Source organism: Aphelocoma coerulescens, chromosome 2 (assembly GCF_041296385.1).
Source record: "Aphelocoma coerulescens isolate FSJ_1873_10779 chromosome 2, UR_Acoe_1.0, whole genome shotgun sequence".
NCBI classification, from domain to species: domain Eukaryota; kingdom Metazoa; phylum Chordata; class Aves; order Passeriformes; family Corvidae; genus Aphelocoma; species Aphelocoma coerulescens.
In genome coordinates this window covers 133158694-133423606 of record NC_091015.1, presented here as the reverse complement: position 1 = coordinate 133423606, position 264913 = coordinate 133158694, and the positions used below count along the sequence as shown (strand labels likewise).

At 37.7% G+C, this 264913-nt stretch overlaps 1 protein-coding gene and 1 long non-coding RNA gene across 2 annotated transcripts; one reads left to right on the top strand and one right to left on the bottom strand.

Moving 5' to 3' along the window:
- Positions 1-26509: 26509 nt before the first annotated feature.
- On the bottom strand, positions 26510-201786 carry PREX2 (phosphatidylinositol-3,4,5-trisphosphate dependent Rac exchange factor 2). Its single transcript, XM_069004907.1, has 43 exons — positions 201701-201786; positions 201131-201278; positions 196670-196751; positions 196370-196573; positions 152461-152532; positions 152263-152385; positions 150318-150422; positions 147472-147573; positions 145594-145755; positions 137753-137886; positions 135619-135722; positions 128536-128685; positions 125788-125932; positions 124120-124220; positions 120238-120341; positions 118851-118900; positions 118215-118290; positions 117326-117398; positions 116014-116156; positions 115771-115863; positions 114291-114439; positions 109612-109697; positions 107274-107410; positions 104069-104186; positions 103035-103219; positions 101997-102158; positions 98040-98262; positions 97483-97690; positions 92367-92546; positions 89528-89622; positions 87526-87608; positions 87104-87194; positions 85766-85894; positions 80836-80877; positions 78117-78334; positions 75361-75463; positions 73686-73829; positions 69542-69656; positions 55414-55480; positions 53194-53384; positions 41330-41432; positions 34556-34623; positions 26510-31736 (listed from the first exon to the last, which is right to left on the bottom strand). The coding sequence occupies exons 4-43, from the start codon at positions 196508-196510 to the stop codon at positions 31691-31693; spliced, it is 4821 nt and encodes a 1606-aa protein (XP_068861008.1). The 5' UTR covers positions 196511-196573; positions 196670-196751; positions 201131-201278; positions 201701-201786; the 3' UTR covers positions 26510-31690.
- A 30442-nt stretch (positions 201787-232228) lies between these two features.
- LOC138105941 (uncharacterized) lies at positions 232229-237839 on the top strand. Its single transcript, XR_011148814.1, has 3 exons — positions 232229-232349; positions 234572-234687; positions 235743-237839. It is a non-coding gene; the product is annotated as an uncharacterized lncRNA (long non-coding RNA).
- The last annotated feature ends 27074 nt before the right edge of the window (positions 237840-264913 follow it).

Genomic DNA, 264913 nt, shown 5'->3' with positions numbered 1-264913 from the left:
GCAAATAAGCACAGAAAACTGGACATGTCCCTACTGTCCTCTTAGTTGTTAGGAAAAAAACATTTTCAAAATTTAATTAATACATTCTAAGTTTTTAAGCCAGTATTAATACAGTCTGTTAAAGTTAACTTTCATCTTAATACCAAAGGAAAAAATCTCTTGGATTAAAATTACTGGTTTAGGCATGGCTGAATTTTTATTACTTTCAGCACCCTTTTTGTATGAGCAAATGAACACTAAATTACTTAACCTAAGTAATAAAATATGGTCTCTGTATTGTGCTTTGCTATGGTCCTGGTTTCATTTCATGGATATTTTTCTTTCAAGAGTAGTATATAGCATGGGCATCTACATAACACTCAGCAGTGAACTGCAAGAACAGAAATGACTGAAAGAATTTGCACACGGGCATAAAAAAATGAAAAGTATCCCAATTTAAAAATATATTCACCTCACAAAACAATAAGGTTCCCAAAAAAGAAAGAGGACGAGTCAAAAGAACAAAAGCTAATTTTAAGATGCTTGTGACCACACTCAATTCAGTTCTTATCTTGTGTCCGTGCCTGCGATATCTGAGCTCTGTGCTTCTTACCATCATATGTTGGTGGGTTTCTCACCCTTCACTCTTTTCTTCAAGAGAGCAGTGTGCATGTTTTGATAGGTTGTTTATGGTTTGACTTAGTTCAAGGGCTTCACTAGAGTAGGGACCCATTAAATAATTCCATAGTATTCTACATCATTTCAGTCCTGTCATCCATTTTCAGGATAAGTTAGCTGCAGTTCCAGTGCTGAGCACTGAATTTTTGAAGTTACAGTCAGTTGCAGTACCCATTCATCATTGCCAGAGTTAAGTTGCCCAGGCTTCATATGCAAAAGTGTTCTTCAGGAGTCAGAGCTGCCACTGCCTAGCAGAAAAGGAAACTGATGACTTGGCTGGCTGTAAAGGTACTCCGTGGGTCACAAATACTAAGTGCCAAGTCAACAATCTTTTCCCTTCTGGCTAAAATTTGATCCATATGCTCTGTAGGAAGTTTATTTTTTGAGATGGCATCTGGAGTACAAAAGAGACATTACGATCGAAGAGAAATATAGCGGCAATATATATGAATTTATTACAGACCTTTAAATGGCTTTCTAGCTCCCATTAAGTGCTTTGTGTTTCAGCTATCAAAAATCATCAGAAATTCATTAAAAACCTTTCAAAAACAATTACAGAGAAAAGAAAAACTAGCAGGCACATCAAAATTCATCAAAACTTGGCGATGTTTTCCTTACAAAGCTTTCAGTTTTGTCAATGTTTCCTTTCATGTAATAACCATTCTTCTTCCATTACTGTGAATGTTTTTGTTGAGTTTGATATTCTATGCAAAGTCATTATCTACTTCATGAAGAGCTAAGAGCCATTAGTTAACAGCTGACTAAATGTAGTTCTTAAAGTGTGCTTGTACTTTAAAAAAAATGGAATTGAAGTTACATCCAGGAGAATAAAATCCCTGAGTTCCTGCACTTTATAAATGAGGCATTATTTTTTATTGCCAAAGCATAGTCTTGGAACATTACAAACCCCTGTTGTAAAATTTTCTAAAAAAGCACACATGTACACACACAATGGCTAAATATTGCAGTGCTGCAAGCTGTTTAAAATAATGAAGGTCTAGCAGTTCATGACCTAGAAAGCTGCCATCTTGCTTTTTATTTAGTATTCTCCTAAAAATGGATTTGTCCAGATGACATGTTCTCAAAAGAAATGGAAGCATCTTACTGTATTATACTGAAATATCCAATTTACCTTTTACCCCATATCAAGTTAACTGACAGAACTGAGAATAACATCACTGGAGGGCTGATTTGGTACACTTAATTTTATTTGATGGGGTTTTTTTAAATGTACTGAATAAAGGATAATATATCCACAAGCTTTAGCTTAAGCAACCTCAAATATCCTTTGTATGGTTTTCTATTCACACCGAGATAAGAGCCATACAACTTCAAAATCTGGACTAGACCAAAACTTGTTTTAAAGAGCAAGGATTTTTTTGCATCTTCATTTTCATTGAGAATTCAGCCTGTGTTTTGGATGCTTTGTCCTTTATACATTGTGATCTTGACCACAAACACTTAGCCTCTGTGGTAAAAAATTTCATATTCTCTGCAGGGCAGGAGCCCTTGGGAACTTAAAAGCTTGCATTATCCTCAGGCTCTCAGTAAGGACAAGAACAAATCACTGGAAGATCCAAGATTCATAAACCCCCACTGTGCTTAAGGAGGATGAGTGTCTACCTCTTTGACTCCTCTTATTCTCAGATGTACTCTGTAATTTGTTTTCATGCACCATGTTCACTTTCCTGCTTCCAGTCATTTGTTTGGGAATACTCTCATCCTATTCAGAAAAAAAATTTCCATCTAAACGTGAAAAACTTAGCTCATATCATATTACCAATCCAACCATTAATAGAAATCGTTAGTTTTTCAAGACTTTAGTGCAGCTTATATCCATTTTTAGCACTTTTATAGTTGTTTTCTTTTTGTTTGGCTACACATTAACATAGTACGTTAGTAAAAGTAGCAGTACTTACGAGAACATTGGGAATAGAGTTGGCTGTATATATTAAATACATTTCAATGACAAATATGCTCTTAGAATTTACTGCTTATGTGCAGTATGAAAGACTGCAGACAGGCTTTATTCAGAAGCCAGCTGCAAAGCAGAACTCTTAGTACGCTCCTGGAGATGGATCGGCCAGGTTCATATTCAGCTTCACTGACACCCAGGGACTAAAGTAATTAAATAAAAGACTTGCAACCCTAAGTGACAGTTACATTCCTCTTCCTTTCTGAGGGATAAAACTATTAAATTAATTACTTGGTAGTGACTAAGAACGTAAAACTTCAACTCTTCAAAAACTGTTCCTTTCCCCTCCTTCAGTATCACTGCCAGAGCACAGACCATTTTTCTGTGCACTGTTGGCATTCTGGTAGTGTGAATGGCAGCGGGGATTGAACCAAAACCTTTTGGCATGTCCTGCCGTCCCGAGAGCCTGGTCTAGTTCTAGCCCTCGCCTGGTAACTAATACTATGCAGACCAGCCGCTAGAGGGGAATAAAGAATCACACTGTTCTAACACAGGTTACTGCATCGCGAACTGCTTTGCAGGGACGCCTCAAGCATGGCCATGAACAAGTGCTGTATCTGACTCAGCTGGCAATGCTGCTTCATGCTGCAGCCATTACATTTGCATTCAGACAGCAAGTTTACTTAAGGGTCTTTAAACCTATAATATGTTTGTACACTCACTGCATAATTATTATAAATGTTTTTGTACTGCTTCCTGTATCCTAATTACTTGCACTGGTGAAGTTATGTAGGCTCTGAACCACCAAGCATTTCACCATGTCTTTTTAGCTAAAAGCATACATCCAAGTTAGGTTTTTCAGGTGCTAAAGATAAACACATTCAAAGTGTTTTGCCAGATGACATTTTCAAGGGCAGGGAGGTGTGGCCAACAGAGATCAGTCACAGCTAGCTAGCCTAGGAGGGCTGTCAAGCCTTAGATGCCTGTAAGACCCTCATTTAGGAGGCTGCTAAAAGCAGGTAATGGTATTAAAGCAGCTGAAGAGTGAGTGAACCAGTGCACAAGCCAATCTAGATAGCTGAAGTTTAGGACAACTGATTTTCAGATGGTTGAGTTAGCTTTTGTTTACACAGCTTTGACTTCCCTGCTCTTAACAATGCAAGTTAAGACTAGTCAAGGATTCTCCTTACCCATCAGGAATCCCCAAAATGTACAGGAGGCTGTTTTGCAGGTTGGTTTTTATTACCAGAACCTACCTAAGAATGAACAGGATTATGGTAAATGAGCATACCAGTAATGTCATCTTCCAACATTTAAAAACAAACAAACAAAAAAAGCAGTTCTAATCTAAAATCAGCAAGAGATACCTTGAAATATATTTTAAACCTTTAAATTTCACAGTTTCAAGGCCTCTGAGCTCCCCTCCTCTCTTGCCTGCTCTCCTGAAACAAAGTTGTGGTCTCTAGTAACTCTTTTTTTTAATAATGAAGGCAAAGATTCTGCAGTAGCCATTTGATTGCAGGAAGTAGAGTCAGGAAAAAAAAAAAAAAAAAAAAAACAACACAAAAAGAGCAGTGGTAAAAAATATATGAGTTGGCAATGCTGCTGTATCTTCTTTTCCAGGTTTAATAGAGCTGGATTTGAAGACAATATCCAGGGACAAGAGCTTAAAAATGGAAAATTTACTAACCTAAAGTCTTATCTTTGCACAAAAATCCAAGCAAAGAGGTATGTATTGCTTTTTAGTAAGAGGGAGGCTAGCAATGATCCCATTTAATTTCCTGTAGTAGGAAGCTTAGCAACTATTCAGTAATAATATCTCCTTAGGTGACTACTCCTTATACTGGAGGGACGTAAAACCAGAGGAAGTCCTTGAAATATTAATGCCAATGCCCATTACAGTCCTTGAAGAGGAAGACAAGGACATTGGACTGAATGTGCCATTGAATGCTCGCCCTTGGCAGTGTTTCAACCATCACACACACATCTGATTCTTTCTAAAGTGGAAGAATTCTTGGCTTGGAACCCATCCCCTTGGGTTGTTTCTCATGGAAAATACGGGACATGGGGTTACTTCATCATGGCTGATTTGCTTAATTAGAAAGAGAGTGATATTTCTGCTGTGAAAGTAATTGGTGTTTAACATTTTTGCATCTAACTGCTCTCAGAAAGTTTCAACTGATTTTCCTAAAGCAGTTTGTGCACAGGTCTTCACAGGCTGATGCCCTGATAATGAGTTGTATTTTCCACCTGATACATGAAATCTTAGCAATACAACTGTCTCCCACGAGCAATTATGAACTTGAAACGTTTGAAATAATATGCATTACAATAAGAACATACATCAGACAATTAGCAAAAATGTAATTGAATTTGTCTCCTGTCTGAAAATAGAGGGAAAAGGTTGGCTTGTTATTAGTAACATGACATCCCTAATAACATTTTAAAATGTATTTTTAATCTAGGATTAATTTTCCAGCACTTGATTAAGCAATTTAAATTTCATAAGCTTCATTGTCCTAAACATTTTTGAAATAAAGGATTATCTGCAGCAAATTTGAAAGACTCATTTGGAGACTATATTACTGATGTGCCTAAGCTTTTTTATGAAAATCTGTAGACAGTTATTTTGCTGGAAACTTTTTTCATGCAAATAGAGGGATGTATTGTCTATTTCACAGAAATATTTTAGCTTGAGTCATGTTCTTATCAGGCAACTTAAATTCCAGACTGTATGTATAGAAAATACTATGTGGGTTGGTACCAACTTTCCCTCAAAAGAATAAAGCATGGAAATATAGATCATATACAGAGATACTAATTCAATGCTTATAGGCAATACTACAATTAACTATTAACTGTATTTTTTAAGTGTGAGTCAAGATTTTAATTTTTTGGTAATCATTGGCAGATCTGCTTTAAATCTTCTTACTAGAGTGTTAGCATGAATTGGACCACAGTTCTATTCTGGTTGGATTTGTGAAGTCAGTCTTGAATGTTTTGTTTCAAATATTCATGCCGACTGACCAGTGTAGAATTAATGTAGAATTAATGTGGGTTTTTCATAATATGCTATAGAAATTTAGCATAGTGGCTTTCTTTACAACAAAAACTATTTCATAATTATTAGGTAAGCATTTGTACATGATTTACAAAACTATAGTTTAGGAACTTCGATACATTAGCAAGGATAAGCGTAAGAAATTTGTCACGATTTTTCTGGCTTTCAAGGCTTTTCAGCAAGTTGTGTAGAGGAGGGATTTTTAAAGAAGAAACAGGGATACTCCCAACTGTGAATTTACATAATGACTTTTTGATGATGTCTAAATGATGGCATGGAAGCCGAAAAGACGTAGAGAGAAGCATAAAGACTAATGGATAGGGAAACCACTAAGGGAAGTAATTGTGTGAGTATCTACAGAACTACCATAAACAGAGTGAATGAGAAAAGTACTAGAATGGTGCATTCTACCACATTAATTTGCTGGAGGATGCGGAAAGGTTTGTACACCAGGTATGATGGTTCATTAGAAAAAGGTATCTGTCAAGCTGTTGTACTATGCTGTTAATGACAGTTTAGTCAAAATGACAAAGTGAACAACACATTTATCTACTTGTACCGAAGAAGAGAAGAAAACGTTCCAAGAGATTTGGAATCACACCTGCAAGACAGAGACTAGGCATCTAAATCTAGTGTCAGGTCCACAGTAAAGATAAAGGGTAAAAAGAACAGAAAACGTGAAGCTTTGAAAGGAATTTTTAAAGTTATTTTTCTGCCAGATTTGTTTGCACAGCCTTTTTTTTTAAGTAGCAATATGCTGCACTTGAGGGGGGAAATAAAAAAAGGCATGAATGAACAGTCTGTTCAAACCAGAGAAAACGTAAGAAAGAAACAGTATAGTCAGTATCACTAACCTATTGTGATCATGTACACAAGGTGCTATTACTCAGCTTTAGAAAATGATATTTGGAACATTTCAAAAGGTTTGGAGTATCAATTCAGATAGTTATCTGAACTGTTACAGAGATGGAGGTGGTGGTGAACATTCTGCTAAACAATTTATCCACAAGCCCATTCAGGAACGTAGTACCCATCTTACTCATGTTTTTCGTATTTCTTTTCCCCTTGTTCACTTCCTATTTAGAATTTATGACTGCTATCAAGAGCTACTCAGAATAGATGAGTACATTTTCTATCAGAGTAGATGTGTGCATTATATACTTCTTTATTGTTTATTAGTAAGGATGCTGTTCAAATTCTATCTGAATGTGGGGGTAAAAAAGAAACAAAGCTCACTCATTTTTGGAACCTAAGCACATCATACAAAACAATCCAGATGTTCACTGACAATGCATTTTCCTACAGTAAAATCAGCATCTCTCTCTTTTCCTACTTTCCACTGAGTTTTCTGTCTAGTCAGTAAAGACTTCTTACATAACCAACTATCTCTTCTACCCCCCTTTTTTTTTGCATATATGAAGCATTCCTGCCACTGAAAAAGTTCTGTATCCCAGGATCTACCCTAATTATTCTCAATTCATACACTAACATGGGTTCCAAGGATAGGAATCTCAGTTTTAGTTACTTTAGGCTTTTATTATGTCCTTCTCATTGGCTTTATGCTGAAACATTTGTAGTAAAGATACTTCTGCTATCTTTAAAGAAGTATCTTTAAAGATACTTATATTCTGTTTAGCACTTTCTGCAAATGTGATTTTTCAGTTCAATTATAAAGAAGTTAATGAGCTTCAGTACAACTTTGTTCCAATGACATTAGGAGATGTTTTCTCAGGATTTAGTCTTCTGTCTCCACCACTGGTAAAGTTTCAGGGAATCACCATTTCTGCCTTTCTACTTAAGGTCCTTAAGTCAGAAAAATAATTATTTGTCCAATAGCAGCTCTATAGAAAGAATTAATGTATTTCAAGTATCCACCTCCATCATGAAGTTTCATTCACTTCTGCACTAATATTGAAGTTGCACTGATGTTCAAATCCTTCAACTGTCCTTTTCTCCACCCTTCTTGACTACAACTTTTCAATCTCAGTCATTGCACTTATTCCCTCTTTGTGTCCTCTTTTACCTGTTCCCTAGTCAGCAACGATGAAAAGTTTATGTTCTGCCTCATTTATTGGAATATTAATGTTTGGGGTATTTCTCCAAATCATTTATTTGCTAGCATCACAACAAAATGTTTACTTATTTTTGGTTTACAAATGAATGCCCAGTTGTTTCATTATGCATGACCATAATGACATTATGTAGACATATATTTTCTTTATAGAGTTATGACTGATTGGTCCAAATTGATGAGTTGTTTTCTACTGCAGTGCATTTTAACAGGGATTCCAATCTTATATACACCAGCACGAGTTAACAAGTTACAATCCATTTCATGACGAAACTAAATCTCATGTAAACAAAATTTTCTTCTTGGTTTAAAAGTAAATTAGCAATAAGAAATATTAACCTTCTAGTTAATGTTTCTTGCTATCTGAATAAACGGCTGTTTCAAATATGAATCCCCTTTCCTCTATAACCCCCATTTTATACATGCAAGTCAAAAGCTGGATAGCATATGGACATCTTCTCCAGATTTTTTCAATATATCAAAACAAACAAAAAACCACAACATAATGTTTCAAAATTATCTGGTTCCCATTTCTGAAAGACATTGAAATCACGTCTACCTCCTGTGAGGATAATATCTAAAGAGAGCATGAGAGAAACTGCCACCTGGGAATTTTTTTTTAAAACATTTTTAATGTATCTTGAAGTATTTATAAAGTAGTTTTAAATGTTCACAGAAAGCAGTGCATTGAAAAGGAAGGAAATGGAAATACTACAAGACATTTTCCTTACAAATACAAAACAGACTGTAATTTAATTTCAGTTCACGCTCAAGAAGCTTGAAAAACAACGTATCAAAAATGCAAATGTATACAATATGTTTAAAGAGAAATATAATGCAATTGGTCTGTGTAGTAGCTAAATAAGGAAATTGACTGTAATTGTAATTTATTTTATGAGAACATAATATAATTACAAGACTGTTGAAAGAGAAGCTTATATACATCAAAATTACTGGATTAAGACATAATGTTCTTATGTGAAATTCTGCCCTCAGACTCCGAGGCAAAGGATAAAGTGGTAGAGTGTGGTAACGGAGTTAAGAGCCCCACAGAGCATTAAAGAAAGCCATACTGCCAGCAGTGCTCAGCAGGGGTGCAAGGAAGGAATCAGAGTACCATTTGAAAATGAATTGACAGGAGAACATGGGATGAAGAAACTACTTGGACGCTAAAACACACCCTTTCTTTTTACAGGCTTGAAATTAGCCTTGCCCTATGCCCACACAGAAAGAAAGTCAAGAGTATGAGGACACATGCAGCCTTCAGTGTCCAGCCTACACTGGAGGATAAAGTTCCCAATGGACAAAATGATCTCCCAACTGATTTGGAGATGGAAAAAATAAGGGTTTTTTCTTAGTGCTCAACAATTGCAGAAAATCAGATTTGCCATTAGCACTGATCACTGAGGGCAGGAGAAGCAGTGCTTGTAGATTGCTTGGACATAAAAGTGACCTGTAAAGGAATTAGTTCATAAGTCCTACAGAACTTAAATTAAATGTGTAGAGTAAGTGAAATAAAAATTATGGCATGACTAAAAAAACTTATGTGGAATACAATTGTAGCAATGAGCTGAGGGATAAGATCAGTTGTGCTTTCTCAGATGAGCTACTGGAAAATAAGATCAGAGACTATTTTGGATATAGTCCAAGGTGCATGCCAAGCAGAGCAAAAAGATTATGAGCTGAAGGAACATTAAGAAATTAGTGATTACAATAAAGTCAGATATAAAATGTGTGCAAAATTCATGCTGCAAGAAGAGCTAGTATGCTTTTAATAAGTGGAGTGGTACTGGGGTTTGGGAAGATATAAATTGCAGTGGTTGAGCTATCCTAATGACAAAAGTAATGTCAATTTGGACAAAACAAAAATGAAAAATTGGGACATAGAGATACAAAATTCTCTAGTGGCAGACTAGGAATCAAATAGGTTTCATATACATTCTATACAATGAACTGTGATTATAATTTGCAGTCTGATATTAATATGCCACCCAAAAGATTCTTAAAATGCTACCCAACACTTTGGCAAAGTGACAGCCACAGCATAATCACATTTAAAACATTTGTGAAACCTTTCAAAAGTGTGATCCCGCTGAAAAAAAATTGCTACTTGTAACAAAGACATTTCTATGGTGCTGTTTTTTCGATCAGCACTTTGCATATGTTCACCTGAACTTCACTCCTAGATAATACAGGAGAGCTTTTCATTTTTTCAGAAATTTCAAATTTCTTGAGTTAGGATTTTAGAAAGAACAATTTTCCTGTTCTGTGTTAGACTAGGCCATAAGACTGCCAGGCCTTTTCTGTATAAAAGTGTTACTTTCTACCAGCATTTGAAAAAGGCATTACATTTTCCAGTTAGGAATTTCTAACATGTGCAAAGTAGAAATCTTCCAATAAGTTACAATGTGCTGAGGGGTAGTAAAGATCTTTGTTTCTCCTTATGAAACAAAAATATAGAGTGGTACAGCTTAATACATTACAAAGGAGTGTTGTGAACTTTCCACTCACCCCAATGTTTTATCCCTTTTTATAAGTTAATATAGAGTAAACAACTACTAAAACTACAACAACTATGTAGACTTGGAAAAGATACAGATTGCTTGGATTGGCCTTGTCTTACCCAGTTCTGCGATGGAGACACACATTTATATTTGCAATAGGAATATGCAAAACCCCTTAAAGTTTCAATTAAAGAAGACCTAAAATCTACGAGTTTTCAGTCAACACCTTTAGCAATAACTCTTCTTGTCTATGCATGAGGGCATTTATCTTCTCATTCCCCAGAGTGTGGCAGAAGCTAGCCAGGAGGGAGGAAAGTGTTTGGCTTTCACAGGTATAACTGTCACTGCAAAAAAACAATTTCTCTGCCCTGTGTCTCCCTCTTCTCTTTTTTCCATCTGGCTGTCAGCATGAACTTTCAGATTCACAGTGAACATCTATTGTCATAGTTTTCTACTACAAATAAGTATTTTATTTTGCAACTTTTAGCTACTGAGATGGTATTATGCATATGTTATATTTAATTATTTAATGTAATTAGCAAGTCCTTATAGCTTTCCTTTGTATATAGTCTCTGTATTTTTTATGTGATGGCAGAAATGAACCGTAGTTCTCATTGCTTTGTAATCTCATCATCTCTAATTTAGATCAGGCTGCACCAGGTTTGGATGCTCATCCAAAATCCTTAAAGGGACTTCAGAAGATTTGCATTTTAAGAAATAATCTGTCGTGATTTAATGCCAAATCATCTAGAAGGTACTAGATTGCTGCACAAAGTCTTTGTGAGGTGAAGAGTGGATTCCAGCTCCTGACCAAATTCAGCTTCCTTCCTCAGAAGGGTTTTATCTAAGTAATATTATTACCACTCACACATATAATAAAAATTTACACTCACACATATATTAAGGATTCCTGTGGACAACGATGCTATCTGAGGTGAATAAAGGTAGGAATTTGAGGAGTATGACAGAGAATACAGTGTACACCTAACAGCAAAACAATGACTAGCTTATGGAGTTTTTATGAAGATTATTGATAAATGATCAGAACTGGAAAGGTGAATCATAAGACAAATCTTAAAAAAAAGATTTTCCTGTCAAGTGGAGTTAAAACTTCTAGCACAATACCTACGAAGAAGTTTCAGTGTCTCATTTGGTAACTATTTCAAGAGATAACATGGACAAAATTTGTAACTACTTATACCTTCTACTTCATTGGTCATGTATACATTTCCTCTAATGTGCCTGTGAGTTAATTTAAAAATCTCTAAAATCTTTTAAGGCAAGTGCTCACTATGAAAGGAAAACACATTATTAAAGACATATAAATGTACATATATGTCATATTTCAACAGAACTAATGCTTTTAGTGGCAGTTAGATTTTGCTTTGGTGGGTCTGTTATATAGCAAAGCCAAACAAGTTCTGTGTTTGGAGAACAATTAATACTTTGAAAAAAACCATCTGACATCACATAATATATGAAACATCCTAAACATTTATACAACTGAGAAGGAAAACTCAGTAATTAAAAAGTGATGACAAATGGAACATATTTTCGTGGTCAGGAGAAGAGTCACTGCATAATTCAGAATGGTTAGAAGCTCCTAGATAAAGACACACAAGGCACAGAGATAGAAATTGCCTGCCAAAATTCAGTGGCAATCAAATTACATGTAATGCATAGTATTTCCAATATCTAATAAGGGAGTCAGGGCCAGTAGGATCACATAGGCAATTAGGTTTGCCTTGTTGTAATAGAAGTCCTAGAAACTGCAAAATTAAATAGAAGTAATATCCAGATGTTTACATTTAGGTACCTAGAGACAACCAAGTCCTTGTTCCTTGGAAGTATTTATATATGTGCTAAACTTTACAGAACTTACAGCTTCATGAGCACAGAGTCGTCAGGAGCTGAGTGGTCTGCATCTCCAGAAACGTGAAGCCAGACTACAGAGACAAACAGGACAAATGGAAAAGAAAAAGAAGCCAAATGCAAAACAAAAGATTGTATTTAAATATGTGCATATATACATACACACATATAAACACATATATTATGTACATGTGTGTATATATGTACATATATGTCTATATGTGTCTACATATATGGCTGTCTTTATGATGCCTGAGGAATGAAAAAGAACATTAAAAAAAAATACAAGATTCCATGTCTGATTATAAGTATAAATAACACCAAAGCACAGTTAATTTGAGAAGTCTCCATATTTCACAGGCTAGGCCAACTATTATTAATATTTACAAGCAAGTGTGAGTAAGACCTTTCTGGTTCCTTTTGTTTCCAATTACAGCTTGCATACAAGGTAAACCTTCCATACCTTTTTTTTCCCCCTAATCTATATTTGTTTGTATTTAGACCTTATATACTACACAATTTATGCAAAATCCTCATAGGCAAGACAGCAAGAATCTTCCCAAAAGCCATGGCAGATAATAATTTTTACTCCTGCAATGCACACATGGTTGTGTAGCAAAGCGCTTAAGATGAGATAACATTTTAGAGCAGACAGAAATGGTTTGATTTCAATAATACCATTCTTACATATAGCAGATAAAAGTGTCTATCTTCATGCTTAACTTGTATTTTACATAACTTTAAGACACACTAAAATGAAACAAAGTAACTACACTCAAGTCTAAAATAACACTTCTGTAGTAATGGTTGCTTTTGAAGTAACTTTATGTTTGTTCTAAATGACCAGATAGTGTCAGTTCCAAAATAGAACTTTGAACATTCAAAGTAAAGAATGAGCTTTTCTTTTCTGTTGATGCCAGCAGATGTGCAAACCTCCAAATGATACAACATTAACATTGACTGTATTTCATCATCAGGCTGTGGGTCAGGGCAAGCTCAGGTTCATGCTAGAATGTCATAAAAACTTTGAAAATTAGGGCTAAAAAGCCCTAATTTTTGAGATGTCCTTTAAGCCATTCTGTGGTCCAGAGGCAAACTCAGCCATATCTGTAATATATGAAATATATTCCTTGAGATTTGCAGTGTGAAAGGCTGCACAAAAAAAACCCCTAAAAACACACACCAAAAAAAAACCAAACAAACAAACAAAAAAGAAGTTACTTGGTTTCTGGTTGAAAAAAAAGAAAATTGTAGAATAAACCAACTTTTTTTTTTTTTAAAGTACTTTTTTCTTTAGAATATTTAGACAGTTAAGAAAACAATGCTTATTCTTGGCTCTTTAAGTTTCATTGAATCATTGTGTTGTCACTGGTTGCTATACTGTTTGGATGAAAGCATGTATACTTTATCATCACTATCTCAGTCACCTATTGAAAAATTAATAATAGAATACAAAGACCCTTCCAAAAAGGGAGGAAGCAGAGTCTTCCAGTCCTCATGAGAAGGCTATGTTTTAGCCAGATTTCCATCTCTGGATTCCCTTGAGAAATCCTGTTAACTATTTTTACTGGTAGCAAAGAAAACTAAGTTTTCAAATACTTTTTATATTTATATGAATACCTTATCTTGTTTCAAAGCTCTTTTTTAGAATTCTGTTCTCCCTCTCTTATTGAGACCTAAAACTTAGAAGATTTGTTACAGCCTTTTTCTTTGTATGTTCTTGGATTGAAACTTTTTTTATAGTAAAGATCTTCTGACTTCTTAGTCAAAAAAACATGCTATATTCATCATTCAGATGGGGAACTATTTGATGGTCCTTGACTATAGTTAATAGTCTGGAATGCCCTGTTCCTCCTACTTTTGCTCTTTTTTATGCTTTTTCTAAGTGCATGCACTACAGAAAATGAAATCTGTCAGCTCCCATGTAGGTGTCAAGGGTATTTGAGAGGGCCTGAAAATGTGGTATTTGTTTCAAAATGACATTCACCTTTCTACTTTATTTGTCATGTAATAAATAATAAAAAATCTAGTTTTATCCAGAAATGATGATATTCAATCTTTTTTTTTTTTTTTTTTTGCCTTTCTTCTGACAGTTAAATGAAATTGCTGACACATTCACCACACATTTGAAGTCAATAATAATAATTGGATAGGTGGCATGTATTCACATTCTTGGCATGGAAAAAACCATAAATATGTGTCTCCATTATCTCTGAGAAGCATAAAAGGGCGAAGAGCCCAACTACTTATGGGAAGGTCAAGTTCAAGACCAGATCTTTGAGCACCGTGGCTTTGTGCACTCTGCCAAGCAGCTGCAGTGCAGCTTGGCACACCCCTTACCTTGCATCTCTTCACACCTGCACAGAGGCCGCTCATGTGACACCTGTAAAGCATTGGGTAATCAGCACAGCCAAGAGGTATCCAGAGCTGCCAGCTGAAGTGCAGCAGTAAAATGAACTGCTGCCTGCTCCTGCCCCTCTTCCTCCTCCTGCTCAAGAGTCTGCACCATTTGAAGTCTATCTGGCTTTCCTGAGCCTCCACCATTGCAGAGGATGAGCCACTGCTATGTAGACAGTAAACTTTCTGCAAGAACTGGTGTTTCAAACCCAGGTATCCAACCACTGGACAGTCTGACACCATTCTAGCCAGGCTTCCCATTACAAAGATGAAGTTGGAATCCAGAGGATTGTTGAATACTCCTGGTGCAATGCTCCTAGCAAGAGTTTTCAGAGGCAGACATATTTGAGACTGTGGCTTACTACATCCAGCACCTGCAGGAAGCTTGTGGAGTCTACAAGCCACAGCTTATACTGATCAGCTGGCCACCAGTGTGGGGTCAGTGTGACTGGAAGGAACATGCTGGTGGCTGAGAGCTTCATCTAGTGGCAATTGATTCAGCAGCCAGAGTAATTTAGGTCAGAGGGGACATAAAAGCCATGCTGCCTTCAAAGTTAGATCAGATTGTTTAGGGTTTTCCAGCTGAGTGTTGAGAATCTCCAGGTTTTTACAGCCTTTATGGGGAAAAATGTGCCAGGGGTTAAGGTGATGCATGTTTTTTCCCCATAACGCTACTCATGCTGCATTTCCCGTATTTTATCTTGTTCCCATATTTTAGCTTCAACTCTGAATTTATCAGAATAATCTGGCTTTTTTTCTGCAATCTCCTCCTCACATGGCTGAGTAAGTGCTCATCCTTCAACCTCACCTTGTCTGCCATGTGCTCCAGCCCTGTCTTCTGCTGTACTTTCTACAGTTTGTTGACTTGCCTTGACTCCCATCACTTAGCAATGATCTGAAGTCAGGCAAAGTTTGAAAATGCAAAAATATTTAAAAAGAAAATCCCAAATAAAGCAAAACACATTACAAAAGTATTTTAATTGTTTTAAAGTTTGACAGAGACAATTTTCATCCTAGTTTGATTCTGTCCCATTGTTGACCTCAAATATATAAGGTGGCACCTTTCTTCATGAAAGGCTTTGGACTCAGTTTGGCAATATATAGGAGAAAAATATTAGGGCTGATATTTTGCACAATGCACTGTTCTCTATAGAACTGTCCTTTACAGAAATCAACACAATAACAACCTAATGAGGCTTGTTCTAGAAAAATCTTATTTTGGAGGAGAGGATGCATTTCTGTTATTTCTTGATAGAAAACTTTATTATTTGATTTTATTCTTCTGTTGCAATTCTTTACATTTTAAACTGTTTAATTACATTATTTCTTGTACCAATTGAATTTGGAAGTCTCTCAGTAAGACAATATGCCTTATATCTTCATGTTCAGTTTTTCACCAGGATGGAACTGTCTGCTGTAGGGATACTGATGAAATCAGTTGAAATTCTCTTTATCAGTACTCCTCAAAATTTTATCCTGAGCATATGCTGCTGTCATATAAGATTTCTGGAGTATATGGAATTGCTCCATAAAAGAGTATCACCCATAAAAAAACCTGCATAAGCACTTTTCTGTTCTATTACTATGTGTATTTTCTAGAAAATGAAGCTTTTTCTCAAATACAAAATATAAACCTCCTTCTTCTCAATGTGACAAATCTAAAAAAATACTAGAGTATAAAAGAAAATTCTACCTTCTGTCTGGCAAAAAAGCTTTTACAGTAAGAGCATTCAAAATGTTGTTACTTTATGCATATCAGAACACAGATGCAAGATGTGATATTGACGGTGACTCATTTTACCAGAAAAACCTGGCAGACATAGTTGTAGCTTGGTTTTATGTTCACAGCCATGATGCTACAAAAAGCCTTTCCTCAAGAAGCTTTTTTGCTACAGGCCTAAATATGAAAGCTTATGGTAAAATACTCCGGGCTCCTTAAAACTCAGCCCTGCAGAGACTCACGAACTCAGCTGATATGGTCTGTTTTCATAAATAAAAGCATTCAGGGGCCTAAATCTTACTCCTTTTCACCCAAGGCTTAAGCAGCTTTTGATTGAGTGCTCCATTTAGATATGCAAAGTACTTCTGCATCCAGTAAGAGGCCATGGACCCTACTGAAATCCAGATTCAGTTCTGTTATAAATTCCATCCAAAACAAACATCTTGACATTCTGGATAAGTGCCATGACTAGTATTTCAACAAGGTGTGATAAAATTGGAGTTACTTGAGACATTAATGAGTCAGAGCCAAGCACACCTACTCTTTAAACTAACTACCCCTTCCTCCAGTGTTTCAATACAGCCAAATAGAAATAGCCTTGCTAACACTTATACTGCGCAAAAGGCAAATCCATAGAAGGATGGTGTGTATGCCTCTGGAACCTCTGGGACAGCAAACTCCCTAGTTTATTGAGGCTCTTTCCTTTCCAGAGGCAGTAACAGCAATCTAATTCAGATGCGTGTAGCTGTCTCTAAAGAACAAAGCTCTGGTATTCATTAGCCAGTGTTAAGCTCGAGGAGTCACTTCTGGATAGAGTCTGAAAAACTGAAATGATTGATGCAGTTTCCATCATACAGCTTTATTCAAGTGCTTAGCAAGTATGCTCAAATGACAAGTTACAATGATTTTTCAACCTGTTCACAGTGTCTAAGATGTCAGTCTTGAGTTTTTTTCTGAGATAGGTAGCAAGAAACTTAAACTAATACCACTTATTTGAATATAGATGCCTTCAAATTCCTCTAGGGATAACAAGATGTGACAGCTCAGCTGCTTCCATTAGTATTACTTCCTTTTGCAACTATTGAAATAAAAACAAAGGTAAGAAGTAGATTTTTATTCATGTGTTTCTTTTCATTTAAGCTTGAGGTTTGAGCCAGGAAACTTCATTCAGGGAGTAGAATCTGTAGGAGAAGACATGTCTGAGAATTTTGAAAATACTGTGCAATAACGAAACAGTATCTTTATGGTTTTTTTCTAGAAGGAGTGACCCTTGATATTTTAAGTGCTTCACTAAAAATATAGGATTGCACTTCAAATGAACAATGCCAGTCATATGTACAGTTTTGGTAATTTCAATCCCAGATAGTTAGTCACTCAAATTTTTCAGTAGTCAATAATCCTTGTCTCATAAGGAGATTCTCAATATCTTCTTTATCATGGAAAATAAAAAAGTTGTTGGATTTCTTTTTCCAGCAGATAAAGTTATTTGATGTTACACAAATTCTATTGGGAAAAAAAAAAAGAAAACGTAAGCAAAGCAGATTCCCCACCCCCCCAAATTAAAGTTTTACTTAGTACACAAAACGTCCTCTTCTTCACATTTCTTTGTTCTGTCATTAGCTTTTGCATTTGTAATCTGACCATACTGAAATTTCTCTCTAAGTTTTGGTTGGGTTTGCAGAATTACAAAATTACAGTTTATAAAATTTACACAGCCCAAGTCATAATAAGCCTACAAAGCTATTGTCTGAACAAACCTGTTGAAGAAAAAAATCACCCTAAATGTAATCCAAACCCTACTAAAATAAATTTTTTCCTGAATATGCAATGCTCTGTGTACTTGCTCAGGCTCCAACCCCCATGAAATGTAAGAACTCAACTTGGAAATGTTTTATACTGCCATTCTGATCATTCTTGTAGTTTCATTTGTCATCTTCTCCTTCAAGTGAAGGCTTATTTAGAGGCACCAGAAGCCAAAAGAGGTTTTGCCACTGGAGCTGAGTTTTGAGCATGGCCTCTGTCTAAAGACCTTACTCATCTTAACAGCTTACTTACCTCTCCCCTCCTCCTCAGCTGCTCTCTTATTCCTTATCAAGTTAGGTAATTTGGAGGTCCTTGAGAAAAATAAAGATTTTGTATGCTTAGAGAATGAGACCATGCTAAATAATTAGTACACTGATGTAAAACTTTACTTGTCTTACTCCCTATGTAGACAGAATACAGAAATATTGCTGAACATTATTTTCTTTTTTTGCACCTGACCCATTTGTTAGAACATTTAGGGCAAAGCAGAGCCAATTATCACCAGCAGAATTATAGACTCAGCAAATTGCATAGCTTCTCCTTTGAGCTTCACAATAAATGCTAACCTAGTAGCCTGAAGAGTATTGACAAGTGCCTGACTTGGCAGGTCTGGTTCATTAAAGCTCTTATTATAAGAATAATCTATAGTTATGTGGTGAAATAATTGGGGCTTGGCTGTTCCTAGAAAAAGAACCAGTTCCTCTGCCTAAAGAACTGAGTGATTCATTACTGCACCCCCCCTCTCAGCTGGTGCTTCTGAAAAGTTATTGATTCTCCAGAAAGTCCAGAGATCTTCCTCTTTAACTTTCATGGAACTGTATATAATGCTTTACTCATAGTAAAATCAACACACACATGTGGCCTAGATTCCCTGGAGGGATCTGGCTATACTACCTCGATCTCAAAGTTGTGTGTGAGCTCTGATCTGATATTTGTATTCTGACAAAGCTCCTGCTAATGGAATATGCAGGAGACTGTCTACTTTGTGTTGTTAAAGAGGTTAAATAGATTACTAGATTATGGTAGAGACTTGCATAGTCTTGGACATGCCCCAAAGCAGGCAGGCAGTTGACTACAGAAGTTTACTAGTGTAAATATAATGAATTCAAATGTTGGTCGGCGTAAAGAGCATCAAAAACTTGGCTAGAGATGCTTGTAAGCTGCATTTGAATGCTTTTATTTAGAAAAAGAGAAAACCTTCAAGGTTAAAGGAATAGTATTATTCATGTTTTACAGATGTTGAAGCAGATCAAATTCCATGGATTAGGGATTTACCCTAAGTAAATACTTAAGTGCATGTTAGTGACTAGAAACTGGTCCAAAAAGGCTTCTTAATTCCTTTACAGTAATGAACTATACTTCTTTCCTAACTTAGTACAACCCTGCAACAGGATAAGGAGAATATATGTGGTATTTCTAGGTGGATCTAAGAATGATGTGGTACTTAAAGAACTGAAGAACATAAATATGACAACCGTCTAGCAATACTTTCAGATTATTATGGTGCATTTCATTATCCTCAAGGAAAACTAATTGGGGATTTATTCTAGCTCTAATGTTTCAGCAAATAACTGACTTGAGTTCTGATCTTCCAGATTATGCACAGTCTTTAAAAATCTTTGGATAGTTGATGAGTCTGGAAAGCTGTGGTAGTACAAATGCAACACGAATAATAAGGTTCACAGTGAGTGGGAGCTGGTCAGAGAGCCTGTCATTAGGTGTTTAGCTGAGACATTTATGTATTCAAGGACATTTTTAAAAGAAAGAGAGAGGAAGCTCTGAATATAAACCAGAATCTCTGAATAACTGATGATTTTGCCAGTAAGCATTTAAATATAACTTGCCTTACACTGGGATTGGCAGCTAAGGGGAAAGGTCTCTCAACAATGACTCAAGCCAAATTAGACAAATACATAGTGAATGGAGTGACGAATGAAAGGCTGTTGCTTTGACAATATTAAATACTGGAATTTCATGTGAGTATGAAAAATGTGCATACATAAAAAATGTAAATGAAAGATCAATAAGTAAAAGATCAAGCTTGTTTATAAGAACTGGTATTTCACTTCCATTTTGAAGGTAGTTAATGAACCATGAATATTATCTCATTCATCTTACATTTTTTAGTCTAGATGAGGTTCTTTAAGCTACTTCTTTAGAAATGGTACAGATAGCCTGGTAGGATTTTTAAAAGCATTTTGATGCCTAATTACCATGGAAATATTTTGGAATAGGCTTCAGAAATTTTAACAAGTGTTTGTGTTTATGATTACGTACCAAAATACAAAGGCCTCATAAAAAGGATTTAAGACTATTCTTGCAATAAATCAGAAGAACTTCGGTGTTCACTGTAAAATTATTGGAGTGGGCTAATGGACAGGAGTATTAGCTTTGTTCTCATAGTGCCTGATGTATCTGGACACTTAGCATTTGTTGACACTGTGAGGAATGAGACAACTCTTTGTAGAAATTAAAACAATTTATTAAAACATAAAAATTTAAAAATTGCAAAAACTAACAAAATATAAAAATTTGGGATCCTAGTGGCTCAGGAGGTATGCCCCAGGAGCGCAGGGATTCAGGAACTTTAGGCTTAAGGCAGCTCTGAACCTCAGGTAGAGAAAAAACTTGCAGTCTAGGCTGGTCAAAAAGAAATCTATTTCTAAAAGCCCCTAAAAAGGGGTAGGTTTCTCCAGCACTGAACTTAGCAAGCTGGAGAGGAAGGGAGAATGAGGAAGGCGTGTCTGTTTTGCTCCCTTTTATAGCTTTTGCTCCGCCCACAGTCTGCCCACAGCCCACCCCTTTGGTTCAAGGTGATTGGTGCTCTCCCTTTGACAGACCATCTCCGTCCACCAATGGCTCCTCCTGGTCAGAGGGGTGATATTAGTTGAGACAAGGGTCAGGTGCCTACAGGGTACGGCCATGGGGGCTGGGCTGTCCGTTGCAACTGGGGTTTTTTTAAAATCTGCCTTGAAACCAAGATACAAGTAAAACATAAAAAAAAATACATCCAACACATCTTAAAACACTTGTAAAAGTATACAGTAAACACAGGAAGACCATAAAAACTTGATCTGTGTACCTGGGCTGATGGGTTAATTTTAACATTCAATTTAAAAATGTTAAGCTCAAAATTAATTAAAGCACTTAATATGCAAAGACCAAGCACAAATAGGGATTTCATGTATGACAACACCAATACCTAAATGAGGAAATAGATTGGTATCTGAAACACAGGCCCTGATCCCAAGCACATACATTTGCAACATCTAACACAAATGAGGGTATAAAAATCTTATTAGAGTTTTTGGCCTAGCAATTGAAATTTTATAGTCCAAACTAAACAACAGGCCCTCCTGTGAACGTGGTTATCCCATCACTGCATCCCAGTGGCCTGATGGTGCTCTAGAAAAAGGAGCAATTCTTTATCTCTCCTGCTGTAGCTATACAGGATATATACATATCTACAGCACTGGACTAACAAGAATGCAAGGCAGAACCACCTCAGCATCTCCTCTGGTCTGTCCTACCACACCTCCATGCTATTCTGCAGTAGCTGAAACACTACACAGCTGTCACTGCAGGATGCAGAAAGCAAATTATTTTTCAGCAGACAGACTTAAAATCTAGATTGAGAAAAAGTCTCATTTCCCATAGAAGCATAGTTAAACAGTCCTGTATGGGAGGCAAACAGCAAATTTCACAAGAAGGGTAAAAGGGAAGCACATTTCTTCCATTTCACCCCATCTTATTCAAAGCAGACCTGCTTTCATGTATCACAACTTTAAAAAACCTGGCAGAGCTTTGTATTTCCGCACTGCACTGACAGCCCGGCTCCATAACATGCTTCAGACCAACTCTGAATGAAACAGAAAATGGTTGTGGTTCAGCACATTTGAAAAGCCCTCAGCATCTGTGATTTTCTTTCCTTTGAACATGAGCAGAGTCCATTTTCCATGCTGGTTTATTCTTTGTGCTCCCCACTGAGTCTGTTTTAATGAAGGTTCACAGGGATTATTAACATTTTGAAACATGGAAATAGAACTCAGTAGAAGAACAGTAGAAGGACTTCCCCATTTTATATCAGATTTTCTACTTCTTTGGAGAAAATTTTGAACTGCTTTGAAATATTCTGAAATCCTGATTATCATGAGGGGTATGTCCCCATTATTTTGATAAAAAGTGGCCTAAGGCAAATATAAATGTTGAGGATACCTGGGGAGAAGGTAGGAATTTCCACTGTTTTTTCTGCCCTTCTTATTTCTAAAACACAGTATAAGGAGTTGTCCCACTTGCATTCTAGCTGGTACAGAATATCTATTTCCTGTTCTTCTAGCAGTCAGATACATGAAAGACTATCAGGAAGGCTCATATTCTACTTTCACTACACTGAACTGAGTTTTTTGTTATAAGGTAATTTAGATCATAGAGCTTAAAACACTAATATGCACGGAGTGCATTTTTACCACAATCTCAACAGGAAGCACTTCAGTCATGCCTCCATCTTCAGAGTCCTCTCTTTGCCTGACTGCTCACCTCTAGGAAAAGTTCTCATGCAGAGAGCTCCAAACATACTGTGGCCTTCAAGAGAGGTGTTGAAGGCACAACAAGCCCATATGATCAGTGTGACTGGAATGTTAGCTTCTACTAAGCTAATATTCTAAAAGGCATCTCACCTGGCAGAATAAATGAGTTTGTTAAATGAAAAAAAAAGAGGAGGAAAATTTCTTAAAATCCCATTTAATATATTGTTTTGTTACTGAACACAGTAGAGAGACATTGATTATTTCTCACATTAGATATAAAAATAGGAGTTATGATTAGGTAGGGGATTTGTGTTTCTTTAAAGATAAGGCCTAAGACTAAATGAGATTCTCTTTCTCCTCATGACTGCTGTGTGGTGAATACCCAGATAACGTAATTTAGTCCTATGCTACAGTTTCAAATATTAATGCCTTTTGTCAAAGTCATGGGAATTAGTCCAGAAATGAAAGCCTACTGTCTGTTCTGTCTGTATCAGGACCCCAAATGTCCTTTAAAATTGGCATGATTGTAATTTTTTCCCTGTTTCCCAAACTACTAATTTTCCAGGGCGTGCTGTCAAAATTCCAAACACCTACTCAACTTCTTAATGTATAAAAGCTTTATGTATTTTCCTATTTTGGAACAGCATCTAATATACTGCTAAGCATTCAATCAAGCTTCACTTTGTCTTGACTTTGAATTCAGCTGCCACTCAACATATTTTGAAATGTATTACAATATGAGCAAGTGGCACTGATTAGCATCAGACATTATTTCCGTCTTAATCTGGGTGATACTTTGTCATTAAGTTTTGTGATGATGCACTGGCTGTAGATAATACAGTGCTGATGTTCATTTGCTTGCAGTCATGTCCTGTATTGGTTTGATTAGACCTACTCTATGGTTGGTTGATGACAAAACCTCATTGATTACATGTGGTCTGCTTCTCATTTCCAGTCAAGCTTTCTGTCTTGAGACATGAATAGTTTCATTAATTAGGTGAACTAAACATGTTGACAACCATTCAAGCTAGTCTGGATCTGGCATAATAGTGCTAGTATTATGGATTCATTCTCTGCAGTCAATGAAAATTTGGTTATTCATTTAAATGAAAGCAGAATCAAAACCTAATGGTGTTCCTTTCATTTGATTATGCTCCCAGAATATATCCAGTACAATTTCTTCCTAGTTTTAGAGGCTGTTATACTTCACAAGGAAAGACACTGATTCCAGATGTTAAAATCCCTCCTGCCCTGATAAAGACCTATAAATAACTAACGACTAGATAAAACCTAGAGCTTAAAAAAATTCTAGATACAAGTTAAAATTCTAACAATTTATACTGAGTCTTCTATAAAGGATGCAGTTGTTTATAACACATCGACTGTGTTAAATACTTGGAAAAACTGAAGCCAAATCTTCAGGACATTCCATTGCTGTGTTTACACTGCTCAGCACTTGCCTTATCTTACACTCCTCCTCACTGCCCAGTGTCTTTTCCCCCCTCTCCAAACCTGATTACATTCTGGAGATCCATTTTCAAATCTTTTTGCCAAATTAGGGATGTAGACATTTTTGTATGCTACCCTTAGTCCCAAGATTCAAATCAATGGAAGAAGCCTCTTCCATGTTGTGACTAGAAGTGGGCATTTCCCCCTTCCCCTCCCACCTCCCCATTAATCTAACTCACTGGTCTGCTTCAAGACTACACAAGCCAGGAGTATGCTACACATGGACAAACCTGTACCAGCACTGGATATTCCTCCTGGGAAGCAGCAAGAGCAGGTCCACTCCCTGAAGGAGGACAAGCTGGGACTTGTGGGTGAACACAGTTCAGTGGCTTTCCCCTGAAAGGACCAGGAGAACAAAAGACTCTGCTGACAGTCCAGGGATGGTCAGGGCAAAATATCGAAGCAGGTTCAGGGTCCATCCAGAAAGTCCAATCACAAACAGAAGATGGGACTAGGGACAAAGCTACCCACAGTCCAGGTTTCAAGGTTCACCCATGATGTGAGGCTGCTGACAGAAGCTGCCTGGGCCTGAGCTAAAATGCCACCTTGAATCCATGGCCACTGGGTGCGGGGGGATGAGGCTCTTTCGGGCAATTAGGGCATTTTAGTGTCCTCAGAACCCTGTCAGCTCCACAGAGCAAAATGTATATGGAAAGAGGGGAGGGGAGGGGAGGGGAGGGGAGGGGAGGGGAGGGGAGGGGAGGGGAGGGGAGGGGAGGGGAGGGGAGGGGAGGGGAGGGGAGGGGAGGGGAGGGGAGGGGAGGGGAGGGGAGGGGAGGGGAGGGGAGGGGAGGGGAGGGGAGGGGAGGGGAGGGGAGGGGAGGGGAGGGGAGGGGATCAAGTACTGTCTGGGAAAGTAGTTTCAGAGAATTAAGATTCTGCAAGCAAGAATGAAGTAACTGTTAGCAATTCCACTTCATTAGTATAAGCTAAGTATGAGCTCCATCTATCCTGTTTCTGCATGACATAATGAGCTATTAAAAAAACCTCCAAAGCAATCAAATACATAGTAAAAGTAAGTTTATGAGTAGCATTTAAAAGGAGGTGTCTTTACTGTCAAAACTTAGCAGACACATACTTTGATGGGAGATTTTTTGAATCATGGACTCACACCGTGCTCATTTGACATGGAAGTGTATCAAGTGCCTTTGCAGACTTTTTGACTTTCAAATCATGATGATAGCAACACTTTCTCATGAAAGATGCAAAATCACTGGACACTCAAGTGCTACCATGGTGTAATTGATTATCTTTCTCAGCAGTTGTTTCAAAGCACTATTTATTTCCATTGTGTACACTGATCAAGAAAAGAATTCTTTGGACTTCATTTCTGAGGTATTCATGGCTCCTCACAGAAATGACGAGCAGTGAAAAAGAAACATCACTTGGAATGGTAGAAAAGCAGATCATATTTGAAATACTGTGGTCACTTCTGCTGCTGAATACTTTAAAATGTCATGCTGCCTTCCTTCACAAAATTAGGGAGAGGAATACATAGAAGAAAAAAAATAAATCTATGTTTCAAGTCTAGTTATCCAGAAATACTTACATCCTCCTCCTTGATTGCATAAGATGGAAAACAAAAGGGATTTTACAAAGTAATTGTAGTTGCTTTTGGTCCTGTGTCCACAGTTCCTTTCAGTCCTGAATATCTGTTGATCACAACCTTGTAGAAATCAGAACTTACTTCATATAGAGACAACTGCTCTGCAAGGTCTAGTAGTTCATCAGCTTTTGGTCCTACAAAAGAAACAGTCCAAGTGCAGTTCCTCAACCCCCTGGCATCCCAAAAGATCCCTCTAAAGGATCAGTCATTTATAGGTGTTTTTTTGTACAAGGAGTACAACACTCCACACTATGCTTGTCAGCTTACCCTTGTGCACAGCAGTAAGCAAAAAGTCTTCAGACAAAGAAGTGCAGAAATGGTGGATATTTCAGAGCTTCATGGAAGAGTGATGGCACCATGGGGCCAGAAAGTTATTTTCATGCCTGTGTCTCTTCCAGCCTTCACAAAGTACAGCTGCTGAAAGCCAGGGGCTACTGCTCATGCAGGGCTCAGTTTTCCAGTGGTGAGAAAGATATATTTCAATTACCAGCAGTGAGTCTAGGTTGGGCCTGGGTTTGCAGAAGAGATTCTTATTGTAAACATTTATTTCTAGAAGTTTAATTTCTGTTCTCCTGCAGTGGAATTCCTAGGCAGGCACAGTGAAAGGGCTAAAGACCCCCAACCCCCTCCCTCCCAACTTATTTCTTGCTTACAAATAAAGAGGTTTGCATTGGCCATATTATGAATGGTTTTATTGCTGTGTGACATTTTGTAATACATTGTTATGATTCCAGTCTTTACTATGTAACTAAAAAAATAAACCAGAGATCTAAAAGTACACAGTATTAGTTTTACCCATAATCAATATAGTAATTGATTCAAAGTATGCTACAGAGGCACTTTACAAAATAAAGGAAAAATTTAAATCCATGTTCCAAGGATCTTTAATTCCAAAGGTTACTTCCAATAAACTCAACTACCTACAGAACTGCTAGTTTGATCGTTTTCAAACAAAAGCTGAGAAATTCTGTATATGGCTGTACTTACACATAATATTTCAAAGCAGTAATGGTCTCTTGTGCTTAATGAGATGTTACAAAATATATTCTTAATTTGAGAAATGTGTGCAATACTCAATGCAGAAATTAGGTTCATTTTTAAAGTGTAACACAAGTATAACCAAATACATACACTATGTACAGGGTGTAAAGAAGTTAATAAGGCTGCTTAGTCTTTTAAATCTGGCATATGGTACTGCAGATAAGACACACATACACACACAGATGATGTTATGGATATTCCCACCAAAGTCCAAATCTAAGTACTTGCAGAAATGTCCCAACTACTTTGAACATACTATTGGACTTTCAAACTGAAGTTATTTCTAAAGTAGGTTTCTAGTATGGAGATATTCTTTTTAGATAAGAACATTATGAAAAACTCAGTTAGCCTCTGGACAATCTGAAATTTCTCACCGGTGTTAACATCTGCATGACTGTGCATGCTGTATATTCATTTATACATACATAACAATAAAACATAAACCCACATCTTCTAGCAGGAAAAGGGGAACATTCATAATAATAAATTTTCTTTAGGAAAATTTGGTTGATATATACAGCATATAAAAAACCCCTACACAATTGTCAGCATACAAAAATATGAGTTCAGTATATTTTTATATTTCAAAACCTAATGATGAAAAATCCAGATATCCTGAGTCAGGTATGTACTGCACATCTAATTTACCACTACCAGTGTACTATTGGAGTACAATTAGAAAAGCACTACCTGCATTTATCAACAAGTACAGAGATAAAATACATAAGTCAATGCATTAGCTCTTTTCACAATGTTAAACAAAAATGGTGCAAAATATGCATAAAATGCTGGCAGACATATCCATGAAGGAGCTGTAAAGTAAAGAGTATGGAACAGTATGTAGATATATACTGCATTTACTGCTTTTTTCATTTAAATGAAAATAAATGAAAGACACTTTCCTTTTTTGAGCATCATGCTTAACCACGATGTGTATACTCACATTCAGGCAATTGTCTTAAATACATACATACATATACATATATATACACACACACACACACTACATCTGACAATGAATTAATAAAACATGTTTGCTAGTGAATTTCTCTGGCTAAAACCAGATCTATAAAAGTGGTTCATTTTTTTCCATTAAAGGATTCTAACAAATGAAATTAAGTATGACTACCATAAATCATTGTTGACTGAAGTTTAATTTTTTTGGCTCTAAAACAGTAGAAGAGCAGTTCTGACCACTACTGACTGCATTAAAATAAACAGATGCAAACCAATCCAAAAGCCTGATGCATTTGCTAAAACCCAGTGAAATCTACCCAAAAAAGCTACTAAAGATTCCAACTCTCTCAGTGGACATGAAATTGGTTGGTTTCTTCATCTGACAGCAGGAATATTTACTTTAAAATGGATCTCTAAACACAAAGTTTGACATTGAAAAACTGGACTATATACATTTTTATATTAATTTACATTTACAATCTACAAGGAAAACAGGTATTGAAAAATAACTAATTTGGAGAACTAGACTTAATTAATGGACATTTCATAGACTAAGGACTGTTTAACATCCTATTATTCATAGATAATGGTTACAAAGGCCAAACATCCTCAGCTCTACTTAAATCTATGTTTTCTCCAAGCATGAATGCTATGGCAACTCATGGCAACTCAGCTGTTCCTTGGCCTGTAACCCTCCCTTCCCAGTTGTTAAATCCCCTATATATCACCCACAGACTAGCACTGAATCATGGTAGTATTTGGTAATGTATGCCTCTAGATCCTTGAATTTATTCCCAGAAGAATTATACCTGTCTTGGGTGAAAAAGTAAAAATTACATACAGAATGCTTTCCCTAAACCAGTACAACACGTTGTTAAAAAAAGGCTACATAACCTGTTTCTGTCAAAGCAAAGATTTAAGAAGCTATAGGTGATACAATTCTTGTAAATCATCACTCTTGGTCATCTCTTCTTGTCACCTGTGAGTTTAAAGATTTATAAGAGGATAAACATACTGTGATGAGAATGGATTTTTTTTTTACGCTGCAAGTGCACCTTGTATAAGGAATAAATACATGCTATATATATACTGAACAAGATAAACAGCTTTAATAATGAACCTATGTAAATTTATATTTTAAGAATGGACTTATTAAAGGTCCATCTAGTGTTATTAGAAGTCAATGTGTTAGAATGTGCAGTGTGCTCTGAAAGCAGAGGGACAAGAAAAGCAGTGTGAAAACTACACAGTGTTCCAGGCTTTGAAAAACATTTTGAGAAATCAAGCCCCCCCCTTTTAAAAGAGAGTGAGTGGGACATTTTTGCCCAATTTCCTCTGAAAATAGCTTGGACTCGATGATCTATAAGTTGGAGTCAACGATCTCAGGGATCTTTTCCAACCTAATTGATTCTGTGATTCTGTGATTCTGTGATTCTGTGTGTTACTGTGGAATCCTATTTTTATGCTCTATCTGTAAACCCAGAAAACCAGATCTTAAGTTCCTCAGCTCCTTTGACACCAGGCTGAATAGACACTTTACTTTGCAGTATGGGACACCAATAAGCTCATATTGCTGAACAGGTTTTTGAAAACTGTCTCAAGAGGGGGCAAAAAGGAATACAGAACCAAAGTTAAATACCAAAAGAAGAGGTAAAGATTTCTGATGCACATTCATAAAACAATACCTAAAGAATTTTGTCCAGTGACTGGCTTATAACTATTTGTCTCTTACAATGTCTATTATCCCATGCTTTCAACAACAAAATGAAACAGGAAATTATCTTACTATACAGGGAGACTATTTTGGAGTATTTGCACTCCTACCCTTTTCCATGCTATATAAAAAAAGCAATGACTAGTTACAATAATGCATGTGCATGCAACAGACTTTGTCCTCTATGTTATTTTATTGTATACAGGCTCAGCAGCTCCATGCAGCCAACAGCTGACTTTCCTCATAGTAAATCAAACCTCATGTGGGGAAACCTCACAGGAAGATGTGAGCTCAGAGCCGGGCTGACACCGGCACGCCCTTGGCTTGAGGTGCTTATGGCTTCTCTGTACTTCTGATGTCTGAACAAGCAGAAACTGAAAATACTGGTGCTTTTGCCTGGAGCAGGAATTACTGTAGCCAATTCTGCTGCTCTGAATGAAACATGTCTGAAAGTATGAGATCCTGACTAGAACAGCAATTATAGAAAACATAACTCTTTCTTACATATAAGCATTAGGTCATGCTAGACAAAAGTCTTTAAAAGTAAAATTTTCTTTTCTGAGTTGGATTTTGGTTTTGGGTATTAAGTTTTTTTAATCAAAAATATCATAGTTCAATAGCTTCCAGTAACTATGAAAGAGAGTAAACTTTAAAGCACAAAGGTGAAGTTGTTACTGGATTCATTACCACGTCTTTGTCATAGTTTAAGGCAAACATTCTTTTTTTATGGTAGGACCAGTAATTGATATGACAACATAAATGTATACGTATTGAAATGTACATATATGCACAGACATATGTATCTGTGGATATATAAAAATATTTCTTTTCTTAGCAAAGTTAAAGTCTGTGTAAAAACATTTAGAATACTGAAAAAGGTAGGAGCTCTAATTCCTCCTTTGGAGAAAAGTGACAAGTTCCCTAAATACCCTCTATAAAAAAAACCCACTCTCTTCAAGAGTATAGATCCTTTTGAATTCTCACTTATTTCACTGTAGATTGATAGAATCATAAATATTGATATCAATGCAAAAATTATGTTGTGAGGTTTGATTGCTACAGCATAACTACAGGCCGCTGTTGTACAAAAAAATAAATTTTATTCAAACAGTATGTGTCTTGCCCTAATGGAATACATAGCTACTGCTAAAAGTAATACTATTTCAGAATACAATTTTTGTTTTAATGTGTCCATATAGAAATCCTCATTTGGGGGCATTTTCTCTGAAAATTATTTGGCCAAAAGAACAGCCAAATGCAGATAAACTCTCCCTGGGCTTTCTGAAGAGTTAGTACAATTTCAACATAAATCTATAACAATTACCATTTCAAAGAACTGAGATGCTATACAAAACAATTCTGACAAAATGTGGAAAATGGTAGCATAAAACATCAAAACCCCAAACTATGCTTTAACTCAAACCAGTCATTTCCAGTTTAACAATACTGACTCATCTCTGCCTTATGTAGACTTGTTAGTGTAGTGCTATAGATGAATATACACCGCTCTGGAAAACTCGGAAATGCGGAGATGGAATAATGTAAAACATCCATTGGAGTCTGAAATTCAGCATAACAGTGGATGAAGATCAGACTCATCCTTCTCCTTCATTATAATGGCAGCTGCAAAAGGGCAGAACTTCACCTTCTATGCCACACCATTAGGTACTCCTAATGCCACGTAGGTCCTCCTTCCAAAGCAGTGTCACAAGCACTGCTTCAGACAGGTCTGAGTTTACCAATTACAAACACACACACACACTGTTCACAGCAGCTGCCTGCAGCCATTAAACACAATTCTGAGATGAGTTTTCCATCTTTAAACCTCACTTACATTATATCCTTGAAACAGTAATGTCAAAAGTCTGAGAAATTATGATGGTGACAGGAAAAAAAGCTTTATCAAATGCAAAGGGCCCCATATGAAGTGCATGTTCATTATCAAGCCTGGTTTATCTAGGCTTCCACAAGAACACATTCTACATAGTGTACAAGTGAAGAGACTGCCTCTGAACAAGACATCTGTTTTCAAGCTGCTGGCTATATCTATCATGTGGCTGAACAAGAAACAACAAATTAATCTGATTCCAGTGTAATATTCCCAAGGAAGTGTAAGGCTGGAGTGCACAGATTTCAGAAATGCTTTTGGGAAGACATTTTTCAATGCCAGTAGGTAATATTTAGGATATATCTTTCTTTGTCCTGAGCAAAAGATTTTTTTTTTTTTCTTATTTATCAAAGCTGCAGGGACATATTGCTATAGTGCAGTAGGATTTTAGTCATACAGTCCCAGTATCCTAAAGGCCATTACTGGATTGTTTTCTGGAGCAGTTCTCCTCATTCTTCTCCAACAGGTGGTGGTGGCTGGCACAGCTTGTACAATCTGACAATGACAAACAAAGCAATTATTCTGAGAGCTTGGTTATTACTATGGTGAGTAAATTTAAGGAACACGAACTAAATCTACATCTTTCTGCACTGCAAAACAAAAGGTACTGAATTCAGTTTAATATCATCAAAGTAAAATTAATAAAATCTTCTTTGTGAACATTATTGTTTACATTGAAAGTGGAATCATTAAAACACATAGATAGATATAAGCAGTCTTATAAACACATTTCAATATAGAAAAGATTTCATTTTTCTGCACTGAAGATCCCTTCATTAATCCAGTTATCAGTTGTGGCCCTGGATTTCTCAATTGGAAAAGCTGCTTGGTGAATGTCATTGCCTCCAATTCTGTTTTGTCTTGGCCAAGTCAAACCTCACTCTAAAAACAGCTCCCTGAAAAACAGATGCTGTTTGAAGCACCTAAGACAGGTGTCAGATAAGTGACAATAGCATGCAGATTTTAAACTCTCTCCCCTCTATTTCTTCTTCATGGATGAAGTCAACAGCAGTAAGATTTGGTTCAAATTACTGCCTCAGTACAGACTGAAATAGCCACTGCTTTTATAAAGGCTTTTGGCCTTCTATTAACCCCTTCTGCAGGTACTTGGTCATTAACGGGTGTTTGAAACTTTAGCCTAATGATAGAAATACTGAAAATAAAAGGCAATCATTCTGACCTCACACCCTTTGTTATGTATTCCTGTCCAGCATATGGTATCTCCTCTGAAACCACAGAAATTAGAACTAGCAATAGACATGATCTCATTTGGAGATTACACATACTTCTCTGGGAAAATGTATCACTGAAGGAATAACAAAGAGAAATCTCCACCATAATGTGTTCTGAAGATCATTGGGCTCTTCAACATAGTCATATAGCAGATTCAGAAACACAGTCTTTTAAGATCACATTATGCAGACACCAAAACATCTGTTAGGAGCCATATATAAGGCAATAGAAGGTCTGATCTTTATACAGACAAGGAAGCAGAGAAGAATAAACAGGGGTTAAATTATTTGATTCTGCTGGCATAATAAAGCAGTAATATTCAAAGCTGAAAGAAGACAGATAAAATTACACCTCATTAACTCTCATCCAAGAAATTGCAGTGGGGTTAATACTTGATGATATTTTAGCAATATCTAATTTCTATGGAGCAAAGTGCAGAAAATCTCAGCCCCAAGTACCAAGGTCTGTGTATTCTTCAGGTTAAAGCAGTAATCAATAAGAGTGTCTTCAGAGCAAGTGGTATAAAGGAATTCTGAAGCAAACTAGTAATAAGGCTGCACAAACCCCTAAGGATCTAAAGTTGATGAAGATGCTATAGAGCAGAAATAGCCTGTTCTGGGTCAATATATATGGAACAACTATTTGAGGTGGTACAAACAGATTAGCTGAGAAAACAGAGATAGTGGCAGCTGCAGAGAACAAGAGAACCCTGTCAAGTGATGTTAAATGAAATCAAATATAAAATTGTTTTCAAAGAAGAGAACTGAGAACCCATAGTATTGTTTAGCTATACATCAAAAGTATCCTGCTGATGACTATTCTGACTTGGGCATCTAATGCCTCGACCACTGAGGTCTGGGATATTCTGGGATATTGCTATTGATGCTGACTGGCAAGCACGCTGGGTACATCTACCTATTCTATGTTCTCATAATTATTCTTCAGCTTTTCAGTGCTACATTGTAGGAGTTTCATCTGAAAGAGGCAGTCTTTTTTCCACCTATGCAAAGCCAAAAAATCTCATTGCTAAGTTTCTATTTTTGAGAACTTAAGATTTTTTCTTTATCACAAAAGCTCTGAGTCTAGATAAATGCTCTGTCATGTTGGAATGGGAAAAGTTTGGGTCACAAGAATTCTTTGGCTGTCTCCAGAATTATGTCATGAAGGAGTTCACTTAAGGCCCAAATCATACTGTTCAAAATATGAAATGTCTTCTCCCAGTAATGCTTTAATTGCTTTTAATGTAACAAAATGCTACTTTATTGCCAGGGATTCCCACAAGGCAAGACAGCTATCAGGGATCTTTGGTCCCAAACTGCCTCTAAGCTAATTACAGTCACATGGTCATCTCTATCAGGTTTTACTAATTCCCTGTTTCCTTATTGAAATTTAAACACCACAGTGGATATGTTATGTATTTCACTTATCTGTCTAGCTCATTCAATGTGTTCTCATTTGTCAACAAAAACGTTATGTCTAAATTGGTAAAACACAGTTTAAATTAGTTCTGGATTACTAAAACCATTTAAAGATCAAATTAAGAACATGGTTGTTTGGTTATTTTTATTTATAAGTATTGTGCTTTTAAAGAAACATTTCAGGTACCTGAAATCCATCACAACATTAAAAAGCTGGATAAATATAGAACAACTCATTTTTCATTGTAATGCATGTTTCAGAAAGAGACAAAGAAAGACTACATCATCCCCAAATGCAACTAGAACATGATTTTGCTGAGATACTGCGGTACAGTATTTCATTAAAATGGGGTTATGGATCTAGTTAAACCCACTAAATAGTACAAGTGATGAAGTACTTACTCCAGTGTTTTCATAATTAACATGAACTAGGTTTCATTTTTCAAAAATGGGCATGTTTTGAAGTGCTACATAGCCTGGACTTCTGCAACTAATCACTTGAAGTAAAATTGTATGGCTACGAAGGCAACTGATTTTATAAGAGCCAAATCTTACCAACTAGAGCATAATAGTCAATGGTTACTGTTAGCTTTTGAGCAGCTAGGACTGAATTTGGCACAAAGTAGAAAAAATTATGGTCTAGGACACAAAGAATCAAGTTACCTTGGCACAGACTGTGGTGTTCGATCCCTCACTCCTAAATTCTTAGCGGTGTTTTGTACTCTCGCACCCTGTGGAAGAAATACAACAATTTTGCTTCATTTATCCCACAAAAAATTAGGAAAATTTCTGAGCTTTTTAGATGAACATAACTATTGATTATAATTAATTAACACATATGTTTAATCTCCCAAAACAACTGTTGGCTTCTAAGGTGAGGAACAAGTTAAAGAAATAAAGGAACAAAAATCTTGCCACTTTGTCACTAAATAAATACACACATATATATCTTGCTAATATAAAAGAGATTCATTAAAAAATTAACATTTAAGGTTTAAAACAATCCAAACACATCTCATTTCAATTTGTTTGATTCTTGTCACCATTCTGCGTAGAAGTCATGGATAAAGTTGTTTTCTGAAATGTCACTTATTTCCTATGAACTTTTGAACAAACAAATATTACAGGTAATTTCCTATGAAAATACTAAATAAAACTACAAAAATAGCCTAAATTGAGGAAATAAATATGGATTAGAAAAATGGAGGTCCTGAACTTCCTTTATAATCACAGAATCAAATAAAACCCCAAAACAAATAGGCAAGAACCTCCTGAGATTGTTTAGTCTAACATCCCTGCTTAAAGCAGGGTCAAAAGAAAAGTTGGTCTCTCTCTACTTCAGTTGATCCTTTCAAAAACAATAATGGAAGTACTTTTGTCTCACTGACTCATCCAGTAAGTAGGAAGTGGATAAAACATGCACAATGTTCATATACCATGAACTGTTGTGAAAAACACCCTCTTCTGCAAACATACCAGCTTAAACTTACCAAAGAACTTAGTAAAGTTTATTTTTGAATTATGAGGTCTGGCTTTTAAAGTGCAGTTTTACTGATGTAAAGTAGTCATAATGAAGAAATATCCATTACACTTACTAGGTTTTCTATCATTTTAAAGGAAATGGAAACTAATTGTTCTGTCAATAATAAATATACTGACTCTCCATTTGTTTCTCCTTCTGTGCTACCTAAATTCAGGACAAAATAATAGAATAAAATGTATAACCTCAGAATTCTTACAGTGTAATCTTAGATTGATGTGAAGCATTAAAAATAATTTACATTTCTAACAGAGCTGCAGTGCCAAATGCACATGATGTAAAAGAGGTATAATAATTGGTTCAAGACACAGAGGAAGACTAGATCTTTCATTTGACTTAAATCAGGTGCACAGGTAATTGAGAAGGTATTAATTCACTGTCATGGGCTCAAACAAAATATGAAAAAGGCTGTCTCTTAACACTCAGATAGGCTCTCAGATTGTATGCAAATCAACATGCGCCACAAAAAAATACTGTGTCTTTACATTTCCTTAAGGAAAAAAAAATGGTGATAAAGATAGAAAAAATAACTAGAGTACCTATAAAACTTAAGGCAGAATATAAAATTATTTTACTAGAGCTGCATCTATCTCAGGAAGATTGTCTCCAAAAATTGCAAAGGCACATAACTACTGACCATGACAAACACACGTCTTTCTCCAGAAACTCCTCCAGAATTCAGTCATTAGTCATTGAATACTTCCTCTCTTCTTCAACAAGTATGTATTTAATCAACTTTAGTGATTCTCTTTTCTTTCCCATCTCATCTTGCACCCAGTAATAAATTAACATCACTAACCTTCTTGTGAAAGATCCACATCTTTGGTACAATCTTGGCTTGTTACATCAAGAATCAGAGAATGGTTTGGGTTCCTAAAATCTCAGAGATCATCTAGTTTCAATCTCCCACCATAGGCAAGGACACCCTGCACTAGACCAGGTTGCTCAAAGCCCCATTAATCCTGTACCCAAATTTTTCCAGGGATGGGGCATCTACAGCTTCTCTGGGCAACCTGTTCCAGTGCCTTTCCACCCTCACAGTAAAGGCTTTTTTCTAAACCTAATGTCTAAAATTTATTCTAAAATGAAGAATCAGTCTAAGCCCACACTCACTTTAAAGCCATTACCCCTTGCCTATGTAAAAAGTCCCTCTACAGCTTTCCGCTCTTTTAATTTTGTTTTAATCTGACAATTTCATTTGATGCCTTTAGTCCTGCACTGGTGAGGACAATGGTCAGTCCCTACCTGTGACACATGTTCTTTAGAAGTCTGTTATCCCCCTTCATGAAGCTGAACAGTCCTACATTATTTTGTCTTTCTGTCTGTTCTGTCTATAAAGCTTTCCCAACCATTGCTAAGTTTTTTTCTGACCTCCTCTGAATCTTTTCCATTATGCTATATCCTTAGGGAAGGGAGAAGAACATCAGATAATTCAAAATTCAGGGTCATGACAGCATGATTTCTACTTTGCCATCTATCCCTGCCTAAACCATTATGACTTCTGCTTTACTGATAACTACTGCAAACTGAGCTGATGTTTTCTCCTCATATCCTGAGGTCTTGAACATGAAATGGAATGGCACACTCACGGTCAATTATTTTGAATGTGAATTTAGGATTTGTTTTTTCGTCAGTGTCCTTCACTTAACAGTAATCTACATTGATTTTCATCTAGTATTTTATTGCTCAATCAAAAACTCCTGCAAGATTATTTGTAATTCTTCAGAGTTACTTCTCATCTTTAATAAAATAATTGAAAAGAGTTCAGTGGAGAATAGGGAGAATGATTAGTTAAGAAACACAACAGAAAAATGACAGATGAGATGAACTGATTTCTTCCATGTACACAAGTGATGGCTTATCAGGGAAATGATAATCAAGTTTGGGACAGACTTTCTAGCAGGAGCTGTAGCAATAGGACAAGGGGTAATGGTTTTAAACTAAATGAAGGTAGATTCAGAATAGATATAAGGAAGAAATATTTTATGATGAGGGTGGTAACACAGGAACAGGTTGGCCAGAGTACGCCAGATGCCCCATTTCTGGAAACAACTGAAATTCTAAAAGTCTACTGCTAATTAGGGAAGAAAATCCGGTCGCTAAGTCTATGGTATATTGGACAGAAAATGGGAATTGTAGGGGAAAAAATAGAAGAAAAAAGCCACTTAAATGAGGCACAAAGTAAAGCACCCCAATGAAAAGGTTTAGAAAATTATGGAACAGACCACATGGGAAGCACTGCGCAGGAGTCCCCACTACTGGAGGTTTAAGAATAGATACAGCAAATGTCTGTCAGGAATGACATAGGGATAGCTGTTGGTTACAGTCAGACATGTTGAGTCCAGACCTTCAGCACCTCCAGTGGCCTTTCCTTAGTGCCATTTTCTAAAATTTTATCATAATAAAGAAATCTCACCATGACAGACTTCTGAGACTGGCACACGACTAACAGCAGTGAGAGCCAGACTATACATATACTTGCAAAAACTATCTAAATTAATCACAGGCTGATCCTGGACGTCAGTGCTGTGACTACCTCTGAGAACAAAACCAGCTTATTTTTACTTGCATCACTCGCTAGACAAACTAATTTTAGTATCTTTCTCACATAATAAATCAAATGCATTGATTTAAAAAGGGGTCTAGCTTTATATAATCATGTAATTTATTGTTTAGTTGGGGCACAAATTAAACCTTACTTGAAACCACCACATTCTTATTTCTTTTAAGGAAAAGCCCCCAAGAATTACTAGCAACTTGCTTGTCACCACTGAGCATCATTATACCATTTCTATTTCAATATATTGCTAATTTATACTTCTCCAATTCTATTCTTAATTGACACTGTTTGTCTCATGGGTTTGTCTCATAAGGGAGAGCTGTGCTACATGACTCTAGACTGCTACCCTCTGCATACCAGTACTGCCAGAGCACTGGTGAAAGATGATGGCAGGTCTGAAACACCATCAATCTGCACTCTTCTATATGAATTAGTATTCTCATTGCCACGTTTAAAAATTATAGGTTTAATTTCAAGCTACACATTAATTTAAGGATAGCAAGACCCAGTCACATAAAAAACACAGATTCTCTTTATGACCTGTTCAAAAAGCTCTAAATCAGTACAGTACTTATAAGAATTATTCAAAATATTGTGCTGTTATTTTACTTTAAAAAAGGCATGAAAACATGATTACTCACTTAAAAGACAACATAAATTCTCTTCTGGCCTTTTCTATTTATCAGCCTTTTAGTTATATTTTTTCCTCAGACCTCTTTGCCCTCCTGCAGCTCCTTTCCTAGGCCTCTGTCCTCTCCACTCTTTGCTGCATCCCTAAGTTACACTGTCAGGATGCTTTACACAGTATTTTATCTGTGCAGATGCTTACATGAGTATATACACAAGATAAAAAGTTACCAAAATATAGTTGGGATGTTTTGACTAATTTTTTTATTTTATAAATAAATCAAAACCACTTAACTAAAGCCATCCCTCAGACCCAAGGTCATACCCATCCTCTCAAGTTGGTCTCTCTTCTTCAGTTCTCACAGACCAGGTGCTTGTTATCTTATTATAACTGACAGGACAATTACTTTGAACATTGTTCCAACAATACAGTTGGAGCTATTATTAGTCTTCTTCAACATGATCTTGACCTCATTCAATTAAGAAAACAAAAAAATTATTCCTGATGTCATTCATTCAATCAGGTGCGCCAGTTATGCAGTACTGATGCACCAAGTTAGAAAACATATCAGCTTCAAATAGAGATAATTTCCTCTTGTGGAAAGCTGATACTGATAGGAGTTAATGCTGCTGAGTAACAGATGGAATAGATGTCCTTTGACTTGCACCTCCCTGTGGCTAATATCTTTATTCCACAAAAGGTTTAGTGTGTAAATGGGATAACAAATTTGTTTGTTTGTTTGATGTGAAAAAGGCACATGTATTGCCCTTAACTAAGTGATCTGCATTAAGCCCTGAGAAGCCTTTTTATTCTTTTTTCTTCCAAGTTTTATGGCCTGCATTGTGATTCTGACAGTTAAATCCTATAGATAATTTAAACATTAAATCCAAACAGGTTTCTAGAAAATGCCATAGTGTATTGTTGAAATTACTCCAAAGCATTTAGAATTTAATGGAGGGTTATATTTCTACTACACAACTCCAAGACTGATTTAAAATTACAACAAAAGATTATTACTCCATTAAATGCCATAGTGGTTTCCTGCAAGAGAAAGAATGTGTGAAAAAAGTCTAGATAGACTAGCACACTTTTCTGCAGTGTCTGTGTGTGGTATTGAGATTTTGGCATCTTTAATAGCTATTGATCACCTGCTGTTTTACTTCAAAGAATGTGGCCTAACCAAAAGGCCTTTTTTCACATCTGTATTTGAGCAAGTACAGCTACAGCTGCTGAAAACCATGTGAGGTTCTTTCATTTTGTCTTTCATTTTCATTAAATAAACTGCAGAAGATCCAAAAATGAATCAGCATTTTTTTTAAATGGCCTGGACCTGTATTTTGAAAATGTACACTTTGACAGAACACATCCTACAAGTAAATTTATGCAAACCCCTACAACCATGTTTTTTGATTGCAAAATATGAAGATCTGTCTTTTGTATAGAACTTCAGGAGCAGACATATCAACCTATGCATGCAAATTTATCCATATAAAGCAGTAGCTTTCTTTTCAAGTCAACTTAAAGCTGTAGTTCCTCAGCAGATGTACATGACCTGATTCAAGAATCTCAAGGGCGTTTATTCATCACAGAAACTTAATTTATGCACCAAAAGAAGTGAAAGCCCAGTATAAAAAGGAATGAAACTAAATACTCTGACGTACCCATGCTCAGCAGCAACACTGGTATACAACTGATGTGAATCTACGGTTTGAGACTATCCACAAAACTGCTTTAACAGACTAAAGGTCACACCTAGCATATGCATATTTTTCTCTATAGCAAGTTAGAAATAAAGCACAGCTACTTAATCATTTTGATAACTGTGATTGTTGCACAAAATATGTAGCAAAATTAATGAAAATAATAAATTACATGTCATCTAAAACGCAGAAAATATGAACCTTGTCTTATCTGTGATTAATTGTTACAATACTTAATTATGGGTTTTTTTCACTTCAAGATTGAGTGTATCCTGTATCCTGCTTATGATTTTGTTGTAAGGTTGAAAGCTACCGCAGGCTGGGATATATGTTCCATATGCACGCAGAATGAGTAAGTCCCCCCTCAACATCTCTTTCATCAACTGAACAGGCTGAGCTCTTTAATCTTCAGTTCATAAGCTTTGTCTAACAACCACTGGACCATTCATGTTCTTCCTCTGAATTCCTTCCAAGATACATCCTTTTGAAAGTATTTTCTGATAACAAGATATTCTAGAAAATGTTGTGCCAATACAGTAAAGTGTATCCCCCATTTTCAGTTGATATTACTTTTTAATCTAGTATTTTTGGCATACCTTAGCACCAAGAGTTCATGTTAAGGTGGTTATCTATCAACAAAATAGCCTCTAAATCCTAATGTCTAAATCTAGCCTCTAAATTCTAATATCCTATTATGACCAAAGAGTGAAAAACACTATTTTGTCATAAGGACATTGTCCTCAGGAATCTTGCCTGGAAAATTAAAAACAATAGTATTTCTTTCTCTCCTTTCCTTCTACACTTCCCCTTAATTCAGCACGAGTCACTTTTTATTGACAATACATCATATGTATTAAAATAAAGACTGTCTTACTCAACAGACTATTCTGATGTAAGGTGATACCAAGGCAGGATGGAGGCTAAAAAATGCTTGGTCGAGTCATTCCTGTTTGATGACTGCACGTCTCGCTGGGAAGCGCGCAGCTCGGCCCCGCAGTGAGCACCTCACCTGTTTGCGCATGACGTCCGTCGCTTGCATGATGTAGCGAGGGGGCAGCCCATGGCTCCGGGCCAGCGTGATCGCCTGCTCCAGGGTGACACTCAGAGTGCAGCTGCAATGGGGGACAGAGGTCAGCTATCTGCTAGTGGAGATCTCCTTAAAATAACTGCTTTTAAATCAATTATCTTTAAAATAAAGTTATAAATAAAATAAAAAGATTACATAGTAAACCTGCCCTGTATGCCTCCCTCACCCATACAGGCATTAGCCTGAACAGTATATTGTTTCTAAGATTTTGAGTGTAACAAGTGTTCCTGCTGACTTACAATCAAATGCATTTGTCTTGTTTTGTTGTTAAGAAAAAACCCCCAAACAACCAACCCCAACCTCCCAAAAAACCCAAAAACAACACACAAAACCCTACACTAAAAACTATGGCTTGGCAAATGCACAACTTGGAGAGTAACAACCCAAGAAAAAAATTTTTTGTAATTGAATAAATCCCTTTTTAGGTGGTTTCTGCATGTTATATCTCACCCTCCCCTCTTAAAGCTGACCAAGGCTTTGGTACCAGGATCCCAATCTCTTACAATTAATTTAGCTCGGTTTTTCCCTTGGCACATCAGTGCAGTGCAAAATTAAGAGACATTTACCCTTTTCAAAAAAGAAAATAGATGAAAACTGCATTCCTTCAAACGAACTGTCCTGTGCCGCTTTTCCAATCTTTTTCAAATAAACACTTGAGGACAAAAACTGACTGTGATAGCTCATCTAATAGAAAGGCTGCCACTGTCGTGTCAGAGCAACCAGAAAAGTTTCAGAGCTAAAGATCATGTTGTAGGACAGACAACCTGCCAGCACACCAGGCAAGAAGTAGTAGGGAAAGTCATTTTGGACATGCCATCTGATTTTCCTTGTCATGGTGAAGACAAGAACAAATGCTTGGCTTCTCATGAAACCAAGACCAAAGCCATAGAAAACTCATGGATAAAAACAAAAAACCTGAGCAAAACAGGTACTTTTTAGAAAGAACATGTTTGAGGGCTGCTATCACCCAAGAGGTGAGAGTGGCTCTATTCTGCACCAGAAACCTGCTTGATGATTTTCTCTTCACAACCAAAGTACTGCAATCATCAAATCTCTTCAACCAGAAAGACAGGTTGTACAGAAAAGGTTTCAACCTCAGCAGAACCAGACAAAAGCTATAATTTTCAAGTTCAAATAATAAAACTAAGACACAGTATTAATATATAATTTTGAGCATGCTTTCGGCAAAATCCTGACCAAAGTATTCTGCATAGTTTATAATATGCACGCGGAACAGACAATATGTTTCAATCAAACACTCATCTTGCTGAGCAGAAGATCTGTAGGTGGAAAAATGTGTCTACTTATTTTCTTACTGAAAAAATCCAAAACCCTGACACGTTTTAAATACTGCTTAAGTTAATTTCTGGACAGCAAAAAGTTTCACAGAAGTGAATGTAGAAGATACTAAATTTGATCTGTAGCTTTATTAATGGCCTTTCATTAAAAATTTACAAGCTAAGTGATTTTCCTTGGTAATGAGATAGTTTTCATTCCCCAGTTTCTTGTATACACTGACCTCAAAATTAACTTGAGGCAAAAGTGTATTGATCTTTTCTATTATGTGTTTGATTAAGGTGTAAGATAGCTAAATATTAGATTAGAAATTCTAAACATGAGTCTAAATGTGTTTTTGTCTTGTCTTTGCAGAGTGAAATATTGTACAAAGTAAATGCTCATAATATTTGCCAGCACCAAAATTTAAACATGCAACCTTCAAGAGCAGACTGCAAAGGAGTCTTTGTTCTACTGACAATGGAAACAAGCAAAAGTATCTGAAATGTCTTCGACAGGTATAATCTAAACCAAACAAAAAGGGCAAAAAGTTTCTCAGTAGGCATCATATGGGCTAAAAGCACAGCTTTCAAGCAAGCAATTCCTGAGCCAAGTTTCCCATAAATCCCATCTTCTGGAACCCTTAAGAGTGACCAAAAAATTAGATTCTGCACACATGAATCAAAACTAACAAAAGAACCTTCTAAAGGAAGGTCATCTTGAAAAATTAAGTGCAATTTTGTGATTGAAAAAGACTGCCAGGCTGCTCCCTATCCACAACCTGATGAAATGCTTGGCGATCATGGACATTATGAGGCTAATACCAACCATGATTCAGAAATAAGGCTGCCAAGTGTGTAGATAAAGACAACCAGAGTGGGAAAAGCAGAGACAGAGCAAAACAGCGTAATAAAGATTACTTCAAGAGGCTGCTTTGGAGGTAGGCAACAACTACAGTACAATTCTGAAACACATACACTAAAATTAAAGATCTCACTTCGTGGCAAGTAAGAATAGTGATTCTATGGGTAAGATTTTTAACATATCCTATGAAATTAGTAGCAAAGACACTTATGATGACAGCGGTGATGATGTTAATTATTATAACACCTCTTCAATAGAACATTTTATGTTTGAGGTGTAGTCCTAGAGTAATGCTTGTTAGATACATCTGTTTTCTCTTTTAAAAAACCTTATTCATTAACAGATGTTAAAAATTGTTAAAATAGCATCAGAGACATGATTGCATTTGCATATACTGTTTCACTGAGGTGCAATTTAATATCACCAGCGTTCATGTTCCTCCTCTTTATTTATATATATATATATTTTTTTTTTTAATATAAATTTATATAATTTGTATTTAACTCTGCCATTCATCAGACCTTTTATGTGACATAAAAGGTCTGATGAATGGCAGAGTTAAATTATAGATTATGGCTTTTGTCCTGTGATTATGAAATAAGGTTACTATTTTCTAAATTAAAAAAACCCAACAACAACACTCAAACAGTGTCAGTTTAGCTGAACACCAGACCAGTGAGATAGAATCTTCTAATAAAGCTGATCTTATTAACCTTCCATGAGACTATGCTGAAGTGACTCACTATCTACATACTGGTGCTTTCTCCCAGCTCTTCAAATAGTTTTTTTAATTAGTACACATCCCTTTTCACATATCAAACTGCCCTGGACACCAGCTATGAAAGAAAAAAAATGCACACACAAAACATCAGATGGTAACATGGAAAAGTCATAACTGGAAGTACCTCAGCAATAGGGCTGCCAAGCATGGAGAAATCAAGCAAATGCAAATTTAAACCAATGTAACTTCTAAAATTTTATTAAACAATATGAAATCTGGTTAATCTCCATCTTGTAAGATTCTTCTGGTGGCCTGAGCAAAGTTCAATATCAAGGATTGTTAGCAAATGTGTGCAGTGTGTAATAATCCATTTTTCTCCCGCATTCTGAGATCTGATAAACAGATGGTATTAAAGTTTACAAAGCAATGTGGAAGCAGTTCTGACCTCTGAAAGTATCTGGTCATTTGGATGCAATCAGCCCAGACAAGCCAAACAAGGAAATTATTTGGGGAAAAACACTCATAACATTCTGTTATGGGAAGCATAAAGCCCAAGTCCATAGATTATAAAGTGTAAACAAATCAAAATCTGTTCTGACTCCCTCTCTTTTCCTCTCACCCCTTTTTTTTATGCGAGAAAAACAAAAGACCCAAATTCATCATCTCAGAATTTATGTCAGTTAGAATGATAAATTCCCTGCCTTGACAGATTACAGCAGCAAGGCAGAGACATTTGGATTTCCCAGGACAACTGGGCTGAGAATTCCTCATTTCATCCATTTGGTTTCCAAGAAACAGAAGGGGCTGCAGCTGCTCCCAGCTCCTGCCTGCTATCCCCAGTCTCCCATCAGTCATGACAGTATTGATGTGAAGATTAAATACAAACTTTCAAACAACTTCTGGATCAAACCATTCTGAACATGACTGAAAAAGTAATAATTTTCTATCACCAATAGTCCATTTGCTTCTGACTGGATGTGATTTTCACTTAAGGGCTGCAAATCAGCTGGATAGATGCACATCTGTACTGAAAAACAGAGTTTTAAAATATGAATACAGACTGAAATTTTCTGGGAAGCTGATTATTTCACAACAGCTTGTCTAATGTCACTTGAAAGGAAAAACAATTTGAGTTTATGTTCACTACCAACAGACGTGCCACGCAGCAAAGTGTATATCTATGTTACCAGAGTAAAAAGAATCTAAACCATCCAATTCATTCTCAGGTTTCAATAAGGCTTTCAGCCATTTTACATCCAAAAATGCACCAAAACATCCCTTAGAAAAATGCCCTGAGTAGAAAAGATGGGGTGAAACAAATTGGTTTAGTAGTTACCACAATCAGAGATGTCAAAATGAATTATGTTCTGACTATGTGAATAGGAAAAAAATACTAAAAGGGTGTATGTATGCTTAGTCTAATCAAAATCTAAGGCTTGTATTCAACATGTAATTTAATGCCATTATTATTATCTTAATTACTTTTCTTCCTGTACATCATAAGCTAATCATACCTATGATGGTATGGTTTGACCACCTTTTAGACCAATTACACTCTAAGTATTCTTTTTATTTTCTGCTGTCATTTAAATTAATGTGTATAGACCAAATATAATTTAAGTCAGAGCATGCAGCAATTAAAAACTTAGGGTTAAAGTAAATCACTTTGGGGTAAACATTTTTCGGGACATTTGTCTATAATTAATAGTGATGGTTGGGTAATATGCACTGATTCTGATGGGCAACCCAAGGAAGAAAATAGACACAATAAAACTAAAAAGGAGGACAAATGTTGTTCTGGACTATAAGAAATAGGCGTACGAAGTATAGGCAGGCCTAATTCAAGATTCTCCCATAAGTTCTAAGCTGTTCTCCTTGTGAGAATGTCTCCATGCAAGTAAAGCTGAAGCTTGCATTCTCTGTGCCCATACACTGAAACTTTGCTGAACAGAATTTCTTTTCAGTAGAGGTAAATTTGGCCAGCCATTAAGTATTAGAGAGAAAACGAGCATGAAGTTCATACATTACTAAACTATAATCCTTTCACAATTCACTAAACTACAATCCTTTCACAATTACAGTAAACTCTGCTGGAGTTCAGGACTAGGTTAGTCCTAGGTTACCTAACTAGTTAGGTTTAGTCCTTTTATGAATCTTTGTGAAGCTGAGATGTTGCCAGCGTGGAAAGGCCACCACTTTAAAATCAGGGTTGGATGGAACCCATCCACTGAAGGCTAGTCCAACATACAGAAAGCCATCATTATTATGCACATCAAGTGTATTTATTCCACTCTGAATCAAAAACAAAACTTCAAAATGTAACTGTCTGTGGAACATACATCATCACCAAACAGAATGGGCATGTGCAGTCCATGTTAAAGGGATTTTCTGTCTTTTATCCATTAAGCATCAGCATGCAGGAGTTTCATTCACAAAAGGCACCGTTGTGGTTACATAGTTGTGCAAACCTCAGAATAAAGGAATCCCAACTCACTTATCAGGCATACATCCACCATCCTATGACAGGATAATCAAACCCAGCTCTACCAGGTTCTTTCAGACACAAACTACCAACAGATTTCTGACCTGCAGAAGTAGATGGCATAAATTTATCAAGACAGAGAATCAGTCTTGGGAGGTAAGTATCTATTAGTCATATATCAGACTTAACCTTGGTTAATGAATTCCTTTGTAGGTTACAAACATATTTTTATCAGGAGTATTTGGTTCAATATTAATAATTTTTAATAATGAAGTATGAAACATGAAGGAGGTAATGTTGATTTTTTTCCTGTAGATTGAAAGATTATTGTCATCCAATCTATTTCCAGAAATAAATGTAACTATTCTAACTCTTTAAAACAGAGAGATTTTCAAAGAAAAATTAAGAAGTAAAAAACAGCACTTCTTTTCACTGCATATCATCTGTCAGTGTTAAAAAACAGCAGGGAGCATCTTTTCACAATCATTTTTCCTGTAAGATCTTACTACCTCTAATCAGCTGGAAATGTTGCAAGGAAGCATTTTCACTACTAAATATTCTTTGCTTGATGAAAGAACAGTATTTCCAAAAATTAGAAGTATTCCATGCCTTTTATTTACTCATTTTCAGTTATACTTGCAAAAACAAACAAAATCTAATGGCATCTGAAACCCCAGCTTTGGCCATTCTCTCTCATTTCGTGCAGCAAGTCTTTCCATTAAAGGTTTCTTCCTCTGTAAGGAGGCAAGTAAATCTGGTAGAAAATTGCAATTTACTTCCTGTCGTGTAATAATTCAAGCTATTCACTTACCTCTCTTCATGCCAAAATTAAAGAAGATCTGGTTAAATTTTTTTAATTTCAGATTGCTCAAGAGGTCCTGTTTTACTTTTATTGTAACGTGGAAGATTTTGAATGAAAAACACCTGTTTCAAAGACCTGGACTGCCAATTAGGCAATAGTGCAGGAACTGAAGCATAGAAGGATGGTTCTACAGAGCACAGTAATAGTGTTGTGTGGCAGCCCTGCTACTAAACATCCATAATGTTAAAAGAAGACCAAATCAAGAAAAAAGCACACCTTGAAATCCATACTAGTAATGACTTCTATCCATCTTATCTTACTGCATTTTATGCACTTCTCTGCATTTTCAGATTGCATTTTAAACAAAACAGTGTCTCAGAATTTAAAACATACATGAGAACAGTTAAGACTATAATCCATCCAGTATGTGTATTAGATATTATAGAGATGACAAAGCAAAAATGTACTAGATTGCCTGTGAAAGGCAAATACAGATCAAAATTAAAACAATTACTACTGTAGAAACAGTATAGGACTATTTGTGCTAAGACACTATTTGTTTTAAGACAAATTCTCACATATTGAAAATTATTTAACTGTTTTTAGGTAGTAACCAGTGTAAAATGTAATACTCTATTATCCTAAATAATTTCACACAAAGAAGTTTGTTTATGGCTCAGTGGGTATGGTATCATAAAAACACACTAATTGTAGGCAGACATAACAGAACTACATAACATAGACATAACAGATTAAAAAAATAGAAGAGAATCTTGACTAAATGGGAAGGCAGCAGGACTAAAAGCCCAGCTGAGGCCAGATGGATGGAGAAGGGTATGGATTAGTTTTTCAGTCTGTGCTAACCTGTCTCCTGAAAGTAGTCCCATCGATCTCTGAAAGCTTTCTTACTGTGGAGTTGACAGCCTAAATACAGCTGCAAAACTCCAAGGCTTTTCATTGTAGCATGCACTCATTGAGCTCAGAACTAAATTCTTACAGGAAAACTTCTGAATCTAAAAGGAAGAATTCTTATTATAGAATGTCAAAAATACAAATCCAGAACACCTATTTTTCACCTTGTTTCATTTGATTCACAGAAAGGCAGCTGGCCATGATGGACAGCTTATGGTGCTACTCTGCTTTGCAATGTGGAAGTTGAAGCACGTTTAGCTGGATTGCAGGACCACTGCCAGCTACAGGAGACAGCATAATCAACCCTTGGCAAAACCTGCCTCATCATTCAGCCAAGTGTCTGCCAGCCAGAACCCCACTGCTTGAAGGATGGTAACACTAAGGAGAGTATTTCTGGAGGGGAAATTAAAATTCAGGAAAGAAAATAAGACAGTGATTTTTCTGGGGTTGATCAAGATTATAGAAGATTTTTCTCTTGCTCCTCCAGGAAATGCAAAATTTAAACAAACTTGGGATTTGTTTCATTTGGATGCTTTAAATGATTGCTTTGAGCCTGTAAGACCTATGGTCCCTGAACAGATTTCTGCAGCTACTGCACCTAATTTCATTCTGGCACACAGAGGCTAGGACCTGTCTGTGCAGTGCAGTCTTGCTCTTCTCCCTCGAGCCGGAGCTAGAATCATGATTCAATAAAATTTAAAAGTGCCTTTCATCACCTGCATTTGTACCGACTGATTGCAACTTCAAACAGAATGAACAAAAGTAAAGAAAGCAGAGCGTTGTTTACAGGGTGACAGCTGGCTGGCAGGCAGAAATATAATTATGAATGTTAAAAAAGGTAAAATAAAAATGCAAACTATTGATTTCTCGAACTAATTTGGTTCTCTGTTCCTCTTGTTGATCAACAAGGCATGTTCGCTTATGATAATGCAAGAGGGGTTTGTAGCACTCACACATCACTTAGGACAGTGAAGGTTAAAGAGACTTATTTTACCCCGTCCTTGGTTTTCTGGTGCTCAAAACATATTTGAAAAGAACTGCTGTCTGAAATAGATACAGGATTGCAGGCTGTAATGTAAATTGGTAAACATATTGTCATAATAAAAATCAAAGCAAAGCAATCACCAGCAACTCAAAATCCCCAGCATTATCTTGGATACAGGGATGAAAGTATGAACTCTGTCAAGCTGTTTTAGCCTAGTGCAGCGTAAAAAGCAATTTAATATGGATCACAGAGAAGTCAGAAACCAAGACACTGCTGATCCAGAGATCAGCAATCACTGTCAAAGCAGACAAAGCTGCTGTTTCCTAGTTCTTGGCCTCTTCTGCATTGGACTGTCACCCAGGGCCTCCCTCACAAGCTATCTGGGACTTGCTTCTGGTGAGTAGGAGCAGTGGCAGAACCTCCCCCTGCCCCTTGTCAACCCATGACACCTAAAGTGAGAGAACACAGAAAGGGCTCTCCAGTCAGTTCAGTAAGAGATGGATAAATGGAGTGAGGGAAGGTATATATATGCATATATGTGTATATATATTTATGTATGTATATATATATATATTTTAAGATCTATTAAATATATTTAAACTTTTGACAGATTAATGCCTTGCTCAGCTCCCACTCCCCATTAACAAAAGGAAGATGTTTATGAGTAGAGCACCCTGTACTCTTCCATAGACTCTCAGACATTCGCTCCCTTAAAGACCAATCACAGAAACTGGATTAAAATGAAGGCTTTTAAAAAGAAAGCATGGGGGACCCTTGCTCCAAGCTGAGCTTCATTTTTAAGCTGTAAAGACTGACAAATGAGTAGATTTTCAAAATTTAATATGCAAGAACAATTCACGTCTTTATTTAGTAGCATCTGTAGATAATACCAGTTTTCAACTCATTTATTATCCATGGCCTAGTGTTAAAAACCAGTCATGAGCCACTGATTTTGGCCTACAAAATGTGAAGTTCTGCAACTGATCACAATCACGGACTTCACAGTGTTTTGCTTCTAAGAACACAGAAAGCCAGATACACTGCTGAATACAACCAGAGATAAATATCCCCTCTAACTGAAAATTAGTAGCTTGAGCTCTAAAGAACTACCTTACAAGCTAAGAAGCACTATTTTGCAAAATTATCTGCCCTGATTAAATACTACTCCAACAAACAGAAGAATTTAGCCTTCAAGATTGCAAGCATAAAGCAAAATCCTCTGTGTCTATGGGACTTGATCATATCCAGCATCTTACTCTTTCCTCTTCTGTCCTCCTCACAGGATTTCATGTTGCTGCAAGACTGTTTCACTCTGAGAGCAACAAGGGGAGTAGGTTCAAAAAAACACTGCAGAATTTACCACTAGAAATCCTGGGCACAAAAATCATTTAGCAAACCTACTAGCTGGAAACAAAGCAAGCTTTCTATCTGGGCAAAGGCAGTTTCAGAACGCCACAAAGCAAAGCCCACGTAGTACTGGACTGTAGAGATTTGGCCTAGGGAGACCAGAAAGAGAAAACAGTACATGACGTGACTTTATATGACTCCAAATGCTAAGGAAAATCTGCTTCATCCATCCAGTTTGCATGTGCAACAGTAATTTCAGGAAACTGTTATTACAAAACTTTCTCAGCTTTTACCACTTAAAGGGACTTATTTTCCCTTAGAAGAGTAAATTATTCCCTTCTAGTCTCTAAATACATGAGTTTTCTTCTGAACTTCCAGGTACAAACCCCTGAGTACCTACAAAAATTCTTAACTAGTCTATTCCTTTTTCCTGAAGGGCCTATCTTGGAATATCTCTGATAATGCCAAGAGTTGATGTTTTTTTCTCTGAACAGATGGAAGTCACAAAGGCAGTATTAATGCACAAATGAAGTAGCAGTATCTTGTACCAAAATTCAAATGGACTCACTGTAAAGTAGAACTACTCATGCTTTAGAGAAAAGCATCTTGCACCTTTATGTAAATAGATGATGATGAATCCTTTAACATCCAGAAGGAAACCCACACATAACACTTTTAAATCCAATTCCCATGTTCATAAGATAGTCTTTAAAACCAATATATTGGTTTTCTAATTTTTTGTGTTTTTAAAATACACTTAAATAGACATTTAAGAGTTTATACCTTTGAATTAGCCCCAGTTTTGAGCAGAAATTTGATGACTAATTTATTTTTATCTTAGAAAAACTTATGCTCAGATTTAAGCAAACCATATCTTACTCAGTCACCAAATTATTCTGAAAAATTTGTGACTCACAAACCAGGGGGTAGTAGTTTATTTGGGCTGTTAAAGTTATTCTGACTATAGTCTTAAACAATCAGAAATTTTGGCACAAATGTACTGACAAATTCATGAAATGGTGATGAAACCCAGAGGCAGTCTTTTTCAGCTTAAAAAAAAACCTGTCAGAATTATGTCCGAAGTCTCTTCTGATCACGTAAGACATGAAACTGAAAGCAAGACAAAGAGAAAAGCTGTCTAGATTCATGGTCTTCTGAAACAACAGTGTCATGACAGTCCATGCTATACAGTATTTCCATCTTCGTCTGATATATTGACTAGTGTTACATAACAAAGCTTTTTCCTGCTTTTCCCTAAAGTTAAGTACAGTACACAGTATGTTATACACACTTCCATCATTGACAGAGAGTAATACAAATAGTCTGTTGCCAACTCTCAAATGGCAAACACTGTCTCTACACAACCGAATTGTTCTGGCTGTATATGAAGCTTTTCCTTTTTTCCTGCCTGAAAATCTGCATTGCAGATTGTACTGCAATGGCCTTTTTTCTTCTCCTCTCCTCAAAGCTCTTTTGAGGAAAGCATCTTACTTAAAAGTAATGTTCATTCTAACACAAGGTATTGGTAACCAAGTCCGCCAAAGTAAGGACTTGCATAGATCAGAAACTAAGCAGCATTTTTAAGATACTGCTACCCCTGATCTACAGCTTGGAATTCTTATGAAAAGAGCAGATTTTTAGCTCAGATTATTTGTTATGTTAGTTTTTTTGTTTGTTGGGGTTTTTCCCCCTCTCCAATTGTAATCTTTGCTTTTTTTGGTACAATGTACCAAAAAATTGTAATCTGCCCAGCTGGAGCATAAATGTATTGCTGCCTGTGACAAATATATTAAGTGCCAGAGAGCTCTGTGATGGCACTATTGTCATACATGTACTTGTTTATTAAAATCTCTTAGGGTTGATGATCAAGTTAAGTTGACTATAGGTCAGTCTATATTTTGGTATTGTATTAAACACATCAACTGTTCTACAGGCTGAACCTCTCGCTATCATAAGGTATACCTGCAAAAATCCATATGTCCTATGTTTCATCTTTTTTCCTTGAAACAAGCTCTACTATTATTCCCCGTACCATACAAAGTAAATACAAATTTCAGCATTTCTTGCCTGTGTTAAGAGTTCAATATAGTACATATTATTCATCTAGGTAACATTCCTCTTTCTACTTTAGCAATTAAGTTTTCTGCCTTTTCCTGACTGACTTGAATGAGGAACAACCTCACTACAACTGCACAAACCAAAAAAATTGTACTGTTCATTTCTGTCAGACACTGCAAATACAATTCTAGAATTTCATAAATCTTCTAAGTGTGTTTGCTATTTTGTGTAAGATATCAGATATTTAGTATAAGATCCATCTCTAAAAGAGCAGCAGTCTCCAACCTGCAATGATGGAATGACTGACTGCAACAAAAGGAGGAAAAAAAAATGGTCCTACCGGTGAACTCCGCTGTTGCACATAATGATGTGACAAGCTCCAAGCCTGCTACAGAGTTCAGATGACACCGAGAGCAATCCCACTCCGGAAGCGCTGCATGCGGTGTACGCACAGGCAGCCGTGCGCTTGGAGCGGATAAAGGACCCGATGAGCCGGTAAAGCTCATCCAAGCAATTGAGAGGCCTCATCAGCTGCAAAAGAGGAAGAGAGAGAGATTTAAATATTTGCTCCTGAGAGCACATGAGATACTCTAACAGAGAAGGTCATCACAGATGCAGGTAGAACACTGGGTCTGGCTGAGAAAGCCAAAGCCAAACTCCATGACATAAATACAAAACACACAGTCTTCTGTTACACAATCTGTGACCACTTTCTAAAGCTTTTCAGTTCTTCCCATCACTGACTGTTTCATTCCCAGTCCTGCCTACAGAAGTGTTTTTCACTTCAATAGACTCGATTGACCCACGAGTGCTGTATCCGTTAATGGACTGGGAAAAGAAGGGAAGCCATAAATAGGCAACCTACAACCGTACACATATACAGGAAGATACCAAGACTCATTAACTGACTTGCTGAGAAAATCAGCTTACAGTTATGACAACACTGTCCTTTATTTATCAAATGTCTAGTTCCTAATACTCACTAACAACATCAAAAAATAAAAATTAACAGATATGACAAAACCATACTACAAAGCAAGAACAGTTAACTTTGTAGCAAGACTTAAAAGAACCCCAGCATTACTCTACTAAGAATGAATGAAGTAAAGAAGGCAGCTTTCAAGTGCAAAGCTTGAGTCAGAAGAGGAGCCTTCAAAAGTGGTCTAGCAATGAAAACCAGTATATCAGGGTGTTTTGCGTAAATGAGTTATTCACAATCCAAACTTGCAGACCACATAACTCCAAATTCCTACTTCTCTTTATTCCAGAAACACTTAAAGTTTCCAACAAACCCCCATGCTACTCAAAGAATTAATCTTTTGAAAGACAGATTAATTCCCTAAAGACAGTTCTAACTAGTTAGAGAAATGGCAGCCTCACTTGCTCCTGTGATAGTTACTTCACTTGAAAAGCATAGAGATCAAGTAAATCAGCTATAAAAACCAGCAAATCTAAACTGGGGTACAAACAGATTTATCTTGGTTTAAGTCCTACTGGTTTAACTTGCATCTGTCTAAGTTGATTTTAGCTGGTGTCATCTACTAATGCAGAGCTATGGACAATAAAGTGAAAGGCGCAGCCAAAAATGGATGATGGACTCACTCTTGGCTTGCTCCAGTTGCAAAATAAATGGATTAGCTTAACCTAGCATCCCTTGGTCAGATGTGGATTAGGAGATGCTTTTCTCTTGCCCTTGAACTTTTTGCTGAAATAAATAGGGAACAGGTTTAGGGGTAACAAGCACTTCCCTCACAGCTAAACATCCCCTGCTGCACCTGTGACTGCTAGGCAGGTTGCTGACACCCCAGGGAAGGAGTGGCAAATGTCCTCCTTCCTTCCTGTGCAGTCCTGCATGGATCCAAGAAACAGGAACTATCAGTCTGTTAACCCCAGTGCTGGATGATACTGATGTAAAATTTTAGTCTGTCATTGGGCTCAGCTGATGAGCACTGTTATTTCTCAAGCCACAGTAGCTCAATCACTTTTGTAGGCAAGACCCCAGGAACTTCTTTATTCCCCCTACTAGGCTGCAATATAGGAATTAACTCTCCAACAGGAGAAGAGAGCATTAAATGAATTTTCATAGCCCTTGGGATCTTTCAGCCACAGAGGTTTAAAGACAGATGAAAGCATTTGAAGAAAGGCTAAATGAGAAGATTCAGAAGAAAGCCTTCTGAGCAGGATGCTGAAGGAGTATTTAATTTGGAAAAGCGCTTCCAGCTTTCAGAACAAAGAATTTCTGCCTGCACCTGTCCTCCCCCATCGTACCCCACATGCTCCTAGAGCAGTTGCATTGCTCTGAAAGTACAGTGAAAAAGGAAAGTAATGATTCCTCTTCTCGAACACAGATACCCTCCTGCCACACCTTTTAATACAGAACCACATGGCACCACCTACCCCAAAAACACAGGCAGGACAAAATGCTACAAGAGAGCTTCTCCTTTTCCTGCCCCTCACCCCCTGGATTTAAATAATTCAATTTTTGATAGAATAAAGAAAGCCTCAGTAACACAGTGTGTAACATGCATAATTTAATTAGGCACTTAACATTTTTATTTACCTTATCTATATAAGCTGCTTTAGACGTTGAATTTGGAGGCAAGTTTGACTTGTCCAGGTAGAATGCCCTGAAAGAACAAACAAATAAGTAAGGCAAAAACTAATTGTTTCAACTCCTGAAAAAAACTTCTACAAGTGACTATTCTTAGACACCATCCTAAAGTTGGAGTTTTCTTTACCTTATGGTAAGAGAGAGTCAAGGAGTAATACAATAATGAACAGGCACTGTCACTCCTTTTAAAGTAATAAGGAAAATTTTTTGTTCTGGAGACAAAAACTGTCCCTCTGCCCTTTGACAAAATTTTGCCCCAGTGCAAAATTTGAAAGTCTAGTTATCAGAAAAAAATGGGATCTGAAAGTGATTTTCAACAAAGCTACCCATGAAAACATCTGTGTCAACTGCATAGATTTTAAGAGTGACTTTGGGAAAACTGGCACAAACAGTGCCTGAGCTTCACACACTACAAGTTTTTTTTATATTTGCTGTATATAAGTGCAGTAACATAAGAACAGAATCCTCAACATGAAACACAGTACTGAAAGAGGAAACATGTACATGTTCACAATATAAAAAGAAACAAAAAACCAAAAACCTTACAAGGGACAAATATACATCATACAAGCAAAATGGCACTTGCAATGCATGCAGACATGCATGCATGTACAAATAAAAAAACCCTGCCTTTCTTTCCAATTTCCATACTTCTTTGAAAGAAGTATGAAAGGAAAAGCATGAAAGGAAAAACCAAAGAAAACTCATTTACCTGCAGAACACAAAAGTGATGGAGAAAGCATACTTAACTGTATGAGGTTCATCTACTGTGTATCAACCCATATTCTCACAGTTCCTGCTATAACCTTTCACTTAACAATGAACAGTCCCAGAAAAAAGTTTATATAAAATGGACAAGTGCAACATATGTTGTCTTCAAATGCAAAGCTGATGAATTTCTGTGTGGCACAAAGGAGGCTGATATTTTTCTACCCTATAACAAAACACCCTTCCACTTCCTCTACACCAAAAAAGGAAGAGCTTCAGCAAAGAGCACACAGGAAGCATGGGACTCTTCTCTCCTGTCCTCTTCAACTCAGGAACCCTAGAGGAATTTTTGTTTTAACTTTTCAACTTATAAGTAACTTAACTGCTCACCACAGAGGAGCATAAACATCTCATAGGCAGAGGAAATATCCTATATATCTCTGTGATAAGATCACAGGTTTTATTGCCTCTGCAGCAACACTTTAAAGAAGCCTGTCCCTGCCCACAGCAGTGGAGTTGGACCAGATGATCTGTAAAGGTCCTGTCTAACCCAAACCATTCCATATTCCTCTGATCATAAAACTCATTCTGCTGGTTGTAAAGCTCCTGAAACTTCCTGTGGCAGCTGAAAATAGAAACATTTGATAGGCCTCCCTACCTACCAGTGAGAACCAGGCAACAGCTACCAATGCAGCAACTCTGGGCAACATTTAAATGACACAAAACAAGAGAAACCCCACTGAATTATGGAACATACATAGGAAAAAGAGAGAGATTCTCCAGTGACAACCTCAAGGTATCACTGTTATCTAGCTCCGCTGTGTGTGCTCAAGGCATAGACCTGACTAAAGGTCAAAACTGAGCCACAACTCAGGCTGTAACTATGGAGTTTGGTAACCAAATTTCAGTTGCTTTAAAATATGGAAAAAAAAACACTCAAAAAAACTGCATCCTTGCATCCTAACTCTCAAACAAGAGGATCAGCTGGATCCTCCAGTCATTAAAGCACTGATTCATGTAGCACACAAGGTTAAAAATCACTCCCCCTCTTATTTTATGGTTTTATCTAGGAGAGAAGTTACATTGTTGTACATTTGGTGGACAGGGGTGCAGACTGCAGATCTGAATAACTGTTACTCTTCAATAATATGGAATAATTGAGTTGACAAAAAAAATCCATCCACCTTTTATTCTAGTAGACTTTGCTTCCAGTAGTTCCTAGTTTTGAAAAACAACTTCTTCCATATTTAAGGTTTGAATTAACTCCCTCAGAAAGCACAGCAAAGTTAATCTAGTTCTGTTATTCCATTAAACCTGTTGCATGATCCACATTGTACTCTGTGTCAAAGGAAGCTAGACACTATTGAAAGGAAAAGAGGTTTGTAGAGAAAATTACTCATAAATCACTTTGAGTGGCCACAGCTCATAAAAGCTACCTCAGCAGCAACAGATCAACCTTTTCTCTTTGTTAGCAAAGCTAAAAAACAGCCTCACTCTGCTCTCCACTGAACATTATCAGACTGAAAGCCTATACTGCTTTTTCCTGCCATACAAAAGGAAAATCTGCTTCATTCAGAGACTGCTCAGCAATCTCATCTCTTTGGACTGTTATTCCAGAAAATTCAGATGCATTAAATGAAACCAGAAACCAAATATAGAACAGTACACTAATTAATGGAGTACATGGAAAATAATTAACTCAGGGTATAAAATGAAGCAATATGGACACGACAATGGGATATACGATTATAGGAATTACTCCATTAATTCAGTCAATTATTCATTAACCTAAAAAAACAAACAGAAAATCAACTATATATAACATTCATTTTAAGTATCAAAATACCCTGTTGCAAGTGAAACTATTCCTTCCCCATCAGATAACACTCCCAGATGTTTCTCAAGTGCTTTATTTTTATTGCTTTTCATAAAAACTGTCTTCAGTGTTTTACAGTACATGACAACCTGTGGACAGCATATAAATTTCCAAAGCACTTCACTTAATTACTAAATGCTTGTTAAGGTCCTTAATCATATTTTATGGGAAAAGTTAATGGCAATCTTGGCATGATGCCCAATTTGGAAAAAATTTTCTAATCCATTTGAAATGAACCAGAATGAAATCATAGTTCTTTGTCTCCAAATGTGATGTTAGTTTAGCTTTTAAAGCTTTGCAATTTCTCTAAGATCTAGCAGAAAAGCCTTTCTTTAAAAGAAAAGAAAGGTAGATAATCCAATACACAATGAATCTACTGGGGATTATTGCTGTGTTTGACTTTTGTAAGATATCCCCTATGCAGCAATGCCAAATAATGGGGACAAGTATCTCAGGGAAAACTAATGCTGGGATAAGGTAACAAACATCTTAAGAGTTCAAAAAGAAAAGTCTCTCACAGGATAAATGCTTTCCCAAGTGGTCTTCCCAGAACTTAAGTACAAAAGATATGCAGAAGTACTTATGTTTTCTTAGTGAAGCATTTTACAGGGTACCCTCCAAAACTGACAGAGATGTGTATAAAGTCCTGAAAAGTTAAAATTTTGTAAGTAGAGCCCTAAGAAGGTTTCAGACCTGAATAGACACACATTCCTGAGTAACTTTGAAGAGATAGATGATTCAAGCAAATCCAAATGTTTAGTCTTATTCTCAATTTCTTGTGCCAGTAAGCACATAGGGTTATCCTAGGTATTGTTCATCTTTTCTTCAAAATACAAGGGTAGTAAAGAAATAATTGAAGTGGGGGAGGTAACTGGGTTATGGCATTAAATACCACCAAGTTGATGGTTCCTCTCCAGAAAGGTTTTGCTTTAGTGTTATAGAACAGAAGAATTTAGTCTTTTATTTCCAAATCACTGTGGCAAACATAAATTAATTCATACTGTCCTCAACAGAAGGATGGAAATGGATCTTAATTCTACTAGATTTTTTATCCCTCAGTTACAAGATATTCATGACCTTGTAGGAAAGCACAGTCAGCAACCTGAGAACCTGTTCACATCAGAAAAGAGGACTGGAGTAGGGAGGTGTTGGAGTCACTAATTATTTTCTTCAGCTCTAACCAAAAGGCACATTTTTATGACACAGATAAACAGTATCTCTGTGGTTTTGCATCTATGTGCATGCATATTTTTATATTTCTTTAATAACAATTCTGTGTTCTGCCCTCTAGTTTTTAACTGTACAGGTCGGAGTGTGTATAACATGCTTGTTACATATATGTGTGTGTGTGTGTATGTATTTATACATGTACTTTTGTAAATGCATTTATGTACATATAACATACATGTAAAAATTCTATTTTTTCTGTAGTAAATGTATCCATTTTTGGTTATAACAAATTGTTTTAGGCATTCTTTCTGCTAAATGGCAAACCTCAATAAATGATAAATCACCAAGTATAATTACCTTCTCAACCCATGCTGAGACTCAGCAATTTTCAATCATGTCTCCTAGCATCTGTCAGTAATACCATCCTGTGTACAGTGTCACCAGCATCCTTAGTAGTTACAGAAACGTTTAATTATAACAACTGAAAAGCTTCCTGACAGTACCATGATTCTAAATTCTCAAAGAGCACATACAGTAATATTTTGACCTTTCACAACTATCGTGCAAACTGAAATGCAGAATGGAAAACTTTAATACCATGTGGCTCTAATCATGTGTAACTTACATTTCATGTCTTAGCAACTCAGTTGCCCTACCCTTTGTCATAACACCCTTGTACTCAGCACTCATGAGGCCACACCTCAAATCCTATGCTCAGTTTTGGGCCCCTCACTACAAGGAAGACCCTAAGGTGCTGCAGTGTGTCCAGAGAAGGGCAATGAAGATGGAGAAAGACCCAGAGCACAAGTCTTAGAAGGAGCAGCTGAGGGAGCTGGGGGTTTTTAGCCTTAAGAAAAGGAGGCTCAGGGGAGACCTTATCATTCTTGTTGTAATGAGGTGGGGGTTGGCCTCTTCTCCCACATAACAAATGATAGAACAAGAGGAGATGGCCTCAAGCTGTGCCAGGAGAGGATTAGACTGGCTCTGAGAAGTTGCTGTACTGAAATGGTTGTCAAGCACTGCGAAAGGTTGCCCAGAGATGGTCACTATCCCTGAAGTATTCAGGTCATGTGTAGATATGGGACTCGGGGCATGGTTTAGTGGTGGACTTGGCAGTGCTGGGTTAACAGCTGGACTCAATCTTAAAGGTCTTTTCCAAACCTAAATAATTATATGACTCCTGGCTTACCCCCAGCACAAAGTGACAAACCAGCTTTTGTCGGTCTCTACTGAAGTTATGGTTTAGGAATGGTATTCCCCAATTTAGTCTTCCCTCTGAAACCACTCCAAGCTATGCACCATTGCTTGCTCCCCCTTCCCCTGCAGCAGGCTGGAGAGGAGAACTGGAGGCACAAAAGGTAAAAATCACAGGTTGAAACAGCAATGGGCCAAGAAAACAAACAGTAAGAGCAGCAATATTAATGATAAAAGTGTACAAAAGAGAAAGTGATTCCCACACAAAAATGGTCTCTGTGGAGTCACATGCAGCCATCCCACCCTGACTGCTCCCTCTGGCTCAGGACCAGCACCACATTTACTCCACCACTTCTCCTTGGAAGAGATTCCTTTCCCCTGCCTCCAGTAATGATGTGAGGTGGTATAGAATAATCTCCTTCTATGAGCCATGTCCCTCCTGGCTATTGCAAAAATTAACTGTGTCCTGGCCAGAACCAGGACAATTATTATTTCCCTCTACTATGGGAAATAGTGCCCTCTTTGGTAAAGAGGATGTGACTGTATGGTGAGACAAGAAAAATATGTAGAGAAGAGAGAAAAACTATCAGGTTTAGTAATGCATTTAAATACTTACAAGAGGGGAGTGGTGTTAAGAGAACTTCAAGAAATGAAACTTAAGGACTTCCTTGGCAACTGTCTGCTTTAGTGGAGTACACTGGGAGTATAGCAGGGACACAGATTTTCAGCTCTTGAAAACCAAATTCCCAAAAAACTAGACTCTTAAACTAAGGGGAGAAGTCTTCATACTGTTCCTCATTTTCTTGCAATACTGCAGCATCTGTCTAAACTACTGGTCTCCCATCAATTTAAAGTCTCTTCAGCCTACAAATGAGATATGCTGAGCAATTGGCACTAGAATGAGTACAAGTATTTGAGGTACAAACAAAGGAGGATGCTTGCAAGGCAACAGTCCTGCTATCAAAGCAGGCCTTTCACAGCCTTACTGTTAAACCTTTTTAAACACCAAAGGAGGGAGTTACATAAATGTGAGAATAGAAATGTGAAGACAGAAAGTCATGGATGACAAAAGAAACAGGAAAAAAAGATCCAATTTGCTCTATGTGACACTCCCCACTTTTCACATGCAAGCTGTTATCCAGAATTTAGTCTCTAGCATCTCTACCTATGTCCAAGAGCACTTGAAACCATCCTATTTGTGATGTGAAAAGGAAGTTCCTTGACCGCAGACCAGTTACAGCAGCCCTTCTGCTTCTTCCATCATTATCCAAACAGCCAAATCCATACTGAACCAAATGATGCTACGTAATCTCTTCCACATTTCTCTTTCATACAGTGGATGTCTCCTTTTTAGCTCCTGATATTCCAGACATGGAATACACTTTGAAAGGGACAACATGCCAAATACTAATCATGCGGTTAGGCTTTCGACTACTGCAGGCTTGGGCTGGATTCCTATCAGGGAGCAGGAGTGAAAGAAAAGGCTCCACTTTTGATAACTGCAGATACACATTCTCTGTGCTTGCAGAGGATAAAGAAAGCAGGATGAACCTGATGTCCACCTCAGTGAGCAAAGAGTCAGCACGTATAATCTACCAAGACACATAATTTTCAATTACAGAACACTACTGATAACAAATACTGATCATACTCTGTCAAAAGTCTAAAGAAACAATTAAATTTACATTCGCAAAATGAGCACAGCACTGAAAAAGGAAAAAAAAATCCCAAAGCTCAATTCCAGCCATCTGGTAATATCTTTTAGACCAGCCAGACAAATTTAATTTACTTTTTCCAGGATCTCTCTATTCTCTCTCTGGTCTTGCTTCACTTAGATGCAATGAATCTTAATTTCTGTTCTATCTAAAATACTTTTCACTAAGTTCATCAGGAGAAAAACTTAGCTATTATTTCCTTGTTATATCCTCCAGAGTGAATGCCTGATTTTCAATTTCTCCTTCATAAAGGCTCTGCATTTAGAGAGAGTTATGCCACAAATTTCTAGACATTTGGAACCACATCTTAAAAATCCAAGAGTCATTAGATTTCCAATGTTTATAGTCATACAAAATACATGATAAATCTGTCTATGTAGTATTGCAGTCCAGCTTTAGTGCTGCTGTTTTGAACACAAAGCTGTGTATCAAATAGGCAGTACCGAATACAGGAAAACTGTTTTTCCACCTGATTTAGAAATATCTCACTGTAACAAAAAGAAAATCTTATCACAGAATCACTCCCTGAAACCCATAACTCTCCTCACATCACTTTTCTGAATTTGATGGCAATGACAAAAACTGTTAGTTGCTCATTAATGCTCACTGAAGTGAGCAGACATGAAGGAAAGACTCATCACAGGACAAGAGTGGCACATGGACAAACAAAATAAACTTCTTGACCACATGAGCATTTGCTTTGGAAAAGCTTTCCACTGGAAACAGTGGGGCAAGGAATCTGTCAGATTTAAGGTGGATTTTAATGTATTTACTACAGGAATTGATATACAATCTGGTCTTTTTGCTAATGCAGGTATTGCCTTGAGGCTTTATCACGTTGTTTCCGAGACAAACAAGTTCTTTCTTTCATATTAATTAACTACCTTTAAGTGGATACGTCCTTTATGTCATTGTAACTCATTTACAGCAAAGTAACTAGAAGAGAATTTTAGTTCAGCCTGAAGCCATGAGTGCCATCACATCTATTTTCTGCCTTGACTAAATTATACAGGATACAGCAAACCTCATCCTGCCAAGAAGCCTGCAGCTTGAGAGGTTGTTGTGCGTGTATATGTGCGTGTATAAATAAAAAAGATGTTACATTCCTCAGACAGATTTTCTTACATGTTTGCATGTTCTAGGGGCAGAAATTGTTTTCTTATCTTTCTGAAAATTAAAAGAAACAAGAAAACCCAACAACGTGAAAACCTAATGAATTGTAACATCCCTGAATAAAGAATTTAATTAAATCTGCCATTGCTCTGTGGAGGACTACTTATGACATAAAATAAGTACAGCAGGCTTCAGACAGAGAAATTGTTTGAAGTTACATTGTAAATGAAACTCTTTAAAATGACAAATATTACGTTCAGTGTAATCAGATGTTCAATATAATGAGGGTAGTTAGCTAAATCATTTGTCATTAGATTCACTGATTATAATTGCTTCCTTAGCATAACAGACTTGCATTTACCTCCTAAAATGATATCCAAGAAAGCAACAACATAGGGAGAAAAACCCAACAAAACACCAAGAAAACTCAAAAAAAATCCACAATTTTTTCCCCCTTTACTGCTTGCTTTAATTTTTCTTCTATTATAGCTGTACAACAGGCTACAGAAGTAGCTGCCAATAACCCTGGACACAGCTGACTTCAAAGAATAGTTCCAAATCACACAGAATGGTAGGCAGGAAGGAAGGAACATTTTTTCCAGATTTTCATTCTCTATTGATGTACAGGCGAGTTAATTACTACACAGTGGTAATTAGCACCCACACCAGTTATGGGGACATACAGCAACCCTCAGCTGTCTTTCCCACAGCATGATCCTATCTCTGGAGGAAAGAACTGGGTCATCATGTAATCAGGGGTGTCACAAGAAAGTGCCATGCTGAGGATAAGAGAAAATTAATGGAAAAGCAGAGCTCTCCTGACCTCATCTTCATCTATTATTTTTCTCATTTCCTCTGTACATTCCCAGTCCTAGACACCATAACATCAGAAAACAAATTTTAAAGGTGTTTAGATGTCTAAATGCAAGCACAGCTTTCTGCAGAAGCATTAAAAATGCTCATGTATCTAAAAGCCATTGATTTCTCTAATTTCTTATTGGCTAAAAATTATCTGCTCAGACAGTTTTGGAATCCAAGCACATATATTGATGTGCAGTTTTCAGCACCTATAGACCACCACAGTTTGCTCCTGCAGTCAACAATGAAAGCAAAGCACACTGCAGAGACACAGAAGCTGGAAGCAGGCTTGGTACAGCCACAGCCCTGCACCCTGCTGAATGACCTGTGCCCTGAACATCCTCTCTGCCTTTGTGATACATCCCTTATATGCACAGAAACATCCAGGAAAAAAACTCTTAAAGCACAGATGTGCCTGAACTTTTCTGATTAAGCAGCTACCCAGAAGCACCTGTAGAAAACTGCATTTTAACAGAATGTCATAGGAGGGACACAGCTCTTACCCTGAACGAGAATTCACACTACAAAAAAAACCACCCCTGCCACCACCAGCAAAAAAAAAAAAAAGCTAATCTGATAAAGTGTTAAATAACAGGAAGCCTGAAAGAGCAAGCTTCCTTCTGCACACTCCAAGTCCCATCCTGGGCCAGCAAGTCCAAACCTCTGATGACTTGGACAAACATTCCAGAAATTTTCATTCCTACACTAAAAGCCCATTTTTAAGAATGGCTTACTTTTTGCAGGAAGCTAACCCCAAACCCTACTTCTGTAAGGATAAAAACTGTTCTCATATCCAACTAAATATTTTACTTTGAAGTTACTGTTCAGTCCAAAGACTGGCTGAGTTGTGGCCATGCAGCTTCCAGCAGGCTTGCATCACAACCAATCTGACCATCACAGCAATTACCATAAGATTTATTTCTATGCAATGCAGTAATAGCTAGCATATTGAACCTTACTGCAGGAAATAGACCTTTACCACCTATAAAGACCATATTCAAAGGACAGAATGTATTTTAAATAAATGATTCTTAAATTGCAATTTCCAAGCATTACTGCTTTAAGTTTACCCTCATGTTTTTACAATTACATGACTCAAGACTTTCAAGACAGTACTTAAATCACCCAAGCAGTCTGAGTAAATACAAGGCATTTGTGAGATTTTGTTATTCCTATCAGCATTTGTAGTAGTTATGGATTTGAACACCATTGTGTCCTGCACTGTTGAAACAAAATAATGTCTGGTATCTGTAACAGCAAAAGCACTGATTCAGGATGAAAAAGCCGGGTTGAATGTTTGGGAGGCTCAGCCTGCTCTCGGACTGAAGCCATCAAATGTCAGTCACCAGAAGAGATCACTGAGATCTAGGTTACCTCCCCCTGGGTGGCTCCCAATCCTAAAGTACCTCCCCCTCTTCCAGAAAGTTCTTCCGTTTTTTAGTTATTAATTGGTTCCCTGTTATGACTCCTGCCTCCCTGTTTTCCCCATTTGTTCTGAAAAATTGTATCCTCCCCTCTGCTTGTACCCCATTGGTTGTTTTCTCTTTCCCTGCCTTGCTCCACCCCCCCCATAAAGGGGCGAGCCCGCGTCTTCTCAGCTGCTCTGGTCCCTGGACCCTGCTGCCAATAAACCTGTTGGAACTCACACCAGAAGCCCCCCCCCGTCTCCTTTGCCTCCGGGCTAACGCGAGCCTGATCCATCGGCTGCCCGACGTGTTTCCTCTGAGGAGGAGCCAGCGCCCGCACCCATCCCACGCCGATTGCACTGAGCACGCACCCATCCCACGCCGATTCCACTGAGCACGCACCCATCCCACGCCGATTCCACTGAGCGAGGCCGCTGTGGAGGCCGACGCTGCATCCCCTCTGCCCGAGGGCACGCTTGTGGTGACAAGCCCCCGGCTGCGCTAGTTGAAAGTCAAGGAGGACCAAAGCAGGAAGATGGGGACAAGTGGAAGGAGGAATGAGAATGCAGAAAGGGCTCACTTAACACTGACCTCCATAGAGGTCAAATACATAGGTTCTTTTTAGTCCCCTTCTAAATTAGAAGACGACTGCTGAGCTATCAAACACATAGTAATAAAGATCTTGAAAATCTCTGCTGACCTAATTACTTTCACTTGGATGTACTGAATGTTTCTCATTAGCAAACAATTTGATCAGGTTCAGTTTACATTGCTAGCAACTACTAGCACCAGCTCAGTTCTAAAACAGAATTTGAACATAATTTTATTTTCCTTATCAGTGTCACAGAAACAGAATTGGTGAACTATAAATGTAAGTGCAATTCAAAAAGAAATCCATCATGATTAAGAATATTTGTGGGTTAGATGCTGAAAATCTCTCAGGAGATTCAGAAATTTCATGAACTACGTATTGGTTTTTTGGTTGGCTTTCTTTAAATAACATCTTTATTTCAATAATGCACTTCCTACATACTGCTGGTGTAGATGATGTTGCCTCAGGAATTGTAGAAGAACTCAACTTGAGCTGATCTTAGAATAGAAGTTCCATTATATTACTAATAAGATTCAAATAGCTAGGGTTAAGTCCATTACAGAGGATGGAGGGACATTTCCTCCATTCCACATAAGCATGAAATTCTATAACCAATTTTCAACTGTCTTTCATGCATTCCCATAAAAATGGTAATTTTATCAATGACTATTTCATAGCTGAGCTAGTATTTGCAAAAGCCCCAAAGCAAGAACCATGAATGACAGAAGATCTTATGATGCTGAAATCGGTCTCAAGGACAGTTTTGCACCTGGATTTATTGCATCAGTTCTGAAACTGTGGAAAAGCTGGTCAGAGTTCTGTAATTACGAATGACCTCTGCAATAAAAGCAAAGGTTCAAGGTCTGCAATAAAAGCAAAGGCTCTTCTTCTTGACTTACAGCTATCCTTCCTGAAATCCACTAAGAATTTCCTAATATATCTTCTGATTCATTCAAATAAATAATCTGCAAATTAATTCTTTTAAAGCACACATCAGGATGAGATTCGCCACCCAAAAATATTATATGTACTCAAACTTTAACAAGACTTTACTACAAGAAATTAAGAAGTAGCTGAGCAAAGGTAGTACTCATTTTTTTAATTTACTCTTCCGCTTGGGTACACACCAAGCTAGGCCAACAACTCTGTTTGCAAACGGGACCACACACAACCAAGGGGTCTCTTCTATTTCACATTATTTTAGGAGCATTATTAACTCAATGCATCAGGAGTGAGAGAAGATGAAATTGTTTCCTGAGTTCTCATCAATGTATGCTTTGGGCTGCAGCGTCACTTCATTCCCATAGTCCCCATCCTCTTCTCCCACTACTTTTTCCATAGCTGCTGCTCCGATTTGGTTTTGGCTGCTGTAGTGATGGAGAGATTATAAAATGGTCATCAGATAGTAATCTCACAGGCAAGCAACACATCCCTTTTCTATGGAGAAAGAATGGCTTATGGGCTTTGTCTCAAATGACGTTTTTATTACTGATTAAGAGGTGCTGCACAGAGGATTTCTTCCACGTGAAGCATTTTAGTATTATTGCACTTGAGTATGTTTCCAGGGAATATTCATTCAATTTTTTTGTTCTTCTTTAGAGCAATTACCCAAATGTTAATATCTTTTGCTGCTGTAGTTACTTCATTAGATACTCCTGGCCAAACACCTACACAGGCTAGCAAATAGCAGAACAAGAATGAAGCATTTGCTTTTCTGTTTTTCCCCTTCACATTTTGTCAGTTATTTCCTGAAGCTGTTTGTGATGCACTTAAGAAATGGGTAAAGTTCACCAGAAAGCAAACAAATAAATTACTGAATGTTCTAGTCAGACACTAGAGAGCTGAAAAAAACAATAAAATTTTTCCTGTTCTTCTGACTGGGCAGAGATATCATTAACAAAAACTACCATGGGTAACTTTTTCATAGTAACTTCTTGCAAAACCAGGCTGGAGCTTAGCAACTCAACAGAGCTGCAAGTCACAACACTGTAAAGAGGAATGTCCCTCATTATAACTACAGAATGAATGGAGGACCTAACACATGAGGTAATCAGCAAGATCAAGGAACACTAGAGCATAGAGTCAGGAAGAATTGATTTTAAGGATTTTCATGGGAGGTTAAATTGGTCCTATTCATAAGAAAAAAACAACACAAAAAGTCTTGCCTGGTCTAACTGATAGAATCTCTTTCTGGCATTACCTGACTTCATCTAGGCCAAATGCTGGCATGACCAAAGTTCTCTGTAAAACTGATTGACAACATAAGCCTTGTCACATAAATACTCAGGAGGCACTTTTTTCCCCAAGTAAGTGCAAATGTAAGAAGGTGGAAAACAGACTAAATAAATACATTTGTCATTGACATACAAGTGCACTGGGATGTCACACAAAAAATTAAATATATCATATTCATTTAATAAAATTGGCTTTAAAATCACTTTTGCAATAGCAATACTTAGATTAAAACAGAATCTAGAAATCCCACTCCTTAAATAACAAATTAGAGAAATAGTTTTGCAAGATCCATGAAGAAAATCTTCCAGAAAGAGGACCAACAGGTGAAGGAATTGCAGTAAGACCCTCATTTATCTTCTTCCCCCTTCCCCACTTTCCTTGAGTTTTCTTAACTCCTGTTCCACTGTCCTTGAGGTTTTTTAACTCCTGTTCTCTGCTGCTTTTATAAACTGCCTAATCCTTCTAGTGAAATGATAGCACTTCCATCTGATTAAAGAATTTTAGAAGTGGATACATGTGATTTTACCACAGTCCTTTGCACTCTTCAACTCAGTGGCAAGTAAGAATACTTAAACAGGTGTTTTTCACAGACACAGTAAGACAAGAGTGATCTATGTACCCATTTTCCTTACTTTACTTCATAACAGATTATTTTGTGTAATAGAAATTCTGTCTTTATGTGCAACCTCCTTAATGAAATATTTAACAAAATACACAGCTGCGTAATTTCTACATATACTGGCAAGTATGCACTCTGTAATCCATAGCCAATGCTGATGCAGGTATCCAAATATGTTTGTATTCCCATTAGTATGGTGGGGTGTGGGGAGAAAGAGCTGGAAAAGAACATTATTTTTCAAGTCCTACTCTGTAGAAATTAGGTAAATATGGTCTGTAAAATCAGATCATAATGTGTAGCAATTCTGATACTCCTCTTGTGATCAAGTACACATTCCCTTTTTTCTATGTGTTAGTACAACAACCTGGAGGCAATTACAGCTAAAGCTTTCAGGAGAAAACAATTTCCTAAAAAGTAACTTAACAGTTTAGAAATCAGAAAAGTCAGAATCATGAATCTTGGACCTTATTCAATCATGAACCAAAATCGAACCACCATATAACACATTTCAGTTTAAAGATGTGTCACAGAAACTGAATTGAAAAGCAGAACTTGGTAAGCTAATTTCAGGAATGTTGGTTTATTACCCACCGTAGTTTCTGGTTATACTGCTTGACCTTTTCTAGTGAGGCAGCATTAATCTGAGCTTGAAATTCTTCCACTGAGACACTGTCTCTGTAATAATATCCTTCCATGCTCTCCAATGCTGTGAAAAGAGAAAGGAGAACGGAAAAGAGAAAGATCAGTATTAAACATTTAGTAATTGCCTTCTTTGTAGTTTTGTTCACACACAAGTGAATTACTCTTTAACCTTGAGGCCATGACCCTACTGTGAATTGCTGAGCTGTTTCCATATGTCATCAAATTCATACAGATCTCTCTTTAAGATTTCATTTACAAGAAAAATTTTATTTCTTGCCCTGTGGAAAATATAAAGGAGAGCACTAATGTGAGTTCCTTTTCTCTAATTAAAGTATTCCTGCCTTGTGAATGCAAATGTGGGTTTTAATTCTGATATATCCTGGAAGAAAACAGTAGAATTAGCATGGGTAGAGGAAATAAAGGATCAATTTAACAGCTACTTTCACAGAGGGAGACCTAATAACTTTTCAAGAAGCCTCATTTTGGGAGATGTGGAGCACCTTACTTAGAGGTTCCTCTAGTTATACCCACTGATAATGTGAGTACCTTCTTCTACATCAAGTAAAGCAAATTTCACTGGATCTCTGAAAATGACCTAGAAGTTCCTTTTCAAGGATCAGGTAAGTGAAGTCAAATACTTGTCTGTGGTGTGTCCACCTTTGCTGTATTCATTTCACCAAACCAAGGATGAATATTGCTACAAGAACTCAGAAACCAAACAAAAACTTAAGGGATTCTTATGAAAATTTGGACTGGAAATATAAAGATCTTCACATTAAGAGGTCAACCACATTATAACATAAACACCAATTCTTGGTGAAATAAGATTTTTTGTGGAGAAGCAAGAAAGACTTTACAATTAGGAACACTGCCACCTTAGTAATCCAAACACATTCTAAGAATTCATCACCCCATCAGAAAATGCAAGCCATAAGCAGAGTTTTCATGGAAACATGCTGCCGCCTTACAGCTTCAGCTGCACACAGAATATTAATTCTGCTTGTACTGCTTAATATGACCAGTTAATAAATAATTCATTCATTGTAAAAGAACATGCAAATTGCACTCCCCTTCTGTGCTTTCACAGTTTGTACTTCTATTTCTGTGTGAAAAATATTAAGTTTCAACAGTCAGAATTGATTCTTCTTTGGTTCTAAGTCACACGAGGAAGCTCAAACAAAAATATCCACTGAACTCCATTCACAACAGCATGTTAACACAAACAGAATTGATAATCCCTACTGCTTATTCTGCTGGCATGAAGTTGGTTTTATCCAATTAGATTATCCAACCAGGAAACTCAGTCATCTGTGAGGACTGGCAGGAGCACACATTTCTGCCTCTGTGGGGCCATGCTCACAGGTGCAGGCAGGGACTCGCATGCTGTGTGCTTTGTCCCTGTCCTCTCTGAAGGGTTTAACATTTTTCTACCCAATATATTAGAAAGTTCTTTTGTAAGGAAGCTTTCCTTACAAACACGTCTTCTATAGTATTCTTTGATCCAAGATAGGATATTATGGTCTGAAGACATAGAGTAACCGATTGGGAAAGCAACCTGGAAGAGAGAGTAGACTCAAATGGTAGTAGCTAATGGGACATGGTCTGCCCAGGGGCCCACTACAAGCAGAGCATCAGAGGTATCTCTACTGCTCAGTGTGTTTATCACTGACATGCAGGAGGTAAGACAAGTTTTCAGCTAATACCAAACTGGCACAAGCAGTGGATACACCCAAGTGCAGGGCCACATAAAGAGCCAGGCTCTTCTCAACAGTACAAGCTGGCATAACAAGACTACCAACATAAATTGAAACAAGACACGTTTCAACTCAACAGAAAGAAAAACTTTTTCCTTTTTCACCTTCAGGGCAGTTAAACAGAGTAACAGGCTACCCAAGAGGTTGTACAGTTTCTGTCCCTGGGTGCTTGCATGATCCTACTTCTCAGAGACCCAAGCAACCTGGTTTCATGTCACAGATGTTGCTGCTAGGAGTGGGAGGTTGGAATAGAGATCTCCTGAGGTCCCTCCCAATCGGAATTATTCTAAGACTCTATGAAAAACTAAAAAATTTTAAAACATACATAATTAAGACACTAAGTAGCAATTTTTAAAAAATAGAATTTTATTTTAAATAGTGTCTTTAAATTTATTGCCGAGATCTTAAGTCTAAGTAGGAAATAGAGAAATCTAAATGCCAATAGCAATATCTTAACATCCTCAGCCACAGTCCTGCAAACCAGCCTCCTTTTGAATGCATACACACTTGGGTATGTGGTTGAACAAAACTGGTTTTCCCAAATGGAGGGATAGATAATGTGGCCTGGGCAAACAAAAAAAAAACCTTCAAAAAATTTTATAGTGCCAATCCTGTAAACATGTAGACTTACAATTTTAGGCATGGAGCTATATCACTCAGAATAGAGAAACACAGAGATAAACAGGCTGATGTGCACTGACCCATGCCTTGACAAAGTATTCCAAAACCATGATTTTCTAAATGTTCCATTTGAAAATATCATAAGCCATTGTATTTTAGGCAGGAAACAATTTACCTATGCTTAGATTGGGGAGCAAAAATCCACTTCATGGAGAAACTTGAATAAGATTTCTACATTTGTAGCTAATAAATTTCAGTTACAGATGGGAATCTACTGAGTTAGTTTGATGGCAGCTCAGCCAAACCTCACTGGAAAGAAGTAAAAATTAGAATCCCAATCCACTCATTAATGAGGTAAAAACCCCTCAAAATAATGATTTAAACACTAGGATTTAAATTCTTATCCAGGACTTCTTATTCTTGGAGTCCAATGGACTATTTTAGAGGACAATCCTTGAAAATTGAAGAAATTTGATAAGAAAGAAGAAAGTTTCTATTCTACTGAAAAATATTAAGCAGATGTAAATGCTTGAATGGATCCTTGCCCTTTTCCTTTAGCTGACTACAAAGATGCTTATCCTAAGAACCAAATATTTTGGGCTTTTGGAAACAGAAGTGGAAAAAATTTTGCAAAATAAATCCCGTAGCACACCAAATGCCCTCCTCAATCTCAAAAAAATAGTATTTCCAGGAATTCAGCTGAACCAAGGTATTTTCTGTTCTCTCTCAAGCACTTTTTTTTGTCTACTGTACTGAAACGTGCCTCCTGCTCAGTGTTCTCATTTTTCCCTATGACTGAAATAAATTTGTTCAAAAGAAATCCTCTGAAGTCTTTATTAGTTTGCTTAAAAATCAGACTTCAAGGACCTTATTTTTTATAAAAATTGTGTGCTTTACCTTTATAGTAAGTTCAGCTATTTATTTATATTTCTCTGCACTATTTCCTTTTACATTCTCCTTGTCTATCAGAGACCAAGCTCCCCTCTGAAACTTCATTTGTATGCCTGACTTCTGCCTATTCCACACAGACCCTGGAAGCCTTTCACAAGGTATGGAGTATTTTCAGCTCCCTGTGAAATCAAAGGCGGCTCAAGGCAATCAGCAGCTCACATTCACCATTTCAGTGCAGCAAACTTCACGCTCCTGATGACTGTAATGACACTGCAGCTAATTCAGACTGCCTGTAATTTATGAACAGTCTGAGCATCAGTGCCACCGTTCCTCACTTTGTAATGTTTGCAGAGCAATAACTACATAAGTCTGAAAATGTTATTTAACTCTTCATAACATTTTCAAGAGACAGAATTCTCAGGGGGATAACAATTTAGTCCTCAAATATGAAGTAATGAGAAACGATTACGATAGCATTTGAAAAGCAAAATGCTGTTAAGGGCAAGTTTCATGGTCTGACTATTGTCCATTAAAGTCTAAAAAGAACAAAAAATGAAGATTCACTCTTTGCTGTTGGAATCCTGTAACTGGCATAAACTTAGAAATTTATACCCATGCCTCTATTTTTTTATTACAGACATCATAATTTCTTCAATTTACATTTTAATTCAAAGTTCTCAATAAATGCCCACATTTAACAATACTTAAATATAGGTATTGTACCCTTAGCTACAGACTATTTAAATCAGAGTAAATAAGTGGGGGTTTAAAGAGAGTTAGCTGTGATGTGAAAAAAGCAGGGCAGGGGGAATTTAGCCTCGAGTTACCTTGTGAAAAAAGTACTGGGTGGATTTTAAATCCTCCTCCATTCTTCAGCCTTTGTGGAAGCTGTTCAAAATGGTAACCATCAAGGTAGAAGTAAACCTTCAGTGTTTGCCGGCTTCCTTCTGCTTGGTATGTGATTGGTAAATCTAAAAATACAGTCAGTGTTACAATTTGATTGTAAATAACAACACGTTCTTTTCCAGAAACTCTTGCACCCAAATATCATGCAGTTAGATAAAACAATCACTGCAGACACACTATTCAGTATTTTTCATTACACACTGTTTCCATAGATAAGTCTCCAAGTTGAAAAGAGTAACAACAAGACACAGTGACTTGCATTAGTATTATTATTACATAGGGGTTTTTACTGTGTGCATAAATCACACTGTACCTAAATGGTAAAGATTCCAAAGGAACATTTTTCACTACTTATGGTAATAAGAAAAAGACTTCTTTTCTCTTATTAATTATACAGAATCATAACTGAAAAAATAATTTGCTATTTCTTGACTACTGTTAAGCATAGTCAGTGACTGTGGTGACAGCATTTAAACCAAAAGAAAATACAGAATTCATTACAATCCTTGAACACATGGACTTTCTGTTTATTAGCACAGACACCTCAGTTGAAAGCTCCTGCAATATGAACAGTTCATGACATAGGTACAGCATTAACTCCCCATTAGGAGGCCCTCCTGTAACTGCATTTCCATGGTGTTACCTAGTGTAGCAGGGCTTCTTTTTAAAACACTCTGAGCAGGGGCCTTACTTGAATCAAACCAAAATAACTACAGCCTTACACAAGCTAAATCCTACCTATCAGCCCTGTGCTACTGAATTCTCCCAAGCACAGGCAGCTTTGTGGAGTAGCTTTGTGTCTTCTGGTTTTGGTTATTGCAGAAGTTGTCTCCCGTGTGGTCTTAATCCAGCAAAGGAATTGTTTCAGAAGGGCTTGATGTGAAGCAGACATGCTTTCCTCCCTTCCCAGGGGACTTATGAGACAGGAAAAAAATGAGGCCTTTTTGCTCACTAAAAAAAGTTCACTTAAGGAAAATATCTACTGGCTGAACACATATTAATAAAGGAATGGCTGAAAATGAGCAAAGGGTATGAACAGCACACTGCAAAGACAGTCCTTTCCTGCTGAGTTGGGCAAGTTTTGGGAGGAAGGGTTCAGGACCCTGACAATCTGCAGCAGCAGGTCTCAGAGCAATCTTCTTGCCCAATTTAAAGCCATCCTCACAGTGTCTGCCATGCCCTTTCAACGAACTCTTCAAAGAGTTATTTATTTTTCACAGGACAAAATGAAATGGGGTTTATGCTTCTCCATCTCATATCGGTTGCATTTCCCTACCAAGACCTTCAAGCTATTTTTACACGTTTCTTCAATAACAGCTGGGTCTTTCAGGGACTTTCCTGATGCAGTCACATACTCCCAATGAAAAGTTCAGCAAAGCAAACAATTTCACCCCCAAGGTTACTGACATTGCCAGATAATGATCCTGCATTGTCACCAGTGATAGCTGTATTTTAGGACATCTAAGAGTATCAGGAGATCTATACATTAACTTAGTCTCCATAATTCCAAATTATGTAAGATTTCCCTGTGGGAGGTGGTGTTCTAGGAATAAAAAATGTTACAAAACCAGTAAAGCCCAGATATTAATTACTCACTTGCAACTAGTGGTTCTGGCTCTGATTGTCTGAAGTAGAAAGTAACTTTTTCCAAGTCAAACAATGCAACCAATGTATCTTCTAGCATAGCTTGCTCATCAGCCTAAAAAAGGCAAAATAAAAAGAAAGGTCATTTCAGCCAGATGTTTTCCCTACCAGAAATAATATAAGAGAGCAGGACATAAAATTAACTACAGAATGTTGCACAACATCCCACTGCTGCAGTGTATAACCTATTTAACTCCTAGATGAGGTAAACATCTTCATTTCTATTGGCACTTTCCCTTTCATTACTAGTTAAAGTTATCAAAATTCATGTTATCACTTCACACAGTAAATTAATAGGTAATTTATAGCTACCATTATTTCTCATGTCTTTTAATCAAATAATTCTGTCATTATTCTGTAAGACACCAGAGCTTAGCACCTTGTTTTGCCACCAGGTCTAGCTTGTAAAGCAACAGAAGGGAAATGTGAAAATTGTATTCTTCTTTTTAGCAATTTTCTTTTAAAAATTCCATAACTTTAGGACTTCACTTATGAGCAACATATAACAATTTATTGTGTCCACTCTAAGCACCAATAATTGAACCAGAAGCTCAGAAAAAGTACAGCTCAGGGTGACTTGCACCTTCAACTACAAAACTCTAGACGCAAATCAAGTACATAGATGTGCCAATATTCTGATTTTCACCTACAGCTCACTTTGTGTGCCCCTGAGCTAAAGAGATAGTTAAAGAGATCCAGGATTTCTCAAGACACTTAAGTGAATCTTTAAAAAGGAAAATAGTAATCTAAAATTATGGTTGAGTTAGATATGCAGAGCAATTACAGCCAAAATCAATAATCACTTAAAGTAATTCTATTCTTTATAAAGCCCTCGCCTGGCACTTTAGATTAGCAAGAGCCAAAAGGAAATCTGAGGAATGTATTTTTCCCCCTCTAAAAACTGAAACAGTAGGATGGCAAAGAATAATAAAGAGCTGCCCATAAATTGACCATAAATTATAGTTTACAGAATGATAGGACAGAACAAAAAAACCCCATGATTTTCCCTGATCTATATGGTGAAATAGCATCCCCCCTTGTACTTATGAAAAAGCAAATCTGCTACAAATATCTTGTCTCGTGGTTCAGTTCATACAGTCTATGGACGGAGTGATTTTGTCAGCAGAATGGTGTGAACACCGTAGAGCAGCGTGGGAAACCCTTGCACAACTCCTCATTCTTTACTGAACTCTGGCCATAATGAGTGTAACTTCCTTCAAATACCCTTGTTTAAAATAACATGGATCATTTGTAAGCCAAATAGTGCCGAGAAGGTATTGAAAAAGCTGCATTTAAATACATTTCCCTTGGTTAAGAACTTTTAGACAGAAAAGACTGAACTTTGTTTTCAGTTGGACAATGCATACTGCTGATATCTGATTATGTGAAAATAGTTACGTAGCACACATTTTCACTACAAAGGAAATCACTACAATCTTGAAAGAAAATATATAATTATTCAGTGCTGTAAAGACAACAGTAGCTTTGTGATAACATGACCACAAAGCACATGGAAAAACACAAGGCAGGCACCAATGGAATTAACTCTTGTACTCTAAGTATTGCACCACCCGGACATGTTGGTGCTACACATTGTCAAAAAGCATTAAGACATGAGTCCAAGCTTCCTGGATAGTGCCTTCTTCATATGCTCCTCGTGTGGATAAAGAGTTCCCCTGTTTCTCTGAGGCCCTGATTTTATCTGTTTGTAAGCTGCACACACTGTCCTGACACGCCCATGCAAACCCATGTACCTCAACTGCCTGTGAGGTAGTTGGTCACACCAGCTTAAGGCAGTGCTCTCCAACAATAGCATAGACTAAGACTGTATGATTGTGATTTAGAAATACATTTCTTTTTATTGGTAAGTTCTTCTGCTTCTGAAGTTTCTTATGTCAACTTGTCAGCAACTTGCTGCTGAGACAGACAAGGAGAGGAAATAACACCTCTGATACTAAGAACATCATCTGTTATTTACATGGAGTTTTATTTTTAGTGAACAACTCCAGAGGTAGAGAAGACTGTCATGGAGCAGGCTATGCAGACTGTTTCACAGTTCCTCTGGTCAGCAGAACCAGTCTAGTGTGAGAAGCATCTTAAATAGCTAAAGAAGCACTTTGGATAACTGAGGATTAAGGGACTACAAAGCCATGTCCCATTTTTAATTGTTTCTTAAGCCATGGCTCTTTGCCAAAGCCTTGCGAAGAAACAGCCGATTTCCAATTACTCTGAAAGGCTACAAGGATTTTCCATATGACAGGATCAAAACAGACCAGCATGTTTATACCTTCAACAACTACAGACCTATAGTTTTTTAGGGGGAAGGGTGATAAAATTAACTAAACCAGGTGTTTTACTTATCTTGTATTGATGCTTATCGCAAAATGAAGCTCTGCTTATCACCTAATACTACATTCAATCCCCAGGAACAGCTACAATAGCAGTGGGGAGTCAAGGGTAAACTCATTATCTGCTAACTCCAAGCAAACAGAATACTTTGTGGAAAACGTATTTCCCAAATCATAACCAAGCATTTCCCAAACCTGTAATTATCTGAATTGCACCTTTTCCAAATAGCAGCTAACTAAGTACCAAGCTAAGCACAAAGGACACAGAAAATCAGATTTACATCTAAGACTGTTTAATCACATCCCTGGTTCAGGGAATCAAAGTGGTTCCGACCAGGCATGACACTTGAGGAGTCTTACCAGGTTTGGAGAGAGCAGGGACTGGAAATGAAGGAGAAGACCCGCACTGGCTATCTGTTCCAACCACCTTCTGCTGGCCTCCAGAGTCTCCATTTCATATTCTTTGTTGTTGTCAAACATCTGATTTAAGGCCACCATTAGCTGCTCTGAAAACGCGCAGACTGTGGCCACCAGGCTCTGACAGAAGACCATGTCTCGCCTCAGTTGTATCTCGCTATCTGTGATGTGCAAAAGCCAAAAGAGAAAAGGCAAAATTAAGCAGGAGATGAGTTAACAGCAAAGAAATTAGGCTGGAATTTTTTTCTTTGTCTAAAAACCCTGTCATTTTAATGTCAAGCAGATTACAAGTTTACAGTCTAATGTTATCCCTAGTTAACAGTACTCCACCAAATCTGGCATTTTCCTCATTAAAATATTATGTTCTAATACTAAAATTACATATTTATACATATTTAAAATCTGGAATTTAAAGTATTTCTTCATAAACAACGTACATTTCTCTCATAGATTTTAATGTACATGCCAGAAATTCTATGTACTTTTGATGTCACAGGACAATGGATGTGAGTCAGATCTCTGTGCTGCAATGTGAGAGCAAGCTGGGCCCACAAAATTTACCTTTCACCAGAAAGCAAGGATAGTCAGAAGCTCTTAACATGAATGCATCATCTGGTCGACTCCACAGCTACCAGCTGGGGAGGGCAGATGAAGACTGCTGGAAAGCACAGTATTGCTCCCAGAACACAATCTATCCAAATAAAATTTATATGAATATGAATCTATAAAATAAGTACAGAGCAGCATCACATATCCAGGAAACAGCAGATATTTATGGTGTCAGGAAAGTCCACAACTGGTCTGTAGGTAGACGGCTATGGAACATTAGCAGCTCATTTAAATTAGGGACTAGCTAACCTGCCAATTTATTCTGAAGGGCACGGGTATTAGATTAGCTAAAGGTCAAAAGAATTAGAAAGGGAAACATATTCTCAAAAAAGAACAAAACTGTGACAATAAATATTCAGTGCTTCTTTCTTCTTCTCTTTTCTAAAGGTCTTCAACTAATTTTATCATTATAAGCTGTTAAAAGCAAACATCAATCACAATGGTACAGGTAGACTTAATCTTTCTCAGAGCAAGAGAAGCAGATCAGGTGATCCAGAGGTCTTTCCAAAGCCTAAAATATTTGTCTTTGCTACTAGATTCCTCTGCCTCTAAGAGGCTTAGGTCTTTTTCCAACTTTTCTATGGAGCTGACAAGAATTCTGATGACTGGATAAGTCAGCAGAAATTATTCGGTACTCACAAAGTTACTACCAAATTTTAAAATGTGCTTTTTTGGACTCCAAATATTTCTCAAAGTAACCTCATTCTGTCTATTTTCCTCTGAGATCTTCTTCAGTCTTCTCCTCAGCTATTGATAATAGTGAACACTCTTTTGCTATCATATCTATTCTATTTGACAGTTTCTCAGAACCTTGGGAATATTTTCCATAAGTGGTCAAATCACTATTATTTATGCACTGTGACTCAATGTGCTTTTTTTTTTTGATTATTCAAATCAACCTCTCTGTCTTTCTCAAGTTGTGCAAATCCAGTACAGACAGAATTTTCGTCTCTAAAAACTACACGCATCTCCAGATTCAAAAATCCCACTGGCTTCTCCATGGTCAAAAACTTTCCAGTGTTACAGCAGTGCTCAGGATTTAAGCCCAACACACATTGTTTCCTCACTTTGCTGAACTTTATCTCTTTCTCTCTAACAGCAGCTGACTTCCTCTGTATTTCCTGCTTCTGAAGCAGCCCTCTTTTGTCTCAAACACATTTCTAAATCTCATTTAATCCTACTTGAACATCAGATACTGAATACAAGAGCACTTTGGGGTCCGTTTACAAAAATATATTTTTATAAAAAATAAACTACAGAATTTACCAACTTACAAAACAACATAAATAGGGAAAACTGCTTTTAAAAAATCAAGTCTAGGATATTTTCTCAACTCATTCCTTATTTTAGGATAACTGAGGAATTACCAAAAACTTTTCTAATATTTTGAATAAATCTGACAAAAGAAAGGTTATACTCCCCTTTATAAAAATGAGCTGCCTACTTGAACATGTACAAACTGTAGGGAAACCTGTGCCATAGATACTATTTCTTAGATACTGATTCACTGACATTTATTTCGCAGACACATGCCCCTATTTCATGTCTTTTAAGCTGTATGCTGTATGGCATGATAGTAGAATACAGAGAAAAATCAGAGTCCTTCCAGAAAGGAGGAATTTAAATATTCTCTAAAAAGAGGTAACGGAAACACATGGGTTAAAATAGCAACATAAATCTGGAAGCAGATGGGAATGAAAAGAAAAACAGCAAATAAGAAAACGCCCAAAGAAGAAAGGCAGCTGAGACACTGTGCAAAAGCTGAGTCTTTAGTACTTATTTCATCTGCCAAGATCTAGAGTAAATGACCAGATAAGGTATTTTGCATTAAAAAAAAAAAAAAAAAAAAAAGTGCAGTGTTTGTTAAAAATATCTGGAATTGTGTTCTTCAGGAATCCTTACTATAAACAGTGGGATGAAGTTGCTGATTATCCGGTTTTACCATATCTGAGATTTTTCTCCTTAATGTAAACACAGTATTTCTGTTCAAAAGCAAAAATGATCTTAAACCATCCACATTCAGTTTTCTCCTTCCCAAAGCAAGCAAAATTACCTGTATATTCTAGAAGTGCCAAGAGTATTCGTGCCTTCACCTCTTAAAGAAAAAAAGAAAATATTTTGAGGTCATGGTTAAAAGTGTTTTCATCAACATAATAATGCATTTGCAGTTTCTCATTTTATACCAGCTTAACTCCAACTTCTTGTAGGCAGTCCTGATTCATACCTACAAAACAATTCAACTCATACCTACAAAACAAGTCTAAACTTCAACTTTAATTGTACATACAACTTGATAAAAATTGATAATAATCAAGAGCACCATCACTGAAAAAGACACATGAAAAGGCAACTACTATCTCAGAGTACCTGTGTACCAGCTGGTCAGAGCAAGAATTCCAGTCTCAAAACTTTGAAAAACAAGACCAGCTTTCATTGATTCCCACACTACCCCAATTCTTTCTTCTCCCTTTCTTGCACTCTTTTGCTCATACCAAAAAATCTCAAATTGTCCTCATTTTAATGTAGGCCAAAGTATTTAGGCAAAACACAACAACTTTACTCCCAGCCTTCAGGGTTTTATTTTGCTTCAAAAATTTATTTTCATTTAACAATCTATGAAGTAAAAAAGTACAAAATTTTTTTAAAAATCTTAATTTACACTGGCAAGCATGTGGGTTTGTATCTCTTTACACTTCCTCCCACCACCTTTTATGTTTTTCTTGGGAAGGGGCTGCTTTCCAAAGGCTGCAGGCAGGCTGAAGGAAGTGCACTTTATGTACCAAAGCACAAATTTAAATGTGTTAACCAGTGCTGCAGGCACTGCAGGTTAAAAATCTCCCATAACCTTAGAGAGTGGCAAACATTTAGCACATCAGTTGTCCTACAGGTACTGCTTGGAGGAACACAACACTACTCCACATGCCTTCACATCTTTCCAAACTTTCTTTCACACCCCCAAGTTTCTCTGCAGTCCTATTCAAAGCCCTGCTCAGTGCCCAAGCAGAGCTGAAATTGGCTATATGAACAATATGATAATTTGATGTGTTTCCCCCTACACTGCTACTGCCACATTGTCTCAAATACAAACACCCAGACATCTTAAATTAATAGTTATTCCTAAAAATTCCTGGTGCCAGGTCTTTGCCTTAGCCTTCTGTCTTTTGAAAAAAAAACCACAACTTAGAGAGATTAGTAACTTGGCATCTTGGAGTCCAAACATAACTTGGTAACTGAAAATACAGTGTAGGGAAATGCAGCTTTTCTCTGAATAACTTAGATACAATGAGGCTATTACTTGCAGCTTGTTTTACATAAGATTTGTTGGATCTCTGAATTTAAAAGAATTTGAGGTATCTATAAGTAATGATTTCCTGCTTATGGGGAAATCACAGGACACTGCAACTCTCTTTTATCACTGCTATAAGTATTTTCTGCTTCAAAATATACCCACAGGCAAAAGACTGTTTTTAGATTATTTGTCTACTTACCTGGGGTTAGATGTGAACCTTGGATGTCAATCACTTGCTTTTCAGCAAATAAAAAATGCTATGGAAGTTCTCACTCCTTGCTACATGTTGTATGAAAAAGAATAATTCCCTAGCAATTTCTCTTAGATTCTGATGCCTTCAGGTTCTTTTATTTTTAAACATTCTTTTGTACTTTATTAAAAAAAACACGTTATTCTGCTATTCTGGTATTTGCCGTGAAAGGCTAGATTTTAGTTTTGTTTTGTTTTTTACATCTGAAAATATTTCAAAAAGACTGAGGTTTTGCACTGCATGGTTTATGATTTAAATTGACATACTTTTTTTATACCTTCAGTAACTGAAAGGCTCCTTCACACGTCACTCCTAATTTAAATTAAAATACATGCACACTTTCTCAATTGCATCGTATGTACTGTTTAAACTTAAAATTACAGTGCTAGAAACACAACTGCAGTTCCTCATGTAGTTACATGACTAGCTGGCTAGAAATCTGGCTTTCTCCACAACATCTCTTCTTTTGATCAAATTCTTACCTGTTTTTCCTTTGGGAAAAAGCAACGACAGAAATGTCTCCTCTTTATTTTGTTAACACCCTTCTGAGTCCCTTCCTTTCCATCCATCTCGTTCATTTTTCTGGTTCCTGCTCCAGTCTTTTCCTCCTGTGCTTTCCGATTCTCACGTTATATATCCCACACAGATTCACAATCACCTACCTACATTATTCTTCCTCTGTTTGGTGGCTGTCCAACTCCTGCCCTGACTACTGCCCTCTCCACCAAAATCAGGTACTTCACCTTCAAAGATCTGCCTGTGCCAGCAACTTATCTTTAGCTTTACTGGGTTAACAGTTTATTAGGCCCAGTCAAGCCAAGAAGTAACTTCATTCTTTTCTTAATTACTTAGCTCCAGATAAATCCTCCCAGAACCTGCATACTACTTCAGAAAACTTCAATTCTAGCAACTAGATTAGCCTTCTAGGGCTGCCTTTTACCATAACAATTGAAATTTTTTCTTTCTCTAATGATCTGATAAGTCAAATGAAATGAGACAAAGCAATCTCTGGCTATATTTCAATTTTACTCTCAAGGAAGGTTTGGTTATGTTTTTTTGGGGGGTTTTTTTGTGTTTCTTTTTAAATCTGTGCAAAGCTTCATGATTTTTTTTAATAGTACTCCCAATTCCAACACTAATAAACAGAAAACTGACAGACCACAGCAATCATCCCCAAGGCATTCTGAGTTTTCCCATTTCTTCATATTTATTAAACAAAATAAATAAAAGTAATCTTAGTATCTAGGACTTAAAACATCTCATCTTTATGAGGCTGCCATGTCTCCTGCTTTAATGCACTAATCAATCTAATCTAACAGATTCTGCAATGCAACAGAACAATGAATAAAAAATTACAATATCCTGTGACACTTTTATAAAAAAAAAAAAAGAGTCAGTTTTCAGTAAGGAGATGAATTTATTGTATTCATCCTTACTTTACCATTGAGCAATAATGTTTAAGTATGTTTATAACAACTGGAGGTTTTAATTACACTTCCCCCCCCCCCCCCCCCCCCCCCCCAGTGAGTGAAGTTGAATTCGTGGTCTCCTTTGACTACTTCCTCTTAGAAGAGAAAAATAAATCTGCATTCCTCAATTACTGAAATATTGCCTTTCACTTAAACCCAGGAAGATTCTTCTAAAACCTGACAACATTTCTCAACTTGTTCCCATAAGCCCAGCTAAACAGTCATATTAGGTGATGTCTTTTGGGTTTTTTCCTAAATCAGGTGAATAAGAGAAGAAACGGGGACATGAGTCTCTGTACCACGTGTTAGGTTTTCAGCCATAAATAGCTCGGCGCAGTACTAGTGGTTCTCCTAGACATCCAGACCAGCTGTGAACACAATGTATGATGGCAAGACAGGAAGGAAGAAACCAAGAAATGAAGATGCAAAGGCAAAATTTAGCTGTTAAAAACATTATTAATTCTGTTTCTTGTTCATCTGATTTCAGTTAAATCCAGCTGCTGGTTGCGTCTCAATACTGAGCTGAGTATAGTAAAAAATAATTTTTATATTACAGAGAGGCAGCAAGTCATTTGGACCTTGATGAACTCTCTCACAAAACTTTGAATAATCTCAGCTCAGTATTGAGAGTACATGACCAACGTTAAAATGGGTTAGGTCTGCTAATTCTATTCATGGGCAAACAAGTTACGTGAAAATGGTCTGGTAAGCTTAGCTTCTGAAAAGGGGTAAGGAAGGACTGTTCAAGACATATTTCCATTCCTCCTCAACTCTGAAAGAAACACTGATTAATACTTGAAACTGATTTGGTTTAGGCTGAAGAAGGACCTGTAGAAAAAAAAGGATTCAAAACTATTTATTGATTTTTCACTCAGTGACAGCCACTGTTAAACTAAAATAAGTATTCTTAGTATTGGAGAGTCAACCCACCCTGTTTGACTCCAAGGAGGAGATATTTATGTTGTTGTTTTTATAATTTTCTAACCCAGGGTCTGAAAATATGATGTATCTCAATTCAGAAAGGGAGGAGTTTGTTTGCTTTGGCTGTCTGGTTTTTGGAAGTTCATCATAATAAAACTTATCACATAGTTCTTTCCCACTGATCTGATATTTAACAGTTTCTTTAAGGGACATTGTGGAAATTAGCCCACAAACAGAAGAAGCTAAACACACACACATGAATCATTTAAAGCTAGACCTAAGTTTTTGTTCCCACGTAGGCTCCTAGTACAAGCATCTTTTTAGAAATAATCTCACTCATTATTTCTGTTTCTTTATCAAGCAGCACAGGAAATAAAGCAGAAATTACAGGCAAGATACTCTGAAGGGGAAAGGCCAGTGAACTTTCTTATGAAGAAGGGGAGAAAGCACAAAACCTCAGCTCACATTGTCACTTGGTGGTGAAGAGGAGCAGAGTACTTGGTAACTTCTATACAGTGGTGGAAGGGAGGCAGAGGAGGAGGAGTGACAGCATCAGCTGGGATGGATTAAGTGAAAACCATGGCTTTATAGCAGAAGGAGGCATAATGACTCCAGAAAAGCACAGAGAAGACCAAGATACAGAACAAAAGCTGCAGAGTCTTCATCTTTCCAGTTAAGACAGTGAAAAAAAAATAGTTTCATTTCAATAAAAGCCTCATTTTGGTGTATCAGTCCCATGAACTTCTGTGACAAATCAGTCAAGCCCACTGGACTTCAGTAGCAACTGAAATAACCTACCACATACAACACATGGTTCCTTTGTTTTCAGTTGTCAGAAGACTATTTTCTCTTCAGCATCTAAAGCCAATAGGGTAAGCACAAGACAGCTGAGATAAACTCCACTAACCTTGTTACTAAGAGTACAAAAAAGTCCTGTAGACTACACTGTCTTCCACAAATCTTGCCTAGAGGTAGCAGGAAGCAGCTGTATCTCTCCCCTTCCCTCTGTATCATTAATGAAGTGCTTATTTATGAACATGTTGTTCTTACTAACCTTCAACAAATTTTCTGATACTCTGGGCAAGGCTCCGAACACTGCTGGGGAGGTTCCAAGGGTCTTGCTTGATGTGGAGTCGTAGCCTCTTTGGACAGTTGAGCTTTGGTTCCATCTCTTGCTGAAACTCTAAGCAAGGACAAAAATAGTATTTTTTTGCTTAAGCCTCCTAAGAAAGCCACAGTAAGACACTGTTTTTTCCTAAATGTTTTCACTGCTCAAGGAGCTGGCAGCTTAACTCTAGTTAAAGCTACAGTGACAGGTCTAACAGTCATAAGCTCCCTACTTAAGTCTAAGGAGAGCATGAGTGTGAGAGTGTGAGGAGGGAAACATGATTCTTTCTGAACCAGGTACATAACACAGAAGGTGCATGGTAAGTGGGACCCTGGAACTTTTACAGGCAAAATTGTTTCAATCATAAAATTAAATTTAATCCGAAATTACTCACTCAAAACAAAACAAAACAACCCAAAACAAACAAAAAAAATCCACAAAAAAAGGAAGGGAAATAAAAGACAAAAAAAAAAAAAAAAAAAAAAAAGAAAAGAGCTCTTTCATGCAAATTCATTTAGCTTGTAGTAATTCAGGCTTCGTAAAACCTCTTAATTGGGATAAAAACCACCCTCTGGCCACCTAAAATCTGTATTCTTTGCCAAAAGGCATGTGTAGGATTAATATATCTTGCCATTGTTATTAATAAAACATTCTGTTTCCCATTTAACTTTTTTCTTTTTTTAAACTCAGTCCTTTCTATTTTTCATCACTTATGACTATCACCAGATGCCTATTTATACCCTTAGACTTAAGCCAACATACAAGTGATAGTAGAGTGTCCGAATTTACATACAGGATATTTGTTTTTAAGCAATCATAATACTTACATAATTATATATTTGGCACAAATATTGCTGTGACTATAAGTCACAAATTATAAATCAACTTGAAACATTATGTAACTACAAAAATAATAAACATCTGGTATTAGTCATAAAATAGATCAGGAATGGCTTCAGTAGTTGTTACAAAATGTATTAAAACCACCTGAAATATAAAAAACCTGCTTCTTGCTTCAAAAACCTCAGCAATACAATAGTCAGTTCAGAGTTTTCAATTTAGTTGACTTCGAAATTTTTTCCTACATTATGCAATAAAATGCAAGAAGCCAGTTTTCAACTAAGAATTAAGATCTATTTAACATGAACTTCAACAATCAGTTATTGCAGAATATACCCAGATTAAGCAAAATCAGTTCTTTAACACCAGCTCAAGGAGTGGACAGCCATTTCCATGTACCCTTGAGGCTGCCTTTCCATCCTCATAGCTAGAATTAAATGCTACCTTGGAGGCCTCGTCCCGGTGTGAAGTATTTCGTCTGCTCAAAGGCCCTCATCACAGCTGGTCCTTTCAAAAGACTGACGATTGAATCGACCTGTTGGGATCAAGGTTCTGTGAGAAAGATGTTTTTTACAACAACAATTAGAAATTCTTTCGGTAAGAAATGTGGGCTACTGACAAGGGACTTTGGATTCTTTCTTACCTAATGGCTCTAGTTAAAGTAACAAACTAGAGAACTTTGGACTAAACTTAAGGACCTGTTTAATTTGCAGTTTTGGATTATTTACAGAAAACTGAGGGAAAATGAGTAAATACATGCCATCCCAGTAAACAGTGGGAAGCAAAATTAAAAAGAAGTATTTTATAAAGACATCTTAGGTCAAACACAGACATCGGTATCAAAGCCAAGAAAAATAATCTCATACTTGACCAAAAAGATGCTCCAAGCAGCTATGGAGCTTGTCCTGTTTATCATGGGAGATTCGAACACTTATGGGAAGCTCATCACCTGAAAAATATTTTAAAATTACAAACTGTTTAGAAGCTTCAGCATGTTTTCCAAAACCTTTGCATCTTAGTTAATCTGCTTTGCACACAGACTGATGCTTACATTGTCAGGACTATAGTAACTGCTCTCCCTACATATTTTGCATTTATTACTCACTTGAAAATACAGAAATAGCTCTTAAAGAAAGGACCATATTCAAAACCCAACTGGTCATGGTTCTGGAAGACCTACTTTAGGTGAGCCTGCTTGAGGAGGGGACTTCAAACCTCAACCACTCCGTGACCAGAACACACGATTCTTCTTTTCTGGAGAACATACTATACTCCAGACTAAATGGTTAAGTAGTGTAAACCCAATGCAGCAGACCACAAAGTCACCAAAATGCATTCACTGTAAAGTTTTTATAAGGACCATACAGATAAATCACAGTCTTAACGTTCTTACTAACTACACAGTTCTGAGATTTTAGTAATTCAGCAAAAATACAGCATCCAAATCCTGTATTTGATAAGAAGCTTTCAGTAGCACATACGACATCATTTCCTAGGAAAAGTGCAAAGGAGGAGGACTCTCTTAGGTCACTGCCCAGACACTTGCTCTCTCAGACAACACCAAGAACTTTCAAGAATATTGAAATACTGAGCTTAGAAATGGTACTCCTCCTTGAGGCTGAAGTGACAGACAAGCAGTAGCCACTTGATAATTTATAATCCAAATTTATTAAAGGTTAATCTAGACTCATTTTTCTTATGTCAGTGAAACACTTTAACAGCACTTTTCTTTCCTCCATTTTTTTTAGCTCCTTTAGATGTCCTTACAACCATTATACCTCTTCCCAGGATTTTAACTGCCACAGAGCACAGTGCCCAAGAGCCCTGAACTGGAGCTAGCCAGGTTAACTTTGAAACCAGGTGAAAATTAAGTCACCAGAGAGTGTGAGTTTCACTGAGCAGCAATATTTGTCATCTAAAGCACTGTATCTGTGCTTGGCTAGCAAAGACATGCTCTTTAGCACCTCAGCTAGTACTTCAGCTTGACGCTGCACAAGAGTATATCAGCTCATTTTTATCTGAAGATACAGACCCTGGGTCTCCTCTTTTATTAACAATTCACTATGTCCTTCATTGTTTACTCTGCTTAGCTCTGTAAGAATGTATCATTTCTGGAAATGAATTCTGTCTTATTCACATTACTCTGCATTATTCACAAGGTATCTCAGATACCTTGCATAATGTCTTAATACTTTCGTGTTCCAACAGAAAATATCTCTCCTGGTACAACAAGCAATAAAAGTTTGCCTTCTCTATGGTCAATCCTCACTGGTGGGTCATATTCAACTAATATGCTCAGATTTTTCTTTTCCTAAATCATCCCCAAATGATAAACTCCCAGCTTAGAGCAAATATTTTTTATTACAAGTCCCTGAGTATATGACCTCCTTCTCCATGCAGTTAAATTCCATCCCATTCCTATTAGCAGCTGCATTTACTTAAATCCAATTTGTCATGGCACAAACAAGAATGTGCTTCTATGTGGTCTCACATTCCTTCCTACAAACATACACAGCCATATCCTGCTGTCTAGCTGCTGACACAGGCTAGGAGAGCATTTCACACTCACCTAAAATGCTCCTTACCCTGTGCAACACAATGCACTGTCAAGACATGAAAGACATGGAAAGCAGTGACTCCAGGAGCTCTAATACAGTCTATTCACAGAGATAATGGAATGTTGGCTCTCTTTTACAGAAGGATTCTTAAGTGCAGCACTAGCTAGGCAGAAGCAAAATTATGTACTTCTATTACTATGGAGGATGCAATTTTTAAAGTAAAAACAATAAAACTGCCAGGCAAATGAAAAGAATAAAATTGAATAAAAGGAATAGATGACAGATTCATAGATGACTTTTCTAAACATACCTGAATCCATTTCATCACTGTGAAAATAAGAACTGCACTGACTGCTACAAATGCTGGTGAAAGAGGCAATGGAGTTCCTATTGCTGTTGCAGTCGCTTGAAAATAAAACACAAAATAAAAAAAGAAATAAAGCTAAGTCCTTTAAAACAGGGTCTGTAAAAAAAAGTTATGGAAATTCTTTCCCTTTTCCCATCCTAAATTTAATGATGAGATGGTCTCTGTAATTCTTTATACACAATAAAGATCCCTGTGCTTAGGCTTTCATTTAATTTGCAATCCTGGTAGGACTCAGAAGACTGGATTCCCAAAATAGATGCTTCAATTATCTCCTTTCACCTTACCTGTGAAAAAATATTTGCAGAACAGTAATACAGACTTTCAATGCAAAACAACCAACTTTTCTTACATGAGTGGCAGTTTTGAATCTGTGGCCTCAAATGTTTTAGTTACTTCCCATTTTCTCCTGGTCCATAGCTAATACAAACATTGAGTCTTTACAACGTGCACAACAGAGTCTTACAATGGGTTTACAAGAGATTTGATTCATTTGAGTAGTACCAAAACTCAAATTACAAACAATTTTCCTCGTCAGCCAAAATAGTTCATGATCCTATCTCTTACAGCTGTTCATTTTTTTAGATATGTATAGACATTTACATCTGTAGCTTCAGTCAAAACTTCTATGCATACGAAATTTCACCCACATTGGTCTAGTAAGGAGATTTTGGGATTTAAATTTGTAATTTTTTTCTGCTCTTTCCTCTCAAAAGCAATTTGTTCTGTACAGAAAATACATGGAGATATATACCGCCTCCTGCAACAAAACCAGAGCAAAACAGATTTTTGTACTAAAAATCCTATGAAGACCTACTCAAATTCAAAGTCTTCAGAGTTAATTTAGCCATATGAAAATCATTTTGTTTCAATGCAGGAAATGCTTAAGAAATTATCCAGCAGAGGGAGTCTTAAAAACCCAAGCGAATGTAAGATAATGTAAAAGTGTACCTAAGGGATGCTTACATATAACGATATGGGTCTTGTTTTATGATTTGGGTGCACCCATTCACCAAGATTAACATATCCATTCTTAAAATAACACTGCAGTTATACATGTGCTCCTTATTTGTTTTCTTTATTTGTGTAGATACAGAAGTGACTTTTCACTAATTTAGGCAGAGTGATTTTCCCACCTAAGGTACATATTTTGGACCTGCAGTCAACGAGGTAAGTGAATGAGTTAAACTTTTAAATGAAGCAATATGATATAATTACTATCATAACCATTAAGTAGATGAAAAGACATCAGTAACATCATGTTCCTAATAGCGGGTGAACAGTCCCAAGGAGTATTAAAAATTTCTGGCTGGATATTAAGAAATGTTTTCTAACTAACTCTATTCACTTATTAAAGTCTCCAAAGGGGAGATGAAGGTTAATTAAAACTGGGTTGTGCAAAGCATGAGAAAATAAAACACAGGAAAATGAGAAACAGATTAGATGTATTTGCTGTATCATTCTGCATTATTGTGTTGTATTGTAAAGTTTAGAAGAAGAACCTACACAAAATGAGAGCATTATTATAGCTGAAATTAGCCAAACAGTTCCAGTAATAGCCACTGCAGCATTATGAGAGCTGGAGATTTTAAGTATTGACTAATATAATTATTTAAGCAAAGAAACAAAACATTCTAATCTCACTCCAACACTTGTCCTTAATGCAAAAGTTATATGATTATTCTGCATATGGAACCATAGGTTTTATTATTCCTACACAGCCAGAATGGACTATAAATGACTGGAATCAGAATAAAGAAAATGTTTTGAACAAAGACACGCTCATGTCCTGGGTCACACCTTCTTTCTCCATATACAAATCCCTTGCCAACTGGGAAACCTCCTGACGGGCAAGCACACATCACAGGAGCAGCTCCTGAACAGTCAGTTTGACACATCATGAGCATGCAGGAAACTCTAAATGCACTTCTGCTGGAACAAGAACTTTGCTTGTGTGTCCACCATGGTAAGAACAAGATGAACTTAATTTGTGCAAATTATCTCTGCATTTATATCTGTATGGTTCTTTTTCTACTCTGATGAAGAGTTCATATCTACCAGGCTGCAGTAATCAAATACAGCTTAGGAGAGAGATCTCATCAACACAGGGTTCTGTAGAAAAATGATGAACCTACTGAGATTCTAATTCCTGAGCATAATAATGAACTATGATACTGAACAAATAATGAACCCTCATTTTACTTGCAGCTAAAATTTAAATTTAGTTTTTATACCATATAGTTAACCAGTTCTCTCTCAGTAAGGCAGTATAATCTATATAAGAACTATGCTTGCTATAATTACTCATTCCTTTTCAAAATTCTTTGTGTTCTCATTCACAGTAAACATGATGCATTTACAAATTCTAGAGGTGAGTTGATGCTACAGTATTTAGAGTGAAAGCAGGTGAGGAATATATGTTGATAAACAGTATATTTTTCTATAGATCAGGAAGAATGGGGGCTTATCATCTTGCTTTCCATGGTAGATGTTTGGTTTGTTGTTGGAGACATAATATGAGAAGTTATTTCTGGTTTTTATAAGACAGGTAATCTAAAGTAAAATTTTACATCTCTGGTTGTGATATCTTACGCAGGTTTGGGCAATCAAGATCTAATAACTAATCTGTACTCATAAGACTTTATTTTACACATCTTGAGGCTAGTTATTCCTCCATTAGTAGTATCAGAATCATCATATACTAACAGTCTTCATAACCACTTGATAGTCTCCAAACTTCCATATTTGATTCAGTTGAAAATAAAAATATTATTAATAAAGTTACCTGTAAGAATCCCTGTTACTGATGGTATCATGGCCAGAATCTTCTTGTTCATCACCTGTTACACTGAAACAGACTTTCTTCCCATTTCTTTCACCCTTTTCATTATCACTGTCTGCTGGTATTAAAGGCTCAGGCGTTTTACGTTCTGATTTGGGAGAATATGTTATTGAAGAAAGAAGGCTGTGAAACAAAAATAAAAGGCAAATTCATGTTTTTCAAAAGTGAGCTAGCAACAGGATAACATTTCTCATCACTATCCTCTGGCTATTATTATATAATATGTGAAGGGAATATCTTAATTCAGTCAATATCTATTTGAAACAAGGAAAGGAAGTGACGCATTCTGTTGTTAAATAGTCTAACAGTGAAACCCATTAATCTTACCAAATACTCAATCACGTATGAAAGCAATGATTCCTGCTGGAGAAGAAGTACAGCATATTCTTGGACACTTGGGGTCAAACTGCATATTAACGTAACTATTTTTACACATGAATCCTGTACTTCTCAGAACAAATCAAGAAAACAAACCAAAGAAACTGTATGTCTGTGAAAAGCATGTATTTTCCCAATTACTGCTGTACAAGACATGCCAGTGTGCATCACAGAGTATTCTACTAGGGCATTTTAAAGATCTTTATTAACATCTCTGTGTACTTCCTGACATTCAAAGTGTCTACGCCACTGTCACTAGTAAAACTGATGATTAATATACAAACGTCTGTGATGAGCACAAAAGTGACATCCAGCCAAGAAGAGAGAACAGTGCAGATTGCTACTTTTAGAACGTGCACAAATACTGGCAGCAAAAATTTCCTATTCTTGGGTGATTAATTCATACTGAGATGTTCTAATTTATTTTCAAGATCAGAACAGAAATAATGGGCAATTGTCCTTTAATTCCTATTGCTCAAACACTCCATTAAAATCACATTTTCAAATTAGGATTTGGATTTCAAAAGCAGCATTTTTCTTGCAAAAACTACCTGCTCATTACCTGAAATCAGGATCCTGAGACTGAACTAAGCTTTTTTCCCCCTTAAACTACTTGGATATAGTAGCATGGTTTATTGAAGGAGCTATCAGAATGATCAACTGGCAAGCTTTCTACCAAGTACATGGTAGGATTCAAACACATCAGATCTTCTTGTTACACAAAATTCTTACTACTGAAGGGAATAGACAGATTTATCCCATGCATAGTTAAAGATACTGATCTGAACTGCAACTAGAATATAGAAAAATTATAATAAAGGTATAATTTCACTGGAATTTAAACCCACCCATCCACTAGACTGACATCTTTTGGACTACATGATGCCTTAGCACTTCTTATCAGTAGGAAATCATAACAGTGTTCTTTCCAATCATTTAAGTCACTGGTAAGCATGATTCCATGAACACAGGAAGAGAGATGGGGCCCATATTTTACATCAGTGTTCGGTGTTGATCTCGAGCTACAGCATATGTGGTTTTGAACTTGTCCTAAAAGAAATGTGTTATGGAAGTGGAAGCCTTAGGAAATCAGTTCTTCATACCTGTAAAACTTATTTTCTGAATAAAAAGTATGTAAGGGGTTCAAAAAAGGATTAGACAAATTCATGGCAGATCATTCTAACAGTGCTCTTAAACCAAAATGTCCATTCCAAGACCACCGTGTAGCTCTGGCTGCTGAAAGATGAGATAAGGACAAGGATTAATCTACATTTTTGGTTGTTCTTGTGTTCCCACTATCATCCACTTAAAAATAAAAATGGGAGGTTCATTGTAGTAACTTCTTGGGGATTTTGTTGTTGCAAGAAAATAATCAAGAGTAAGAAACAAGCATAATGAACTGCAATTTCAGCTCCTGAAAATATCTTCCCCTGAGCAATTATTTGTCAAGACACAGACAGACTATTATATCCTCTTCTTTTATGTGACTGTTTACTCACTGCTGCCAAGAGCTCAGTAAAAGACTGATTAAGGTAGCTGGATCTTTTCCTAAGGGGGCTTTTCCATTTCTCTCAGCAGGCAGGCTCTTTTTCTAAGGAAAATTTTTTTGCTGAATTACCATGAACGAAAGATGGAACTTTGGATTACCAAGTTCTGGAGCTGGTAGTTACTGAGGTCACTGACGTGCTCTTACAAACTCAGACCAGGGAGTTTAAAATACACAACTCAAAACCGGGATGCATCCCCTCCCCAATAATCATGCTTAAATATACTTTTTTTTTTCTTCTTAAACACAACACATGCACAATACATCTTCTCTGGAGATGGACCTACCCCCAAACAAAATTACATGTCTAGCTCGCAAAGGAGAAACACAAGTGAATACAAACCAACAGCCAGAGAGTCTCTATGAAGAATATTTCCATGAAACAGGGAAATTTAAATCTCAAAAAATCCTGTGGAATTACTCTTATGTGCAACCCAAGTCAACACAACCCTAACATGGTTGACTAGCATGTTGACTAACATGCTATGGTTAGTCAAAGAATTAAAAATGATAGTCACAAGCAGTAAGAAAAATTCTTCTGCAGCCTCTGAGCTGCTCTGCCCTTTCCGCACTCCACAGAGGCTTGAAAAAAGTTCAAGCCTCTTGTATGCTCCCAACAGACATCTTTCCAAAAAACAGCAGGGGTCATGGGAGAACACTGAGTGCATGAGAACCAAGAACACAGCAGAATCACCATATAGAAAACAACTTGACAAAGGACTTATTTCTGTGTAACACCTTCCAGCAACACAGGGTATCTGCAGCACCACTAAAGAACTACTGGGATACTGTTAAACTATTTGAATGTGTACACAGTGGAGCCTTGAGAGGCTGTGGGAAGGGGATACATGTTCTGTATTTCTCTCCATCAGTACTATATCACTTATCCAACCAATCCTTATCAGCAAACCATGCCATAAGGTCTTATGCAGTCAATGCTAGGAGAACAAAACCTTCTCCTAAATGTTCCCTTGCCACAATCCGTAGGATCTCACAGACCTGCTCTTCAGATGAAACACTTATTTTCAATTCACTAACAGAGAGCAGAGGTTGAGCAGATAACACTGCCCCAAGATAATGTAAGCTGAGAGACCAATACTGACTTCAACAGATAGCAGAGACCTCTAATAACATGACTGAGCAAGTTTTTCAACAGTAGTTATAAAGGATACCAGTCATTCAGTAGTCCAATTTTTCTGTCATACAATATCAACATAAATCAAAAACTGTGATACTGTGTTCATATTATCTGTCCTGAGAATACTAAAATAATGAGGATTGCTTATGATAATAAGCATTCAGTAAAAAGACATCAATTTTACTGTAACTATGCCACAACAGAAGAAGTTCTACTGTCTTTATAAAAAATTCAGAAGCATGTTCAAACATTTCCTCCCATCTTAAGGGAGTACAGAAATTTCAAATTAAAGCACAGCTGTTGGATTATCTATTGTCACTCTATCTTTTGTTTCTTGAGTCCTAAATCTCAAGAGTTAATTAGTACCTGTAACTATGTTCTAATATACCACATACTTCTGAACTGCTCACTCGTCCCAGTTCAGCATTTTTAAGTAGGTCTCTTGGCTATCCCCGTTTCCTCTCTAGAACTGCTTTCCTCTACAGTAATTACTCACTGGCAGTCCACTCAATGTCCATGAAGAATAAAGCATGAAAAGTCTCAGTCTTACAAACAGCCAAAGGTAAAATTTGCTAAATACATCTGTGTACCTTATACAAGACCTGCTACAAGGTCAGACTAAAGAAAATTTAGGAATGAAACAAGTGAACCCTTGTGTTTACTGTCACAACTGCATGACTCTTAAAATGAATATATGTATAAATATATATATATTGCTGTACACACAGTTTATCTGGGTGTGTGTATTTATATATACATTTATACAAAAGAAAGGCTCAGAATTTCCTGTGCTTTTGTATCACAGGCTCAAGGGAGTGGAAAGGAAAGGTGTGGCATACTGGCAAATGGAACTTCCTGAAATACTGACTAAAATTCCATATATAATTTTCTGACTTCCATGAGGAAGAGTGACAACACAGGTCTTACAGACAGTTGCTTCTAAGTGCACCCAAGCACTGAAATGATAATGAATTTAATTAATTGACTTCAGCATGATAATTAGCAGAACTGTGTAAAGGCACAGAAAACAACAGCTTCTTAAAAATACTGAGTCAACTCTTGCTTTCATTGCCATTGCAGTATGTGATACATTACAATTACTTATTACTACATAACTACTACAATTACTATGAGAACAGTAAAAAAAAGAAATTCCATTCTTAAGTACCCATGAAAGGACAAATCACACTACAGTTTTCAAGATAACAGGAGAAACAATGATACACCACTTCTCCAAACTGGAGATCATGACAGATTGTATTTTTAACTCAAAAAATTTTACCATTTTTATTTCCAAAATTAATTTCTGACATTTGTATTACATATGGGATCTTTCAAAACTGAAATACTCCTTACCCTTCTTCATCCTTATCCCAAGACAGCAAAGATGCCAGTAGTCAACCCACTCACTTTGCAAATGAAAAAGCAAGGTAAAATCTTTGTCCTGAATTAGGACTCTGATGAGACTCTTGAGTCTCCCACATTCAAGACAAATGTTCTAATCACTCAAGGGTGGCTCCCCCTAAATCCATAGCTCTTCCTTAAGGTCAATTCAGTTTTGAAAAATGTCTAACAAACTAATGCTCTCCCAACAGGTGAATAATGCCTTACCCAAAAATTCATCTGTGGGACTATTCAGCAATACCTGAAGAGTTCAACAAAAGCCATTTTTATACCTCTGCCCTTTGTTTCCATTCTTAGTGAAATTGTAGGTGACATTGTGTGCCTCATATTTTCCTCACTTCAAATTAATTAACTTTGCCACATTCTAAAGAAAAACTACAAACTGGAAAAAAACTACAAACTGTGGGGGAAAATGTCAGGCATGCTGGGAAAAAGATCAAAATACAACATTACCTGCACTTAAATTCTTTACCTTATTTCAATTCTATCTGAAGCCAGCATTGATTCTTATGCTACACAAAAGCATTGCCCAGATTTATCATTATCTTAAATGGAAAAATTAAAGGCAAGTCCAGATGGTAACATTTACTTACTCATCTATTTGGCAGACACATGTTTCCACCTCTTTCAGTGCAGCTTGCAATTTGAACAGCAATTTTTGATAGACATCTTGTGTTTCTAAATCTTCTTCTTTTAAGAGGTACCTCAGACCATGGCCCTCTTGCTGGCCAAGAGACTGTCCTGAAGGGGCAGCCATTGTAGTAATGGTATGTTGGACATAAATCATGGGGTTCAGTTTACCTGGGAATAATCCAAAGGGATTACATCATTATATTTTTTACAATATATATTTTGAAGTTAGTAAAATACCTAACAGACATTGAAATATTTTTCTGTTTAAAAGTTCATGTTCTTATTTAATTTTGCATTTTATTTGCATCTCAAAGTCAAGCTATTTAGAAAAAAGTTATTGTGAAATTATGACTACCCCTTATCATGCTTTAAAAAAAGCCTAAGAAGCAAAAGTAGCATGATTTAAGAAAGGCTTGTTTTTAATTTTAATATTTGGGCCATAAACCTAAACCTGTTACCTTTTAAGACTCTATATCAGAAGCACTGGAAGTATCTCTTTCAAGCTCAATTGACTTACCTTGATCAGTGTTTTTATTTTCCTTTTCATGGGAAGAATGTTTTCTGCTGTCTAGCTGTACACCAAAGGCACTACCCAGGGAAGTTGAGGTCTTAGGGTAAGACACTTCCATCACATTGATATGGCAATTGGTTGGACAGAAATCACTGCTGTGAAGTGGTGAGATCTTCGACTTAGCTTGTTTGAAGGTAGGCCAAGCTCTGTTTTTTAATACTCTTGAAAACTAGAAGTGAGAAAGAAAACCACATTTTGATTAGCAGCTCTTCTTGTGTCTGTGCTTAGCTGACAATACTTGTCTATCTAACTAGAAAACAAAAGCTTAAAATATTTCAGTTATCCTTGACTTAAGGAGTCTTGACCTCGTAATTTCCATTTTTCTCTAAAAGGGAAAGAAAAATATTTTTCATTTTACAGTTTTAAGGGGTCATTTTTTGAAGTAAATAGCTTTGTAACAGAGAGATAGAATTCATTTCCCATAGAACATAATAAAAATTAAGTGTCTTTCGGGGGAGCAACTTTCGAACTGCTTTATGATCATGTGCTGTACTGCTCATGACATTTCTAAACACCTCAAGATGTTTTCAAGTCAGTATTTCCAAAAATTCACAAAATTTTTGTCTGAAGCTATAATAAAGACAAAATCAGAAAGTATGAATTCTGGATTTCATATTCAAGGAGGAGGAAGTCCTCTTTAATTACATCCTATCCTCCTGCATTAGGAGAAGCATTGCCAGGAGGTTGAGGGAGGTGATCCTGTTCCTCTCCTCAGCACCAGTGAGGCCTCACCTGCAGTACTGGGTCCAAGTCTGGGCTTCACAGAAATAGACATGGGCATATTGGAGAGAGCCCAGTGAAGGTGAGCCCACTGAGATGATGAAGGGACTGGAGCATCTCTCCTGTGAGGAAAGGCTGAAAGAGCTGGGACCCTTCAGCCTGGAGAAGAGAAAGCTCAGGGGAAAACAAGTCAATGTATATGAATACCTCAAGGAACGGTGCAAAGAGGACAGAGCCAGGCTGTTTTCAGTGGTGCCCAATACCAGGACCAAAGGCAATGGGCCCAGACTTAAATACAGGAGTCTCCTCTGAACATCAGGAAACACTTTTGCACTGTGAGGGTGATTGAGCACTGGCACAAGTTGTGCAGAGAGGTTCAGGGAAGAGAGGTCAGATCTCCCTCCTCAAAGATGGTCCTGGGCAGCCATCTCCAGGTGGCCCTGATTAAGCAGGATTGGCTGGACAAGCCCTGCAGAGGTCCATTCCAACCTCAAATATTCTTCTATTTTGAGTGGCATTAGGAAGCTGATAAACATTAGTACATAAAAACTGCAAACACCACATTTTACAGACTTTCCTACACCACCACCTCTTTCTTCTCCCCCCTACATATCAGCTCAGCAATGAGGAGTATTTTTTATGGTCTAATTCTAACATAGTGCTTAGCCACATTTCCCTCACTCCAGCATCTGAAATTTTGTGCAGAGTCTTGAATAGACTTAGAGTTATTTGGTTTTTAAGATGAGAAGATGTCAACCCAAAATGGTGAAGACTAACTGGACACTCAGAAACTACATCTACTTCAGAATCATAAAAGTCATGCAATCAAGCTCTTCCAATGGAAAAGAGATTTGTCAGTCACAAGCTGGATTTTTGTCAGTATGTGTCGTTTCCAGTGCAGTTTGTTGTTAGGGAAGAGTTTTTTCTGGCAAGATGTAATCAGTGTTTTAATCATAGTATCTCTCCAGTCAAAATATTACACAGACCTACTTCAGCTACGAACCACAGCTCATGCATAAGAATATTTTCAAAGTTAACTTGCAAACTTTCTTCCCTAATAAATGTCAGTAAAAATTCAAATCAATTCAAAATCAACACTTCAGTTGAATTAAGACACATCCCTTCTGCAAAGTAAGATGTTTCTGTGCCGGGATTTAAATTTCTGTTTATTTTGGGGTCATATTACTTCAGCCAGATGAACATTTGTTGGGTTAATTGCATTTAAATCATTAGATCACAACAAGATCTGGAGGGTTACAAGAAACCCAATTATGGAATTGTTCAAAGGCTGAAGAATGTACAAATTGTTAAGAAGGCCATTAAGGACATTCAACGATGAAAATGTTTCTGCAGACAGTACATATTTCACATCTCAATCTCCCACACATCCGGCTCCAGAGAGACCAAATGCTGGCTATGATTTAATCAGGTCATAAGTCAGGACCAAAATTCTTCTCATATATGTGTTGAGAAACATCTGGGACTCATGGCACTGGAACCGAAGTCTATTAGGAGCAAAATGTTCTGATAATAATAATAGTAGGAACTGCAGAAATCTACAAGGCTTATATTTATAGAATTCAAACTTTCACAGTGAAACCAGGAGCCAAGCTGGGCTCAGGCACTCCAAAAGTCTCCTGTAACTATGGTTACCTTTACCTTGCCAAGAAAATGACACATCTATTCCTGAAATCCACTGCATTACTAATTGTCATTAAAAGCTGTAACTGTGAAAGTACTGATTTTTGAGCAGATGAGATTTAAAGAGCAGTCTGTATCAGCAATATCTGCTTCTAGACAGTCTAAGAACAATAAAAACTTCCCTGAGGCTGTTTGTTTCACATCCAGCAAATGCAACAAAATTTGATTTACTGTCTTGGCCTCCTCCATAGAGACTGTATATCATAGTCAAAATTTTCAGCCACAGAAAACGTATAAATCACCTGCATGTTACTCAAACTGTAACTATCAGTATGATAACCATTGACTTTTGTTTTTAAAAAGGGTATTTTGAATTTTAATCAAATTGGAAACATGGAGGTTTGTAATTCTGCAAACAATGGAGAGATCCGATGTTTGCTAATGCAGCATCAGGATTCTTTTGATGCCTACATTGATGCAACTCAGTTTATTACATTTCTTTTCGGAGCGCATCCTGAAAAGTCTGACAAGCTGCTTTTTGGCCTTCATCCTACCAAAGCTACAGGTATTCCTAACAGTTCTCCCTACAATTCCTTTGAAAACTAAAAAAATTATCCACTCTTGAATGCAGCTTCTAGAAATGTGTAAAGCTCCTGCATTCAACTTGCTATTCCTTTCCTTTTTTTTTTCTTTTCAATTTTTAATGCATTAACTCTCAGAACAGACCAGTTTGTAAATGCCACAACTCAGATCCCCAAAAGAGGTAAGACAGGGCAGACCCACTTTTTTTGAGCCATTTTGAGTCTACTTCAAATTCACCCCCCCACACAATTAAGTTCCATGAGAGAGGAACTAGGAGTCTGGATGAGAAAAAGAGTTTGCATTAAAAAAATGGCAAATGGTTGATTCATTTACGCCCTGCTTCGTTGAACAACTATAGAGAAATGCACTGACAGCAGCTAGAGGTCACAGTCTGGGGTATTTATTAATTCACATATCATTAATTTAGATCTCAAGCATATGAAAGTCAGCACCTTCTCCATTTTTCCATGCTATTATGTTCTATTAACCCAAGTGAAGCTAATAATTTACAGAAATATTACTATTAACAGTTATGCTAGACCCTAAAAGATGAAGAAAAGGGTTACAATTTAGTATTTAAGTAGTGCACTAGAAAGAAAAAAAACAATTCTGTTGTTATTGCTTCATTTTTGGTTAACATCTGCAAATTCACTAGAGTATTGGTTTTTAAAGCATTTACAAGAATGACGGCCCTTTTGCAGAAATATGCAGTTGATTGTGTCTATAACTGAACACAGCAAACAAGGAAGGATACAAACTACCCAATGTCTAAAAAAGGGATAATAAAGAGAATGGTTTGAAAACAATTGATGCAATTACTCAATTAAGGCATTCATAGCTAAACTTTCAGACACATTTTTGTCATTGCCATAGACACTGAAGTTATTCAAACTGTACAACATTCCCCTGTTGTTCCCTTAAAAGACAAATATAATCAAGCTTAGGACATGCAGGTCATACCTTTTTGTAACTAGAGATTCTTCTGCAGATATGCTCAATTTTCTCACTGCAAATGGCACTGAATTTACTTTGAAGTTCAGTGGGGATCACGTCATTTAAGGAATTGAGGCTGTTGCAATTCTGCACAAAATGTTCATCGCTTTTTGCCAGTGCTTCAAGAATCTAAGATAATAAAAACAAGAGAAGTAGTTATGAAATTGACTAAAATTTCCCCTTACTAATCATCTCTTATAACTAAAGCTGAAAAGCCTGATAACATTACAGGCAATGGTGCACAACAACAATGAATGAAATGTGGGATGTAAAGAGGTTTTCTTAAATCTATTCCCTGTTAAGTTATACCCTAAGTATTTTTGCTTGGCTTCTCATGACATTGTCTGATAATGGATTTACTACTAATTTCCTACTAATGTAACCACTATTGCGCCTCTAAAATACATTATCTGCTGTATTTACTTGATCAGCACATATTATGCAAAGCTGCTGAATTAATTCGTTCATTACTTCTAGAAAACCTCTGGTTTGGCAGAATGCTAACACACTGAAAAAGCATAAAAGAAAGTTAGTGTTATCCTCTTGTATATTCTGCACAAAAAGGCCAGGAAATAGGGCACAGAATAAGCTGTACTGCCTAGCAAAAACTGAAGCCTTGCCACGATGGTGAGAGAGAAAACTAAGTAAAGGGCATGTTGAAGAGATGAGGGTAGTACATAGCCTTTGTAGACATTTCAGTGAATCTTTGACTTTCTTTCGAGTTTTATTTGGCAATTAAGAAATAAGGGAGAGGGGCAGGAGGAATGGAAGACTTTGTAGATCGTTTAACATTTTTTTAAATTTAAAGGCTCAATTTATAATGACAACATAACTCATTTTGCTTCCTGAGTCCACAATCATCCTCCAAAACATCCAAGAGATAAAGGCAATCGATTATAAGGTATCAAATGAAAGACATAGAATCATAAGACTATTAAAAAGATACATGTTGCTCTATTGGTATTAAACACAATAAGCATTAACATACAAAAAAATGCTTCATACCTTTGCAGTCAAACTGAAAAATCCCTTTGGTTCAACCATTTTTTCCAAGACATGGCACTTAATTCCAGCTGTGCTGTCATACTCATAAACCACGCCATACTCCAGGTGAACATTGTCAACAGTCAAACTCACATGATCTTTCTTCCCATCAATTATTGCCATAGTGTTAAATTTGTCAATTACCTCTAGAATAAATAAAGTAACACAAATCATTTGACAAGTCCCGGTCATTAAATGAACTAACAATTACATAGGCAAACATTCTAGAAACAGGTATGTTCTGATCATTCTATTTAAAACCATTCATTAAAAAACCTGGCTGAACAATTTAAAAATCAGAACACCAGTAGATTTATAGATGCTAAAATACTGGACAGCAAAACAGACAGCCTCTTTCTTTACAAACAGTTATTGAAGGGGGCTAATTCCATTTAATTTACAATCCAGAGACATTAAGAAAGACCCAAAAATGGGAAAACAGAATTTCTAAATAAAGTAGAAGATGACTATGAAAACTGTCAACATTCAGAAATGAAACCACAATATCTGCTTTTATGAAGAGAACATAAATACAGTTCACATGTTAACGCTCTTTAGTTACAAGATGCATATGAATGCAATTTTATCTAAATGTTAATTGCCTGAAAATAATGAAGGATATGAAACTATGAAGGATAGCTGTTTTGTTATTTCCCATGCAGTAATGACTAATGCATCTAGTCTGTCATAAATTATTACTAGTGGTGAAAATAAATCAGGTAATGCCTAGGATTATGTTTCTTACAAATAAAAATGAACAGATTTCCCCCAAAGTGTTCACGGAAGTATTTTCTCTAAATGGGAAAGATAGTAATTTTCAAAGAATAGCATGTTAAATTTATATACTCAGAATACATAAGAAAGCAAATCCTTATGTAAAACACATCTTATGATCTGCTCAAAATTTCCTCTCTGCAAACAAACCCACTGCCTACATTTACCTTGCATTGTAATAACATTCTCAGCAACAACAAAATCAAACAAACATCACATACCTTCCACTTTACAGTCAAAGGCATCGCCTCCGTCATCTCCAGAGGGTTTGGTGTTTGTTTTCTGAAGATCTTCCTGGGCACTTTCAATGCTGTTGTAAACCCACTGTATAGAATCTTGCTAGAAAAACAACAAAAAATAGACAGCTAGAAAAAGCTTTGCAAGTGCAACTGATAGCAACTATTTCACTATTTTTAAGGTCTAAGTTAAAAAAAAAGAAAATTACAGAGAATTTTGGCATTGTATGAAACCATCTGAAGAATTTTGGCAAGTTATTTTTTATTTCATCATATATTGTCATGAGACAGTATGAAGTCTGTGACAGCATGACATCCATCAGTTTCATGTCTCTGTCAAAAATAATTTAGGACATTTCAAATCAAATTGAAGATTAAAAATTATTTTTCCCCAAGAAATCATGGGGAAAAAAAAAAAGAACCAATTTTTTCTTTGCTAAATCTGCTCTGCATCCACAAATCTGGTGGCAAATGTTGTGGAATATCAACCAAAGACAGAGAATGTCCAGCGAACCTATCACCCAGGTGTCACCAGCACAAAGAACCACACTACAGCCTTCATGACTTTTATTTGCCTTTACTACACTTATTTTACTAGTGTAGTAACAAAAGGTTTTTATTTTTTCCCAGAGATTAGAGCCCCCCTGCACTACTCCCCCCCCCACCCCCCAAAAGAAAAGAATCACAGGCTCCTAAAATCCACCATCTTCTGTGACTGAGTGACACACAAGGACAGGAACTGTGGCTTGCATGGGTCATACAACCTTTGAAGAAGCCATGTGTATGTCTTATATCTTGTTCTATGCAGTCTGTAACTCAGCCACACGTCCATCAGACCCTTGTGGAAGGCCCTGTCAAGCATGGCATCTCCAGACTACTCTTTGTCCCTTACACTTCAAAACAAGCTTGACAGTCAGCTAATCACTCCTTCTCCAACAGCTACAGCAGAATGACTATGACAAATCTGAATTCAAAAAGAAGTTCATGGAAGAATTCAAAGTTAAGCAAGAACAACAAACATTTAGGCTGAATGTTAAAATCCTCATGCCAAGTGCCAAATACATCCAGTTATCCTTTGCTAAAATACAACATTCAGCTTCTCTCTTTATCCCATCGATACAGTTTCTCTAGGTTTCACAGATTCATCTATGCCTTGCTTTTCACTCAGTGGCATGAAATATTTTAATAAGCTTAACTTTCAGAGCTCTGTGTTGATTGTTGGAAGACACCTGTGCAGAAGCTGATCAACAGGAATGCTTCTGAAATCCACGCTTCTTTGCAGGTTCACCTCAAAGCTTGATGCTGGAGTTAAAGATTCTTACAGGCTTGCCTGGCAGCATGAAGACTGCCATGCCAATCTCTAACAGGAAATACTTACTACTTAAACAGAAGACCCTTTTCCGAAAGTTAACAACCAATCTAATGTGATATGACTTGGAGCAATGTTCTTCAAAATCATTACAGGAGAACAAACTAAGCATAAATCTGTCACATCATGATCAGTATCACTGCAAAGAAATTGTAATTCCAAGAAGTAAAATCTGGTTTCAATTTTCTTTATTCAGACAAGACAGAAGATAAACATTATCCAGCAGAAATTATACAGTAATTCACTGAAAGAATCTGAAATGAAGCTTCATGCTCCAGGCGACTAGGAAGATTCCTTACCATGAGAAACAGAAGATAGAAGAAACAGAAAAAGATTCCTTTTCAATTATGCAATTGGCAACCACAGGAGAGACTACAATATTCCTGGTAATTAAATGATAGGCTAATGCACTGTACTTACAAAACAGGAGAAATCCATAGTCATTTTCCAAATAATAAAAAAAACCCAACAAAATTTCTTAATAGGAAATTAAATTTTAGCTGTTTTGGCATCAGTGGGAATACTACCATTTACTTCAGTCTAGACAATTCTCCCATAGTTTTTGATAACACTGCATCCTAAATGACGTTTTTCTTGTCAGTCTGGGGAATTTCAGTTATCTGTGATTTGCTGAATTATGATCAGCTACATTTTAAAATTGAAATAAATACTATGTGTAGGAAAAAACTTCAAGTTATTATACAAGTGGATCGAGAAACCTGAAGCCATTCTTCATGTCAAAGCATTCATACCAGCCAGCATTAATCAACCCTTTTTGGATGTCACTTATATCCATAGGAATTCTACAGTTACACAGAGAGAACAAAACTGCTATCGAGAATTTAATTTATGTTTTATTCTAGCCAGTTTTGCTACTAGTGCACAAGACACTCTCTCTTTACTAGAGTGCATCTTCCTTTAAAGAATAGGTGAGCTTGATCTTGATATACCATGTAACAATTTCAATTCTGTATTATCACTTCAACACAAACATCCCAAGAACATTTTCATAAAGGCTGTATTTATATGACACAGTACTAACCATATAATTCTTATAACTATGCAGTAGGTGTGGGAAAAGGATTTAAGTCTTGATTTTAATTGGATTTTTCTCCTCAGTAAACACGTACTTGAAGAGTTTGTGAGGTTAATTAATGATACTGGTTCACAGTTTATGAAAAATTTGCAGGGAATTGGAAGATTACATTATAGAATCCAGCTTGTTTTTCTTCCTTAAATTTGTATCTTGGAAGCCTGAGATTTTTGCCTCAACTAACATGAAAAAGATAACAAAATTTGCATGCATTAAAAAAAAATGAAATTTTGAGTCATTTAATCTATGCTTATTCTGAAGATTGGAATGCAATGGGAACTCAGACTTTCTGGATGGAATATATGCACTCTGTGTACTGAAGCGTAACAAAATTCTGGAAGAAGATCCGTTTTATGCATTTCATTCTCCTGCTGCTGAGCAGGCAGCAAGCTGTGTGATTCCCTCTCCATCAAGATAATATACCTCATAATGCTTTCTGCACAGGACTGCAGAAATGTTTGAAATAACCCTTTAAAAAGACCATATAAAAGTTATCTCTGATATTTATTTCAGTGCAGAAACTAAGCAGATCTTTAATATGACCAATATATTGAGCAATCTTCAGCTTTTATATTTCAGTTGGCTTGCCTTCAGTTTTACTCACCACTCCCTTCCTCCCATCCCACTCAAACACAACAGATGTGCCCACAGATAAACACCACACTGTTTACTTTGACCAAAAAGAGAAAGCTAGAAGAAAGTGTGCAAGGGCACCAAATGAGACATACCTGCATTGGCCGCCTGTACTTTCTGCAGGCTGTGACATGAGCAATAACACTTGCATGAGTCTCTTTGCTGACATTAATTCCATTCACTTTGATTATGCACTGGCCAGGGTGGAGACCCGCCGCAGCTGCCACTGTTCCTATCAATAAAAGCCCACATAGTCAGCAGACTTCTTTTTCTACACATCTCGTTTCAAGCTTACAGTCCAAAACACTTTTTTTTTTAAAATCAGAACCTGGCCTGACTGATCCTTACATACTTCCCCTGACCACAGAGTACTTCTGTGGACCAGCTGGATGCCAAGAAAATTGAGTTCGCCAGCAGAAGAGACCAGACAACTTTCTAAAGGCAAAACAACAAACATTTACTAGCAATATGAAAATGTAGAAAATTCACCTCAAAGGAAAGGACTTTAAAAGGATAAAATGGCTCTAGCTTCAAAGTCGCTAATTACAACTTAGTCTACTTTTATATGATCCAAGTTATGAGTTTCTTGTTTAATTCAGGTGTTTCAATTTTACATACAGAACAGAAGCTTTCTGGCAATACATAAAGAAGTATAAAAGCATACTAGAGTATCATGTTCAAACATGAAGTGAAATATCTCAATTCCAAAGACATTTCCAAAGATCTTTTGCTTATTTTCATATTCTCTACCAACACAATTACAGAAAAAGGGCCTTACAGCTTTAAATCAAAATACTCATAGATAAATAAGTAGAATATCTCAAATTAAATTATCAGAGGGTGGGACAGGGGGATACATGCAAGATGACACCTAAAAAACCCATTCTCTTTAAGCAATATAAAATAATTTTTTCAGCAACTTATTTTCACAACGGAATAACCACCTTAGGAAAATCTAGTGACTGAATAGGCACTACAAAAATAGCAGTTGTCTCCAGGTCTTTTCAGTGTGATTCAAACTCACTCCTGAAAGACAGTCTGCTGGAGTATGACCTTAATTCCAGCTACCTGAACATTCTCCTCCTTACATCTCTCTTGATACTGCCACAGAGGTGCCAAGGAAGTAAAAATCTATTGCCTAGAGACTGCCAGACCGGAGTGCAGAAGCTAGGGGCTATGAAAGAAAAGGCTAGACTGAATTTGCAGGGCTGAAAAATAGAAAAGCTTGCCATGACTTCATGACTTGTCAGTTGAGCATATTTGACAAGGAAATAACTTACAGAATATACGAGCTTTCCTCATTTTAAGAATTATCACTATTAGATTAAAGCTGCATTTAAAATCTAATATAAAGTCATCAGAAATTACACTATTGCCAGCTATCGCAATCTCCCCTCCCCCCAAAAAGACTTTAAAATAAACATATAAGTAGATCTTATCAAATATCTCTCTCAAAAAAAAAAACAACCCAAATCTCTCTTCAGAAAACCCCAAGGTCCCAATTCAGCAAAGTATGTAAGCATATGCTTAAAATCTGCCAGGTTTAGCAAACCACACAAGCAAGCACTTGCATATTGTTGAGGCTAACTGGAATAAAGTATGTGCTTAATGAATAATGATAGGCAGTTGCATTGAGATCCAGGTGCAGAAATAATTATCACATCAGCTAAGTCTGTAGTTTATTAGTCTTTCTTTTGAAAATCTAATTTCTGGCACCAGAGTCTAGAAAAAAAAGTTATCAAGCTCTGTTCAAATTTGGCTGCTCTGCAGATCAGTTCACTTTTAATTCCTCAGTTACAAAGGCAGGAGCAGGGGAAGAGACACAACCGTCCCACAATAGCTGAAAATACAGTTTGCTCTACCATAAACAACATGAAACAGTAAGAAATAATGCTCCAACCTCTTTTATCGCAAGTGCACTGGTAGAAAATATTGAGTTAGGATAGTAAGCAGCTGAAAATCACATCCCAAAATAGTATTTACATGAAACATCTGCAATTACTAAGACAAAGTCACTAATGCTCTTGAAAAGAATTGTAAAAGGCATATTTTTTTGCAAAATGTTTTCAGAACATTGCAGAACCACACAGCCATCTAACAAATTAACACACAGGTTCCCAACAGCCATTCACTGGACAAAGTGATATTGCATCCTTCAGCTATTCCTTAATCTGTAAAGAATGCACAGCTTTAATTTAACTTTCCTACACTGGCATAGCTACATTTAAAAGAAAAGTTGGAAGATGTATCCAAAGCTTACAGAGCATAAGTACACAAAATAATTTTATTTGGGTTTATTTAATATTGTTTTTCACTTTGGGGAAAATAAAAATCTAAGATGGATTACTGGACCTAATTTTGACTTATCTCAACCAAGTCATTGAGATGTTAAACGTATATTTACCAGTACCATTGACAGTTCTTACGGCTTACCTCTCCCAACAGCATGGACAACGGATGGGCCAAAGCCCCGGATTTGGAATCCAAGTCCATCTGCAGAGTCAGGAATCTTCACTGTCCTGATACAAGCAAAGATTCAATATGAATGTAGCAAAAGGTAGCATTTCATTATTCAGCAGTATGTAGGTTACAAGGGTATAAAACGCCACACTTTTATTCAAATCAGTTTCAGATTTTGCACCATTCATATTCCAGATACTGTGCACCACTGACGTCAGAAGTAAGAGCAAGCTGAGACAGCACAAGCAATCTATTCCACAGGGAAATTCAATATGCTGATTATAATCAAAACACCACCGTAGCTTTAAAATTCCTCACAAAAGGACTGGTGTTAGGCTAAGCTGCCGCAGCACAGCAACACTGAAAGCCCTAGCAAGGCAGGCAGTCTCTCCCAGCCAAAAGGACAGAGTGTGGGGACCAGAGATCACAGCAGCCCTGATCAGAAAAGCTGCAGAATACTGCAGAGCCTAGACCCATATCACAATTTAACAGAATCACAGAATATGTGGAATTGGAAGGGACCCACAAGGATCATCGAAGTCCAACTCCTGGCCCTGCACAGGCACCCTAAGAGCCATGCCACGTGCCCAAGTGCATTGCCCAAACATTTCTTGAACTCTGTCAGGCTTGGTACTGTGACATCTTCTCTGGGGAGCCTGCTCCAATGCCCAGCCACCCTCTGGGTGAAGAACCTTTTTATAACATTCAACCTAAACTTCCCGTGACAGAATTACAGGCCTTTCCCTTGGGTTGTGTCACTGGTCACCACAGAGAAGAGATCAGTGCCTGCCCCTCCTTTTCTGCTCCAGAGGAAGTTGCAGACTGCAGTGAGTCATAAACTGTCATAAAAACCTGTCATAAAAGGAGATAGGATTTGATAAGCAGGACTTTCCTCGCACGAAGCCATGCTGGCTGTGACCAATGACTGCATTGTCTCTTAGGTGTTTTTCAATACCTCCCAGAATACTCTTCTCCATAATTTTACCAGGCACAGAAGTGAGACGGACAGGCCTGTACCTTCTCAGGTCCTCTTCCTCGCCCTTCTTGAAAACTGGGACAATGTATGCCAGCTTCCAGTCAGCTGGGACCTCTTCAGATTTCCAAGACAACTCAAAATCATCAAGAGAAGCTTTACAATGACTAGCTCTTTGAGGATTTCTTGGATGAATCCCATCAGGCCCCATAGATTTGTAGGGATCCAGCTGAAGCAGCAGATCTCACATAATTTCAGGGTTGGCTGGGAGTTGACCATTCTCGCACTCATGGTCCTCTAGCTCAGGGCATTGAGACCCCCTTTGGTCCGTCACCCATGTTGAAGATGGAGGTGAAGAATAAATTAAACACCTCTGCATTGTCCCTGTCCCCGTTTGTGAGGTGACCATCCTCATCCTGTAACAGGCTAACCTTATTTTTACATTACCTGTTGCCATTAATATACTTGAAAAAACTCTTTTTATTGTCCCCCACATTTCTGGCCACCTTCAACTCCAGTTGACCTTTGGCCAGGTGAATTTTCTCCCTGCAGTGGTGAGCAGAATCTCTGTATTCTTCCCATTTAACTTGACCTTGCTTGCATTGAGCATATACCTTCCTTTTTCATCTTATTTCCAAGAGGAGATTCCTGTTCAACCAAGCTGGCCTTCTGCCTTCCCTACTTGACTTACAACATTTGGGAATTGCCTGCTCCTGTGCCCTCAGGAGGTGATGTTTAAAAAGTGACCAGCACTGATGGATCCCAGCACCTGCAAAAACATTTTCACTCTGAAATAATGTACCCTGTCAGGTGTCAGCAGACAAGCCGTTGAGTAGATCATCCCATGATCAACAAACACAAAATTTTTCTGCTTTTTCTGACACCAACCTTGGAGCCACGCATTGACCTGATGGATCTGCCTACTCCTATCAAAATTATTCCTTGTTACTGGAAGAATCAATGAAATAACTACTGTGCTCCTGCTCTCTCAACCAATTGTTCCAGGACACTGATGTCTTTTTGGATTGCCCTCAGACTACTCTTTTTTATTTCACTGCTGCCAGTTTCAAAAATCAGTAGCAGAGAGAAATCAGAGGGTATTAGTAGACTGGAGAGTTTTCCAGTAATGTCCCTTATCCAAGCCCCTGGGAGACAGCAAACCTCCTTGTGGGTTGGGTCTGGTCTGCATATCGGACCCCCCTTAGAAGGGAGTCTCCTATTACAGCTACCCTTCTTTTCCTGTTAACAGAGGAGGTCTTGATGCAGGGCACAGGTGGTGTTGTCTCAGGAGGCCCCACCACCCCAGAATATCTTTGCCCACCTCATCAGTTGTTTGGTCTTCTAGATCCAGAGCCCCATGCCTGTTGTAAAAGGTACCAGTCCTACTTGTCAAATTCAGAGAAGGAGGAACATTCTTCTTGGTACGTGCTGTGATGTGCCTCCAGCCTTCATCTTCAACAGACCCTTGGCTAACAGTCCTTTGACTAATTACCCTGCAGGGTTCTGAGTCCATCTGCTTCTTCACCACAGCAGAGGTTCAAGACTCCTGGGAGTCTGAGACTGTAGTGTTGCTGAAAAGAATTGGTCTGTCTTTTGCTCGTTCACTCAAATACTGCAGAGCCTGTTCACTTCTTCCTGTAGCTTCTTCACCTGGCAACACAGCTCCTCAAACACAGTTCACCTTCTGCAAAACAACTCTTTGTCATCCCAACCTTGCAAAGAAGCATCAGGCACTCCCAGCAACCTGTGCCTCTTCTTGCCGAGTCTTCTTGAAATAATGTTTTATTGCAGTTTTTCTGAGCAGCTACGGAAAGCACTGAGTTTTGTAAAGCAAGAATCATCTACTGCTGTTTGTATGACTTGTAAGCATATTGTGCTGTGCTCCTGCTTGGTCTAAGAACAAGAGTAATAAACATACTGACAAACCTAACCAACAGAAACAATTCTGAGAATCAAAATTCACATCTACTCCTTAAAATTAAGCTCTGAACTCGCCCAAAGTAAGCTAGCATCCCCTCATGATATCAGCTTACAGTATACAAAGAGCAACACAGCTGCATTAGCTCTTATCAGAGCTAGTTAGGTCATGCATAACAGTACACTGATTTAACTTTGCAGCCTTTCCATCCAGAGCCAGCTCTGTTATTATTTCAAGGATCTTTGCCCCGAGCTCCATTTCCCATTGCAAAAGCAAACAAATTCAAATTGATGCTGGAAATTGATTTTAAAATACATTTGAACTATAACAAACTTGATTTACAGGCAGTTTTGAATAATAGAATTGCATCATTTCTTGTACTTCTTATTTTCTAGTACACATAAAGCATTTGGAGATGATTATCATCAGAGGTGAGATCCAAAAGTCACTGAAGTCTATAATTCTTTTAAAATATAATAATATATTGATGTTCATAAATTTTTACTTTAAATATTTTTGTAAGTATAACATCATTTAATGTACTCATATATTAACTATTGATACCATCTATATGGTTGCATTCTGAAACCACCTTGAGAACACGTTAACGAACAATGAAAGACCATCACTGGCAGTTTAGGCTAAGAATTCAGGAGAGAACTGTCTTCTGTCAACTCAGCTGTGCTAGAAGCAGCTCCTGACAAAAAGCAGGGAACACTGAGAAACAAATTTGTCTCCTGTGAACTCTTCATTCACTAGAACATCTCTGTCAACCTTGAAATTCACCCACAAGTTGAGTCAGAAATTAAACCAAGATTTGCATTAAAGAAAAGCCAAGATATGCCTTTTATGCTTTCTACAACCCTGTGGTCTGGGGGATTTTTTAATAGTTATTTTTGTTTGCTTAGGGTGGGAGCAGGTGTTGGAGTATCAGTCCAGATAAGCCCTATTTATTTCTTTCCTCTTTTGCCTGTTGTGGGTGCCATTTTACTTCTCAAGACACCTTTGCTTATTAAGAGGAGAAACAGATCTTCAAGCTACCACATAACCAGAGCCATTTCTGAGCAAGGCACTCACATATGCTATATGGTAACAGAGGATGGCATGTCTTTATTCTGCAAATTTTGATCAAAATTACTCCTGACAAGTTTTTTTTAGTCTCCTTGTTATGTATAACCTAGCAAAAACTGCAATAACTTTACTAATATACTTTTTCTCATTTACATATTTACTGAATCCACCCATTAGGCCTCACTTTGTATTTTTTTTACATAACAAAAGTTGTGTTTAGGTAGGAATGGTCAAAACTGTACAGAAATGCATCTGTTACGTAAAGATGAGGAACTGTTTATTTCCTCCTGCTGTTTACACCACCAACACACAAGCTGAAGGGGCCCATGAGACCACAGAGACTGACTATGCCAAACCAGCAACTAATCCCCAGACACAGGAATTTAATACACACAGCAAGAGATAAGTGATCAAATCTGTCCATATAATCAAGGAAACTTCATTTAAACTTGCAGTACCTGCATGTATTTAAAGCTGCAGAGCTGAAGATCTAAAGTACTCGTGATTCTCTTGCTGACTCACAAATATAATAAAACAAAATCAGGGCAAATCAAATTGCTTGACTTTGCAAAGTCAGATCAGATACAGCATTTAAAATAACTTTAGAGTAGTGCTCTCTGAAGCTCCACTGGTCTTAAAAATCATTTCAATTGTTGTTTGTAAAATTTCTCCCAAGGAATGATAACTTACTCCCGAGGTTTCGTGCTCACAAGAACCCGCAGGGGCTTTCTGCTGTTTAAACAGGCTTTGAGGAAGCAATCCACTTCACTGAAGGGTCGCAGAAAAACCAGGTCACCGTTAATGGCAAAGATTTTCTTCCCAACTTCCAAGCCTGCCATCTAGAAAATAACAACAGCTGTGTACATGTTTGCTTCATTATGGTTTTTTTCTGCTGGCATGCAACCCCAATAGAAAAAATGATGTTCACACTTCCACATTTTGCATTCTTTATGACTCCTTCACATACCACACACTTATACCACAAAATGCTTCTAAAACCAGTTAAATTTATGTGAAGGGTAAACACTCATTCTGAAGAGAGCTAAATACAAGACCTAGTCTTCATTAAGATTTTCTGACAGTATTACAGTATCAGTTAATTTTTTAGTAATTAATACAACAGCTTCAATTGAGCCTTTTATTTTCTGACAGTACTTAATTTGTTCATCTACCATTTTCCAAAGGAACTAAAGCTTCTTTTCATAAAGAAAGACACAATTAATATTTTAGTAAGTGAATATTTGTTAAGTTCCGAAACGAAAGAGTTTTTAAACTTTGGTCTAACAACGAAGGCACCCTAACAGTTGAACTACAGGAGTACAAAGAGTGGCTTACAGTACGGGCAAAGCCTTAGTGCTTAGTGCCATAGGAGATCATGGCAGAACCTGACCACTGGAAATCACCCTATTTAGCTCTGTGGCTGTATTATATTATTCATTTGCTGTGTCTATTTATAATTTAAATTTGTATTCCACCATGAGATTTAGAAAGCCTTGAAATCTAAGGTTTTTCTCTCATGAAAGAGCCTTACCTTATCTTTACATATATAGAGACACCCATGCTGCTCAGTAGAATATGAATTAACACAAAGAAAATCTAAAGCAATACTACCAAACAGGAAGGTTGTAATTTTTTCCTTCAGATTCTCAAATTCCAGACTTTATCTAAAGCTTGATACATCCTTTACTATAAAATATGCCAACTGCAACTCACAGACTATCTCTATACCCACTTCATATTCTACCAATCATGTTTATTCCAATTATGATTAATGTCATTACTGGAATATTATAAAATACATAAAAATAAAATGGTGACTTTTATATCATCACTCAATAAGACAATTTAGCTGAGCAGAAAATAAGTATTAGATAATGGTCAAAGCAATGTTTTAAAAAAAAACAAAATAAAAAAAAATCCAAACAAAATAACAAAACAAAGCAAACAAATAAGAAAAAAAAAAACAACAAAAACCCCAAACCAAACCCAAAACACCAAAAACCAACCAAAAACCCAAAGGATAAAAGGGAAAAAGATTCATAGGCACAGCTTTCTTGGTAAGTGTTCACTGCCACCTTCTACTACTATAGAACTTTTCTAAATTACGTACAAAACATGCACCAGCGATCAAGTAAATAAAGCAGGGAAGATAATTTATAATATTCGATACCTCAGCATTTGATCCTTTCTCTACCACTTTAATAATTGGCACCTTATTTTTATCTTCTAAACCAAAACCATAGGTTCCTTCATTAGATTTAATCTGTAAAATAAAATTTTTAAAAAATTGTTCAGAAAGGCATTAAAAAAATGAAGTATCTCTTCATTAAATAACAATAAACTGTCCTAATATATTGTCACTATGACCAATTTTTTTACTCATCAAAGCACACATTGATGGTCTTTCACTCACCAGTAATGACTTGGCTATGACATTTTCCACCACTTTCAGATCATGTTTCATGAGTCTGTGCTTCATATTTGATCCTTCCATTTCTTCATCCGCATAAAAACGGAACAGCAGTGGTTCATCTTTAAATTCACTTTTCTCTAACACTGTATGACAGAAACCAACACATCTTAATGTTTATTTTCTTTTGAACCTTTGAATATCATGTCTTTCATGAACCATAAAATACTGAACTAGCATACACATACTGAATGCTAGCAAAATATTTGTGTGTATATGAATATAGGGAAATCTTTTTTAACATACACAACAATTTTTATTTGGATCTATTATAGAGGGATAGGTATCACTAAGCTCATTTTTCAACTACAACATCTGGATTCCACCAAGGTGGGGAAGACATATTAGCCTAAAATGGTTTTAGTGAAAGGTTTTAGGTAGGTAAAATGGTTTTAGGAAGGTTTCTTCCTAGAAGGTATTTTAAAACATGGTTTTTAAAAGTTCTGCTGGGCAGCTGCTGAAGATGCTCACCATCAAGTTCTGGCACTCTCCAGATAGTGAGGCATGCTGGGTTCAGACTTAGAAACAGGTTTGGTAGGAATGAGGAAGCAAGCAGAAGAGCCAATGGATGCAGTTTGTGTATTTAAAACCAAAGGAAAAAGAATGAACAATACTGGAGAGAATGTTCTCACCCCTTGTCTAAACAAGCTGATAAAAAAAAAATTCTTCCTCTTTTCATTTCAGTAAGTGACCTACTACTTCAGACATTTCACTGAAATTTTCCCTCTGATGGTATTAAATGGGACCTCGTTCACCTTATTTTTGGTGCTGCACGTATCTCTGGTCTCCTCTCCCTTTTTTGTTCTTTGCTATCCTTATTATTTTCTCATTTTTCTCCAATCCACTTTCTCCCATTGTCAGCACTTCACTTTTTTGAAGTCACACTCCTCCATACTTTATTCATTCCCCCTAAAATCTCACATTTCTTTCCTACGTAATTTTTTATTGCCTCATCAGTGCCAACATGCATTACTTTCTCAAGACATTTCTTGCAAAGTGACTAATTAAACTGCCCCCACTAAATCCTGTAGAGGATGAATTCCTCAGCACGTGCTATAAAATTTGATATAATTTTCAGAGTATACAACAGCTATTTTTTTCCTTGAAGATTGTAGCATCAGTCTCTTTAGTGATAAAATAGAAGAACTTCCCATCTGTTCTGTAATATCTTTATCAGCCCCTGCATTTCCTTCCAACTGTGCAGATAACATGAAACAGAAAGTAAGCACAGCTTGTACAGAATGTATTTACTTACCATGGTGCATAAACCCATTATCACAAAGAGCTACACCAAATATCATAGCTTCCTCCCTTGTCCGGCAGTCCCCCTGTTAAAAAACAATACATTTTTAAAATACATTTTAATATATATTAAAATGTATTTTAATTAATTCCATTTATAAAATGGAAACTGTGCACCATGGCGTAATCTCACAGGGATGGAAATTGCTGTAGATTACATTTACCACCACCACCTTTATGTATACATTTCTAGCATATATATATATATATATATATATATATATAAAAATCAGTATATACATGTTTATCATAGAATCAGAGAGTAGTTTGGGTTAGAAGGGACCTTTATATGCTGTAATGCTTTATAATTACAAATAATTAGGAAAATACTTTAGTATGACTACATTCTCCATAAAAATAGAACATAAGAGAATCTATAAGCATCGGAAAATAAAAGTTTTAAACTTTTATTTTATGAAACTAGTGCATGTTGACAGACTGAACAGGATACCATGTTGTTTTTTCTCGTTCATTTAAAATGAAGCAAAATTGGTGGCAGCAAATTGGTACTGACTTCTGCTCAACTAGTTAGCAATTTAGAGTTTCTCATTGTATTTCATTTCAAGCCATGGACAACAGTGTTCTATGCTGAATCAGAAAGCTAAGTGTCATTAAACCATTTCAATTCAATTTCAAATAAGGAAGATAAGCACAGTAGGGATGAACAGCACAGCTGATGACAGCTGATTTCTGTTACTTTACTAGTTTAAGAGGCTTATACTTACACTGTTCTAATAAGCCCTACAGAAAGTGTTTGCATAGTTTTCTTCTTGATACTATCAGTAGCTTTCAAATTAGAATTTAAATGCAAAACATACATAAATCCAAAGGTGTCTACTTGCCTGGGCAATCAACCAATCTATGAATTTGTTAGCCATAACCACAGATTTGTAGGTTCTCAAGTGATAGTCTTTATCCCTGTTCAAAACAACACAGAACAGTTTTTAAAGATCAAACAAAAGCTTAGAAGAAAGAGAATAATACTTGTAGCCTATGAACAAGTTACTGCAAGCATGAATTGAGCACTTAATAATGATTGAGAAGTTTTCTCGGGAGGAAAAAAAAGAGCAAATTAAGTCTTTCTTGTAGACAGAAAGGAGGAGCCTGATCACATCTTATTTGGATGTTATTGTCAGTGGAGTACAAAGGCAGGTGTGTTGTTACAGTTGGGACTCTTCAAACAAGGCATTGGTGTGTTGGTAAAGGAGTGTACTAATATATACAGTAAGCATACAAGCATATCCATCAGGACCTAGGAGGCTCTAGAAGTCCACTAAAAAAAGTTACATTGAACAGAGTTGGCAGCCATTTAGCGGTTCAGTTATGCTTTTTTGTCTGGATAGCCTTTCAATCTTATCTGATTACTCTCAAAAGACCAGTCTTGAAAGGATGGGTTAGGTTCCTACATTCAAACACAGCATCTCCAGATCACGTACTTCTTCCAAATGACTCCCTCAGGATTTCCCAGTTGGACTCACCTAATTACTGGGGTAAAGAGACTGTGAAGGCGACAGTACAGTCGTACACCCTGTGAAAGAGGAAGAGGTGGTGAGTTAACCACACATTCACATCACAGACAAGAGGCAGGGACGCAGTAAGGAAGACTGCATGTTCTCAATGGATTTCACTCACTTAGTAAAAAGGTCTGTGTATTTCTATGTATTTCTATGTATTTTCATGTGCCAAAACAATGTTTCCAGATAACAATATAGATGAATAAATTATGAGAAGGAAAATATTTCCAATGTAACCTAAGCTTACTGAGACATATGCAAAAAAGGATTAGCTTTAAGGTAGCATTAAAAAATTCTGAAAGTTTGAAATAGTTTGAAAGAAAAGCACACAAAAAATAAAGCAATGTTTCCATGCATTAAGGTTGTCCCAAATAGCGGTTGCTATTCTATACACAACTGAGTAATTAAAATAAAAACCACTGCATTTCATTATATGCATCAATATTTTGTTTACAAATTAGAATTATAACTAATCAATTTTAAAAATGCAAAAAAGATTTAGAGATTAGAAATGCTTTTTATTAAAAATAAATAAATTATACATCTGGATTAGTTTAAGAAACTACCATTAGAAAATTGTATTTAAAAAAAGAAAACACATTAGTATTACTTAGCAAACATCAAAACCCAATTATGTTTACAATATGCATGAAGAACAATGTTTAATGATTAAAAGTTGTGTCAAATTAGATTCCATCCTACTTTACTCTGCCTGGGAGTTCAGTATTGCAGATTCCTCTAGATGAACCTTACATTAACAAGTGGAGCAAAAAACTAAATTATACTGCAGTGTAATACCCAAATGCAGACATTTTCTACTGACTCAAAATCATGACAAATTTGAATATTAATGACTCTAAAGGCAACTTTGATCATCAATCTTTTCATTATTCTCAGTAGCATAGGTGGGTAGGACTACCTATTACGTTTAAACACCTATGTGACTATAGATGTACTGCCTTGTTAGAGCGCTAATGAAGGACACTCAGATTTCAGAGAAACTTAAAAACTGTTTCCTACATATATCTTCATATCTATGAAAAGGGACTGAAAAATACAATAGACTGAACCTCAGCTTCAGGATCACCCAGAAACACAGGAAATGCATCCTGCATATGAAACCATTTAATAGCAATTATAACCACATAATAGTAAACTTTCATTTTTGTATTTAAAATGTGTAACAACTAGCCAAAGCTTACAAATGGAAAGCTGAATTTGATTCACGTAAATATAGAGTGGCAACTCTGAGGGGATCTTGTTTATCCCAGCATTTCTTACATTACTTTTTAAGCAGAATCTCAGTTTCTGATGTGTTCTTCCTAATAATAGCAACTATTTTATTCTGTACCTTGGAGATCACATCCTGCATCTCATTTCTGGGGTAGTACGTTCCATCATCATATCGGAATCTGTACAGCATGTGCTCAGGTTTGAACTGGTGCTTATCTGTAACTAAATTTTTTTAAAAAGTATTGTTAGATGACTTTCTGAAGAAATCAATGAGAGAGAGGAAGCTCAGCATCATTTCTTCTAATAACAGCCCACTACACAGCCATAGGTAGATTTCAGACAGGGAGGGCAGGAAGCCCAGTTAGATCATCTGCCCTAAGCTCCTTTATGCCACTGGTAATTTCTTACAACATTTCAGTAGTACAGAAGAAAACAATTTCAAATCACAGGGCAAAAAATAAGGAAGACAAACAGACAGGGGACAGCATGAGAAATTAGGCACTCAAGTCTCTTTAGTCTTCAGTGCTTTTGCAAAGTTTATCAAGCAAGTAGCCAAGACTCATTTTACACCTATTCCTATTATTCTTCCACATTATTTTCTGTCCTCATTCTTGATGAGGCCAATCTCAGATGATTCAGTAAATTACAAACACTTCATAACATGTTTGACCAGTCTTGCAGTGGAAACAAAAGAGAGAGGAACGTCTTCCTCTATATATACCCATCCAAAGGTCATAAGTGCAAGACACTGGCAATCATTATGAAGACGTTGATAATCTATTTCCCCAAAGACCTGGGAAAAAGGATCTTTACAGGTGGACTTCCAGAGATTCACAGGATTCCAGCAACAAACCTCACGACTTCAAATGCTTTGTCAAAACAGTCATATTGTAGGATACAAGCCTTCTCCTGGAAACTGTACTGCTGCGAATCTTTCTGAAAAAAGGCTGATCCATTTGATGGCTGAGGACAGCATTAGGCATTATACCCATCCTAAGATAACTGCTTTATTAATTAGAGCTTTGCTTGCAGTTGTAAGCTTTCATTTCGAAAGTCAATTTACATGTCATCAACTGATAAAGAAGGGTACTGTAATGTCCTCATTTATCAGAGTAACACACCTGACAGAGTTAGGTAATTCTGTGCATGCCTTCCTACACCAAGTGATTAAGCCATCATACATAATTCCCTTCCAAAAATTTAGTTAGGCACCATAAACTTGTATAGTAAGGTGCCTTCTGTGTCATTTTTCATGCCCCTTCAAGCTCCTCAGTATTTCCACCCATCATCTGATACACAGACATAAAAACTGAACTTCATATATTAAGCAGTTTCACCAGTGTCATGTGCAAGAGCAAAATAGCCTCTCTACCTGCATGTGATATATCTACTAATAGTAAAACCCAGGACACTACTCCAATTGCCTTGAACTGATGGTTCATGCTAAGATGATTATCCAAAATAATTCCTAAGCTCTTTTACGTATCATTGCTTCTAAATAAATGAGATACAGATGACGAAATTTTCACATATAATGCCTAATGTAAGTATCTAAGTGAATTTTAATAGATTGTGGCCATTTTACTAAGAAAAAAAGATCTTCTAGCTCTGTAATTAAAAAACATTCCTACTGTTAAAGAAAAATAATCTATTCCAATAGATTAACGTATACAAAGAGTTTTTTTTATAACCAGCAAGTTCCGAAAATTAAAAAACCACCATCAAAACAATTTTGCGTAAAGTCAAATTATTCCTCACTCTTACAGGGATGCGCTGGGAGGGTACCAGGCTTAAAAAGCACCTTTCCTTTCTTGCACGCCCATGACAAACAGAGCAGGCTATGCCCTCTGAGAAACACAAGTACCACTCTGTCTCTGCAGCTCCAACTTACCACAGTGCACCAGAAACTAAGGGGGTAGTTCCACAGAGCTGGAACATGCCAGGTTTCAAACACTTAAGCTCACAAAAAGCTGCATTACCACACAAATAAGAAAGCCCAAGTAGTTTTATGTTTCATTTCCGAAACTATACCCACATTTATATGGCATACGCTAAGAAAAGGGAACTGATCAAGGTTTAAACTAGTCTTTTCTTTAAATTTTTTTGCCAAGGAAATTTAAATCAGATCATTACATCAGTCCAAGAAACTGCACAGCCACATAAATACCTATTCATTTTAAAACTATCTGATATTCAGTTTATTTTTGTAACTATAAAACTCCTTAATCCATTGAGACAAAGCTTCCATCTCCAATCAGCTGCAGCAAGTGAGTGGACAAAGTGTCTCGCTCCATTGACTGGTATCAGTCATTTCAGAAATCAGAGAATTCCACCACATAGATTTAAAAAAGCAGCATACAAACAGGTTTTTCCCCTTATATAGAAGTGGAGGGGGAAAAAAAAGGAAAAACTCTAACTTTTCTGCTTGCTAGAGTTCACACACCAGGAAGTAAAACAATGTCCATCACAACATGGTTCTGTCATTGCTAGAATGAACTCCAGCACAGTGACAATAATGGCCAGCCTAGTGAATATGCAAACTCTCAACAAAGGCCTCTACAATATTTGCAATGTAAATAACAGCCAAACTTTCTTCCTCCCTTGCTCCGTCTGTGAAAACAGATGGTTCATTCAACTTTATTTTAGGAATGCTATTTTCAGTGAACCACAGCTGGATTCACTATTCAAAGTAGCATGTCTGGCTCACATTTCTATGCTCTAATATAATTACCCTTTTATCTCATGAAATTACACAATATTCATTTAACTCTGCATTGAGAAAATCTATGCATGTATTTAGGATATAAATTACAAGATCAGGAGAAGAATCTTTGGCAACAGAATCATTTCATTGAAAACAATTCAGTGTGTGTAGTAAACATAATAGCATCTGACATTTGAATGATGGTGGAGGAAAATCATGTAGACTGACATTAAAGAAATAAAGACTACATGACTACTGATGAATAACCTTAACATTTTTCCTCCAACTCCACGGATTTTTAAAACACGCACAACTAAGTGGCACTATGATTCTCCCACTTTCTTTCCAGTCAAGGACACTAAAATCATTGCATATAAATTAAGTATTCAATTGCTGGCTGGAGTATAGACATATTAAAATGTATATTTTCAAAGATTCCATCTAAATTTACACCCTAGATCTATGATGGAATAGTAACTAACTTGACAGCTTTGTTTTGACTGACTGTATCTATCATACATGATTCTGTAAAATATGGCTTCAAAACCAGAAGTTTCTTCAGTTTGCTTACATGGTCCTGTTAGACTATACCTTGTAATAATGACAGAGATGAGCATGTGTTCTGGTAAGAGAAAAATGTTGCCAATGCAAATTACCTGCAGAAATCAAACTTCTGTATTGGCTAAAAAAATGAACCATTTCAGTGATACTTCTCTCCACAATGAGCTAAATGCAGAGATTTGGCTGCAAATTTCAGCAGAAAAATATCAATTTTAGTAACTATACATTGTAGTGAAAAGAAGGTCTTAAAATTCAAAAGATTAAACTGTTGGGTTACAGATTCATGAGCTCCACTTGTAACATCTAACAGATGAGTAGGCACATTTATCAAAGCAGCCAGCTGTGACTCACTCTTTTGTAAAGTTCTTAGTTGAACACCTATTCCTAAAATGCCTGGCCTTAAATCCCGGAAAATCCTTACAAGCACTGTGTTATTCTATGTTCCCCCAGAACTTCGTTTTGCTTACAAGAGAACAGCAATTTTTCTCTAGGTCCCCTTTTCCAATGTTGTGATCCCAACAGCATAGAGGAACTCTAATTAAATCAGTGGAGCCTTTCCCACTAAATCTGCTATGGACATGGACTGTGGCTCCACGAGGCCCCTGCAAGGATATAATGCAGATTCAACAAGCTGTCTTGTGTCAACAAGACCATCTTTTTGTCAAACAAAATTAAGTCCGTTCTAGTAACAACAATTATCTTCAAAATAAGTAAGTTTAAATTAACTAAATTTACCATGATGAATAATGCCATTCTCTAACAAAGCCTGGCCAAGATGAACACCTTCTTCAGATTTGTGTATCTCTCCAATTTCCAGCAGCCAGGACACAAATTCACTGAAAAACAGATGCAGAAAACAAACTTTACATCTCATACCACCAGATCTACTGCATTTCCCTCTCCATTACTAGTATTTTTTACTAGTCTCGTAAATGATTTTTTTAGCCAAATGATCCTCAAAATACGACACCACCTCTAAAAAAACCCTCACTCTTTACAGGTTTTCTATTATTTTGACATAACCACATACGGTTTCCCACGAGATGTCTTTTCTGCTCATAAGTTTTCCATGCATTAAGTAAACCTGGCACACAGTGAAGATCTTCCATGTTTTCTGGGATGTCCTTAACTAGCATAGCCACACTTGACCAGACAGACCAACCTAAGGCAATCCCAGGCATTCCTACTGCACTGCCCAGGGCAGATACGCCATGATGGCAGAACATGACCACAGTATGACAGAACAGTAGGCTTGTTACTTGCAAGGTGTGTCAAACATATTGACATCCTGAGTATATACACCTATTATATACTTCATGTGCAGGAAATGCCTGGCTTGTATCAAAATAAAGCTGATGCAGTTCAGAGACATCGGATCTAGAGCACATAAAATGTGCACGTTACAAATCAAAAGAAAAGTGTAATGAGGTAATGTAACCTTCAAATTCATGGGTTTTAACTGGTGACCCTGGGACCAGCAGAAGCATTCTTCAAATCGGTCCACTCCAAAAATAGCACAGAAAAGCAGCTATTTGATGGTAGGTTTAAATGGCTCCTCACCCATGAGCGTGTTCTTCACCTGCATCCAACAACTTCACTGAGGAAACATGATTCAACCATAGCTTAATCATTCATCTTAATCCTGGTTTCAATTCTCTTCAACTATGTCACTTCTGACAGCACAAAAAAATCTCCCAAGTTTCTTTTCCCCTTTTGACCCCCCATGGTATCTTCTCAACAACTTATTTGTGCAAAACAGTCTCTAAGTTATAAAAATGCTTTTCATACTCAGCTTACGGTCCTAAGTTTTCATACTTATCTTATGGCCAAATGAAATAAGTGATAACCCTTCTGTCTCCCAAATGATTTTTTTTTCATGTACACATTTTTAGGGTATCTATTTCTCTTTCAGTCTTCTCAAGCCGTAGGCGTAATATGGCATTATAAAGATCCCCCTGATAATTTAAGCATGTAAACCTTATTTAGTAACTCTGTTCCTGACCTTCAAGCAAGAGGAGGACAGCAGCTGTCTTAAGAGACAAAGATTACTTAGGTGGAATAAATGAAATTTTACACTCCAAACTAGTCATTACAAAGACAAAATCCATTAAACAAGTTAGGAATTATTTCTCGAGAGAAACTAATTCACTTGATGCATTTCCATATTTTCGCCATGCCCTTTGCAAGCCTTGTCTCTTCAGCAGAACTACTTTGCAAAACAAGTACACATTCATAAATTTCAGGCAGACCATTTTACATGGTCTCACATTTACTGGCTAAATTCTGTGAGGCAAATAGGTCTAACAGACACTACAAATGAAGCACGGTTTTAAAGAACCTCAAAGAAGATTTAAAATGGGGGTTTAGATGGTGAGAATTCATACTATCAAATGTATATAATACCTTCCAAGAAAGCATTTGGGGAAAGTGGTTAATTTCCTCTTCCTGTCTTTGATGAGATTCCCTTGTTTGCACATCATTTTGTACAATCTTTCTCCTTGCTCAGAGATCATCACCCAAGTGTCCTGTTCCATGCCCAATTTTAAACCTGCCAAAAATGCATTAACATTTTATGAAGTGATAGTGCCATTATATTTCAGTATCTTCCTTGAAATGAAGAAGCAATACCAGTATTTTACATACAAAAAAAAGTAAAGGAACTGTTTTTCATTATTTTCTAAACAATAAAGTTAAACCATGAACATCTGATCTTCATAAAGCATAACCAAAAGATATTTTTCTCACAGGGCAGTTAAATTGTTACTCTATTGGCATTACCATTTATTTTGTAGTAATAACAGACTTCAGTATATGAACATTTGCAAGGGAGTAGTCATGTCTTCACAAGTTTAAAATAAAGAGCCTTGGTTTTGCTCTTACCATGTGATAATAAAAGGATCGTCACTTAAAGGAATATTTTTCAAATGTCCAATTAATAGTAGTAACAAGTTATCTGCTATACATATGCTAGTTTCACCCTTTTTCCACAAAAGCATTCAGGCTTGGCAGGGGAGTTGGAACTAGAAGATCTTTATGGTCCCCTTTGACCCAAGTCATTCTATGATATTCCATCTGAGTAAGAGTCTGGTACTTCTTTAGTAATGAAAATACAGCCTGAAGAAAAGTGTATATCATGAGAAAAAGCTAACTGTGGTACTGGGCACAGAATAAGGAGTGTCTCTCATTATCCATGAACCAGATAGTGGTGATGTAACACAAACAAAATTTGAAGTACCTCAGGGAAAAGAAAATTTAATTAAGATACTACTTCTGGAGTTTATGGGATGTTGACGTTTTTATTTGTATTGACTTTTTGAATCAGGTCATCACAGCATCATCAGTCTTAAAGATGATCATCTTTTAAATAAATTTCTAACTTGCTGAATGCCTCAGGTGTTAACAGGAAAGCTGCCAAATTGACAAAAAACTTCTGCAAGAAGTTTCCAATACATCTTGATTTCCCCTAGCAAGCAAATACAATCTATGAAGTGGCCCTAGTTTATCATTTGATTACAAAAGCTGAAAACTCTGCTAAATTACTTAATTCAGGGCATTCTCTCCTTTTTGTTCAGCTTCTGCTATGTGGATTCCAAATAGAAGTACAGATTTAGTTTCTATCAGTCCACTGACTGAATCTTCCAACTCATTTGGTTTTTGATGATTCTGTGTTGCAGTCTGAACCTACGTGTGCCTCATCTCCTCTTCCTTTCATGGTTGTCTCCTTGGTGGCAAATCCACTGAGAACATCAGGAAGTGAAAGTTTCCATGAATCATAGGATGCTAAAAGCCTAAGACATGCCTTGGCTTTGGGATGGCTACCTCAGACCTCCAGCTTGCCAAAGTTTAGCTCAAACTCATTTCTACTACCAGCTGCTCAATTGATTAGTGTGAAATAGAGAGAATTCATCAACATAAAATACTCCTACTTACTCTTTGTATTTCTTATGTAAAGCATCAAGAGCCCAAGGGGGACATGAAACTTAACAGAGAAGTGAGATTTACTGAAAACGTTTTACTCAGTTCTACACAAGGTCCTATACAGAGCCAGACAAACCTGGGGTTTTTTGCATTTGACACCGTGTCTACCACATTGCTTTTTCATTTTTAGAATATTTTTCGGATTTTCAAATATGAGTGTTTAGACCTCTAAAGCATCTTTTTAGCTTTACTGCTATTAATTCCAGATGCCACTACTGATTAGCCAGTGCTGAGACACCCTAATTGAAACTCTGGTCCTACAACAGATATTCTAGAAGCATCCAGTAATCAACTTTAAAAGACCAATGAAAATACTGTTAGTGTCCATTTACAACAGAGGCACAAACCAACAGTTACTGCAACAGGCAACAGAAATTCTACACAAATCAGGAAAAGAATCACAGATCTAAATATAAGGTCGTATTTTCTTTCAGTAGCAAGGCTCCAAATAACAATACTAATTAGGATATTTGAGCTTGCAAATGAAATTAGCTCCAGAAAACGATGATGCGTCATCTTTCCCTGCTTCTACTTTGTGCTGGGTTCACCTTAAACACATGAAGTTATTCGTGGTCACATTGAGATTAGGATTATATTTCATTCAAGTATTCTTCTTCCTTAATTCAGTTACTCAGAAAGATAGTGGTTTTCCAATAGTGATTGGAAATTGTGATTACTTTCTTGGGTAGGAGAAAATACACCCAAGATGGAATTATGAGTGTGTTCTGTACCATTTCAGTTTGAATCATCTGCATTAAGATCCAATACAGAAAACCTGCTCATTTCAGTGATTCAAATGGCCAGTAACAAAGGGAATCAGTCCCTAAAATCCCACAAGACATTTAGGACAGACCCTCAGATACCACAAACCATGATAATACACAAGCCTCAATAAATTTATGGCAATTTATACTGGTTGAGGATAAGTTGTAAAATCACAGATTAAATCATCTCCCTATTTCCCAAACAGCATTCACTACCAGCATGTATGATTCAAGACATTATGCCCTTCCCAGTACAAGTTTGATTTATTTTTCCTACACTGATATTCATAAATGCTCAGCTGAACGTGACAGCACAAGTTTGCCTACCAGCTGGTTTTGCTTTGTATCTCAACATAAAAATACAGTATGGCTTTCTGGCAAAGCAACACAAAGAAGTTTATTAACCTACCTTTTCTTCTCTCTCGCTCTTTCAAAATAGCTTCCAGCCATTCTTGCTTCTCTTCAGGGGTTTTTGCCATGCATACAAACCATTTATTCTTTGCTGTGTTGTGGATCTTCCAGCCATTAATAACAGTGTGGCCACTGCTGTGGTAGTCAGCTGGGAATAGATAAAATTGCTTAAAGAGCACCAACTCTTAAAAAAAAACAATAGCAATATGTGTCACAATTACTAAAAACTTTTATCACTACACATAAAAGCCCAGACAATACAGAGGAATAAAAATTAATTTAGAGTTATCTGTGCCGCTTGTGAACTGTGTTAAAACTTAATAAACTGTAGTTTTAATTTTAGTAAATAATGCCCTTTTTAAAACATAACAGAGAACTGCCTAGCATATGGAAGAAGGTATCAATTCAACATTAAAATAGGCCAAGTCCTGTTAAAAGAAAAGAAAACAGTACTTGGAGTACTTTTGGGTTAAACTGTAATGAATAATTCCTTAAACAAGCAGCATTGTGCTTTTGCCCCTTAAATTGCACAGAGTTGCAGTGCTGTTTGACTGATTTACTATTAAGTGTAAAAAAGGACTAAATATACAGAGAGAAAAATACAATTTCAATTTCACAGGTAATCAAAGTACAGATATTTGGTGTATCTTTACTGGCTACCTGAATAAGCAAATATCTACCCTTACTAGTTTAAACAAACTGAAATATAATAAAGATGTTTCTGATCTAAAACCAAATGCATAATTTCTGAAATATGTTCCTAACAGCCTTGTGTTCAGTGTGCACATTACAAGAGAGGTAAGGGCTGCTGATGTTCTTAGATAACTCGAACTCCCAACACTTAACATGTAAAAAAATCTGTGCTATAGAAATCAAATTATTTACTACTTATTACTCTATTTCTATAGCATTGGATTTTACCATGCTAGTCCATAAATCTCATTCAGAAATTTCAAAACTAACACTCCTAACTATCCTTCACTAGGATTACATGCATTTCCTAGGGGAAAATTTGTGAGGCATAAATGTCTTATGATAAGAAACAATCTTTTTTTCATAAAATACATACTAAAAAACTACAGCTAGCAACTACAATACAAAACATTAAGAAAATCAAAGGTCAGTATTTTCTCACCACAAACTTTCATTAAGAGGCAAAAAAGTCCTAAGGCCAACCCTGAACTAGTGCAATAACTATACAGCTTTTTCTTCAGTAAATACTTTTTCAGCTCTATTTTTTATGATGAGATTTTCTGAAAACGAAACCACTGCTGAAATGCTTGCTAAGATTTATCATAAATCTCAGCAGACATGCTAGTATCCTTTCAATAATGTTGCATTTTAATTAGATGGAAAGCAGCCAAGCTTTGTGTACCGGACTGGGAGATGTCAGGAACTACTAGAAAATCATGAGACTGATGGCTAATTTCTAAACCAACAAAACTTTCTAGTACTCAAACCACGTAAAAAAGTGCAAGCAAGTCTATGACAGGGGAGAAAATGAAGTTATTTTTCCAACATCATGTTTATGCCACTTACCTATTTACCATACCTTTATTTGCATAGCCTATACATAATATCCTTTGTCTCTTTAAGAACATTGTTTCTTGAAAATTACCCATCATACTATTCATTTACTCCTAGAAAATCAGACTCAAAATTCAAGGACAAGAAATAAGCCTCGGACAGGAGCTCTCAACTGACAGACAACACATCCTTGGAGACCAGAGGCAGAAGCACTACTGAAGGAAGTAAAGTTAAGGTTCCTTTTTTTATTTATTAAGTTAGAGGTGAATACATATAAAACTACAGGGTCATAATTTTCCTGTGGTCTTTGTTACTGTATGTCTGTCATCACAAGACATGTTGTGTAGGGAAATGATTACTGGTGCACTGAACCACAGCAGTTAAAATTGCGGCCAAAAAAAAATCAAAAATGAGGGCTCAGACTCACAAATGGATTTAGATCCTCCCACTCTGGACAAAAATTTGGTGTTTAATTAGTAGCTTAATTCAGAAAAAAAATGGTGTGTCCAGACACCTGAATTTCTCAATGTAGAGATGACTTTTTAAATATGCAGCTTCCTTCGCATTTGAGGATTTGTAACTGCAGGGCCAGGAGCACCCTGGCTGTTTGACCACACTCACCTCATTCCACCACAAACTCACTGAATTCTGTGAAAAGCCCAATCACCAAGCTAGATACTATCACAGCTTAATGTATACAGAGGACACCGAGCTCAGGAGGAGGAAAATGTGTAGCTGTTGTCCAGTTTTACTATAGTAACACACTGCTGTGATGCCCACTTTGACTTCAGCCTCCATCTTTTCCGCTTTTTCTTTTGCTCTTCATGCTTCCCGTGAAGGGGAGCAATCCTCCAAGGCTCCCATGAGCAATTTGTTCTCCCCAATCCACCCATGTCCATAGTCAAGAGCATTTCAGCATTAAACTGTCATCCCATATAAACTCCTACCTTCTTTGGACTGGCTATTGTGCAAAATCTGGTCAAGAGCTGCTGGCCAGCCAGGAGGTTCGCATGACCTGACTGCCCAGCTGCCCTGCACATATGCACGCTCTTCACATCAATGCAATCACAGGCTAAATAAATAATTTGCAAACCTGACATAACGGTTACAGAAGGAAGAAGAGGACAACACCGCAGTTTACTCCATGCAAAGTCTGAACAAGCATGATCAACAAATCATTAAACCTACAACTTTCCTAGGAAAGGTGATGAAAGATGACACCATCTTTTAATGTGACTTGGTAATACATTAAAGCTTGTAATTTGAGCTGCAATATATTGTTCAAAATACAAGACTCGTATCTTTGAGTGATGCATAAGAAGCTATTTGTTGCAGCCATATACAACAGAATTTTCTTCTTCCCTTGAAAAAAATAAACAGAAGTCTCTGTATTGAAGTACTTTTAAGTTTCTCGGACTTAGAGATTCTTAGAAGCAGCAAGGAAATAACTGCTGCACAATATCAACTACCATCCTCTATGTATACTTTTTGATGCAGTTTCTAGTTACTTTTATCATGTTGTGGTTTTTATCTGTATCATGCCTCATTTCAAGACTAGAGGGGACAGAACTACTATACCAGAGGCAAACATAAATCTGATATTTCCTAAGTCTCGAGTCCTTTTCTTCATAAACTAAATACCATTTATTTAATGGCCTTTAGAAATGTATTTTTCTCTCAAAACTGGATTTTAAACCTGCTACAGAAAAAAGAATACCATTACCATAAAACCACCTTTCTCATACTTGCAAGTGGTTATGTAGCCACATTATTTTAAGATCACAAATAGTCTGCCCTGATAAGTAATACACATTCTGCTTTAATCAGTGCAATCAAGACAAAGCAGAGTGCTTCATGGTGCTGAAACAAAAAAAAAGAAAGCTTACACCAACTGTACTGCTCAGACAAGGCCTAATTTCATCAAAGAAAAATTGCTTTTCAGAAAAAGCTTTGTTAATTTCTGTAGGCATGTCATTAGCATGATAATAAACCACACTGGGAATCTGTTTTGCTATTTCTATGCTTCTACTCACAAACAATGAAGACTACATTCCTACATCTATCAATGTTGAGAGCAAACACTCTCAGTTGGTCCTGTTCCCTGGAGCTCCATGTTTCCTTACATAAAGTGAGCAGGGGATACCAAAATCTGCAGTAAGGAACTGTGGAAAGTATCATCTAGACTCAACACTCTTTTATGTTTATAAAGAGATCCATTTGGAGTGCATGACAAAGAGTCCTGCACAGATACGAAAATATAAGCACTCTGAACCCAGAACTTCCACTCTAAATTAGGAATTACAGAAATTGATGGGTAATAGATGATTAAAGAGAATAAAATAATACAATACCAAAAAAAGCACATGCAAACCTAATGTGGGTGACACTAGGACAACCATATTACTCCTCCTGGGAATGCGATGAGACAAAAAGAAAGCAGCAGAATACTCCTGGGTTACAGTTCAAACACAGATGACTACAGGGGATGAGAAACAAGACACCTGGGTGTAACAAATGAGAACAGTAAAGAAAGCAGAATAGAGTAAGGTTAAAGAAGAACATCATGATCTGAGTGAAAGAAAAAGTATCTGTGTGAGGAGAGAGAATACAGAAGTCTCACAAGGAAGGAAAACAGCGGGTAGAGTTAAATGAAAAAAAAGAAGAGGGTGACAAGAAAAGGGCAGAAAGGTGTCACAGGCCACAGAACTGACACAGGCATTTCCATATTCCAAAGAGAACCACAGAAAAGAGGAATGAAATAGCAGTAATTACAAGGAAAAATACATTTTAAGATATTGCATGAACTGAAATGGAAAAAGCAGAAAATGTGGTGATAGGAAAAAAAGCAGGAAAGAAGATCATAGAATGGTTTGGGTTGGAAGGGCCCTTAGAAATCACCTATGACGAGCAGGGACATCTTCAGCTAGATCAGGTTGCTCAGAGCTCTACCCAACCTGACCTCAAATGCTTCCAAGGATTGAGCATCCACCAACTGTAACAAGTTAGAAATCAAAGTAACCAAACTATTAAGGATGTTCCAGAACTGTGGAAAGGAGTATGAATTTTTGAAACTATGTGTATATAAAAGTGACAAGATTTGATAGGGCTCAGGAGAGCAAGGGGGAAGGAAGCTCCTCCAGGATGGGGTGCAAGGCTATAGGAAATGGGCACAGTAGCAGAACTTCCTCTGGCTAAAGGAAATTAGACAACTGGTGTCTGGACATAGAGGAAGACCATTTGTGCTTAGCCACATTATAATTGAAGATTCATTGAGGAAGAAAACAAACAGGCAGGAAGGAAAATGAACATTGTAAAAAAGACCAAGGACTGAATAGCTAGAAAAAGTAAATGAAGAAAGGTAGGAGAGATAGAGGATCAAAGAAACATTTTCTAAAGCCAACACTAAATGCATGGCAATATGTGGGGAAGAATCAGTTAAAGATAATAGCTACAGAATTCTTGGAATATTCATCAAGAAAAAAATGGTGGGCATAATCCTCTGGATGCAGTACTGTTAACACTTACAAGCAAAGAGATGCTGTCTTAGAAAATGACATGATGCAAACAGGGAAACTGCCTTTTATTTCTAAAGCATATTTAGGAAGATGAAAGAAAATAAATAAAAGTGAGTCAAACAGTACATGACAGGAAAGACTGAAATAATCAACTCTCTTTTTTGCGTAAACAAAACACTGGGATTTTATGCAAATAAACCTAAAAGTTGGGCAGGGATACAGGCTGGAAAAGGGGAATAGCAGGGTAAAGAATATTGAATGAAATATATTCAACTCAAACAGGCTTGAAGAAATTCACTACAGTGTACCCATAGATAGCTGGAAGTCACTAACTAAATCTGTGGGCCTGGTGAAGGACCTCACCCAAAACAGATGTCAAGGAGCTCTTACAAAAAATGTCTGGTAAGCAAAGACACTTAATCAAGTGTGACACCATAGTGCTCCACCTTATGTTCAGCATTTTTCACCATATTTATCAATAGCTTAAATGGTTCAGTGGTAACATTGTTCATGGAACCAAGTCAAGAAGCATTGCAAGAGCTTTGGGAAACAAGATGTGAATTCTGAATGCTTAACAAATTCTAGAAATGGTAAGATAAAATTCAGTACAGAAAAGAAAGTAATTATCAGTCCTACTCTCAGACATTAACACAGTATAAAATATAATGAGAGAGGCACCAGTACTGTACAAAACACTTTGCTCTAGTATTCTGGAACACAAATGAAAAAACTGAAAAACAATGCTCTGAGAAAAGCCAAACAATCCTGGTATTAGTAGCAGACATCCCACATTGCAGCACTACAGTAATTATTCTGTCCTACCTGGAACCAGTAAGATTTCAGCTCTAGACACCTCAGTTATGAATTCCAAGCATTTATTAATATAATTTCTTTATAAAACTGAATGTGAATGACTAAAGATGGAAGCAAACTGATGAAAAAAAAATCCAAAGGACAAAAATAAAATTATAAAATAAGAAATACTAAAATAAAAACACAACACATGAAAAAAAGGTTGAAAGACTTTAAAATATGACATGGAGGAAAGAGACAACAGTCTTCCAACAAACTAATTTGTTGCAATAAGAACAACAGTCAATGTGTTCTCCAAGTCAGTTCTACTGTATCCTGTAAAACTAGAAGCGAGAAAACTATTTTGAACACAAGGAACTCAAGAATAGAAAAAAAACAACCTTCATTTTAAAGAAATATTCAATTCCTATGAAGCTTACTTAGAAGTAAAATCATTCTTATTAATGCTCAATTTTAGAATAAAATTGCATTAAGAAATGCTTGGAATCCATAGTAGAGGACAAACCTTACACTATTTTAAAATATCAGGAGAAGTAATATATAACTCCCAGAAATTCCCTCCAGACTTACATATTTGCAATGGCACTGCAAGTTTCACATGCCACTATTTTTTTAGCTTTACATTAAAAAAGCCCGAAATATTTTAATTGCAAGAAAGAGTAATTATTGTTAAGCTCAAAGGTTAATCACAAGTTTCTAAAACAAAAACTGACGTGTAGGACTATCCTGGGTTTTTACTTTACTAATGCATGTCAGGAAAATTTCAAGTAATCTTATGGGATTATATCCCTAAGGATATTTTTTAAAAAACCTTCTTTGTGCTACAATTTCAGCATTTATAGTGTTTCATCCCAACAGAGGTAGGTTTTCCACTTGCTGTTATAAATATACCATGTACCTAGGGATAAGTTCTTTAAGAGCGCTGGAATGCTGTAAAGTGAAGTTAAATATGCAATTTCAGTTGAGCAGTAAATGTCACCTTATTTTATTACTCTGTTCACGTAAGCATAAAATAGCCGTCTGTGGCTGCCCAGCTAATAATGGATGAAAGCAATGATGTGTCACAGAAGCAGAATTTTGATACAAATAGTGCTTTTAAAGCAGCATCTTACGGTTTCTTTCTAAATATAAAGAGCACTCTCCGTTCTCAAAGAAATTACGAAGCTGCATTTGATTTCAGCACCTCAAAAGATGGCTCTGTAAATGAGCCACACAAATATACTCACCTGTTCCATCATCTACATTCTCTACTTCCATCACTTCCGTATTTATTCTGCCCCGGAAAAGGTAACGGTGGCCATCTGTAGATGCTTTGCTGTTCTTCAATCTCCTGAAAGAAGAAAGAGCAGATGAGCACGTCATCCACTCCCTTCTTCTATGTTTCTGCACTGCTACCGGTGCACGTGGCATTTAGAGACCACTGTAAGGATCCCAACACATTTATACCTGCTAACAGAACTGTGGAAACTGCTGCTGAACGGGATGCTGCTGATGGCAATGCAAAGATGCTACAGCTAGTAAGAGTAAGCTGCAAATTCCTGCCTGATTGAGAATTCATCAGGAAAGTCTCACTCTGTAAAAGCTCTGTTCCAACACTCCGGTACCTGTGTGCCATTGTCTGCCATCAGAGACAAAATACTGCATTGGGAGAGCCCTTCCTCCTAACTGACATGGTCTCCCTGTGTTAGTCTGGACACTCAGCACAGAGGTAGTGTGACTGAAAAAAATTAAATGAGAACATCTTTGGATACAAATATGGGCCTACATACATTAGCATCATAAATGGGATTTATGTATGGAAGAATGAAGACATTTTTCCTTCCTAACATACAGGTTAACCGAGAATTGTAATTAAGGATTGCTGAAGTTTGGTGGCATATTCCGAAGTACTTTGCATTGCTGTAACTGTTCCCAGTGAAGTCAACGCCTTTTGAGAACCCCAGTTCTAGACAGCTTTTCACACCTCAGATAAGACAGTGATTATTCTCTACCCATTTTTGCCTAGGATAATTAATACTGTACATCAAACAAAGGTCAGTTTCTAAGAATTAAGGATCTCCTGAATTTTAGCCTTCATTCACTCCAAAGAGGTACTAATTTTCAGAAAATTACCTACCTCTCAATCGTTACTTCATTATTGTCTGATGAGTAACTCTACTACACCATAAATTTATTATTCAAAATTTGAGTAATATATTGGAAAAACAAAGACAGCAAAAAAGCAAAACCATCATAAAGCAAAAAGTTTCAGTGTACATGTTTTTTCTTTCCAAAGTGAGTAAATCCAATAGCTCCACTGAGTTTTATAACTGTAAACCCAAATATGGCATTCCATGTTTACACAACTCTGCCACAAAAGCATCATTATAATTTACACAAAATACCTCACAGCATAAAGGTAGGGCAATTTTTGTAAAATTACCAAAATACAAACCTTCTCTCTTTACATACTTACCAATCAATACTCGAAGTATCTTGCTGGCAATAACCAATTATTTCCCATCTTAAAACTTTGCAATTATATTCTAAATTGAGTTACTCCTATGTCTGCAGAGATGTCACCATGGTACCAGCCAAGAACATGGCTGCTCAAAACTAAGGAAACCACAGATGACTTTTCATGCATTTTGACGTTTTCATCCAATAGTGCATTTTAGCAAGAATATGGCTACAAAAATATGCCACTTAGTGGAGGACAACTGAAAAGATACTATGGAACCAGCAGCTCATTTGTAACTGCTGGACAATAAACTATAACAAATATTAGAAATTTTCAAAAAAAGATGTATCATGTATCCAGGAATCTATCAAATATCTATGCAGTAATTTGTATTTAGTGGCTACTCCAAAACAACTTCTGGATTAAAGAGACAAACGTGAGCATCAAGAGGGATATCTGTACATAGGAGAACCCTTATTTCTCACATTATCTACAGAAGCTTGTTGCTGAACTAAGGAATTGCTCTTTGGAATGCAGCAAGAAGCAGCTTTCTGACTGTTTTCTCTGATTACAAATATAAGGCATGAAGCTCTTGAATCTGTAGAGACTTATTTTACTGTGCAAGCTAAAATACTAATTTGTTTGAACTAAAAATTCAGACTGTTTACACTTCCTAGAAGAGAGTGAGGCCATCACATACAACCTGCTATGGAAAGCTGACTGTTTCTCCCCACACTTCACCACTAGGATTCTGTATCCATATAGTTTTTCCCAATTGCTTGAATTAAATACACTGCTCTTTGGTTGGTAAGTTTCCTCTAAAAATGCTAACTTTTATGCTGTGGTTCTTATGGAACAGCATACTCATGATTAGCTCTACTGTGAGAAAAAAAACATTATTTTTGAAAGTAATTATTTACCTGTGCTTTTTTTTGCAGTAGACCAGAAGATTATCAAAAAGAAAAAATATTCTCTCTTGGATATTTCCTGCTGAAATTTTCAGTAGTAGTCCACTTCGCAGCATTTCTGTGCATGTGTCTGTGATGTTGGACCCCTAAAATTGAGTGGAAAGAGATTATTCTTTTAGTGAGAACTGAAGTACTTTGCATCCAGTAAGAAAAAGTTTCTTATAGAAACTCACAAGTATAACGATTCTCTGGAAAGACTGAAAATACAAATCATGGTGATTTATTGCATTGTAATTATGTAATAATCTGTAATGATGCTTAATACCAGCTTTGTGAATAGATATGGTTTAATCACAGAAAGTTTCCAGATTATATTACTTTCATGCAGAGACCTCTCCTGAAAATCATGCCAACTTTATCCAGTAAGTCTTATCCTCAGCAACTTTATTCAGAAATGTGTGAAAATAGGGTTTCACAAGACATAATCTATGCCATGATGAAATTGGAAGCTGAAGCAACCTGGGACTTGAACATCATTAAGGGTATATACTTCTACACTAGATTACATAAACACAAAATCAAAAATCAAAAAAGAGCAAGATACAAAATTTGGGCAAAGCTAACAGTGGCATGTGCAGCTACAACTGTCTAGTATACTTCCTCCTAACCTACTCCAAAGATACTAGAATTTTGGTAAGGTTTAGATGTTTGGGAGGAAACTTCCCATGCCTCATTTTTGCTTAAAGATAGATCATTCACGTGCAAAGGCAGCAGGCATTTTCATAAAAGTTGATGAAAGAGAAGCAACTTTAACAAAGAAAAATATTTTGCAAAAAATATTTATATGAAAAATTCATGGCAGTTCTATGTCTTGTAACGAGCTGCTTACCACCCAAGGAAGCCTACCTTGAATTCCGAGGTGTATTTTGCTAGTCTGAAAAATCATGCTCCTGTGGGACAGAGCTGCTGTCCCTGTGCTATATGCATCCAGACACACAATCCTATTGATAATTTTATTTTATATTGTGCTGCCTGCATCAAGCATACACCATGGGTTTGAACAGTTTCCTGCTTGAAGAAATCAAATCAGCTTGGAAAACCTGCAGAAGCCAAGACTCTCCTGTCCTCTACACATGTTCTGAATGGTTTACGCATGTGATAGCTGCAGTTACTTCCTGTTCTTGATCTAACCACAGTAGTCCAAAGAAAAATGGATTCAATTAAGAGCCAAGAAGCGATCACGCATTCTGCTCTCACAGTTCTTCATCCTACTTTTCATCCTTTGTATGTCACAGCTGTGAATATTGAGCAATAGCTCAGACTGTCCTAAGGAGAATGCAGTCTGTTTACAGAGATAAATGAGATTGCACAACCATCACACTGCAACACACTTCAGGTCTCTAAGTAAAGCCGCTTCAGGATCTACATTAACTAACCACTCTTGCTTCCACTCAGGATCAAGTGATCAAACAAGCCAAGATGAATGTCATCTATAGCCACTACAGCATATTTCCCTTCCTAAGACAGCATCGGCACCAGCATGCTAATTTTACAGTTTTTTTCAAACTCACACACTGAAACATCTTAAAAGTACACTTGGTGATATAATTTAGGCAAATGCTTGTTGACCACAATTACAGAAAAGCGGGGCACTTTTTTTCTATTCCATTTCATTGCTTTCATGTATTAAAAAGAGTAAACAATATCTTATTCTGTGTTTCAAATTTGCTGGTATAGCACTTACTAACAATTAGCATTTTAAAAGGTTGGATAATCTTAAAGAGTCTTGGTTTGTTTTTACAGAAAACTTCAACTTTGCAGAGAAATGTTATCTTTTTTGTAAGGATGCCCAAAAAAATCAGCTTATGGCTTCAAAATTGTACTAGAAGTTTCAGGTTTCTACAAAAGGATGGGGGTTTTAATAGAAAGGGTTTTATAAAAAAATTTTGTCTTTTCTTACTGAAGAATTTCATTTTCAGTATAGTAAAATACAACCTTTCCCAACAGTCCTAACAAGATTTGCTACTGTGCCAGCATCATGTCATAAAATAACACATTTACTATATATTTTAAGTATATGTAAATCAGGCCACCTAACTTATTTACAGTTGCTTCATTCATGATTCAAGTTCAATGTGACAGTATGGCAGTCAGGGCCACCTGTATCACATTACTACCCTTTGCTAATGTTATCCACCTAATTTTCTTCACTTTCTAGTATAAACTGCTAGGTGATGAAAACAACGTTCTAGAGATACTTTTTTCCCTTGGAGACATTTCATCCAAAGAGTGAACAGTGTTAATGTCACTTATCAGATACCTTCTGACAAGATCACAACCCGTGCTGGTGAGACCACAGGTCAGTGAATTTTGTTAGTGCTGTTCTATTTGCTATAGTCCAAGGGAATAAGAAAACAGGATCAGAAGTCACATCTTGCTGTCCTACAAAACACTGCTAGTGCAGAAAAATCCCATCACTCCCTTGCCTGTGTAATACTTAGGGTTTGCCTGTTCCTAGACTTTGGATGGACATGGAGCTGAAATGGAAAAAAAAAAGAAGGGCATACTAAGGGAAAGCACTGCTGTTTCTACATCTGAGGTGAGCATTGCTCTCCACCACACCCCTTCGATATGAAAAACATGCCTGAAGAAGGATGAAGCAGAGAGCACACACAAGCACTGCCATATCCACCAAGGGGACAACCATATTAAGCTGTCATGAAAGATGAAGCTACACCTTAAACCCTCCCGTGGGTTCTCAGCAGGAACACCAAGCTACAGTTGATATCCAGCCCAGCAGGACAATTCACTTATCCATCTCCAAGCTGTCCCTCTCATGGGGGAAGGGTCAAGGCTGCAGCAGCATACGAGGGGTCATCCTTGTCCCAGAAGCAGGTGAGGCTTTCTGCTGCACAGCTAAAACTGAACTACACTACCTATAATATTGTTGGGACAAGTATTATCAAAACTTTCCGACGCAAACATGTTTTCCTTAAACGTTTGCACTGAAACTACCACAGGAATTTCCAGTATGAGCAACTTGAACCTGAAAAGCAATTTGCTATTTCAAAGATTTCACAGACACTTATACTCAGTGCTTGTAAGAGAAGATGATAGAGTTGTGTTGGGGCCCTCCTCCCCCTGCCATGTGGTCCTGGGAGAGGGGCCCTGAGGGGAGACACGGGGTTTCCCTGCCCCTGGTCAGCCTCGTTCCCCGTTGGTTGTTTTGTGTTCCCCTGCGCAGGCAAGGACCCTCGGGTCCCGTGATTGCCTCAGTTCCTCGGCAGAGCCCCGGCCATGCGGCTGGAGAAATAAACATCTCTGAAACATCTACCAAGAATCGGTCCATAGATATTTCTTTTCCACGGGCCTCGTTGCTTGATAGGCGTGTTGCAACATCCCCACTGTAACACAGTTGCTCAACCTAAATGTAAAATCAATACTACTATGCTATTCATGCTTCTATACATTTAAAGTACCTGCAAGTAGAAATCATGGGCTATTTTCAGTGAAACCAGTGTTTTTGTAATCTGTCAATTTGAAAATGCCATGTATTGTAGAAACAAACCTATTTTAATCATCTTCCAACAAATCATATAAATAATTCAGTTGGGGAAAAAATGACCTGCAAAGCAGGCTAATACTGTGAATCTAGACTGGTTTTGCCTCCCTGTATCCTACTGGGTCACTAAAGACTGTGCAGCAATCCTCTACTGTGGGTAGCACCAGGACCAAAGACTCTGAGCCTTTTGAAGATCGCTGGTGTGGAAATTAAAAGCCCATAAAATCTTGGAGCCTGCAGGCTATTTAGGTATAACTGGCTTCTGATAACCTTTGGCTGCCAGTCAGACACCTATCATTCCAACTAAGGAAACAGTTCAGGCGAGAGGTCTGAAATGTGGGCTACCATGACCATATCGAAAAATAAAAGCACTGGAAGGAGAGAGACTACACGCAAGAAATTTAAAACAAAACCTCCCTCATCCTTGTTTCATTAAATATCCCTCTTTGACATTAAAAAATTATTTTTATTACCTTGACATGAAAAGCAGCATTGGTTGGTAATTTTTGTTACAAGAAAAGGTACTTATCAGTATATTCTGGGCAAATTTCTATCAAATACAGAGGTTTGACTATACTCAGTCAGTGGCAAGCATGTTAATAGTGGTAAATCAGAAATTACAGACTAATACTAACTTACTGTTCTGTACTTGCACATGGACATAGGAAACAAATGAAACATGAAAATGCTAGAAATGCTAGAAATAAAACAGAAATCTCCATTTAAATTTAAAATATTACTTGGTGATACGTTGGAATGGAAAGGCACAGAATACCCCATGCTACTGTCACTAAATTGGCCTGTGACTCAGATTGGGTTGTTCAGCTTCCAGCTTACAACAAACCCAACAATTTTACTTTTTCTTCTCTCACTGAAACATCCACACAAATTTTACTGAAAGACTCCTTCAGCTGCTGAGCCATTCTACAACTGAGACAGCCACCTACACAAGTTCTGAATTCAGGCCAATAAATTTAACCACTGAGGAAATTAAGCGAGAAAGTAATTATATTGAAAATCATCTTTCTTGAAACAGATGTTCCATTTTTTCCATGAATCTGTATTTTTATCATAATAAACACAAGCTTCATTTTATGACACTTAAGTAGAGGAATTCAAGTCATGCTTTGATCAGATTCTAAAAATAGTCTTTATTTTTTTCCCTTTCCTTCTAGTTGGGGCCAAGCAATGTGCTAAGCATTTCCTTCTGGAAGGAAATCTCCAACAAGTTTGCCTCTTTATTTTCAGCAATGCAGAAAACCAGATGTTTATTTAATTAAATCCACTCTCAAACATTGCATTCAGGAACTTTTCTTTTTTTTGTAGTTGTTGTTGGGAATCATTCAAAATACTGTTAGCTCATACACATGCTATGGAATTCTTACCATTTCAAGGACTAACCTTATACTATGTCTGAAAAAGATGCTTATATCAAGATCAAGGAAATTTTGCCAGATTGTGAACCCTGTGGTTGCCATATGAGATCAAACCCAATCAGCTAAAATGCAATAAACACCACGTAACTCTACTGGAAACATCCTATTCTAAGACAATGGCACTTTTTCAGAGTTCAAGCACAGGTGAAATCCTGAAATGAAATCTAGGAAGAGGGGGGGTGAAAAAAAGACCAAAAAAACAACCCACCAATGTTGGTAGGAAATTACTTAGTTACAGTGTAGAGAATACATTCTGAGCACAGAGAGAATAAGTCTGTTTCAAAGGCTTATGTCCATACTGTTATCACTCCTTCTTTATTTTTACCTTTGCTCATTAACACATTTCCAAAAGCAACCATATTTCCTACCAGATGTTTTCCCAAGAATTCAGAAGAAACAATGCAGGAAAGTGGATTCCCTGTTCAGAGGTAGAGGTTTGTGAACAGTAAGTTCTTAACCAACTTATATGACTAATAATGCATTGAGTTAATAATACTGTAACTTTATACTTGAGTGTGTTCATTAAGATGGATTTGACAAATATCTATGACTCAGACATTGGAAGCAAGTAGAAGAATTTTAATCACTGTAGTGCAGCAGAAAATTTAATTGAAAAGTTAAAAATAATAGAAGGAGTAAAATGGTGATAGGCAATAAGGGTTATTTAGCAAATTTCCTTGCCATAAAGTATTTAGCAACATAAGCATTTAACTAGCTATTGCTTCTATCATAAGGTTATCACACAAGCATTTCCAATGCATTTAAATGTTCAGATATACTAACCTTTCCAAGTTACTGCTGATGACAGCAACTTCAAGCTAATTACAAGAAGAAAGACATTTTCACCTAGTCTAAAGAAACAGCTGTTAAGTGATGTCAACTAGACCTCCTCTCAATTCCAACATTTAGAAGTTTACTTTATATTAGTCCCTTCTTTTTCAAAATCCTACAAACAATACAAGGGCATTTGTTTTGAATTTTTTTTTTTATTTTATTTCAGATTGAGAGTTACAAATAAGGACAAAGTTTTGTCTGAATATGGACCAGCAATTATATCACTTTTCTACTTGTAAAATTCCTTCTCATGATGCACAGTGAATTTTAGTAGAATTTCATAATGACCATCCTGTACCTAAAGATTACAATGCACTGAGCTCCAGCATGAGATGATTTGCCAGAAATGGAAAAGCAGTTCTTGAAAATGCTGCTAAACATGGAAAGAATACCTGAAGTGAAACATTTCAAATCACAAAATGCACTGAAGAAACGAAGAATTTTAATTAAAGTAAAACTGGTCACTTAATCCACATTTAGAACGAACCAAATCTTCCCACACTACTCAATTAACAACAAACCAAAGGTCTGCAAAAGTCCACTGATCAGGAGATTTCACATGGAGCATACAGGAAATAATTATGTGGTGTCATGGGTAGTATTTAGGGGGGTCTTTGTTCAGATCTATGCTCCTTTCAAATAATGGCTTGTTCTGCTGAATCGTACTGGAGGGCAGGGGAAAGCTAAATCCACTACTGCAGAACCAGAGCATCCTTAGGCACAGCAAGTTCAAAAAACAGCAAATACAGTAGAATCAGGAGGTGTAGGAAAGGAACAGAGCCATGCAGAAACTATTTCTTACTTCTGCCTTTTTATCTATTACTACAAATATTTACTTAAAAGTTGTCTTTTCTAGTCAATGTTCTAATTGTTATTTGTCAGATAACTCTGTCAGTTAAAGTTCAGACAGGTCTGTCTCGATGCTTTCTCTGCTTCAGTGTCCCATCAGTGTCCCCAACCCTTTCCTTCCTCAGCACCATACAAAGGAAATTTCCCACTATATAGTCTGAGACATGATTTTTCAGCTACCAGACTAACACACCGCAAATACATTTTTCCTGCTACATCTCCCAGTCTGCAAGCCTTCCACAAAGCTTAAAGAGATGAAACCTCTTCCTCTAGTTCTTAAGCAGATTTCTCAGGAAGAGTAGCAGCATATTTGAGCAAAGTATTCAAAAAAGCAAAGAACAACTTCCATGTTGAAATCTGCCTCTTAAAAAAAACTGTGTTGGGTTTTTTTGAAGTCAGTTTTGAATACGTTTACACTGTTTGCTTTATATGTCTTTCATTGAAACTTCCACCCCAGTGCACACAGCTCAGACATGTCAATACAAAACACTTAAGGCAATTTAAAGATACACTCTTATCTGCACATATCTTTCCATATCAACTAATTATAGTGCTCAGGATAATTCAAAAGGAAGATTTTGCTGCTACAACTACTTGATCTTGTTGTTTTCTTGAGAAAAGGGTGGCTCTTCTGGTTACTACTTTAACTCAGAACTAGATCTATGGTTACTTCATGAAACTTGGAGCATTAAAGCTCTTCCATTTGCAAACTATTAAAAAGCCCCACAACTCTCACACAGATTCCATTGCATATGTTTACATTAGTTCAGGTCACCCAGTATTAAGAGACTACCTACAAGCTGACAAAAACTTACAGACTCAATGCTAAACCAATAATAAACAACAAACAAATTTTTTTCCAGACAAAGTGCTGCTAGGCCAGCATAAGACAGCAGTAAAATCAAATCAGCATTTAAATTAGGATCTTTAGATGTGTATGTGTGCACAGATATATGTTAATACAAACACTAAATAAATATCCTTCTTCCTTGAAGTCTGCTATTTCATACAGCACTGCTCAGTCATGGACAACATAATTTACAGAGTAGATCTCAAAAGCCATGATTTCACAAAACCGAGGACTTGATAGAACCTCAGGATCTCAAAAACATACTTATTGAAAACTATTACCCCCTCCTCAACATAGAAAGCAACAAATCCTATGACAGTACCTCCCATCCTTCAACATGAGACTGCCATTCTTCCAAAAACTCTAATTTTTCCATTTGTCTCTTGGCCTCATTTATGTTGGAACAGACAGCTTTCATGGCCTGGAGAGCTTCCATTAGGGCTGCATAGTCACTGTGCTTCCTTGGAGTCCGCTTCAGTAATTCCTATTTAGACATAGAAAAGAAAAGGAAAAAATAAATGGGAAAAAAAGAAAAGAAAATAAAAGGAAAAAACAAACTAGTCTTTGATCTCTAAAGGTTCATTATAGGAGACTTAAACAAAACCAGCATACAAAAAGAAAGTAGCCAGTGTTTACTAAGTAGAAAAGTAGTAACCCCTCTAGCATTGTGTCCTAGTAGGACACTAAAACTCAAGAGTAATTAATTTCTAGCAATAACCATCATGACTTAGGAAGAAGTTTGCATTTCAGCCACTTTCTCCCCCAACAATGTTTCTTCATGTTAAGCTTTGGGGTTTGGGTTTGTTTGTTTGTTTTTTATATTCTGCAGGATGCAACTGTTCAAGAGCAAGAACAACAATTCTGCTTAAAAATACACCAGTTCACCCATGTCAAAATTAACACCTGCCTTTCTGCAACTCAGGGCAGAAAACACAGGTTCCTTTAGATCCACACTATTTGAACCCATGCAATGCAGCAAAGCACTGAACAATAGCTTAGGTGACTCACTGATTTCAGATGGTGCTGGCAGCCATGCTGATAAACAAAAGTGGAGTCACCAGCATTTGTTTGAGATTTCCCATCTCAAACTACCAACTACCCATTTACAGCTGGGCTGGCTGAGAACAGCCTTCAGTGAATACCCTGCAAAGCCCTAACCCTGCTGCCACCACACCCTGTATTTAAATTTATTTAATGTACTCCTTTCATTACTCTAGAGTAATTCATTAGTCATTTTCCCCAGTTTTAGCTGTATGTCTTTCAAAAAATAGAATAGAAAAATAATTTCAAAATAGACCAAGGGAATTGTAAAGCCACAGCTATCTGGGATGACTCATACCTCATTGTAATGATTATATTTTTAATTTGCTTTTAAAACTTTTATTCTAATGTATTTCTTTTTAGATTTTTTATGTCATATGCCTCACAACTAGCAATCTTGCAGATCAAAGCTCACACATGCATTGTGAAAAATACTGTCCAATAATTGTGTTTCAGGTAGCTTTTCGAGCAGAATCTGCTCTGGCTTTCCTCTCACAATTTGGAACTATAAGCAATACTAGACCTTAATTTGTTAAGCAAAAATTTGCTTAAAATATTTACTTTCTTGTATTTTATTTCCTAACATGGTAAATTACAAATTCAGAGGTTTGAATATGTAATGTTTATCACCACACTTAACATTTTAATGGATTTGTGCCACAATATGCTAAGAATAAACATATAATTGTACATAAAAACATTTACAGCACCTTACTGTTACTCTACAGCTTTTCATATGAAAAAAAATCATTGATATTTTTCATTTTCAGTTTGTTGATGATAAATTAACACTATCAAAGTATGTCACCAACAAACTCTGCTACCCCAAGCATTTTAAGCAAAGACATGGTCAAACCCAGCTGAAATTAGGCTCATTAAACTCTCACAAATGGCTTACTTCTGTCCAACAATGGACAGGCAAGCTTACAACTAGAAGCAGAACAGAGCTAATCATCTCAATCTAGCCAAGCTCCTCAGTTCTTTTAATACTGATGTCAGAAGAGTTGCCACCAGCGTTAATAAGAGCAAGTCTGGGCGCAATACCTTAATAAAGAGATAATTCACTGGGCAGAAAGAATTTTTTTGGAGTTCGGACACATGCTTAGCAACCAGTCTTATATAGGAAGTAGTAAGCCCTCAATAAAAATCTTGTAAGTACCTTCAAAAGAAGGGGATACTTGCATATTCTCTGTATTGGCGTTACTAGATATCCCTCCAAGGGTACATCTGTGTTCTTGCGTCCTCCAAGGAGCATGCAATTCTGGAGTGGGAACAGGTTCACAAATTATTGAAAAATCCCAAGAAAATTATCAGAAATAAAGACAAGGGCATAGGTATACAGCAATGTTTGGCTAAAGTATACATGGACTATGTAAATATATATATATATATAAAAGGAGGGAGGTTTGCAAGACTGCCAAAAGAAAGAACACATACACAGGCAAGGAAGTCATGCACATGACAAGGAAGTCATCATGCAGGCCTCTCGCCTAAGCATCTTCTTCATCCAGTCTGATGAAGAAAAGGACATTTTCCTAAAGTTTGAAACTAAAAGACAATAAATAGAATTCTCAGAATATGCTTTCAGACATCAACAAACAAAAATAAAAATATTTCAGGGTGACCACTATAGCTGTTGTTGTTTCTAAAATGTGTTTTTAGTATTAAGTAGTATCAAAGATGGTTTGAATCTTTGAGCATGGCCATCCTAATACACACCTCAAAAAAAAACCTGTTCTTTTTTCATGTTTCTATATTTAAATTTGATGTGCAATGAATAAAATATCCTTAACTCACGGGCAAAAGGCTATTAAATAGCTTCAACAAGACATCTGATTACGGAAGTAGAGAGTAAATTCAATATTGGGTAGAAGTACCCAATAAAAGCAGCTGAGAGAGAGAAAAGAATATGAGCTTTTGGGGATAAGAAAACATGCAAAGGACATCACAGCAAATATTTGGAATTGCTGGAATTAAGTGTTAGTACATAAAGACCTAAAGTAATGATGACAATTATTTTATGGAGACATCAGAGGGAATTGTGATGCAATGGTATGAGATAATCTCAGCTTCAAAGAGCAAGTTGTCTAAACTGAGGACACTAAACAAAAGTTGTATAAGGCAGCCAGATGGGATGTCGACACAGGCCACAGATCTGGATGTGGTCTGTTGATGGAACAGAGGCTATACAACTGGGTGGCCACCCAACACACATATGCTATAACCAGTGCTGCTATGGGGATCTCCACATCCACCCTGTACTCATGGTTAACCAGCTTCTCTCTTATCCTAAAGGATACTTTATCCTAAAGGATCTCACTTAACCTGTCAACACAAAAGCTTTACTGATAAAGACCATGTAAGATAATGGCAATGCAGGTATAGTTGTTACAACAACTGTCTCTATACTCAAAGGCCCAAAAGTCTGGTTTCAGCTCCCAGTTACTGATAGATAACCACAACTCTAATGACCTGGACCCTTTGGTATGCCCAGAAGTCTTTGACTGTGCTTTCAAATCATACAGTCAGATGTCTTGTTCTCTACGTTAGACTGCTGCCACTTAATCCTACAAATCTATGAGGAACCCAAACCAGATGTGAAAGCCTTCTGCATGTGCCCATGAGTATGTAACACTGACACATCATGAACTGCCACAACTGCACACTTGGCTTCCTTTCTCACAAAACAAGCTCTTTGCAATCTTTCTCCAGAGTATTTTGCTTTTTGTCTCTGTAGTCAGCATTCACCCTTCCTTTTTGAGTCTGGCCATGCTGCTCCCGATACAAGAACCACATATATGAAGCTCCTCAGTCTGGGACAAGGTGAAGGATACTGTGTCAACCACCGAGGAAAAATAGGACAACTTTGAAGCAGTTTTTAACTATGAATAAACATTTCTGAATATGAGATTCTTAGCAAAAAGGCAGATGGTGCCTCACGTTACCCAGTATCTCCCACAATAAGGATATTCCCACACTGCTCATTAACTTGGCTGTAAGTAAGTGCAGCTGGAGAGTCAGATCTGGTATCTTTCAAAACATCTGTGAGCCGCAACAGGACAACTTCACCAAGAACTCTGTCCAGCAGTAGTGAAACCCTACTGCATGCTAAAAAAAATTAATTAGATTTAAAAAAACCTTTTTATACTGTCAGCATTGACAGAGTCCTTTTCTCTCAAACACATCTGTGATGCCTTGCTGATAGGGTAATTTGCTCTCCAGCCCCAAAACATAATGATCAAATCTGATCACTCCAAAATTTGATAGCATATCCATGGACACCTCCTCAGGTATTTAAGTTCCAATATAGTAGGCTACACATTTCAAAGCTGACCTTTTTACCACAGGACACTATGGAGGAAACACAAAAATCATTCCATACTAAATCCTTCTTTTAACAACTAATGTCAACTATTAGCAAGCTCAATATTAACATGGAAATTGGTTTTGCTGTTGAAAAACCATAAGGACTATCATACTTAACATTTTCAAACCCCTGCTTACTTGTCTTATAAAGTGAAAAACTAGTTGTGGGACTACTCCTTTCAACCTCAGATTAAGTCAGTATCTAAGTTTAGGATGGCTACTGTATGATCCTTAACAAAAGATTTTTGTCTGCAACAGCTCTGGCTACAGTACCAGAACGTGGGCCTTACCTTCAGAGGTTCTGCTGAGTCCTTCAGCTGCTTTCTGTAATTCCTTTCCCTATCCCTCCTCATCTACTTAATCCTGTTCTTTGTCCTTTCTAGAGATTCACACCCTTGTCTCCCAGCCAGCATGTTCAAGGCACGCTGCCTAATGCTGTATTATCCACAGATCCAGGTGCAGCCATGAAAATACCATTTACACACCCCCTTCCTCTGGAAAAACCACCCCCAGCTAAAACTGTCTGCTAACCAATTGCAAGTGTGCCTGTACTTGTTACATGGTGGAGGTGACAGTGCTAACAATTCACTAGCCCATCAAAAAATACGAAGTTAGAACACCAGTTCAAAGTTTATTTACCAAAAGAAACGTCCGCACTGTTCTTATTTTGTTCAGGTCGAGAAGAACTTTCTGTGCCTTCTCGTGGTTACTACAATATTCATCATAGATACGGAATTTCTCTTTCTGCAGAAACAAAAAGAGACACTGTTTTCCACTTGTCATTTTGATTTTCTTTTTAATTAATAAAACATGGAATTAACACTTTGCGAAGCCGAATAGCTAATACAGCCTTCATTCTAGAAAGTCAGCTCTTCTTCATACATTTATTATTTGAGGTCTAGCCTCAAATTATGAACAGTCTGGAAGCACCACTTGGGAATTTCAAACATAGATTCATAGAATAGAAGGTTGAAGGGGATCCCCAAGGATCATTTGGTCCAACCTTTCTTGGCAAAAGCACAGTCTAGACAAGATGACCCAGAACCCTGTCCAGTCGCATCTTGAGTGAGCCCAATGTTGACAAATCCACCACTTCCCTGCGGAGATTATTCCAATGGCTGATTGTTCTCACTGTGAAAATTTTTTCTCTTGTGTCCAACTGGAATTTCCCCAGGAGAAACTTGTACCCATTACCCCTCATATCATCCATGTGACTCTGTAAAATGGGAGTCTCCATCTTTGTAGACACCCTTTAAATACTGGAACATAGTGATAAAGTCTCCAGTAAGCCTTTTTTTCTCCAGTCTGAACAAACCCAGTTCTCTCAGGCAGCCACAGGCTCTTCTCTTAACCCTGTCCAGACTGTCCACATCTCTTTTGTATAGCAGGGACCACAAGTGAACACAGAATTCCAGCGGTGGCCTAACAAGCACTGAACAGACAATGACAGTGATTTCTTTATCTCTGCTGGTGATGCCCTTGCTGATGCAACCCATCATCCCCCTTGGCTTTATTTTTTTTTGTCACAGCAGCCCACTGTTCACTCATATTGAGCTGGTGGTCCACCAGGACACTGAGGTCCCTTCCCACAGAGCTGATCCCCAGCTAGGTAGATCCCAGCCTGTGATGTACTCCTGGATTATGTTCTCCCAGGTGCAAGACCTCATATTTGTCCTTGTTGAAATTCATAAGGTTTAGCTGAAGTATTTCAGTGCTTTCTACCACAGAGGTACCATAAACACACAGGATAAAAACATACATGAAGAAAATGCAAAATGAGTGGCTAATTTGCTGACATTATTAACCAATTTGTCTGCAAACAGTTATTTTCAAATATGATCCATTTTTCTGCAGAGTTAAAAACTGATGTTTCTCAACTTCTATGAATTGTTTCCACTAACCCTTAATAGATTTCTTCTCCCACAATGAATAGTCAAAGATTTAACAAACAAACAAATGGGACTCTAACCACAGATAACAATGAAACCTAGACTTTTTGTTAGGTCTACAACTGAAAGTAAACTAATTTGTTCTCATTTTGTAAATCTCTGTAACAGTAACATCCTTGTTTTGCTCCAACAGGAAAAAATAATACTCCTAGAAACCAATTACTACAGGACATAAAATAGCTTCTCAATCCAGAACCATGGAGGTATTTTATCCAGTATATGCAACTCTTTACTAAATATTCACATTTTTCCATAGCTCTAAGGGGGAATAAAAGGATAGTACTACTTTTGTTGTTGTGTGCAACCTTGTACCTCCATCTAATGCATAGGCACAGCTTCACCCAAGTTGCAGGGCTCAGTTTGCCAGCCTGAGCTAATTTGGTGAATATAGAAATGATGAAACAACAAAAGTTTGTCATTTAATATGTTCTTTCTTCACTCTCCTCCCATCTACTTTTTGGGGTTTTTTTTGACATGACAGTAACCAAGAGATGAACTTCAAAGTACTCTTCATTATGCAATCAAGTCATATTTAGTCTTCATGACTAGGTACACTTATCATCATGACAGTAATTAATAAAGGCAAAAAAGAAAAGAAATACATGAGAAAAAGGCTGAAATAAAAGATAGCATACATAATTCAGAAAGCAGGTTCCAACTTCATGCTGTGCATTAGGTTCTGGCTGTAAACAATCTTCCACAAGGGACAGGAAGTTTTTGTGAACTGCAAGAATATCTTCAATATTTGAAAACAACATCTGCAAAAGAATAAAAACCTACATAAGTGAAACATCAGATACAAAACAGAAGAAAAATGTAATTAGGAGACTAACCTTAACTGTCTCTTCTGTGACATTTTTATCTACTTTGGCTGCAGCACATTGGATCATTCGGTGAAGAAAAGCCTGCATGAAACAAGACAAATAAGGAAAAAGTTATTTCAGGAAGACTTGAACAACTTCTGCTATGTTATGCTTTAATTTGTTTCCCAAACTGGATGTAGAGCCGCATCAGAATATTATTCAGAACCCAAAACAAGCATTTATAAAGCATTTAGTAGTCCTGTTGTTCTAACATGATAGAAAAACCTATCTACATAGCGGTAAAAAGAGTAAAATATTAATGAAGCTGAGAAACTGAACATTCTCTTGAAGTACCACTTCCACCCTGCACTCATATTACAATCAAGCAAGAGGGAGATGTATTAATTTTCAAAATCTCACTCTATTACTTTACAAATTGAGTACAAGACAAGCCAAAATAAGCTGCTAATTTCCAAATTAAACTAATCAGGAGATACTATCATGTCACATAATTTCTACCGTAGCAACCAAAAGTCAGATTTCAGACGTATTATTAATCAAACTTATTTTAAAGTAAATTGGCTTAGAGAACAGTCAGCTGCACCTGGTTTTGCTTAATGAAAACTCTTCCTTCTTCCCTCCCCAAGAACCTAATCTCCAGGGATCAAATGAGTAGTTAGTAATACCACCAACGAAATACTAAAATGGTAAGTTTTCTTTTAGCTTACATTCAAGAACTGGAGACAAAAAGAAGATGTGTACAGTAAGTAATTGCTAAAGAAACAAATATCTCAAGTACAAAGAACAGAATTAATTTTTATTAATTCATTTCATTACAAAGATATTGGTATGATCTAAAAAAATATCTACACACTGTAGACTAAAATCTTACAGTGATAATTCTTCACACAGACATGCATATTCTTCAGTCATTAAAACCTGGCACCACAAGTGCACAAATGTCATGTCTTTCATAACCATTTAGCTCCGAGTAACTGTGCATTGTACACTGTACATGAGCTCATCTAAATTCTGGCGTGGTGCAAATTCCATAAAAGAGGCAATAAATAACCCCTGTGTGGAAAGACAGCAGTCACAGCAATCCTTTTTGCCCTCTGCTGGGACTTAAACATTTTCATTCCCAAGCAGTGCTCCTTTCTCTGCTGAAGAGGACTGTGTAACTGGCATTACACATTTTTATTACTTAAGAGTCAAATCTAGTTATCCAGGACATAAACCAAATTAAGTTTGGAATACTGCCAGAACACTGTATGTTTCCTATCGCTCTCTACAATGATGTAGATTTTCTAGTTCATTAAACCTGTCTTTTTCCTGACTATTTCTGCTTTCTTTTTAATGTTTTACTGGTGATAAAAAAATGTGATTAACTCATTTGCAGCAGTTAACTGATGGTGGACGACAGCCCTTTATATCATTCCTTGCTATGAATATCCCCAGGGGTTACGGCAAATTTGCTGTGCATTATCTGTACAACCAATCACACAAAGAGTGAAAGCCTGCATGACTCTTAGTTAAATTTTGGAAGTTTCCCCTAAGCCATGCAACACCATTAAATATGCTTTAGAATTGAAGAGGAAAAAAGAATTTTAAGACCTCTGAAACTCACATCTATTTTTACTATCTGTAACTTCTCTCTGCTCACATTATTTCCCCATAGACCAAACATACTGCTCATCTGCACTCATATTATCTCAGAAGATCTTCATTTCCTGTAATTGTGAAGGAAGGTGAACATTAAGCTGGCTGATGGTGAAACTGAGAAGGAATTGAGAGATGAGGCATTAGTTATTCCCAAGTGATTCAAGACACTAGATGGGAGTCATGAGGTCAAGAAGAGAATATATCAGCTGCAATAAACAGTTGTCCAAGCAGCACTGTCCCAGACATCACAACTGCAGAGGTTATCAGAAAATAAATCCAGGAAAATCCAAACTTCTGCAGAACCCAGACACAAACCACTAATTAGGCCTGGGACAACTTCAGTCCCTTCCTGCAACTTTGTGCAAGCCCATCTAATATTTTGCTGTACTCTTTCTGCAGGAGTAGTGTAATCATCAGTCCAGTTTTTCTCTAAGATTTGTCACCTGTTCATAGAATCATAGAATGACCTGGGTTGGAAGGGACCTTAAAGACCATCTGGTCCCAGTCCCCCTGCCATGGACAGGGACACCTCCCTAGATCAGGTTGCTCAGAGTTCCACTGTTGTCTCTATCAATGAAGATTTGCTTCCTGAAAAAAATCATAACACTATGTCTCAAAAATCAATGCATGCGACAATTTGAATTTTTCAAGTACTGACATGAAGTTCTACAAAGCTGCACATATTGCAAAATAATTGGAATAATCTCACATTTCCTAGAAGAGTAGTGTTAAGAGAATTCAGGGGAATGCAGGTAGGGATGGAGATCTCTACCTCCATTCATGTGCCACCAAGACTGATCTCCAGCAGACTTCCCCTGCTGTGGAGTGAGTAATGCAAAGCGCTGATGAAACCCAGGTTTCCAAGATGTAAATCCCCTTAGCAGCTCCCTTCCTGGAGCACAGAGTCACCACAGGCTCCACAAACATAACACCTCTGCACTAGTACTTTGCTAGGGAGAATGGACAACCATCATCAGGCAGAAGGATGGAGAAGTAACTGCTTTTTTTGCAGTTTAAAATAACCTCAATCCAGCACTGCAACTATAAAAAGACTAATGTTCCTGAACTTGCATGAACATACAGGTCTCAGAGAGGACTGACTACTCAAAAAATCTCCAGAATTACTTAAGCATCAACTGAGGACAACCATGAGCATTTCTGCAAAAATTAGTAAACAGAGAAAAAGCAGGTAATTTGCAGACATAACAGTAAGGAGATCCCCAGCACAGAAATTACAGACTTTTAAAGTAAAATATATAAGGATGGGCAGAAACTAAAAAAATTATATAAGCTTTTGAAGAGACACTGAATGAACTATTATTAACCATAGAATATAATATACCTGTTACATAAAAGTAGAATGGAAATCTCAGCAAATTTACAATTCACTAAGGAACTGGACTCACACAAGAAAATAAAAACACAGAACCAAGAAGTCAGAAACTCCTATAAAATAACACTGAGTTGCTTCTAAAACTTCTACCATTACTTCAAGTATGAGACCTCAAGTCCAGACTCATTATTGAGCACCACATTATATGAAGGAGCAAAGCAATTGCAAACTGCAAGGACGCAGTGGAATAGATCCTGCTCCTGGACTTAACAAACAGCTGTAGCAATCGTTATACATGATTTCCATGCTTACAAAAAAGCAACAAAAATCACCACAGTGAAAAATCAGTTCAAACTTAATACAGTTTCATCAAACATACATGTCAGTAAATCATTACTCATCTTTGTTTACTGGAGTATACATTACATCTTGCTGAGGTTACTTCAATATTCATCTACCTTAGTGTAGAAGCTTCACAGCACTATGACACAGAGAATAACAAACATCCCAGTGCACTCCAGGATCCCAGACCAATGGCACCTAGACAAGGATCCTCAACTTTCTCAAAACTTTTCAAGTGGATTCCAGAGTCTCCCTTAGCTTCCTTTCAGTTCTTAGTTTTCTCAAGTAACAGCAAAGACATATGGCAAAAACAGAATGTAATTCTCCAGATTTTCACCTTGTGCCACCAGCATTCTATCCACCTTGCTATAGTATAGGGATTCAACCCTGCAGCACAGCAAATGGCGATTCCTGGCACTCCCTGCCAGCTGGACTTTTGATAATTTCTCTTTTAAGAGATCTCCACGCAACATTTCAGAGCAGCAACTTGGCTGGGTGCCATAAAGAGCAGTCTAAATTTTAAAGATCAGATGAAGAGCAAATATCGAAGAGGATGTTTGTTACATATATTAAAAAACCCATCCAGTTTTGTTTGCCAATTTTCAGAACTGTTTATGGAAAGCTCTGTCACTCCAGGACTATCCTTGAGTCACTCAGAGTGCCACAGTCCCTGCCTCCACGAAGTTTGGCTTTCAAACTACAAACCTAAACTTTCTAAAGCAGCCTTCTGGAAACTTCGTTAACACAAAATGGCATCTGCATGATCAGTGCATACCTGCTTTGGAGAAGAAATGTCTCAAAATGCTGATAAAATTCTAAATATGAAGAATCACCTTGTAAGAAATTTTATGATCTTTACAAGTCTGACAAACTTTCAGACCAGAACATGGTGTTCCAACTAAGTCCTTTGAACAGGGGAGCAATTACATATGAAATACATAAGATAACAGCTTAGTGCTGAAGTGTTCTGACTCCATTCAGCTCCTATTGGGAACACAAATGCCTCTATTTTTGGCTATGACTCAGGGTCCCTGTACCGTGGTGGTACAGAGAAGAGTAATTCACCTCTACCTTTGAGAAACGTGGTAAAGAATCATATGGAGATGATTCCATGCTAATAATATCAATGAAGATTATTACATGTTTTTCATATTACCTGCAAACTGTTACATACTTTCTGTACTATTCCCTGTTCTAATTCTTTTACCCTTTGCCTGACATTGCAGTAATACAGTAGAGAAAGCAATGGGCGTGAAAATTAAAACATAAAGCACTGAAAATCCAAATTCAAAGAATTATAAAAGAGTTTTTTCATTAGAACAGATAAGTACTAATGTTTTTGCCTGTCTGCTGATCAGTTGCCATTTTGTGAGGCAGCATTTTTTTACAGAGAACATACACTAGGTTCCTGTTATGGGGATTTTGACTTCTGGTCTTATCAAAATAAGAGTACCATTGTTTGTTGTTTGGTGGCGGTTTTTTTCTTGATGGTTGCTCTGTGTGTTGCTGAAAAAAATCAAAACAAAAACCTACCACTGCTAGAGATAGCACAAGGAGCTGCCAACAGCACAAATGACTTCTCTGACATCTGGAATGAAATCAGGGAAAACAAAGAACTCTGCCTGCAGAAGACTCCCAGGGCACAAAGACTTTTTTTTGCCTTCTTTACAGATAAAAAGTCCAGAAATTATGTCAGAGCTCCTGGATCACAAAATATATGTAAACTATCTTTCTGAAAGCAATAATCCGACTTAGTATTAAGCCTAAAAATAAATACTGGGTTTTATCTGAAAAAAAGAGTTTTTAAATAGTTATTTATTTATCCCCTCAGAATTCTTTTAACAGTGTTTCTACCCTTATATCCACACTGTCATAAACAAAACCAAGGTGGACTGCAAAAAACATACGTGTTTTTAATAAGGTGATTTCCTGCACATTTTTACTTTAGGAAAACCAGTTCAACTGAAGTGCCCAACTTATCATAAAGACTGCTGAATAAAGCTAGCTAGCTGTTATGCACATTAAAATTGAATAGAATTTGATTTTGCACAATGTAAAGATAAAATCCTATAAAATAAGCCTCAATAAGGAAATGTTCGTATTTTTATATAAACTTTTTGTGTCTATGATAATAGCCTCATCTTCACAAATTTAGAAACACAAATCTAAAATACTTGTAGTGTCTTTGTTCTCTTTACATTTTCAGTGTAACTATAGGCATCTGGATGATGGAAAATATTTTGGTCTTTTCACAATATTCCAAATGATCCTAGAGAGAACATGGAGATCTATCTTTGGGAAGAAAACTGCTATCATAGCTGACTAGCCTATCGTGGCTAATTCAGCTCGCAGGCATCAAGGTAGTATTTAGCATAGCAGTTCTGCACACTAGAATTAATGCACATCAGGTTCCAAGTCCCAGAAGAACACCAAGCCAGTTTTGTTGAAACACTTTTGTTTGATTTTGACACAAGGAGGCAAAACAAAAAAATCAATAGAGAAGACTCCAGCAGCAATAGCAGCTGTGGCAAACACTGTGTTCTTACCCTCCTCTTCCCATTAACCTGTGCCAGCAGCAGTGCCAGTAGCTGCTCAGGCTGGCTTCTGCTACTGAACAAAAGACTCTTCTTCTCTCTCCAGTGATTCACCAGCTGAGGCACCACCTGTTTCTCCCATCTTGCCTGCAGGACTGGATGAATCATAACCAGCAGAGAGAGCATCAGCCAAGGTCAGATACATTCTTTCTCCCTGCTGTACCTAGAGCTACTTTCAAAGCTGGCTTCATATTCTGATGCCTGTAAGTACAGGGGAATTGATGGACAACATCTGCAATGTTTTCCATTCTAGTGGTAATTTTCACAACTTACCAAACAATCCACTTCCCCATTCATCTGATCCTAAGGGGCATCAGTCTGCCTGAAACAGCAACCCTGACTTCTTTCCTTAACGTAAACACGAATTCATAAGTACACACACACATACAGAAATGACTGCTTTGAAGAAATACATATCTTCATAATCTTCTCATACATGATGAATATGATGACACATTTTGGGATAATCTTAACCCACACTCCATCATGTATCATTTTTTACTTTTTTCTCTGTCATATCAGAAAGCTTCTTCTAAGAGTAGAGCAAAAAAACCTTTCCTCATCCTCTTCTGTATCTCAATCACCATTTCTGCATTTCATGGTCACTGACAATATTTTTCAACTTTTTACTGCACATCTTGCTCTTTCTTTCATGCACTGTGAGACTTCTAAGTCAGTTCCCTCCTTTGATGAGGAAATGCCCCCTAAACTCATGTTCCCCACCTCTAAAATCACCTGAGCTTTCACTTTTGATTCCTTCCTTCCTTTCAGCTCCACTGCAGATGAAAGTAAGAGATTTATAGCTAAAGTCCAGTTCCACACAGCCAGGCAGGAAGTCCAATGTCTCCACCCTCTTCCTTGTACTGAAACCATTCTCAAATAGATTTAGTACAACCTTTTCCTGGCCCAGTTCGGAAGACACCTATTCATTTTCTTCCCTGATTGTCAAGAATCCTGTCACCCATATCTAGTATCCTTATTTTGGGAACCTGTTCTTCTGAGGACTAGCTAAACTCTTTCTGGTCCACTGAAGTTTGGTTGATGAGTAACGATGGAGGCACTCACATGCTCACAGTTAAGATCATTCCAAATCTCACCAAGCCAGAGGCCAGATGTCTGGCTGGTTCATACATGCTGCTGTGATCTGATGCCACACACAGAAAACTGCTACAAGATCACCTACATTTTTGTTTAATTAAAATATAGTTGAACCAGAGCTTTAGCAAAAGGCCATACACTGGCATAAGTAATGTACCCCCACCTGCAAGATGAGCAGAAGGCAGTATGTCTAATATTTTTTGCCAAATATTTTATGTAACATGGGTTGCTGCTAACCAAGACTTTATCCCATTAAAAACACAAACAGGTTAGATTCCATTCTCAGCATCATCAAGAGAGGTTCTGGAAGGCAAAAAAAGGGATTCGCCTGACCCCTGTGAATTTCTGAACAGTCTGCTGGGATTGCAACAAACAAACTAACCAAACAAGAGGCATCCATATCAATAAACAAAATACTTCCAGCATGCCAAGATTCCTCTTAACTATATTTTGAAGAATTTCTGAAGGAAATGATACTCTGTATTAAAAAACATTCACATGTATGTGGAATTCCCTGTGGCAATACATCATATGGTCCTGTTGATGCATGTTATTAAGTGAATAATGTACTGCTAATCACACAACTGATCCTGTATCATTTAAGTTGGAATGGAAAAGAAATGACGTCTACCATTACAGCTTGCCTCTCATAAAAGTCAGCAGTTTCCTGAACTTACAGAACACTAGGTTCTCATTAGGAAATCTCAGTGATTTCAGCTCTGTCAACTACCACCAAACCAAAACAAGAATCTAGGAAACCTCAGAACAAGTGTACATCTGGAAGTAACAGTATGTTCCCACTATATTGCAAACATAATTAGAAAAGAATTCCTATGTTTGAAACCTTTATACTTCATACTATAATTTCTGCTTCTTTTATGCAAACATATCTTCTTATTCTATTCAATTTGGAAAAAATCTTGAATTTTCATTTAATTTTGATCCACAAACTAATTATTTTCCCTTTTTCCTTTAGGTGGAGAACACCAATTAAGAAGAATTCAACATTTCCAAAATATTTTTGAGACAACTCTTTAATTCTACACATCAAATTTTATTTCTATTAGCAAATCAGTAATTTCAGAAAGTGTGAAAGATGAGAAACACATGGAAGGTCAAGATGAGAAACACATTTGTCACCAGTCGCTGCTCCAAAAAATGTTTTTAGATTTTCTGATTCCATTTGAGAAATAATAGTTAGAAATCTAAAAAAAATATTCCAAGAAAGTCCTCTGTTCATTGTCTATATCTTTCTAAAGTACATTAACATGTCTGAAGAAAAGTTTGAGTCAAAAATACCCACCAGAATAAAGAGAGCCATAATCTTTATCACTCATAATGAGGAGGAAACCTGAAATAACATATCACATCTCCATTTTCAGAATTTAAATTTAAATATTCATTCCTATTGCATCTGAATAAGGGAGGAAAGTTGACTCAGCACCAATGAAAACAAATTATTTGGTCCTTCATTATTAAGGTAGCTTATTAAAAAAACCCAACAAACAAACAAACAAACAGTTTTACCTATAAACTGAGAAAAGTTGAAACTACTGACAGGCAATCATAATGGAAGCCCACCAACCCCTTTTTACATGCTCAGTTTTCAACACAGCAAATACTTTTTTTTTTCTAATACTGGAATGCACAGTCCTTAATTATGAATTGGTTTAATTTTTAATATGTCTAGATGCTAATTAGGAATTAGAATGCTTGAGAGTTCTACAATTTTTATTTTCAGAGTTGTATAAATAAAATGTACTCTCAAATACCATTCAGTGCCAATTCTGGCTGCCATTTGTACTTGCACACTGGTGCCAAGAAAAACACGAAGGAGGGAAGAATATGAAACAGCAGTTTTCTTACTCAATTTCAATTCTTTGCAAAGCCTGCAGGGAAGCTGTGGTGAGTACAGAACTTCTATAAAGTGCTCTCTCCTGATCACAGAAGGAAAAGCTGAAACATCCCATTTAAGGTCTTTCCCAATCAGTAGTAATCAGAATGCTTCCCTACATAAGGAAACTTATGTCTCAGATAATTCCTATTGCTATTGCTTTAGATAATTCCTATTATCTAAATTTAAACATTTAGATAGACTCACATGCAACGATGCCTCAGTTCATGCAACAATCATTTAATAAACACTGCAGTATGTTTTAAGTATTTAATGTTTTTCAGTTTGAACAAGAACTTTTATTTATTATACAAATAATAAAATAAATAAAGGAGAAAACTACTGGTTTCTGAAAATTAGATGTAAATATTAGTTGTCTTCATTCAAAAAAGAATACAATAACAAAAATTTAAATTATTAAACACACAGCTTCATAAAAACAAAAGCTTGCTATATGTCTCTATTGCCTGCCCTGAAACTGGTCTCATGAATTTCCATCTGCCTATATGGTTTTGAGTCAATTTCCATGGAAAAGCAATCATTAATAATATTTTTTAGACTGCATTTGATTCACAGGATGCTACAACTGTGCAAATTCAAAGAATAGTTTATCTTTTATTTTTTTATTGGCTTGATATGGTAAAAAAATTAGCTAAAAATTAGCTCTCTTTTTTATTTATGCTCTACATAAAGGAAATATCTACACATCTACATCTGTACATCCACTGAACATTAATTATACCACAGGATATTTACATGCTAATCACCATTTACATCCATCAAAGAGGTTCCCTATCTTGAAGGATACAATGATCACCAAGGACATGATATTAGAAAACTAAACAGAGCATCTTAACATCCAGAAGAGACCTGTAGGTGTAAAGCCAAAACATTTGAATTTATCCACATTAGCTGGATTGCCTTACTGTCAAAAAAATTCCTAATTCCAAGAAACATGGACCAGGATTCTACATGCATGCTAGGGAGAAATAACCCCTCACTCACTCACAGGTTATCCTTCTCTCACTGGTCCTTTCTTTTCCCCTTTTGCTAGTCAAGCATAGGCTCCTTCTTTTGTCTTATGTAGGTTTATGTCCTGTCTTTGGCTTTGATGCGTTCCCAGCATAATTGCACAACACACTTCTCTGTCTGTGAAGCATGTGTTCCTCAGGAACTCAGACTGCATGTCTGTTCTTGCTCTTTTCATTAGTTTTTATAGGGAAACAGAAGACAAAACCTGATTAAAATACCATTTTCTTTGCCTTCTTAATGACATTTTTTGTTCAAATGCTGGGACCCTAAGATGAGACAGCTCATTATTACCTTTACCTGAAATAAGAGCCTCATTGTTTTAGGCTGTAATCAAAAGCTTTAAATCATCTTCTGGTTGAAGCTGAGAGAATTAGGGATTTTTTTTTAGATGTAAACCTGTAAAAATAGCACAAGAAGACTGTCACTCTCAGTCAGTCCACGGGGACAGTCTGTAGGGCCACTGTTTAAATTAAAAAGAGAATATTCAGCAGTCACAGCATCATGGAAATCACCCTCCTCACCAAACCACCTGCACCATAACTGCAGACAAGCACAAACAGAGCACACTGGTGGCAGATGCCATCTGTTAATACTCAACCAGAGTTTGACAGCACTGAATACCACTCATACCAGGACACACTGCTGTTTACCAAAACACCCACGTTGATTCCACAGACTGAAGTCTCACTGAGTCTTTCCACATAAGGTTACACAAGGATCTGGAACATTTATTTTATTAATAATTTTTATTTCATTCATGAATTTGCTGTGAGCAACATACTTTCAGTTCCTATTCTCCAAAGTAAAAAAAGAATTGTCTAAACAATTCAAAGTTCCAGATACCAGATTTCTAAGAACAACACAAAGGAACAATGGTGTTAATGGTACTGGGAAATCAAGAAACCATAAATAAATACCAAGTATTGTTTTCCAGCATCTTTAGTAGTTCTGGATCCTACAGTCTATGCTTCCTCTGGATGAGGAAATGACGCCTCTGCAGGTTTTCCTTGTGTCCATAATAGACTGCTATAACTTGCCATATGGGGGCCAGCCAAAGTCATTGCACTTGCAGACAGTGAGCCATGCAGAGGCTCATCTGTTGGGCAACGATAAAAGCTACTGCAATCACAGACTCATTTCTTGACTACAGGATGCTGCCTCTCCACTAGGAAGCCTGATTTACCCTTTTTAAGGAACAGGTTATGGGTGGTACAACCCATCTTAGCCATGGCAGTACATGAATGTACTGGTAGAGATGGCTTGGAAATGAAGGCAAAATAGCTTCAGGAGCAGATCCACAGCTATGGAGTAGCTTTAGGAAGAGACCCTACATCAAGATCAAGTTTGAAAGTCTTCAGTCTCTACATGTTTCTATCAGGAGATAGAAGCATCTTCACCTTTCTTCTTCCCTTAGATCCTGCTTGTAGGAATGATCAGCAGCAGGGAGGAAAGTGAGCAGTGAGGTCAGTGCAAGATGCTCTCAACTAACACTATTCCAGATGTTCAGTTTTCACAATTATATCAAAACATAAGGAAGAAAAACTTGCAGGAAGATGGGTTCACTTTAATTATGATGCACAAGCCCAGAAGAGTAATTAATACTTCACAGATACAAATGAAGCAGACACTACACTAACAGGATGAAATTCTGTCAGAAGGAAGAAAAAAGAAAAGCAGATTGCTTGGTCTTTCAGGCTTTATCTTACTTTGACCAAACTGCCTGTTAAAAATTACTAATTTCTAAACTTTGATTTTTTTTCCAGCAGCATGTGAAAGAAACTGGGATAAGAACAGAGGGAGGTTGCCAAACACACAGTTAGAAACTTTCCACAGGCTTTTTTTAGAAAAAACGGAGTTTCATTTCAAAATATTTTTCTAGTCTTTTCTACTGTGAAGACTGCAGTGCAATAATTTACAGAATGGATGCTATCTCTATAGATAAACAAAACCATCATTCACAAGGGATTTGACCTTAACCTTCCATCCTAAAATAGTATGGCCAATTACATAGCAACAGCAGCCCACATCCTTAAAATATCTTTGACTGAATTACGGAACTAAGCGCTAGTCTTGACTTTTCAAGTTTGCTACAGACTGCAACTAACTAAAAGAATAAATATACAACCAAAACAGACAGCTACGTTTGTCAGAAAATAAATTCCAGCAACTAAATGGTGAAGCAGAAGTGTACTGTTGAATTCACTGCTCTTGTTAAAAAGAAGAGCTCGAAAAAATGCACAAACTGGACTTATCAACTTACATCAACTTGAGCAATAAACTAAAACCTTCCAGGAAGTTTATCATCCTGTTTGCTGACTATAATTTGGCTTGTTTTGTTTTGATACTATTTTCCTGTTCCTTCCACTCATGTCCTCCAAATCACTGGAAGCACTGTGAGAGCACTGGAACCTCACTGCCTACACTCCAAACACCTATCCAGCACATACACTTTGTGTTACAGGGCAGAAACAGCTTCCTATCTTCCTGCAAATCTGAAAGAAAGAGCAAAACTGTGGTTCATTTGGCTAGAGAGAGGTAACAAAAACATATGTCAAAAAGTATCCTAAATATATTGGGCATTTACTGAGCAAACCCAGTGCAAACATTTAGGTAACAGTCTGATACATTTTCATTTAAAGAGAAAATCACTTTGGGTCCAACAAACAAAAAGATTTAATGTTTATAAGAAGACCACCATTTGCCGGGTGTTATGATATATTTTAATCCTACTTTAAGCATTATTTTTATGGAATTTCCTTTCCATTTATACTCTACTTCACCAGAATTGCCAGCAACAAATGTGCAGAACAGCACAAATCCAAAATACAGTGTCAGCACTAATAATGTCACTATCATTTCTGTGACAAATATAACTCATCGATGACCAACATGGGATACTGCTCACTACATAGTTGATATTTTCCTATTATTTATGTGGTTTTTTGAAAAATCTGTTCTAGGTCTGGAATAGTGGGGTTATATCTATCACACAAAAACTACAGAAAAACTTAAATCTTGCCCATGATTTTATAAGCCCTCTCTCAATGACCAGTTCAAAGCAACAACTTTTGAAATGCAAGTTATCAAAAAAAACTGAGCTCCCTTTTGTAATTGATAAATCAGCTGAACAACATGAACTCAAACATTAGCATGAGAGAATCACTAACTTGGTATTAGGGAACATTTCCTTTTCTCCTTGGTAGTCTCTGTCATTATCTACAAAGCACAATAAGCACACATCATATTTTACTCTCTGTGTAAGGAAACTCAGTATCCAGGACTATTATGAGTAAACAAAAGTTTGACAACATGCAAATATTGCACACTATCCTTCTGATCCCTGAGTGGACAGGCATCCATATAAAACAGAAATACAACATCCATTGCAAAAGGAAAGCCTTCTAGAGGTGCCTCCATTCAGTGTTAATGACAGTATGACAAGGCCTTAGTGCACAGAACTGTCACCTGAGGGTGGAAACTTCCAGATGCAAAAAGTTCCAAGGAGGAATACAGGACACAGGATCCCTTCTGGAAGCACCATAAAGCTTGTCTCGTTTTCCAAAGGGATGGCTGACATCCAGATATTGTTTTTCAACTATTCTTTCAGACAGCAAGGACACTTCTTTTTCACTGTCAGTCAAACCAAAGGAAAAGAGCACAATTTCCTGTCTATTTTTAAAAATCAGAGTTCACCTAAGAAACAAAGGTGGGTGGAGGCCCCAGCACTACTGAGTCCTTCTGGACAAGAGTAAGTGCATGGAAGTAGGAAAGATTTAGAGCAACGAGATCATGTTCAAATAAATAAGCCTGACAGGAAAAAAAAAAAAAAAAAGGAAAAAAGAAAAAGAAAGTCTCCTTGTGCAGAAAAGGTGGGGAAACTGAAGCCAAATCCCAGTGAAGATAGAGCTGCTCTTGGCTGAGCTATGCCTTAGCAGGTCAATACATCGACACACTTTGCAAGGCCAATGCAAGGAGTATTTGGAGGATTTAAGGGCCAAAGGGGTTTTCCTGGCCATGTTGTGTTATCAAGTATTGGTTATTTTCCAACAGAAAGAGGTCTTAGGCATGGCCCTTTTTCACAAGCTCAAACATGAAAAGGATCAGATCAGCAGCAAGGTCAGACTTAGCAGTCAACTAGAAATACACACCCTGTCTGTCACACAGCCTGCATGTGGGTAACACACAGCCTGCAAATGGGTAACAGCGAATGGCATGGCTTTATACAAACACCTGCCTATGCAACAAACCATGTTCAAGGAAGCAGGACTAAGTCATTCTCTAAATGAGTCACAGTAATCTGTATTTTTCTCTTCCCAAACCAGACATCAATTTGAAAAGACTTCATAACACACTCCCTTTCAGCAAATGCATAAGTATATTATAACTACACAGTGTCTCTTTTTGTCAAATTTCTTCTTCACATGAAAAACTCCTGCAGCAAAATTCTGGATTACAGTATAACGTGAAACCAGAAGCATTTCTGAATGTACCTTGCACAAGTCTCAATGCAGTATTGCTCATCTGGCAGCCATCCCAAAATCTACTTGACATTTTTCATTTAAGCGGCATGCAAAAATCTGGAAATTTTTCAAACTAAAGAACAAGCAAAATTCTCAACAGACCTGAGTCTCCCGCTCCCACAAAGCCAGATTCTTACATGGTCACTCCAAACCATCATATCAGGGAATCACATGAGAACAAACAATAAAACAAATCTCTCTTCTTCCTGAAGTGTTCAGCAGTTATTGGAACTGAATGTGTCCTTCTCTTCCCCTCACAGCAAAAGAAAAAAAAAAAAAAAAAAAGACCTGATTGGTTATTGCATTTGCCCTGTTCTGTTCATGTCCTCATTAATGTAGGAACTGAGGGGAAGTCCTGCTCTTACATCTGAAAGAGCAAGAATTTCATGATCTAGATCTAACTCAAAGTTCACATCTTGTGTCCCACAGCCTTCTTTTTTAGGAACAAGACTACTCTTTTTCCATGGAATCACACAATATAGTGCAGGACAGGCATATTTGGCATATTAGGTCCAAACCCTCTTCTGTATTCAGAAGGAAGTCATTACATAGGGCTGCTCCTGATAACTTGTAGATTGTGAGCTTGCTGAGCTATGGGCTATTCAAAACTTTTTTAGATTAGGCAGTAGAATTTTGTAATTCTGATAAATTAAGGGAGTCTGAATGAGCTTGACCCACAGCACTGAACCAGTGGGTTCAATGTTCATGTGAAAGGTCCTGTGATTTCTGGAAGAAATCTTACCAGCAGTTCCTTCAGGCTATTCAGTCTCAAAAGTTCCAGTGCTGTAAAATCTGCCCAAAGGTCTGATGCGTCTAGTTTTTGAGATTCCTGAGCACTAGAGACAAGCCAAGTGGACACAATCCTTCCAGCTCCTATGTTTAGACTATGTATGTGCTTTTCAATCTCCATGAATGCCAGTGGATTAATTTCTGACCACAGGAAAACATCCGCAGCTTTACTGTTTGTGTCTGGTTGGAGGGAGTGCTGCAACAGCTTTGACAGGCAGAAGGACCTACGTGTCTGCTTTTGCCTTACTTCCATGAAGCACATCTTGCTCTCAGAAAGGAACTACATGCCTAGTCACCAATTTTGGCAAAAAATTACTTTGAAAAGACAGTTATCAGTTTGCAATGTTTATCCTGCAATAAATTTTATTTATCAACCACTTTATGAATAAATCAAATCAGATTTTGCTAAAGCTGACTTTTCACTGTGTGTGTGCATACAGGATTACCACTGCAAAGTGCTTTGTTAGCAGTCTTCACACTCACAGGAGCCGATAAAGAGTCAAATACATTGACTTTTATCAGATCCACAACCATAGTAAATAAAACCAACACTCTTTACAAAATAACAATGGGATTTCTAGCAACTTAAAAGTAACCTGGAACATCCAAGAAAGACAAATACCTGGGTAACAACAACAAAGACTTCCGAAGCGCAGAGCAGATTTCATACCTAGTCAGATACTTAAATCTAAGAAATAATAATCATTAAGCACTTTCTTTAGAATTCCTTAATATAACATATAAAGACTTCCTCATCAATCAGTCTGAATAAGCTTTCCAAAGAAGTAAATAGTACAAGGGGGCAGGAAAAAGGCTGGTAGATGGGACATCAGCATAATACCCTCTGTTAAAAAACCCCAAATACCAAAATTCACAAACTCAAGTATTTTCTCACTGGCTAAAGCTAGCCTACATGGAGGCTAGATTGTCAGATTATACAGATTACAAATGCACTGGCTCAAATGAGGAGGCCCTATAGGTAAAACTAGTCAGGCTATGATTCAACTGATGAATAATTAGGAGTGTATTTTCTTCCAGGTTTTTGATTTTGTAGTACTGTCACCATAGTATATAACAGGTTTGTTCCCCTGTTTGGCCTTTCCAACAAACTACATATTACATATTACATATTACATATTACATATTACATATTACATATTACATATTACATATTACATCTGTATGGTCTAGTCCTTCTCATGCTATCAAATGAACCTCAGGTGAAAACAACTGAATTCAGCCACATATTCTCAATAAATGTCATGTCAGCCATTTAAAGCATGGTATGATGTTACACCAGACTATTGTAAACAAAGAGTAAAGTAAAATGTCAGCGCTAGATTTTGTCAGAATATTGGGACTCCATCACATACAAACTGAATAGTAATGCTTTTCTGGAGTTTGGTTTAGATGGCTACAATAATTTTATAACATACTTTAAAGTTCCCTTACACGATTCCAAGGATCTGGCTGGGTTCTTACTCGGCTTGAACTTCATGATCAAGCTACTTTACTAATTTGGTATACTGGTCATTCACTTCCAAAAAGGATAGAAACTCTTACTGAAATACATTCTGCAAACATTAACTGTCAGGCAAGTTTGCAAGGCAAAATCCAGCATCAACATTTTACTCTTTTTCCTTGTCTACAGGACTATATGCTAAAGATATCACATTAGAGTCTCAAAAGCTCATAAAAGTGCTGGTTAATTAGATATTTGGGATGCACAAAGAACTGTTTTTTCCATATAACTGAATGTAGTATTCCGGAATTATAGTAATCCTCAGTAGAGTATATTAATCTAACTAGCAATCACTGGCATGTTCCTTCCTTTTTTTTCCCCATCACATTAGATTGTATGAACTATCAAGATCCAACACTTTCTTCTACACTCTATAAAAACAAAACCCTGACAAATGTTTCACTCAATTTCACACACAGAGTTAAAAAAAAACAGAAAGAGCTGGAGAAAGCAGCCAGAACAATAAGGATGTGCTGATGCAAGCAGGAACTCAGCTCCTTTTTTCCATGTTAGAAGAACAAGAACACTCCTCTCAAAGATGCATTAGGTCAGAGACCTCAGAAGCAAGAGGCTGGTAGCTAACACTCCTGGCTGAAACAATGTCAAGGACATACTAGAGCACACCCAATGCTTGTGATGCAATGTCAGGGAACTACTTTTCTATCCCCTTTCATGCATTAGTCAATTATGTTTGCAGTTTGAAAAAAAAAAAAAAACAAAAACTAGAGTTCTGGATTAAATTTTAAAGTTTATCCAGGTTACATCTTAAAAGTAAAATACTAAATCACTGTAAAAAAAGAAAAAAACAATCCTTAAATCATTTAAGACTTACAAGCTGTGCTTTTAGAAGCACATGAAAAGCCCCAGGGGGTTAAACTTTGGAAGGTGCTTTTCCTGGTTTCTGCTCACCCCTCCTTTTTTTGTTTTTTTGGGGGGGTTGCTTGTTTTGGGGTTTGTTTTTTTTAAGTTCATTGACAATACAAGTGCAAAAACCATCAGCTTCTAAATACCTGGAGTCCAATAATTATGCCTCTTATCCACGTGTGTATGGAAGCACACTAATAACAACACAATGATCTTCCACAAATTATTTGAAACATTCAGTAACTTCTTCTAATATTGTAGCTGTAGAAGCTAGAAGTGAAAAAGGGGTGCTACCACACTTTTTCAAAAAAGGCACAACTATGTATGTAAAATCAATTGGCTTTCTTTGCTAAGAAAACTGAGTTCTGCAAAGACACAATTAAAAGGCTTAATTTTCCATGAAGTACAATCAAAACTGACAGGACTAAAGCCACAAAATCATTAAATCCACTTATGTGGACTTATGTTCATCTGGAATACTTATTAAGGCCCATTTTCCCATAACAGATCCACAAAAAAATGTAAATATACTCTGCTATGAAGCCCTTGGTGCCTAATAATTCCAGCTTGTGCAGAACACAGACACAGATCTGCAGCAAAATAAACTGGAAACACCACATGTATTCACCTTCTCTACAGAATTTGAATACGGCTTCACAAAATCACACAGACAGCACCCTGATGATGTAGCAGATTATTAAACTTCAGTGCAATGGCTACGTTGGACATTTCTGCTCCCTAGGCTCCACACAGCCCTCTGCAAGTAATGATCTTATAAATTCATATTAAAAAAGAAAAGCCAGAACATAACAAACAAAGAAAAAATCTTACTGCATAGTCAGTGGTGGTACAAGAAGCATTTCCTGATGTTCTTACAGGAAATAAAGCACATTGCTGTCTTGGCTACCTTCCGCCTCAAGTGCGGAACACATTCCTTTGATTTTGTCATTCCGTAACAAAAACAAAGCAAAAAGAGTATTTACACAAAACAAAACAACCAAACAAAATAAACAAAACAAACAAACAAAACCCATAGCCCTCCTGAAAAAAACCTCAACTACCTGTGGTTTTCCCCTCCTGCAGAAAAGATGAAAAAGCAAAAACCATATGACAACTGTTAGTCATATTGCTTAGTATGTGAATGGAAGAAAATCATCATAATGTCCACAATGTGAGAGTTTACTTGGGGCTGGAAACCTGACAGCACTCTTACTATCCTAGATGAATATTTTTTAGCAAACAGTTTTAAAACCGATGCATAATTGAATTTCCATTGGTGTCCAAGTTTTTCAGAAGCATACAACTTGGAAACCTTCTTTTTACACTTGTGTTTTAGTGTGCCTGCATTAGGTGCAGGAAAAAGCCCATTTTGGAAATCCCTTAATTCTTGCATTGGAATTAAGTTAATTGTATGTGTTTTACAAAATTTGCAGCAAGTCTGAACTGCAGAATTTGCCATCCTGCTTCTTACCAATTGTAATGTTTTTCCTTTAAACTGCATAACATGCACAAAACATAAAGTATCACACATTTCTCATAGAAACTTCTTTGAGGTTTTGAAGTCAATTTTATATGAAGGTGGTTTTTTTCTTTAGAAATTAAAGAGATCTTTAAGCAATGTTTTAAGATACAGCAATTCTTACATCATTAATTTGGAAATATCATGGGTTTCCTTTTTTTCCTTTATAACTACTAAGAATTTACAATATAAAACAGGTCACAGAGTCATAAACCTTTATCATAGTGCCAATTAACTGCTTCCACAGAACTGTGGGAGGACTGGCTAGAATGGCAGGCCATTCCTAAATTTACAGATCACAATCCTATAGACACCAGACCTCTGTGGGTTACATATAACATATGGATGTGGCAGAAAGAGATGCTCTATAAATCTAAAAGGAAAATAACCGTGGTAATAATCTTCTCCCAGTTATAACACAGACTCACAGAATCATAAGCATTGGAAAAGAACTCCCAGGTCATCAAGAACAACCTTTGATCAAACACCACCATGTAAACTAAACCACTGCACTGAGTGCCACATCCAGCTGTTTCTTGAACACGTCCAGGGATACTGACTCCACCACTTACCTGAGCAACCCACTTCAATGTTTAACCACTCCTTCAGTGAAGAAATTTTTCTTGAATTTCTTCCTGGAAAAGCATATTTGATGTAACAAGATATGTAATTTCCTCCCATTTTTCTCTATCCGTTCCTAGTCTCAAGAAGTAAGGATAAATAAGGCTGTGAAATACACTTTTTTGGTGATGATAACTGTGAGAAGCCATTCTGAGACTACTGCTGAATCTTACTCTCTTTCTAAGAACAATTCACTCAAAATCCCCAGGAAAAATATCACCTATTGCAATAGCAAATGAAATTCAGATGTGAAGGTTTTCTTCAAGACAGTCAAAAATGCAAATAAAACAGAGTGTATCTATTCACCCTAAAAACAACACCCCAGGTAAGAACATATGGGAAAGAGCTGCCTTTGCAACGCGAAGATTCACCATTTGCATTCTCCACACAATAGAGGAATTCAATGCCCTGAGAGAAAAGTGCAGTTTAGGCTTGAAATCACCACTCACAGCAGCTCTATGATCATATCTAGGGAGCCAGGCATCAGGTCAGACTCACAATTTATAAAAAAATCAGGGGAACTCCACAGTGGATTAGTACTGGTTATATTTTTTTATTCTGCTTCTGAAACATCAGTATGAATGAAATGAGATTTCTTCAAAAGGACTTGCATTTTATGACCTTCTTAACCAATAAAAAGCTGTACTTCTAAGAGAAGTGTCAAATGATGACTAGAATCATCTGTCCTATAAAGGGCCAGTATTTGAGAATTCTATCAATCTGTTTCACAAAACATTTCTGACCCATATACACCAACCCCTTCAACGGGGGCTAAGGAACCAGCTAAAATGGTGGATAGCTTATTGAAGATGATATCTTAAGTCTGAAACTAACAGCAAACACTGTGTGTTTTCTCAAGAGCAGCACAGCCAGTATCCATCTTTAACTTTTTATACCATTTATTAATATATTCTCAAGTACTAATAGTTCCTATTTCCTTCTGATAACAACATGAGCTCTTGCTAGATGGTATTATCTCACATATCCTTCTTTGCAGGAGAACTCACTGGTTGACACAGGAGAACAGTGCTGCCAAGAGGTACAGATAGATAGATAGATAGACAGATAGATACACACACACATGTTTTTGTGAAGGGGGATTGGTATAGCAAATGAAGGAGTTGAAGGTATATTACTGCTGCTTGCTTATAATATCAGTAAGAGAAGTTGCAACTACTTTCTTTATGAAGCAATCATTTTTATGCTCCCTTGCAAGCTAAAGAAGAAAAATCATTATAAATTTGTAGCAGATTTCTTAAAAGAGCACTTTTATCAATATCTATTATGCCAATATCTTATTTCCTAAGGTCACCATCATCTGCAATATCTACAGTTAATTGTTAATTAGTAAGCACATACTAACCAGAAATTTCAGAGTTAGAAATGTATTGCACATTCCTAGAAACATGTTCTATCAGTAAGCAAATCACTCAATTTAATGAACTATGTGGAGGAATTTACCCACTGAGCAATGTATTTAAGAGTACTTTTAGTCAAAAAGACTAAGAGAAATTACAGAAAGATTGGCAGAGGAAATATATACTTACATGCTTATATGCTAATAATCTGCCTATCGACCAAATTTCAAAGACATTAAATTTAAGCATAAATTTGGACTTCCTTCATTTACTGTAGCATGAACTGCATCCCAGCCCTCTAAGGTTTGGTGCTTGCAAAGAGCATGATGATCAGGAACAGAGAGCATTCCTCATTACCTGCAGAGCACAGGACCTCTGTGCTGGAGATACTTGTTAACAGCTTTCTTTGGATAAGACACATACACCTGAAAGGCTGTCTGTTAGCAATGCCTGGTACATATGGGTCTTATCTATAATTCACATTGAATTTTAATGGAATAGTCTTCAGACTTTCTGGACCAGCTTAAAAAACCCAAGGCTTCATTCAAAAGCAATGAAACTAACTTTGGGGAATTAAAGTATTCCTTTTATGAAATTGTGTCATCATCAAGAATAAGCAATATATGCTTTCTCTCAAGTTCTTGGGTGGTCCACTGAAAAAAAATTCAGAGGTTGAAAAACTTCATAAATATGAAACTAGATAATTTTGTTCCCCAACCTATACGTACAAAACCAGGTAATCCATGTAGTACTGCAAGGAGTTACAACTTTTTGAAGCATCACTAGGAAAAAAATGTTGCGTCAGAATTTGTCTTTTACTTTACATTTATAACCATCAAATCATGCAGAAATTAAATAAAGAAAATAAAAAAATTCTTCAAGTGTAATGAAGCAGAAGAAAAAAAAATCCCCCACACAGTTCTGGGTGTATAGAGCCTAATTTTTTGAAAATGCAAAAAATTGGTAACATTCTGTAACAGTCTTCGGATTTTGTGGGAATGAAGAATTCAGGTAATTTTACTATCACACTGAGCTTTGTAAGTTAATGTATATAGTTCCAAAAATCTCTGGCCTTCAATTCAACACTCATGGCATGTAAGGTGCAAAGCACTGCATTTCAAATATATTAACATTTTTGAGATATCCTTAATACATCCCATCTGGGGAAAAAACTCAACCAACCTAACAAAAAAAAACCTCCTAAACTCCAATTCATATCCTAAACTTTAAGGGGGAGCATGGAGAACCACTACAGCCCAAACTGTATCAGAAAGGAAAATGCCAGAGCATCATTATTTTTAATTGGGTTCCACTAACAATGAGAACATTTCTTAGCACTCGAAAAACCACAAAAATAATACTCTAATCATCATCATTCAGGGCACTGTCATAAGCACTGTTTTGTTGTCATACACTTTTTGGGGTCCTTTTTCCTAAGTATCTTTTCTATTGGAAGCAAACAATTTAAATACCACCTCTCAATTGTGCTTTAGTACAGTTGAGTATATTCAAGTACTAAACATAACAGCTACACAAATATTTTAATTATGAAGACTTGTTTCCATTTTTAAGCATCATAAGAAACTGCAGGCAGCTTAGTGCAACAGAGGGGAAGAAGAATGTCCTCAGACGGCAATAATAAACAAACACCCTTTTATTCTGGTCAGACCTAGTAACGATTGGGCACGACAGTACTTAGCTCATCCTATGAATTTAGATCACTAAGATCTTTTATTCTAATTCATCATCGTCTTTAATTCCTTGAAATACTTAATTTTTTCTCATGCACTGAACCCATAACTGTATCATCCCTTGAATGTTTCCGACTGCAGTTTGGAAGAAGTTTTAGGACCCTTTACCCACCAGCCAGTGGGATGTCCAGGCTCAGAAGACAAAAATTAATCTGTTGTGGCTTTAATTTCATTTTACAAAACAACTGAGACCTAAATTAACCCAAAATTTGACTGTATACATTACAGTGATCATGCAGAACATGCCACAATACTAGAGAAAAGCTTCAAAAGTGACTCAGGCACCTAAGCAACAGTAGAGAAAAAATCTGCTCACTTTCCTACCTCTACAAAACCTATTCAAATCCAGCAGGGCAGTGACAGTAGAGGAGAGGATTATTTGCTCCACATATATAAAGAGCTAGTAAGCAAATTCATTTTCTAAGTCATACAGACTACTTTCATCTTTAGAGCATTAATAGCTAGAGTAAGTGGGAAGTCCTTTTGTAATATTTTCAACTACCCACAGAACTCTTTCCTTACTGGAAACAGTTGTCTTCCAATTAAGTTTTCAGTAATTAACATAATTTGGAGTGGGGGACAACAGCCAGCCCACAAATTAAAAATGGCACAGTTCTAATTACGGATGGACACAAAAATGTTACATGTGAAAACAGGTATGGATAGTTTTCAAGGTTAAAAAAACCTTGACAAAAAGCTGATTACTGTAACGCCAATCATTACAGCTTTATTCCAAACTCTCCATAGTTTTTTCTTCACAGAAACAGTGACACAGCCCATGCTTCAAACTGAAATCACATTAATTAGCTAGGCAGCAAAGTTTCAAAGCATACCAAATGCTTACTAGAGCCCACTCTGCTATTGTGTTTTACTTTGAAAACAAGTCATGATGAGGGAAATCTACATGATAAGCATACTTCAGCTACAGAGAAAAGGTTTTAATCTGCCTAGAAATTGGCAACCGCTGGCTGTGTTTTCTATACTTTATGTTATGTTTCTCTGCTCGCTGGAACGAATTGGCTGCTATGAATGAAAAGAAACTTTGCATCTAATCAGTGGCATGAATTTAGACTGAAAGCTGCTGTGCAGGACTTCTATGAAGAGTCTGGGCCCTCTGCCATCCTTGTGCTGGTGAATGAAACGGCGTGAGCCACATGCCCTATTCCTCCTCCCCCCCAGCTGGGGCCTTCGCCCTTCCCTTTGCTGGGGGGACTGGGGAACCAACCCTTCACTGGTGAAACGACCATGACCCAGAAAGGCATTCAGTGCCATCAATGCACTGCTTGAGAGATCTCAGCTGCGCTTTCCATCCTGCTGCTTTCACTCCTGGTTGCTAAATCAACTCATGAACCAATGGTGAGGGAGCCCCCTGTGCTCATTCCCTTGATAAATGGGCCCCTAAACTGATCTCTGACCTCCCTGCATACTTTTCCTAAGTTACTGCTGACCCCAGAGACTCTGCAGCCCATTGTCCTTAAAGGTTTGACTTTGGTTTTGTGTCAGGACATACTGATCAAGAAGAAAAAACAAATCCACAACTTTATTACCATACAATTACTCTAACAGCAAAATCCCTATTCTTCTCTTCACCCATAAGGACTACCATATGCTTCTGATTAAAGTACTACATCCAGTGAGTTTTCAGGAGATACAAAACAATACAAAATCTACTAAGGTTAATAAAATCTCACATCATCTTCAAAATTAGTGATAGATGTTCCACTTAACCAAAAAAAAGTTCGTAACACACTAAATTTTAAATATTAAATATTGCTGAATATGAAAACAGAACCAGCTGCTATTAAGTAATTCATTTAATTAACTTCAGAGCTGAGTCAGACTTGGAATACATGCTATTAAAAATTTCAAAGAACAATGACAATGTCTGTTTCAGATGTGTATTTGTTTAGTTCTCTTCTACAGTCTTTAACTATGTTCAAATAGTGCTTAGATCCACTTCAATAATGCATCTCTCAAAACAGTTTTAAATATATATTTAAAACAGTAGAACTGCAAAATAACATAGTTTTCTGTGGAATACTATATTAATGGTTTTCTTCCATTTAAAACATTAATATACTAAGCTGCCTAGCACATAATTCAAGCTTATCACTTCAGTTTTCAGTAACTTCTCTATATAATATCCAAGTTTTCCCACTCCAGAACTGTTCTTTTTATATGTCTACACAAAGAATTATCCAGATATGTTTCCATTCAAACTGTAAACATTATTTAATGCCTGGGCTTTTACATTTTTCATTAATGAACATTTCTCCTTTGCTAAATTGCTTTATAAAGCATCCCATTTTACCAAAAAAGTATACTGTAGTGAATCTCAAGTAACCTAAAGTTACATGAAAATCTCAACAGATCAAACCCAAACTGTAAAGGAAACTTCTGACTTTGAGCTGCTGGAAGGTTACTATCTCCACTTCATACAAGGAACCTTTCCCAAGCTTGGGATTAGTAGGACTTCATAAGACACTTCCCCTCATCACCTCTCTCCATCCTACACATAAGGCATCTCTTTGCCCCGTAGTCAAAGATGCATCAGACAGCAAAACTACAGATGAAGTGTGAAGTGCTTTGCCAAAAGCTGAGAGAGAGGTTACACTGTAAAAGCAATGGACTTCCAGTGATCACTCCTATTCCACATCACATGACAGATCCTTAGTAAAACATATTCCCCGCCTGTGACAAAAAAATGGGGTTGGTCAAGCAAAGAGACAACCAGAGTAAGGATTAGTATACTGGTTAACTCAAAGAACAGGCACTGGCCATGTTGTCCCTGATCTCTTAACACCGTTGCACAAATTATGTCTTTATCTACAACACTGAGTAGATACTCTACAGTGAAAAATGCTGTACATATAACAACAATGAAATCACCCACGAGGAGTAACAGAGTTAGCAGAAGTCCAACAGATACCAGGCCCTGGCACTGCAATGAAGACTAATCTTTTCCTGCCCTTCTCTGTCCAACTCATTTAACATGAGCAGCGAAGTACAGCTCCAGTAATTGTGTTTAAGCTGAAAAACATACATTCTGACATGTAAACTGATACTCACCTCTGCATAAGTCATTAGCCTTTACATTCAGAGCAGAAGTCTCTACTGCTTCAGAAGACCAGCTGGTAATAGTAATAAATTAAGCAAACCTTAGAGTTTACCAGAGCCTAGTGTTTCATGACTATTTCTAAATAACCAGGAACAAACAAGAAAACCTAGGAACTCAGAATTTCAGTCCAAGCTTTTTATGCAGAGTGCACTCAAGTGTTTTTATGTATTGATTTCTGCTTACAATTTATTGGCTTTTTTTGCCTGTCCTCACTTGCCATTTCCACTGCTATCATCCACTCCCAGTTCATAATTCTGTTGATTTTTGCTATTATGTCCTTTTTTGCCTGATCCTGCATTTATGTACATACTCATTGTGTGGGAAAAGAGCCAAATTCTTTCCCAATCCAACTTTAAGGTTTGGTACTGAAAGGGTGCAGGCTATCAGAGATGCAACTGCTTGGAAAATCCTGCTCAAGCCAGTGGCTCTGGACTGGAACAGGCTCAGCGGCTGTAGAAAGGTGGCAGATGAAGAGTGAAATCAGTGCAGCGGTGTGCAGGGTGCCAAGAACACTGAGTGCAAACAGATTCTGTGGGCAGTGATGGTGGAGGCTTCTAATTAGCCTCCACTGAGTGCTTCCAAGCTTTTCACTTGGTTGAGCTGACTGGATTCACACACAAGAGTAAAAGCCTATTCTCTGATACCAGGAAAACAGCCCCACCACATCCTCCATTTTGCCTGTCCCTCATGTTTAATAAAATTCTACAAAATATGAAGGTGTCAGTTTTCTGACCAAACAGACAGAAAACTCTATTCTTGCATCTTATTTGTTTATTAAAATCAAACATACTGTGCTTTACTGACTTGGCCATAAAACAGTAAAGATAAGCATTTCATTTGTGCTAAGTGCTTAAATACATGCAGAACGATGCTACCACTCAGTGTGCTGCACAAAATCAGCATTATCATATTATCTTAACATTATAAAATTATTAAAATATAGAATTTTAAAAATCACTTTTCGCCTAAAAACCTTTAAATACTACATCATAAGATCAAATGAGTGGGATTTTTATAAATTAAATCTATAAAGCACTGTCTAGGTACCCCTCACTAACAGAGAGCACATGCATATCACTGAAAGGCACCAGTTTATATTTAAAATATTGTTAACACCTGAAGCACTGTGTTTTCTCTTATCACATTGTTGCTTTTTCCCTGCAATAACTTAAAATTAACCAGCACTCTCCTTTATCTGTTTCAAAAAACAATTATCTCCTCAAGGTCTACAAAGCCTGCTCCTCTTTCCCTCCCCATCAGTACTGATAGCTACCCTCTTATAACAGTGATCCCGCTCAACAGGATGGTGGAGCAGCCTTTTACATCAAGTTTTCTTGCACTTGCGCAATCTGTGTTAGAAAGAACTAGCAGAGGTTCAGACATGGTAGCAGCAGACAGTTAAATTCACCCTTCATGCTATTTCCCCAACCAAATCCAGGAGACCCATCAAAAGTCTCCAGCATCCATAGGTACACATTCACACTTTGTTACCCATAGTTTTTAAAACACTTGGGCCAAGAAAATAAAATTTCAGACACTCAAGTCTCTTATTTTGCAATTTGTTATTGGCAGGGGTAGCAGTTTCTGTAGCATTCCTCTGTCTCTGCTCTCTCCCATCTTTCATTCAGCAACGACTCCAGATGCCAGTTGTCAGAATATGCACCCCGCAGCAAGTGGCACCTCTGACAGGAACAGTATGGATGGAGTTCCAGTTGTTCCAAATAATGGAGGTCTGAATGCACCATAAACAATAGGCACATCTCAGAATAACTCTGGCATTTTTAGAACATTTATCCATTATGTGTTATCCAGCACTACTATCAGAATACACAATCTACAACACACATTAAGAGTCTTCTTAGCTAATGTAAATTTGGACATTCAAAGTAAATATTTATTTAAACGAAGACAAAGCACTTCCACTATGACACTAGAGTTCCAGGGTAATGTTAACTTCTTTTTGCTTTTTTGAGCTACAAGTATGTACAGTAGCTCCTAAAAGCCTTTACAAACACAGACATTAAGTACGCTTCTGGAAACAAGTATTTTATTCGTGGTCACTTAATGCATTCATTTTTTGGTTACCAAAGAGAGGTGACAAAAGCTGTCATCTTTTATTCATACTAGAGGCAGGCTGAAAGTAAAAAAACTGAATATGAATAAAGGAATTCTTTTTAGCAAAAGGAACAGTTTGCAATGGAAATCTAAAGCTGAAAATTTATACATAAATCTCATGCAAATCTTCTGAAGTAACAGGAAATCAGGAAAGAATGCCAGAAGGCCTGCCATGGGTGAATGAGGAGTCCCTGGACAAACTTAAACACAAACAGCTTAAAGAGGGTGGAAGCAAGTAAAAGTAGCCCAAGAAGAACACAGAGAAATTGTCCAAACATCCAGGGAGATGGTTAGGAAAGTTAAAGTAGTGGCAGAAGTAAATCTGGCCAAGGAATCAATGTTAACAAAACACGTTAGGTACTCCAACAACAGAAGACTAAGGAAAACATTGGTCCACTCAGGAAGGATACTGGCAACCTGGTTGCCAGGACATGGAGAAGGCTGAAGCACTCAATGCCATTTTTTGCTTCTGTCTTCACCAGCAAGTATCCAAGCCATATTATCCAAGCTACAAAAGGTGAAAACAGGAACTGGGAGAGTGAAGAACTACTACTCACTGTAGAAGACTAGGTTTGAGAAGATCTAACAAACTTAGCACTGGAAGAGGTTACCCAGAGAGGTTGTGGATTCCACATACCAGAAAGTGTTGAAGGCAGGCTGGACGTGGCTTTGAGCAACCTGATCTAGTGTTAGGTTCCCTCCCCATCGCAGGGGGCTTGGAGATAGATGATTTTTAAGACTCCTTCCAATCCAAACCATTCCATGATAACACCAATAAAGAAACAAAGGACAAATCTACTGGTTATTTTAGGAAGGGTATTTAACTTAATTCAGTAACTGAGAAAAAAGGAGAGGCAGAAAGCCTTCTATCCAAAGTACTCTCAATTTGTCCTTGAAGCAATTTGTCTTCACCCATTAACTACCTAGGTGAACAATTCCTAAAGTAAGCATCTCTAGTACAGCTCTAGTCCTCAGGTTAGGACAGACCCCCACCCACATATGCTTACATATTTATGGCACAGCCGTAATTATTTTATTATTCATATTTAGCACAGATTTATTTGCCTCTAAAACAAACCTGAAAAGAAAATTGGTATTAGAATGGCAGCAGCAGCCCATTCCCTACCACACCTTAAAATCTAAGGAAACTCGGTTTTCCAAAATTTCCAGTTAAATGGACATGCATAAGTATGAGCATACAAATTTAAAGTCTGTTGTATAGAAGTTTGCTTACAGAAAACTGGGGACAATCTAAATATATTTTCATTCTTCAGTTATCAAAGTACTTATCACTGAAGACATTCTCTCTCATTAAGGGAAAAACCAGACATGGACATTTTAATTAAAAAAATCAAAGCGTCTGTTGGGCAGGAGCAGCAGTATCTAATTCCCCAAGGCCAGGTGGCAAAGTCCTGAGTAGCAGTTATTAAAAGAGCAGTAAAAAAAGTATAAGATTATCGAGTCAAAGTACACGCAGAGGCTGAGACAAAGCATCTTGCCTAAATCCTGTCCCCAGGTGAATAGCTGGGAGTAGCAGAGTGCTGGCAGCTGAACTGATTTCACTCTGCACCAGAAGCACTGGAGATCTGAGGAGAATCTGAAATTTAACCAGCAGTCTAGTTCCTCAGGTCTTTTGTCTTAGCCTGGACACAGAGTCCGGCTACCTCATAATTTATGTTAACCATATATTCACATCTTAGGTCTGGTCATGACTCATCATGGCTTTAAAATCCATGTTAGATTTGGGGTATGCATGTAAATCAGAATTAAAACCCACTAAGAACAGAGGGCTAGATGCAGCTGTATATGACAATTTACTGAAGTAGAAACTAATTTATAAAGTGATGTGACAAGCCTTTACATAGAAAGTCAGTATTTGATAGCACCTGTGGTATCCACTTTTCCTAACTGCAAAAATTCATGAGAACACTAGTCCCCTAAAATATCAGGGTTTATTGTAATAGCAGAGGCTTTTTAAAGGCCAAAAATATTAAGATGCTTCATTTTCTCTCAAAACCTTAGAAGTGGAACGTGATTGCATGTGGTAAATCTGCAGTTAATGCACATTTTTCATTAACCAAGAAACTACCTCAAATTTTTCACTGTACAAGACTTCATACCACAGTAAGAATATTCAATAGGCATATATTTGCTTCCCATCTGCAGTGCAGAGTAAAGCTACAGCTACCCTAGTGACAATGAATGTTGCACCTAAAGTGAAGTTATTGATCAGTAACACCACCATCTCCTGCAAGACAAAACCAAGTAGATAAACTTGCAGAAATGGAAGAATAAAGGGTCAGCAACCAGAATTGCTGTGATATACTGGTAAATTCCTTTTGGAAGTCTGTGGCATAACTGTAGTAAATGCTTTATTCGTTACCACGAGTCCGACTATGGAAACATTTACTCTGTGAAATTAGAAGTTTTATAAATAAATAGGAAAGTCAGAGCAACGTATTATCCCAGAGCTGTTTGGTGGCTGGAAAACAACAGGAAAAGGACTGGAATAGCCATTATAGCCTTTACTGCCATGGTACATTAAGAAAGACAACAGCACACAAAGAACAAACATTTTAGACACAAAATAACATTCTGCCAAAACCCTGTTTTACATCTAACAGTTCCTGCAGTCAAAAGCCAAACTGCACTTGGCAAGTAAATACGGGGAAATTTTCATTACAAAGATATGCAATATGCAAATGCATAACGGTCATCATGGTGGTCATATTTTAATATTTTATTTTTTCCTATTGTAATATAATTTGGTCCAAACACCACACTTTTTTATTAGCAAAAGCTACAAGTGCAAAAATTGTTACTTTCTGTGCTGGATGCTGCTGAATAGAGATGAAAAATAATTAATCCAGTGTATTTCCAGTACACATTTCTCACAGGATGCCCAAATAAACTTCATTTGGTCCTTCATTTTTAATGATACAGCAATTGCCAGCATCACTTGCTCACACATACCCTATAGCAATCTACATAAAGTTAGTTTAAATGTCAGGACAACTGAGTATTTTATGTAATACTGCATCGATAACCATTTTGAAGTGGCATTTCTCTGCCAAATAAGTTTGGCAGAGAAACAAGAGAAGCTTTGGAAGATGAAAGGCAATTCCTTTTTACCAATTCACCTGAAAATTTTGACTCAGACCCAAAAAAGTGTGTGAAGGAATCCCATAATCAAAAATATTTCTCAGTGAAGAAGTACCCTGCAAATTAATTTGGAAAACCTATGTTTCACTGGATTGTATGTGTTGAAAAGTGCATTACAAAGTCCAAGTTAAGAACTTAATGAGATTGAGTCGTAACTAGTCAACTTAATTACTTAAAAATTGATAGTATAAATAGATGATAAACTACTGTAACTATAAAATACAATTTTACTTTTTAATAAAACATTTTTTAACTTGGAAGAAGTTTCTTCACTTGGTCTACTGAATGAAATTATGAAGTAATTCTACCAGTAGTACAGTTCCTGTTAAGCCTTTATCTTCATGTATTCCAATTAAAATAATCTTTAATCATGGCTGATGGTCATCTCTCACAACTCATGGGAATGTTCTGTAACACATCTATGCAAAATTTAAAGATAAGCAATCTCTTTTGAACTTACAGGCTGAATATTGACTAAAAAGATTTTCACAGTATTTTTCTGTGAGGCCAGTCAGATTCTTTGCCTTTCCTTACCTATGGAAAACCACAGCTTACATTGTAGCAGTATCAGCATAATTTATGCTCAGCTTCACATGAAAATTTCATCAGTGTATTTGACAAGACACTGATTTACCAGCCCCAATTTTGTCCTGGCACAGTAGACTAAAAACGAAGCATGATTCATTTTTGCAGTTCAAAACCTTACTATTATGAAAAGCTTCCAAATCTACTATATTTGTATTCTCCTCTGCTTTCCTTTTGAGGATATCAGTCATGCCCAAACTTTATTTCATCACCTATCCAAAACTATTTTAAACACAGCATAATATATCTGAGTGTTTATAAAGAGGCAACGTTAAGCATTCCCTGCTGTCAATTTGCTATTTCTAAGTGCAAATACTGAGATGTAATCAAGACAAGTAGAACAGACAGTAAATTGCCTTAAAACATTTAAGAGAGTGAAGCACTGCTTTTCAAGACAGATCACAGCATCTTCACACAGTAATGACAGGCAGTTCTCTGTACAGTCACACTTGGACTGAAGATCTTCCTTGGTAAGGGTCGAAGACCTCTCCAGTATCCGCAGAAAACAGGAAACTTTCCTTCCGACTGTTTCTGCCTGGTCTGACTATTGTAACAGTTCAGTAAACCTAAACATGGGAAAAAGTCCCTTTATTTCCTGTGAGAACAACCTCATAGCATATGGGAAGAAATTAATACACTCATACAGAATGTAACTGCCAACTTCCAGGCATTATTCTTAATAAACAAGATCTCATGCAGCGTCAAAGAGATAAATGAACCTTTAAGTAAATGAAAAGTTATTGCTATCAGCTCTTCACTCTTCTGCCCCTGACCACATCAAGAATCCTTCCAGGTATACTACAAGATATTTAAATGTGGTCTACAACCAATTAATCTTGCAATTTCCATTCATTAATTCGAGTATTATTATTATAAATGGTATTTATGTGTTGCACCATGTAACTGAACTACAGAGCCAACTTAATAGAAAATGAACCTTTCCACTTAGAGAAGACAACAGATATAATCCTTCTACTTAATATGTCTCTGCTGTAACTCTAAGCCACAGAAAGATCTCAGCTCTGCCAAAAATATTTCTAACATTATGGAAACAAGCTAGAACTTACCACTTTTGAAATGTTCAGTCAGTCACACCATTCTGAAAATGTACAGGTCTCTTTTACTGATAAAAGAGATTAACTAAAGATAGCTCACATGCTGCTCTCTCCAATAAAAAAATTCTCAATTATCTCTTGATAATTATTCCAATTTCCTATTTTATCATAAAAGAAAATTAGCACACAATAACCAAATTCAAAGATAATGGTATTTTCACACCTCAAGCTGACTGTATTTGAAGATGTCTAAGAACCACTGCACTTCTACCTTACTGCTCCACACTCACAGCAAACACACAATAACGTAGTTAACTTCTGGGACCATGAGCAGCATCTAATTTAACACTGCAAGAGCCAGTGATGCCTGTCCTATTAACACATATACTACGGGATGAGGAAGTCTCACCACATACTTGCCACGTTTCAAAGGGGATTTTTGTGCGAGTTTTCAGTTTTAGAACTAGTAACCCTTCCCTCTTCCTTTTCTATGTTGCTAGTGTATTTTTCCTTAATATTTTCTCCTTCCTATTTCCAGAGCACAGAAATGTAATCTCACAGCTCTCACTGTTCATATTCATTCCTGGTTTTGGCTACTTAATTCTTCACTGAGACCTCTTTCTACATCTTTTACCCATTCACAGAGCAAACAGAACGAAGAAGTGAATGGCAGCTACAAGTCATACTTCAAGCATCTTGCCCAATCTCTAAAAATACTACTTTTGATATTCAAAGTAAGAAGAGGAAAAAAGGATTAAGCAAGATTCTAAGTACTCTTTGCAGAAGGATAATCAGAATTCTAACACCTCTCATTACAAGAAAAGTTATAATTCAGTACCTCAGACATCTATTACACACATTTGGGGATATTTGGTTTTGCCCTTTGAAAACCGTATGCAAAAGACTAAGAATGAAACCATACAGAAGACCAATGATACTGACACCAGAAGAATTAATCACAAAATCACATTTGAAAGAGGATTGAAAGTATGAAAGGGGTTTCATGAAATGAATACTTAGATTTCCAACAAGAAAAATTGTGATGCAAGTACTTAGCAAATTTTGTAGACAGGGTGTTTAACATTCTGTAACATTCAGAAGTTACAGATGCCAAAAAAATACACAAATACAAAAATAATCAAACTCAGAAATCACTTAGTTTGCAACCAGGTACTACACCTACAGTCTTCAGGAGAGACAACCCCCAATCATGAAGCTCAATCTCCCTAAGCAATGCTACCATCTACAACTATAAAAAAAATTACTGTGTATTGTAGCTTAGGAATGGTATTCCCCAATTTAGTGCTCCCACTGAAACCACACATCACTCACCCACTCAGCCCCTGCTCCCCCTTCCCCTGTGGTGGGCTGGACAGGAGAATTTGAGGTACAAAAGGTTAAGATCACAGGCTGCAATAACAACAATTTACTGGAAACAGCAATGAGATAAGAAAACTAAGTGCGTAAGAAAGAGGTGAATGATTCAGATGGAAACAATACCTGACCACTGCCTCCATCATGCCACCCTGAAGGGACTCCTTTCTCCCAGAAAAAGACTGCCCTCCCCCGTCAATGGTGTGAGATGGTACAGAATAATCTCCAAGTCCCAGCCATGTGCCCTCCTATCTACTCCAAAAATTAACCCTGTCCTGGCTAGAACCAGGACACTGGGATAGACCTTTTCTCAAATCTGTCACAGCAATTCACAGGCTCCTTCCAACACCTCTCATTTTAGGTCTTTATCATATCCTGCAAGTTCATTTTAAAGTAGTATTTTATCATACCTTTCATGAACAAAAACCAACAGACACTAAAAGGAAGGAAGTAGCTCTCATTATAAATGTAGGTTTGCCATTTTCACAAAGGCATTCTATGAATCAGGACTTATTTACTGTCTTCCTGCTTCCTATGACTTCTGCAAAATGGCTCTCCCTCCCAGACAACAAAAAGATAAATACAAACTATTCAACCACATTTTACAAGTGACACAACACTAACGCTACAGGTGTGTGCCACTTTTTTCTTTCCTCTACCTTGTCAGGCTGTGGTATCTTTTTAATGAAAGCGGTACTTATATGCTGCAGAGCTTCAGTTGCTGCCAACATCTGTTCAACTCTCAAATGCCTCTGTGACTCTTAGAGCAAAGACCACACTCACACGACAGTCAGGGGATGGTGTCTCAAAGCATCCTGTCGCATGCTATTTCTTCTAGGAATCCAGATACACCATTTGCTTCAATGCCTTGGGTAAAGTAACTTAACACATACTAAGCAATAAAATGAAGTGGTTTTCCAGCCTTGTAGCACAAATTCATATCATCCCAGACATCAATCACTCTGTCACAACATATTTGATTTAGGCATAAAGAGACTGGGATTGTTAAGTCAACACACAGGATCACATTCATCCCTCATTCTAGGAATGACTCCTTTTAAACAGCCTTAGAAAATTAAGAGTTTATTTCACAGGTCTAATTATAAAACACTTTTTTAATGTAAATTCACCATAATTTTAATTGATACGGGTCACTTACTCTAGTTATTATAATAGGCAAAAATGTATTTAGAAAGTAAATATACCAATACATATAATGTATTTAAAATTCAGGCACAAGTGTCAGCACCCGCAGACAAGTTTCATTTTGAAGTGAGAATTCATATAAAACTTCCCTAGGAAGGGCAAGGATTATATTATTTATTCTACTCCACTCAGCAAGATATTATCAATTTGTCAAGGGGCCTGCATCACACAAATTACACTGAAATGGAGAAAGCCACCTTACTACAACGCATTGCTGTTTTTTCCTGTACTCTCTTCAGTTCTATCTGTTTCTCCTACACATTCCCTTCATGTTCTTTAGCCTTGAACTTGAAAGCTCGTCAGGGATGCCAGATGACTTGGCAGCCAGACTGCCAAAAGCACAAAGGACAATCTGGAGGTTTCATGGGACCTAAAATAAGTGTCAACCCCTGCTTTCTCAGCTCTGTCCCTACAACAGGATAAACTCAGCTGTGAGTAGCCTATGAGATAATTGTAGGAGCAATCAAGCTTGCACAAAATGAAGCTGGCTTTGAACAGCTATCCTTGCAGTTTCTCAGACATTTTAAGTAGATAATCATTCTTTTAGCATCAATTATGTATGAAGAGAAAGGGCTTCTTTGCTGTCAGAGTACTGAACTGGGAATCAAGACATCAGATTATATTTCTGGTTCTGGCACAAACTTCCACTGGGACCCAAAAATCAAGATCTGTCTCTAAGTTTCCCATTTGTAGAACTACACAGGTTTGATTTAATAATGAAAGCAAAGCACTGAAACATCTCTGAATAGAAAACAGTACAAAAGTGCCAGATTATCTGTTTTTAAAAAAACCCCTAAAACTGTGTACCTGAGTTTCCTCTTTAATTTTGAATAATTGTTTGCTGAACAGTACAGCCTGGCCATTTGCTCTGCAATTTCAGTGTATAGAGGAAACAAAGCAGAGATGCAACCCTGAAAAATCTGTGCTCCTGAAACTTCAAGACGGTCTGCCTTTTTTTCTGTCGTAGCAATAAATTGCAAATTGATGAATCATGGAGGTTGGAAAGGAGGTCGTCTAGCCCAAATGCTTGAACAGAGCAGTGTCAACTAGAAGAGGTAGTCCAGTCTTGCCTAGGTGATCTTTAAACAAAATAAAAAATAGCCTCTGGGCAACTTGTACCAGTTTTTGACGTTTTATTGTAAGCAATATTTTTTCCCTTCACATCAAGTTGGAATTTCCATCTTCCATGGCCTCTCCTACTGTGCACCTCTGAGAGGAATATGGCTGCGTCTTGCCCACATCTACCCGTCAGGGAATTGTAGACAATAATAAAAATTCCACCAAGCCTTCTCAAGGCCAGAGAAACCTTGCTCTCCCAGCCTCTTTGCAGCTCTCCCAGCCACTCCTCACCTTGCTGGTCAGTCCCAGCACCAGACTTGTGACAGTAAGTAAAATTATTTCTTCAATTAGGGAGCCAAAAATTTGACTGTCAGAAGTCTCACAGATGTAGAGAGTAAAGGATCACCTCTCTTCACCTACTGGCGTCACCCTTTCAAGAACAGTCCCAGGATGCTGATTCTTTTCTGCACTGCAAGGGTGCAATGCTGACTCATGTTTCAGCTCTTGTCCACAGGTACTCCAGGAGGCATCTCTGTAAAGCTGCTTTCTAGCCCCAGCCTGTACATGTGAACAGGGTTATTCCATCCCAGGTGCAGGACTCTACCCCTAAAATATATCACCCAGTACCAGATTCAGTCACCTCTTGAACACCTCCAGGGACAGTTACTCCACTTTGCTATCTTCATTCTTGCATTCCTCCTGAGTAGCCAATCCCCCACCAGTCCACATGTTCACCAAAGACAGAGATAATCCTGCTCAATCCCAAGCAGAAAACCAAATAATATGCATGTACTTGAGTCCTAAAGCAAAAACAGTTAAACAAAATTTCTGAAAAAGAATATGCATGACTATGTAAGTATACAAAGGTATTCAAGATACTTGTATAAAAGGGTAGAGTCTTAAATAAAATTTATCATCTTGCTCAAGCCTATATTTCATTCATGGGTAATCCAATGCCTTTCTGAACAGGGACGTATACTTTACGTAGAGATACATGGTTACAGCCTTCTACAGATGAGTAAATCATGCCAAGAAGCATCTTAGGTCAACTACAGCCAGTTTGGATTTATTTTAGCCAAAATACAGTTCCTTTTGGTTTCCAACATAAAGAACTTTTCAATTCCTCATGTGGTGTAATACTGTTACAACAACTTCGTCTAATTGACAAAATTGCTCTTCATGATAACCATACCAAATAAATAGAAACCAACCTTGGAATGCATAGTTTTAAAGTTTGGTGTTTATAAAATGGTGACAAAAATAACTACCAAAGGGGGTTGAAAAATACGTCTCCATAAATATTTGAAATCACTGCAAACAGCATACTATTAACAGCATTAGGCTGCATGGAATAACTTAAACTTGGACATTTTGATGGATGGTCCCCTCCAAGTAGTCTCTTCTAAATTAGCAGCTCATACTATAAATTTGTGAAATATATGTGTCAGGAGAGCGAGGACTGAGCTGTAAGGCAGAGCAAAGGAATAACTGGAACACTGCAAATATGATATTTTTATAAACACAGATAAATCATGAGGTTTTACAACACCTCTAAGCATATTATAGTCTTCAGAAAATTAAGTCTTAGTCTACAAATAAGTCTTAAGAACAGAAAAGTTTCTTAAATGCTATGAAACAAAGATTTCTCCCTTCAGTATTCTAAACTTTTCACTGAACAGCTAAACAAACCACCTTTCTTCCTAAAGAAGAGTTCTTCACAATATATTCTAAGTGCATCTGAGAGCAGTAAGTGGAAATCCATTGAAAAGTATGAAATATTTGTCTATTGTCCAGCATAAATATCTCCATTTCCAAACAAGACAACATATGTACTTGAAAATTCTTCAGAAAAAACCTCTTCTTTTTGCCACTGTCATACATTGCACGAACTCTGTGCTCAGCTAGTAAAGACAGAAAAAAATATCTTTTCTGCTAATCCACTCCATAAAGCAGAGTATTCAACCTTAGGGGCAGGGATTACAAAGAAATAAACAGCTTTTACACAGTTACCCTTACTCTGATGTGCACCACAGGTGGTGCCATCGATACAGACAAGCAAAGTCAAATAAAAATAGAATACCATGCTTACATTTTTTGTTAGCACTTAAGCAAGTTAAAAACAGCAGAAATTGGAAGTGAATGGAAAAGATATTGACTTTCTATGGTAATTGTGTTTGCACTTCCTTTTGACTTTTTCTGATGAAGTAGCCACAGAATGCCGTTTTTCTTTTCCTGAAGAGAAAGGAAATCACATAACCTTATCAAAAAATGCAGCCAGCTAAAACCCTTCCCTTCCATTCATTTAAATCCCTTTTATAAAATATAAATGCAATTATGAAAAGCACTATGAAGTCACTAATCATCACTGTAATTGAGATATACATGTAATACATTCAGTGAGTGGGACTAGATGATCTTTATGGGACCCTTCCAATTTAAGGTATTCTATGATATATACACATGCACACAAAAACAACACACAGAGACACACTGTTTTTGTACCAAACTACAGCCATAAAAGATCATTTATAAATTGTTCTTATTTGTAGAAAGCCTAACATCTAACCTTATTATAAAGCATAATTATTTGAGGAGTTTTCATTGGTAACACAAATCCCCTATTGCTTGTCAGGGTTAGTAACACTGAATTTTACTATAAAAGTTACCTGAAGTCTTAATTACTATAATCACTTCTCCAACTAATTAGTCTACTCAACAATCAGAGAAATATGTATTGAGCCAAGAGACAGGGAAGGTTCAGCAGGGGAATACAGATCCTGAGGAGTCACACAGACACTGAGAAGGCTGAGCAATAAGCCTTATAAACAATATCTCTTTATACACATTGAAAAGCAAGGATTCAGCTTCCTTTAACAAGGCACACACATTTAAAGAAAACTAACCACTTTTTCACTTTAGTGCAAGCAGAAGATAGTATAGGATGTAATGAAATCAAAATGATACTTAAGAGTTAACTGGCAGAAACATATATATATATATATTCTCTGAGAGAGACTGTAAACCATACTGTAGTCTACATAATAAACTAGCTTTGTTTTTTTCCCCCAGCTGCTTCAAGATCTAACTAGCCACCCCAGCTGAGGCCATGGGGAAGGCTTACAGGAGTGCCAACATCTGCTTCTATTCCCATCAATGTCAAATTTGTCAGAACACGAAACTGCGCCAGAGAAACAATCTCTGCCATAGAAAAATAAACTTCACTTCCATGGATATCCCCTGCAGTACCAAGTACAGCAGATCAATTACATTGCCAATTTCTATTCCAAAATAAAGTTTCTTTCCAAAAAATATATATGTACATTTTTTATATGTATATACATATATGTATATATACATGCGTATATGTACATGCATCCTAAAATTCTTTGTGGCCTGGTTTGCTTTACTGGCCAGTCAGTCAGTGTAAATCACAATCATAAGAACCAAGCCTTATACCAAGTAACAAAGTCACAAATTAAACTAGCCACTTTTTACCAACTCCTTACTATTAAATGCTTTTTAATGTCTCATCAACTTCTACCCACAGCTTTACTGGTCTCTTTACTACTGCTGTGTTTAGGATTCAAGTGAGTACCCTGATCACACAGTAAATGAAACCTTGCATGAAAACATTCAGCAAATTACAAAAAAAACCCAACTATTTCTTTAAAACTTTCATTAAAATTATATATTCTCCAGCATAAAATCATGGACCAATGAGAATCTTAGAAAAGTTTATGTAGTTTTCCTCTAGTTAGCTAGTCATAGAATAGAATTGTTAATGTTGGAAAAACCTCCAAGGTCACCAAGTTCAACCAGTAACCCAGCACTGCCATGTTCACCACTAAACCATGTCTCCAGGTGCCACATCAACCTGTTTTTTGAACAGCTCCAGGGATGGCAATTCCACCACTTCCCTGGGCAGCCTGTTCCAATGCCTGACACCCATTCAGTGAATAAATTTTTCCTAAAATCCAATCTACACCTCCCCTAGCACAGCCTAGGGCCATTTCCTCCTGTCCTGTCACTTTTTAGCTGGAAAAAAGAGACTGATTCTTACCTCACTACAACTCCCTTTCAGGTACTTGTAAAGAGTGATAAAGTTTTCCCTCAGTCTCCTTTTCTCCAGGCTAACTGTGCTTATAGGGCAACAAAGGAAATTTTCATTATATTTATGTAGATCACAGTAAGCATACACATTTGGTCATTTGCTGTAAAGAAGGAAATAGATAAGGTATATATCGATAAAGTCACAATTTTTTTTAAAAAGCATCTTTACTATAAGTATTCAAGGTAATATTAATTATCCAGTTACACAGTCAGATGACATGGAATTATTTTAGACAGAGCAAATATTCACCAACTGTTGCCTTCTACTCCCTCCAGAAAGTTCATTTTGCTAAGAAAGAAAGATTTTCCTCTATCCTTGCAAGTACAGCTTCTCTTTCATTGAAAAGATTTTGCCACAGGAAGATGGTATGATCACCAGCAAGAACATTCAGAAGCAGAAAAATCCCAATTGCTAATTTAGCCAGTAAGTATCAATTGTTCATAGCGGAAACTTAATATTGTAGCTTATTAAAAAAAAAAAAGTCCATCTACAGATACAGTTTTAAAAGGCATTTTAGTGTCTTAAGTAAATTCTTCCATCACTTGTTCCTCCTAAGAAATGCTAGAGTACAAAAACTCTGGTGCTGCAATGACACTCTAAATGTTATAATGAAATGTCTGAAGAAAAAGTATAGCATTTATTCATAATTTCCTGTGCATGCCTCCTCTCTCCAACATTGCTGCAACTACTGGGCGACTTAAGTTTATCCACCTCACATATGTTTACATACCTCACTGCAATTGGCCCGAAATTGTTATTGCTCTGTATCACTGAAGTCTCAACAGACTACACTACTATAGTTTATTACTGGAAGATTCAGGAGATACGAAAGAATAATATTAATACAACCAGACCTTTCCACTCAGATTGTTTTGTGATGAGTGCAGACATAAAACAATATACTGTATTTATACAGCATAAAGCCAAAAAAGAAGAGGTGAATGAACTCACATGGGAATGACTACTCAGCTACTTCTATCTAATAAAGTAACAAATATATCAAATCTTCTGCTTTGCACCTTAGTGTTACAGACTTTTGACAGAACATACAAACCCAAGCTACTTCTCACTACACTGATGATAAGTGGAGGATGAGCAATCATAGAGGAGTAGGGAAACAAAAATACTTTATATAACCAACCAGAAATTTGTTCTCAGCAAGACTCTTTAACTCCAACATAAACAAAAGAACCTAAATAAATCTAGCATATAATAGATATTTTTCCAGTGTAGGGAAACCAGCAAAGCATTTCCCATGTTGACACACTCCAGCAAGTCACTTCCTCCTTATAACCTCTTCATTCTCTAGCCATGCACAGGGGTTTTTTCCACTTATCTAAGAGAATACCTTATTTCCTATTAACTACAGTGAAAACTACAAGTACTCTGAGCAAACTCTTAGGGCAACTATAACTGGCTTCAGCTTCTCAGTCATAAAGGAAACGTGGTTTCTACCACAGTGAGCTCTACTGACGACACTGAGGTGACCTGGAAGCCTAACCCTTAACTTTGACTGGAACATCAACCCCCCACGCAATGATGGTTTTGATGGCTTACGTAAAATCAATGCCATGGTCTCCATACTGGGCCTAGTCCATAAATCCACCACCACAGTTGCTCTCAACAGTAGTCCTAGCAGGTAGACCAAAGGCAAGCTCAGAAGTTGTTTCCTCAAACAAAACTGAGGTATAGTAAAAATATGTGACATTTCCCCCTGAAGGACTTGTATCTCTGAACTGTCACTTGAACCCTGCCCACAATCATTAATGAATCTGATTAGATTCATTACAATCTCACATTCATGTGACATGCACACATGAATCTGATCTGAAAAGCTGATGTAGAACCAAGTGTTTAATAGCAACACTTCTCCCTCTCTCCATATGATTTATTTAGATCATCTTGATCCAAATTGCAAAAAAACTTATTACTGAATTCAGTGTCTGGATAGAACTTGAAACAGATACAGATTCTGATCCTTGGGAGTATTGGAACACTTACTCTTTGAACACAAATATCCTATGTCTAAAATCTTAGAATTCGAAATTAAAGATATTACAAATTCTTCAAATTTGCTAAAATGATCCAACACTGGCAGACACCAAATTTGGGGCTTAAGGTAAGATATGGAAGAACATTGCCTTAGAATAGGTTGGTTTTTTTTTTTAATAGATGAAACCTGATCATTAAATGGAAGCAAATAAAACAATCGCACAGCCTCTTTTTCAAATATTCATCCTAAACTTAAAAAAACCCCAAACACATTGGACCATTTACCATTTTTCATGGTTCTGCTGAGGATAAACATATGGAGAAAATAAGCTACTCTGTAGATCTTGTTTCACTCCAATGTCTGTGCTTTTATTCTCCCTGTCACAGCCAACTTAAGAATTTCCTCCTTCATGGTAATAAGCAGAAAGTCCACAATTCTCAAGGCAGCAAAGCAGGAAGTTTGCACTTGGAAGGATTTCCCCTCTTCAATGGGACAGGAGTAGAGAAAAGCATGATGGGGCTACTGTGGAAACTTTTGCAATCTGAAGCAGCTGATTTGGACATATTTATCACATCAGAGCCCTAAAGTGATGCTACCAAGATCAGGCACAAATGAAACACTGCCCACATCTGTTCTGCAATAATTTGTTACTTTGGCTTTTTGAGAGAGAACTCCTGCCTTTCTGACTAGGGTATTACCTGGCACCAATAATTCTATCAACAGTGATAATCCAATGTAGACGGAAGTTAAAACTGCCACAGCACAGCTCAGCAGAACGCACTACCTTCGCAGCTGACCCTGTATCACAAGACAGGAGTGAATGCCACATGTGGCTTTAATGCCAAGCAGCTGCTGCACGCCAGCACGCCCTCTGTCCTGCTCCCTCCCCCCTGCACCGCTGGGTTTCCAGGACTATCTCAAGTAGTGGAACTACAGCGCCCTGAAATGAACACAAGCCCCCACACCCGTTGGGTTTGGGGGAACCCAAACACATCACTCCCATCCGCTTCCACGCGCGGAGATGCGAGATCACCAGTGCCAGAGTGCGGCCGGGGGATGCCGGGGGGGAACGCGCGACCCCTCTTCGGCTATTTCAAAACCTGTTACTCCCCCTCCCTTTTAAGCGAAAGCTCGGGATAAAGCCCTTTCCCGGCCGCGAGTCCCGCGGTGCCGCGGCCGCCCCGCTCCCCACCGCGCCGGGCGCCGCCTGCCCCGCCAGCTGCGGGAGGAGCGGCCGCGGGGCCCCGAGCCCCGCCGCTCACCGACACCAGGAACTCCAGCGTGCCCACGTAGTCCCGCTCCGTCTTGAGCAGCTCGTTGAGGACGCACACGCGTAAGCGAAGCTGCTTCTCCAAGTCCTTCCCGCTTTCCCCCTTGCCTTCCCCTTTGCTTTCTTCTGTCATGGTGCAGCGAGGAGGATCGGTGCTCCCAGCCCGGCGCCTTCCCCCGAGCGCCCCGGCACTGCGCTGCGGACAAGGACAACAAAAGACCCCGCCAAGTTACACAGCGGGGCCGGGCTCCGGCCGGTCCCCAGCCACGCTGCAGCCGCAGCCCCCGCTCACCCCGCTCCCGCGGCGGCCCGAGGTCCGGAGGCGACGAGCCACCCCAGTGCGCGCTCCTTTCCCGTCAGGAAGGGGACACAGCCTGGAGGAAACGAGCGGTCACTGGTTCCCAGCTCGCCCTGCTAGCTGAGAGGTTGGAAAGCCTCCGCAGCGGCACAGACTTGGACATTAATCAAAAGCTTTGTATCCATGTGACTCCAACCCCTTCCCCCCCTTCGCTAAATCTCAGGAAAAAGGAAAGGAAACAACTTCAGGGAGGATTGCGTGCCAGCAGCTGCCTGTTTCACACACAAGCTGCGAGCTCCAGTTTGAGGCTAATTGGACTCCTCCAACAACAGAGTAAAAGAATTATAAAAATGTCCCAGCAAGCTGGCTGGCCAGGGAATCGGCAGTTGTTTTTGTTTTGATTTTATCATCAGCAAAGAGCCATTTCAACTTCCCCTTCCACACCTTCCCACGAGATGTATATTACAACGTGTATTATAAATACGAGCTGTGATATTCTCTCGAACAAACATACACAGCTAAGCATGTACTGAGCAGGTACCAAGAAGTTCTTTGAAGATAGTGGGGGGGGGGGGGGTAGGTTGGCTGGTTTGTTTGTTTATTGAAACAAAATGCTATAAACTCTCCACATTATACAGTTTTCCTATCTGCCTATCAGATTTGCATGATATATTAAAGGGATAAAAAATAATTCAGTAGGTATTCAAACAGTTAGCAAAAAGTATACAGCTGTTTTAGGCAAGGGGAACTGATTTCTTGAAGACTGAAATATGTCAGGACACTACAATGTGAATTTTAAGACCACTGATGAAAGCAGAAGTTTCCTCTGGCTAGCTCTTCAGTTTGTGACTGGAAAGAAAATACAGGTCTTCAAACTTACATATTCCATATCAACTATTTTTCTAAACCTTCAACATCCGAAAGGGAGAGAATAAAGTGAAAAGCTGAGTGTAAAACTCTTCTACAGCTGCCAGAACAAGTTGAGCCAGTGAGAGGAGTCTTTAGTGGGAGAGAATAAGAACATTTGTGTTCTGATAACTAGACATCATCTAGCTCTCTCCCTCAGACATTTTTTGGGAAACAGGACACACTTCCCACAAGAAGTTTTGAGAGGAGAAAAAAAAAGAGGAGAAAAAAAAAGAGGAGAAAAAAAAAGAGGAGAAAAAAAAAGAGGAGAAAAAAAAAGAGGAGAAAAAAAAAAGAGGAGAAAAAAAAAGAGGAGAAAAAAAAAGAGGAGAAAAAAAAAGAGGAGAAAAAAAAAGAGGAGAAAAAAAAAGAGGAGAAAAAAAAAGAGGAGAAAAAAAAAGAGGAGAAAAAAAAAGAGGAGAAAAAAAAAGAGGAGAAAAAAAAAGAGGAGAAAAAAAAAGAGGAGAAAAAAAAAGAGGAGAAAAAAAAAGAGGAGAAAAAAAAAGAGGAGAAAAAAAAAGAGGAGAAAAAGAGGAGAAAAAGCCTATTTCTTTGAATGTGACCTACTTGCTTGCATCCTCCCCTTCCCAAACACAAACAGCTCCTGTGCATAATGCCAAGGCAAGGAGCAGCATTTTCTGGGACCAATTCTGCCATAGGTATCCTGCTCAACCATTTATGCGTGTGCAGATCAGCCTGGGAACATCAGCCTGCTGACATCAGCATAGCTCCTTCCTCCGTATGGTGCTAGTCCATTTCAAAAACAGACACTGATTTTCATGAAAACCAAAATTTCATTATTTTAAGTACCTCATGGCCCTGCTAAATTTCGTTCAAATGGATTGATGGGTTGAAAAGCCAAACACAGCTCACTGAAGCCTCTTTCTTTATAAAACCTGTTTAAAATAGACAACATGTCTGATGATTAGCTCAAAACTTGTTCGCCGTCTTGGTGGGCTTCATCAGTGAGACACTGTCCCAAAGTCCTGAGGCTCTGTGGCATCTGCCGTGATGCTATGGAGGAGATTAGGTGTTTCACAATTGCTTGCATTAGCATCAAGAAGGCTGATGCTATGGTGGCAAGACAAAAAAAAAAAAAAAAAAAAAAAAAAAAAAAAAAGTCACCCACTGAACCCCATGATGAAGTTCTCAAGTGATAACCAGAAAAAAGGATCCAAAGCCACTGGAGTAGAACACACTACGGTTTCCAATTCCTAAATGAATGTGGGTGCCCTTCTTCAGGCCATCGTAGCCAAATGCCTCAAATCTGTTAAAATTCCTGTGAAAAAGCACCCTCTCTAAGAAAGCAGAAATAAGGGTCCACTACATTTTTGATTTCAGACATTCCCCTGTGTTCTCGGCTTCAGCTGTGTGACATTGGTTGTCACAATCCACATGCACCTCACAGACCAAGGTGACAGCTAAAAGAGGCAGAAGCAGCAGCTTACTGTCTTTCTTTCCCATCATCTATAGAAGTAAGAATCCCTTCCCTTTACATCCCTTGTTTGTATCTCACTGCCAAGAGACCTTAAAGCCAAAGTGCTCCTTGTCCTACTTTACGCTCTTGCTGCCCTCACACAATGCTCCTTCATTGAAGCAGGCAGCTCCAGCTATCTGGGCCAGCAAAAGCATTAGTGACAACACACAAGAGATTTTTATGACTCATCTAAGGCCACTGGACAGAGCAAAGCCCACAGCAGATGTGCAATGATAGGAAAAGTCATTCTAAGTACTAGACACAATCTATGGAAAACATACGTGCCTATAGGCTCAGCCAGTTTTCCTGACAACTTGCTTGAAGTAATAAAGACACGGGGCAAATTACTCTTTTCCCCTAGCTTCAGGGAAAAGCTAAATTGCTCCAATTGTAGTTTTCACTACACCAAAATTGAGTAAAAAAGAGTGAAGTAGAAGAAAGGTAGACTATAGAGCCATAAGATAAAAAAATTTAGCCTAAACAAGACATTTTAAGCAACTAAACAGCCGATTTTACACTGTGATGTACCAGAAAACTTGACTAGGAGTGTTCCTGTATTTTAGACAAGTAGTGCCATGTAAAACAGTGTACTGCTTATGCTAGCATGTGGGAGACAGCAATCCTTGCTCCCTATGTGGAAAGACATTGATTTGGAGAAACTGGAAAAATCATACCGTTCCCAAGGGATGTTATAACTCTGGAATGCAACAAGAGCTATTTTGGTCCAAGGGTATTTGAGGCCCAAGCTGGATTTCTACTTAGAATCGTGTTGAAAAAATACAGCAATAAATACGGCCTATACACATAACCACTGAGGATGGATGTGACCTCTTCAGATCTAGTCCAACCCTCCTGCAGAAGACTGCCCAGGGCAACAGGACAGGTTGTCCAGCCAGGTTTTGAGTAACTCCACAGATGGAACTCCACAGTCTCTTTGGGAAATCTGTGCCAGTGTTTGATCAGTGTTCTACAGTAAAAAACAAACAAAAAAAAAGTCTTGTGTTCAATCAGAATTTCATGGTTTTTAACATGTACCCATGACTTCTCATGCAGTCAGCTGGCCCTACTGAGAAAAATCCAGCTCCCTCTTCATCATTCCCTCCCAATAAGCATTTAGAAACTAGGATAAGATTGCCCATGAACCTTCTCTCTTCCAGGCTGAATAGTCCCATCTCCCTCAGCCTCTTCACATATGTGAGATCCTCCATTTCCTTAATCATCTTTGTGGTCCTATCTGATAATCTGAACCAAGATTCCATATTACATATCTTATGTGTGACGGATGATAGCAATTAAACTGCAGTGATCTGCCGTGACACTGATGGTCTCTGTGGGAAAACCACATGGATTTGTTTCTGTGTTGCCACTGAATGATGGATATTGATGCAAGACAGCTTCAATATCACACAAGAATGAAGTCAAGTGTTCTGCAGGACACATTATCTTGTATTACAGCATTCTAAAGGACTCCAGCTGGGAATTTAAAATTGTCTTCTCAGAGAGATCTGAAATAAATTTTATATTAAAAACAAATCAAAACAAAAACAAACAAACAAACAAAAAAGCCCCACACCTCCTTAAGAGTTACTAAGAGGCCCATCCAAAAAAAAATGTGATTAACACTATAAAAGTTCACTACAATAAAAAGTTTCTTTACTTCTAGTATTGTACTGTGCAATTAAAATGTTAATATGTATGGGGTTAACTATAAAGTGTTACGAAGTGTTGAAGAGTAAATAAATTGCAAAGTTCACTTTTGACACATTACTGTCTGTTCATTCACCACAGAGTTTACACCAAACCAACTTCTCAACCACAGGTTTTAAAGAGAAGTCATTATATGTATCGAATGAACCAAAATAATCAGTTCTATAATCTTCTTTATGGCATTTTGGAAGAAAGATGGAGGTAATTTAACCACAAAGACATTTAAATGGTCTCAAGCACAGTAAATTATAATTTTCACTGTAAAATAATTATCAACATAATGAGTAAGCTCATATAATCAAAAGCTTTCTGCAGGTATTCTGAATACAAGCTGGTCTCCCTCCCAAAACCAGATTTTTTTTTACCCCAAGCTGCTACAACATTGCTCTCCCAAGTATGAATGCGCAGGACTTCACCACAAAGTTTTTCCAGGAGCCTCTTATGATGGTGTGTATCTATCCACAAGGCTTTTAATAATTTTATTCCAACCAGCACAAGGGACACAGAAAACATCTGCAGCAAACAAAATTTTAACATTCAGCTTTACTTTGCATGGAAAGAATTACTGCATGACTCAAATCTAATTTATCAAAAAATAAATCTAAAAGGACATACAGAAATTATATCTCTTAATAAAAAGGGTGATTTACATTTCACTTAAATGAATGTATTTGATTTTCCCTGTGGGGATGAATTGTGCCTTTAAGAAACCCTGCAGCAAAAGCCACCCGAGTCCTACAATGACAAGTGATGGTTTCTCTTCAGAAGGTTATCTAGCATGAGCCAGCATGCACACAGAACACCAAGACAGGAGCAGAATTAGTCCAAGTGTCTTTTTACTTTAAATCGGTATTAAAAAAATCATGTACTAACATAAATGCATGCCAAGATTTCCTCAAGAAGCTCTAATTAGGTGAGGAAGAAATTTACCTTACCTGAAGTCACCATTACAAAATAAAAATGGTCTCAACAAACTTCAACCCCATCTTAGGTACCCTGTTGAAAGCTATTTAAACTAAAACCTTGCCTTGTGTAATGTCTAAGCAGAAGAACAGAAAGGACAGCTGCAGGCAATTATTCTACCTCAATTTGTCAACATCTGATCACAGCTTCTTCACGTTAGCTATTTAGCAACCTTTCTAAAAGCTGGTAGGAAATTGAAATAAAATTAATTATAAACCATGCAAGCTGAAATAAGAGGAGTACTACTTATACAAGTAATGTTAAAAACCCCATCTTGGTAAGAAGTACAAAGTCTTTCATGTTGCTAGCCATTTTTATATCACTATGGATTCTACATGGGAAAGAAGCCCTAGCAGATCAATTAAAACACCTTTTTCGATCTGTGCATGGGATCTCTGCAGAGCAACCAAAGAGAGATTGAGCAACAGGGATTTTTGTGGAAACAATGACAAAAAAGTAACTCAGCCACTCTTTGGCTTTTGGCTAACAGACAAATAAATAAATCATGATACAAAGAAAAGTGTAGTGAATTTCCATTCTGTTTACTTTCGGGTAAAAATAAAAACAATCTTATAATAAGAAGAAACTAATTAAGAGCTTTCAGGAATAATTTTACCTGATGTACGGTAAGTTCTTCCAAGACTGTAGCATGTTTGTTTGCTTATATTTAATCATAGGGCAGTAACTCATCCCTAAGTTTCTAACACTAGTTGTTGAACTGTTATGTAAACATATGCAACTATTTTGAAGGACTTAGAAGGTGGAAAGAACATTACATTCATCATCTGGTACAACCTAAAAGACAGATCTGTATCTGACTTTAACAGGCATCCTTTTTATTTTAGCAAGTACATTTTGTCTAGACCCACTTGAAGGCTCTCTTTCACTCAGCTTGAAATACCTTTGATATAAGAGGTATTTTTATCACATCTTAGTAAGGAACTTTTGTCCCTCAGAGTGCAAAGATGTTCTGTGCAAATTGTTATTCGCAGTTTAATACATTAAGTATTTTATTTAACAAAAATCTTTGGTTTGATGCTCAAAAAGGTGGGGGTTTAATCTCAAGTATTTTAATGTTCTTACTCTTGGACAATGGCTTAGGTATTTTTTCATCTTTTTTTGAAGTGTAAAAATGATCAGTAGTCTTTCTAGTCACTGCATGCGCAGTGTAAAATACTGTCAATATTTGCTGAAAATCTTAAATTAATCTTAAATTAAGCAATGCTTCTAATTGGGTTTAAAAATTTTTTATTTTGCTTTCATTGCTGGATTGAATGATACAGGATCCTCAAATATCAATCAACTTAAAGCCCAAGACCAAAAAAAATCTCACCTCAATTCATACTTTGTCAGAAATTATTTTTATGCTCCCAAATGTGTGTTTGAGAGAGAGGATGGGGAGCAGGCAAGGAGAGGTAACATAAAGCAGATGTCCAGAAGCAAGCTAGACATGCATGTAAGCACAAAACAAGTCACATTGACAATACCAGCACAAAACAAAAAGCATTTGATTGGTCTCAAGATTTCCATTTTCTGTAAAGTAACCAATACTTGCACCATCTCTCTGTCTCTGGCAAACCAAGAATAAATACAGACTGCTCAAGTTATGATGTGCTATAAGGTACGTGACAGCTAAGCTCCTCTTTTCTCTGAGTTCCTTTTGCCATGCAGCAACTTCCACAGATAATAAAAAACAGCTGAGATACTGAGTTCATTGGTTAAAGTTGAAAGTACAGAACAAACTGCTATTATACTCCAGAGATTTAATGTTGATTATACCCAAACCAGATATTTTGCATCTCCAACCCTTCAGAGAGTACTAGACCAGAGAAAGTAATATTTTGAAACTATTCCAAAGTAAGGGTTTTAGCAAGACCTGTCAATCAAGAAAAGACAAACTTTAAGCTGAGAAATTAATTTGGATTTTATTATGGTTGATGCATTTTCATTATTAAAGAGCTGAAGGAATGATAACTACTACAGAGAAATCGGAATTTGTTCTTCCCTAGGTAGGATTGCTGCTGTCAGAAGATGAAGCTTCTGCCAACATGAAGGCTTTAAAAATTTAGAGCTTATCAACAGAAAAGCAGAGTAAGACTGGACATGCCCAGAATTCAAGGCCAAGTACAGCAGAGTGTTACAGTATTCATTTGCTAGATTTTTATAGGAAGAACAAAAACCTTCTGTTTTTAAAAGCAGAATTTAAAAATAAAAATCTGAATGGTAAGTTTACCACAGTGGCTACTTATTATTTTGTAGTAAGATAATACAAAGACAAACTGTGATTTTTATGTTCGGATGTTCTTTGTTCATTTGTCCAAACAGGGAACAAGACAAGGCTCTGCAGGCCAAGCCATGTGCCTCAACCACAAAATAACATGATATAAGGTTAGATCATCAGCTGATATAAATCCTCATAACTCCATTAACTTCACTGACCATTAAAGACTCAGATGAAATACGGACTAGCTGTGTAACCCTACTAGAACTATCACCCATCTATTTTAGCTGTGTATGAGAAAAAGACTTTACTGCATGTTTTAATGCATTTTTCTTCCCTAGAAAGGTAGAAAAAGGAAAGTATTAAAAACAAAATAAGAAATCACTGCCAAAAAAAACTATGAACTAAACAAAACCACACAAATTTCTTCATTAATATACTTAGTTCGTCAACCATAGAATGATTACACATTAATATTAAATGTTTGTAGAATACTTTTAGTAAAACATGATAATTTGTTCTGAATCACTTTCTTGTTAACCTTCCCTTTCACTTCTAGCTATCACGATAACATATATGACTTTATTAATATATTCACATCATTTGTCCCCAGTGAACTATGAAATGTCAACCCTAGTGGTACAAATTTCTTTCAGGCAACACTGATTACACAAGGATGTGGAACATTTTGTTTTAAAAAAAGACAAACTTATTCCTTCAGCTCCTCTATCTTCCAGGATTTAGTTTCCATAACACAACCACTTTGATACATCACTTTAAAAAGTAACCTGATCTTTGTGATATGATCCAAGTGACTACCATTCAGGCATTAAGCAACATGACTGGGACCTGGTATGTTTATTGTCTTACCTTTCCTATGAGGGAAAAGGCCTATGATGCTAAGTGCTAAGGTTGGGATTAAATAAATAACACGTTGCTATTTTTGTTACTAGCAAATTTCTATTTATAATGGAAAAAAGCCTAAGAAACAGTCCTTGCACTTCAGGCAGAAACTGTTCAAGACAACAACGTTCCCCAATTTTTGGGGAAGTTGGTTGCAGCCCTTTGAGGCTATGAGAAAGTTCCTTTATTTCACATGTACAACTCCTAATGCAAGTGTTTAAAAAATACTTTGCCCAGGTAAATGTAGATTTGGAGGCTCATTTCCCTGCACTGTGGGACCAGATAATAACCAATTCTGAATCCAGACAAGTAAATCAGACTGGATTTGTCTAATCTGTGTGGGTTTATCTGTAGTTATAAAATACTTTTTCCCTATCCCTGTAGTGGGGTCTGTAAGGAATAATGAATTATTACAGTAACATATATCAAAAAAATCATATAGATGACAAGGACCTCTAGCTCTCCTAGATTAAATATCTTGCTCAAAGCAAGTACAGTTAGAGAAAGTTACGCAGCTGAGTTTGTACTACTACTCTGAGAAACCTATTCCAGTTTTTACCACTCCTACAGGGTTTTTCCCCCAAGTATTGTCAATATTTTCCATATTCTAATTTGTGCCTGTAGCCCCTCATCCTTCCACTGTATAACTCTGAGAAGATTCTGGCTTAATCTCTCCGTAACGTGTAGAGAGTTACAGAGAGCAGCACCACCCCTGCCTGCTCTTCCACAGGTTGAATAAATCCAGCCGGTTCTCTCAGCCACCTCTCATACCCTATAAGCTTCCTGCTGGCTCCCTGCTGGACTCATTCCAACATGTCAATGTCTGTCTGGTACTGACGAGCCCAAAACTGGGTATTGTGCTCCAGCAGCAGTCTCTGAAGTGCTGGACACAGGGGAAGAATTACTTCCCTCAACCTGCTGGCTGCACTGTTGTTCTTATGCTCAGCCTGGTATGACGTCCACCACTGAGTAACGTCTCCTTGTGAATGGAATGCAGGACTTGCCAACTATGCCGATTTTGAAACATTTTTGTTCTGCCAAGAAGCCATGAAACCTGAGAAAAAGCCAAGTAGTGCCTCAATATTAGTCCCTTCTTCACTATTAGCTAAGTTTAGCATCACTCTATGCCTAACAGAACTGTTTACATTCAGCAGCAGTATAATGCTGCTCTAAGACAAAAGGTTGCTAGCTGCAGGATGTAAATGTGTCTGCCAGTGACAGCACACTGATTTATGAGTGCTGAAAAATCAGTAATTTGGGTACAAGTTAGGTGTGGATCAGCAACCTTTTATGGCCATCTATAAAAGGCCATGTAGCAATAAGTGCATTATGGCAGCTGTGGGAATAGGTGATTAGGAATTTCCTGTGGAAGTAGCATTTTTATTTTTCACAGTAAGAATTCCCACTCAGCCACTATGACATTGTTTGGACTCTAGAGAGTTTCCTGCACAGGTGCTCCATGACCACTGGAAGGAACTGCACAGAAATGTTTGTGCCGCTAAAAAGCGCACAAACACGTTCTGTCAACAATATGAAATCACAATTTAAAAGATATTTCACTATACATGATGAAGACACACGGCCATAAAACAGTAACCTAAGAACTGAATCTGGAGTTTACCACTAATTTGTTGTGCAAGCACCATTAAGCCATCTCACTACATGCTCCTCTGGGTTCTTACCAGCTATTACCTCCATTTATACACTTGACTACCATTAACCCACAAATCAATAGCAGCTTTTTTTTTTTGGCAGCTTTTATGTTTTCATGGGCCTTCATAACTCACCCTTCCTTGCTCACATAATGTCAAAAATACCTGGTAGGGTTTCCACAAAGTACCTCCTACTGAAAAGAGACAAAATTTGCTGCTGTTGTAAACCGGAATTGTCAGTAAAAAAGGGCAGCAATCCTATACTGGCAGGAATTTCACCATAGGAGACTAAACAGTAACACCTATGCTAATCTGTGTAAACTGTAATATCTGATACGCTTTTCCTTCTCAGACAACAGAATTTATTCTGTTACAGTAATAGTGTTGCCTCAATAATTATCTTTTCAATTGTTTTTCAAATTACTGCAATAAAAAAACATTTCATTTTTACATTACAAAGGAGGTAATACATAACAGAGCAGTAAGACCTGCTGTCCCAATGAGTTATGACAGATTCGCACGCCACTTGCTAGTGCAGTTTGGCTTCCCTGTGAGACAATGGTGTTATAGCCCTGATACTTGATTCCATAAATAAATGCAGGTGAAATAAATGAAATTGATGAAATAAAGTCCATAAATAATGCCAGACACAGGATCTGGACTTCCAGCAAGGACTGGTGAACTAAGGTTTATTGAACAAATGAAAGGAATTAGTGCAGTGAGATTTAGAGTACTAAGCATTGGATGATCATATTGCCTGGATGAGGAAATTGAGCCACTTCTGAAGTACAACTCCAAATCCCAAGGCCTGCATTCCTTTTGGTAGAAAATATCCTTTTTATTGTTTCATTCTTTGATAAAACGTGACACATTTTGCAATACAGGAATTGATCTGGTATCATTACTATATATATATCTGTGTCCGTTTGGCCTACACTGGGGCTCTGTAGCCTGGGGAAGAGAGGGCTCGGGTTAGGGGAAGGGTTGGATCTCATCCATGTACACATACACTAGAAGAGAGTGCAACAGCCCGTCCAGCAAAGGGCAACAGGCTCATGAAAGGACTAGAGAACATGTCTTATGAGGGGCATCTGAGGGAGCTGGGTTTGTTTATTCTCAAGAAAAGGAGGTTCAGGGGAGACCTCATCACTCTCGACAGCTCCCCGAGGTTGTGGTGAGGTGAGGGCCTGTCTCTTCTACCATGCCTGCAGTGAGAGGACCAGAGGAAATGGCCTTAAGCTGAGACAGGGGAGATTCAGATGAGATACAAGAAAAATTTTTTCATTGTTCAGGTGGTCAGGCATTGGAATAGGTTGCCCACAGAGGTGGTAGAGCCACCATCCCTGAAGGTGTTCAAGAACTGTCCGAATCTGGGTGATGGTTTCGTGATGTGGGAGTTACAGTGGTAGTGCTGGGTTGATGGTTGAACTTGATGATCTTAAAGGTCTCTTTCAACCTTGATAATTCTGCTCTAAAGCAGAGAGAACTGGGCTCTTCTCAGTGGTAGGCAGTACCAGGACCAGAGGCAATGGGCACAAACTGAAAACCAGGATCCTTCTGAACATCAGGAAACACCTTTTCACTTCGAGCTTGACCTAGCACTGGCACACCTTACCAAGACAGGTTGTGGAGTCTCTACCCTTAGAGATATTCAAGAGTCATCTGAACATGGTCCTGGGCAACTGGCTCTTGGGTGGCCCTACCTGAGCCCCCTTAAGGGGGCTTGAAATAGATGACCTCCAGAGGTCCCATCCCATATCAGTCATTCTGTGGTTCTTTGAACTCCCAGACTGGTCACTGGCATAAATTCTGGATGGAGGCAAGTTAATAGGGATATATCTGGGGGCTGGTACTGGATCTAATACTGTTCATCCACTTCATTAATAATCTGGATTATGGGATAGAGTGCATCCTCGGTAAGTTTTCATAAGATATAAAACCAGGAAGAGTAGTGGATACACAAGGTCATTGTGCTGCTTGCTATTCAGAGGCACCTCAACATAAAAGAACCCATGAAGTTCCCACAAGAGAGAATGTGAAGTCCTGTTCCACGGAAGCATCAGCAAGCATTGCCAGCCAACAAGACAGAAAGCAGTTTTGCAAGGAAAGACCTGGGGGTTCTGAAGGACGACATTAACATGACCCAACAGTATGCCACAGTCCTATGGATAACACCAGCACAGAGCAATGGAAAAAATGTAAGAGGCAGCAAAAGACAAGAAGTAAGGAGCAGCAGAAGGAAACTGCTACACACTGATCCACACTATCTCTGCCACCCATCACGTCACAAAAGGGACTGGGAGTAACCATCAGTGACAACAGGGGGAGTGAAGACAAGGAAGTTGGAAGAAATGGTATCTGGAGTGAACTTAAGCCTAAAAAAAGGGAAAGAAAGGTGTTTTCCCCGAGTCTTCAATGCTTGTCTTCTTTCTCAATACCCAAATCAGTAATTAAATGTTTATGGCAATTAATTCTCCCACTGGACTCTGCTCATAGTAACCCTTTGACTCTGCACAGCCATAACCTCCACAAGCCTGCCCTTGGCATTTCTCCCCACATGCATACACACAGCACCTGTGCCCAGCGACTTAGGAATCTCATCACACTGTTTCTTACAGATCCTCAAATCCTCCCTTCACCTGCACCCAAACTGTGCCAGCCTCCCAAAAATAACAAATCCACCACAAATCCATCACGTTAGCAGTGCTCCCAATGTCAAACACTGTCCAAGTATCCCAGTCTCTCTAGTCAGAAAACCTTTTCTGCATGTTGAACCCTTATATCTGGAACTTAGTCTCGGATTTTTTTTCAAGTGGGTAAAAGTTGCTTTCTTATCTCTGTCTTGTTTCACCCCAGTGTGCCCCATCCTGCATTTAGCTCCATAGAGCTGGAGCAGGGCTATTGCTACAGGTTATAGTTCCTTCACTGTTGTGATCCTCCCTGTTTTCTTAACCCCCCAACAAAAAAAAGCAGAATCAATAAGACAACATCTGCAAACTACCAAATACTAAATACACCTGCTCTGATTTTAACCTAGAATTTAGCCATTTAAACTGCTGCACTTATGCAACCCAAAACCTACAGATTCTGCTCAGGTATTGGCACAGTACCTGAAAAGCTAAAAGCAGGACATCTGCTTTGTGATTAAACAGTATGTCACCTAACTGAAAAATTCCCCAGTCTAAAGCAATCAGAGAAAGAAAATTTTCTGAAGCAACTTTATTGTGAAAGAAATCATCAGTCTTTAGAATAATGTACAATGTCTGGTGTTTTCCCCTGGAATTGCATGTGCATAAGAACAGCTGTGTTGAGGATCTAAAGAAAAAAATATATGTGAGATATAACCTATTCCACACACAAAAAAATCCATTATGTATACAGCAGGAAATCAATAATCTGATCTAAATCAATCAGAGACTACATAGGACTGACTGAAATAAGGAAATGTCTGAAACACAAAGTGCTGTCTAACTGTTTGAAAATATCCCAGCTGGTTCCTTCAGTGAGCTCAGGATACCTGAGGCATGACAAAGCCCCATCCCATTTTCTTTCTAGAATCTTCTTCCAGGGATCAGATGACAGGGTCCTGGACAGCTGGCTCTGGGTTTTCCTGTCCAGGCAGAGACTCTGTACCCCGGGCCATCCAGAGGTCCCTTCCCACCTCAGCCATTCTGTGACTCTGTGGGATTGCCATTGTACAAACTCATAATGATGACCAACCCTACTTTGCCATTTCAGTCTTAAAATTTACAGACAGAAACCTCTGGTTAAGAGTATTAAAACATGTATTTTCTGTCAAGTGTGAGTACAAAGACATATACTTCCTCAGGTCCCTTACCAGCCTTAACAGCCCTGCCCTGACTCTCCAGGGCTCCCTGCAGGCTGCCCATGGCATAGGAGCCCACGTCAGCCCCAGGGCTCCCCTCACCCTGCTCCAGAAGTGCCACAGGAGGGCTAGTCTCCATCTTTCCCTCAGCCCTGCCTTGCCTGGCCATGGGCTCCACAGAGCCAGGCCCAACCATGAACTGACGGCCCAGCCGGGACTCTGCATGTGGCACTGATCAGCCATGTCTGACCCTTGTTCTCCTCACCACCTCTGACTCCCAGCTGCAGACCACTGGCCTGGCCTGGCCCCATCACCACATCCCTGCCTGTCGGCCACTGGACCCAACTGCAGACTCTGCCTCCACCATCCTCTGTACTTTTGTTCATATACTATCAAAGCATTAGGCATGCTGCCACTGCAAGGCGTTTTCCATGTGTGGATTCACATTTTCTTGAAAAGCAATCACTTCTGCCTTTTTAGGCTGCCCAAAGTAATCTGTGTGTGCTTAAGAGCAGCAGTCCAGATCACAGCATTCAACATAGAAATGATCTAGAAGCTTAAAGTAATGAACAGCAACACAGGAAAGACTGCTTGAGTTGAAAAGTTCCATTACATGGCTGCTTATCCTTGTCTCCCGAAGCTCTTTTTCATTTGGAGTGGGAATTTCTTTATCACCTACCTTCCAGCCTAAATTTACATGGAGACTCTACTTTGCTGTTAACCATGTTTAATCTTCTACGATGTGTTTTCTTTGATTTCATAATTGTTGCTTCCCCTGCTATTCATATGTTTGCTGAAAGTGGCAACAATTTCCCACTCTGAAGATGTAAATGGACCTTGTATTTATAAACAAAGGCAAATGCAAATGTATTACTTGACAAATCAAAATTTTTCCATTATGTGCTGTGCAACTATCATATGTACTACTGTTGTTCTCATGCACAGAAAATGGGAGAAAAGAGGAATATCACTTCATACAGTCAGAGTTCATCCTCCAGATTTCGAGATTTCAATTTTTAATCAGTCTTTTCCTCATCCTTTGTTGCTATGTTTCCTGCTGCATCCAGTAAAGGATGGAGATTTGCCTTGGCCCTCCTGTTGCTCATGCATGTTAACAAGAACCATGAAGTAAACAAGAGTGCTTGTATGCATATCATTCATCCATCTGTCACCATATGTGTAACTACTGTCCTAAATACATTAAGTATTACGTTCATCCTTGAATGCATAATTAGCATCACCAGAGTTAAAATTTAAGCATTTCTCTAAGTGTTTAAAGTCACTGTCTTCACAACAAAAACATGGTAATATATAATCTGTGTGAGAATAACTCTAGAGTATTTATTAAAAATAATAATTAGGAAAGATTTAGGCATTAGTAAAATTAATTTTTGCAGCCATCTTAGGGTTCCAGAGATTTAGCCATGAATTTTACCTATGCAATTCACATTTACATATCCTGAGGATATTTCTAGGGGAGAAGTAAAATTCAACTCCGACACTAAACAGTCTTAGGTAATTTAAAACTAAATAAATTGATATATACAGTAGCATTATAAAAGTGTGGTCTATATTTTCACAGAGTTATGCTGAATATGCTCATTTTGTTTGGTTTGGATTTGGATTTTGTGTGGAGGCAAATATATTTTCTTTTACAGAATCACAGAATGGCTGAGGTGGGAAGAGAAGTGTGGAGGTCATCTGGTCCAACATGCCCACTCACACAGGGCCCCCTAAAACTGGTTGCCCAAGACCATACCCAGATGGCTTTTGAGTATTTCCAAGGAGGGTGGTTCCACACACCCCTTGGACAATGTGTGCCAGTGTTCTGTCACTTTCACAGTAATTTTCATATGATGGGTGGCAGAAGAATTACACTCTCTAGCTGGGTACCATTCTGCCACTAGACAGCCTTTTCTTTCATTTATTTGTCCTGGTAATTTATCAGCTAACTGGCAAACAGCACTTCTGATACTACAGTTATAGTTATGCTTATTGAAAGATTTAAATATGACTCCCTTGTATGCAAAAAACCCTGGAAAAAAGGCAGAATTTCAGGGCTTCTAATGGCACTAAAGAGTGATAAAAGAGTAGTTTTGAAGCAGAAATTGTAATGATCACCACCATGGTTCACAAACCTAAAAATACATGAGAACTATGAAAAATGTTCATGAGGAACATTTGAGTAAATCACAGAACAAGTTGAGTCATTTTGTAGGACACAACTGAAGGAACAAGAGATCATTGATATGCAACTGGAAAATATGTCTTAAATGTAGTCGATCCACTGCCAATCCTGTAACATTGTTGTAGCAACTGTAATTAGGACAGAATAACATTTAAGAGCATCTAAAGTATTAAAACAAGTGAAGTGGTGATGGTGCCCCTCTCTGGTCATTAGCTATGTATCAGATGCTGTTTGATCACATTTTTCATAGCTTCCAGACTGATTTACATGTGTTGGAAATTAACCCACAACATTTTATATATCAATCATCACAGCTCTTCAAAATGTATTTTAACATCATTTGATTTCCCAGTAGAGACACAGACACATGCAGTGTATTTATAGGTCTCCCAGTGCTGTCTAGTCTGGGAAATGAACCATCTATTTTAAAAATGTATTTGTTTTTGGTTATATTTCCAAACTGATGACTAAAACATTTTAAGTACCTAAATAACAGTAAGCATTTTTTTTACATTTTCTCACAAAAAAGCAACCTCTGAGTTGTGTATGGATGCAAATTGATAGCACCAAGAGTTGAAGAGCAGATAAGGACAGATATGCAGATAAGACATTAAAACTGCACAAATGTCATTTGCATATTCACCACAGAATATGGATTTTTATCTGTGATACTGAATTAAGCTTTTAAGTCCACACTCTTTCTTACATATTACAGTCATGTTTTCAACAGAAATGCAAAACTAAATCTGAGCTCACATCCTTTCCTTTTATTTATTATCTTTTTAAGTAACGAGGCCATAGAGCTCTTATCAAGCATGAAAATGCATGGGAGCTGCAGTGGCTGCTCTCAGATTTTACAGGGTGCACAGGATCAGGCTGGCAATGGAGCTAATTAACAAACCAGCGTTTTAGCTATTGCTGAACAGTGCTTGCACAGGGTCAAGGCTTTCTCTGTTCCTCTCTCTGACCATGAGCAAGCAGGCTGGGGGTGGGCAAGATGCTGGGTGAGGACACAACCTGGGCAAAGGGACATTCCTTACCATGTCTAATGTCATGCCCAGCAACAAAACTGGAGAGGAGTCACCGGAAAAAAAGGCAAGATAATATTTCTTGTGTGAAAAGCCTAAAATAATTGGGGGTAGAGGGCTGGTGAATATTCAATTTTCCATCACTAATAAAGGAGAAAATTACATCATTCTCCAGTACTTTTGATTACCCTACATCTTATATGCATTTGATCCTTCAGGTTTGGGTTTTCTGATTAAAATTTCAAATAAGAAAAAATAGTAATAGAAGTCTTATAAATGTATGCTTTCTAGAAGTAATCTTTTGGTAGAGTAATGCATAAAGAAAAAGAAAGAGCAAACTCCAAGGGAAAAAACCACTGAAGACAGGGAAAGCCAAACAACCTATTAAAAACCTAGGTTTTAATTGTAGGTACTCACTAGATGTAATGAGTTTTAATAATCCTTTTCAACACATACCGAACACACAGAGTAGTTCATTTTTATACACTTTCTATTTAATCTACTTGCTCTTAAGATTGTTTACAAGAATAATAAAACCAACATTTCTTGGAAAAGGCTGGCATTCCACTGGCTGTTTGATCCCAAATTGTTTTTTTCCCTTTGAACTGTTTCCTTAGTATACTGAAATTTTCTCCTGGAAAATTGTGAAACAATGCAGATTTATAGCTGGCCAAACAGTCTTTTTTCCCATGTGCTGAATTGCTAGCCATGAACAGTAAAAGGAGGACACAGGGAACACAATGGATATGCAAAGTTCTTTGCTAGCCAAATTAAGGACTCCTTTACCTTCACATCTGTACCTATAGCGGGCCTACAGGAAATCTGAAGATGGACTTTTCCCAAGGGCATGTAGTGATAGGACACGGAGAAATGGCCTTAAGCTAAAAGAGGGCAAGTTTAGATTAGATATTAGAAATAAATTGTTCACTGTGAGGGTGGTGAAGCCCTGGCACAGGTTGCCCAGAGAAGCTGTGTGTGCCCCATCCCTGGAACTGTTAGAGGACCGGCTGGATGGGGCGTTGAGCAACCTGGTCTAGTGGAAGGGTAGGGGGTTGGAACGACCTGATCTCAAAGGTCTCTTCCAACACAAGCCATTCTCTGATTCGATGATTATGAGGCAAGGATTCATTCTTCCCATAGCTATCCCCTTACACCAACAAAATAATCAGAGTTTATCCAGTAAGCCATAAAACTCCAGACTGGGCACCTAGCAGCACTAGCAGACCCAGCAACTTTATTGCCATGCCATGCATCTGTAACCAAATGATACTATGTCACATAAGGTCCTTACATAGGTTGATGACTTCAGTATTACTTTGAATCCATCATCTCTTACAGCAGTGAAAAGAGTTCAAATTTACATTACAAATCACAATGGAACAGGCAGAGTTTGATTTGTGATGCAGCTTTAAAACACTATTCACTTTCAGACACAGCAACAGAAAAACTCCTGATGCCCAGAAAGGCACACACATGTATCTCTATAGTTGAAAAGACAGCTCTATTTAGGAAGAAAAATCATCCTTTCACACATAACTGCTGTAGGGATAATTTATGTTATAAATTGAAAGGGAAGGGTCTTCCTTATTGAGAAAACAGAACTAAAGTAAACTTCTCTGCCCTACTTAGTACAAGGATCCTTAAGCAGATTTCCTCATTTATGTTATTCTGAACCTAGAAGTGAATGGACTTAATAGTTCACTGCTGTAATCATTGTTTTATGTTTTTAGCTACAAGTGCTGTTGCTTTCAGCACAAAACAGAACAGCTGAAAAAAGCTCAGTGTGTTTAAATAAAAGAAATTTTTCACTTTTTCCAGCCATATCAGCAAGTCTAGCCAAATATATTATCTTTCTCTTCAATCATTGCTTCATTATAGCCTTGGTAGTCATGAATGCAGCAGTTATTAAGAGTATGGCATCATGAAGCTTTGGTCTTAACTCCTTTCCTGTTTTTGCTCCTAACTGTACAAACATAGGGTCTGCCTTGGCTTCTCCTGGTTATTTTTCTGTTCTTTTGTCTTGCTCAATATACCTCTTCCACATACAGAAACCATGATAAAAATAAAACTGTCACCTCAACACATTCACCCCCAGATACTAATTTCTTTACTCACTTCAAATAGGAGTGACTTAGAAAAATTTTTCTTTTGGAACATGTTCCATCCATTCTGCCAATAATGATTAGGAGAATGCTTTCTATCAACAGTCTGTAGATTAAGCTATGTGTCTCAAACAATACAATATCCTATCACTTCTATTTTTCTCTGATTTTTATAAGGACTTCTTATATTAACTTATTTCTCCTTATTTAATGCCACTTACTCAATATCACTTTAACAGTTATTGAGGAAAAAGGAAAGGAAGTAAGTGTCATACATAATTTACAATTTCTTTTGATTAATCATCTTCTGTTGGCAGAACTGTTCATCTTTCATGTAAATAGCTTGGGAACATTCAATAGTTCTACTGGACTAACACTATATAAAAGCTACTGCTCAATTATTCATACACAGATTAAAGTGAATTAAAACTGTGGTCTTGGAACATCAGGAAAATATTAAATTACCAAGAATTACTAATATAGAAACCTTCAAAGAAGTTATAAAAGTCAAATTCTCAGCTACAACCTACTGTTATCTTTTTGGTCCAAAAATCAAAGGAAAACTTATTTTCTTTTTTTAAATATGGTAATTCATTTTTTCACAGTTTCAATTAATTGTGCCAAAGATTTCAGAGAATCTTTTTCTTACTAAAGAAGATCATTTCAAGGGGTAAATTACAGGAGTGGTTCATAGGATTGATATGGTTTTATGCTGACCTCAAGCCCTATGGAGTCCTCTCATGACTGAAAGGGCAATCTGGATTTAACACTTCCTTCCCTGCTCATGATGTCTACACACTGCAACACTGATGCTTTCAGTTTTGTCACCCACTTGGGGAAAAAAAGGGAAAAAACTGAACGGAGCACTGTGGAACAGTATCGTTCTAAGATAATAAGAGTTCCAAAGGAGAGTCCAATTATGCCTTTCTTGAGAAGTTTTGGCACTCATTTTGGGAAGGCCAAGGATGTAATTCAGAAAACCCAGATAATGTACAGCGGGTCTCTCACCTGCCACTTTGTTTTACACCAAGAGTTTCTGGTCTGTTATGATCCCAGTAAGAAAGCATTTGGACTCTGTAAGGTATCATTTAAAATTCTACTTATTAGAGATAACACTATAATGACAGAAAAATAAAGGTAATTTCATGTCCTGTTTGCTGCTGGGAACTCTGAATGTTCAGCATCAAATTATTCTCTGATGCACATGTAGCACATCATGCAGACAACATCCATTGAATTTTGGTGATTTGAGCTGTTATAGGATTTTATTGCAAGAAAACAACTCTATTCATCATTTCTACTGTCGAACAGAAAGGATGTTCACATGAGAAGTTCTTGCTGTGCCTTTAGATAAAGGCAAGGCCACGCAGGTGGTGTAATCATGGTGGGAGTTGCCTGCAAGCTCTTTTTTCACAGGGAGTGGGCTGAGTCTGTCCTGAAGCCAAAGGACACAGGCAGCACAGCACCAGCCTGAAGGCAAAGCTGCATGTGCAGTGCAGCTCAGGTTGACTGTTTCATGGCTCACTAATGATATAATGTGGTCTTCTGGTCAGGATTTCTACACACATCTTTCAGCATGTTTCCCCTAGAACTAATGCTGTATTTTTCACAGAGGGACACTGAAAGGCATTTACATTCTCCCCAGAAGTTTAACATACCCATTCTGAAAGCTCCCACTCTCACAGCTGCTGTCCTACTGCAGAGAGAGAGCACAGGTCTCCTTACGGAGCTCACATACAACTACCAAAAATTCTACTTGCACCATCCCTTCTTCTTTCCTGTAACTGTGTACTATCATACAGAAATTAGCATTAAGTCAATTTAATTGCACAAGCACACAGCTGATTTTTCCCCTGCATACTTGTTCAGTTGCACACCATGCTTACAGTTCCTGTGGCTTTTTACTAATTTTTAATCTCTTCGTTCGCTCTTTTCTCAAAGAGAACATGCTCCTTATTTCTGCCACTCAGTTCTACTTGTATTCACCTCTGTTCATCCCAGCTGTGAAGAAACAGGGGTTTGCATGCATGCACACTTCACATGCTGACAGCCCCCTGTCTGAACACCCATCCTTCTTCCCTTCTATACACAAGACAAAACAGAGAGCGGGAACATGACATTGTGTGAGTATGTGTGTATGTGCATGCATGCTTTGGTGTTTATTTACCCTCAAGCACACACACATATACACATGCACCTTGCTGGGTCCTGGAGTGGAAGAGGATGCAAGCAAGCTCAATGGGACACAGACCCACATCCCTGCAGGAAGGGAAAGAAACAGCTATTTCTCCATCTGCAAGCTGCAATATTACTGCTGCTCTCAGGACTGAGCAGAGCTCAAATTCAAGGATAAGTTATACCTTCGGCTAGCATAATCAAACTCTGAAAGTAAGGCTAAAGCCCTGCACCCAGAACTCCCTGTACCTGACTCCCAGAGAGGATGAATTTGATATCCTGCCTCTACAAGTCACTGCTTTCTGTACTAATGTTCAAATTGTGGTGCACCAGAAGCAGACATAGAGAATAAACACTGCTTACCTCTATGCAGAGCACATATGAACAACTGGGGCCACATTGCATCTTGTTCTGCTTGGGACAATCCATGCAGTTGTCATACCTACTGTGGCATTCACAGGCAGGAGCCCAGCACACAGACTAAACTGGACACTGCACAAGGCAGCCAGATCATGGTCAGTGCACAGACAGATGTTGTTGAAAAGGCTGAGGTTAGGAACCTCTGGTAGGCATCTATGTAAATGTTTCCATGCTTGGTCTCAGTGAAGGTAGACTTCAAGCCTAACGTGTGACAAACAAGGTGTGACATCTGCCATAGGAAAAAAAAGTGACAGGATCACACAAAAATATCTGCTATGTCTGTGAAATGCTTAAATGACCACTTGCCACTTCGGCTTAAGTCATTATTTTCATTAGCTCACTAGCTAGGTAATATTCAGAACATCAACTTCTATTAGGAGAGAGAAGTTTCATTCAATTAATACTCAGAATTAAAATAATTTGCTCGGAAAGATATGCTGAATTTTTGTCCTACATCAGGTGCATCCTTTTCATCACCACCACATTGCACAACCAGTGTACTATTGTCACAAGCACAGGTGATTTAATCACTAATTAATGAAATGCTGCAATCAGAAATATAACACAGCAAGCCTTTGGGTCTAAATGAGAAATTCTAATCAGACTCAAATAGTTCAGTTGTTCCAGTTACTGAATTGATCTTTGTATTCATGGTTTTTTTAATAGGATGAGACTATTTGTGTCAAAAATGCTGTTACCCAAGTACAAAACTGCATGTACTGTAGGCACTTTTCAGTTGCCTAATTCTGTCTTAACTCTTGAAGCAGATGTTTGGTTCTTTTTGATAATTTATTATCGCTAATTTTCATGGTGTTTAATTGACTATATTTATTTGAGGTTTATTTCATTATGGCCACAGCACCTTTAGTATCATGAATACTTTCTAAATCTAGTTTGCTTCAAATTTCAATAATTATACAGAACTTGTAGTTGTGAAAATAGGAAATGAGTGTAACAACAGGTTTCAACATCAGAAGACAAAGTTCACCTAAAATTACAGTAAATATAATAATTTTTCTGACCTAACTCCAAATTATTTTTTAATACCATAAGTGAATGATGCTGGGGACCAACCTCCTTAACCTGATTATTTGGGTGCTGTTTTTCCGAAAGCTGCAGTAAAATGCATTCACATTACTCTTGCTGTGTACTGCCCTCTCGTGGATTCATCGGACAAGAAACCCAAAAAACGGACCCAGTAGAAAGAATATACAGAGACCTAGGAAATTGTTTTCCCAAGCCCTGTAAAGCCTCTGTACATGCCTGACTTTGGTCACAGAAGTGGGTCCACAGGAGTTCGCATCCAGAAATATACATAAGCATTTACAGAAATCTCTAATCACTCAGAGAATAAATATATTAACAACACTTTGCATTCAAATGACAGCTCTTCATGTCTTCAAAAAATCTGTTTATGGTTTTTACATTAAAATAGCTTACAGATTAGAACTTGATCATTTTAGCTACAAAACTTACTTTTTGTATCGATTATAACTGAAAAACACTTTAATTAATGAAAGCCTTAAGCTGCTTTAAAATCAAGCTAAGTATTTTAAAATGAAGCCAAAGTCTACGGGATTTACAAGTAATGTAAATAGTTTGGAACTCATGTAAATTTATGATACACATATTTTTAGGTCAAGACTGGTAAAACACCCAGATTTTGGCTACCAGAAGGAACATTTTATGCAAGCTGCAGAAAAGAGAGACACTTCAATACAGCTGGCACATTGAGCAAGACAGATCTGCAAGTATTCTCAAAAAAAATACTTTGAGCATCAAACCTGTTGTTTGCTCCATGTGAAAATGTGAGTTTCTCTGCAACTCAGCCTGCTCCTGAAATTCACAAATTCCTGGAATTTTTTTTAATCTTCAAAGATGGCTGTATAATTTATCTCTGAATATGGGATAGTCTGCTGCATTTTTTAAAGGCAAAACTGGATTTATTCAAAGGCATGCCACAGGAAGGGTGCTTTGGTCTGTACAGTGTATAGCTAAAAGTCTATGTCAATAAGCTCATTCAGCCCAGTCCAACAAAAGCACATTCCCTTCCACCTCCTTCCCTGATTAATTGATTTCAACTAATTTTGAGAGGAAAAAGATCAGAAGCTTTCAATTAGTATGGTTTACTATAGCGTGATGAAACAAGCTCTGCCGCTGATCAAGGAACATAATATATCCATTGTTTCCATCATATTTTTAAATTAAGACTTCAGAACGGGGTAAATTATTCTTTATTTCTTCTCTATCCAAAAAAAGTGTGCATTTCAGAATGCTTTCACAAAAAGCAGATGGACATTTGACAGGAAAATCAAATCCTGATAATCAAGGATTTTAATCCATGTTGTCAACTCTGATATCATTCAAATGAAGGGATCTTGGACTGTAACTCTGACAGGAAATAAAAGTATTGGAGATGAACAGTTACAATGCATGACCACCTCCAGACGTAATGAGGAAAAACACAGTTCTGAGTTTAATGCTGTAGTGAAACTGAAGATTCAGCCCACAATCTGAATTCATTGCTGGCATCTAGGGGCAGATCAAGGATATAGATTTCTCCATGCCAATGGCATGGAAAAGTCTCCACCACAGCCCTTCTGCTACCCAGCTGAGTCTGTGCTCACTTATTACTCCCAGGAACCAGAATAGGCAGTGCTTTTCCATTGCTTCATTCAGGATTTAGCTTCTGTGGCATCGCCCATCTTTAAATACACATTGGGGAACAGATGGATAGGATGACACATTTTGCATGTCTATGCAATATAATTCTTTATGGAACAAGCTGCCAGATTTTAGTATTTCTAATTTACAAGAATTTTTTTTATACCTTTTATCAGCATCAGACACTGCAGCTCACTTTCTGAAGCAGCTAGAAGTAAATAGCTATAGATTTTAGGATGGATAGAAGAGGAATGCACTTCAGGGAATTCTAAATTCAATAGAAGTCTATTTGAGCGTTCAGTTCTTTTATCTGGGCATCTTTTAGAGCCAACTAGGAACACTACAGAATGAGCACAGGAAAGTTTTCCCTCTCTGGTCATCCAATCAAATTGAGTAGGTCAGCTTTAGAAAGGAAAGTGTTCTTCTATTCCTTTTGAGACTCTTACTCGTGCATTGATGTGATATTCTGGTTTGTGCCTGTTCTCTACTATTCTGTTAATACAAGAGGACCCAGGCTCAAGAATACTGCTGGTTTTGTTTGATCTCTCTTGAAGTAGTAAAATCAGAGCAAAAGCAGGATTCAGCAGAAGAAAGGGTCCATAAAGAGCCTTGGAGACTTGTGGATTCCAGTGATTTCCATGGCAGTACAAGAAAACAAGATTGGCCTTATTCAATTTTCTTTTGTGGTGCATTACTTTGTTCCTGTGGTAGATGGCACTAACAGTACCTATTATCAGTTTTACCACTTTTCACCTAAAATGTTAAGTTTAATTATTTATAGTTTTGCCAAGTACCAGTAGTTTGCCCTTAGATTTTGTTTCCAGGCCAAGTATCGTGTCAGCTTGAAATATCGGAATGAGGGACAAGAGAAGGAAAGGAACAGATTTCAATAAAAATAATTCAGCTGTGTAGACAGAATTGACTGAGACTTTGTTTGCCTACGTTTAAAAAGAAGTGTAATCTTACTTTTTAAAAATTCTAGCAATTTGTTTTTTGAAGTAGGGACTTGTATTTCAGGTGGCTAAGGACGGGAAGGGGGGAGTACCAACCCACCACTGTATCCAGAATGTGGCTTTTTCATCCTTTTGAAACACTGAGTCCCACTGAGGTAAAAATATGGCAGGGAAAAAATAACTGCATGAGTGCCAATAAATCAGCACCTATAAATGATAATCTGAGAAGTGAAGTGTATCCAAAGAGGATATTTCACAAAAGTGGTAGAATACTAGTAGGAATAGCATGTGGTGTTCCCAGGAGTTTTGGGAAAAGCAGGCTGTGACAAAAATCTTGAGTGCTTTGTACAGATGAGGGCTCCAAGCAATTTGGAAAGTGACAACCAAAATATGTAAAACAGTGACTGAGATATTTTATATGCAGAGAAAAAGAAATGCATAAGGGAAACGAGATCTACAGGTTTACTGAGGCTCTCTGAATTGCTAATCCTCTGTTTCATGTAATGGACAGTTCTGTTCTGCTCTGCAATGCTAACTGGAAGGTTATTTAGCAACATTGTCAAATCAGCATATCATACTGATGGATTTTGAAAGCCAGGTAAACCATCTAATTCATCTGCTGACAGGTTCACAGAGTCACAGGATGGTTGAGTTTGGAAGGACTTCTGGAGAGCATCATGTCCAACTTCTCTGCTCAAGCATGGTCATGTAGACCCAGGACTGTGTCCAGGAAGCTTTTGAATATGTTCATGGATGAAGACCCTCAACCTCCCTGGGCAACCTTGCCAGCCCCTGGTCACCATCACCGTGAAAAAGTGTTTCCTGGTGTTCAGAAGGAACTTCTTGCATTTCAGTGTATGCCAGTTGCCTCTGGTTGTGGCTCTGGGCACCACTGACCTCCTGGTTCTGTCCATATTGCACCCTCCCTTCAGGTATTTTAATACATTGATCAGTTTTCCCCTGAGCCTTCTCTTCTCCAAGCTGAACAGTCCCAGCTCTCCCAACCTGTCCTCACAGGAGAGATGCTGCAGTCCCTTCATCATCTTTGTGGCCCTTCACTGTACTCTCTCCAGTACATCCATGTCTCTCTCTATTTCTCTGGAGTCCAGAACTGGAACCAGGCCTCCCCAGACCCAGGCCAACACCTCCATTGTCTCTTGGCCCAAGAGAGACCCATGTCTCCCTGCCAGCTGCTACAGCTTAGCTGTGAAGCAGCCTTCGTCCTCAGCTTTGCCCAGCCATGTTACACATTATTCGTCCAAACCTGTCAGTCATGCTGGTCTGTGCTCACAAAGACTACTGCAAAAGACAGCTGCCACAGATGTGTATCACCAAATCACAGAATGGTTGAGGTGCTGAGTACAAGACAGCTAATACTTTACATTTCCTCCTAGTGTTGATAATTTATTTATAAATCTTGGCAAAATTAGGGGGAGAGGAGAAGCAGCAAAGAAATTATGTAAGATTTTAACTCTGTAGTTCAGCTTCAGTTAAAACAGAGAAAAAAAGGTGATAGCAAATATTTATGTTCTTTTTATATTTTGAGCAGGGCGCACAAGTAAAACCTAGTGAGATAAAGAAATTCAAATTAAAATACAGCATGATGTACATTTTGCACATATTCTGTGGTGATTTAGATCCTATACAACCAGAGATACCAGTGACTCAGCACACAGTGTGAATTAAAAATAGGACTTTACCCAAAACAAATAAATATTTGTTACAAAAATCATTGCACTTTAATACATACCCCACCTTCTACTGTGGCAATACATATCTCATCTTTTACTTACACTCCAGCCACTCAGGTCTACAAGGTCAATGATTTGGCTACATTGCCAGAAGCCTCCCTTGTGACAAATCACCTTGTTCCCATATGGTTATGAAACAAGAGCATTGACACTCTGTCAGAAATCTGTAGGATTTTTTTTCTCTCTCTTCATCTTTAGTCAAGTTAGAGCTACACAAAATTGTGGGAATGACAGCCCTGGTGTGACTATATTCTTTTGTAAAATCACAAAAGGGTTCAGCTTGAGCAGAACTGACACCAACCTCCCAACAGTATCTTATCAAGATCCATCAGCCATGGCCTCCAGTGACCTCTCCCAGCAGTGAGCTTCATTTAAACGCAGTTTAGTCAGAAGTTTCCCTGGTGGAAAAGGCTTGCAATGCTGGCAGCTCTGTTCAGGCCTTGGTTCAGACCAACTGAACCAAAATCACCACCACATTTCACATAGTTATCCAGACAGCACATAGATAGCAATTGCTGGTCACTATCTATCCAGCCTGGAATGCAGTATTAACTGAAATTTATGTCCACAATGGTGGTTATTTGCATATATATTAGCATCTTTTTAAAGACAGCTTGGGGATCTATTCCTAGCAAGATGATCAGTATGTAAATTATTTCATAATGTAATTAAAATTTGCAAACTGCAGAAGAATCCAAAGGGATTTCCTAAAACCTAAAATTATCCTATGAAGACTGTGCTCTCCAAGCTCCCTCATTTTTCAGCAGTGAAAGAAAGTTTTCTTGGGCACAGAAACGTAAACCAACTTTAGTCACCCTGCATCTCCCTCTAGAAAAGTCCCACAGGAAGCCCAGGGTTATTAGTTTTGTGAGGCTTAAGTTTACAGAATGTTAAAGACCCTTTATGAGGCACTATGTAGAGTAAGAAGAATAACAGGAGCTTGCGGCATGTTTTTGTTTGTTTTTTACTTTAGTTTTGACTGCTCAAAAATATTCCTTAAATATGTATTTAATTCTCAATGAAAAACAGTGTCAAATTGCTTATAGCAGAGACTTGTAAGGAAAGTTGTTATTTTTTATTGGATGTACCTCTGGGTATGATGTCTCTGTGACTTCCTCTGTGATTTTGTTACATTTCCCAGGCCTACCTGACAACATCTGCCTTATTAGCCTGATAGCTCAACACACCTGAAGAGAAATGCAACAACAAGAGCTGGAGAAAAAGATAACACCTATTTCGATGTGATTAACATATTAAAAAAAGAATAAAAGGTCAGATGTCTGGTTCTGGGCATATGAGGTATATAACTAGATAAATTTAAATTTTGTGGGGGGGGAAAAGGAAAGGAAGAAGGAAAAGCACTGCCTGTCTGCATCCACTAACACTAATCCCACAGTTATACTGCAGGCACTGGTGGGATCCCCTATTGCAGAAGTCATTCCCAGCTACCTTTGCTTTGTAGCAGCTTACTGGTTTACACTGTTCCGCTCTGTCACAGCCACATTAAACCTCCTATTAAACTGCAATAGCTTAGTCATGACCATATTTTGACTCAAGTAGTATAACAAAATACTACCAATAGAATTAATATTCTTAGACTTATTCATGATCATAGCATGGAAATTTCCATATGTTTTGAGAAGGAAAATAATTTAGAAATTATCGGTTTGATATCGTGATGGTAAAGAAACTGTATGGTCCATAAAAACCTATGAATAAAATGCTTTACCCTACTAAAGTGAAATGTGTTTTTTAAACCTCTCGGTGGCCATTTCATGATTGGGTGCATATATTATTAATAATGTTTTGGTTATGGTAAGTACCTGAGATACATTCCCCAAACCTTACTGTATTTTTTTAATATTATAAAACTGTATTTTTCTACTGCAAGTGCCTATAGGTACAGAATTAAGCAGCTCATAGTACACAAAATGTGTATACTAATTTTGAAACACAGGCAGTTCTGATAGATGAGTGACAAAACTGGATGGAAATATTTACAGTAATCTGGTTAATTGTTGGATAAATTATGGCAAACCAGATCCTGATCCCACATTTATTATCCACAGGAGATGACCCATACAAGCCTAAATGGCATGCTAGCAAATCTTGGTGCTCCAAACCATGCACATACATCCTAAGGCACCTTAAATGTTTCCCATGAAGGAACTTGATTTGATAGAGAATCGAAATAGCTCTTATTGCATACATATGTGTACATCATGTATTAGTTCGCTGCGGAATATAAGAATTTTTAGGTGTGAACGGAGTGATTTTATGATAATAGCAGAGGTATTTACAAGAATACCTACATTCATGGGATTGCCTTGAAATATTTCCACACTGCTTAGAGTTTTTCCCATGTATATCAGAGATAAGATATACTGCAGTTGTCAAGCAGCTGAATGACAGCCCATCAATACAGAGTGAGAAACTACTGTAGTTGGTTCCTTTAATTTAAAGTTTCATTTATGATGTGATCCTGATCTTCATCTAAATTTGGGTTATAATTCATTAGAAGCAGCCTCGGGGATTTTTCTCTTATTTTAATCACCACAAGTGATTTTAAATCAAGTTTAAAATCCTATCTGATAATATTCCATGCATTTAATCTAAACTTCCTAGACAACTGTCTAGCAACAGGGGAATGGAAATCTCTAATGCTGTTGCAGTGTTCTCCGCAGTCATACCAGAATGTAAAGCAAATGGCACACCTTTGACAACTTTTCCCCATCTAGGTTCCTACTTCCACTATTCAGGCGGTAAGTGGATTCCTAAGGTCTCTTATACACTGATTGCTAATTTTTTTTCTTTCTGACAAGCTTTCACCATGTGATAACATCTGCCTGTTTGTTACCTTGTTCTCTTTGTCAGATCCTTTGAACTGATTAAACAGCTTAGCAAACTGACTTTTCATCATGTTCAAAGCTGAAACCCGCTCCTTCACTTTCCATCAAAGAAGATAAGATTACAAAGAAGTCAACACATTAGTGACCCCTGAAGAATCTCTATCAATTCTACTTTCTCTGCTATTACATTTCTGTGCAAACCCCTTAACTTCAGTGCTAGAGCCCTTTCTTCTGAAAAAAAATAGGAACCAATTATACAGACTAAAGTGATTCTGAGAAACTCTATGCCATTTCAAAAATATCTGGTAGGTCCTGTTCAAATATCACTGATATTTCTTAAGTTAGAATTTCAAGGACCACAATTCCTGTAGAAGTCTTACTCAGGTAATCCAAATAGCCTGTTTAGAGCCTATTTAGTTAAAATAAGTGATGTTTCCCCTAAAAAGATAAACCAAAGATACAGCAATTAATGCAACCATTCTTTAGCAAAGCTTTTTAAGAAAATAAAATAAATTAATTTGACAGATATCCATGAGGTATTGTCTTGGTTTGAAAGACAGGTGTCTGCTAAGGAAGGCAGGAGCCTCCCTTGGAATGGCAGATGCAACCTCCCTTCCCTCCAAGTTAATATAATTTTGAAATCAAGGGGCTTTTAGGCAAAGATGTGGGCAATAGGAATAACAGTTCTTTACTATTATATATCTATATGTGTATAACAAGTCAAACAAACAGCAATAACTATGGCAGTAACAGCAAACAATCCCAAACCCAGTCCCGGCCTTCTCGGCTGTCGGGCCCTTTCCCCTCGGGTGCAGTTCCGCTCGCAGCCGGCAGGGGCGCTGGCGGCTCCCGGTGAGCAGGGCGGGTGCGATGGTTCCCCCGCGGCTGCAGGGGGCGCTCCGGAGCGAGCTCGGGGAGCACGCGGCACCGGTGTCCTGGGATCCCGGGAAGGGATGGGACAAAGGCTTCACAAACCCCTGGGCAGCCGATCCCGGTGTCCGGCCGGACCCTCGGGAACAGCAGGCTGGAATGGCAGGGAGGAGCACAAATCCCGGGTGGCAGATGAGATGTATCCAAACAGGGAACCCCCCGGAGGTCTGGGCAGGCAGAGCGAGCATGGCTACAACGCAGCGAAGGCTCGAAGCAACAGCGGGGGCAGGGTGGCCATGGTGGGGCAGGGAAGGCGGGCTTGGGATCCCAGGGTTTCTCTGGCAGAAGGAAAAGCAGCCGAAGAGAGCAGCCTCCCTCTCAGTCCAAACGCTGGGGACCGACTGACTGCACACCCAGGTGAAACAAAAGAGTAGCCAGATGCACCCCACCTCCAATGGCTAGGTCTTTGTTTTTCTTAAGTACCCAGCAATTTGTCCCCCTAGCAACACATATTGGGAAAATTCCTTTAACAGAAAAAACAAAAAAAAACCAAAAACCAAAAACAACAACAACAACAAAAAAAACAGGAGAGCTCCTAAAACCCCAACAGGTATAAAAGCAGCATCGTGCTGCTCCCACCTCAGCACATTATCTTAGGCTCCTACAGCAGCTGACAATGTGGTCTCCAAAGTAATTTTGATATTTTGTTTCTTTTGGTTTTGAGGATTTTCCTTCAAGTGTAACAGGACTTCTAAATACTCTTGAATAAAGAAACGTTGCCAGTGACAATTATTGCAGTTCCAGAAAAACATTTTACCAACTTATTTCTCGTGCTAAAATGTGACTGTAGCAAATAAATTGTGTGTATATATCTAGAACTGCAATAAGTGTTCTTAAAATTAACCAAGGACTTATTTATAAACAGGCTTAATAAGGTGCTAACTATTCTCCTTTGCTATCATTTTAGTTTAATGGAAATAGGTTTATCTGCATGTGCTTGGAAATTAATCAAAGATTCCGTGGTGCCTTGTCAAAAGCTCACTATGCCTTTTCCATGGAATCAAGGGGTGTATCCTGTTCCTGAATTTCAGACATTATTTATATAACTAATAGGGCACTGCGAGTTTTAGTTTGAGTAAAGTTGGGCAGAACATGTGAAAGGTATCAGTCTGCCTGCTGCCAGACTGAGGGAATGTACTAAGGGAGAGCTCATCCCACCTCAATTTTCAATGGACTCTGTGATTTTGAAGTTTAGTTTGAACACAAATGTTTATCCATTTTGCATCTCAGTTCAAAGAAAATCTGTGTGGCAAGTGGAGAATAAAGAGCAATTTAAAGAGTCACAGGCTAGAAATACCACTCAGCAGTGATGTTGTTTTTTTTCTACAGTGCTGCTCCTAGTCAGTCTTCAGACAGTCTTGAGAAATGAGATAAATGTGAAATACATTGTCCAACAGCAGTCTGGAAAAGACGCTGTGGCTTAGACCAGACAGAAACTTCTTCCAATTTCCTCTTGCTGAAGGGGAAGGAATAATTTGTGGGTGATCTTTGCCTGTTATATGTTCCTTCCATCACAACTGTTGGGAAGATTCGTGACTCTATTAATTCTGTAACTTCCATCCCACAAAGCCTCCTTGAAACAAAAGCACGTTGACATGTGCCTACTCATCACAAGAGTCTTGCAGACTGGAATAAGTGTTACAATGTAGTCTTAATATAGGTACGTACCTGTTTGTACGTATAAACCTGCAAAGTTCAAAGGGAGATAAATTTTTCAGGGAAGTAAATTATATGTTATTTTCCAAATATCTAGGGTTAGAGGAGCTCATCAGTGCCATAATACTGTGTCAATGGGAGTCTGTCAAAACTTTGTGGGAGTTTGTCTCACCATTATACCAGGTCACCTTGCCCCAAAATTAAAATTCTTCAGGTCAATATTATTCCATGTTTCGACCTCAGTCTCTCTGACTTAAAATAAGAATGAAACAGTGGCAACAAACTTGAAAGGACTGTCAATCCAAAGTTTAGTAAGTACACAAGGAAGGAGCATCCTGGACTATGTTAACAGTCATGTAACTAGTAGATTGAGGGCAGTCATTATTCCCCTTGGCATTTGCTATACGAGGTCTAGAATACGGTGTCCATTTTTAGGGCCCTGATACAGATAATGCAATAATTAAACCAGTGCACATCCAGTGAAGAGCCAGCATGATGCTGAAGGGCTGGAGCACTCCTATGAGAAGAGACTGAGAAATCTAGACCTTCATCCTGGAAAAGGACAGATTTGGAGGAGATTGAATAATCCCCTGCCAGTAACTATGAGGAGATCACTGAAAAGACAGAGACAGGCTAATATAGGAGTGGATGGTGGGAACAAGATGGACAGAAGAGAAGTTCAAACATATGAATTAAATCTTTCTCACTGTTGGAACAGTGGCAGTGAAAGAGGTTGCCCAGAGAGGAAGCACGGTACCTGTTCTTAGAGATTTTCAAGATTTTCAAGATGTGACTGAATAAAGCCCTGGTCTCACCTCATATGTATGCCTCTTTTGAGCAGAAGGTTGGGTTACGAACCTCCTGCAATCCCTCCCAACCCTTTCTCATGATCCTATGCAATACTCTTAAGAGAAGGGGGATTGATCTGTATGCTCTTACTCAGGACATTAATATTTTTTTGCTGCCAAACTTCATGTCATTAATCAGTTTCTTTACTGAGGGGTATGAACATGTTATCACAGATACTACTACAATGATCATGCTATAGAGATTTTAGTGCGCATAGAAGTACTACCAGTAATTTAAATCAACTGTTTCAGGTAATAGTCACACTCTGGCTCAAATCTAACTCCCAGAGCTGTCAGTCGGAATAGGGAGTTTTGAAAACACAAGGTTTGAAAACAAGATGGTAACAAGACAATAACTTTACACACAATTATAATGGGGATAATTCAGATGGCTCCATGGATGACTTTTTTCCCAACAAGTTTCTTAATATAACCTATTTCCTTATACAATTCATCAGTGTTCCATCTTACTCACTTTACTGTACTTATGGTATCATTTGCACAAATGGTCCCAGACACAAGGAATACCCATTACACTAGCAACTGTATAAATAAATGTTAAAATAAAGAAGGCTGGGGGAGGAAAAGAGTGGAAAACATTATCATTCCTACATTGTTTTCACCAAATTCCTCCCCATTACAAAGTCTTATGTTGAACACCCCCCACACACACTCCCAGTTAGTAACTTCCTTGAACAGACATTAACAGATCTGGATGGAGCCTTAAATTGAACAAAAAACCCCTCCTCTCCAAGAAAAGGAGTGAGACAGCTGAATTGCCATTTATCACTGAGACATTGGACACTAAGATATGGCATTTTGAAAGCAGTAAGTGCTAACCTTTATTTGCTAAGATCAAAGGGTAGTTTGAGCAATTTTACCAGTGTTCTTGGGTACACTGACAAATCTTTTTCCTAATCTCAGGTATTTTCTCTGGTTTCATTTATAATGCCAAGTAAGGTGTGGGTGCATACCTGAAAAAATATCTGCAGTTAACAATGTTTTTAAAGCCTATTAAATTAAATTGTATTCATATTAATTAATGTCAGTATGTTACACTATTATATTAAATGCTAGCATGAAAAGCATCCAGCTAACTGTTTAAGAAATAAAAGAAATAAGAAACTGCTATGTTGCATGGAATACAATCACCTGAAGGTGAGAGTTCAGGAGGCAATTGGAAAAGCCAGCTAGGATAAAAGAGAGAGGAACTTGAAAGGAATCTGCAAAGGATTCAGTCACTGCAGAGTGAGGAAAAAGAAAAAGAGAGATGTAGTCATAGATTACTAGAAGACCTGAGAACTAATGGGCAATTAGAGTGACTGAATACAATGAGGGATGGGAAATTCTAACAGGATGCGCTTCACATTAAAGGAAGCACTGGCCACAGTGAAGTGCGTCAGGAATTTCCTGCCTGCCTCCCTTTCTTTCTGGCAGGCCAGTCTTTCAGTGAGGAAGTCGGTCTGCTAGGGGCTGATGTGGTTGTCCAAAACCTTCATCCAGGCTGCTGCAACAACAGAATGTCTCAAGACACCACCAAATCAGTGAAGAAGCTAGCAAAATGCATTTAACTGTGCACTGGTTAATGTATTTCATATTAACCTCCAAAATACAAACAAAAATATGCATGCTTACTTTATTGACCATATAGGATTTTCTTAAACTATGCTTTCCTCAGGCACAAACCTGCATCTTGTTTCAATGCCAAACAGATCCCAAAGACTGAAAGCGTGGGTTTAGTGCATAATTTGGAATCAATAGAGTAAGGATATTTTGTCATATTTGCAAATATATGTATATATAAACATACACGTATTTTTATCATGTTAGCATGCTAAACACTGACAAAAAATTACTCCGAGATATTTTGTAGTTTTTTGAATGTACAGTTTAAAGTTTCCAGAGCTCACATCCACTGTAGGAAGTGCAAATGTGCTATTTCTGACGCTAGATGGCAGGAGATTGAAGTAAATTTTTTCAGTGGGTCAGAGCAGCCTTCTTAATAAATCGGCTTAAAAAACAAATGCCTGACATTTTGTTTATAAGGTGATCAAATCAAATTGAGAGATATCGAGATGTTTCTGAAATAAAGCAGAATAGATTTTTAAGTTTTTAAAGCTAAAATATTTCTCAGAGAATGACTGTTCAAACCCACATAAAATCTCAGTAATTAAATGGAGTTCACAAAGGGTTAAAAAAATCAGGTGGAACTGATTCTACAAATTTCTAACCCCAATGAAGTTCTTCCAGGTGTGGTTAGAAGCTGGCTGAGTCTCACTTTTACATTTATCTAGTGTTTTGTTGGTCTGTTTCTTTATCAGAACTATATTTTAGAGCAGTTACCAGCTACATCCATCACACAGGGCTGTGCTTACAATGATACAGAGCCAGTAATGTAATACAGTGCCAGACTAGCTGGCACTTTTCACTATTCATTAATTGCTCTTTGAAAATGGTGAGTATCATTATACCTCTTTTCTAGATGGGGAAACTTAAGCTGAGGAAAATGGTGCAATCTGTGCAGGATCATCATCAGGCTAGCAGCAAGTCAAAAACTTAAATCCCTCAGATTCTGGGCCTCAGGTTCTAGCCACTGCCTTCCAACAACTTGGTAAATACCTACGAAGAAAAGATTCTGGCATCTTTAGTCATCTAGTAATTTTTCTTTCATATTGATATTTTATATGCAATGGGTGATAATTTTAAGCTTCCAGTATCTGAAGAGGGCGTACAGGGAAGCTGGAGAGGGACTTTTCATCAGGAATTGTAGTGATAGGACAGGGAGCAATGAGTGCAAATTGAAAGGCAGGAAATTTAAGTTAGATATTAGGAAGAAATTTTTTACTGTGAAGGTGGTTACACTGGAACAGATTGCCCAGGAAGGTGGTGGATACCCAAACCCTGGTGGTCTTCAAAGTCAGGTTGGATAAGGCCTTGAGCAACTTGGTCTACTGGGAGGTGTCCCTGCACATGGCAGGAGTGGTTGGGACTAGATGATCTCTAAGATCAGTTTCAACACCTGATTCTCTGATTGGGAGTTCAAGCAGCCTCTGGTAATGGGAACAGGACTAGTCCCAGTCTCCTACTAAACCACTTCAGCTGATGGTCCCTTTCACATTTATTATGGATCCTAGCAAATAGAGAATACATTTCTTAGATGTTAAAAATTATCCATTTACAGGTATCATATTGAATTTAAACCATTCAAATTATTCTAATTCACTGTTCCTGTGCTTTTTGCACTGGTTCAATTTAGTAGATCAGATTTGTAACATATCTCTATGGAGCCTTGCTTAGATGGTTCCCATTAATTACAATTTCCTATTAACCCCCATTTCCTTTGTTCACCTGTTAACTTGTCTCTTAATCTGTGAATTTGCACTTTATTTATATGGCATACAGCTATTCTTGATTTGTGCTATTCAGGATATTGAGCAATATGAAATCGTGTATTGTACTTCTAAAAAGTTGGAATATACTGCACCCACATGGCAATAAACCCAGCTCCCAGAGGGGTAGCTTATGTTTGTGAACAAGTGTCAAATATATTTGATTTAAATCTTTTGATGTATCTTTTTTCACCATCCATATTGACTAACATTACTTCCACTCCAATCCTCAGATTTTTCTTCTAACTGCACCCTGTGTAAGCCACTCCTCTGTCTTCCCTAGGACTTCAGACCAACAACCTTACCTGGATCAGCTACTCTGCCTCTGTAATACATAATATAGAACAGTATTTGACTTTTGCATAAACTTTTCAGAGATCCATTATTTATCTAAAATCATGAAAGGTCAGGATACAGCTTCTCTGGCAATGATGATTAATATTTTCTTTATCCCTTATTAGAAATTGTTCATGATCCTCCTTGATCACTTCTCAAATGATTCCCAGTTCTCTTGAGTTATTAGATTATAATGTTGATTCTTGCTTCTTTACAAATACAGAACAGATTTTGCTATTGAACACTTACATTAATTCTGCATTATTATTAATAATTTAACCGTCAAGCAGTGCCTCTTTGCCACAGCAAGGATTTACACTCCACTCAATGTATTTAAGCCCCTTTGTTCTTAGGCTTGCCAGTCATGAATTTCTTCCTGATGGTTTTAAATCCTCTTATAACTCAGAATTTGTAAAGTGTAGAATGTGTGTATCCATTGGTATATATTTCTCTTTTTTTCTTGTTACATATTGCTTTTTCCTTTTTAATCACTGCACTGTTTCGCTACTGAACCAGGATGAACTTTTAGGCAGTACTGTCCTATTTCCTGGAAAATAGTAATCATTGAATGATGTCTTCAGGCCATAAAATAAATTATTCTCAAAGGTTATTCAATTCAATACAGTTTTTATTTTTGTTTATTAGAGAGATATTTAGGAAATAACATATATTTTTCATTTGGCCCTTAACAAATCCTAATCAGTGTCCTTCCTGTGCTGTATTAATATGCTGATCCACAAATATTCAAGACCCCATGATTCTTTCTTAATCAGCTTTCAAACAGGTAATGGTGTGTCTATTGTGAAAGACCTTATTGTTTTATGCTTTTTACTCTCTCTACCCTCACTAGATGGCTCAAAAAGTAGTTTCTCTGCAGTAGAGTAACTGGGGTTTTTTGAGGCATTACAGAGGAAGACTCTGTTATGACATCAATTATCTGTATTTCTGGCAGGTAGCTGAAAATACTGGCAGGATGTGCCACTGCCTCTAAACCACCTGTTGGCATTTGGAACATCAAAGATGTGTGAAATGAAAGGAAACATCATGACACTTCTCATGTTCTGGAGGGTAAGAATATTCCAGCGGTGGGATGGTACAACCTTCAGAGAGCTGTGTGGCAATTTCCTCATAAGTATTGACCTTTCTAGCTGTTAGAGAAAGCTCTGGATTATCAGTTTAAATCGTTGGATTTAATCCAGGCGAACAGTCTCTGAGCTAAGAGATTTTTTGCTATGGAAACAGTTTCCATGGTGCATGGATGGTCTAATTCTATCAGCTATATCAACAAATCTGACTAAATTTGACTGAAGTATTGCAGAATAATTTTATATTTTCTTTTAAACAACAATATTCTCAGATGCAGTCACTTGCTTATATCCAGTGATAGCTGTGTGACAGAATGCAAAATGGTATTACACCAAAATACTTCCATGTTAATGAAGATGTTACTTGGAAAAACTATTCTTGACAGTTCATATGGATCTTCACTACTAAGTTTCGCACTAATAGAAGGCAGAAAACTGTAATTTATTTCCAGGGAAAAGGTCCCACAGCTCTTTTTTCAATGTCTTTGAATAAGGAGAGTTTTCACTCTATGGAGTCCAGATTCAAAAATGTTTATTGGTTGTCTGGTGTATCAGGCACAAGTTGTGGGCAGGAAAGCAGGACACAATCTGGGCTGGAAAAGCAAGCAAAAAACCAACCAAACAAACAGACATTTAGAGTTTAGCAAGATGGTTGAACTGAGAATAGAATAATTGAGCTGATAAGGAACTTGAATTTTTTACCTGGAGGACTTACCTACTATACTTCAGCTGCACATATACCTGAGCTAAATGTTACCACAAAGGATTATCCCACTTCTACAGTCACACAGAGATTGGGTATGTGAAACACTTTTAATAGTGTTAAGAAACAACAGAGAAAGTAATCACTTGGTTAACAAGTTGACATCTGCTGACTGACTACTCAGGAAAGAAAAACAGTTTAACAGGCTCCTAAGGGGTAAAGGTATTTTCTACTCTGCTTGTCTGCTCCTGTTCTGTATTTTCATGTGCTTACCTCTTTGGACAGTAACACAGCAGCTCAAAACTTTTTTTTTTTCCCTAATATATTGCTTCCAGGTTGAAGTTTTTTGTTTCTCCAACAGTGGAACAGCCTATCAAGAGAAGTATATTTTTACACTGGCCGGGGGTGACGGGTTCATTTGCTTATGAGGGGAATTTCAACCAACCCAAGGAAATATGAAGTGGAAAAATTGCACATCTGTGTCTCAGCCACTGCTGTCATGCCTGAAATCACCACATTTAAGAGACCAACAAGTGAAGACTACATGCTACCTGAGTTATAAAACACTAGGTACTTGTTCTAATGAAGGAAAAGAGATACTGCATTCAGATCATGTACTGCAAGGACTAGCTTAGACACCACATTCAGATCACTCTGCCTACCAACGACAAAGAGAAAAAGCTAAACTGTAATCTAAAATGTTCTTTAACTGTATCACGTGTCCTTCCTGCACTGTCATGCTCTGTGAAACAGCATTACCAACACAGATGTGAGGTGAAAAAAATGCTTGATGAGCCCTGGATGAAAACATTAATGGACATCTTCAGCAAATTTTTCTTTCTTTAAACTAACTATTTTCCATATTTTCTCTTCATAAACAGCTTTACAGGTTGTTCTTTAAAATTTTTTCATTAAGTGAATAAGTTCAAAGGATCACATTTAAAGGAAGGACCCCCCAACAGAAGATTGCAAGAGATGACCTTTCAGTGAAAATATATGGATCCCACAACTTCCAGCAGATGATGAAATTATGAAATTCTCCTTAGGAAGTTCTTTCCTGAATCAAATTTTGTAAAGTCACCTCTTGTTAAATTAGTAGAATATTGGTCAAAATAACTCAGTGGCTGTAAAATTCAAGTAGGATGTTAATCACAAAAAGGGGGGTTGAGTTCAGATTATTTTTTGGCATTATATTTCCATATTTATAGCTACAATTCAACTTCAGGTACCTGCAAGCTCCTGCCACCCTGCCTCTTCTGGCTTTGCAGCCACTTGCCTCTGGTTTGAGCGGCCACGCTATGTGTGCCTTCACTGGGTCAGCCACCAAGCTGGAGAGGATGAGCAGACATGTCAGGGAGCAGAAAAAGGCAGCTCCCTGTGAGCTGGGAGTATTAGGATCTCCCAGAGCAGCCCCAGCCCCAGGATGTGGGCCTGGCTTGTTGGGGCCCATGGCCAGGCAGGGCTGTGGGGAGCTGGGGACCAGTTCTGCTGTGGCATCACTGGGGCAGGGTCTGACCTGGGGCCCTGGGCTGTGGGCAGGGCTGGGGAGCCCTGGGCAGATGCAGGCAGGCCCAGCAGCACCCTTGGGGATCTGGCAGTTCTCCATTTCCCAACTGAAACAGTTCCCTCTCATAGCCCAGCTCACATGCATCCACTTTTTTTAGGAATTGTTGACAGATAGGTGGTGTGATCTCGCCGTAGTGCTGCCTGCTTGTAAGACCCAAGGATGTTTGCATTAAATATGCTTGTGGGGTTCTCCTTGTTTTCCTCCTCTGACATATTTCACCAGATCTAGACTTTATTCCTTGGCTTTTTAATGTTTCAGGATTGACAGAATTCTGTAATACCAGTACTTTTCACCATTCATATTTTCCAGTCTTTTCAGCATTTTTCAGCATTCAAGTTGCATAAAGCTCTGAAGCACATGCTACCTAATTATATAGTTTCAAGCTATTGAGGCATCTGAATTTGAAGGAGGACAATCAAAATATCACTTCAGGCACAGATGGTAAAATGACCTGATAATTATGAGGCAATGTTAAGGGTGAGAAAGAGAGGAGGAGGAAAGACACTTCTCATGCCAGTGCAGCTGACAGATAAATTATCAACTCTGTAGTCTCTGCTTCACCTACCTCCAGTACGATATTCTACGTAATGTTGCCTTTCCTCCCAGAAGATATAATAATAGTTCACTGCAGAATGTCTGCAGCCAGGAGTTGTCTGGGGAGTCACACAGAACATCATTGTACTGAATGTACTCTTTCAGAAGTACCTTTTCCTTCTCAATATTTTTGCACGTGTATGTATGGCAAATGCCAATTGATATAAATAAATATTGGGCACCTGCCATCTTTTGTGGGCAGTAGCAGCTATAGAGCAGTGCTGATTCAGAAGATTTCTAGCAGTGTTTCAAAATAAACATTGTTATAATTTTCCTTTCTTCTCAACATTGTAACTGGGTCTCCAGTGATTGCAAACAATGTGTTTTAGAACTAGGTACTGAACATACAATGGAGTTGGCAGTGCTCAGTTAATGGCTGGACTTACTGATCTTAGAGGTCTTTTCCAACCTCAATGATTCTATGATTCTTTGATTTTATGGCATAAAATCTTTCATTGGGAATATGTCACTACCTTTGGAGCAAAAGAAGCAAGACTGTATTTAAGCCCAAGTACCCTCAGACAAGTTTGAGACTCTGGGAACTAAAATGTTTGCCTTTTAAATTAGAAGTACAATCTAATACAAATTCACAAATTCCATATGTTTGAGTGGTTATAGTCATGAAATCCAAATGCTAGACTTAAAGTTGCTACAGACTTGCTCTTACTCTTGGGACAAATTATTCAGCCTCCACATATCTTAGTATGTCCACCTGCAAAACAACTCCAAAATACTGGTTACATGAAGTTAGAAGAAGTCTGAGATCTTTAGCTACTGTAAAGTACAGAAATTCAGAGAAGGATGGAGAAATGTGAAATACAAGTGCAATGTGCTACTACACACAAATCATTTGTACAGTAAGTAAATACACATGATTTGTGTAGGAGGCGCAAGAAATTTTTTAATTGCCGTCCTCATATTTCCCCACCATGAAATTTTCAGCAGAACAAAAAAGATAGAGGAAACTCTTGCTTAATAAAAGGCTGTATTTTCACTCAAAAAAAAATATCATGGAGGTTCAGATATAGGGAATATTTTTATATTGTATTTTTATGTGTGTTAGCAGGGATAGAGACATCTGAGACAAAGTCTATATTCAATGCAATTTGTTTATCCAGTTATATACACCTCTTGTTTGTCATGAGCAATGCTTTTTTTTCAGAACACTCGGCCAAAAGTCTGAAACCAAGTTGCCATGTGTCTTAAGGCAGAATCTCAAGACAGAACAAACTTTTCTTCACGATGGTGCCTGCAGCAGAGCCTTTAAAGACTTTTTTTCTCCTATGGTTAATTCTAAGAATTCTGTACATATAAAGACACCTATGAACAAAAGTATACAAGTCTTTCCAAGACTAAAACTATACTAAGGAATGGACTCATCAGGTTTGTAATACTGTGCTCTGATGTTATCTATCAGTATGATTCGTAAAGGCTTCTATGGAGGGTTGATCTGTTGATGAATTGTCTATTGTACATTTTTCTTTAGCTGCTTCTAAAGTATACCCATATTTAAATGTCTCTTGATTCTACAAAACAGAAAAGAATATTTAACCTGTATTCCTGTCCTCCTGCAGAATAGCAGAATTAGAGCAGAAGACAGAAATTCTCTAAGTGCAATTGTTCCATTCTTCCACTTCATTTAACCATTTAATGAAAGTTCAGTGCCACTGACACAAATTCAGATAAAATTTTTCAGTTACAGTAATGCAGCATCCCAAAGTAAGTTGAAGACAGAATATCAAATTCTTAATTGCAAAACTCCTTCCTTCTAAAGATGCTTGTACTTGGTTTTAGTAAGAAAATTACATCCGAATACCCTCCAAGGCAATGTCAAGCACTGGTTCATTGTAAGGAAACTGTCTCAGGTACCAAGAGCAGCCTGTCTCTGATAGTGCAAATCCCAGCACAACCTGAATAACCAACCCCTAAGAGTGGGCAATTCTCAGGTTATCAGTCTCTGTTGCTACAGTAACATTTCTGACTACACAGAGTGGTTTGTTAAGGCTAACTAGCCATGGCACTCTTAACATGGATTATATCACATTCATTCTTTTAGACCACAAACCTAACCTAGAACATAACCAGCAGGGCTACTTTCACTTTCCTTCATCTGACAAGGTCTCTGTGGGAGTTAAAAGAAATGGAGACCAGATCTTGAAAAGGACATTGCACTCAATCAACTTCAATCTTTTTTAATGAGTTACAGCAGAGAAAATGCCAGTATGAACACGCTTAGTCTAATTTATCATTAATGGGTATGATTTAAACTAGGAAATGCAAACCCTTTTTAAACTCCTGTTTCTGAACTGCTTTGTCTCTAACAACTGTGCAGCAAGGATTGTTCATTCAAGCCATGCAACTTTCTCGTGAAGGTCAGAGTTGGGAAAACTCAAAGCTATAAAACATTCTCATAAGAAGCTAATGCCCTTTTTTCTGCTCTTCCCAATAAGTGGCATGTTCTAAAGTCTAGGTACCAAATGTAGGCTGCCTGCCCACTCACTTTAATGAAGCCTTTCCTCTTTCCACGCCGTGTAGAATTGCCTCTGTTTCCGCAGTATGCGCTCCTTGTAAAGTGTAGGACGCTGTGAAAAATCCCACAACTTGATTCATTAAGAGGGAAACCGTATCTCAGTTTGCTCTCTTCTGTTCCATCCGAAGCTGTTATTACTACCAAGCAGTCCTTGCTGCTGGCAATTTCTCTTTTCTGTTCCAAGAAGAGAAGGAATAGAAACTCTGATTTTCTTTGTCTCAAATCCTTTGTTTGGCTGGGTGCAAGTTTGATAGCCCCTTCTTGTTGAGAAAGTAGACTTGCCACATGTGTAACTTCCAGGCTCAGCTACAGTGTTTTAATCCTTTCCTAGCTGCCAGCATGACAGAGTTCCAGTCCTCCCTCCAGTATGCCCTGCAACATAGTAAAATTTAAACTGATGGATCAAGGAGGCATCAATGGACCTGTATCCGCCTCACTATTCCTGCCTCGTCAAAGCCCTTTTTGGTACTTTTGAGCTATTTCCTTCTCCAGCTTCCCCATAGCTTTAAAAATGTGCTTTAAAATTATATTTAAAATGTATTTTAAACTGCCTGAAGTAGTACCTATTAACAAAGGTAGTGACACCTTTTTTTTTGAGTATTGATTCCCTATTTTGTTACTTCACTATTTAGTTTTGGTGCATGAGTTCCCTTTCTATCTCATACCTTCTTGCATTTTACTTTCAAGGAATGTTGCAGGAAGGCAGGATTTAAGACTGAAACCTAGAGCCACAGAAACCCATAATTACATTCTCCCTAACTCAAATGAAGCCAAGTTTTCCTCTTGAAAGCAAAATTTTTAGAATAACAGCTAAATTATTCTACAAAGAGATGCCAAAAGTAAAATTCTTACTAACTCAAATAGAGCCAGGTTTTCATCTGGAAAGCTAATATTTTCGTATAATAGCCAAACTACATTTTAAAAATATTTAAATAAATTAGTGCATTACCCAATGCACTTCAGGTGTAGCAAGGATAACAGTAAGAAAAGTAATTGTGTAATAAAGCAGTGGGCTTTGCTTTAATATCATACTCACCCCCTTCAAAAGTCACTTACTCAACTTTACCTTTGAAGTCACTTCTGAACAGAGAGTAGAGCTTTTATGAAATAGGTGTTTGTAAAGTTGAAGTTGCATTTATTATAAGACTGAAGATTCACAGAACAGATTTGGAGGCTTGCCTGTAGTTAATGGAAAGTGTTTCCAACAAGAGATGTACAGCATTTAAGCACACACACACACACACACATTCACCTCTGCATATTCTCACCAGAAATAAATTTAAGATTTTAAGCAGGGCATGTTATGGGGGGATGGGAAGCTCAAGGGTAAGAACACCAATAACCAGACAGAAGAGAATAATCCTGCCTTGGACAAAGCCTTTTCCACCTCCAGACTCTATCATACAACGAGTGTCAGATTTGGTGCCAGTATGAAAAAGAGACAAAGGAAAATGCTTGTTTGCCTTTCAGCCAGAGAATACAAAGTGTGTGTGGTTTAATACAGTCCTTTTTCAAAAGGCTCCCTGTGTTTCTGAAACATTAACAGGGATTTACAGTAGTTCTCACACGTTCAAATGTCAGCTGGTTTTATTTTTCTATAGCCCACTCGTTCATTTTGCTGTCAGAGGGGCTGAGAATCAGTTGGGTTTGAAACACTTTTTGCTCCTTTTTAGTAAATTCAACATAAATGTATCAAAGGGGCTATCCATTTATTCCATATTGGCATTATATTTTTACCTACATTTTCTTTAACAGGTACTCCATGTGCTTTCTATAAATTACAATTATTTGCAGCAAAATTCTTCCCATTTTCCTTGTTATTCTCAGTGCGCCAATGACTTATCTTTACATGGATCTTTCATCCTCACCAGTGTGGAAGAGATAGTAAAAGTCCAGTTTTAAAAACATGCTGGGCATTTAACTCACTCTATCGTATCAGTGTCTCTTCCATTCTCACTGCTCAGACCCAAAATTTTTGACCTCACCGGTAACTTGAAATCCCACGTTCTCCTCCCTTTATGGTTCCTAATGGACGCTCTACCACTCTTTGTTTCATGGAAGTGTGTCTCTGCCCTCTCATCAGCCTCACCTCTTGCCCAGCCTGGGAAACCTCATCGATAATCCCCCGATGCCACTGACTGCGCGTTAAGCGGCCCTTGGCCGGCTGCCTGGCCGCACCTGCAGCCGAAGCCCACCCCGCCGCAGCCCTCGTCCGCCAGCCCCGACGGAGACGCCGTGCCCGCGGGGGGCTGCTCGCCCCCGCCCGGCCCTTGCCGGCCCCCGGGCTCCCCCCGGGGCAGGGCGGCGGCGGGGCCGCGCACCCCCCGCACCCCCGGCCCTCCCCGGCGGGCGGGCGGGCGCCTCCCCGCCCAGTCCCGTCCCCGTCCCGTCCCCGTCCCGTCTCCGTCCCGTCTCCATCCCCATCCCCCTGCCCAGGCGCGGCGGGGCTGCGGCCGACGGGCGTCCTACCCCGGCTTTCTGCCCTCGCCGCTGGCGACCAGCGACACCTCCAAGAGCCCCGTTCCTCCCGGCTGCGGCCCCGGCCCCGGCTTTGTGTGCGCGGCACCAGCCGCCACCTGGGGCGGGCGCGGCGGCGGTGGCGGTGCCGGCGGTGACGGTGCCGACGGTGCCGGCGCGGCCCCGCACGATGCCGCTCCGCAGGCTCCTGCCCCTTTGTCTGCTCTGCCTCCAGGCTGCGCTACCGCTCCGCGGCCACCGCGGCCGCTACGCCGGGTAAGTCCGCCCGCCGCCCCGCTCCGCCCGGGGCGCAGCACCGCGGCCGTGCTCCCTCCGCTCCGCTGGCCAGAACCGGCTGGTGTCTGCATGTTCGGGCATCCCTCCCGCCGCCGACCTGGTCGTGGGCTTGTTTGCTGGTAGTTGTAGCATGTAGTTCTTGAAAGAGGTGGTGCAAGTCTCTGTTAGCCAAAGGTAGGATGCTACAATGGGGGAAAAGAAAAAATAGTTTGAGTGTCCTTGTGAAAAAGGAAATTGCGATTTTACAGGGGGGAAATAATAGGTTTCGAGGCTCCACCGTGCTCTGAAATGAATGAAGGTTTGTATTTTCCTTTAGGATACAATTGTACTGGAACTTAAAATTGTTTTTCAAACGTTGAACAGCGTGCAGTCTTATTAGGGAATGCATAAGAAGTTCAAGCAATAGGGGAACTCTACTGTAAGCACGTGAAGACTAAAACTTTCGCGTGTATTTCAAACTAGACTCTTTCTTTTTTTCAGCGGGAGTTCAAATTTGTGTTAGAAAGGGAAAGATTGAACTAAGTAGTAGTAAAAGGTGAACTTGCCTCCAAAGTGTATGTTCTTTGCCCGGTTTAAAAACTTTGGTTTTAGTAAGTATTTAACATAACAGGTTTATGATGCAAATGAAAAGGCAGTCAAATATAGGAGCATTAGAAGCCAGTGACGTGTGTCAATGTACAGTATAAAATTCTTTCGAAGTGACCAGCAAATTCGTCAGGATAAGCACCCCTCTCTGTGGAAGTAAGAGTTGTATTATTCTTCTCATTTTGTTGGAATAGCCAAGCCAGGCATAGAAATTCCCCTACTAAAATGAAGTTTAAAAAAAAACATTCCCTAAGCTTCAAGGATTTGGTAATGTGATATGAAGCCATTTACCCCTGGGTCACTATTAGTGACAGAAAGTAGTTAAACACTTGACAGCTGTTTCACCATCTCTGTTCAGTTCCTCAGGTCCCAGTATGTGTCTGCACTGCGAAATCAAACAGGCCACCACAGTCAAGAGTCCTCCTGACAGTGCCAGAAAGCAGCAGGACAGAAAACTAAACTGTTCTTTAAAGCCAGGGTCCCGCTGTAAGTTTTGTGCCACAGCACTGTTCTCTCTGTCTGAAGTCCATAGCACAGGCATGGTCTCCAGGGGCTTGAATTTTTTAAAATTCAAGATAGCATTCAATTTGTTTCCAGGTGACATTGAGATGAATAACACATTGACAGTGCTGGTGCCTAACTTTTTCTGAATATTAATTACATGAGTTATCTACTAATTGATGTGTAAAATGTCAAAATACACATTTTACTATCCTCTAGGTTTAAGTGACATTGTCAACTATAATCAAGTTGGTTCAAATAGAATAATTTGCATAAAAATTCAAATATTGTACCTCTGCTCATTTATGCAACTCAACAATTTTGTTCAAAGTTTTAAAAATTATTTTCTTGTTTCAGAATCTCATATTCCCAAGGTGACATGTGAAAGACCTGCCCAAACTCTCCTTTGTTGATCCCTGTTTTTGAAGCTTTTGCATAGACTCTAGTCCAAAAAAATGAGACTTCTCAGCAGCTTCCAGAAGTTGGGCAAGAAAATCACTGCTCAAAAAAAAAAAAAAAAAAAAAAAAAAGCTAGAGTTAATTATAAAAACTCCTGGTCAATAGGCAATTGTAGTAGGGGGCCAAGATACATTTACAAGCCTTGCTGAAAATGTGGTCAATATTTGAAACAGAAACCAGAATGTGTACCACATGTGTAACACAAACTGGAAAAACAAGCTAATATTTTTCCCACTCTACTAATATTTTCCCCTCTCTACTAATATTTTCCATTTCTACCATCCTGGCATTAATTTTGTCAATAAAAGATGATGGAAAGTTATTTTGAAATGGGATTATACAGGATTATGAATATATCTTGTCTGTCTGTCATCATCCCAGTGTCCTGAGCAGGATCATTTAATTTCTTCTGTGTGTGCCATTGATTAGAAACAGTTGAACAAGTACTGCCATTACTACTGAACCTGGCTGTCACTCAAGGGGAAAAAAATTTGATGGGTTTCTTTTGAGAAAGCCAATTAGGAGGTGAATAGTTTGCTAATGTTCACCATTAGAAGGGGTGTCCCAACAAACTGACTTCTTTTTGTGCCAAGAAGCATCTGTGAATCATAGTAATTTCTATTGTGACAGAAGCTGTACCATAAAGGGAAAAGGCATAAGTATAATTAGGGCAAAAGAATGAGAGGAAAAATGAACCAAAAAAAAGCAATGGAAAAGTTTCTCATAAACTTATGTCAGCACTAGGAGGTACATGCAATTGTAACTCTTCAGTTGAGGACTCAGACCTAAGACAATTTACTGGTACTGCACATTTCTCCAAACTATGTCAAGCAGGCCAGGTATGCCATATGGGCACATCTTTAGGTAAATGTGTTCCAGATACCTTTGGGAACTCAGCAAGTATTTGGGGAGTCTCAGCAAAGAAGAAGAAGCATTCATGCCCACAGAGCTCTTGGAAAGACTGAGGGACAGTTATATTTGCCTTCTGCCTCACACAATACTCAGAAGTTCAACCTGCCTCTGTGCTCTTGTGCCTGAAGGAACTCAAGAGGAGCTGTCTAGAAGACACTGCTAATCAGCCACCCAACAGCAAATTCAAAATTATACTGACCCATACATTTTTCCTCCCTGCATTTGTATGTTCTGTCCAAAGGTTCCAGGGGAAGTGGATAAGTGGGAGACACACACACACATCAGGGTTTGGACAGAGTAGGTGTGGAATTTTTAAGAGGATTTTTCAGGAGGCCATTGCCAGAAATTCAAACAGGGGAACAGTGATAACCAAATGCATGGGAATAGTTGAAGTTCCTGAAATAACCAAGTGAGCTAGAACTCTTCAGTGTCCAATAGAAACAATTTAGGCCCTAAGAGATGTCTTCAAACTTAGAGCCACGTGGACCCAGTAGATAAAGATCAGTTGTTCACTGTTTCTTCCAGTTACAGGAAGCAGGAGACATAAAATGAATCTAGTAGGAACCTTTTGATAGCTTTACAGAGTAGGGTGCTGGAGCAGACGAAGTTTTGTGAGGGTTTTTTACCAAATGCAGCAATCTTCCTACTCTTAGGAATCCTATGAAGGAGATGACTTCCCATTGGCAGGTCAAGTTTTCTTAGAATAGAAAATCTCTCTCATTTGTTCTTTAAAAATCACTACTATGATCTTTTTACTTCAGTTCATCTACCTCCACCTGTAAATGGTGGCTCAGCATGTTGCCTCTGATTTCTCCCCTACTTTTTGTTCTTCCAAAGCCTTCTCAGAAGTGTTCCTCATCTCACCTCTTCTCTCACATGTAAATGACCAAGTACAGGCAAAGGCTGAAATAACTTGTCCAGTTTTTCTCTAAGGCATTTGTTGCAAGATTTGAAGTATTTTTAAATATTGGATCAAGATGATAAGTCCTCCAAAATGTTATTCCTCAATGAGTTGCAGTACTGCAGATAATTGTCATTTCTCTTGGTCAGATGAAGGCCATGATACTGTGTAATAACTGCATAAAATGAACTGGGAGTCATGTGGAGGTGGATAGCAAGGAAACAGAACAGTAAAGAGATGTTCTGTAATCCAAGATATAATGTTCTGTAGCTACTGGGATATGACATCCGGCAAATTGCATAAACCAACTGTTCATGGAGATAAGGACAGATATCAAATCTGAGAGCGTTCAGCAAATTTCAGGTATTTTAATGCCCATTAATACCCCTACATACCATAACTAAGTACCTCTGATCCCACAGTACCTTACACACAATGGCTGGCAATTGTTCTGTCTCATGGAAAAAACACATGGGAGTGTGATGAAAATGAGTTGCTGAGGGAATTGAGAAGTGGAAAGGAACTCCTCCTGTGCTATTCCCTTTGCAGATTTTTTCCAAATGCTTTGATCAGGGACTAAAAGCTCTGCTATGTAAAAAAAGTTCTTTCTCCCTGCTGCTCAGCTCTCCATCCCCAAGTCAAAGTAAAAATGTCATGAACATTGGCAAAAAAAGCATTTGGAAAGCACACCACCAGCGAGATGGAAGGTAATCATATTAATTCAGATGAAAACCAAACTTAATGCTTCTCTGGATGGTGTCAGGGAACTTCTCAGAAGTGAAAAGCTGTGAGCTCTATAGCAAAAACAATTTTGAGTATTCTTTTTTTCAGATAACCAATAATTATGTAGCCAAATCACCACTGATTCCCAAAACCAGCACAGATCAGTGAAATCCACAACAGCTCTGGGACCACCTACCTATTATTGTCCCAACACTACAGCTCTAATTATATGTTTTCTCATTACCTGATACTCCACCTGTACAATAACATTTATGTTCTCCAACAGGAAAAAAAAGTACTGCCAAGTTTTGGTTATTTTTCTCCTCTATGCCCAAGCATCATAAATTTCCCTTTTAAAGCTTCTCTGCCCTCCTCATTATAAATGAGAAATAGAAAGTGTTTCAGTTGCTCTTTCATTCCCTCTTCTACTTTCTTTTTTAAAATAATTGGAACAACAGTATACACATCCACACTACCTAGGTGAAGTGCATGCCAGGCAAGGAGGCTCCCAGTTTATTATGGCTGTGTTGAAACTGCAGGTTCATGTCACCATGTGAGCCTGGTGCCCATACACTTATCCAAACTGGGACACCATTGCCTGGTGTTGTGGCTTCTGACCTCTGCAGCTGGAAAAGATGGGGGAAAAAGCATGGGAAGTAAGGGAAGATACAAAAAATCAAGACATGGGCAAAGCTTGCACCCCTATTTAGGAGCTCTGAACCTGTCCTAGGTTTCCTAGCTTTTATGCAACCTATGGCCTTTCAGTAAGAATTATTCTTTTGGAAGTGTAAAAGCAATTCCAGTAAAAACTTACACTTTCCTTGTTTTAAAAAGTGTGTATGTTACAAATGGGAATGTAGTCTATTATTAAAGGAAATTCATGTTCAGGGTTGGATCCAACAATTATGTATGCAAAAAAATCTAGGATACATCTAAGATGTACTTAGAAAAAGACACTTTTAAAAATAAGAAATTCACAAATAAAATCTGCCTGGACCCTCAGTCTAAAACATCCACTTTGAATATGCCAGCTTCACTGTCTCATGAAAAGAAGCAGGCAAAGAAATACAGCTTTTCCCAGAGTTTCTGGTAGTAGTTGCAGTGAATTCCAAAGCTCCCACTTCTACACTACGTTCACCATATGCTGCTGCTGTGAGTTCACACTGCCAGAGTCATTCATAGGCTTCTTAAAATGGAGTTCTCAAATCTGAATGTTTTGTACAGGGCTTAACAAGCACTTAACAGGGGACAGACACTGTATAAATTACGTACATATTGATTCTTTTCACTAAAGAAAAAGAAATCTAAAATATGTGAGCAATTCATATAAAAGACAGCAGAACCTACTTTTAGCTTAGAAAGAATCTCACAGTTCTGAAAGGAGCAAATTTGAAAAAGAGAGGCTAAAAATCTGCTTTTCTGAATACACTGCTAATATTTTACAGGGAACCCTTAGTTTCATACACTGTACAGCACTGTATCCCACACTGCACAATAAACAGGATCCCAAAGTCTCATCTCCTGAAACTCTAGTATCTGTAAAAAATGTCATTCATATGTCTAAAATGGCCTTACATGGTCAAAACACTGTAGGAAACGTTTATTGTTGTATCCAGTTGAAGGTGAATGGACACCATCAATCATCTCTCACTATCTCCTGGAGGTAAACTCTGTCATCTCTGTCTTGCAGCACAGCTCTTCACTTACATTTTCTCCTTAATTTTACTTCTGAATACATAACAGAAACTGTACTCCCTCTTCTGTGGTAGAACATAGTATTTAAGAGTGCACTGTGTGCATGATGGTCAGGCGAAAGTCAAGAAATAAGCAGTTATATTGATCATATATTGGGCATCTCTTCAGTTCTCCTGCAAGCAACACCTGCTGTGAGCATGCATATAGCTCTCAAAACTGAGAACAGCAGTGTAGGTCAGCAGTCAGTACTTCTACTGCTCAGGCAGTACAAATTGTTTTGCTCTCAGGCAAGAGATTAAAAGAATTTTTCTCAATACAAAATAAAAATGGAAAATAATTTTAAATAAACAGCATTGTTACTGACCTCTGTCCTCCTAGCTTACATATTTATGTTATCAGTATGGTTTTTCAAGCAGAAAACAAGTGAAACCCATACTCTCTGTTCTATTTACGGTAAGCAGGTTTAGTTGGAAAATGAGAACTAATAATTACAGTTACACATTAAACCTCTCTGAAAACTCTACTGTGGGTAAAACAGGACTTTTGCTGGTCTCAGATTTGCAGGAACAAACAGTCAGCAAAATTCTGGAGACAAGCCAAATTCTAATTTTTTTCCAGTTAATTTTGATTCTGATTTAAAGGCTTCATTCACATGACTGTACATGTGGGTACAAAGTTATGGTTCTGATTTGATGTTGGTGTTACAGCAAAATGTGCATGAATTTCAAGGGTGCTACTAATTTGCACCTCAGTATATCAGATCAGAATCAGACCTTAAATAGACTGTGATTTTCAGGAAGATATCTACAAAGAAAGCTCCAAAACTGCAAAGCACCTAAGAGTAGATAAACCACAGTACTCTGCACTGAAAATATACTCAGACCAACAAATGGATGGGGACAATAAATTCCATTTTTTCTATTATTTTGCATCTTGAACTTGCCAAATGAGGAGGATGGGATGGGAGCTGGAATCCAGCAGTGGACAGGGAGCATGAACCCTTTCTTCTGTGTCTGCCTGTGCAGGCTGAATGCTCTGGAGGACAATGCTCTGCTGAGCCTCCTCTTCCTCTGGGAAACAATGAGACTTACAGTGTATTTATTTAAAGAGAATCCACACCATAAAGTTACCAGACAAAACAATACACAGAACAGCATTTTCTAAAGAGAAGATGCTCTAGATTGCTTAAATACAGCCATGGAAAAAAACAGAAGTATCTTATCAAATCAAAACAGTTTTTCTTTACGGTCTGCACCTCAGTTAAGGCTGTGATACAGGGGAGACTACCACAGCAGGACCTTGAAAATGAGTTTTTAGGGGGTTTATTATAGTAAAATTATTCTAAGAAAAACTTACTGTTGCTTATATCATCCTGTATTTCAAATATCTTCAGAACAGTAGTGATACACCTCATGGTTGACACAGGGATAAAAAAAGAAGCTCTTTTTAGCTGAGATTAAAAATAAATTCTGGGTGTTCACAGCCCAGAAAGCCAATCATATCCTGGACTGCACTGACAGAAGTATGGCCAGTAGGTCAAGGGAGGTGATTCTGCCCATCTGCTCCAGTCTCATGAGACCCCAGCTGGAGTGCTCCAGTGCATCCTGCTCTAGGAACCCTCACATAAGAAGGACATGGACGTTGGAGCAAGTCCAGAGGAGGGTCACGAATATGGTCAGAGGACTGGAGCACCTCTCCTGCGAGGAAAGGCTGTGAGAATTGGGGTTGTTCAGCCTGGAGAAGAGAAGACTCCAGGGAGACCTCATTGCCACCTCTCAGTACTTGTAGAGAGCTTATAAGAAAGATGGGGACAAACTATTTAGCAGGGCCTGTAGCAATAGGACAATGGGTAATGGTTTTAAACTAAAAGGGTTGATTTAGACTAGATAAATGAAAGAAATCTTCTACAATGAGAATATTGAAACCCTGGAACAGTGTACTGGAACAGGTCTGGTTGCCCAGAGCTCCATCCAACCTGACCTAGAAGGTTTCCAGGGATGGATCATCTACCACCTCTCTGGCCAACCTGAACTAGTGAAAGATGTCCCTCTGGAGGCATTGAAGTAGATGGCTTTAAAGGTTCCTTCTAACCCAAACTATTCTGAATTACTTTAGCAGGCCTGATGAAAAACTCTTGGTTAATTCCACCATACTCCTACCAAGATTACCACCAGATGCCACTCTGAGGCTTCAGTGCAGTCATACAGCCAAACCCTACAAACCCACACTAGTGGCCACCTGCTGCCAGGGCAGTCAGTTGTGCCTCTGCTCTTCCAGATGTGCAGCCTCCGGTCAGGGACTGGCACTTCTCTGCCCACAGAAAGACAATTCCAGGAGCACAGAGAGTGAAAAAACCCCAACTTCCTCATTCTTTTTTTCTCCCGGGACTAATTGACAGCTTATCAGGTTGTGATCTGGCTGCTGCAGAGGCTCTGTGTTTGTGTTGGCACAGGGAAGGGGCAGGAGTAGCTGGTTTTTTGGTACCTGCCTGTGTACCTTCAGCCTGTTAGTCTCCCTGTGCACTGGGGACAGTTGTCTGAAACCAGTTAATTCCAGATGTGTATTCCAAGGAGCACACCATGGGTTTACCTCAGCAGAATTTGGCTTCTTGATCAGTCCTGACTGCCAGATTCCTCTCCAGACCTATGCCAATGGAACAATCACAAATGAATGTTTCAGACTCAAAGAGAGAATAGTAGGATGCTTATTTTCAAATAAGTGCTTTCCTGAAAGTGAAGAACCAAAGAAAATTTAACCTCAGTACTAACCATCATCCTGTGGGTTTTTGAAGCAAAGGAACTTCATTATGCTTAATGTCTGAAGAAGCTGTAAGTCCTTTACATAATGAACAAGACTGATGTGATAGGGCCTACAGAAAAAATACCCTCTATTTATTAAGTAGGTTGGTGTTAGGCAAACAATAGCTATTACATGTCAAGAAAGCAGGGAAGACATTTAATTAAGGACATTTTATTAAGAGCTCTGTCTTTTTTGTCACAGCACAGTTTCATATTTTCAGGGAAATAAACCTTGGGTTCACTTGAACTGTGTAACACAGGCAGCCAAAAACACACTCTGCCCAAAATTTACACCAAATAACAGGAGTCACCGTGCAAGCACAATGCCAAGTCTGGGCTGGTAAGTCAGATCTCTCTGCAGAGTGGGCTTGTGTCCTTGCCAGCAACACACAGTGTAAACATACCCAGCAGCACAAAGACAGCGCAGCATGTCCTTACCCTGCTCCCTTATCAACAGGCTGGATCCCTGGTCCATCTGCCTGTGGTAGCAACAATGGTAAAAAATGTAAATGGAGATGATTAATAGAACATAAAATCTAAGTAATTTGCTTTTCTTCATGAAAAATCCAATAGTTTCACCTTCAGTTTGTTCAGCTGAGGTTCTTTTATTTTGCTTTTACCAGAAGCAAATAGTTTTGAAATAGTCAAACGTAGTTGTGTTTTGATATGGCCAACAAAAAGGCTTCAGAGGAAATCATAGCGTTTGTGTTTAAAGGGTAAAATCTTTTGTATTCACTATCCAGCAGCATAAAAATAATTACTGATGTATTTTCTGAGGCCTAGCCTAGAATATTAATTGCAGTGAAATATCTAATTGTGCAGGTTTTGATCGCTACTGCAAGGGTTTTTCTGTTCACCACTAAGTTGTCCTGAGACACAATGGTGGTTCTCCCTCCAAAGCAGCTGCGAGGAGCAGGAAACACAGGAAGCGAGGGCTCCTGTGTCCAGACAGGTCTTGTGAGGAACCCTGCCAGCTTGCCATGGGCTGTGCAGTGTCTGAGCACATTTGGTGTATCATATCTCAGAGGCCCCAGGCAAAGGAACATCATCTGGTCATAGAACCACAGAACCATAGAATTACTTGTATTATAAAAGACCTTGAAGGTCACTGAGTCCAACTGGTAACCTAACACTGCAGAGTCCACTACTGAACCATGTTCCTAAGCATCAGATCCATATGCCTTTTAAAGACCCTCAGGAATGGTTTAGAATGGTGACTCAACCTCTTCCCTGGACAGCCTGTTCCAATGCTTGACCACCCTCTCAGTGAAGAAATTTTTTTATCAACCTCTGTCAGACAGATGCATGACAAAGATGCTGATCTACTCTTGCCAGGTGTTTCTAGGCCAACACAGAGACAGAAATGTGGATATTTCAGGTTCAAACTGGGTGAGGGAGGACTCAGGGCCTTCAGCCTTTCCTCCTGTTTACAGCATATGTTGCTTGTCACATGAAGTAGTTATATCTTTCAAGGCCTTACATCTAGCCTCACCTGCCAAAAAATCTATATCAAATTAGAAAGTAGGTGTCCAGTGAGTGCAGGTGCCTTTGCAGTCCAGAAGCAACTTAACAGGTGTAACACACCTGGAGACTACAGGACCATCGGTGCCCCTGCTAGCATCCACTCCCCCTGTTCTTAGTCCTTAGCAAGTGGGTGGCATGCAACTCTCCAGTGTGTTATTTTTCCTATGTTCATCCCTCTTCCTTGCACCTGTCACCTCTTCTTCATAAGACAACTGGTGGCTTTTTACTATATCATGAGTGGTGGAAAAAAAGGCACCTCAGAAGTCTGGTAGTCAGCACAGGCTGCCCCTGCAAGGTGCAGGACAATTTGTAATGATTAGCATGTATCACCCACTAACATGAGAAAACAGTATAGAGCCATAGAAAGATTAGTTAGCTTAAACCTCTGGGAGATTATGGAAAAGTGGAGTCAAGTCATTGTCCTACATGTTAAGGAGTCAGTATGGAGTAGTGCTCAGGATGAGTTAAAGCTTATGTCTTTTTTTATGAGGGGCAACCTCTCCAAATCCTATGAAAAATCCACGGAGGAATGGTGAGTGAAGGGCTCCATGGACCAGGAAAACCTGATCTTTTGCTTCTGCTGAATGAAACTGTAAGAGTGAGGGCAAAACCCACAGATTTTACCTTGTCAGATGAGATCAGTCCTACCAATTTGCAGACAGTGAGACAGTGCCATGAAACATTTTAGGGTACAGAATAGTAGAGAATAAGGGATGCACACTGTGCTCTGTGAAAGCTGATCTTTCTGCATTGTTTGCCTTTAATCCAGCAACCATTACCTCTACTGAAAAAATACACGTGAGCTTTTGTGTGTGGCAACTGCACTCGGGGTGGTCTTTGAATTAGAAGGCATTTGGTCGCAGAGCCTGCAGCAAGTCATGCCAGTGCAGCCTGCACAGTTATACTGGGAAAAAAGAAGCAGGCAGGAGAGGAAAAGCCTTGTCCTGGGTGGTTAAAGGGGCAGATCTGTGAAAATTAGATCTGAAGAAAGAGGTTTCTAATATTCAGGTGTATTTACTGTGAAGTGACATTAACTGAGGGAAGAGACATACATATTAAATGTTTATTCCACAAGTGATGGATCTACCAGACTTAAGTTATCTTGTTAGAGCTAATGAAATGCAGTCTTAATGGAGTAGCTAATAGCTGGCCAATAAAAATAATAATTCTGTTAAAACATAAAATAATTAGAACAAACAGAAAAAGACTTTATACAGAAGGCAAATTCAAGGATCTTACTGGGAGGACCAGTTTTACAGCACCCAATGGAAAAATTGATTGTTAGGGTGTATGTAGCAACAGAAGTCTCCCTGGCTCACTGGAAAACATTACTTTTTTTCAGGAGGAAAAAAACAACACAAACTTCAAGCAAACAAAGGAGGAATTTTTAAATTAGTTGTTGCATAAAGAACCTTGCTTCTTACAAGAATAAATAAATGGGTGAATTTAAGGTAGTATTTTTAAAGTTATAAAATTGCAGAGAGACTATTTATTTCTAAACTGCATGGCTATAAAACACCAGATGCCATACAATGAAATAATCTCAGAGCAAGGCTGGAATCTGTTGTCTGTGAGGAACACGCAGATGCTTGCTTTCAGCAGTGACGTCTTGCTCATAAAACAGGAACACCAAACACTCTTCACTGCATTCAGAACTTGTGTCCCCATTGCGTGTGGGATTTTGTTGTTTTAAGCTTAATAATTACTCATGTGAAACAAGGAAGGGAGAGTTTTAAGTTACAGTTTATGAAGAGAGAAGTAAGAGTTGTCTTATGTTATGTTAAGGATTAACTGAAGGAAATGGTGCCTCTTGGTTGAGCTTGGCAGCCAAAGAGGCCTTGACTCTTTTGGCCACACATTGTCCTGATGTATGGCTTAGGTCACTCCTCTCTATTTTACAAAAGCAAAAATGGAAGATCAACAAAAGGATATATTTTTCATTTGAGATGGAAAAAACCAAAATTCCAATATAAAAGCAAAGTATCACCTCATATATCGTGCTGCTTCTTGCGTAATATAAGTTTTGGCAGCTTGTTCTTAGTCATGGAGCATGCCAACTCCATTTTCCATGAAACTTGATGTAATGATAGCTGGTCACAAAAAGAGTATAATAAGAAAGAAGCTGCAGAAATGTGGAGCCAACAATTTAGTGGTTTTGTAAAGCTCTACATTTGTGTGGTATTAATTGACATAGCATATCAAGTGTAGCTCAAAATGCACTTATTTTGCCCATTGCAGCCTTATAGACTGCAGTAATTGCAAATGGTAATGAAGTCACCTTATGAATTTATCCCAGTGTATAATGTGAAAAATACAATTTAAATTGTAAGTGTATAAAAGCAGAGAATGTGATATTAGCTGGATTTTTAAAAATAAAATAAAAAATAAACACAACTCTGTATCTGGGTTCTGAATTTAGTATTTAGTGGGCATGTACTGCTGCTGCTAATTTAAAAAAAAACCCTTTTGTTTGCATTTTTGATAAATGACATTCCTTCAGGCATATCAAAACAACTGTCCTTTTCTGGGAGAAAATGTAGAGCAAAGCTGAGGTTCAATATTGATCACAGGTCTCATAATTTGTGCATTCAAGATAGCATAAAAATATACAAACATTATGTATTTTTTCATCTGAAATTTCATCTCACACTTCGAGACCATTTCAGTCAAATTGAGCTACATCCTATTTACCTGCCAAAAACTCAGCAAAATCAAATAGACCAACCAACCTTCCCTAGCTCAGCATTTCACCTTTAGATGGGAGTAAGTACGTTAGAAGCTCTGTTTCATAAAAACACTGGGTGCTACAGCAGCAGCAGGAGATTTTTGAGAAAATGCTGCTTGGGGGACATATCTTGGCAAGCAGCAGTCTCTGATGGAAATAGCATTTGGCATCAAAAGTTCTCTCACAGAAGGCCTATGTACATAGTTTCTTGGTTGTCTTTTTCAAAGAACCTTTCCTTTTGCTGGCTGTGCAGGTGCTAGGCTGAGATTACAGCCTGCTGTGTAAAAAGCTGCCCCTTTTCCTCATACCTGCCTCTCAGTTCTCACCCCCCTTCTACTTCATTGTCCTCATGTCTCCTCATAAACAGCCTGCAGAGCCATTCTGGGTAGGGATTGAGGCATTTTACTACCCGCTGGCTCAGCACGTAATTCCAGATCTTTGTTGTGTGACTGCAGTATAATCAGGCAATAGCAGTTTCAGCTCTGAAACAGGTCTTTTGGACAGTGGGCCCAGACAGTATGATAAATAGCCATCTTATCCAGGTGAAAATAAGCTCAACAAGTTTTTATTATTATGAATGTTTCCAATTTAGGGATTTGGTTTCAGTTAGACAGAAGGCAAGAAATGCTGATGGGATGATTTGTTTAAGGAGCTAGCAGCTCTCTTCAGCATTTCATTAATTTTTGTGAGTTATTTTATCAAGAGAGATCTTATATCATACCTAGGAAATTTTCAACAAGTATCAACAGACAAAGGTCTGTTTTGTAATATGTTGAGTAGATGTGAGCAATGCTGAGAAATAATTGATACCTGAGTGCAAGACTCTGACACCCTCTGAACTTGGTATCCTGTTCTCCTGGATCCCCTTGGATTTTCTTGGTGTATTTGCTTGGGTTTAGTAGTTTTATCTGTGTGGGAGTTGGAAATAGGAATCAAAAAAGAGGAGTAAGCAAGAGGTCATAAACAACAGCTCTGAGAGACATTATCTACCCTGGTCATTTCAGTCCAATATAACACATCCTGGGTGAATTTGATAGCAATGTCCCTTTTCACTAAAAGCTACGAGTATGTTTTTATACCTTCACACAAATATGTGCATCATTGTCCATTATACCTCCAAAGCTGGTAAGTCAAAGCAACACACAAAAAGGTAACCGTGTCTCATACAGAAAGTGTGAACAGCATGATGTCATGCAGTCAGGTAGACTAAACAATCTGTCTTTTTTAGATAAAAAACTATAAAACCTTTAGAAACATTTACTGTATCAGGTATCTGATGAAAATTACAGCAATAAATCCGAGATGATTTAGAAACTGTGTTCCCAGGACAATTACAGAATGCCCCAGGCATTCGCTGTCTGCCTGCTCTTAGGCAGAACATGTTTACACCATGTTTCATAAATCCAACTTCTGCAGCGTGGAGTGGTTTATTCTAAGAGCACAGCAGTGAATTGTCTAAACAAAATGAATGATGTAAAACCTCAAATGGCAAATTTGATATTTCAGTGACAAAGGCACAATACTTAAAGGAGATCTCTGCATTTGTGGTTTGTCGTAGTTTAGCAAATTAGATTCCAGATTGATGTTTAGCAAATAATCAGTGTGGTAATGCTTTTCAACAATCAAGTAATAAACAAATGTAGTGGTATGTCTCAAGAAATCAATTGTAAGTTGTTTTAACAATGCATAAAACATCTGCTTATTACTACAGATGTCACACAGCTCTAGCGTGGAGAGTGGCACTAATGGGACTTGCTGTGTGTTGTCAGTGCCCTGAGTCTTTCCAAGTAGCCCCTTCACCACCCTGCCTTCTTCCTGTAGAAGAGCCAAAATCATCATGTCATATTCAGTGACTACTCAGTGACTATTCTGAGCCATGACTCAGTTGTAGCCACACCTTGAACTTTGAAAACACAGAGTCACTGCTTTGCCAATTAAGAGTTTTGGGAGGAGCAGCCAAGGTAGTCTGGGGAGGTTTTGATGGCATTACAACAATGAAATCAGAATCTGGCCAAACATGAATGCTCCTTAATTTGAAGAAAAAGTGTTTACCAGGCAAATAAGTGAAATTTTCACAGATTTCAGTTCAGGGCATTAAACTTTTTCTATCTCTGTGGACGTAAAAACCTTACCGTCTAATAACAGCTCTGCCTTTTTTGTTTAGCAGAGCTTCCCAAAAGTCGATTATGTTTCTTTTCTTGGTATCATAAGGGATTCCCAAACCCTACTGCATTATTTCTCTGCTTAAAGAATATTTTTCAAGTCACATTTTTCTTTCAAGCTTATAGCTTGGTTGTTCCTTTAGATAAAATAAATAACACTGCAATCTGATTTTTTTTATTTACCTATTGAATTGCTGGGGAAAAACACAAACATTGATTCAGGAACTTGCATAATTCTGGGCAATATTGGCTAAGAAAGTTCATGTGTTGAACAGATGATAGTAAACAAAATGTTTTCTCCAGCAGTTACTAAATTCTCCAAACTGAATGAAACTGTAATGCATGTTAATTCATCTTAATTCATGCTGTGATGAGAATTTCCCAACCTCACCCCACATTTCTACACAAATATTTGTATTATCTAGCCATAAAGTGAGTTTATTAAATGAAATAAGACACTCTGTACTCCATTTTACAAACATTTCTCCATAAATTACATCATATTGGTAACAGATTTTGAGCCCAGCTAAGTCCAAAGCACTAGAAATAGTAAGATGAACTATTTAAAAGGTCATTTTTTTGTGTGTTTTAAATTGGCAAGAAATAACTTCAACCTTTTGTTGTTTTGGTTTTGTTTTGTTTTTTAAATAAAGGAAAAAACCAAGGAACTTTTAGGTATGCTGGTGATCATGATACCTCCCATAAAACTGTGAATGTTTTATGATGTACTTTTGGGATATCAATCACAGGACCCATAAGCAAAGAGTCAGCAAAGGCAAGAGACTCTTCCAGGCATGACACATCTGGTTCTTTGGCAGCTTAAACAGACTTTATATTGCCAGCTTTAAATTGGGCCTTTGAGTTTGCCACATGCTTTGTCTGGCAATGGGCTGTCTGGACTGCCATGTGTTCCTGGTTGCAGCAACTTTAACATTCAATATTTAGGTTTATTCCCCTCCCTTCTATCTCTTCAGAGGATCTCCATGCACACAAACCTTCATACTCAGTCCTCGTGCTTAGGGCTTATGGCCTTGCACTTCTAAGCCTCGAAATACTCATTTCTAATTGGAACTGGGACACATTTACAGTACTACATGAATTGTGTTCCTGCATCACTCACAGTTCTACACTTGTAGATATTCAAAAAGAGCAATTAAAAGATTTCCCATCTGTACAAGACTCTTAATGCATCCATTGACTGGTCAGAAACTTCTCAATTGCTTTCTTTACTAAACTGAGGCTCTATTATCAGAAATCTATTACTAGAGGAAGTCACTTGTAAACTGTATTTGTCAGTTATGGAAATTAATCTAGAATCAACTAGGTATGCCATCATAGATTGTAAATGAATGTACATTTGTGTATATCTTGATTTAAGGTGTTCTGCAAAGAAGCACCTGACTGCTTTTAGAAGTAGAAGGAAGCTGCTGTTAGGGAAAAAAGAGTCTTGATTATCTCCTGGATGTTAAGCTCTAATAAAACATAAAATTGCTTAAAAGGAGTATCAGTAGTTTCCAAATTAAGTGATATAGGAAATAGGGAAATAAAATAGTTCATTCTTGATCTATTCCATTTCTGGATTCTAGTACTCTTGCCCCTACATCTGACACTTCAGTCTGTATACAACATACTTCTGAAGTTATGGATTCAGGTATATTCATGCTGATCTTAAGAATTAACATTTTTTTTTCCTGCCCAGACTATGCAATCAAAAATATCTGAAATATCATGGAAAACAAGTTTCCACTGTGAACCTATATTCTCAAAGCCAGCAGGAAAATGGACTAATGCTTTTGTTTTCCTTTATCCATAATTTCTTAAGCTTCTCTTAGAGTCTGCACAAACTGTTTGAACACTCAAAGTCAGCAGTGACTGGGAAAGCAGAGAAGTATCAGGCCAGAGGATTGCAGATATTGCCCCACTCTGGCTCTGTGTGCTATTTGTCACAGGTGCCACTGACTGCACTAGTGTGTTATGCTGAGTGACAGTCAAGTGCTTTCATGCAAATATCTGCTAAGCAGCCTTTCCCCTGACTGCCTGCATCTTCTTCATTGCACTCCCTGTTCTTGTGACAATGGTGCTCCCACTTCTCTTCCAATTTAGGGCTTATTTAGAAGTTGCTACTGCCATCAAACCTCAGACCAGCAATGGGCCACAGAATGGATTATCAATCTTAAATAATCTAATATAAAAAGCCATTGTAGTGTGGTATTACTAAGTATGCTGTTAAACTAATATGAAAATCAATAAAATAGTTTCACTTATGACACTGATATCAGAGAGCATAAATAAAAGAGTTCTGTTTCTTCCCTTGTTTTCTTTTTAGGTGTTACTCATTAAGTGTGAGCATTAAGGAGACTTACAGAATCAGGAACCTCTTCACTTTCATATCCAAAGTGAAAGCAAATGGCAAGCTAGCAGCCACCCTGCTCTGCTCCCTAAACCAGCATGGATCTGGTGTATTTCTGTATCATACTGTATTTATCTGGTCATGTGTGATAATGTGGTCATTTACAACAGTACCAACATAGCACCAGGATGCCACTTACTGGTGTGGCAGCTATATCAAACTCTAGCAGATTACCAGGCTTCCTGTAGGCAAATAGCACCCAAAATACTCATCTACCCATGGAATTAGGCATCTGTTAACTTATCTGATAGCTTCTTTGTTACACAGTTCATTCTCTTGGCAACTGACCTTCAAAATAAATGTGAAATGCAAACCTCAAAGCATAAAAAGAGCCCCTAAAATATATCAAATCACTTAGTAAAATCCATCACTATTGGCTCAGACAGAATGCTTCCTAATTTAAGGCTGATGTTTATGTTACTCTAAAATAGCTAAACATGAATACTGAATAGAGGAAAGAAGTTAGAAACATCAGAATTAGTAGTTAAACTTCTACATCACTTAATTTTAAAAGTTTGGTTAATGGCATGAGATTCTAAAATCTGTAAGAACAGGGGATTTATGGGTTTGCAAAAGACCTTTAGAAAGCTATGTACATGCATTACTGGATCGTTAAAATATTTTATGGAGAGTTTTGAAGAAGAGTGCTTTGGTTTCATTGACACTTGCTTAAAACTGTAATATTTCACATAAGAGCCTAATGTGGAACTGAGAAAGCTTATTTTACACATTTAAATATGTACTGACTTTGATAGCATTCAGACATCGACACTTGTGTAACGTGGTGCCCTTGTAGGCAGAAAACATGTGTCAAGTAGAGCTGGTAAAAACAAAAGTTACTCGGGGTGTTTTTTGATTAAATGGACCTTTGACAGAATAGAAATTTCTGTGAGGCTTTTTTCATGCTTGTGCTGATGCAAAAAAAAAAAGAGCCATTAGGGGTATTTAAAATATATTTTAATATTTTTTTTCTGGAAGCTAAATACATTAACTTTCTTCTTACTATTTCTCTGGGAATAAATAAATTTCATGAGTAGTTATCAACAAATTAGAATATATCTCAATTATGACAAAATTTTGAGGGTGAAATTTCTCTCACCAGAAGACAGGATGACTTGTAGCTCATGTGTTAATGACATGTATTTGAGTGGGGAAAAAGAGTTTTCCACAAGCAGTGGTGGTGAATATACATCCACCCTCTCAAATGCATGGTCTTCTGTAGGAAAAATGGCCCTCCAGGAGTTACCCTACCTTTGGTAAATTTGAAGTCGTTTTGGTTAAATTTAAATCTAAGCAGAGGTCTACTTTTAAGTCTTGGCATTTTGAGTCAAAATAACCACCCTTTCAGGTTCTGTGTGAGCAGGTAGTGCTATGCAAACATTCTGATGAGACTGGATCAGCCGGTGCTGAGGACCAGATCTTCTCTACATTATATGGATATGATTTGGTTTGGCTTTGGACTGGCTGATCTCATCTCATGGACTAAAAGCTGATTTGTAATTGGGGCACATTGCATGTATCCCAAGAGCATCCCTCAGTTTACGTTCAATCAAATTCATGCACTCTCAGACTGGTCCAATGTGTGCCACAAACCCAGAGACTGCGTCATAGCAAGAACCATATGTGTGTAGGAAGGGACACGCAGGTTCAGTTCAGAAGTGCACTTCTGATATAAATTAAAATGTTTATGTAGCTTCTATCCTTCTCCCAACACTAGCATCTAAAGAATAAGGTGTCTGAAATACTGCAGCTGTCAAACAGCATATCTGCAGCAAAGGTTTCTTCCTAATCTCTATCACTTATCATTGATAAAGATACTGAGATCTCTGAAGTGTCTTGCAAGAGAATATGGAACTACTGTATTTGTGTTCTCTTGGTTTTGTAATTTGTGGGTATAATAGGGAGTAGTTCCATCCAGAATGATCCAAGATTCTTGTGTATATTTTAAAAAGCTTTACTCAGCCATTGGCTCCTTTTTCAGAAGAATACTTTCACATTGTCATCAGATTTGTACTGCCTAAAAAAGTAATTACCTGCTCTGTACCAGGAATGTATTTAAACTAGCAAAACTTTTCCACTTCTTTGTTTTGTGACCCAACATAGTAACTGTAGAACAAATGTAGTTTCTTTAAAGCATTGCCTTACACCATCTGTATGTTGGGACTTCCGTATTGAAGGCTGTTGTGTCAGCAAATATCTGGATCACTTCAAGTCACGGACCTTGGAGATTAGGAATCAGCTGACTGACTACTGAAGCAGTTCAGATCACTGACACCTTTTCTTTTGTTAGCTGAGGACTGAAATGAGTCATATTTAGAGAACACTATTTGTCCTTCAGTAAAAAAATCATATCGGGGAAGCAAAATGTTTACCTGTGTGTACCTGAGGCACCCATCTGAGTGGACTTGGGTGAAGGCCCTGTCACCCTTGGCCTGTGTGATACCATGTGGTCAGCTCAACCCCACAGCTGTGACTGAGCTGTGACTGAGCTGTGACACCCATTTGGCACCATCTTGCTGGGTGCTCTCTGCCTTCTCAGCTCCTGCGGGGGGACAGCTGTGCATCCCCCACGAACCAGCCCCACATACGTTAGCTATGCTTACACCATACCCAACACAAAAATAGCAAAGCAGGAACTCTCACTATCCATTTCTTCCTTTACTTCCTTTGCAAAGGTGTCTTTTGAACCCCTCCTTTATGGAAACCAAGATATCAGTAACAAGAAATACAAATTCTCCAATAACAAGAGTGGTTGATACCAGGCTTTCACTTTTGAAGTTACTATAAATGGAGTCATATTACCCTGAGTGGGCCTAAGAAATGTAGGGCAAGTCCCAGCTGCCCTGGAGAGATTTCTGAGACTGGGCTGAAGATTTAAGAGAAGACACCAGCTTGTCTGCAAGCTTCATGGCAGCTTCCCTTGTAGTAAACTAAGCACAGCTGTCACAGCTTCTTGCTTGAGGGCAGGAGCTTAACATCCCCGTACACACCACACTGTGTTAATCTCCACACTGCCTTGGGTTTTTGTTTACTGAAAAAAAGTGAACAGAATCAGTGAGTGCAATTTAAAATGTTTCAGCATCACACTGCTCTTCTTTGTGCAGGTGACACTGTCCAACTGAGTATTCAGCTGGCTGTCACCTACCACAGGTACGTCTGGCTAACTCTGGGCGAGACGACTGCTCCAAATTAGAAGTGCTCTGATAAAAATGCTTTGATAAAGATAACCACCTTTTGGCCCATACTAACATTCAGAGAATCTCAAAGCAATTTTATATTGCATATGCTTTCTGGAAGCACATGAAGAGGTATTTAAGGAATTTAAATTGCTTGAGGCAAGAGGGAAAGGCAAAGGGAAGTGTGTTGCTCTAGGCATCACAACAGAAACAGTTGCTGCAGGCAGGAAACTGCCTCTGGTGGGATTACTGCAGATATCTGAGGCTCCTGCAGTACAGCCCTTCATACAGCACCACTGGACACTTTGCTAGATCCATAATGCAGCTGTTCTTTTAATACTTATTTGTACTATGTGTTTCTCACTGTTCAAGACTGTACTTCTTAAGCTAACATGCTACCTCAGAGTTTTCTGTTTACAAAAGCAAACAAAAAATGCACTGGTTTTCTCCTTTCTCTTTCACATCCTTCAGTGGTTCCTTGTAATGCTGGAGCTGCCTTACCCAAGCTTCTACTTTGGTGTGAATATTCTACTTCTACTATTTTGGTGTGAATATTTAAATCTGCTACTTGGATGCACTGTCGACTTTTACTGTGCTGTTTCCCAGCTGAGTAGTATTAAAAATTTTGGAAATCTACTACTAAAAAAATATTTAATTAGTATTTATTTTATATTTATATTGTCTCTAATTACAATATTAGTAAGATTTATTAACACTGTCTTTCTGCTCTGCTTTAAAAGCAGATGATCTTACATACCTATGTAATTTATTTTCCTGTACAGCTGGCAAAGAGTTAGAAAAGACTAGCTTAACTTCCACCATTTTCACAAAATCAAAATGCTAAATGTGATAGATGAGCTAAGTATGAATGATGAGGTCTGAAAGTGAACTTGTTTTTTTTCCAGCAAACAGGCAGACCTGGGCAGCTTTAATTGTAGCGCTCACTACAAGTAGTTTATGCCTGTACTTACAGACTACATAACATACGTAATTCCCATGTTAAGCACAGCCATATAGATCTGTTAGGAATGGGCTACAAATTTGGATTATTCCAACAGTCAGAGTACAACCTAATAGTTGCTAACCATCACTGATCTTGCTACAGCCTCTTTTATGACAAGTCAGAATACCATAACTCATTTCATGCAGACCACGTTAGTATGATTGATTCCCAATTCTAGAGCCCCTTTCTGCCACAGAGGAGGAGAAGCTTCTAAGTAAAACAGAAGAGTGAAAACAAAAAAGAATCCTTATAATACACTATACTAGGGATTTTCCTGTGATGCAGTAGACTCGCTTCACTCTGCCATTAAGACCAGACAGGAGATTTCACATGCTGCCTGTGTTACCTCCATGCTAATCTGGGCTACTGAGTCTTTCTGTTGAATTTACAATTGTGTGGTTTGCATTGGAAGGGACCTTAAGGAAGATCTAGTTCTCACCAGGAAAGTTTTCCTTTTCTCTCCATGCAGAATGGGAAAGTTTTCAGA

Bases quoted from the DNA above. Each gene is read 5' to 3' on its own strand.
- PREX2 (XM_069004907.1), bottom strand. From the start codon at position 196,510: ATGACAGAAGAAAGCAAAGGGGAAGGCAAGGGGGAAAGCGGGAAGGAC. The intron at 137,887-145,593 runs GTACTGTCATAG...ACTCAATTTTAG, and splicing joins CTCATGTTGAAGGATGGGAG to GGGTCCAACATCACAGACAC. The intron at 85,895-87,103 runs GTAGCATTTAAT...GTCCTTGCTTAG, and splicing joins ACCGGGACGAGGCCTCCAAG to AGTTTCAGCAAGAGATGGAA.